The sequence below is a fragment of the Netta rufina genome, assembly GCF_964035555.1.
Source record: "Netta rufina genome assembly, chromosome: 6".
NCBI lineage: Eukaryota > Metazoa > Chordata > Aves > Anseriformes > Anatidae > Netta > Netta rufina.
Genome location: NC_140129.1, coordinates 1,005,085 through 1,253,705, shown reverse-complemented (window position 1 = coordinate 1,253,705; position 248,621 = coordinate 1,005,085). Strand labels below are relative to the sequence as shown.

The 248,621-nt window shown below is 38.8% G+C and overlaps 13 protein-coding genes across 38 annotated transcripts; 8 read left to right on the top strand and 5 right to left on the bottom strand.

Moving 5' to 3' along the window:
• The first annotated feature begins 14,596 nt into the window (after positions 1-14,596).
• BZW1 (basic leucine zipper and W2 domains 1) lies at positions 14,597-23,984 on the top strand. Its single transcript, XM_084289377.1, has 12 exons — positions 14,597-14,853; positions 15,238-15,308; positions 17,003-17,179; positions 18,858-18,952; positions 19,204-19,269; positions 19,512-19,647; positions 20,219-20,328; positions 20,443-20,613; positions 20,902-21,048; positions 21,402-21,540; positions 22,358-22,480; positions 22,712-23,984. The coding sequence occupies exons 2-12, from the start codon at positions 15,248-15,250 to the stop codon at positions 22,741-22,743; spliced, it is 1,257 nt and encodes a 418-aa protein (XP_084145503.1). The 5' UTR covers positions 14,597-14,853; positions 15,238-15,247; the 3' UTR covers positions 22,744-23,984.
• A 196-nt stretch (positions 23,985-24,180) lies between these two features.
• Positions 24,181-33,321, bottom strand: CLK1 (CDC like kinase 1). 2 transcript variants are annotated; one of them, XM_084289375.1, is made up of 13 exons: positions 33,162-33,321; positions 31,774-31,931; positions 31,339-31,579; positions 30,178-30,268; positions 29,677-29,743; positions 28,021-28,137; positions 27,014-27,180; positions 26,844-26,938; positions 26,629-26,758; positions 26,237-26,319; positions 25,629-25,708; positions 24,661-24,751; positions 24,181-24,565 (listed from the first exon to the last, which is right to left on the bottom strand). In XM_084289375.1, exons 2-13 carry the CDS (start codon positions 31,929-31,931, stop codon positions 24,350-24,352), a joined length of 1,536 nt encoding a protein of 511 aa, XP_084145501.1. In that variant the 5' UTR covers positions 33,162-33,321; the 3' UTR covers positions 24,181-24,349. The 2 variants fall into 2 exon arrangements, with proteins under 2 accessions (XP_084145501.1, XP_084145502.1); XM_084289376.1 differs by having other exon boundaries at positions 31,342-31,579.
• A 493-nt stretch (positions 33,322-33,814) lies between these two features.
• On the bottom strand, positions 33,815-43,386 carry PPIL3 (peptidylprolyl isomerase like 3). 5 transcript variants are annotated; one of them, XM_084289557.1, is made up of 8 exons: positions 43,351-43,374; positions 42,855-42,921; positions 42,463-42,510; positions 41,181-41,255; positions 39,571-39,664; positions 39,073-39,140; positions 38,499-38,617; positions 33,819-36,833 (listed from the first exon to the last, which is right to left on the bottom strand). In XM_084289557.1, the coding sequence occupies exons 3-8, from the start codon at positions 42,463-42,465 to the stop codon at positions 36,707-36,709; spliced, it is 486 nt and encodes a 161-aa protein (XP_084145683.1). In that variant the 5' UTR covers positions 42,466-42,510; positions 42,855-42,921; positions 43,351-43,374; the 3' UTR covers positions 33,819-36,706. The 5 variants fall into 5 exon arrangements, with proteins under 5 accessions (XP_084145686.1, XP_084145685.1, XP_084145684.1 ...); XM_084289558.1 differs by lacking the exon at positions 42,855-42,921 and having other exon boundaries at positions 33,818-36,833; positions 43,351-43,386; XM_084289556.1 differs by lacking the exon at positions 43,351-43,374 and having other exon boundaries at positions 42,855-43,308.
• A 16-nt stretch (positions 43,387-43,402) lies between these two features.
• Positions 43,403-50,607, top strand: NIF3L1 (NGG1 interacting factor 3 like 1). Of its 2 annotated transcripts, none has more exons than XM_084289554.1 (7): positions 43,403-43,449; positions 43,586-44,017; positions 44,751-44,916; positions 45,349-45,475; positions 45,862-46,000; positions 47,575-47,658; positions 48,515-50,607. In XM_084289554.1, exons 2-7 carry the CDS (start codon positions 43,594-43,596, stop codon positions 48,697-48,699), a joined length of 1,125 nt encoding a protein of 374 aa, XP_084145680.1. In that variant the 5' UTR covers positions 43,403-43,449; positions 43,586-43,593; the 3' UTR covers positions 48,700-50,607. The 2 variants fall into 2 exon arrangements, with proteins under 2 accessions (XP_084145680.1, XP_084145681.1); XM_084289555.1 differs by having other exon boundaries at positions 43,433-43,543; positions 43,725-44,017.
• Positions 47,569-67,967, bottom strand: ORC2 (origin recognition complex subunit 2). Of its 3 annotated transcripts, XM_084289552.1 has the most exons (17): positions 67,708-67,967; positions 66,701-66,844; positions 66,331-66,417; positions 65,748-65,837; positions 64,968-64,999; positions 63,684-63,741; positions 62,622-62,803; positions 61,903-62,001; positions 60,185-60,294; positions 57,384-57,516; positions 56,866-56,962; positions 55,038-55,184; positions 54,271-54,442; positions 53,895-53,956; positions 52,994-53,112; positions 51,364-51,482; positions 47,569-47,700 (listed from the first exon to the last, which is right to left on the bottom strand). In XM_084289552.1, the coding sequence occupies exons 1-17, from the start codon at positions 67,796-67,798 to the stop codon at positions 47,667-47,669; spliced, it is 1,776 nt and encodes a 591-aa protein (XP_084145678.1). In that variant the 5' UTR covers positions 67,799-67,967; the 3' UTR covers positions 47,569-47,666. The 3 variants fall into 3 exon arrangements, with proteins under 3 accessions (XP_084145678.1, XP_084145677.1, XP_084145679.1); XM_084289551.1 differs by lacking the exon at positions 47,569-47,700 and having other exon boundaries at positions 50,790-51,482; XM_084289553.1 differs by lacking the exon at positions 47,569-47,700 and having other exon boundaries at positions 51,350-52,346.
• A 297-nt stretch (positions 67,968-68,264) lies between these two features.
• Positions 68,265-127,485, bottom strand: HYCC2 (hyccin PI4KA lipid kinase complex subunit 2). Of its 2 annotated transcripts, none has more exons than XM_084289378.1 (14): positions 127,456-127,485; positions 126,987-127,030; positions 105,527-105,625; positions 102,107-102,185; positions 101,006-101,107; positions 95,157-95,336; positions 93,129-93,209; positions 92,414-92,529; positions 91,463-91,558; positions 88,446-88,562; positions 87,675-87,762; positions 82,212-82,371; positions 80,858-81,025; positions 68,265-76,216 (listed from the first exon to the last, which is right to left on the bottom strand). In XM_084289378.1, exons 4-14 carry the CDS (start codon positions 102,155-102,157, stop codon positions 75,612-75,614), a joined length of 1,764 nt encoding a protein of 587 aa, XP_084145504.1. In that variant the 5' UTR covers positions 102,158-102,185; positions 105,527-105,625; positions 126,987-127,030; positions 127,456-127,485; the 3' UTR covers positions 68,265-75,611. The 2 variants fall into 2 exon arrangements, with proteins under 2 accessions (XP_084145504.1, XP_084145505.1); XM_084289379.1 differs by lacking the exon at positions 127,456-127,485 and adding an exon at positions 127,180-127,318.
• A 93-nt stretch (positions 127,486-127,578) lies between these two features.
• On the top strand, positions 127,579-133,090 carry NDUFB3 (NADH:ubiquinone oxidoreductase subunit B3). 2 transcript variants are annotated; one of them, XM_084288629.1, is made up of 3 exons: positions 127,579-127,706; positions 130,833-130,974; positions 132,829-133,090. In XM_084288629.1, exons 2-3 carry the CDS (start codon positions 130,835-130,837, stop codon positions 132,983-132,985), a joined length of 297 nt encoding a protein of 98 aa, XP_084144755.1. In that variant the 5' UTR covers positions 127,579-127,706; positions 130,833-130,834; the 3' UTR covers positions 132,986-133,090. The 2 variants fall into 2 exon arrangements, with proteins under 2 accessions (XP_084144755.1, XP_084144756.1); XM_084288630.1 differs by lacking the exon at positions 127,579-127,706 and adding an exon at positions 127,813-127,833.
• Positions 133,091-135,050: 1,960 nt separating this feature from the next.
• On the top strand, positions 135,051-154,644 carry CFLAR (CASP8 and FADD like apoptosis regulator). 11 transcript variants are annotated; one of them, XM_084288712.1, is made up of 12 exons: positions 135,051-138,472; positions 139,987-140,063; positions 140,152-140,232; positions 140,452-140,883; positions 141,247-141,352; positions 142,577-142,712; positions 142,877-142,974; positions 144,072-144,123; positions 144,794-144,843; positions 145,738-145,816; positions 150,202-150,715; positions 151,647-154,644. In XM_084288712.1, the coding sequence occupies exons 4-12, from the start codon at positions 140,588-140,590 to the stop codon at positions 151,783-151,785; spliced, it is 1,470 nt and encodes a 489-aa protein (XP_084144838.1). In that variant the 5' UTR covers positions 135,051-138,472; positions 139,987-140,063; positions 140,152-140,232; positions 140,452-140,587; the 3' UTR covers positions 151,786-154,644. The 11 variants fall into 11 exon arrangements, 10 of the variants coding, with proteins under 10 accessions (XP_084144838.1, XP_084144842.1, XP_084144844.1 ...); XM_084288716.1 differs by lacking the exons at positions 139,987-140,063; positions 140,152-140,232 and having other exon boundaries at positions 135,051-135,561; positions 135,764-138,472; XM_084288718.1 differs by lacking the exons at positions 139,987-140,063; positions 140,152-140,232 and having other exon boundaries at positions 135,051-135,837; positions 138,329-138,472.
• Positions 154,645-157,536: 2,892 nt separating this feature from the next.
• On the top strand, positions 157,537-171,688 carry LOC311210654 (caspase-10-like). Its single transcript, XM_084288708.1, has 11 exons — positions 157,537-157,645; positions 160,452-160,885; positions 161,023-161,122; positions 161,431-161,566; positions 162,343-162,431; positions 163,537-163,573; positions 164,012-164,083; positions 165,206-165,294; positions 167,045-167,156; positions 167,899-168,403; positions 168,931-171,688. The coding sequence occupies exons 2-11, from the start codon at positions 160,572-160,574 to the stop codon at positions 169,091-169,093; spliced, it is 1,617 nt and encodes a 538-aa protein (XP_084144834.1). The 5' UTR covers positions 157,537-157,645; positions 160,452-160,571; the 3' UTR covers positions 169,094-171,688.
• On the top strand, positions 169,084-181,423 carry LOC311210658 (caspase-8-like). Of its 2 annotated transcripts, none has more exons than XM_084288722.1 (8): positions 169,084-169,200; positions 174,201-174,530; positions 174,763-174,868; positions 175,871-176,009; positions 177,463-177,551; positions 178,201-178,312; positions 179,470-179,959; positions 180,539-181,423. In XM_084288722.1, the coding sequence occupies exons 2-8, from the start codon at positions 174,220-174,222 to the stop codon at positions 180,687-180,689; spliced, it is 1,398 nt and encodes a 465-aa protein (XP_084144848.1). In that variant the 5' UTR covers positions 169,084-169,200; positions 174,201-174,219; the 3' UTR covers positions 180,690-181,423. The 2 variants fall into 2 exon arrangements, with proteins under 2 accessions (XP_084144848.1, XP_084144849.1); XM_084288723.1 differs by lacking the exon at positions 169,084-169,200 and adding an exon at positions 171,898-172,349.
• A 5,334-nt stretch (positions 181,424-186,757) lies between these two features.
• Positions 186,758-195,130, top strand: LOC311210657 (caspase-8-like). Of its 2 annotated transcripts, XM_084288721.1 has the most exons (9): positions 186,758-187,121; positions 187,719-187,824; positions 188,850-188,988; positions 189,090-189,146; positions 189,486-189,553; positions 190,061-190,196; positions 191,030-191,217; positions 191,302-191,531; positions 191,831-195,130. In XM_084288721.1, exons 1-9 carry the CDS (start codon positions 186,817-186,819, stop codon positions 191,964-191,966), a joined length of 1,365 nt encoding a protein of 454 aa, XP_084144847.1. In that variant the 5' UTR covers positions 186,758-186,816; the 3' UTR covers positions 191,967-195,130. The 2 variants fall into 2 exon arrangements, with proteins under 2 accessions (XP_084144847.1, XP_084144846.1); XM_084288720.1 differs by having other exon boundaries at positions 191,030-191,531.
• Positions 195,131-195,273: 143 nt separating this feature from the next.
• Positions 195,274-228,654, bottom strand: TRAK2 (trafficking kinesin protein 2). 3 transcript variants are annotated; one of them, XM_084288705.1, is made up of 17 exons: positions 228,570-228,654; positions 215,831-216,161; positions 214,685-214,876; positions 210,632-210,685; positions 210,017-210,087; positions 209,278-209,394; positions 208,850-209,059; positions 206,961-207,039; positions 206,322-206,452; positions 206,047-206,121; positions 204,692-204,829; positions 203,655-203,734; positions 202,814-203,014; positions 202,383-202,681; positions 201,759-202,037; positions 200,954-201,053; positions 195,274-199,333 (listed from the first exon to the last, which is right to left on the bottom strand). In XM_084288705.1, exons 2-17 carry the CDS (start codon positions 215,865-215,867, stop codon positions 198,655-198,657), a joined length of 2,742 nt encoding a protein of 913 aa, XP_084144831.1. In that variant the 5' UTR covers positions 215,868-216,161; positions 228,570-228,654; the 3' UTR covers positions 195,274-198,654. The 3 variants fall into 3 exon arrangements, with proteins under 3 accessions (XP_084144831.1, XP_084144833.1, XP_084144832.1); XM_084288707.1 differs by lacking the exon at positions 210,632-210,685; XM_084288706.1 differs by lacking the exon at positions 228,570-228,654 and having other exon boundaries at positions 215,831-216,187.
• A 1-nt stretch (position 228,655) lies between these two features.
• STRADB (STE20 related adaptor beta) lies at positions 228,656-238,881 on the top strand. 2 transcript variants are annotated; one of them, XM_084288725.1, is made up of 13 exons: positions 228,656-228,858; positions 229,690-229,783; positions 230,870-230,926; positions 231,221-231,301; positions 231,681-231,780; positions 232,269-232,390; positions 232,874-232,952; positions 233,473-233,596; positions 234,204-234,375; positions 234,793-234,897; positions 235,112-235,341; positions 235,933-235,975; positions 236,376-238,881. In XM_084288725.1, exons 3-13 carry the CDS (start codon positions 230,915-230,917, stop codon positions 236,526-236,528), a joined length of 1,221 nt encoding a protein of 406 aa, XP_084144851.1. In that variant the 5' UTR covers positions 228,656-228,858; positions 229,690-229,783; positions 230,870-230,914; the 3' UTR covers positions 236,529-238,881. The 2 variants fall into 2 exon arrangements, with proteins under 2 accessions (XP_084144851.1, XP_084144850.1); XM_084288724.1 differs by having other exon boundaries at positions 228,657-228,858; positions 232,844-232,952.
• Positions 238,882-248,621: the final 9,740 nt, after the last annotated feature.

Sequence of the window (248,621 nt, the reverse complement as noted above, 5' to 3'; positions counted from 1 at the left end):
ATATAAAACTATCTCATGGCTTTTAGATGTTTGAAATACTGCATGGAAGCAAGAAATACCAGCAAATAAGCATCCTGGTTTATTGGTTATGGTTATGGCACTATGTACTATGGCACTATGGTTATGGGGGATATTATGCAAGAAATCTTGGAATATACAAGTGTTAAGGAGTTGTGGTTTGGTTGTTTTTTGTTGTTGTGTTTTGAGTGTTGTTGTGTTGTGTTGTTGTGTTTTGGGCGACGAAGCTGGTGAGGGGCCTGGAGAACAAGTCCTACGAGGAGCGGCTGAGGGAGCTGGGCTTGTTCAGCCTGGAGAAGAGGAGGCTCAGGGGCGACCTTATCACTCTCTATAGGTACCTCAAGGGAGGCTGTAGCGAGGTGGGGGTTGGTCTGTTCTCCCACGTGCCTGGTGACAGGACGAGGGGGAATGGGCTTAAGTTGAGCCAGGGGAGTTTTAGGTTAGATGTTAGGAAGAACTTCTTTACTGAAAGGGTTGTGAGGCATTGGAACAGGCTGGCCAGGGAAGTGGTGGAGTCACCATCCCTGGAAGTCTTCAAAAGACGTTTAGATGTAGAGCTTAGGGATATGGTTTAGTGGGGACTGCTAGCGTTAGGTCAGAGGTTGGACTCGATGATCTTGAGGTCTCTTCCAACCTAGGAATTCTGTGATTCTGTGATTCTGTGAGTATTGAAAATGTGCAGACTCAAGGAGCTATATAATCAGAAGGGTTAAGTCTTCAAATGTACTGGTACATTGGATGGCTATTGCCTCGATAATGTACACTGCACAGAAACAGTGAATCTGGAAGTGGTGTGGAGGAACCCTTTCTTGTTTTCATGGTGAGGAAAAAAAAAAGTATTTCTATAAGTTCCCATTTGCAGCATTCCCTGTGTCTGGAGAAGCTTAAACACCTAATGTAAATACTAAGTTCTGTTTTGGAGGACTGGTGCTCTGAAAATTATATATTGGACTGCTGAAGTCCAATATTGGGCCTGGTTCTCTCTCTTCATAGGCCTTTAAACCTGCTTATTGTACCTACAACACATGCAAAATACTACAGCAGTGCTGCAGTTGGCAAAACTCATGGTTTTTGCCTGCAGGACCTAGTGACTGATTTTGCTTCAGTGTTTGCATTGTTGTAAGTCTCAAACACACTTTAGAGGCTAAAACAGAAGCAGCATAGCTCTACTGAGAATAATTTTATTTTTGTCTAATGGGAAATGATAAAAGATGGGGAACTGATTACTTTGTCTTGCAAGTCTAAACTGTTTCTATATGAAAGAAACATTTGGTATAAAATACAAAAATGGTAAATGGAGCAAGTGTTATACATTAAAAGAAAAAAGAAGACAAATCATGCACGTAAATTCTTTTAAAAAAATAAAGGCCAGATGTAATAAAGCATTTTGAGATGAATGACCTTGTTTAATAGCCATGAATCCAGAGTAATGGATATGATTTTAGAATCTTGGGAGTTCTCTAAAAACAGCACATATAGGGTATGTTCATATACTTAGGGGTAATGTGGGTCCCTTGCTGAATGAGGGGGGTGTCCTGGTAATGGGAGACACTGAGAAGGCGGAGATACTGAATGCTTTCTTTGCTTCAGTCTTTGCTTCAAGGATTCCACCCCCCCCCCCCCCGCCCCCGGGACTCCTCAACCCTGGAGGGAGGAGAAAGGGTCTGGGAAATGGAGGTCTCCCCCCAGTTGACAAGAGGGTGGTTCGGGAATGTCTGAGTGGGCTCAATGCACACAAATCCATGGGTCCCGATGGGATGCATCCACGTGTGCTAAGGGAGTTGGCAGAGGTGATTGACGAACTGCTCTCTATCATCTTTGAATGGTCCTGGAGAACAGGAGAGGTGCCTGAAGATTGGAGAATAGCCAATGTCACTCCAGTCTTCAAGAAGGGCAAGAAGGAGGATCCAGGAAACTACAGGCCAGTCAGTCTCACCTCTGTCCCTGGAAAAGTGTTGTAACAGCTTGTTCTGGACGCCATCTCCAAGCAATTGGAAGAGAAGAAGGTTATGAGGAGTCGTCAGCATGGATTCACCAAGGGGAAGTCGTGCTCGACCAACCTTGTTGCCTTCTATGATGGCATCACCAGCTGGGTAGATGGGGGGAGAGCAGTGAATGTCATCTACCTTGACTCTAGCAAGGCTTTTGATGCTGTCTCCCATGACATCCTGCTAGCAAAGCTGAGAAAGTGTGGGATAGAGGCGTGGACAGTAAGGTGGGTTGAGAACTGGCTGACTGGCCAAGCTCAGAGGGTGGTGATCGGCGGTGCAGAGTCCGGCTGAAGACCTGTGACTAGCAGTGTTCCCCAGGGGTTGGTGCTGGGTCCGGTCTTGTTCAACATCTTCATTGATGACCTTGATGAGGGAATAGTGTCTGCCTTCAGCAAGTACGCTGATGACACAAAGCTGGGAGGAGTGGCTGACACGCCAGAAGGCTGTGCTGCCATTCAGTGAGACCTGGACAGGCTGGAGAGATGGGCAGGAAGAAACCAAGTGAGGTTTAATAAGAGCAAGTGTAGAGTCCTGCCCCTGGGAAGGAACAACCACACGTATCTTTATAGGCTGGGGGATGATCTGCTGGAGAGGAGCTCTGAGGAGAAGGACCTGGGGGTCCTGGTGGACGACAGATTGGCCGTGAGCCAGCAGTGTGCCCTGGTGGCCAAGAGGGACAATGGGATCCTGGCATGCGTTAAAAGGAGCGTGGCCAGCAGGTCAAGGGAGGTGATTCTCCCCCTCTACTCTGCCCTGGTCAGGCCTCACCTGGAGTCCTGTGTCCAGTTCTGGGCTCCCTGGTGTGAGAAACACTCCGTAGCCAATAACTTAGACTCAGGCGAGGATCACAGTGAAGTAGTAATTTATTCGCGATTGCAATGGCGGGCACCCCACAAGCAGGACAGAGCACATCTACTAGTTCCAAAACACAGTTTATATACCTTTTGATGGCAGGACCCTCCCCTGTTTCCCCACTGACTGGGTAATCCAGATTCACAATCTATCTGATGCTTCACAAACAATGCATGGCTTTCAGTCGCCGGCCTGTTAAATTTCAAATTTCTTTTGACATTTTTACTGTTTGAAGTGGTAATGTTTCTTCACTTATCTGACTTGACTTGACACCATGATTTTCACCTAATTGTCCTAAGGAGTCTGATTGTCTGCATTTTACAAGGTCGCCTGCTAAACTTTCTTATCACTGTAAGCATATCTCAGTACCACATTCCCTCCTTCTAAACAATGTAACTCTGCAAAAACAACATTTCTATTCCCACAATTCCCCCCTTTTCTTTTTTTTTATAAACTGTTGATTTTTGCAAAAACTCTTTTTATTTTTATTTATTTATTTTAAGTGTAATTTGGTAAATATCTTCCTCTTCTTCACTTTCTTTGCTCTCCATTTCCTCTAATATCATTTTATCTGAGTAGGGTGGTGGATCTATGGTCATTTGTTTCAATAATGTGGTTTCAATTAACTGCTGGACAAGTCCCCTTACACAGGGGATAATGCAACAGCTAATAGCTGTAAAAACTCCTGCTACTATAATTGAGGATGTAAATATGGACATTACCATCCCTTTCCATTTACCAAACCAAGATTTCAACCATCCTGTGATGGAAGTGTCTGCTCCCGAATTTTCTGCTAATTCATTGGCAAGGGTGGTAAGCCCTTGCAATGCTCTTGTTACTGTGCCATCCGGGGCAGTATTGTTACGGATAAAAGTACAATGGTTGCCCAGCATCACGCATACACCACCCTTCTCCACAAGCATCATATCTAATGCTATCCTGTTTTCCCAAGCCATTTTGCTGATGGCATCTAGTTGTTCAGCGATTCCTCTCATCGCATCCTTGGTATAATTGATGAATCTCTGCTGATTATAATAGAAATAATTAATCCAATCCACATTTTTATTGATTGTTACCCACCAGAACAGTAACTCAAACCCTGCAGCAATTTAATTTCTGGCTTTATATTCATCCCGAACTCCTCTAGGTACCCCAACAGAATCTATGTATACTCTATCATCAAATGGTATTCCTAAGCCTCTTTTACTTCTTCTGGGTATTTGTGATGTTTCTCTTTCAAATGCCAGGGTGAAGGGTATAGCTGATTGAACAAGTGCACAAGTGCCTTCCCAATTAGATGGTAGGGTGGACCGTAAGATCTTCCCTCCACCGTACCACCAGAGATCTGCCCTGGGGATCTCTAGTCTTGAGCAGTTTCCCATCAAGTCCTTGGTAGCACAAGGCAAATTCTCCCAGATGCCAGGTAGCACTCACACCCTGCCGTGAGAGGCAAGCTGTATGGTTACCTATAGCTGTAGAGAATGCAGGGGGAACCGCGACATTGTTATCATGCAAGAAACAGCAAAGAGAGACTTACAGGCCTCATTTCCCCAGGCAGTCTTTTCTTGGTACAATGCAATCATACATCGCATCCCTTGGGAGTCTTTGGTCCACCCCCATGGGAAGGGCACTATCTGGGCAATCGGTCATCCCGAGGCACAAGCATAGCAGTAGCTACGGTTGAGACTCTGGACCGTATATTTGACCCATTCTATCCAGGCATTCACGTCCCCATACCCTGTTTGAATCTCAAATGTTTGAACTGCCACATTTCAGAGGGCCTCCTGTTTACTCTCCTGTTTTCTCCTTGAGTTTTTCCCTTTCTCTGATGGCAATAGAGGATTGTTTCCATACAGCTATTCTCAATCTGGCTGTTGTGTCTCTGCCAGTTATTTGTTCTTTCTGCTCAATTGTCATTGGGCAGTTAAATCTCCACAAGCTAACACCTCACAAGCATCAAACGTGACAGCTTGTGGTACATAACCCTCTGTCACAGTCACCCATATTTTGATGGGGTATCCCGTTTTTGCTATTATCTGGTCATGCCTTTTCCAAGTTACCAATTGATCGAGGCCTTCTCTGAGGCCTAGAATCACTAAAAACAAAATTAGTAATCAATTTTTCCCTGTCATTATTTTTAAACCTTAGGTTTCCAAATAATTATCGATACAAAAATAAGATGTACACTACTACTATAACAACCCCCCCTTTGGGAGCACTGCAGTTCGCTATAGGTCTGTCCTTTCTCTCAATCACAAGTCACACTCGTTAGTTACCTGTGAAAATAAAAGGTTAGTTTACAATTGTAAGCTCTTATCCTGCTCAGAGTCCACTACGAGATTTTTCTCTTCAATTTCAACTTCCAACAAGTCTTTTGTAGGAACAGCTTCCCAGGTACTAGCGTCGACAGATGCCTTCACTCGAGTATAGTGAGTCCAACCTTTTTCCACAGTTCTTACGGCTGTTTCAGTGGTCAGTAATTGTCCTTCCCATTCAGGCCAGAGTTGACTCTTTCCAGGTCCAAATCAGGACCCAGTTTCCTGGGTGATGGTGGTGAATGGGGAATTCCAAAGGTGGGGTTTGAGCCAACAACGCACAGGTCCTGAGAGATGACAAAAAAGAGGACAACCCCAGAATACAGTTCTTAAGGAAACTCTCTTATTTTGAATTGTGGTATCTCATCCCTTCTGCCCAGATAGGGCAATCTGAACAGCATCTCATATGGTGAAATTCCTATATCCTTTCTTGGTGCTGTTTAAACCTGTAGGAGTAAGCATTTTACCCAAGGAAGTTGGGTTTCTAACACTAGTTTAGTTAATTGCATCTTTAATGTCTGATTCATTCGCTCCACCTTCCCAGAAGAGGAGGGGTGCCAGGGGCTGTGAAAATCCCACTCAATCTCTAAGGCCTGCTTTAACCCTTGCAGTAAAGCTTACACCCATCTAGTCACGTGGTCAATTAGGACAAACAAGTAACTCAGTAAAGTTTACCTGTATACTTTGGAAAGGTCAAACCCCCGGCTCCCGTCCCCCTCTAGATGGGTTACAGAAGACCTTTTTATTTACCTTTTGACATATGGTACATTCTCTACATATGTGCTTCCCTAAAGTGTATATTCCTACACAGACATACTTTCTTAGCACAACATCACACATTGCTTGCACCTCCTAATGACTCTTCTGATGTAAAACAGTTAATATTTGCCTCATTATCGCTTTATTCAGCATTTCTCTCCCATCAGGGAGTATCGATTTTCCTTCAGACTTCATGGCTCCTGATTCCTTAAAAAAATCTTTATTTTAAAACTTTTTAGTTCTTTCTTAATTTTCAACAATTCCCTGAATCCTCTCTGCATTTATTCTGTTTTCCTTCAGACATTAGATGCCTTAAATACCTGACTTCTCTTTCTCCATATTGTAATTTATTTATTTATTTATTTATTAATACTCCCAAGCCCTGCTTTCCCAGAAAGTTGAATAGCTTGTTAGTAGCTTCCTTCACAACTCTTTTCTCCTGTCCTGACAATAGAAAACGATCCACATATTTGTTAACATTAATACCTCCTTGGGAGGTTGTAATTGCTCCAAAATCTCTTTTTTTTTTTTTTTTTTAGATCTTACCCAAATAGATAGGTGTCCCTGTAAACCCCTGAGGTAAAATTGTCCACCTATATTGTTGCTTCCGCCCCCATTTCAGGGTCTTTCCAGTCAGAAGTGAATATACATGTATGTTTGCTCTCAGGGCCAGAGAGCACTCCATTAATAACACTGTTATTCCAGTCTAACAATTTACTATTTGAATGCCCAATTTAATCATCAAATCCCTTCCCAACAAATTAGTCCTTGCCTTGGGTACATACAATAATTACCCAGTGATCATTTTATCCCCTAGTCTCAGCTTGGTATCCCCCCCAAAGTGGCACTGTTATCCCAGCCCCATCACTTTTTAGGGTTTCATTAGTTAATTTAATCCCTGATACTTTACAGGTCAGTAATGACCTAGCTGTTCCCCAGTGTATTGGGTTTGATGGCAAGGTCCGGGGGCTGTGAGTAGGGGGGTGGGAAACTGCAGTGGCAGCCCCCGTGAGAAAAAAAAAAACGGAAGCCTCCCCATGGCAGATAAGGGACAATTTCATCTGGCCCTAAGGGGCCCACTGCTGCCCAGAGCCAAGCCATGAGCAACACAGTCCGTGCCTCTGTGAGAACACATCCACGAAAACAAACAAACAAAGAAACAAACAAAAACCTGCTGCTCAACAGCAGTTGGGAGAGCGAGAAACCCCCCCGCAGACACCAAAGTCAGTGCAGAAGGAGGGGGAGGAGGCGCTCCAGGCGCTGGAGCCGAAGCCCCCCTGCGGCCGCTGGAGAGGCCCCTGGTGGAGCAGGCTGTTCCCCCCTCCCCGATGCTTGGGAAACTGACCAAACACCACAGCAAATATGCAAATATACCATAACTTCTAGACTGTTACTTAGATAATGCCTACATCCTCTTTCCCTGCTCATTCAACTTCAAACAGCTCTGTTAAATATTACATGCCACACCTTTAACACCTTCAGCAACCCTTTTAACACTTCCTTCATCTTTCTCCAGACTGTACTTTTCTAATACCAGCACCAAAGGCTCAGTCAGGGTCCAACTTAATTCCATACCTTTTCCCTCCAAGATACTGAAACAACATATCAATATAGCATATTTCATCCCATTTTCCTTCTTTCCTCCTTCTTCCACTCCAGATATTCGTATTCGAAGTGGCCAGCCTGGCCACACTTAAAACATCTTATCAAAGCCTGTCTCTGCTAGGACTCGGGCCACAACACAGGCAGCCTTCTTTGTCTGCCATTCCTTCATCTCTCTTCCTCTCCTTTCCATCCTGGCCCTGACTCCCCCTGAAGATTTTCTTCATCTTTCTCCAACCCTCTGCCTCACTACCCGCTGCACTGTCAATACCATTAGTTTCGATCTCTTTTTTTTTTTTTTTTTTTTTTTTTTTTTCCTTCTTATCTCCCCTCCGGACACACACCTCCAGGGCCTCCCGCAGGAGGGTCCCCCAGTGACTGTTCACTACATTCCCCCCACCTTCTGAAGCATTTTCTGCGTATTTTGCCAGGCTTTAATCACACAATGAACTTTCAAGAGCCCTTGGGATACTGGGTCCTCAGGTCTCATCCCCAAGTACTTTCTCATTCTGACACTAAGTCTCTCATATAATTTCTGTGTTGCACACTATTATTATTCCAGCCAGGATTGGCAAGTGACTATTTCTGCCCTGCCGGTATTACCCCTGGTCCTGGAGGATGAGCTCTTTCCCATTCTTGTATAGCAGCTCTCCTGATCATTCCCATTTCTTTCCCTGTAAACAACATACTTATAGACATAATTCCCTCCCCCAAGAGTATAAATCAGGTCGTAGGAACTGCTCTAATTGTTCAACTAGGCTGTTGGGGTCCTTGAATAAAGACTTCCTCTCCTTCTTAAAAGTCCTAACCTCTCTGCTGGTAAGGAGGAGGGGGTAGTTCACCTAAGAGGATACACAGTTAGTGTTAGTACTGTTAGTATCAGGGAAGGCAAAATTCTCAATATATCTTCTACCTTGTTCTAATTCTTGCCAGAGCCTAGAGTATGATACTTCTTTAGGGACAGTGTTAATTACAGTCCCTATTTCCCTTCCTGGAGTGACTGCTGCTGCCACCAGTTCAATATTAAGATTATAGGGAGCATAACTTGGCTCCTTCTCTGAAAAAGGAATCTTATTGTTTACACATAAATTTAAAGCCTGAATTTTCATCAGACCCGTATTTTGGCCAAAATACTGCTGTTTCCTTAATTGATTCTTTTGTCCAGACTGATACACAATGTTTAACCTTTTTTTTTTTTTTTTTAATTACTTTTCTTTTACAATCCCTCTAATTTTGGGATTATGTTTCCAATTTCTTATCATTTTTCAGGAAGAACTATTAGTAGGCACTCCCCCAGGGATATCTCCCTGTCCCCTGGAACTCATATTTTCCCATTTTTCCTAACCCTCGCCAGTATGTGCTACAGAAATTTCCCTTCTGCAGCGTACCACACACCAACGTACTGAAAAATGGGGGTGTACCGCCAAGCACTTCCCCGTGCAAGCGTTACCGCACACCTATGAGTTTACCAGATTCCCTGGAACTCGTACTTCCCATCTTTCCTAACCCTCGCCGGTATGTGCTACAGAATTTTCCCTTCTGCAGTGTACCACACACCAACGTACTGAAAGATGGGGGTGTACCGCCAAGCACTTCCCCGTGCCAGCGTTACTGCACACCTGAGTTTACCAGATTCCCTGGTGTACTTCCAAGCACTTCCCCGTGCAAGGATTACCGTACACCAGATTCCCCTGGTGTAGTGCCAGCACTTCCCCGTGCAAGGGCTTACCATACACCAGATCACCCGACCCCCAAGGCAATACTTAATATTTCTTACCTTGGTCTGTGCACAGAGTTACCGGATCGATTCTTAAAAACCCGGAGTGCCTACCTTCTTCCTTTCCCCACTACTTCACGGATCCTGCCTCTTTAACCAGTCTCGGGCACTCTGTCAGCTTTCCGCAGAACCGCCACCGTCGATGCACAGGACCGCTGGAATCAGCGGGGCATGCCTTCCTGCTGCTGCGGCGGTGGGGCTCCCCAGTAGGTGACTGGATCCCGGACGAGCCCCCAAATTGTGAGAAACACTCCGTAGCCAATAACTTAGGCTCAGGCGAGGATCTCAGTGAAGTAGTAATTTATTCGCGATTGCAATGGCGGGCACCCCACAAGCAGGACAGAGCGCATCTACTAGTTCCAAAACCCAGTTTATATACCTTTTGATGGCAGGACCCTCCCCTGTTTCCCCACTGACTGGGTAATCCAGATTCACAATCTATCTGACGCTTCACAAACAATGCATGGCCTTCAGTCGCCGGCCTGTTAACTTTCAAATTTCTTTTGACATTTTTACTGCTTGAAGTGGTAATGTTTCTTCACTTATCTGACTTGACACCATGATTTTCACCTAATTGTCCTAAGGAGTCTGATTGTCTGCATTTTACAAGGTCGCCTGCTAAACTTTCTTATCACTGTAAGCATATCTCAGTAACACATTCCCTCCTTCTAAACAATGTAACTCTGCAAAAACAACATTTCTATTCCCACAGTTGCACATTATGGGGAATCATACGTCCTTAGGAACAAAGACTGTCCTGGTAACCTTACAGCTTATTCTCCTTATTAACAATTGGACAGTTTATGAGCCTGAAATATGGGACCAAACTGAGGTCAAGCTGTGGGACTCTGCAACTAAAAATGACAAGGTTGCAGTGGGATTGCTCGGCACCTGGCGAGCAATCTCTGAGGCCTTAAAGAGCCCTGTGGGGCCACAATCACAAATTTGTGGCTTGCCAGATAGTGAGGGAGCTGCGGGCTCCTTTACAGGGTAACAGGAGCCCCTCAGAACCCAAGAACCAGATCAAAACAACCTTATGGCCCAGATTGTGACCAAGGCCTCAGAGAGCACACACAAAGAGATGAGGTGGAAAGTTCAACCCTGATGAAGACATCTTACTTCATCCCCACGACCCTCAGCACCCACCAGCACAGGGCACTGTGCAAGCACAGACGAGGAATTTATGGAAATGACTTCTTGTAGCTAATTTTAATACTAAGCAGGGACAGGTTATGCATATGTATATGCATATTGGTAAACTTCATGCATATGTAACTCTTTACTGCGTATAACCAAAGCAAGCTGCCGCGTTAGGTGTGCATGACTTTGGTGGGACTACCCTCCCTCCTCCCCCCGCCCCATGCCACCTACTCCCTGGGCCACCACTCCCTGCCTGACCCTCTCACCCTAATCACCCCAGAAATTATGAACAGTTATACCAAAATCTGGTTAAACTTGCAATTGAGAATTTGTTCCAACGAGGTCCAAAAGAAACCCCTATGGAATTTTTGGACCAACTTTGAAATGCAATGAAGAGAGAAAAAAAAAAAAATTTGGACCTGGCTTCAGAAAACAAACAGGCAATTGGCTCTTTCTAGGGCAATCAGCCCTTGATATCAGAAAGAAATTGTCTTAGATTGCAGGATAAACTTAAAACAGTCAGGAATGATGGGACATCTAGATGTCCCTGGGACATCTAGACCAGCAGGTCCACTGGTTGAAATAAAGCTAGGGAATGAAGAAGTGAGGCTTGAATTTTTTTGTTGGTTACAGGAGCTTCTTTCTCTGTAATAGTCTGTAAGTTAGTAATTAGTCTGTAAATGTAATAGGAGCAACTGGCCAACAGGAAAAAGGCATTTTTTGCAATGCTTTAAATTTAAATTGGGAAAAATGATTGGAATTATAAAATGAGATAAACAGTAAAGTTTGGTTCATGGTACTAGATTTAAAGGGTGTCTTTTTCTGCCTGCCTGGGGCAACTGAAAACCAGAAACTCTTTGCCTTTGAATGGGAAAATAATAATAGAGGATGGAAAACTCAGCTTACTTGGACAGTGTTGTTGCAGGAAAAATGGCTGAAGTCATGACATACACCAATATGGTCAGATCATGCTCTCTTTATTACCCAAATAGCCTGATTCTTATAGCAATCTAGAAGGGGTGGATAGTGTCTAACACAAGATTATCGGTAGAAAGCACTCAGACAAACAACTGCAAGAAAACAACCTTGTTATTAGCAGTCATGTAGATCTTGTCCTTGAAGCCAGCTGCTGGCAACAATATTTTTAATTCCTCAATCAGGTGATAAGGGAACATCATCATGGGAACTCCTCGTAGTCGTCCTGGTAGTTTGGTTTGCTCAGCTGAAGCAAGTCATGACCTCCTTGCTGTTTCAAAAATCCCTCAACACAGTGTTACCACAGGGGTTCAAGAATAGCCCCACCATATTCGGGAACTGTGATCTTGAAGTTTGAAAGACCCCTTTGGGAAAAGGGGACACTGTTGCAATACACAAATTATAGCTACTGAAGAAGAAAAGGAATGTATATAATGAACTATTAGTTCACTACATTTTTTCAGCACTAATACTGTGAACCCAGCCTCTTTCCTCGGTAACAGAGTTTCCAGATCACCCATTCATGATTGCATCAAGACCACGGACACGGTATACTCCAGTTGACCAGACTTAAAGGAAACACCCCTAGAAGATGCAGAATATTGATATATAGATGGCAGCAGGTTCATCCACCAGGGATTTCGCCTCACAGGGTATGTGGTAACAAACATCAGCCCAAAAGATGGAAATCATCGCCTTGGTAAGAGCTCTTGAGCTGGCAAACATTTGGACAGATTTGAAATATGCCTTTGGTGTGGTGCATGCACACAGGGCAATTTGGGAAGGAGAGAGGACTTCTATCTTCCTCAATTAAACATGCAGAAGAGGCTGATAATAGTTATTAGAGAAGAACAGAAAAGGAGGCCCAGACAGGAGACCCCGGCTAGACAAGGAGCAATGTGTCCTACGTAAGAAATTTGGGCATTGGAAAAACAAATGCCCAGAATGGAAAAGAAATGGAAAAGGGAACCGGGGAAGGGAAGTGGTGGTTACACGTGCAAATGACTAAAGAGGACTGGGGGAATCTACCCCAGCAGGTCTGCTGGTTTTAAAAATGAAGCTGGGGAAGGAGGGAAAAGAGGTGGAACTTACAGAACGGGGGCAACATATTCAGTTTTAAATAAAGCTTTAGTATCAGTGGGGAATGATTACATTGTAGTGAAGGGGGCAACTGGCCAATCTGAAATAGCGTATTTCTGCAAACCATTGAAATATAAATATGGGAAACAGTGGGGCATTCACAAGTTCCTATACATGCCCAACTCCCCGAGTCACTCCTAGGGAGAGATTTATTGGAAAGATTACAAGCAACCATTTCATTTAAAAATGGGGAGATTATTCTGGAGGTAAATGATCAAAGATATGTGGAAGTGTTGAGTTTGATATTGACAGCTATTAAGACCAAAGAGGAAATGAGCGAGGAAATCCTAAGTCAAGTGTTTTCCAGAGTATGATCTTCTAATGTACCAGCGAAGGCAAAAAATGCATTTAAACAGTACCCCTTGAAAAAGGAAGATAGAGAAGGAATTAGCCCGATAATTGATTAACACGCTTAACACCAGAGCTAACTTGGTTTACAGTTTTAGACCTGAAGGATGCCTTCTTTTGCCTCCCTCTCCATGAAGCCAGTCGGAAAATCTTTGCATTTGATTGGAAAAGCCCTAACAGTGCAAAACACAGCTGAAAGGGACAAGGCTGCCTCAGGGCTTTAAGAACACCCACATTGTTCAGAGAACAACTTGCAAAGGACTTGGAGACCTGGGAAGCCCCATCAAGAGAAGGATGGCTGTTGCAGTATGTAGATGACCTGCACTGAATAAACATACCTACTTTACAATCTTACTGATTGTGGAGTCCATTTTCCATGAATCAGTAATAGTAAAATTAAGAACTAATAGTGCAGCAGGTATTGAATTCACATAGGTGTAAGTGTGCCTTTTGGAATAGTCTGCTCTTTTTATACATAAAAAGATATACTATATAAAAAATATACTTACACACTGTATATAGATTTGTACAGCACCTATTGCTAATGTTAATCAAGATCCTGATAAAGAATTGAAGTTCTGGGCATGAATTTAACACAGTAATCATTAATGTTTCTGATTTTCTGATCACTCTAATATACACATTGAGTAAATTGTACTAAACAGATTGTCAAATCTGAAACTGAAATATTTAGTGCATTTGAAATTGAGAATAGGGTCTAGGCTAGCAGATTTTCTGCCCGTTACTCTCTATTGGGATGATCAAGAATAATGGCTTGATGTAAGCTTTGTATAAAGCTGTTTTATCAGTCTGATTTTTCTAAGCTTAATCAATTATATCAGCCCCTCCACAGTCAGTTTACCTTGGCAAGGGGCTTTACAGCTTTTAACGAATAATCAGGTGAGTGGGAAAGAAGATGCTATGACTGACATTTTTCCTTTCAAAAGCCACATTTCTGCTCAACAAGTAATTCTGCCTGAAATCTTACAAATATTGAAATATACTACAACCCTCCCTATGCTATTAATAGGGCCCTATTTTCACCCTCGATGTCTTAACTAATGTGCTGATATCTCATTAGTTATGCTAATTACTGCTGTTTGCCTGATCATGCAGGCTTCCCGTTTTCACACATCTGATCAATTTGCTGCTGAACACGTAAAGCCTGCCTCAGCGAAGACCAAAACAAACTACATAACTTTTCTAGCAGCTTGGAAAAGAAACCGTGCGTTAGTGCTGCTGGATTTATGAAACGCACCCGTCACGCGTCTGGTGAACAGCGCTCCTTGCACGTTCTGGGGGCAAACAAACGCCTCTTAGCCTGGCCATCAACTTTTACGGGAGCAATCGAACGCTCGGGCAGCGGCTGCCCCGGTGCCGCCGGCCCACAGCCATTGCAGGGCGGCTTCGCGGGGAGCCCCTTCCAGCGCCGCGGCTGCCCGGGGGTGCCCAGGGGGTGTCCGGCTCCAGCCGGGCCTCGCCCGCCCGCCAGGGAGCGCTGCTGGCCTGGTCCCCGCCCGCCGGGCCGTTCTACTCGCCGCGGTGCCGCGGGGGGGGGCCGCGACAGGCGCCTGCCCGCGTGTGCCGGGAATCACGAGGGCGGGGGGAGCGGGCGCGCTCACTGCCGGCCGGGGGAGTGGGGGCGCGGGCAGCCCCGCTCGGCGGGCCAGGGCCGCCGCAGGCCGGGCGGCGTTAGGCGGCGGCGGCTCCGCAGCGCGGGGCCGGCCGCTGGGGGCAGGCGGCCACGGCCTTCGTTCCTGCCGCCCGCCCGTGCCGCCGCCCTCTGCGGCGCTGTGCCATGGTCCGGCCTGGGCGGGGCGCGCCCCTCTCCCGCCTCTCGCGTCGGTTCCGCCCTCAGGGTTCCAGCCGTCGCCACCGCTCCTCGCCGCCGCTCCGCTCCGGGCCCCTCGGGCGTTTTCTCTCTGCCTTAAAGTCGGTGAGGAGCCGGCCGCGGGCGGGCGAGCGGCGCTGCCGCACCGGGCCTGGCCCGGCGAAGCCGTAACGGGGGCGCCGATGGTGGGGGGCAGGAGGGCGGACGCAGCCTGCGCGGCGCCCCCAGCGCGGCGGTAGCGAGGCCGCCGTCTGCGCGGCGAGGGGCGCTCGTGGGGCCCGCCCGGAAGGGGGGCGCGGAGCGCGCCGGGCGAGGCCGGGCAGACCAGGCCGCGGCCCTGCGGCGGGGAGAAAATGGAGGCCGGGCGGCAGCGCGGCGGCGCGGGGCGGGCCGGGAGAGGGCGGCGGGGCCGGGGCGGCGCGGGGTGCTGGCGAGGCGCTATAGACGCGCTGTAGACGCTGAGCCCGGCCTTTCTCTGCTTCCGCACAGGGCGTCTTTTATGAATCAAAAGCAGCAGAAGCCGACGCTATCGGGGCAGCGTTTCAAAACGAGAAAAAGAGGTAAGCCGGGCGCTGTGCCGTGCCTGCCACCTGCTTATAAGGGAGACCACACCGAACACAGTCTCAATGCGGACTTCAGCTCTTCAGCTGCTGGAATGTTCTGTGCACAACTCCAGCTTCTGGAATGTTCTATGCACAACCTTTTTTTTTTTTTTTTTAAGCCCCTTAGAAAGTAGCTGCATTGTCATAACCTTGGCTTAGGAAGCAGTTATTCTTAACCTATAGCGAGTGTATTTTGCATGAAAACGTAAGTGCCCAGTACTCCAAAATCACAGGGGAACTCCAACACAGGCTTGTTGTAGGTATGGCGTTCATCCAGGAAACACCTAACCTAGGAGGAATTTCAGTGTTAGCTGCTGGAAAATGGCTGCATTGCCCTTTTAATTCTGTAAGAGTACCTGATTTAAAAACAAATAAACAAAAATGAACTGAGATACACAAGTGCATGCGTCTATGTCTTGCAAGGTTACCCAAGCAAGCAAATTTGGCATTTTTTAGTTACTTGTTTTACATTAACAAAGAAGTGAGGACAGTTCTTACAATTTCTGTTTAATCATGTTTTATTAGTATTCAGATAGTATTCCAGTTCAAGCTGACAATGGTAAGAATGCTTCAAGCACTGAAATAGTAACAAAGAGGTACAGAAGTACATGTTAGCTTAGAGAACCTACTTTAATGTTGAAGTAAAAGTATCTGAAAAACTGTTGAATTGAGAGAATTGGATTTGGTCGGTCTGACAGATGACATGCTAGCATTCTGGATTTTTGTCTCTTGAAAGCTTTGAATCACAGGCAACTCTGAGTAATGAATTTCATAAATCCATCCTGGAAAATAACTGATCAGTATTTTCAAACTTTCACCCAACTGTTAAAGGCATGTTGAAACTTGCATTGAATGTAAGGAGACTAACGTGCTTCTTCCAAAATAGTTCATACAGATGCTAACAAAACTAACTAATATGTTACAATGTGCTCGTAAAGATTTGCAGCTGAGCTCTTACTTTCTTTGGAAGATTTTCTTCCCATGATTTGCATAGTCTAAGAACAAATTGAATCATAGAATATCCTGAGTTGGAAGGGACCCATAAGGATCATCAAGTCTAACTCCGGGCACCGCACAGGTCTAATGTTAGACCATGTGAGATTAGCAGAACTAAAGATGTCTTATTTTAAGGCTATTAGTGATGTGGGTATGTGTGTTGCATTTTAGCTGTTCCTGAAGTGAAAAGGCCACTGATCAAGTGATTTTCACATTTGAGAAACGTATTCTGCTTTAAAATAATAAAAGAAGATGCTGATTAGGCATGCAATTATAATGCATAATTTCGTGTTATTTTTCATAGTGAAAGTACTGAGAAATTCAGTAAAAGGTAAATAAGGAATGTTTTAGCTCTTGATAGCCTCGTGCCACCCCTTGAATGAACAGGGAAGTGAAAACACCAACATTTATTACTGTCGTGTTGTCCATTTAAAAGCATTTTAGGCTAGACTCCTAAGTCACTATTAGTGTTAGGAATGCCTGTTGTTTTCTGGAATAGTATTCCAGAAGACTGGAGTGATCTCATTTCTGTTTAACTTAAGGCTTGCCAGTGTCTGCGTTTGTTTTTATAAAAGAACAAACTCCTCCTGTTTGAATACCAAATAAATGTGTGTGCCAACTTTAGTTCAACAAACCCTTGGTCTTTGTCTTTGCAGATGAAAAAGAGAGGTTTGACCCTACCCAGTTCCAGGACTGTATTATTCAAGGTTTAACTGAAACTGGCACTGACTTGGAGGCAGTAGCAAAGTTTCTTGATGCTTCTGGTGCAAAACTTGACTATCGCCGCTATGCAGAAACACTTTTTGACATCCTGGTGGCTGGTGGAATGCTGGGTAAGTTCCCTTTGATGGGGCTGCTGTCAGCCTTTATTTACTTGACTTTTTATAAAAGCTTGCTGTTTTCTTTCACCATAAAAAAAACTCTTCCAAAGAGCTTGTTGAATATGTAGATCAGGGTTTGAGTTATCTGTGGGAAACCATGTGACTATGTGAGGGCCTAACTAAGCAGTCTGATTATTGTAGAAGCACTCTGTGTACTGTACCATGCTTTTGCTTGAGTTAGTTTGCATCCTTGAAAGCATAGACTGTAAAAACTTGGTTTAAAGGAAAGTATATTGGCTGAGAGTGGAACTTTGTGTAACGGAGTTCATTTTTGCTAATGAAAAATGGGTTAATGCTTTGTTCAAGTGCCTCTTCTGTGGTTGCAAAGCCAGTGGTGTTGCCCTGGAGGATTCTGACATGATCCCATGTTTTGTCCACCATGCACCGTTATTCTGGAAAGTATTGTTTACGGAATTATCTGATGAGCTTAGTTTTGGAACTGCTGTTCTAAATTGTGTTGTTGGCAATAGTGAGGGCCCCCCCTCACTTAAGCTCTAGTGAGAGAGACATGAGGTGGTAGATAAGTTGGCAGAAAACAGAACTGAGGAAGTGAAATGTGATGACTAACGGTGTTGTAAACTCATATCTCTATCTTGCTGTAAAGAGTAGAAGGGATGCTGACCCACCAAGTAAGAAGTAAATGAAGTGTAATGAGTTGAAAAGTGCTAAGAAAGATGCAATGCTTCTAGATTTAGACTATTAGACTATTTGTTTCTTACTTTCCTGCTCTTCAGTGAGAAGGGATTCAAATAGCAGAGAGCCATGTATTTTAATACAGGGTATGAAGATGTCTGCCTACCCTGAAAAAGTACATTTCAGATCGTAGCATTTGTTATGCCATAGTTCAGGGGGAGAAAGGACTTAAGAGAGAAATTTGGCAGTTGCAGAAGACTTTCTGTAATGTGACAGAAATAGAATTCAAATGACCTAAATGCAGAGGGGATGAAAAGGAAATAATTGATTCTGGGCTACAGCCAGACTGTATGGCAGTTCTGCAGTGGGAGTTTTTGGGAGAACATTTTTGCTGCATGTGCAGGTGGTCTTCCCACTAATACTGTAGAACTGTTAGGTGGCTAGCTCAAACAAACGCTGAAAAACAAAGCTTTCAAAACGGTTTAACTTCATGAAGTACACCGGCTTATCTGAATGTCATGTATTGGAACAGTGTTATGTAGACTAAAGTTACTGTGTGATGTTTGTTTTGGCAAGAGACTCTTTTGCTGATGGCTGCATGAGAAACTGTTGTGACTTACTTGGTTATCATATGGACGCTTGACGTAGAAAGCAGCATTATTGCAGAAGATGCTAAAAATTTCCTAGGAATAATCAGCTTTAGTGTTTTCCTTTAAGAGAAGAAGAGCCTATATGGTTATATTAACTTGTCTGGCTGTAAACAAGATGTGTTGGCATTCCATTTAGCAGTAGGAGGTTGGAATATTTATATGTTAAAATCTAAGCTACCGATTTGAAGTTGAGTGCACTTAACAGCAGTAGAGCAATTGGAAATGTGGAGGGTGTTTCTCCAGTGATCTGGTTCCATTCATCATGAAAGGACAATGCATTTTGCATATTACAGGTATTTGAATTCTTACCAGAGAGTTGTACCACTAATATGGAAACCTTTCTTTAGCCCCAGGTGGTACCCTGGCAGATGACATGACACGCACAGATGTCTGTGTATTTGCAGCACAAGAAGACCTAGAAACCATGCAAGCGTTTGCTCAGGTTAGTTCTGAAATCAGTACGTTTTAAGTTAAACTGTTCAGTGGTCAAAAAATGAACTGTTTGTGTACTTGAAAGTTCAGGTAAAATAAAAATGTATGGCTTTTAGAAGCCTTGTGTCTTTGTGCCTGGTAAAATGGCTATCTTTTAAGCTAAAGTGCTGTAAAAGAGTTCAAACCAATTGTACTGAGCTCGATTTTTAATTCTAACTAAATGATAATTCAGAGCAATTCAGACACACTATCTCTTTTCAGGTTTTTAACAAGCTAATCAGGCGTTACAAGTACCTGGAGAAAGGCTTTGAAGATGAAGTCAAAAAGGTATGGGGTAGTGGCAGAAAGAAAAGCCTTTAAATTCTGCTAGTTAATTGCTCTATGCAGAAGAATTATAACATACAATAGGTTATTAAAATAGGACAGAATCTTGTTGACTGAGTAACAACAAGCTTGTATGACTAGTGGAGAAAGCTGCCAGTGTACTAGCACTGATGCTAGTTGAGTAGCTTGACTGAAACAAAAGTAAGCGTCTATCGTGGAAGTAGCAGTTCCTCTTCCTCTTGCAGTTGCTGCTGTTCCTGAAAGGGTTCTCAGAGTCTGAGCGGAACAAACTGGCCATGTTGACAGGTATTCTGCTAGCCAACGGGACGCTTAATGCATCGATTCTCAACAGTCTGTATAATGAGAATTTGGTAAAAGAAGGTAAGTGTTGTCCACCTCTTCTGTTAGGGGAAGGATCATGGGAGACAGAACGTAAAGTATAATTAGGCGGAAATTATGATGACAATAATACTCCTGCAGCTCACTAACTTCATCTGGTGATAGATTTACTTCAGGATTAGCAAAGGTAAACATGCTAGCTTACTGTCTGGAAGGTCTTGCTGAGACTTTAGAAAAACAGTGTTTTGGGGAACTTCTGTATAGGACTTCTCTACATGACACTGAAGGGCTGCAGTCACTAGTGTCGTACTGCAAGGCACTACTGTATTTTGTAGAGGGACTTTGGAGGGTGCGGAAAGTGTGTTACGTCTTCAGGCTCCTTCCTAAACCACAGCAAGGAGAGTAGAGCTTTGTACAGGGAAGCCTTTACAATGCTCAATTGTGAGAGAAGTTCAGCAGGCTGGCAGCTGTGGCGTCCTTGCAGACTGGGCAAGGGCTACCTCTGAGTGCAACTGCTGCTGCTTTGGACTGGGGTGTGACAATATAGATGCCCTGTACTCGGTTCCTTTTAGTTTTAAATTTCAATACTACTACTACTGTTTGTGTTGCACAGGTGTTTCTGCAGCTTTTGCAGTCAAGCTGTTCAAGTCATGGATAAATGAGAAAGATATTAATGCAGTGGCAGTCAGTCTTCGTAAAGTAAATATGGATAACAGACTGATGGTGAGTATCCCTAAAACTACTGATGTGCTCTGAGACCAGTTTGGTGAATAGCATTTTATCAGTAAAGTACTTGACAAGTTTCTCTTTTGAAAGAGTTGTAAACTTTGCTTTCAGGAACTCTTCCCAGCCAACAAACAAAGTGTTGAACACTTCTCTAAGTACTTCACTGAAGCAGGACTGAAAGAACTTTCTGAGTATGTTCGGAATCAGCAAACCATAGGAGCTCGGAAGGAGCTGCAGAAAGAACTTCAGGAACAGATGTCACGGGGAGATCCATTCAAGGATGTAAGTATTTGTGGGCAAGGTGTACATGTGATTTTCTTCTGTAGGAATTTAGCTCAAATTATATGAAATGCAATGGCATTTAATGCCAATCTGAAAAGGATCTATGCCTAATTAAATACTGAGCTTAGACACCTAGTTCCCACTACCCATTACAATTAGTACCAGTCTGGTTTAGTTTTGTAGTTTTCCTTAATGTCCTGAATCTGGCTGCACTGAAGGCTTCTGAACTCAAGTTTTAATTTAGTTTAGTGTCATATGTGACCTACATGGTGACTATTTGTCTGGCAGATAATCTTGTACATAAAGGAGGAGATGAAGAAAAACAACATCTCAGAACAGACTGTGATAGCCATAATCTGGTCAAGTGTAATGAGCACTGTGGAGTGGAACAAAAAGGAGGAGCTGGTAGCAGAGCAAGCCATTAAACACTTGAAGGTATTGTAACCAAGCATGGGTTTTTGCATCTGTTGGGTAGGGTGTGGGCTTCCTTTTAAGCTTCACTTAAAGTGAGTTGAATCCTACAAATACCGTAATTCAGAGACAGCATCAGATGGGGAATTTTTTGTCTTGCAGCTGTAGAGTTGTAGTCCTAGTTGTTGAGGTAAGAACAGTATGCCTTCTGCAGGAATGCTCTTGGGAGGTGGGTGGGAATTGCTTCCCCGGTATGTGGGTTGTAAATTTCTAAGCAGTGACTGATAAAAAACTGAGTGAAACTAGTCTAGCCAGGCAATAAATGCTAAGGAATGTTATGTGCGTGTGTGCGTGCCAATTTGTTATTCCTGTTACAGCAATACAGTCCTCTACTTGCTGCCTTTACTACCCAAGGTCAGTCAGAGCTTACTCTTCTGTTGAAGATTCAGGAGTATTGTTATGACAACATTCACTTCATGAAGGCCTTCCAGAAAATAGTGGTGCTGTTCTATAAAGGTAACTCTGAGATTTTTGCCTTTTTTTTTTTTTTTTTTTTTTAAGCCTTGGTTGCAGAATGGTTCTGTCCTGGTAAGGCTTTTAGGGAAGATCAGTGCTATGACATTGCTTTTCATTAGTTAGTTTGCGAACATGAAGCTCTAAAATGCAAAGGTAGGTGCTTCAGTCTTTGGCACATGGGGAAGTGCCCTAGACAAGAAGGATGTGTACTAGACCAAAGCTGAACTTGGATTTTAAGACTCTTTGGCATTTAGAACTTATGGAAGGATTTTATCTGTGTGTTATTCCTAGTTCTCTGTCTGAACAGACCACAAATGGCCAGAGACTGAGACCACCAAGATGTTCTGGGGTGCTCAAGGGCTTCTGTTAAATGACTGTTAAGAAGGTATTACTCAGAAACGTGCTTGTGCACCTGTAGGAATACCACAGAACAGGAGGAAACTTGTTAAACTAAAGATTATATTGTATCTGTAAACTGTAAAACAATTAAAAACAGTTCCTGTGGTGTCCTTTGGACTTTAAAAAAAAAAAAAAAATAAATGTGTTCTTAGCTGTTGACTGAAGTTTTCCTTAGTATGTAATATCAAATAGCTAGATGCAATGCTGAGAAGACCAACAGCAACCTAGCTGAAATGCATGGTTCTCAGAATTTTAAAACAGGAGGTTCTCCTAGCACAAGCATGTCCAGCTGTGCCCAAGGAACAAATATGTGTTGGTGGAATTTCTAGGGAAGAAATCAAAGGCTGCCAGTCAGGGGTTCTCAATAACTGTTATTCGGCAATTTGCTGTGTTAACAGTACTTTTGTACATGTTACAGCTGAAGTTCTGAGTGAAGAACCAATCTTGAAGTGGTATAAAGATGCGCATCTTGCAAAAGGGAAGAGCGTGTTTCTGGAGCAAATGAAAAAGTTTGTTGAATGGCTCAAGAATGCTGAAGAAGGTAACCAAACCTCACAGACTCTTCCTTTTCCCTTTGGAATGCTAGGTGTAAAGAGTGCTTTGCTTTGTGGGGTGGGGATGCTAACTGATCCTCTGGGAGGAGTGTCTCCACTCTTGGCTAGAAAAGCTCCCTGGTGCAGTCACTGTGGTTTGGCAGCTGTTGTGCAGGACACAGGTGACTGCAGAGGAGCTGACCTAAGGGCAGCCTGTTGAGGTCCTCTCTCTGTTGCAGAGTCGGAGTCTGAAGCTGAAGAGGGCGACTGACCTGTGAAATTGTCCTCAGTAAAGCAAACAGGAGCTGTAGATAAGTGTCATGTCTCTTGTGTCCGTCTGATTCTTACATCCTACCTCCCTGTATCAAGCATGATATAAGGGCTCTCATGGCAGATTTATTTAAACTGTTTTCTATAGTCATTGAAATACTGGGTTTAGTTTTTAAAGCCATGTTTTAAGTAGCTTACAGGAGTTACAGATTTGACTCTAACCTGCATTTGTCCTTTCAGTTATATTCTACCTCCTGTATTTTCTACTGTAATAGTGTAATTTAAGGCCTTCCACAATGAAATCCATTTTACCCCTTGGGTTTTCTATGTATCTGCATTTGAGTAGACATGATTTGGTAAATGAGATCTATGGCAGTTCTGTTTGCAAATTAAAATGTAAGAAGCCTCTGATGTGAAGAGGCAGTGGCTTGTGTGGTAACTTGGTGTGATACTTTAATGCATACTACATGCTTCAAAAAAAAACTCAATTGTCCATCTCCTCAAGGACTTTGTCAGCTCTTTTGCTATACTTCCAGCATAACGTAATATTCTACTCAGCTACTGGGAAAGGCAGCTGCCCTGCTTCTGGGTGCTCAGTGTTCTACAGCAGAGAAACTCCTGGTGGCGAACTCCTGTAACTATGGTGGTGTATGAAGAGTGGCATCTCTGAGCCTGCTGTCATAGCTGGTGGACCAAGTTCCTGAGGGACAGCACAGCTTGTCAGGCTGTCTTATACCTGGGCATCAGTTCTAGGGCTCTTGTACTTGTCGGTCTCTTTGCAGCTTCTCTGTAAGTACAAGCAAACAGTGCTGTCCTGAATGCAGCAGCCGAAGAGTTTTCTAGAGCACAGGCTGAAGCTGTTAGAAGTACTGGGGTAAGGGCGTGCCTTGTTACATGTACAACTGCTGCAAGGTAAAATGAACAAAATCCTATCCCTGCACCCCACCCCCAGAATGAGATTATTTTATGCTGGCAGTTGACATGTTAAGATTATTTGCGTACCAAAACTTGGTGTGACTTCTTAAGGGCAATTCTCAGGACAGCTCATAATTCAGGAAAGATCTGGTAAAGACTAAGTATACACTATTGTAAACTAAAAATCAGCATTAACTGGAATACTTATAACCAGAGTACACCTATGAAAGTGAAAAAAGAAATTGGTAATCACAGTGCAATCTGATCTTCCTTAATTTGTAACTTTTTTTTTTTTTAATAATAAATAAAGGCCATCCTTAAACTTAATGCAGAGGGTTGTGTCTGTTCTTAGCCCTCCCACCCCCCAAAAACATCAGTTACACAAAACAGTGAAATGATTTTAACTGTCCCACCTCCCTACATGTTTTATGATTCCAGGGACAGTTCAATAAAGACCAGTAATATTGTTTTTCCTTTGTAGGAGAAGTCTATTTCATAAGATGGATGGTGCTCTTTCCATGTATTGATGTAAAAATGTATTGAGATTTTATTTGTTAAGGAAACACAATCAGGTTCATCAGCAGCTTTTTCTTAAATAACTTTTATCTCAGCAGCTAAGTTAAACTTAAGTATCCAAAGAGAGGCATTAATACAAATAGGGCATTTATGAAATAACTGTACACAGTAAATATTTAAAATCTTTTATGTTTCTTTGGTGGACTGATACCATCTGTATCAGCATGCTCAGCTACAGGAGACAGCGCTATTTTTTCTTGTTTCAAGGGGAAGAAAAAAGGATGCTTTAGTGCTTCTTCAAGAGTAATGCGTTTGGCTGGGTCATACTCCAACATTTTTTGTATGAGGTCAAAGAGGTTCTCATGGTCAGAATCCTGGCATGTCATGAATTCCTTCATGAATAGAACACAAAAAACGTATTTAAAAAAAAATAATCTCATATTTACAGCTCCCCTCTCCTAAAGTATTTTTCCTTCTGTCATTTTACCTTCAGTGGCTTACAACGTCTAGAGACGTATCTACCAGCAGAACTGTGTTCGTCCCAATCCAGCTGGTCACGATGGAAATATTTGCGTTTCCTTGAACAAACAAACCATGATTTGTTACTCAAAAATTCTGTTTTGCCCCCTCCCAGATATGTTTATCAGCACGTTACTCACAATGGAAAACATCTACATGAGAATGCTCCACATTTTAAACACAAGTTCATCGGTTTGCCCTTCTCTTGTCTTTTTATTTTCCTTTTTTCCCTTGTCTTTTCCCCTTTTTCTTTTCTCTCATTCCTTCCTATTCCTTTTTCTTACCCTTTACCTTTTATGTCTTGTTCCTTGTCTTGTCATGTCTTTTCCCTCATCTTTTTCTTTTCCCTCATCTGACTTGTCTTTTTTTTTGTCTTTCCCCTTTTCTCTTGTCTCCCTTGTCTTCTCCCTTTTCTTTTCCCTGGTCTTATTATTTCTTTCTTTTCACTTTCTCATCTCTTTTTTCGTTCTTGTCCCTTTACTTGTCTGTGTTTTGTCATTTCCCTCATCCTTTCTTTTTCACACTTGTTTTTCCCTTTTGCTTTTCTTCTCTTTTCCCTCATCTTCTTCCTTTTTCCTTGGATGACTTCTATTTTCCTTTTCTACTGTCCTGTCTGGTCCCCTCTCTTACCCAGTCTGCCTGTCTGTCCATCTGTCTTGTCCCCTGTCCTGTCTGTCTCTCTTGTCCCTTGCCTTTCCCTTTTTCCTTTTCTTTTCCTTTTTTGTATTTTTCACCTTATCTGTCTTTTCTTTTCCCTTTTATTTCCTTTTACCTTTTTTCTTTTCCATTGTCTGTCTTTTCCTTTTTCTCCCCCCTTTTCCTTTTTTGTATCTTTTACCTTTTGTCCTGTCTCTTGTCTTTTCCCTTACGATTTGCTGTTAAACCAAACTTCTATTTTAATTTAAAAATGAAGTTGTAAAGGTAAAATGTACTTACCTGGTTTTCTGTATCATGTGACTAGGCAAAGGCCCCAGTATTCTCTCCATCATTGCCAGGTGCTCTTTGCTGTCATGGGTCTGGAAGAAAACGAACAACAACATGTTCACCTTCATTGTTAGAGGAAGTTACCATGAAGCACAAACCAACGGTCCTTCAACTTTGGACTATATACCATGCAAGCAATAATCAATTGCAGATTAAGTAATAAAGAGAGCCTGTAGTTATCTGCTACCTGAATTGACTTACAATGTACTTTTTTGTTGTTGTTTTCATCTTTTACCCTGCTTTTCCTTTTTTTTGGTTCATAAATTTCACCTTCCAGCACTGCTGTCAGAACAAGTGCTTTGCATGCTTGAGTAATACCGGATGCCTCTGAGAAGAAACCTTGTTAGTTGCAGTAGAGTGGGATCTCCTTTCATCAAGCTGTCTACACCGCTTACTGTATGTAACCTGTAGCCTCTTCCAAGAAAGCTCCTCTTCTCAACTTGGCAGCGCAGACCAGTACAGCACAGTATCTTGCACCCCTCCTCCCCCCCCAATTCCACTCAATCATCTAAAGGTATTTACCAAGTTGTGCTGCATCTCTTTGAGGTTCAACTACCTACCGGAAATACAGTGAATCCCAGGTAGTATTCTATGAGGATACATCCAATGCTCCAAACATCACATGGCTGTGCCCATCCCAGTGCTGTGAAAAAAATCAGAAGCTCATTTTTATACTGTACTACAAACAGCTCAACAGCTTGAGCAAGCTGTATTTCTGGAGCACAATTCCACTTACTAAAATCCTGCAGATGAAATCTTATCAACATGACAGACTGCACAAAACTCATTTCCACTATGAAAATAGGCAGTACTCTGCCTGCCTAACCAGGCATATTTATAAACAAGACATTTTTTTTAAATCCGTTTTCCTGTATGTGGTTAGTGCTTAAAATTATCAGCACTGGATTAAAAAGCAGACAGTTCCTCTTGCACTAAAAAGACTTCTACTGACCTAGAATAACTTCAGGAGCTCTGTAATGTCTTGTAGACACCAAAGTACTGTGATGCTCATCATCATATGTTGCACTGCCAAAGTCCACAACTTTGATGTCTGGATTTTTCAGTGTACGCTCATCACGTTTCTGAAATCAAACAGACAATGGGATTCAAGTGACAAAATAAGCCCAAAAGGCTGAGGGTGGGATAGGGAAGATGACAGCAACTTACCAGTTTGGGGTTATACTCTTCTGTATAATCAGACTTCACAAATAAAATATTTTCTGGTTTGAGATCTGTGTGTGTCAGTTTGTTCAAATGCAAAACTGCAAGATAAATATCATTGTTAGCAAATTCTGTGAAGAAAGTTTAATGAGTAATAAAAAAAGAAATACACTTACAGTTCACAGATTTGCATATCTGATATGCCATCTGTCTAATGTGGTCCAGTCTAAATGGCAAAAACCCATTTTCCTTAATGAAGTCATAGGTACTGAGTCCCAGTAGCTCAAAAACAATGCAGACATGTCCATGGTGCTCAAACCATTCCAACATCTGGACACAGCGACTGCAGAAAGCAGGAAACCATATGAATTTCAACACTTAAGTTACATAATGCTGACATGTATACATCATATGACATCGTCGACTATAGCCTTTTAGAGGCTCAACATTCCCTTGCGTGTACGCTAACCTACTTCAAGATGCAAAGCTTCAAAACAATCAAAAGCCCTAACAAATGTTGGTTCCAGGTGAGATGCTCCAGTCAACTCAGACTACAAAAAATCAGAATACAAAACCTTTCCTGAACTGAGAAATTAGGAACAGGAGGACAATGCCAACAACAAAAAACTTGCTGGAAGCACTGAGACCCCTTCCGGTGACACTTAAAAAGCAGCCCTGGGAGAACTGATTAAGCTCTTCTAACCCACACAAGAAGAACATTATAAGGGAGGTAGTACTTCAACTTGTGATAAATCTGCTCACGCATTAGTACAACTGCTCTCACTACAGCAGACTCCTAAATCAGTCTCACAGGTCTGAAGAAGATCATGTGAAAATTTAATCCAATCCAGAACTAACAGCTAGTGCCTGTCAAGGCTTGGCAGCCCTGTGCTGCACGAAAGCTCGCACCCCCAGAGGGGCTGGTGTACAGCTGTACACACACATGCAAGAATTAGACCAGCCTTTAAAAGGAACAGCAAGGGCCCTCAAGCTCTCTGAGACACAAAGGAAGAAACCTGGTATGATTTAGGAAAAAAAATACTCAAAGCTATTATGTAGTAATTTTGAGTTTGCAGTACTGAAGTTACGGTTTTTGTCGTGTTTTGATTTTTTTTTCTAAAACACACATGCTATAGAGTATTTTTAAAGCCAAGGTAACATACAGTCTTTTTTGTACACTTACTATGTATTGCTGGGATCTGATGCATTTAAATGTTCCAGTACTTGTATTTCTGAACGTGCTGCTTCGGAGTACCGATCAACATTTTTCACTATTTTCACAGCTACATGTCTACCTCCCCTGAAATACACGTTTTAACAGTCATTAGAACAATGAGTAGTTTCAACTAAGAGTATTCAGTAATTATCATCAAATACATTGTTTAATAACAAAATTAATCGCTGAACCTTATCAAGATGATTTTAAGTACATACTGACTTTCAATTAAAAAAAATCATACACAAAAGCACAACTGAAACTTGGTCTCTCATCAACTATTCATTTTTTAAACTTACTTGATACTTTGTACATTGGTGGTATTCTTAAAGATTAAATTACTGATTTACAATATATCATGTGTTTACGTATGCTGGGCTGCTATTGCAGGAACTTCTACCTCTTGCAGCCCAACACAACTGTCAAAACTGACAGACTTTCTTCAGTTAAGAAACAAAAATTGAACTATCAAATGCCTTCTACACTAACTAGAAGACAACCAACCTAGTTTCATACTATTTTACAGAGAAAAACTGCCATCAAAAAAACCCGTATTATTGATTTATAATAGAACCCAAACAGCACTGCATCACTGCAGATGATATTTGAACGTATGCCACAAAGTATCACAGGCCTCCTCCCTACTCAACAGCAGCAGGGAGGTGCAGAGCCTGGGACTCACCTTCACACAACTAGGTCTAGGCCACCTGCCAGTCAGCCCCTTACCCTCTGCCAGGGACAAGTTCTCAGGCTGAACATGCACCCAATGGCACCTCCACCAGTCCTGCCTTACCATTAAGTCAAGGTGCTCTTTCTGCCACGATGTGCTAACATACATTTGGAACAGCAACAGGAATGCTACCTGGCCACTAAAAAGGAAACTGTAATTGCAACTTTTCTGCAGGAAATGATCCGGCAAAAAGGCCTAACTGCAGAATGGGTTAAACTGGCTGGAAGCAAAAATGCCAGGGACCAAGTGACTTAATGTAAGTGAGTGAGGTTTCCCTTGCTGATAAGAAACAGTCGCAACATTACATTGTAGCAACTGCGAAATGCCAATTACTCAAGGCTCCCCTTGGTGAGCAGAACTGGCACTGAGAGATGACCCAAATGCCAGGCTAAGACTCCCCATGCCTAAGCTCAAAGGACTGGGGCTGGTGCGAGTATATATGAAGACTCATGACACATCGTCACAGACAGGTATCTGTGGAACTGCTTACCGCAGTGGTCCTCTGTCCAATACACTGTTCACTTTTATCTTTTCATATTTAAGCACAAATGTGTGCTTACTTTGCCTCAAGGTACACAATAAATTTTTTCTAACACCGTACCATATACATTTCAAGGAACATGCAAGAAACCTTCCCCAATGGGAAAGCTGAGTTAACAACTAGAACAGTTTGATCTCTAATTCCAACCATGAAGTGTTCAGAATTCCCCTGTTGATGCCACTTAAAAATAAAAAAAAACACCTATTGTTATGTCAAAATGTAACAAAATACAGAGCAATACATGAGAAAGTAAAGGTAAACTCAACAGAATCAATTTGAAAGCACCTCATGATATTCATGCTGTGATAGTATCAGTAAGAAAAATTACAGGTATTTATTAAAAAAGACTTACGCTTTGTGATCAATACATTCCACTACTTTTCCAAAAGCACCTTCACCCAAAGTAGCAACAATCTCATCTAAAAAGAAAAGGACTGTCAATCACAGAAGCTGTGAAGTTACTCAGTCATTAAAAAAACAAGCAAACAAAAATAAAACAAACAAAACCAAAAATAAAAACTATCACTGAAGATTATTCTAGACTGTGCTTCTTTAAAAATGTAAACATCTAGTTTGAGAGATGTTACTGGACATCTCTCATCAAGGCACATTTACAGGTATCTCATTCTAGAACATTCATTAACTTCATTTACTATTTTGGGGGGAAAAAGGGGAAAAAGAAACAAGAAATGCATTTAAGTTCTACCGAAAAAGAGTAACAATCCCCCTCCACCCCCCCCCGAACAAAACAAAAAAAGACAGAAAGAAAAGACTTCCAAAGCCCCCTCACATCTTATGCTAAAAGAAATTACTCTATCTGAAAAGTTAATAAGTTTTGAAAAATATTCTATACATCTTGCACTTAGTACGTCTCCACTCTGACAGATCAGGTGACCCTCCTCATCATCCTCTACACTCCTGGATCTTTTCCTTCGATGACTCTTCTGGAACGGCACCAAGATCGTCCAGCCAATCAATAAACCCGAGTCAATTCAGGTCAGAATACGAAATTCATTCAGCAGGGAGATATTCAGGCATTCAGATACACGCCAGGCCACAAACGGTTGGCAGGAGCAATTTCAAATTCAGTCCCCAGAAATTCACAGGGCATATAGTTTATGTTACAGGAGAAAAACATGGCAAGGAACAGATTTTCAGATAAGATACTCAAAGTGGCAAGGCAACAAAAAATTACAACACAATTTTTTTTCTTTTAAAAGACTGGTTCACTGAAGTTTGCTTTAGGATTTCAGTGCCCTCACTTCTTATAGCAAAAAGATTTAATTGTTATCTTATATAAATTACCCCTGTGGGCTAACTAGAATACCCGTCTTAAATAAGTTGAAATCACTGGTCTAAATATTTAATAATAGTTTTGAGTTTGTTCTTTTTAATCACAAAAATAACATATATATTTACTTTCGTCTGCCTCAGCTGAAGATATTAACTACAAATCCTATCTTCAGCTTTTTTAACAGTTAAATATATGACGAAGTTCAGAAAAACTACCCTGCTACAGGACAGTTTTCGTAGTTATCTGATTCTACAGACTTTTACCAAGACCTAAAACATCTTAATCAATACCAAAAAAAGTGCAAAAATCTGACATCCTTGCTTGATTTCAGTGATACTTATTCAAAAGCAAGTTTGAAAGTTTGTATTTGGATTTTTGGGTAGGGATGAAATAAATAGTTGACATAATTTTAAGTTTTAAAGGCATGAAAGCAATGCCTGTATTTTAAGTACTCCAATTGATCGTTTTTACTCATTAATCGGCTCAAATATATCTAACAAACAAATAGCAAGACTATGTTCTGTGGTATCACAAGCATACCTACAAACTGTATGTTCTCACTAAAGAGAAAAAAAATAGCAAAAAAAACCTATTAATATAAACAAAAGAACTAATCTGTAAATATTACTGACAGACTTCCCCAAACCCCCTCAATTACTACTGCCCAGATGAGAGATTATTTTCCTAAAATACAAAATCCTAAATTAAAATTGGTCATACCACCTGTGAATGATGATGATGATGATGATGACAGGCACTGTGATGTGTCTTGTATTTCCTTTTGTAACTACTCCTCCCACTATATCCTGATGATTTGCTACTATGGTTGTGATAACCACTTTCATGGTCTCTGTGATGATGTCCATTATCATATCCTGGGTTGTACTCGTTTCTGTATTCTTCAACATAGCGTCGTTCATGATGGTCTCTCTCATTTATGGATCTGGATTCTGAACAGTTACTACAAACAAAAGATTAAGTAAACCTAATTAAGTAACTTCCAGTATCTCTGACAGCTCTTTGTTGTAGGGTGTAAGACACCTATCTTGAAAGATCTCCAACTCAAAAAATGAGTATGTTATCAGATGACCAGATCAGAATAGTAAAATCTTAAAGCACGTCCCTATTTGTATCAGAAATCATAACATTATTTACCTATCAGTAAGTTTAGAAAGATCATGCTTGAAGTGCTTGTTCTCCTGTGTACCACTAAATGATCTCCTCTTCCTCTTATGACTACTGTCACATCTTTTGCGATCCCAACTTTCTTTTTCATCCCAGTCAGGATAATTAGTTCGCCTGGAATGCCGCATCTGTAACAGAAAAAGTATTTTGCTCTTTGAAACAGCTTCCATAGACAAGCCATTAGTATCAAACTGAAAGTATAATGACAATTTTTCCTCAACTACCCAACTTTGATTTTTTCCCTCCTTTCTCCACACCGTTTTAAAATTCAATTCATTTCAAAATGACTGTTTTGGTAAGTGAATAAAACCCAATAAAATAAGCTACCTCTTAAAAGCAAAAGCACTGTGTAAAAAAGGTACTAAACACACACTGAGAATGTTACCTCTGCAAAGCTGCTCAAGCACCCTTGTTTATAATAAATGGTGGGAAAACATAAATCATATGTGTACTTAAAAACGCATAAAAAGCACTGGAACAGGCTGCCCAGAGAGGTTGGGGAGTCTCCTTTGGAGATACTCAGAACCTGCGTAGATGCCACCATGCACAACGTGCTCTAGGTGATCCTGCTTGGCAGGGGAGTTGGACTATAAGATCTTGTGAGGTCCCTTTCAGTCTGGGCCATTCTGTGTGAAATACTGCCCACTGTGCTTTATACAGATTTCAGAAAATCTGTCATGAACTTCTACCACGCTTTCCTGTAGATTCCCGGAGTATTTCCAGTGCTAACTCGAAGTGGCGGTAAAACTCATGGATCTATTAAGTATTTAATTACTGGCTTTCTAAAAAAAGCAAAGTCTCTTAGTACTTTTCCTTCATTATCCGATCGTAAATGGGTCACGTCTCGCCAGACGCAGCTCGGGCAAACGCGGCAGGGTACCGCAGCAGGACGCTGACCCCTGCCGGCGCCCCCGGCCAGCTCGGCGCCCCCAGGAGACAAGAGGTGCCTGCCGCAGGGCACTCGGCGGCTGCCATCGCCCCCGGGGTCCCTGTCCAAGGACGAGGCTGTGGGCTCCGCTCGGCCCCGCGAAGTGCCCCCTAAGAGCGACGGCCGCGGCCATTTTGTCGGGGCACGGCACTAGACGCAGGCAGACAACATGGCGGCCGCGGGGAGGCGGGGGCTCAGCGCCCACCCGAGTCAGCGGGGCCGAGCCGAACCGAGCGGCCAGGGGCTGCCCCTTATCCCGGCAGGAGGCCACCCCATCCCCGCACCGCGGCGGCGTCCACCGGGCCATCCCCAACCTCTAGGCAGCTGCGGTGGCGTCGCGCCCTGTCCCGTCTCATCCCGCAGCCCGCCCCTGTCCTTCAGCTCCCCCCTCCCCTGCACTGTAGTGCTGCGCCCTGCCTGCCCAACCCACCTCAGCAGTTCGGGGTGCAGCCGTGCTCGGGGTACCCGCTGTGCTGCTCGGGGTCCTCGCTGTGCTGCTCGGGGTACCCGCCGCCCTTCTCCAAGCCGCCACGAACCGCCACCAGGGGACCGCCGCCGCGCCGCAGCTCGCCACAAAATGGCGTTGCCAAGGAACCTTCTGGAGCGCGGCCCCGTCACACGGCGGGGCGGGCCCGGCCCGGCGGCAGCGCCCCCTCAGTAGCCCCGCGCCCCCTGGGCTGCTAAGGCCCCGCTGGCGGCGGCTTCACGGCAGCCTCCGGGACACCGGGTGGAAAATTCTGGCTCTGAAAGTAGCCCCAGTGTAAAAGCCTTCTCCTAGACTCCTGCCAAGGGCTCTTCAGCATCGCGTAACGCGACGATGAAAGAAATAAAGCTAACCCCCATTTAAGAGTGACCACCAGAACGCTGCTTTTTGTGACTCTTCATGGACACGTCATCATTTTTGCTCCTTGGCAATAAAAGCCTGATTTGCTGTTGTGTTGTTTTTTTTTTTTTTTTTTTATTATTTTTTTGCCCCTCTGCATGCCCAGACAAATTGTTAATGCACATACTCAGCTTTAAAGCAGCACAAGTTTAAAGTACCTCTGTTGACTAACAAATTAGAGTTGTCTCTAAATGATTGGCATTAAAAACATTTCAAAATAGTTGGCCACCACTTTTTTTTTCGATGTGTCATGGAATCGTTTACTAGCTTTTAGTCATGTTTTCAAGGCTGGGTGGAACATAAATACCCATTGTAAAACAAAATAAATACAACTCTTTAAATAAACATACAGATGTTTATTTTTGCCCACAGGACAAAAAAAAAAAAAAAAAAAAAAAAAAGACTCCCACAAAACGAATCCTTGCTTTCCTGCTCACTGCGGGCACAGGGAAGCAGTTGTACCAGACAGCCCACCTCTCCCTGGGTTCTGCTGACCTTGTTCTCATGGCACAAGCTCCGCCACCCACCAGCCACCAACTTAGCAAAGCTACCCAGCACCACACCTGAAATTCAGTTCTCCAAAAGCCCAGCTGTCCAACATCTTGTCTGCCATCTCATTTATGTGGGAAAAGAGCACCTAAGGATAAAGGAGTCCTGAAATGCTGCAACAGTCTATACATATCAGTTCTCTAAACCCAGATATTCCTTTATTCTGGAAAGCACTAAACATTCTGAAACACTTCAAAGCCTTTATAGATGGCCCTCCTCGCTTTTATTTTTTTAATTTTCGCCAACTAATCCTATAGCTGTATGCAAGAACTAAACTGCACATTTGCTGTACCCATCAACCAGCCCAAAAAAATTACACTTCCACTCTTGTGTCTCTCTTTCTCTCAGAAGTGGATGGGACCAACCCCACCGTTATTTTTTCTGTTGTATTCCAAGTTCCCATGGAAGAGGTTCAGAACCATGAACAGGAAAACAAGTGTAATATGACTCAAAATAGGATGCAAATCTGTCCCATGAGATCACTCCCCTTTCAATATGCAAGTTTAGATAAAAAAGGAAGTATCTAAATGTATGTATCATGCAGAAAGCAAATTGCTTGCTGTTCCTGTATTTCATACATTCTATAAATCAGTCTTTTTGTAGAGGTAAAAAGCAGACCTGAAATTCTACTGAGTTCAGTGCTAGATGTCAGCATTTTAAATTAGAGAAACTAATTCCTCTAATATAACTAATAGTTCCTCTGCACTGTAGGCAAATTCTCAGTATGCATTTCTTTCTGCATAATAGTAGTGGCAGTGTGTCAGCCCAACATGCAGTTGCCTGCTTCTGTCTACTTGCTGCTGTTATGTGCTGGTAACATGAAAAAGACAGGAAGAGCACAGAGCTAAAATAATGAAATCCTTTACCTGACTGACTGATGTAGTAGAGTAAAATGTAGGAAGTCCGGAGCAAGGGCTAGGAGCTTTAAGCAACACCACATACCAAAGAGACACATAATCTCTTAAGACTTCTGCTAACAACATTTTTGCACTTTAAAATGTTTTTCTTCTTTTTTTTTTTTTTCCTTAAACACACACCTGAACTCCAGAACAATACTAAGAGATGCAACGGAATGGATATATTCCTCATTCATTCATCCATACAGAAATTTTGTCCCAAAGAGAGGGTACTGATCTACTCTGGTGGACACTAAGCCTTTGATTGTTAACTCCTCAGAAGCCTGTACATGCATACCTTTGCCTTTCTCTTGCAAATAATTTCACCTCTTTATTTTAAAAGGCAAAGAGATGGATGCAGGCATTGTGGGTGTCTCATACACAGTTGGAATTGGAAATGTATACTCTCACCTCTCTGTATGATAGCCAGAAAATGGACCTCTGTGGAAACAAAATGATTTTTCCTGCTTCTATAAAACAAACTGATGCCAAAATGCATTTTTTAAATCTACAACAAGGAGGTTTTCAGGGAAGAATAGAACACTGCTTTGCCTAGTATGCCCAAGGTGGAGAACTGCTTTTCTGCATTCAAATTGCACTTTTACCTGCTTAAGTCAGTTTATTTTATGCTTACTATACTAAGTGAACTGAGCATTGGATCAGTAATATACATATTTGTACATATGTATTTTATTTTTCCTTCTGTGCACTCAATATTCAGACATTTCTGTACCTTCTTGCAGACTTTCTTATTTGAGTCCAGCAACATTTGGTCTCAAACAGGACCAAAGAACATCTCTCTCTTATTTGTTCTTCAGTATCATCTTAGCCATAATATCGTTTATTATTTTGGGTATATCAGTATATTCTTGGTTAGAAGTCTGACCATAACCTTTCAGTCAATACTCTTTGTGTTTATCCTCTACTGTTTGTGCAATGAAGTGATGAAAAACAAGCTATAGTAAATCCAAGGTTACCTAGTTTCAAACAACAGCTATATAAAGACACAAACACTCACTCTTTCATTCCAAGAGTATTGTGCCAGAGGCTAAAGCATTTGTTTATGATCTACCTTCCACAGAGACTGAAGAGGTTACCATTCCAACATGACAGTGCAAGAGCAAGAACTCCTCTAAACATTGTCTTTAATCCACTAGCAAAGAAAAGTTTCCTCTATTTGTAACACTGCTTTCACCTAGAGGAAAAAATTACATATCTTAGTGAATTTTCTAAAAAACTGTAAAGTAAGGAACATTAGAATTTACATGGGAAAGTTTCAGAAAACTGACACTATGAAATTGTAGCAAAGCCTGTTGTTTCAACACAGTTATCACAGTGAAAGTCAAGGCAGAAAACAAAGGTTTGCAAAAATATATGTATTTTTGAAAGTCTTTTCTTGTTTTACAAGTACAAGAAGCAAAGTTTAGAAGTCAAAATCAAGGAATATACTCTGGAAAAACTGTCTTCTGAAGCACGAGACTCCTCTATGACAACTCCCAGACAATGTCACAGCACCTGAAAACCCTGCATTCAATGACCAAAGGTATGATCAAGGTTAAGTCCCCTTTTTAATGACACTCTAACCACCATAATCACCCAGCAGTTGACCTGACCAATCTCTAAAGAATGTGTCAAGACTGTTTGTGGCTACACAGCAAAAGGGTTGGCATGAATTGTAATATCTTTAATGCGAACATCATTAAGAGGTCGGTAGGTTTTCTCATTCACAGGCAGCTTTTCCAGCTCATCCAGGGACTCCAAGCCATCAATAACTCTGGAAGAAAAGCAGAACTGCTAGGAATCTCCTTCTAATAACGACGGAACTTTCACAATGGAGGTATCTCAAAACACTTCACAGTTAGCCAAGTATCATAGTACAAGGACTCTGCAAGCAAATTATACAAATAAGGCAGCCAAAACTTTATATATGGCATATAACCTATTTTGAAAGGAAATGTTAATCATCCATAACAGGTTCTGGTAAAAGAATGAATCATTTCCACTGACCTGACAACAACATATTTTCTACCAACCACACCTCTGTAAAGACCCTGGCTGCACTTCCTTGCAGGCAGGACTGACCAGTCAACTGACTGACAAGATACTAGCCAGACCAAACCTCACTGTGAATTACTGAAATCCCATGGCTGGAAAGTCAACTTCCAAATGTACAATTACAATTACTAAGCTTCCAGCACAAAGACAAGATTGGAAAGAACCAATAACTGTGCAAGTCTAATGGCACAACTGCATTTAAGCTTTCAGATGCCCAGTCGGGCTGAAGACGTGGTGAGAGGGATTATTCTAATAAACCTCTTACCTTTTGGTTAAGTCTTGGAAATTTATTTCCCAGTAACAGACTTTGCAGAAAACAAACACCATTTACAGTTCAGTTCACTGTCACATTCATCAGCTCTTTGAATCTTGGATGCTGAATTGTGGGCTGGAGTATGGACTACATATTCTGTTCTCCTGATTCTGCAGCTGGGTCAGGAGTATCTTAAACTGCCACAGAAAATCTGGCAAAGTTAACCTGTCAGAGCCTCTACTCTCTTCTAAGGAAGATGTCCAAAAAAACCTTTCAATCACTACTAAACAAACTCAGAAACAAAAGGAACACCTATGCTTATACCTGCCTATACCTTCCACCTGCCTATAAACAAAGCAGGTGGAAGGCAATAATATTTTTCAATTTTCACCAGTTTCTTTTGAATATTTAAGTCTTTGAAAAAGCAGCTTTTTCTCAACAAGATTCACTTGCATGCTACAGACTTCTTAACAACAAACAAAAGAAAAGATATTACCATGATTTTGAGAAAGAAAAAGCAGCATTTGAAAGACTCAACAATTAAACATTTGCTTTAGGGATGGTATGTTATCAGCAGCTTCTATTAACATAATGTTTTAAAATAATAATAAATCTTAAATAACCTAATCTAATTTTACGAACTGCCGATTCCACAAGTTTTATCTGCTCAACAGAAGTTCCGTCTAAATAAAAGTATGACAGTGTCAGTACTGCACCCATCCACATACCGAATTCCAGATCAGACTCTTGCTTGTCAATAAACCCTACAACTGTGTATCCAGTTATTGAGTTCACTAAAAATTAGGATGCACCCATTTGGGCACAGTATGAAATGGCAAGCAGGAACAACTAGCTTAAAAGTCAATAAATAACAAAAAAACTCAACCCAGCTCCATTCTTGAGATAATTTTTAATATGCCTATTTTAATTGCATTCCTTACTACTAAAAATGGAGCAGCATTTTAGGGTAACTAATTCTGATGACAGTGCAAGAGCATACATTTACATATACACATCGAATATTTTAAAGAGCTTTAGAACCCAAAGTTTCTAAATTTGTACTGTACGTGCCCTGAAATATTCAGATCCATCACACTCTATGGCTAGGAGGCAAATGGTTGGATCACTCACTTCCCAAAGACAGTGTACTTCATATCTAAGTGTGGTTGCTTGCCGTAAGTGATGAAGAACTGCGATCCATTGGTATTTGGGCCGTTGTTTGCCATTGAAACCACCCCACGGACACTGTGCTGAAAGAAAAAAAAAATCAACATGAATGAACACCCGTGAAAGCAGGACATCAACCTGTACCAAGTGCTCAGTGACTTATTGCTCTCCTCAATGTCATTATTAAAATCCATTCTTGTTAATACCACATTCTATCACAACCCACATTATAACAACTAGCTCCTCAAATTTGCTTTTACGTTGAGAAATGATTCCTTTGCCTTCAGTGCATGAAAAATATTTTGTTAAAAATTGCTGCTTCATTGCTTGCAGCAATGATAACCCTCAAATCTAACTTGCTAAGTATTACAATGCCTGCTTCTATTTTAATAATAAGCGTTCTATCCCTTCCCTCTGGGATTATACTTTATTTCACAATCACAAAACAGGTAATTTAATCTAGCACAACACTGATCACCCTCCAACCTGTAAAGAATTTATCTGAAAACATAACTGCGTATTGAGAGCACAGAAATACCTTTAGGTATTCACTGAATTCATCTTCAAACTTCTTTCCCCAGATGCTGTTACCTCCTTTCCCAGTGCCTGACAAAGAAGAACCACAATATATTAATGATTTTCAGACTGGGAAATGCAGGAATAATGTACCGTTATAAAATTTTACAACAAAGACCCCAGACAGACTCTATTTTGTTTGAGCCAGGGATCATGATCTCATGGCTTGATACTGAGAAGCGCCAGAACTCTATGTAAAAATAATGACATATCCTCAATTAAATTCAGTATGACTGCAAACAGACACACAGTTGAATCAGACAGTCTCCCAAACAGTTAACAGCATCTGGGACATTTTCCCAAATGCTTTAGAGGAAGTGTAGCCTTCCAGCCAAAAAAAAAAACAGAGAATATACCTACTCCAGTAAAGTAGGTATACCAGTATACCTACTTTACAACCCTATGGTTGTGGAGTCTTTTCCGCGCGTCACTATAGAGAGACATTGGCAGAAGAATTTACCTAATGGATCCCCTGTCTGAACCATGAAGCCCTTTATATTCCGATGAAATACGCAGCCATTGTAGTAATTACTAGCACACAGAGCCAGGAAATTCTAAGGAAATGAAACAAATCATATTAAAATATTCAGAAATAATGTTCTCTGTTACTAAAGTATTACTAAAATGCATTGGCAAGACTAAAAACTTTTGCCTCTGCTTTGCACTGTGACCATGTAATGTCATTTGTCCACTGTCCCAGACTACTGTTGACTGTTAAAAAAATATAAATAACACTCAGGCATCTTCCTTCCCTCTGAAGAGCTTGCCATCGTTATAAACAGTACCAACTGCAATAAAAATTATCTGCAGGCTATATGGAAGTAAAAAAGGCAACGGTGAAACTGTTCACAGATAGCATGATCCAGGAGACAGATCTGATGAGGGATTCATAAATATTTTCTTTCATTTGGTGAAGGAACATGCATTTCTTTGAAAGGATCTCTACACCTTATGTAGTTTATGAAACACAATTTGGATACCTTTATCCTTACTGATAAGTACTGGCAATTAGTTTGCATGGAAAATGCCTTTAGAGAAAGACAATTTCACTTCAGTTCAAAGATGGACTGTTGGGAATGAAAGAAGCAAGTTTTTCACCTGAGATCAGGAAGACTCTGAGGTATCAAATTTCAAAGCCTCAAACTAATATAGTACTTAACTTGGCTTAAAGAAACATTAGAACTACAGAATTACAACATGAAGGAAAAAAATGAATTTACAAGTTACTCTGACATACTGACTGCTAAAACTACATGTATCTAAGGATTAAAAAGTCCTGTGTGGCATCTATTGCCAAAAGAGAAACAGCTGTAAAAACACAAGAAAAGTATTTTACAATATCTATTTTCAATAAACTGCAGTTTGTGTTTAGAGCTCCTATTTCCTTTGTCTCCTATAGAAGAAGGTTATGATGGGTTGAATAATCATTAGGTGAATCCCACAGAGTATTGCCACAGAACAGTCATCCTCAAATTATGCTGAAGTTGCTCCTTTGACACTGTCACAGACACAAAGGATTTTAAATAAAGCTTTACAGCACAAGGCCATCTGCCTTGAGGAACAAGCATGAGGACTGAAACATGTTCATAAATATCATTTTCATTCAACATTTTTATTTTGCAAATGTGTTGTAATTTTGTAATCAATAGCTTCAATCCTCTTCTTCCCCCCCCCCGAGAAAAATAACTGATTTCAATTTAAGCCAGTGATTCTTACTTTTAAGAAAAGTCAAATCTGACTGAGTGCAGGCAAACCAATGCAAATATGGGAATCCCAGGCCATAACCCATGTTTCACCTAAAGGGCAAAGGACATTTTGGGATACATCAAAACTTGGAGACAAGCAACCCTTAGCCAAACCTATCTGGTGAGAAAGAGGCAGCAAAGCTTTAGGCACTATTACACAACACCCAAGTATACGCTGCACAAGTTCCACACCAGCTTAAAAATGCTAATATTCCATTATGTTAAAAGATAAATTAGGACAGTCATTTCACCTCCTCTGTGGTCTTCACCATTTCTAATGCTTTGCTTCAACACTAGACAGTCTCATTCCTGTTATTTGACTTACTTCACAAGTCTTCGGTGTTCGCTCACAAAACAATTCAATTTTAATATCTCCTACATCAGTATGCAGCGTGACAGCCTAAGCAAGAGTCACAAAAATAATTAAATCAGAAATGAAATGCTAACAGCTAATAGACTCGGTTTCATTTTCCAGTCCTATCGAGAGCATAAGCAAATTCCCACTGCATATAACCATTGTTCCAATATTTGGCCATAGGCAAGGCTACTGTCACAAACCTTTTGCCATCACCAGAGAATGCCGGTTTCATTTAATTTCAGGACAAATCAAGCTTGCCATGGAAATGCAGAACCTCGGATTCATGCTGTTGCAATCCAGAAACACGTTATTCATCTCTGAACTGGACCTACACAGTCACTTCACTGCCAATTTGAAGAATCGAGGTAACATCTACTTGGGAGGCCACACTGTGGTACACATACCTCACTAGTTTACAAGCAGAGGAACAAGTGATGGGCACTACCTGATTACAGCCTTTTGAGCGATAGTTCTAAATGGCACCATACATAGTCTACCCTCACAAACAAATAACTGTACAAAATCACACACTTTTCTTAATAATTTATATGTAGGCTTCATAAAATTTAAAGTGACAGTTACCCAGCTGCCAAGGCAAATGTATCTCTCTATAGGCCCAATATATATCATAGTGCTTCCACAAAAAGTGCTAAGCTACGTGAAAACAATTACTGTTATTTTTTTTATGCTAGGAATAACTGTACAGAAAAACTAATAAAAATCAGCATCATGATGATACTGGCCTACTGTTCCAGAAGTATAAAAGCAAAGTAGAGAAAATAGTTGTCTGCAGTATCTTTGGAGACATTACAAAGGTGTATATATATAGTTTAAGACAAATAGTCCTATCTCTAGTTTCTGATTTGTTAAGCTTTCAAAAGCTTGCAAGTATAGAATGTTACATGTACTCAAGCAGGACTATGAGCTTGCAACTTCACAATGCCTCTGTGGTAAAAGAAACAAACTGGATTATGAAGCATTAGCCAAACTAGGATTAATATTTACTAACTTAGAGAAGAAGTCTAATTATATTTTAGACTGATAAATTTGTAAATTAACCCATTTCCCTTTTCACTGTATCTTGTAGAAGTCTTAGATGGAAAACTAAGATCTCTAATTTCATTAGAGATTCTCCACAGCATCAGAGTACAAATACATAATCCTTTGAGGTGCAGAGCTGCTATTCACTTTCCAAGAAGCAAACATTTCAGAAAACATGAATACACATACAATGTGCTATTGTTCTTACCATGTCTGCTCATCAAAAAGCTGAGGTAATTTTGTATATGGCAATTGCCTGCAAAGAAAACATGAAATTTGTTCTGTTCATTTTTCCCCCAGCATTTCCCAGTTCTTTCCGATTATGAAACATTTGTGTGGTTATGAGCTTTTTCACCATAGTTTTGAAGTAATATTCAAGTGACTCTGTGAATAAATGTCTTACTTGCATTATGCAACTGCCCAGCACATAAAGAACCAGAAACTACAAAATAGCTTAGAGAAACTGTGTGTGGGGGAAGCCAAAAAAAAAAAAAAAAAAAAAAAAGCATTTCTTCAGAAGAGTTTATACTAAATACTTACACCTTTTTTAAAGGTTACAGTTTTATAAATAACAGCAATTCACAGAGAAAAAACACATACCAGTGTCTACATAGAAGTATGATCTCAAAGCCACCACCAGACGTCAGTGCCTCCAGAAGACAGGCACCTGCATCCAAGTGCAGGATACAAGTTTTTTTTAACTTAATAACGACTTCCACATAAACCATTCAGAATTACAAGAATAAAGGATTAACTGTGTGAAAATCAGACTTTTACATACCAACCTCTACCTTCATACCTCCCCCCCACACGCAAATAAGAGGCCAGTTCCCTGCCTTGGCAGGCCGTCTCAGGTAACCATGGCGCCCGCAGCGAGCCCGGGCCAGCCGCCATGGCCGCTGGGGACGGCCAGCGGCTGCGGAGCAGTGGGACCGAGACCCCCACAGGGCCCGATGAAGCACCTCAGGGCCCTACCCTGGGCTCCCGCCTGACCCACACCCCACACGGCCGCGCTCCGATCCCGCGGACTTAGGGTGCTTCCACAGATCCCCCACCGTCCCTCGCCTCAGCCTCCCGGGCCCCTCCCGCCCCGCACCTCACACCGTCGCTGCGCAGAGGCTGATCCCTGCCCCGGCTGCGCGGCGGAAGGGGCAGGGCCCAGCGTAGACTCGGCCCCAAGCTGCTGTGGCGTGAGGTGAGTGGCGGAGCTGCGCGGGACGAGGCTGCCTGCGCCTCCGTGAGGCAGCGGGACGGCGCCCCGAGCCCGACGGCTCTGCCCCCGCGGCCCGGTAAGTGCCCGCGCTTACCCCCGCTATCTCCCCCCTCTGCAGGTACCCGCATGTTGCAGCTGGTGAGCCGACCTCTGTCTTGCATCCGTGTTGCGGGCCGCTTGCCTTCGCGCTCCCTTATGAATCTCGGGGAACTCGTTTCTGCTCTGAACAACTTTGCTTCTCTCTCCCTGGCTGAAAGCTGGGACAATGTGGGGTTGCTCGTGGAACCAAGCCCGCCGCACACTGTGAAGACCCTGTTCCTCACTAACGACCTCACCGAGGAAGTAATGGAGGAGGCAGTGCAGAAGAAAGCAGACCTTATTCTTTCTTACCACCCCCCTATCTTCACACCGCTCAAGCGAGTAACGTGGAAGACCTGGAAGGAACGGCTGGTGGTCCGAGCTCTGGAGCACAGAATTGGGATTTACTCCCCACACACAGCATATGATGCCATACCTCATGGCGTCAATAACTGGCTAACAAAGGGACTTGGTGAGATTCTGTTAAGAACAAAATATTGGTTCAAATTACTCATCAGTATTCATCATGTTCATCAAATTATTCCATGTAGGGATCTTCTCATTCTCCTTTCCTCTGGTTCTTGCAAATATGATTTGAGTACTTTTAAAAATTGTTATTATAGTACTTCAAAGTACCCATACCATCTCTTAGGGAGATTCATCTTGGTGAGGAATACGAGATACAAACACTGGATGAAATTTCCAGATGCGTGATTTTGCTATTGGATATAGCCAGAACTGGTGCAGCATATTTATTGTCTATCTTGGTTGAAGAGTGTAGACAGCTGACTTTCAATCATTGCCTTTAATTTCTAAAGTACAAGATATCATTGTTTCTACAGGCCTTAGAAGTATCAGAAATTTTTAGATTTTTATTTTATGTTGTGGCTAATTCATGAAAATAACTGTGTCTTATCCAGCCTGCTTTACAAACCAGAAACTATTTTTTTTGTTTTGTAAAATTCTTAGGATAGAATTTGAACAGCATTAAGAATGAAAAATAATATATATCCATCAACTTCTTTGCACTTAAAATAGACTGTGCTTAATGGAGACAACAGGAAAAGAGTCCTAATTTCTGGTCAGGGAAAATGGATTCAAGTGCAAAATTTTCTAAAAGTTGCATCTCTTTTGGATATATGCTAACTCAGTATCTGCTACATCATCCAACTCTCTAAAGCTGCAGTCCGGCGCTGTTTTCTCAGGTGCCTGTAATTCCGTCCCACTGCACCCATCAACCTCTCCAAGCTATCCAACTGAAGGCACTCACCGAATAGAATTCTGTGCAGACACCGCTGAACATCTAGAGACAGTGCTCTCCAAAACCAAAGACATCCAGGAGATCTTCTGTCTCACTACTTTCCCTGTCAGGTATCTGCTTCACTCTCTAATGTTGCGTTTTTTCTGTTGCTTGAACTGTATTTTACTGTTGTAACCACTTCATTCCTCTGTGCATTGCTGCTATTTTTTCAGCAACAGATTGAGAAACTTACAGGATAATCATCCCCTTCTGATCAATCCATGTTATACTACGTGATAACTAATTGCATGTAGCATCACATGAATTAGAAGTGGTAAAGAAGAGTGTTTACAAGAAGTTTAATGAGGACAGCTGAGTTAAATTCCTGTATCTGTTTACTCCAAGAAAGTAGAGTACACTAGACTATTACCATGTCTGGTGTCTATTTTTTCCCTTTCTCTCTGATAGAATATCCTCTGTGATAGAACAGCTTTATTTTCTACTAATATGATGCTGAAATTTTATCTAGTCTCTTAGTAAACACCAAGCACATCTTTCTTCAGGGTTGAAGGTAAGGAGCAAACACGAGTCAGTCTGAACTGCTCTCAGAAAGCGCTGCTAGAGGTGGTGGCATTATTGTCCCAGAAGAGCCTTCTTGATCACAAGACTGAGATTCTCATACTACAAAAGGTATGAAAATCACATATTACTTCCAGTGAATGTACTATTTGTGTGAGCTGACCGTCCTAAAAACTTAAGTCCAGCATTCACTGGCATTACAGGTTTCCTGTGCTACCTGTCAGTGCTCTGAAATACTAGCCTCTAGGGATTTGAAGCCATGGACACTTTCACAAACAATGAAAATAGCTGCGTGGTCTGAACTAGTTCTAAAATCAGTTCCGAGAGCTAGTCTAGTTATTATGTTACATTTAAGAACATCACATACATGTTTGTTCATAAAGTACAGAGGTATTCATCCTTAACACCCAATATACTCATTTTTGTACGTTAGAGAAAACAGTGTAAACTTCTGGAGTCAGCTTTCTCGCAGTAATTTGAATTTCTTTTCCCCTCAGCCTCTTCTTCCACATACTGGAATGGGACGTCTATGCACACTGAGTAAACCAGCCTCCTTGTCAGACATTATCGAGCGTATCAAAAGTCACCTAAAATTACCCCACGTCCGCCTAGCCCTGGGAACAGGCAAGACACTAGGTAAACAAACCTGCCAGTAAGACTGCCCCTTTGAACTAGTATTCCAGGAATACAAGTACTGTGAGTGTATGTGAGGGAGTGTAAAATATTTCTGCCTTGGATAGGTTTATTTTCAAGTAGTATGAAGCACTGTTAAAGGCAAGAGTCAGTGTTTTAGATTTTCTGTGATACAATCATGGAACAAGAGCATCATATTTATTTCTGACTGGCGATTCTGTATTATGCTGCTTGTCAGTGTGAAGGAGGGATACCACAAGTTGAGTACGAGACATACTTTTTCATAATTTCTATAATGACTAATATTTCTCTCTCCAAGATATCAGATGCAAGTGTGTAGTACCTCACTGTATGATCCCTTTTGTGACTGAAAGTTAAATTTAAAAGCACCTTAAAATAGTAAGTGCTTTCTGGTATCCTTCTGAACATATAACCATCCATGCTTCGATGAAGAAGAAGTGGTGACAGAGAAGGCAAACTATCCTAGCTCAAAGGGTGGTCACTACTAAATGGAACATGTATCCTCTTATCCCAGTTACCTATCCAAGAAGCATAGCTAATAGAATTTGTGAGAGCAAATTTGTTGAAAACTCTTTGCATTGTATGAGACAAAAGTCTTGTTACAAGCTTCCTATACTATCAATTGCACTAAAACCAAAACAATCCTATTTTGAAACCCGTCATTGTGGTGTGGGATTGTAGTGTTTGATTCCAGTCACATCAACAGTAATTGCATGGCAACATACTGTAAAACCTTAATAGAATTTGAAAATTCTTTGCCCACCCCACCTCTTGTACTGAACATACTAGATATGCACAATTAAATTCCTTGTCACTACCACATATCTGTGATTCCATTTTAGATGTGAATAGGAGTTTATACATCTGAGAACTTTTTTTTTTTTTTTTTTTAACCTGATTACATCACTTGACTAATCTTAGTGATATTGTTTAGTGGAGGACTTGTTAGTGTTAGGTCAGACTAGGTGATCTTGAAGGTCTCTTCTAACCTAGATGATTCTGTGATTCTGCGATATGTAATAGCTTGGAATCAGCAGTCATAGCAAACAGGCAAATTTTTGATGATGTGGAGGAGCTCTCAGTTTGCAATGAGATTGGCCTTCTGAAAGCTAAGAATTAGGAACCAGTTATAACTCAGAGAGAAGATGCTGCCTTAGTGGCATCATTAGTTTGGAAAACAAACACAGTGGAACTGTAGAGTCCTGGAAAAAGTAGCAGAGAATTAGAGAGTTCAGAAACCCAACCAACAACACTTAACTAGAAAGAGCTAAGCTGCAGTAGCCAGCAACAAGTCTTTATGCTGGAGTTTTCCGCTCTCACAATCCCTTGTAGAAAAATTTCTATGCATCTTCTTGGTACATAGAGGATTTTGCTTACTATCAGAGATGCTATGGGCCTATGACTCTTTCAAACTGACAAACACATCTCTTCCTCCGACAAATTTACATTGGCCCTAAAATCAAGGTAGTAGTTATTGTGAAACAGTTAATAGCAATACTGATGCAAAGGCTGAACAGAGAGAAAGAAGTTTAATTGTGGCACCTTGTATCCTGCAGATTCGCCAGTGAAGAAAGCTGCTCTCTGTGCTGGTTCTGGGAGCAGTGTCCTGAAGGGAACGGAAGCTGACCTCTACCTCACAGGTAAGAGATTATGTTGTTTCATTATCTTTATAAAAATAGGCACTACAAAAAAAGAAGAAAGAGTTGACTGTTGAAAGGTTTGGCCAGAAAAAAATTGCCTGTTACAACTGAGAAATGATCAGTTACCGGAATGACAGAGTAACACTGAAGTAGAGGTAACATAGATCAGATGGCTGTATGGCACACTGATGGTCATTTCAAGTAACCATTAACCACGCATGATTTCAAAATCAGTGTTTGATAGAAAAGTGTATCATAACCTTCAGTGTTTTTTTCCTTTGGCAAGATACAACATATTTCCTCAGTTCCCTACAGAATTCTCTGAAGGAAGATAGAATGTAACAGACTACAGAATCTTCCACTTAATGACCATAATAGCATATCTGACCAAAGGGATACTTAGTCCATTATCTTTTTTCTGATAGCGTGACAGGTAGTTCCTACAGCTTGCTCCACAATGCAAGGGCTGCCTTGACAAGCCTTCCTCAGTTGCTATCCTCCATCAATAGCAACACTGTTGAGTGGATGTATGACATCTAGACAGTCCACTTCCAAACCACTCTGCACACTTATTTCCTGCCCTAAGTGGCAAAATCTTCTACTATTATTCAAAATTAGCATGGAATTTCTGTGGTTTTGCTCAATTGTACACTGGGGACACCAGCTGAAAGTTCTTCAGGGGATGCTAGAGTGTGTCATGTTTTTACACTGAGCAGATGGCATTGCATCTCTCCTTACGGGCTACTTCCCCTGTTGCATCTTCCCAGTTTCTAATTAAGATTCTGCATACATTGCAAAGAAACGGCTTCCTAAACAGTGTGTAATCTACCATGGCATTTTTTTCTCAAAATGGCAGGAGAGATGTCCCACCATGATATTCTGGATGCAGTTGCCAACGGAATAAGTGTTATTCTGTGTGAGCACAGTAACACTGAGAGAGGCTTTTTGTCAGAGCTGGGTGACATGCTAACTATTCACCTACAGAACAAAATCAACATCATTGTGTCTGAGAAGGACAGAGATCCCCTCCAGGTGGCATAAAAGGAAAAGAACAAAAAAAGGGGTGAGAGAACACAATCAAGAATTTCATACTATCTTGCACAGACCTATCCAAATGTAAGCTTAATGAAGATGCTCTGAATTGATTCAGTATAGGATTGTATTTTATGTTCCCCCAAAGTCTGAGATATATATTGTTACGTCAGATACCTAATGAATGCTTGTTTCTAGCTACTCAAATATGATTTACTCAGTTAGTGGGTTGCACTTGAATAAAGTCACTGTTACTACATACTCTTATTAAATATATTTGATAACCACACCATTCAAGGGTTGGTTTGGGTAGAATATGAAAACTTGACTTTTCAAGCTTACAGAGCAGTTTCATCCTACTGTGGTTATGTCAGTACAAGTCACTGGCATTTTAGCTAGTAAAACTCTTGATAATAGTTAATGAAAGGGTATGGATCACTGGTTTGCATTAACAGTTTTAAGACAGCTCATATGCAGACACAGAGCAGAATTCAGGTATTTGGTACTAGCATTCAATTGCAAAATCTACCATTAATGCAGCTTTAAAGCTCTTTAACAGAGGAACCCTCAATTAAAAAAAAAACTTTAGAAGTTTTTTAATAAGCTATTAACTCCCTTATTAATGTTGTAATTAATTTAATGTACCTGTTACTTTTTTATAGAAACAGCTTCTATACATATGGCTCTTAATTACAGGATTACTAAAAGTGAACAAGTAGTATTTCCACCATCAGTAACCTCTGGGGAATTTGTATTTTTTAAAAAGAAAAATTTACCATTTGAGTATCTTACCAACTCTGGATTATGTGCATAATAGCAGAATATTTAAACTGAAAATACTGCCATCCCAAGTTTGTAAAGATCTCTTTACAAACTATATCTTTTTAAGTTGAAAAAATAAAATTGGCTTATTTGGCAACGTCTTTACTGTGCTGTACACAGCAACTCTATGCATTGGAGTCCTGTACAACCATAGGGCTTTGAAGACCACATGAAGACTAAAATCATGGAAGAAATCTGGGAAATATTTCCCCGTAACTTAGACATCTCCCTCTTTCAGCTAAGAAGGTAACTGAGGACTATGTTCTTCCTTAGTAGAGCACTACTAGAAGTGCCCAAGAGAAATGTCAAGAAGCTGCTCTGTTATTCAGACTTTCCCAGTGGTCCTAGACAGTGGCGTCAGAACACTGATGTGATGTTGTGATCAGAGGCTTTCTGCCACATTATGTATTTTAATACAACGTAACAGCACCATTAAAGCATTTTAAGCCCCCTCTGTTAGATCTTATTTTGTGTTCTTGCTCAATGAAACAACTTCAAAACATGAAATAGCCAGCCTACTTCACCTAAAGAATATGTTACTTGTTCAGTCTTCTAAGGTATATAAAAAAAAGCAGTCATTTTTATCAATACCATGAAGACCTTTGAGTAAGCTGAGAGTCGAAGTGGAAAGAAATTCCTTCTTCCCCAAATAAAGCAGGGAACTGTACAACTGATCCCTCCAAATACAATAGTCCAGAATTGCTGCAGAAGACAAAAATGCCACCAGATCTATACCGAAGAGCCAGTATCCTTAGTATATGCACTGAATGCAAGAGGGAGAAAATCAATGCATAGGTGGAATAGTCATCCAGACAATCTGAAATCAGGCTGAAATACTTTAACAAGAAAAACACGGGAATTAATTCACAGTAATTTTCTTTAGCTTTCATGCTTACATCACAGTATCAGCCAAGAATTGATTCAAAGGTAACCTCTTATAAGATATGTGGTGGTATTTCCTGCATTTGTTTTTGACTTGTATGGGCATCACTTGCATGATACTCCACCAAAACCGTTAACTAATAAATCAGAGCACTTGTTCATGAACTCTGAAGCTAACTTACAGAGCTTGGGTAAGACACAATGCCTTGATCGCAGTTTTAGTGGTTCTGATGGTAGCCTAAGCAGCGGCAGGCAGGATCTGATGTGTTTTGCTAAGTTTGGAATTGCAGCCTATAAAACACAGGTGCACATAATACCAAAAGAGGATGTTAGTTGGAAAATGTTCTGTTGAAGGAATATGGAGAGTACTGCTAGCATGTACCAGTTTTCCCCCATCAGACTCTCCAGCAAAGTTAAATAGTTCCTACACTGAAGAATCTACTTGACAGTAGGATAGTAGATATCCTGTGTTTTCCTATACAAACCAAACTCAGAATGTAAACCTCTGTCCTGTGGCTTCTGTCAGTGAGGGGTATACCAGGTAACACCTGGAACACAGGTAACAGTATTATTCCATGTGATGCTTTGGTTCTTTTCTAATGCTATATACTGGCAGTAAAAAGCAGGCAAACTGTTGTAATTTTGATACCTTAAAAGACCATAAAATACTTTTGCTAATTAGTTTGAGGTCTTCTGCATGCTGCATGAGGATCTGCACAGATATTTGACATGATAATGAAAACCAGGCTTTCGCATAACTGCCAGAAAAATCTCTATCTTCCTATAACATAAAAACATTTGTGGAAGACGAGACAAGCTAATGAAAATTAATAAAGTACTTTATTTGGTTGATATGTACTATTACAACATTGAGCTGTAACACAGCTACCAAGTATTAGACATAATGAGTCCCTGAAGTCTGGCTGGCAGACTACAGTTGAAGAAACTATAGGGCTTACTCCCACATACCTGAGAAATACAATGAAGAAAAGCTGCAAAACTTCAGCATTCTCCCAACCTCTAAGGGCTACTAAAATGGAGAGCTTGTAAGTGGCATTTAAGGCTTCCTCCAGGATCAATGGACACTCCTGATGTAAAAAATACATATATACAATCAAGCTTTTTAAAAATAAACCAGCTTCACAGCCTCTTCACATTCCTGGATTACAAGTTGGAAAGCAGATGAAAGAAGCTGGATTTTCTCAACCTCACCAAGAGGCAACGGCTTGAGTCCATCGCAGTTTTGATCACCTAAATCCACTTATAAAAGAATTCTAGCTTGGGAAAGTCCTTCAGTTCTATTGCCAGAATTTAATAAGTTACCCACAGTAACCCTGTCCTGCTTATATTCTCTTCCTTGTGCAGTCAAGGCAGGTCTCTTAGCATTATAAATCTTTTCTTCTTTATACACTGGAAGCCAGTCTTGTCTAATTGGTAAAGGAGTACCAGAAAGCACTCAGTTGAGAAAAATTGCATCACAAATACAAACTGAAGCTCTGACCATCTGGTGGTTTGCACTTCCCATGTGAACTCCTCCAACCAAACCCTCATGTCTAGTGAGGTAATGAGCAGAAGGCACAGAGTTAGTTTTCCTAACTGTATGGTTGCCTGCACAGACACAAAGGTATCATCTGAGCTAAGAGACAAAGCAGACAAATCTAACTTCAGAGCAAGAAATACCTTGCTTACAGAAGTCATCATTCCAAACTACCTGAAGTAGCTGAACAAGAAGCACTGTTCATTACAATTATTACATTTCAGTAAGTAGTCCAGCAGTTTTGGGGTTGGAAAGAGATCTGAGTATAGGCCCCTCTCCAGCAGCCCTTGAGAGCAATTGCCGTAGATGTTTTGGGAACAGACAGACGTTATACATCTTCATCCTCTTTCTCTAAGAAGTCGGTCAAGGTACTGTCATCTACAGGAATTAATAAGTACTCCACACCATCAGCTCCCTGAGAACAGACATGCAACACACATTCTGTTAGCACCAGTGCACAGTGCAATGTAAGACACTAGATAGCACTGCTATGCTGACATGTACTTGCAGCTGGGGTGAGAGCTGTCCAGCATTCACAACTACATTTCTAAAACCAGGAATATTTCCCTAGAGCAACACTGGAAATGTACAAACATCGAGAAAACTCAAAGCTTCTGGTGGGCTGTGCTGTTCTGTCACTACATAGCTCCTCAACATTTGCTCCCACATCTAGCACTGCTATACTGCCTCATTATTAGGGCTAGCCTCTACTCTTCAAACATGCAAATATAGGTAACTGTGAAGCAAACTGGCAGCCTCCAGAATCCATCACTTCTCAAAGTCTTCAGGAAGTTGAGTTCCACAAAGACCTGTAGGTTGCAGAGTAACCAAAGCACAACACATTTTTACAGCCCCCTATCTACATGAAGGGTGTTCACAGAATGGAGACATGGAAAGAGCTGCAATTACACAATTTTAGCCTTTGCTAGTCCCCAGGTACTTCAAACAATACAGCCTCACTGTGACCTGCAGACTTGTGTCTTAGGAATACTTCCAAGGAAGCAAGCAGTGTTTTGTTTAAGATAGCTGAATTCCCAGAATTATGTTCTTCCCCCAGCTCACCCGTTTGGTCCGGATGAGCTTGTGGTCCCTGAATTCTGTCAACTGGGCCCTGAGTGTCAGGTCACTGTTTACAAGGAAAGCCTCCCGACACTGCTGGTAGAAGTCTTGGAAAGAGAGGCCTGGAGACAGAAAAGGGCAAGAATGAGAAACTGAAGTGGTAAGTTTGTCCCATGTTTCCAGGTCTAACGATACATGTTATCTCCACCTACAAACATTGCTTTGGCTTACACCACAATGGCTACAGCACCATCATCACTTTAAGTACACAACAAAGCTAATATTTCAGTAATCAACAGAAAAATTTGATTTAACATTCCAGTCACCCTGTCTGCCTAACAATTTTAACAGTACCTTAAATGCACTTTTCAGCATAGTGCACCTTTCAGTTTCCAACCCTACTATCTTACTTCTGTCTTTCTGAACAATTAACATACTGCTCATATCCTCTGCAGCATCTGTTAGAGACAGTGACAGCATATTCCACATATATCCTAGAAAGCAGGTACACATTAGAGGCCATCCAAGAGCAGCACAGGAACCGAATATCCTCTTTTCCCCTAGTTTAATCGGTGTTAGTATTGTGCAAATTCATTTTTTTCCTTGATTTTTTTTTTTTTTTAACTCCAGTCTTCCCTGAATTGTCTCAAATAATGTCTAAACTTGAAAGTAGACAACAGTAAAAGGAGATCCTTAGGATCCAGCCACTCTATTGATTTTCTCTTAGAGTAAGATTCAGCACCACTAGAAAGATAGTCTATGCCACTAAGACTCACAGAACCAACAGTTACAGCTCTTCTGTTGCTGATAATGTAACCTGCATATCCAAAGCCAGTGCCACTGTGACTGAGCTTGCAACACCACCACTCCACTCCAAACAAATGAGGAAATGGTCCATATGTACCTGGGTAAGATGGGTTGTCCTTGTTCTCCAGCTGGTACTGGGCAAGCAGTCTGAATATCCCCCTAAGTGAAAGGAGATGGGGAAGAAAACAGGAAAAAAAAAAAAAAAAAGCAAATATTTTATTTCCCTCATGACCAGGACTTGGTGCATGCATCTAGTCACTGGATAAAGCTTGCTATCCAAACTGTTCATTTAAAGTAAACGATCACATGGAAACCAGGTCCCATCATTTTAATCTTGAAATGCACTGTCAGAAAACCGGGTTGCCTCCTGCTAGGTGTATAGATGTATGTAACAGTTAACACAGAAAACCAGAGTAACCTACTACAGACTGGATCCTCAGTAGGTGCTGTTGTGAAGTGTAACAGTGCCTTACCTGGCATTCAGTGTGAGACTGCGCAGGACATGCATTAGGGAACTCAAAGCCAAAGATCCCGATTGCTGTACTAACAGTGAATTTTCATAAGACGTTTCTTCCATGTAAGGACTAAACGTGGTTGTCTCATACCAAAGCCAATTGTAAAGGCTTTGCTTTGCTTGATCCCACACTAGACAGAGAGGAAAGAAAAAGCAGACAGAATTAGTAGGTTTAGCATTTCTCAGGCATTAAATAAGCAATATTAAAATGTACTGAGATCTACTACAATATTTGAGAAAATAATGCATGCTTATGAAATTTGTAGTACATGCACCCAGATAGTCACAGTTCAGGCAAGACAATTCTCTGCAACAGAACATTTGCATACATTCCCTTTTTATACCAGCTTCATAGATATGCTGTAAATCATTCCAGAATCAGCATTGTGCAAAGAATTTCTGGCTGATAAAATTGTTTAGATGCAGTGACAGCCATAATAGTCAATCTCCATTTCAGTAAGTCCCTAAGTCAAAGGGTGCCAGAAGCCTGGAGTCTTTTTCTTATACACATACATATATAGACTGGTAGTTTTTTTTTTTTATACAGCTTTGCTTCAACAAGGCCACAGTCCCAATCAGGGCTTCTAGCTGCTACAATCATACATACATCACCAGGTCAATTTTGCACATCAAGAGTAATACATGAGCATATGAAACACACTCAGCAGCCCCTAAGTAGAATGCAGATTCTTCTCTTTTTGCTACATCAGGCCCAAGGGGACTCACTGAGAGGAGCATTGATGTGATCAATAGAGGCAATGAGGTAAACACTAGGCAGAGAGGACAGCTGTGCAAGGATCTGCTGGCTTCTTTCTCCTCTCAACATCTGGCTGTCCAGGTTATGAATAAGGACATAGAGCTCCAAAGATGAATCTGTAAGGTCACAAAAAAAAAAAAAAAAAAAAAAGCAGAGAACCAATCAAAGAAACTGCACACAAAGTGGTTTCCCATTCCCAGTGCAGCCTAGGACAAATATGTTCCACCACACTTCACATTCACCACTCCATTATCAAATACCTTCCCTTGTACAGCTTACATTGATCGCTGTCCCACACTTGGTGTTTCTGAGCAGCTGAGAGGCTTTCTCTCAATTCACTGTATTGCAGTTCTCATCACAGCTACTATTCTTCCTGAATCTAAAGTTTTTAATCTTAAAAAACTTTCTACTTGCTCAATGCCCTTCCAGGAGTCACCTATGGTTTTCAGTGATTCTTTTTTTTTTTTTTTTTCAGTTTTCAGTGATTCAGGGTTGTTCAAACACGCGTTAGGAGGGAAGTCTAAGCACAGTTTGTTCAGCTGCTTTTAAGTTGTATGACTAGGATCCTTAAGCCCTTCCTCAAACAATGAAAACACATCTTCTATTCAGGATTGGATACAAAGCCTACTGAATTCATTAGAATTCTTTCCCACTGAGCCCTCAAAGAAAGTTACAAAGACTGAGCTTGGATAATACAAACAGTAGATTCCCAACTTAGCTTGTTGCTGCTGTAGTCATCCCTAAGGAACAACTGTTTCCTGAGTCCAGAAATAATTATGGAAGAGTAGCTAGTTTTTGTGCAAATGAATACATACTTGGCTGTCACTGGAAACCAGAAGTTCCTCAGACTCCCTGTCAGATCAGCTATAGTGTACTACATGAAACCGATTTATGTAGCGTCAAAAGGGTACTGCCATTAATCAGTCTTTTTCACTCAGTCCCACCAAAAACACTAAGATAGGGATGGAGAAAACATTTAAACACCAACAAATCCCTGTACAATTAAGATTACATGGCAATTTTCCATGTAGACATAAGCAATACAACCTAAAAACAAAGAATTATCAAGCACTCAGTGTGGCAGTACCCATTTAACTTGGCTTTTTGAAACAATTTTAACCTGCTTGTTTGACGCTGCTGTCCTTTATTTCATCTTAACATCCATACATGCATATATTAAGCTTACATGACGAATGCACTAAACCATGTACATTTAAGCGTTAATCCAGCCTAGAATGAAATTTATGGAAAGACACACCCCCCAGGGGATTATTTTTCCAAAGGGCTCATGGGACTTGGTATCCATCAGCAGCTGTCATTCCAACTCTTTGTTCTGTTCATCTCAGCAAGGTTTGTATCAGGTCCTCAAGCAGCCACTCAGAACCATGTTCCCGCATATAACTGGAATTTACCCATCCTGTCTTCCACCAGGGAACGCGTGGCTACAGAAACACCATATGAGTAAAGCGCAAAGGCATCATACTAAATGCAAGAAACACAAGCATTTCAGCTTGTTGAAGGGCTGAGTAGCCTCTGACTTGCCAGAATGCTCACGTCCTCCTCCTTCTTTTTCCACAGAACTTAGTGTGTTAAACACTGAGAAAGATAAGAGATTGGGATCATGTGCACATGATTCTGGTGCACGTTTTCAGAAGTAGCATAAACTTCAAGACTAGAAAACACTAGCTACAGTAGACTAGAACTGTAATAGCATATATGAAAACTGTGAGCATGGAAAGGCACCCCTAACAGTAAGCAAACTCTACTGTTTTTAAGTACAAAAATCAGTCATTTTACCTTCTTTAAATGTTTTAATGATGAATTCAAGTTGGTCAAGGGGGCTGCGAAAGGTCCCTATATGGTCCAGTACCTCCTCTGTGATGGAATTGAGAATCTGAAACAGAAAATAGCAGAGTCACCACTGCCCCTTCTGAAGGGCTTTGGCACTGAAGAACCTGGTGCAGAATATCTGAAAATTAGCCCTTTACTGTCATGATAGAGATACTCTGATTTTTACCGTAAAATTCTCCAGTCAATGTAAGCCAAAAATTGCTACTCTTTTTTCAAAACAGTGACATAAAATAACATTTTAGACAGATTAATATATTACTGATGAGAATCACAGCAATTCCTTCAAAAATGCATGGGCTCATTTCTTTAAAATCTTAAAAGAGGAACTGCTCTTCATTCAAGAGTCTATTGCTATAAAGAGTCTATTGCAAGCAGCTCTCCTTGACGTTTTACATTGAAAGATTTTAGAGGTGTCTGTAATGCAGGATGATTAGTTAAACATACGAGCTTTTTCTCACACTTACAGATCTCACAGTGATGCTAGGGAAGTATCCGTTAACTACAAGGTGAACGGTGTCCTGGAGCATAGAGATGCGAAACTTCTCTAACAAATCATGCTTTGAGCCCAGTCCATAAAGCACAATGTTGAAACCCAAGCTGCAGGGAAGTGAGTAAATAGACTGAATCAAAAAAAAAAAAAAAAGTAAAAGTCCATTTTTAGGTTTATACATTCACATTGTCATTAAGCAAAACGAATGATTGCAATCTTGCCTCTGTAATTCTCACATTTTTAAGGAATTCGTCAACTCCAGGCTTACCTTCAGCTCACAGTTGACACATAAGGTTATCTGCAAGATATCCAAAATGCAGCATGTTCATCCTAGTTAAAGGAGTGTTTTAGCAGACTAGAGGACCACAGATTTCGCAAAACATCTATGGAAGAAAATGGTACTGTCCAAGAGTATGAGACTAGAACTGCATCTTCAAACTAACGACAACTAACAAACATTCACATTTACTCCCTCACCATATGATTATATTAAATGTTTACTAGGGGTCAGTCACTACAAGGAAAAAAAAAAAAAGCTTGCAAGGTGATTTTCTACTATTATCCACAGGCACAATTTTACTGCAAAATCTGTTTATTCTCATATCCCTTCCTTATCCTGATTGTTACATAGAAAAAGCATAAAAAGAACATGGTAGGAATTCACAAATCTTTACTTGGTTTTGAGGAGCAGGAAAAACATCATATTCACTAGAACTAAGTGTCAGGTTGCTCAAAAAGCACTGGACAAAGGTAAGGTCCTCACCTTACTTAAGGTAACTCACTGATTTCAATATTGTGTATGGATTTGTTCCTTTTACCCTGCCACATACAACTCTAAGCATTTTTCCAGGTCACTGAGTCACAGAGAACTCCTCCTCCAGCAAGTCTTCAACTTTCAAGGCTTTTCATATGCTCTGTCACTCCCCGTGGAACACGAATTCTCTTATAATCCACTCCCTTGCAAAGGGCTTTCTCCTCATGAGCATCTGCTCCCGCCTCAGTGCTTCATTTCAGAGTTGGTGGCTTGTCTTCTCTAAAGCACTTCAGAGTCTCACAGTTCTCTGTACTTCCTCATTTAATTTCTTGCTTACTCTTTTCTCCTTTCCTCCAAGATGCATGCAAATCCAGATAAAATTAATGCTAACCTTTTCAACAGCATTAAGGTTTCTTCTTACCTAGACCATTAGGTACTATAGAAACTCAGTTTACTGCTACACCACTGAGGATAGCCACATACTGAAGAAACTGACAGTGGGCTACTCAGTACCAACTATACTGTTGAAAGCATAATCAGCTGTTCAGAAATGCCACATTTCTCATCTTTCATGTTCCTTATTTGTAAATGCCCTCTATCTTGGTTTAGAGGAACAAACTAGCGAGGTAGAATGTAACTTCATTTCATCAAAATGATGAAATCTGCATCAGAAGAAGCATGGCCAGCAGGTTGAGGGAGGTGATTCTCCTCCTCTACTATCATAAGACTGAACCTGGAGGGCTGTGTTCAGCTCTAGGGCCTCCAGAAAAGAAAGACATGGACCTGTTGCAGTGACTCCACAGGAGGGTCATGAAGATGATCAAAGGGCTGGAGCACCTCTCCCGTCTATGAAGACGGAGAGAGCATAGAGAAAAGAATGCACTGGGGACACCTTATAGTGGCCTTCCAGTACGTAAAGGGGACCTACAAGAAAGATGGAGAAGAGACTCTTGTCCTGATTTCAGTTAGGACAGAGTTAATTTTCTTCCTAGTAGCTGGTAGAATGCTATGTTTTGGCTTAGGATGAGAAGAGTGCTGATAACACCCCGATGTTTTAATTGTTGTAGAACAGTGCTTACACCAAGCCAAGGACGTCTCAGCTTCTTGCTCTGTCCTACCAACGAGCAAGCTGGGGGTGCAGCAGGAGCTGGGAGGGGACAGACCCAGGACAGCTGACCCAAACTAGCCGAGGGGAATTCCATACCATCTGACATCATGCTAAACAATATATAGGGGTGGCTAGCCTGGGGAGGAGGGCCGGACTGCTCGGGGTTAGGCTGGGCATCAGTCAGCGGGTGGTGAGCAATTGCATTGTGCATCACTTGTTTGTATACATTATTATTAGTAGTACTATAATCATCATTATTGTTGTTGTTATTATTATTATTATTGTTGTTATTATTTTCCTGTCTTAATAAACTGTCTTTATCTCAACTCACAGGCTTCACTTTCCCGTTTCTCTCCCCTATCCCAGAGAGGGAGGGAGGAGGGTGAGCGAATGGCTGTGTGGTGTTTAGCTGCTGGCCGGGTTAAACCATGACAACTCTTCATCAGGGAGAACAGCAATAGTACAAGGGGTAATGGTTTTAAACTAAAAGAGGGTACATTTAAATTAGACATTAGGAAGAAATACTTTACTATGAGGGTGGGGAGGCACTGAAACAGAGAAGCTGTGGATCTCCCATCCCTGAAAGCATGGGAGACCAGGCTGGATGGGGCTTGAACAAGCGGGTCTAGCGGGAGGTGTCCCTGTACATGGCAGGGGGGTTAGAACCAGAAGATCTTTAAAGTCCCTTCCAACTCAAACCATTCTGTGATTCACTTCAGTTCAAGAAGTTAGTCAGATATTATTTGGTCTTCAGAAAATTTTGTGCAAAATAGTGTCACCTGATTTTAAATTAGAGCAATCAAAGCAAAAAAAAAAATCCTTATCTCATCCCCAGGATGTTGTTGATATGAGGGTAAGTTTATGGCAATGCCTATTTGCTAGGTCTCTTCAGCAGTTCTCACTGGATACTTACTGTAATTGCAACATCCACTTGGAAAACAGGGACTCATATTGCTGGTTTAGCTCTTCAATTTCAGCAGCATAGGCAAGGGGAGACTTTTCCAGAAGGTCATGCAGTGTTTGCTGCATTGAGAAAGAGGTAAGATGACAGTAACACAAAGCTGAGGAAAATAGGACATATGCCTGGAGTCCTTACAAATGCCCCTCTAGTACATGTATGTTTTCTAGCTAGAGGTTAGAAGGGTTTTCACCAATGGTGCAGTCAACTCATGTTTCTCCATGTACACCCCCTTTGAGGACTCTAAAAATAGCTTTGCTACTGGAGAAACAAAGCAGAGAGTAAATGACCTTAGTATGGGAAGTGGCAGCCAGACAAGAACTAGCCAGACTAGAACTGACATCTGTGCCACTACTGCACCATTTTTATCTCCTCCTGCTGAGTATGAGAACGCCACTATGGAAATAACGGACATGCTTAGAACTTAAAACAGCATCAAGCATGGTACTAGGAAGATACCAACACCATAACTAAGTTCACAGGAGCAAGGACCCCAATCAACATGTTAGCAATGATTCATGTTTGTGTTTGTAACAGAATGCTCATAAACATAATCATAGAAAAGCAAAATACAAAACAAATACAGCAGAGGAAGAAAACCATAACTGTAGAGAAAGTGTTATTTCAAAATATCAAGAATCTAAGGATTATTTCAGCTTTAAAGATGCGCTGGGATGTTGGTGTTTAAACAGCACAGTAGCATGACATGTGACATCAGATCTACAATGGCCTCCCTTTCTATTCAATTTTAATAGCTTTGCTTTTCACTCCCCTGCAATAGAAGACAACCTACCCTGGAAAGAGCACAAAAGGCAGCTGCAGTATACCAGACAAACATAAAGCACTGAGAGACAGAATTGCTAAACCTTCACCTTCTTTGGTGCCAGCAGAGATTTAATACTGAAAGCCTTGATTTTGGTCTAAAGCTGTTATGAAAGAACTTGTTAAAAATCCAGATGTTTCTCTGGGTAGCAATTCTAGACAACACTAGGCATCAGGCAATTTGCATATATGCCATCTTTTAAAACCCAGATGGGTGCACGGACACAAGAGCAATTTGCCTGTTTTACATGCTTCCCTGGTTCCTGTCTGTGCATACAAGTCTCTCTAAGATACAATTGCTTACTTCAAACTGGCCGTAGAAGTGGCATATGGAAAAAAATGTAGGTGACAACATTTAAAGCTGTCCCAATCCTGTACAGGGTTCAACCCAGTAATGCACAGATGAAAAGGGCTCTCTCCATCTCTTCTACACATAATCAAGACCACTTATAAACCCCCATAGCATTTCATTGACAAAACATTTGTTTGATGATAATTTTTAGTGTAGGTCCCTACAACTCTGCTTTTCCCTCTTCTCCTCCCCCCAAATCAAATATTAACCTGTTCTCATAACTGCAGCATTCAACTTTCTCCCTGCATTTTCCCTGCTGTCTCAGGTCCCAACAACTGGGCAATAGCCCACTGTCACTGTCCCTGCTCAGAGCAGGAAGGCATAAGGGAGACACAATGCTTGAAACGCTACCTAACCCCTGCATAAATCAGTATTACCACCAAGAACATCACCAGCAGAGATAAAGTGAAAATAGCAACATCAGGCAATTTTGATGGGAGAGATCTTTACCCAATAAATCAAAAGCTCTGTGAGTTGTGCGATTCACTCTGAAGTGTACCTGATTCAATCTTCTCTTCCGTAACTTCTGCAGTGTTCGATCCGAAGTGAGCACTTTGGAAGTACTGTGAGCTTCAAAGTATTCCTCCACCAGGTTGCTCTAAAAATGTACAGCAAGAATCAGCCACACCTCTGCTAACAAGTTACCCCTCTCCCTTTGTACCCCCAAACACGTCTGAAGATGGTCAGTGTGAGACACAGAGCAAGGATGAACAGAAATCCAGAAGACATTTGTAAACATGGTTTCTACAGCAGCATTCTGCCAAAGCTAAGCATTCAAATGGTTCTTTACCAGAGATAAAAAGAGAGAAGATATTCAGAGGGAGCAGAACACAGCAATAATATGGGGGGGGATCCCTGGTGCTGGAGGGAAATAAGATGACAAAACTGAACACTAAGCCAGAAAGTAAAGTGTGATACTTTTGGTGCTACAGGAGTCAATTTCTTCATCATTTCTTAAGTCTCCTGTTTCACAGACATCTTAGAACATCTCATTCTGTAGCTGCTGAGAATACAGACTGGATTAGCCCATAGGCTCACATGATGCCCATCTAACAGGGATGGAAATCATTCGCTCAGAAATGCAGCAAAAGCCAACCCAGCTGGTTTAATTTGAAATAAATCTAGCAGTTCTTCCCTAGGTGCAGTCACTGACAGCCTATTGTTAATAAACATCCCTTCACTCTTGCTGGCTCAGGGGTACATTTTCTGCACACTCACCATCTTGTCCTTTTTTTTGGTTACTTTTTTTCTGGAAGGAGGTGTAGATGCAACCTTAGCTTTTGCTGGTGTCTTTAGACTTGATAAAACAGTGCTGACTTCCTTCTGGGTTTCTTCATCATCCTCCTCCTCTGAGCAGGAAGCAGAATATTCACTTTCACTTTCTAAGTAAGCATCTGGAGCTGAAGGATAAATGTAAGGTTAGAAGTTACCAATTAATTCTTACACAGAACACATTTTGCACCATTTATCTCTCACATACATTCTCTTGGTGTTTTTCAAGCATATGATTCCTAAATGTTTTTCATAGAAAAGTAACATCAATGCTTACAAGGACTACAAACACACAGACATTTCATTCCGTTTTCAATGCAGATATTGTTTAGTAAAGCTCTGCAAAGAAATACAATTCTACCCTAAAAACTGAATAAAAGTAGATAATGTATTTCCCCATTTTTCTTAGGGCCTCTGTATCAGTTTTCCCAAATGCCAACCATGCAAGCTGGGTATCTTCTGGTTCACACCCTATAAGAAAGGTGTTGATTCAACAAGGTGTTCGATTCAACAATGTTGATCGAAGAAAACAGCATCTGTCTGTCATGGTCTTTCAACACAAGAAGAAAATGAACATGAAATGTCACACACTGAGCTCTCCTCTGCACTCATTCTGAGCGCATATAGCCAGCCAGTTATTAAAAATAATTTGCCACAAATGTCCCAGCCATCAACAAAAAGTTTTATGACTTGGTTCAAGCAATTATACCAAACTGAAGTGTCAGCACAGGTAAGATTACTCAAAACTTTTCCTCTTCTGATCATGTCTCTGAAGCTCAGCAACTAGGTGCTTTTAAATCCTCCACCCAATTCCTACGAAGCAAACTTCTGTATGGAAAAGGTCTGCATGGGCTTCCCTGGGGATGTTTCTATACACTGTACAGGATGAATCAGGCTGTTTCAATCAGTCCACTGCTACAGGCAGAAGACCATAAGCAGGTGAAGCACTCTCCTCTGAACACAGTGCTTTGCTGACCATAGCTGCTGACTGCAGAAGTTTATCTTTACCTGCTAGCCTTTTGCGGAGTCTGTAAGGTGTGGTAGACATAAAATCATTCTTTTTACTCTGTAACAACAACAAAAAAGGGCATTAGAAGAAGTCGCATATACCTCCCCAAAAGAGCCCTTTGCTAAGCAAAGCATAGAATCAGGCTTCATTTCCAAGCTATTACAGCCCACAAGAAACTGGGAGAGCAGAGGCAGTAAGTCCATAGAGTTCTTACCTTGCCATTCACAGTTAGAGAGAGGTAGGATCAGGATGCAAAAAGGGCTTAATTCTTTCAACTAACGTCCTGAGGTGGAACATAGAAAACTGAAATCTCCAGCCAAGATGCTAACTTTGGCCCCTTCAGAAGAGTCAGACTGAAGAAAGGATGAATTGGAAATGCTTCTGCTCCCCTGAGCAGTCATCTTCCACATCACAATGTCTATGCAGGGTCATTTTGAAGCCCACCATAAAAACTCCCACTCAGAATATTAAACCAAAAAGGAGTACAGGAAATGGAATCTGAGCTGGCCAAGGTCACCAAGTTGTGGTGGCATGTCTAAGGAAGACATGTACAAAGCACACGCCTCACAAAGACACCAGATCAAGTTTGCAATAATCCAGTCAAAGTGGATGTGGTATCATCAAGGAGTGAATACGGCATCCCAAAACAACATCTCTTATGGGCATCTCCCATCTGGGAACCTTACAAAAGAAAAGCTCTGCACACATTTCTAGAACAATGCTATGATGTGTTAGAAAAACAGCTGTTTCACAGCACTCTCTCTATAACCACAGCTGACAGGTGTAGACTGTATGCATATGTAGCATCACAAAAGCAGACATAAATTGTCAAGATATCTCCCCGATATCACAATGTGTGTGTTTGTTTTTTTTTTTAAATAAACCAATGATAATTTAAGAAACTGAAGAGCGTTACAGTTCTTGAATTCTTGTTCTAACAGCACTGCTATCCTTATGATTAGGGTTGTTCCTTCCTTTAATGAGAAATGGAAAGCTACGAGTTTAACTGCATATTAAGATATTGTTTAATATCCTCATTTGTGTAATGCACAGAAATAATCTCCACCCATACTAATTAAGTTGTTAAACCCAGTGATCTGCACACTGACTCTAAATCCCATAGTCTTGATTAATGGTAGTTCTGGTTCTCACTTGCATTAGCAGAGACAGAGACAAACCTATAATAATGTGGGTGAGGTTTTTCAAGATCCTTACTTTCCAGAACTATAGTAACTGGCTAGTTCAAGTACTAAAGTGAATTAAAAAAATAAATCATCACTTACCTTCTGCTGAACTTTGTTTGAACTTGAATGCTCTGCAGGACAAGAAACAGCATAACAGAATACTGCATATTTTCAACAGCAGCACAAGATGCTTCATTAGAAAAATAGGCATCCACTATTCAAAGGTACACTGCACCAGAGTATCAGCTCCCTGAGTGGTATGGCGGAAGCTCTTAGTTCCCCACAGGTAAATTATGAGATATCAAAGTCAGTCAATATTATTTTCACAGAAGGCAGCTTTTAATTCTGGTCAGTTCTGGGAGGCCCTCAGCAGGATCAGGTTGATAAAAATGTTCCCACCCAAGCACATCAGACTCCATTTCTGAGTACAAAGTAACGTGTTCTTGCCAATCTCGGTCCACACTGACTTCTTGCACCTTTACTTCTCCCTACAGCATTAAGTGCTTGAAAACTAAATCATAAATTGTGAAGTTACATGTGAACACACATGCAATCCCACCCACAACCCATTTGGCACTCAGCATACCAGTTCAGCTCAAAACTCAAGTGCAAGCATCTGTGTTGAACACAGAGGAAATTGTTAAGTGTGACAGCAACAGATGAGAGAGAAGTTACTGTTTCATCTGTACCAGCAGGACAGAACATAAGGCACAACAGCCAGGTGAACAAGATGCCATGCAAATTCAGCCTACAAATTTAAACTGCCCAGAATTCTCAAGCATGACAGAATCTGGGGCTCGAGCATCTGCTTTACCACACAAACATGAACATAACACCTATTCATTCAGCTTCAGTTTCCCAAAGCATCACAGAACTTACTGCTGCTTTGAGGGGTTTTGGTTGTCTTCTCAGGGCACTCAGAGTGATCAGATGCAACACTCTGTCCTGGCATCTGGGCTAATTCAGAGGCTGTAGGGCATGGAGAGGAAAGAAGTTTCACACATCAGGTACAAAACTTCTTCTTAGCCCACAGTTAGCCTAGCAAACACAGACACTTACGTAGGAGAAATCCCCTTCCACACCAAAACTAATACTACTTTTTTTTTTTTTTTTTTATTAAACTCTTTGCTATGCATCAAGTTATTCTCATACATCCTTCTAAGATACACACATAAAATGCCTGCCATCCTTTGGCATGTACATACAAATACTTCTCCCAGCATTAAGAAACTTCTACTTTCTCTTATGTATTTATTCATTATATGTATCTCTTATCCCCACCATGCCTTTGCTTTGCCCTAGTGCAAAGCTTTTGTTTCTGAGGAAGACTGATTCAGAGTCAGATAAAAGCCACAGTAATAGTACAAATATATCTTTTTAGTGAACAGAAGAGTCGGATCATGTTCACAGGGGTACTCAAAAAGACCACCAGCCAGGACAACAAGGAAAGAGGAAAACATACCCAGCTCTGCCATTTTGTTGGAGCGTTTGGGAGTTTGGAATGAGTAAACTTCACTACCACCTACACTTGAGCCATTTTCCATCAAATCTGAAAACAGAAATATTACTTGTAACCACTTTAAAAGCACTGATACATTTCCAACCCTAGAGAGGTGGAATACAATACCAATACAATACCACGGGCAATACCACTGCAGGTATTATAAGCACCGTTAAAAAAAATCCTAGAAATCATTATCTTCTCCTCTACTCGTTACCACAAGCATATCTAGAACTAAGAGCCTTCAAGAACAATTTCATAAGCATTGTACAGGCTAACACTAAAAGTACCTCCTGAAGTAATAGCTGTGTTAAGTTTTCCCAGCCAATACCTTGAGCACATATGCCTAGAGCAGCAACATAGTCCTTCTCTTCCAGGAACTCTTGAGCTTCATCATCTGAGAGAGCATCAAGCTTCTTCACAAATCTCTTCACGTTGACTGTCAGTGGAGTTTTGTCTTTTCGTACTTTAATACCTAGAATTGTTATAAAAGCTTTTACTTTCTGTGATTTCAATTGCAGTAGTAGGCAGCTACCGCCTTAACAGACCAAGACACTGTTGTGCAAAGCACATATAAAAACAAAGAAGAAGAGATTTCCTGTTAAAAGAAGAGATGGTCTGTGCCATGGGGGTCAGCTGACCCTAAAGCAATTAGGGTCAGCTTTAGGGTCACCTTTACCACAAAAGCTAGACACTGAAGTCAGTTGTGAGGACGTGATCCCCATTTCAACATACGCCTGCTTCCACAGATTGGGAGAAATGGCAGGGACACGCACAGTAGCAGTTCCAAATGCCACGTGAAGAAGGTGACATTTAGCATCCCCTCTCTTCCATAGAAAAATGGAGCAAGTCTAAAAGACCAAGCCTGCACACCACCAGTATGCTCACAGAGGAATTTCAGCTGAGATACCTCTGGACACTGTCTGCCTGACCTTGCTCAAAACACGAGCAACGGCAGCGTTGGCTCGGGGTGCTCCACGCCACGTGCAAGCAAGTTTTGACCATTTTGCAGACTGAGACTCCGGCCTTTACAAGCGGTCAGAACTGCAGCCGCAGCCCCCCGTGGCGGCCGCCTCCCGTCCCGTTGAGGTGGTTCTCAGGGCGCGCTGAAGCTCGGCGGGGAGGGAAGCGAGCTACACCGCGCTGTGGAGGCACCAGGGCTCCCCTCCAGCCGCAGGTAACGGCACCCTCCACGTGCCGGGACAGGCGCAAACGGCGGAAGAGGCAGAGGGATGAGAAAGCGGAGGCGGTGGCGGGCCCCGTGCTGCCAAGCAGCCGGCCCAGGCTGCTCGCCCTCCCCGCACCCCCGCCCGCGGCGCGGCGCCGGGCCGGCCGTACCTGCGTCGTCGGCGATGTGCCTCAGGACAGCCTCGTCGGGCACGAACTTGACTTCCAGGGCGGCGCCGCCCTTGCGCTCCGCCTGGCTCATGGCGGGCGCCCCGAGGCCACCCCCGGCCGCGGCCGCCCGGGCCTCACCGCCGCCCCCACGAGGGCCGGGGCCCTGCGACCCACGGGCTACCCACCGCCCCTGAGGCGGCGGAGGGGAGGCGGAAGCACGTTCACGCGCCGCGCGGACCCGAACCTGCCGCCCTCCCCGAGGGCCGCCCCACCGCTGAGGGCCGCCGCGCGGTGCTGACTGACGTGCGTCTCCGCCAACCCGCGGCCCCCTTCTCCCCACGCCCGCCTGCCACCGGCGGGAGAGAGGAGCGGGCGGGACTTCCGCTGCCAGCCACGCGCGCGGGCGCCCAGGGTTGCCGTGGCGACGCGAAGCCGCCACCGGCCCCACGGCCTTCGCGGCTCCCCGCCCTCCCCCGCCTCAGCTGACATGCCCAACGCAGACCCAAGTTACAAATAAATATGTAAATAAAAGTCAACTGGCACCCTACACAGCTCTGTTCAGAAACAGCACGATATTTATTTAACATCGTTATATATTTATATATATATATAATTTTTTTTTCTGCATTGCAGATTGCGTCGAGTTTTATACATCTCTATTTACAATGATTTAAAATAATTATATTTCATCTCTGGCAGGTATTTACAGAGTCAATAGTAACTACATTTCACATTTCAACAACAGTCAACAGCATTAACCAGTTCAGTAAGACAGGTAAGATAATGGCTTACATGCACCAATAACATGATCTTTGATACGTGCCATCTTCAGGTCTAAGATGGGAGATTTTCCCTGGTCCCAGGTTAAAGAACATCTTACCATACAGCAGAGGTCGTGGTTACTAAAAACCTGTTCGGTTTAGTTCCTCACCAGTACTGCATCCTGAACACCTGGGATTCACACCAACACACAGGGCTACCCTGGTGAAGAGGGGCTCACGCTACTAATCCATGCCCTTTTGTCTAGCCTATTCGTCCACAATAAGTGGGCTACTTGCTGCTTATGCTCCTTCTATGACAGAGATAAGATCACAAAGTAGTAAAAATCCTCAGAAACCTTAGTTCAGAGAAACAAACCTGGCATGACAGAATAAGTAAGAAAATTATCTTTTAACCCTTGCAGAATGTTTCTTTTTGCTAGTAAAATTGACAGCATATCCTGTATTCTTACAAGGACAATACAGAGCAAAAAGATTATTTGTAGAATAGAATTACAAATTTAAAAAATGCAGCATGGGGTACCTAGATTTAGTTTTATAGCAAATAAAAGCCACTGTAGTAAATCTAAAATGTATTAAGAGTATCTGATTTAATTATTAAAAATCTTTATTAGCTTTTTCCTGGAATCATTGATATGGAAAAAAAAAGTTAGATGACTCAATTCTTTTTAATCATGTGGTATTTCTTCATAAATAGCCAGCTAGTAACATCCATCCCAAAAGTATGCACCTTCCGCAAGTAAACAGTAAAAAAAAGTCGTTTCAAAGTAATCATTGAACACTGGCACACAAAAAACACAGGGACGCACCCCAGTACTAGCAATCTATTAATACTTTGAGAAGTAGTTTATCTTGAGTGATTGCTAACACATCTACTGTAAGTTTACTCAAAGTTTCTAATACTTGAATTTTTCATAAACTAACAGCATGAAAGTTCTAGCACAATAGGAACCACTTAAACAGAAAGAACAGTGTCAACAGCCAGTATTTCTGTCATTCCTAAGTCCTACTTATTTTTAGAACAATTTTTCTTTGAAAAGGTTGCTTCAACCATACTAATCCGTCTGTTTTGCGATCAGTTCTGGGAAGGATGAGGACTCAAACACACAGGACAGGATCCACTACCAACCTAAAAGAAAGGTTCATTCCATAACAAAGCACTACATGGTCACTTTACTAGAAAGTAATCACAAACAAGTCAGAAATCTTCCCTGATCGCTTTTCTAAAATAAATAAATAATAATAATATAAAACCTCTGTGAAATCTATACCACAATTTAACAGGTAATTAATCATCTTTTCAAGAGTCAAAATATGAAGTAAATTAATTATCAAAATGCAAAGACACTCTGCTCTAAATTGCTTACATGTTACTGACTATAAAACACTGGGCGCTCACAAACAAGTAGTTGTTTAATACAACTTGATTTAATCACTTTGCCCATCATGCACAAGCTAAAATGTAGGCTAAGGTTTTACTGTACAAAGTTTTTACTGTACATGTGTTGTCACTAGCAGCTCCTCACAGGAATAGCTTAGTAATCCTTTATGATAGAACAGATAATTTATGGACCTGTTTTTGAATTCATTTGGTCCCTCAAATGTTAGGTTTTGTAAAATCTGATGACCACAGTAAAAAAATCATGTTTTTTTGTACCCTAAAGAAAATAAATGAAATAACAAAAGCAGAAATTATTGTATTTTTCTACATTAAATCTCTAATAAAGTCATATAACATGGGACAGATTTTTACTAAACCCATTCCTGGCAGCTGTGTAGTACCTTAGACTTCTATAGCTTGCTTCCGAACTTCTAACGTATTAGATGACAGCAGGCCTTGACACTTCCCAAACTTAAGAGAAAAGTTTACCTGAAATGGCTACCTGCAATGTTTTGAAAGCTTGTTCCAAGACTTATTTTAAAATAAAATTTTATAACAACTAAGTGGAAATCATCATACATATCAGTCTTGCAAAACCCATTTACTGCTTTCTTTCATAAACTATTAATGAACCAAGTTGCTCACAGCTCTCCACTGTTTTCCATCACTGTATAAGGGACAGGTGAGTATTTTAGCTCTTCAGCTGCAAATTTGACAGATTGATGTATGCATTCACTAACACAACACTCATGCTGGTATCTGTTCCTCTAAATCATCTACAAAAAAGCTTTCCATAGTTAAATTTACTCAGCTGACAGTGGGACAACAAATTAATATTAGTTCAAAAAAAAGTTAGAGAAATTTCTCTTAATTTAATAAAAAAAAAAAAAAGAGAAATTAAGGCGCACATACTAGAAATAAACAGCATTTAAAATACTGGAAAAAATATAAAATGTTGAACATTTTGATATCAAACAAGAACAAAACACAAGTTCATTCAGATCAGCCCTCTGCTTAGGATGCTTGGAAAGGAATAAAGTTTTGTAACTTTGTCATCCTAAACAAGACATTAAAAAAAAAGCCATGTTTACCATTCCAACACAAACTATTCCAATGATGTTACAATGAGATGTAGCTAATGGTTTTAAGTGCTACATTAAGCATGCCAAGGTAGCAATATTTTTGGCAATGACAGAATTGCAGAATTTAAGGATGAGACTATCAGATTTACAAACATCAGAAACATCTTTTGGTTCACTATGCAGCACACCCGTTCTATTCAAGCACGTTCAATTATGGTTTGCCACACCTCCTCCACGATTATGAGTTTATAGATTATCAAGTTTGTAGTGCTTGATTTTTAGAATTCTATTCAAGAAGTTATACTTGGTTCCTACTTGCTCTTCAAGTTAATTTAAATTTGTAAACCAAGCCAAACAAAAATTTCTGCTTTGTGAGCACAAATAAAACACCCGAACACTTAAAGAGATGGTTATTAGTTCATGATAAAATAGCAAAAGTTTAAACTCTTCGGTTAAAATACAGTCATGGCATAAAATAGTCTACTCCAAAACTAATTTCTGAATATGTTATACATTAAATGTTGAGGAAAAGCTCCCTGGAGCTATAGTTTTCCAGGAACACTAATAATGTTCATTAAAGAAGTAAAACAAACCACATACTATCTGGAGACAGAAAGGGGCAAGAGTTGGGGCCACCTTACTACTGAGCAGCTTTACCACCATTAAGGTGCAGGTTTCCCCCTTAATCTTGAAAAATATGTTCATATTTACATACAATATAGACACAGTTGAGGCAATTGATTGTCAATACGTGACAAATGTATGTACCTACCCACACACAAGTAAACCTCACATGGTGAGAAAAAAAACAGTCCCTGTAAACTCCAGTATTCATAAGTAGTGCAAGTAAATACATTGTCAGAAAACATTTTTTTTTCCCCTCACTCTTTTGCTGTCAAAACATGAATTTAATTGTGTTAAAGCTAGCAGGAGTACGTTGGAAATTTTAGATTTAAGTAATTGAGACCAACACACTTGCAAGCTACAAGTACTACATCTAATGCTTACTGGCTGCAACAACGTTCAGCATTACAGAATGAAGCAGGCTGTTAAAATTTTTCTCAAATTCACATCAGAAAGGGTGTTCAAAGAAATTTGCACTTAAAACAGACAGTGACATAAAAAGTCTCCAAATCAAAAGAATAAGAAAGCCATTTAAAACTTCATCTTGCAACATTCATTGTTATAGGCCTTTTTCCCTCACCGTTTTGCTGCCTGCAGGATGAAAACAAAAAAGAGGCTCAACATTCAACCAAAAGCAGCTCAAAATAAACTCCTGAAAAGGCTAATCAATGGGGTTGAGTGCGCAATCCCAACATTTTATATTTTCTTATTACGCCCAAGAAAAATGAGTGGCAAAATGGCAGCATAATATGGTAAAAACTTTATCAAGGGATAATTAGTTACTAACACATGTATATACATCTACATATAACCCTCAGACTTCCTCACTTAAGAATCAGAAGTATGTGCACATGCACAGAGGAAAAAAGTAGTGTTCTGCTTTTTGACCTTTTTGTATAATGCTGCAGCTGCGATGAAATGGTGCAGAAATGTAAATCTAGTGTCTCACATTGAGTACCAAATATTCTAAAACAAGACACAGCTGAGTGAATTCAGGATAAAGATGTTTAAGTCTAGATATTTGTCACAGGTATCAGAACATTTGAATATGTTTTGTACTTTGTTTAATATTTAACACATTATCATAAAGAACACATTATTCTCTCAGCCTAGACATTTCTATTACTTCCAGAATACTTTCAAGTGCACTGGGCATCACTGTATAAAAGTTTCATTACAATCTTGACACACTTGGTATGGTTTGAGCCGTGTAGAAACGATAAAGATAAATGTGATAAACAGCACTGGAAAAGCCTGTTATTTCACCTGTTTTGTAGATGTAAGTGATGACTCATTTTGTAAGACAGATGTTGACCAGCACATGTCTGAAGAACGACAAAAGCTCCCACAAATGAAACACTGCACTCAAATGGTAATTTTGATTAGCTATGGATGTTGCACATAGCAAAAACTATATATAGTTTTTAATAGGAATAAATTTGAACTCTTTTTAAAGCTTTGTGCAGGTAGGAATACATATACACAGGAACAAAATACAATGCATTTAACTGTAACAAAAGGCACATCATCAAAACAAGAACTGCAAAAATATTTTAAATTATAATTTGACTAAAGATTTAACTACAAACGTATGTACATTTGACTTCCCCATCTGGAGTCAGTGGGGTGTCTCTCTTTCCTGAAATAGTTTAATTTTGTTGGACCCCACCCATAAGGGTATAAAAAATTGTTTTGTGAAATTTGACTCGATTTAAGTGTCCTAAAATGTCTTTGGGAATGTTTATAACAGTAAAATGAGAAACTAGAGAACCTTGCTAATGAGCAATCCCATTTTTTAAAGGCAGAGGCATAATAAAGCGTAGTAATTCTTCAGAAAACAGCTGATAATCCTAACCTTTTATTTCCCAAAGATTTACGCTAATCATTTGGTCCTTATAAACTTAGCGTGATGGTCTCTACAAAACAAATTTACACTTTCAGGAAACAAACTAGCAAGTGAATTTCTGCACTACCATGACCTGCCAATTGTCTCCACCAGCAAAACTTGACAAAATAAATTAAGCAGAGTCAAATCATGCATAGCTTTTGACATTCTTACAGAAAATTCCTCATAATTTAATCTCACCTTTACCTTAGTTCTATCTCTTGTGGCCTTTAAAGATTAAGTTCAATTTTGAAATAGTAAGGCTTTCTTTCTGATGATTCTATTTATTCTAACTAAATTTCTGCATTAGTCCAGCTGCCATTTAATTTATTTCTTTATGAATGTGGAGTTCTTAAGACTAGACTGCCAAAGTGACTTGTCAAAGCACAAAAACATGTCAAATATTTAAATTAATTTTAATGTAAAATTGAAAAAAAAAAAAAAAAAAAGTTCCATCTGAAAGAGGCTCAAAGGCAAAAAAGAAAAAAATACCAGCAACGTTACACCATGTTATTGTCCTGAATTTCTGTCTATCTGTCATTCAAAGATAACCTGCTATTTTTAACAGCTTATGTTTATTCTTCACAGTGACAGTGAAACCAAAGTGCCCATGTGAAGATCATAACTCTTTCCTGTACGTTTAAATTTGTAAACTTCCAGGATACCATACATTACTTAAGAATACAGGATGAACTTTCCCCTTTGCTCTCTAGCAATCTAGAGAGGGAGAGGATGACAAACATTTTCCTATGTAATCAGAAATGTGCTTCCAAACAGTGTTCCGTAGCGTAAGTACCAGCCAGTGCCCACTGTACACCAGTCATATACATTCAAGGCTTGGCTCAATGGCATGAGTTTTGCATTTTCTAGAGAAGGGGCCTATCCACTAAAATAACAATTAAAAAACCTAACAGATTAGATATATCAAGGCAATGAAGTGTGATCCTTCTGGAAAAAAGGACTATCAGTACCCCTTTGTGCAAACGGTGTTTTTAGAAAAGCATTTCACATTAAAGCTTCAGTATTTCTAGCAAACTATTGTCTCTATCCCTGAGACAGCCCCTTAAGAAGATGGTCTGTCTGGACTGCAAGATTCTTAAAGTGACTCCATGATTGAATTTGGGGACACTGAGAAAGTAGCTGAGTGAGTTGGGGATGTCTAACATCCATGACACCATAGAAAGCAGCCTGAGAAATACTCTTTACCCGAATACACCTTTCATCTCAGTGATCACCACCTCACAAGAAAAACAACAATAACAAGAACACCAATAACAAAAATGGAGCAAAGCCAGCCATTAGCTCCTGGGAAAGTAGTGTCTCCCTCCCATTTACAAACCAAATTGCTTTAACAGCATGGTCTTGTCTAGATTTTAGTCTACATACAGAATGACCCTGTGTCCTGGAAGGGAAGACATAACATTACATATGGCTACAACGCCATTAGAAGTGCATTGTAACCTACATTATCTACTTACAATCCTCTCTCTGAGGGAAAACAACTTGTTAATACGCATGTCTCAGTTGCTGAACATCAAAAGCTTCTGGGATGAGAGACTGGGGGCAGGCAAGAAAAATCTACCCTCATTTTAATGAAAAAGTGCTGTAGGCAGCCAGGAGCAGCAATGATGATCCCCTCCCCAGAATTGATTGCACAAACTCAGAGAGGTCCAAAGTCACATCAGAATCTCTGAGGCACTCCTGGTTCTGAGAAAGAAAAGTCATGATCCAGTAGTCTTTGCAGTACTGTAGACCAAGAAAACAAACCCGTTTCTATTTCTTAACAGAGCCAAAGCATCATCTCATAGGGATCACATTCACCATTTCCGCCGGCGTCTCCAGTCTCACAGTGTTGAAATGGGACTGATCAGCCTACGATGGATTGCACGTCACCCAAGGAGAAAGGAAGGCATGGAAATAGGCATACAGTACATTATATACTGCTTCACAACCATCTTTACAAGGGGGGGAAAATAAAGGTGAGGGAAGAATTATTGCTGTTTCAGTAATACAGTATGATAGCTAGACCAAATCAAACAAGATCACAACAGTCAGTATTTTCACACTGCAGGATGATGGTTCTTGTTTTGCCTAAGGATGAACTTGCCTGGGGATTTAGGGGAAAGAGGGAGTCCTAATGAAGGGAGATAAAGTTACACCTGGGATATCAGCTGCATATTGAAACTTGGAGATCGAGACTGCTTGGTTAAGGGAGCTCCTGGCGGGAGAAGATCTTTACCTTCCCCAGCTTGGCCTAGCCGGTCCTCCTGTAGGCTGATAGTTGAAAACCGATTGGTGTTGCCAGCGGCTAGATTGGTAACACCTTCTGTACCAACTCCAACACTGGAGCCTATTTGACTGCCATTGACGTAGTCAAATGATTTACTGGAGGAAGCACTGGCGGTCCTGATCAGGCTCAAACTGTTGGCTTTTGGCACCACCTGCCCAGCAGGCAGGCTGAGGTGTTTCTTAGTAGGTGTCATCTCAATTATATCTGCACCAAGGTCAGTGGATTGGTGTATGTACTGCTTCCGAGCTACTGAATCTCGAGGGCTCTCATTAGATTTTGCTGCAGAACAGGTTTCTTTATCCTTAGCAGAACGTCCACTTGCTGTTTTCCTTAAGCTGCCCTTCTGGGATACAGATGATTGAGGTTTGGTCCCAACCGGCTGGCTGCTGAGGGAAGCTCCCGATGAAAATCCTTCATCAGCATCGTTAAGGTTCACAGATTCCTCTCTTCCATTTACACCTTCAGCATCTATTAATAAAAAGGGAACAACCAAAAAACCCCAAACCAATCAGAACACATAGTAAGCATTCAGGTTACATGAATGCAGAGATGCACACAATGTCAAAACAAACGTCATTTGCTGATCCACCTGGTTTCCACTTCCTTAAAAAATCCTGATTCTCAGTATGTAATCTTTCTGTCATATAGCAGAATAAGAGAATCTGATGATAAAATAAGTACTTCTGGAGCTTCATTTGCCTTTCCTCTACATCATTTTCATCAGTCAAGAATATCTCCAAAAGTATATCTATAAACACAGAAGAAGAATTAGGCCCCATTTGGCTAATTTTAGTTCTGTCTGCAGGTACTAGTGCCAACACATTTGTTTGTTTGTTTTAAAAAAAGAAAGTTATATGTATATATACATATACATATATAAAGCCTTTCAGACTATTTTTATCTTAGTTTTAGGCAAGATCCAAGCATGTCCAGGAAATCTTCTGGTTTGTGCTGAGTAGGCTTCAGAATTAGGTTAATTCCTAGGCCTGCAACAAAGCTCCAACAGAGACAGAAGGCTTCTGTTGTGTATAGTTGGCACTTGAAACAATGTAACCATACTTTCTATTGGAGAGTAACCTAATTCCTAGTTCTCTCTCTCCCAGAGCTCAATAATCTCTGCACTTCCAGCAATCCTATCCAGGTCCTTCTATCACATTTGCTTTAATCTCAGATCAAGATTCTTAAGAGGAAAAAAAATCTTGTATTAATAGAAATTTAACCTTTGAAACACTTCAAGTTGTAAGAGGCTTTATGCTTTAGAATGGGATTTTAAAGAAAAAAGACTGACAAGCTTCTGTCTTAAACCCTTGTTTTCAGTCTGATAATTTGATTAATTATTAATTTGGGCTGTAAATGAAGACTTTGTTGTTGTTTGTTTGTTTGTTTTTTAAATCTTAATTCCGGTCCTTTTTCTAAGCTCCAAATACTCAAAACAGGAGGTATTGTTTCAGTAGAAAACTGAGCAGCATTTAAGTTTCAAAACTGAAAATGGAGCTTGGGTTTGATACTTTGTTTCTTGTTTTATGGGGTTAAAGTAGTGGCAAGGATCTCACAGATTCTAACATTTGAGTAGAACCTGGTCCATTCACACAGATCGCTAGCAGAGCGCTACAGAGCATTTTACATTATTGCAAACAGAACAGACACAAAGCCTTCAGTGTTTCTTCCTCTGTGCAGAAGGAATATGGGCTGATCCAACCTCACATTTCTCAAGTGTAAAGCAAAAATAAACCACAACAAACAAGAAACAAAGGTTTTATTATTCTTTTGGTTTTAAAACTACTTTTCTTTTTAGGAAGCTTTGCCTTGGAATTACCATTATTGTGTATCAGTTTACAATGTTTAGCCTTTTCCAAATCAGATCATGCTCAGGCCTCTCTCACACCAATGCAATGTGAGATTATTCTGCAGTATTATACAGTTCTACTTGACTCAGCCTTTAAGAAGGTTCGTGTTACTACTGTCTTCCTTCCTCAGCAAAGCCTTTCACCTTAGAAAAAAACAAAAAACAAAACATATTCTTAGGCTTTAACAGCCATTATTAAAGTGAAGAACACTTTACTTGCTTTAACCTTCTGCATCCATATTTAAAATGCATATACTTTTACTCTGCTCTGTTTGGTCAAGCTAGATCATCATCTTCTCCTTGAGACATACATGTATTTTCTTACATTAGACAGCAAGATATTTTAGTCAGAACCCATCACATCTCCATTCCCCCCAACCTTCCCACGCATAATCAAAGATGCTAATAAAAGTACAAGGTAACTGTAACACACTAAAAGCAAGAGCACTTTTTCAATAAACCAACATTTGTGTTTCTTCATAATCATGCAAAGCTGGATGAAAGCATGTTTGGTTACAAGCAGCAATAGCAGCAGCTGAAGTCCCCTCTCAATCCATTCTATTCCAGCAAAAGATGTGTAACTTGCAAGGTAATCTCTTCAACAATACTGCTAAGCTTTTCGTTATTGCAAGAACACTGCTTCTTCAATGCTTCCTCACAGTTCATGTCAAAACATTTTTGAGTAACAAAATGCTAAAATATTACTGGTCAGGGACACTGAAGCAAAGGAGTCACACAGAAGAAGTGGCATTTCATCCACAGATTTTAAAAAATAAGACTGAGAGGGGTTGTTGCAAGCTTTTGGATGCTGCAACTATATGAATGCCCAAGCAGCTCAGCAGTGCTCAAAAATGAAGAAGATAGAGAAGACAACATGCAAGAGAATTTCTGTCTAGTCAAATCCATGTAGCTACAGAAGTTCTCAGTACGACTGAAATAATTCAGCAAACACTCTTTTTGCAGTACATGTTCTTTTTCTTCTAAAAAGCTACCCTCAGAAACAAAAATATTTCAATCTTTGCATACTCTGTTTGGGGGTAAAACAGGATGAAGTCATAGAAGTTTATTGGTTTGTTTCCAGTAGACCAATAAGATGATTTAACAAAAAGAACCTAAAAGCCTAGTCCTCCCAAGTACTCTCTACTGTAAGTCCAGAAGAGAAAGAGACAGTGCAACCTAACAGGAATCCCATTGATTGCACTACAGCGTGTCTTCTGGATTCTCACTCTTCTTTCAGAATAAATCTCTCTCCAAAGAATACATAATTAATGCCAGTACATAATTAACCCTGTAGACATATATACAGCATTCTTCACTGTCTCAAAATAGTGCACACTGGTTAGCTGCCACCACCCAAAAGCAGAATACCTTGGTAAGGTATTACTCAGTCATTCTTGAAATCTTCTGCCTTCTTGTATTTATTGGGTCAAAACACTGATCTGAAAAGGATTTTATTACAGTTTTTAAAGTAACCTTTATTCTATTTATCCTTTCCATATCTGAAGTTTGAAGAGTCAATGAAAATGATCAGCATTCTCATTATATCGTTTTATATCAAAATTATATTTATGAGAGGAAATTTTCTAACCAAAACTTGGTGAAGTCAGCATCAATAAAACAACAGACCACTCTATTTACACATGATACTGATAACCAATCCAAACTCCATTCCTGGGCCTTTTCCCACATGCTGTCAACTGGCAGAATTCAATTTGCCCAAGCACATAGTTATACATGTATACTGCCAACATTTAAAGAAGTAAAGTATATTCAACCAATTTCAACAGAAATAAAGCATGTGGAGTTATGACTTCTCCAGTAACATCTCAATTGATATAGGTGTTGAAACAAATTAAGACTAGAAGGCCACATCAACTTCTTTCCTACTTTGCATTTTCCAGAAGGTTCTCTGCAGCTGAGGAGTTCTCCATATCCTTCAGGTCATGCACATGCAAAGTTTAGTAAAATGAACTAAGACCAACTGAACCAGTGAAGTTAGAAGACTACTTATTTACTGAGCATGCTCAAACTCACTATGCACCACGGAACAGATTATAAATCTATGCTGAACATTTTTATGCAACTATCTTCTACTAAAGTATGATGTCTTAATTATTGTTTGATAACGCCTCTGATTAAGGGGAAGGATTCTCCGATAACATTACATTAAATCTCCAAGTTCTCCAGAAGAACAAATTTGAAGCCTATGTAGCTCGCTCCTATCCAAATCCACAAATAAAATCTTGTTTATGATCAACTGATGGACTATAATTGTTGGAAATACCAAAACTGTTTGATAGACTGTTCAGATGGAAAAGGAGACAAAATAGGAAAACACTTGAAATTCCATTAAGTTAGATTTATAAGAAATTAATTCTCATCTCTGAAGAGAAATCATGATCCAAATTTCAGCGCTCAAATGCTTGTTCTCATGGAATAAAGATGAGAACATAATAGATGAACTTAAGCAAAGTGAGTATCTGCCAGCTACTCTATCTGCTATTGCTGGTTGCAGAGCAGGCATACAAAGCTCTACAGCATTTATGTGGACAGCAAAACAGAGCAAAAAAGCAAATACTGTTTCCCAAGCATTCAGAAACATGACAACCTGATTTATTCTTGAAAACACAAGATTTTTCTCATTTGATAATTGATTTTAGAGCAGCCAGGTCATTCATGTAAACTAGTAAGCATATGAATCTTCAGTTAAAGAATGACTGGCAAATAAAAATATCTCCAGTTGTGAATGTCTTAGATAGGTTTGTCTTTGTTCTTGGAAATTTAAAAAAAACCATGGACTAACAAGACACTATTGGAACTAAGTTGTAGCCAACCAAATACAGCTGCAAACACAATACAACCAATATTCTACACTGTCTACTTTTCAGGACTAGATTCATGTTTATCTGGTGCATTTTTTCCTTCTGAATATTAAACATGCTCAGTAATAGAAAGTTTCCAAGCAATCCCAAAGCTCTTGGCTATTGCCCCTGTCATTTTTATTTTTATTTTTTTTTTGCCATGCCAAGCAGTCTTTCACCACACAGATGCAAGCCCCAGGCCAGCCCACGTGATAACAAAAGGTAGTACCTGACCTGATGTTAGGTATATAGGGGATGCGTGTATTGCAAAGAGAAGCTAATACACCCTGGGATAGCGGAAACACACACTAGAATGGAAAGAAGTTCTGCTTGGGGATAGGGAGCCAGGATCCTCCTCCAGCAACTGCCTCACTGACTTCTGCCTCCTCATCTCTGTCCTACCCTCTGTTGTGGCTGCTGCCAAGGTGGGCTCCAGGAAGCCATGCTCAGGGGTCCTGCGCATCAGCACCTCCCCCTCTTGCTCATGTTTGATCCCTAGGTCTGTGGAGCCGTGTTGGATCGGTGAGCCAGGTATGCTTGAGTCAGCCTCGTTTGAGAAGTCAAAGCCATCTGGGATTCAACATATAACATTTTAGTGCTTTTCTATTCCTTTCTTGGCATTTCAACCCAGGCAGGGAAAATAGAAGATTTATGCGGACATGGAACAAACAACGAAACACTACCCACGCTTAGTTAAGTTTGTGAGAACATCCACAGAAAAGGACAAGTGGGCTATGCTGTAGACTGGAGACTCGAAAAATGAATATAATGGCAACTACAGTAAAGACAAACACGACCCAGAGTCCTGAAAACAGAAGACAGCTGCTTCTTGTCCTGAACATCCATTCAGTTGAAGACCAGAAGTCATTAAATCCTTTGGCACACGATATAGGAAAAAAAAAAGTATCAAAGGAAAGATGTAATACTTGTTTTTTAGACTCTTGTACCCTCAATTTATTTTTAGGTTATATTACTTTTTTTACCTTCTGCCATTTATGCATCTTTTTAAAATCTGTTCAATACATGCAGAGACAAAGTTCTGTAGGTTTGACAAAATGAATTCAAAGCAAGCTTTTTGCTACAGCTACAATGAAGATTTCACCATATGAAAGTAAGCATTACTACATATTTACTGTTCTTCATACAGTCAAGCACACTTCTATATGATCTAAATATTCACTGAAGAAAAATAAGGTTAATTCTAAACTATCCAAAGCTACTTTATGACATATCCCCTCTGTAAGGTGGGCCATATGATGCTAGGATTACAGTGTTCAGCTCTTCCATCTCCCATTGCCTTTAGGGGTTGTAGGTAACTGGAACCCTGTCAAGGTCTGACTAATACCATTCATTCCCTCATCTATTTATGATGGCATGCAGTTAAGTTTGAGTGGATCAAAGAAAGAAGTCAAATTATAAACCAAACTCTGCCACTACAATTTTATGCTGTGTTACACAGAGAAAAAAAGTCTTAACTATTTCCAGCCTCTCCATTTATTTATTTAGTACCTACCTCATGGGTTATCACCAGATCAAAAACAAAACAAACATCCCAAACCTTCATGTTCATGCAGTGCTCTGAAAATGTAAAATACTATAATACTAAAATACACTGTTATGGAGTATCACTTTTCAAAACAAAACAAAAACAACAACCACAACCAACTGTTCTGCAAACATTCAAACTCAGAAGCCAGGTAACAGTGACGATGAATACAGTATGCTACAATATTTGCTGTCAGCAGAGAAAGCTCACCTTCTCTCCTCCAGCGGTGACGACGGATAGAAGCTGTTGTAATGGCAGTCCGAGAAATCCTCGGCACTGTTGGAGTAACTTCTACCTTCAGTACCTTCTGGCCTTCTTGTGACGCATCAGGAGCATCAAAGGGCAGTGAGTTCTTCATGGCATTTGCAACCTAAGATGAAAATAAAATGCTATACTACCACCATCCTTGACTGCATAAATGGCAGCTTTAGATATCTTTGCTGGATCCAGAACAGGAAAACAACCAAGAACTGTCAATTATGCCAGATCCCATCCAGACAGATAGCCCCATCCCCAAGATTCACAGTTGGTAACTAAGTTGGGAAGCTCATCACAAGCCTATTCCCAAAAATACAGTTGAATTTTCTTTCTTTTTTTTTTTTTTTTTTTTTTTTTGATGTAATCTACTTTGTTCCAGGTTTGCCCCTGTACTCAGAGAGGTAACAACCTACACCAGAAGTTCTCCACCCAAACAAGATTGCAAAATGACAAGAAAAATAAAAATACCACTTGTGTCATGACGAGAATGGTCACAAGCCAAGCCAATACAACTGGCACATGGCCTCATATATTGGAGACACAGGACCAGTTTCCTTTCATGTCCCATTTTCCCCCTCATTCCCTACCATCTCAAAAAAGAATTAGACTCTTGCAAGATTTTAAAAGAATTGCAACCTAAGCAATGGGCATCAAATCATTAGAATACAGTGATCTTTATAGATCTAATTTTTATTGTAATTGTAAGAGTAATACATTGTATTGTAATAGAGTAATATATTATTAGTGTACTTTATATATTGAAATATAGATCTAATTATTGTACATATAATATTGTAATATATATGTAATTTTTATTATAAAACCAGATGCTTTGCATCTTTGAGATACAAAACTCTTTTGGCTTTGATGTTTTAACTGTACCTTTAAATTTACTGTAAAATGCTTTGTTGGATTAGAGATTTACTATTATTAAAGCATCTTTCAATTAATGTTCCCTAGTTTACAAGTAAATTGTTCTATAAGTAAACTCGTGTAGCAGCTCATGAAAAGCAATTTAGGTCTCTGTGGCACGTGCTGTATTCAGCAAAAATAAAGCTGCTACACACAAAATGTTTTAAAACTTCAGAAAAAATGTCTAAGTGAACTCGCCTTGATTTTCCAATCTTACTGACTTCATACAACCAACCAGTATTAAAAACTTTAGAACATTTTAAATTAGACTCGTCAACTTCCTTCATAGATCTCTTATATTTCACAAATATTTCACTCGCTACATGCTCCTTAGTCCCCCTCTAAGGGGGAACACAATAGGTAAAATAAGGTCAGAGACAACTAGACTTAAAATAAAACAAGCATGGAAAATGCATCTGATTAATCTCTATAAAATCCTACCTGCCAATAGCTGCCACAATAATTTGTGTAGTCTATTCTCCCAATTACAGTTTACAAGAAGCAACATCATATCATATTCTTCTCTTGCATCAGAAAACAAAGTTTAAAAAAATATTGTATTCCTGTTCTGTAACACAAATATGATCAAGCTTTTTTTTTTTTTTTTTGTATAAAAACATGTATCTAGCTGCTGGAGTTGATACAACTGTTTAGCACATGACTACAATCAAGCATTTCCTAGTCTTACGCTGTAAGCAACATTTTCCAATGCTCCTCTCAACCTAGTGAAAAAATTAAGATATGTTTAAACTCCAATGTTGTCTTGATATTCTGAGATTCCCTGAGGCCTCAGAAATGCGAGGGACATCCCACAAATTCCTTCATTTCCCAAAGACTACATTAGGGAAGCAGATTTAGTGTATGAAGTCATCTTTAATTAACATTTGCAAAAACACAAGTTAGGAGAGATCTACTAAACCAATGGAACAGATTCTATTCGCAGAACCTTCTTTGTATGATTTGTCTTGTAAAGACCTCAAATAATGCTTGATTAAAAAAATAAATAAATAAATTGATGCATACCATATGCCTTAAAAGCTCTGATTTACAAGTGTTTATCAGTACCACAGTAAAGTAAAAGTGACTTTCCCCTACGTTCTAATAGGCAAACCATCCAGCAACCATATGAAGAAATAAAACTCATTCAAACATTAAAGCAGAGATGACAGGATGTTAACTAATCAAAGACTTCTCACTTCCTGGGAAGCTGGAATAGCTGTCATATCCTGATCTTCTCCAGCTTCTGCTGTGATCCTGTAAATCCTCATTAAACACTTTCTCCATTGACTTCTTGCCTGACTTCTAACCAGCCTAAATATTCTTGGCACCGGTGTAGAAATGCTCTTTGTCATTCTACCTTCTACATGCCCACCTCTGTTTTGTCCTTTGCTAGTCAATTCTCTCAACCTCACCACAATTGCTCTCCTATTCACACACAGACCTTTTTCCATGTTGTCCTCCTGCAGTGGTACAAACCTCACTGCTTTCAACCCATCCTTGACCTCATAAAAGACTTCAGAAACTAATTTCTGCTGTACTGACCCAACGCAGATTAAGTTCAACCATATACAGTGGTTTATCTTCCAATCATCTCTTTTACTAATATTTCACCCTCTTTTGAGCAAGTACCTTTCTCAGCATTAAAATCTGAAAATCAGTAGAATTCTGCATTAGAACCAGGTAAGTGACACAACACTTTTACTTGAGGAGCTTTTTAAGAGCTTGCCCTTTTTAACAGCACAAATCGTACTTCTGGGGACTGAGGAGAATCACATTGAAATAAAGTTCATGCAACAGTAAAGCAATCCAAACAGACAGTTTGGATGAAACACAGCCATTCTCCATCAGGAAAAAAATGAAAAATAAAGTCTGCAATACTTCAGGATGGGAAAAAAAATTGCTTTCATTATGTTTTAGGCTCCCTAACAACAACAGGCACTAGTTCTGTACTAAAAGGTGGGAAAGCAAACCACAGCAGAATTCAGATTTAGCAAGCCAAATCTGCAACTGGCAATGACAAAAGAGAACTGGCTTCATGCCAGATAGTCACCCTTGCCCACCAGAAATAAGCTCTGACAAAAAGAATGTGCAGTAAAAGCAGTAAGTACATAATAAAAAAACACTGGATAAAGGTGCTGTTACAACAGGGACTTATTGATCCATACCTCTATGGACCAGGCTAAGAATACCTGTGCATCTCTGCGCCAAAGCAAAGGATTTCCTTTTGAAACAAGTGCAGAAGCTTTGTGTTCAGAGGAAGATGTTATTTGACTGGAACTGCACTACTCACTCCTAAAGTGCAGCCTACCTTAGCAATAATATTGAATCACTTAGATTAGTTTCCAACTGTAGAAACTCCCAGTGTTCGTGACTATGAAACCAATATCCAGTATTTGTTAACTGATTCCTTTCTTCTACCAAAAAAAGCTTTTCCCTCACATTCATTCCTGCCTTTTCCAGTGCAGTTTCTGGGTAATGGTGAAAAAATGGCTTGGGAACTGCTTCAATAATCACAGACACTTCAGATTCCTGATGCTGCTATTTCAGGATTTATTTTTATTCCACAGGCAATATAAACCTATTTAAATAAGAACATGGGTTTACTATATTGTCAAAAATATTTCTCCAACAGACATACTCAAACAGAGGGAGTGTGATGTTTCTCATTGTAATGACTGACAGTATTCTCACAATTACATGAATAGCCTGAGTACAGATGTCTAAAAATAATCCTACCATGGAGGATTGCCTAAATATTAAATGGATTTCAAACAATTTGCTGCTGTTAGGCAATCCTAGGCAGAGACTGATCTTTAAACATACCTGGGATGATGCACAGATGATATTTTATTTGGTACCAGTAACCGCAATAGTTTAAAATACAAAATTTTATGTAGCTAAATCATATACATCTCCTGGAGACTACTACTAAGTGAAAGGACTCAATACTTGAAAATGTCGAATGGTTTGGTATTATAGCATAAGGCCATAGACATGCAGGTCACTTTTTAATATAAAATGGTAATTTCTTAACACTGATTTTCAAAAACCACAGTAAAACAAGATGGGAAACAAAGGCAGTGATCAGGGCAAGGCAAAAACACACAGATATGCCTGCACATGTATGCATGAAAACCTGACAAGTGGGCAAGTGGAAAAAATTGGTGATACCATGACATTGCCAAACAACTGCTTGGAGTGGCAAAAGTATCTTTGTAAGAACAGACATTCCAGAAGACTTTTACAATTAAAAGTCATCTCAAAAGACAAACCGATTTTAAAAAGTCCTGAACAATCAGGATTGAAAATTGTCCTATCATCAATTGAATTAGGTTCCAGATCCTCCTACACACTTTTAAAATGTTGTATTTTGATAGGCTGGCTTCATTCAGTAGTTTCAATATTTTATTTAAAACTTTCCATCTGATGGAGCAATGAGTCATTTCCAAAACGAACCAGCAATTATAATAATTCAATGGATACCAGCCATTAAAAAGCAGAACTCTCAGAAAGCCTGTAGATAGCTTTTACAGCCAATATTAATTAATCAAGAGCATAATTTTACTTAATTTATTGGAGAGAGGCATGTCAGATTGTCACAAAAAAAAAAAACAGACAGACTTTTCCCAATCCACTCCTTTCTCAGCTATACAAAAAAAAAAAAAGCCTTGAAATTCTACTGTTGGTAGTTTATAGGAGGACCAAAGGCTTCTGGCCACAATTTGGACAAACTGAGATAATATTCTGTTCTACTTCTTTCCTTTACTATTCTTCCTTATTTTAAGTCTCATTCCTACATCTGACAAAAAATAAAAACCTTCCATTCCTGCTTCCTTTATCACCCTCCTCATCCTCTCCAACCACATGAACTTACATCCAGCTTAGTTTCACCTTTTTCCCTGCTTCATTTTTCTTCTATGACTGGGACAACAATTCTAGTGAAAACTGGGGGTAAAAACCACAATTGATCATAAGAAAACCATTTTAACGATGCTCCTCTAAAGGAGGTAAAGATTAAGATTTGTGTGATTTTAATCAATCAAAATCCAACACTGAATCTGGAGATAAAGCTCCTCTGCACTTTCAGCTCTATTCTGTTGCTGTTTGTTCTGTTGTGTTATCAGTTAAACCACAAAACATTCTAAACCCTTCTGAAGGTCTAGAAGCAAAGAATATACCTTTTTGCAACCAACATCCTATGACATACAACCATTCATTTAAGCTTCTTTGAATCACTCATTAGTAGCTGGTGCCAAAACAACAAACATTTTGATCCAATTGTACAACATTAGAAAATCCTATCTTTCTGCATTAATTAAAGACCCCAACACCCTAGCAGATAAAGCATGGTATAAATAGCTATGTTAAAAACACCAGCTGTTAACAAACACTTGTGTTTGGGAATGCAGTAAACAGCAACAAATGCTTTCATTATGAGTCCACTTCAGAAATGCATCCATATTCTTAATCAAGTCCATAAATTTCATTAGATTTTTTTCTTACCAACAGAGGCTGTGAGTAGAGTTCAAGCTGTGCTCTGTAAATTATGTCCTCCAATACCTCCTGGCCAAGATCCCATTGACCATTATATCTAAAAAGTAAAAAAGAAATTTATCTTTTGTGTCTTTGGAACTCGCTTGTCTTTTTTTGCTGCCCAAATACAGCTTTTCACTTCTTATGTGGAAAACTGCATGCACACCCAGCCCCTCCACTTCTTTCAGAAGTGTGGACAGAGTTTTGTATTACTCTTGTTGCTATAACAAAAAGGGATACCCCCTGACACCTCCAAGTGAAAAAATGTTGATACCACAATCAGGACAAACTTAAAGAATAAAAAAAACGGGTCAATATATAAAGGTTTACAATACCTAGCAGGACTCAGTTTTAATCAGTAACAGATCTTTGCTACCTCAGAAGCTACCGGTATTTGAGCGGACTGCACTTCAAGTTACCCTGGCAGCCAAGCTCATTATGCTTTTGAACAGAAGGTTATCTGAAGGTAGTGGAAGCTTAGGAGAAGATGATGCTAGGAGCCTCATTCTCTTCAGCACATACTGCTGGTGTTTCACCACCTACTCCAATGTTTACAGAGATACTCGCAAATTATCAGTTGACTGACTGAGCAAGTAATGGGAAATATAATAATTAGAGTTAAGATTCCTGTGTCCTAAAAGTTTAATTAATTTCTTTCAATTACAAAGAAACAAATGCTGCTATTTTACTCCATGTAAAACTAGCCATTTATTCTTTTACAAAAAAAATAAGTCTACTTACATGGCATAATAGACACCTGTGAGCAGCTGCACCATGAAGTCAGGGTCCAACACCACTCTACCATAGTGTTCTTTCCAGCGTTTCTCATGCTGCCGTGGAAATCCACTTACACACAGCCTGAAGAAACATATCATTGTAACAAAATGTTAACCCCAGAAATACTACAAACATCTTTACATCAAAGCGATTTCCTTTAATTTTTAAAATCTGCTTGTCAACATGTAAGTACACAATGTAGAACACTTATGAACACTTATGTTGCTCTTCCAACCAGTAAAACAGTTTTAAAAGTGTCTTAAGAAATGACTTGCTGATAATCCAAAGTATTATTCCCATATAGCCATCATCTCTTTTCTTCAAATCATAACCAAAATGAGGCATGACATTCTCTATTGCCAGCCACTAAATACGAGGCTTTCCCAGAAACTCAATAACCAAAACTAATTTTCTTAAAAGGAAACAGTGGTATAGAAGAGAGACAGGTCATCCCCCATCTAATGTATACCGACAGCATGCAATCACCTTTTACCTTTAGTTAACACAGATATTGTATAATTGAGAGTTATTTTCAGCTGCCTTCTAAAAAAAAAAAAAAAAGGAAAACAAAAAACAAACAAAAGTCTTCTGGCCTGTGACAAAGTGTATGCTTTTTATACTACATAGCACTGACTCTACAGTTTAAAAAAAAGATGAATTTATTCAAAACTTTAATATCTGAAACTTATATGTGGAACATGGAAACAATACATGGCTACTAATACATTTAATGTACATTTACTGTTTCTCTAACCTACATGTATTTAGGATTTTGCTCATAAAAGAAAATAACATGCATGAAACCTCAAAATTAACAGACATGCTAAAACACAGCATTCGATTGCCTGTTTTCCATCAGACATCTGAACATGTAACTTCTACACAGTGCAAGGATCCAGTAATGCCTAGATTAGTGTTCCCTTTTAAAACTAACAAAAGGGATTGCATGAACTTTGTGAATACAAACTGACACTGATAAAAACAGTGAATGAAAATGCCCATTAGCCACCAAAAAATCCCAAAGGTTTCAGGGGAGAGGATCCCACCACTCACAAAGAAAGTATTCATGTGTTAATTCTCTTTCCAGAAAATGACACCTTATACTTGTTTTTTAATTCTTCAAACAAAGATGAGCAAATGCATCTGGTAAAGAATAAAAGCTAATACCTAAAGGATTTCCCAGTTATCATCTTTAACCTAAAACCCATGCAATTTATTATTTAAAGCATGTTTCGCAGCCTCAGTGACAAAAACTGTGGCCCAAGTTCCTTTCTAGGTGACAAGCAGACAGTGCCACAATGAAAAGCAACTACCAGCTTGATATGGTTGGTCTACTTTTTCCACCGAGGCAAGCTGCATAAATCAAAGTATCCCAATGGTTCTGCAGGTTGCACTGCAGACCTGCCCAAAAGCTTTCAGAAGCTTCACAGCTACACAAGGAAGATCCCAGAAGTTTCCATTTCCAGGTCACTCTGCTGTTTGTGGAACAAAGTGACTCCTGCTTTAGGCATCCAATTACTACATTATAAACTATTATAGAACTTCTACGTGTGATAACCAGAATACAAGTTAAAAATGAAGTTTACAGTAAAGTTTCAATAATGCATGCTTAGAAGAGCAACAATGTGCATAAGTTCAGCTAAATGAATACAGTTCTGGAAGTTGTATTTAGAAAATTAAGGAAAATAACTGCAACTCAATAACTCAAGTTGAAAATGGATTCCTTTAACATGCATGTTACACAACTGTGACCACATAACACAGAAGACAAAAACGTGCAACTTTTACTCAATTCATCATAAAATAATCTCATTGTTGGAAATGGTTTGTTGCATCCAAACTCTTGTTGCTGCCGCACTGTTCCAAACAATAAAAAAATCCTTAGCCTATAAAATGTTCCCTCTACTCTCTACTCAAAGAATAGATCTAATTTTGAAATGCAGGGAAATTGAACACACTTGCCAAATTCAGCACAGTCTTAACTTGAAGATGATGGAAGCACACCAAGAATTAAATCATTGCCATCAGAAATTAGAGGAAGGAAAACAGACTGTCATCTTAATTAACTTTGTGTGCATTACTGGAGAAAACACACCGTCAGAAACTAGCCTGATCCTTTTTTGCCATGCAACTGAATTGCAAGTAATGTTTTTCTTTTATGACAATAGTGTGCTGAAGCAAACAAGCTAAAAATCAAACACGTTTAAAGAGATCGCTCTGGAGATAGCAGGGAAGAGAATTTATCTCATTTTAGACAAAATTGCTTATAAAAACAGGCAGATAGGAGTATCAGAAATACTTGAGATTTTTCAGAGCATAAAGCAGTGATCTTTGCCAACCAGATGCTTCTAAGACTATCCAAGCAGGAGATTAAGTAAAGGACATGTATAAGAGTTTGAGAATTCACAGTACTGAATTCTCCACAAAACTGAATGTCATTCCCACTGTGGAAAGAAAGGAAAAAAAAAAACAACAAACAACAACAACAACAACAACAAAAACTAAAGCCCAGGATATTGTTTAACCACTTCATATGAACCATTCTCAGAAACAAGAGAGGTTTATATTTGGAAGCAGAGGAAGCTAGATGCATTCCTCACACGATTTTAAAGCTAATCATACTGAGAAGCATCAGATTTACCTATCATTCAGACAAAGACAAATCAGTCTGAGCAAAATTAAACAAAGAACAAAAAAAAAACCACAACACGTTTTCTTCCTCAAAGAACAGCAACAGAAGTTACATAACTGGAATGAAACCCAATGCAGCAGTAAGATAATCTACATGTTTTATTTATATCCAAGCATAGCATCAAATCTGCAATTAAGTTGCAGCAGGACTGACTAAGAATTACAGGTTTTAGGTTATTAAATACAAGTAAATTCACTCTTTTTTTTTTTTTTTTTTTTTTTTTTTGCTGGAATAGCATTTAGAAATCTAGATATACCCTGCAAAACTACATCAAAGGCAAATGCCTCACCTGGAACCCATCCTACAAAGTGATTGGTAAGAAGAGGCAGGCATATAGACAATAGCAGAATTGTAGCACAGCATGAGAAAGCTCAGCACCTCGAACCTGAAAAGAAACAAAACTCAGTCTCAAAATTGCCTCACAGGAAAATGTGTCAGGAGTAAACACACAAATCCTGAAAACCTCTCCCATTACAATTCACTAACTTGAAATGGGATATTAAAGGTTCACTTTAAATTGTTATTATTGAAAACCATTAGCCTATGTAGGAATTATGAAGGAAAGAGAACATGGCAAAAAATTTGGACAAAGAGCTACAGAGCTGGACAAATCTGTAACACTTTAAAAATTATTTTATCATTTTTTCCAGAGCTACCTTTAAACAGGTAAAGCTGAGAGTCACTAGAACAGCAGGGCATTGAAACAGCTAGTCATACAGCTCAGTCTGCTCTTCAACATGCAAGGGATCTGGCTAAAAATGCTGGCTCCAGTGACTAATGATGAGTAAGTAGATTCCCAATCTTCCATGTCCTCAAGCAGCAGAAACAAGAAATCCAGCTTCTGTTATCACTTATCCCTAGTTCTATTTGTGCACTCAACTTCATTCCCATTTTCCTGTGGAAAAAGCAGTCCCAGTCTCAAGCAAGAGCTGAAATTTTTTTATTTTTTTTTTAAACACTTCCAGGAACATTTGAATTGACAGGAATAAACCCAAAGATATTCCTGACAGACACAGCAATGACATACAAGTTACTCACATCTAAATTAAAAGTAAGAACACATGAAGTTGGAAGCAAAAACAAAAATATACCTCAAGACTACTAACTTGTTCTCTAGCTTTATTTCCAAGCACTACATGTTGAGAAAGGACCAAAATATAACCTATTTAGTCTTAATGTTTAAGGACTTGTTGACTGCTTAGCGGAGCACCTCCAATGTTACAATGCATCTGATACCTACCGGTTCTGTGCTGTGAAGGTTTCTCTTTGAGGATGAAGATCACTGTAAACTACCCTGATGAGATCATGCTGACACAGAGCTCCTTCAGTTAAAGCCATGGATCCAATTGTAGAGGGCTAGAAGTAGGTGACGGAGGGGGGGGGAAATAAGTAAACCATAAGTAAAATTTCTCCAAAAGCATTACAATTTCTAACCACCCAAGCCAAAATACACACTTGTCTTGTTATCTATAAAAAAGAAAATTATTTCAGAATACAGTAAATCTAAAAACATTATCTGATTTCGTTATCATAAACTGCAGTAGAGCAGGTGAGAGTAGTTTTCAATTTTGATTGTTGCATAGCCATCTAAAGTTTGTCCTAATTGCACAGACCTCTTGTACAGTAACAGTGGAGAAAGAAAAACATGATTCCAAATTCAAATTGTATTAATGAGGAAATAGACTTCTCTTATCATAACACTTAAGAAGCAACCCATCTGCAACTACAACACAATTAACCTCTGTTCAGAATGGGCACTGTCAGCAAAATTTTTTTCAACATTTACATTACTTCACTATTGCTATTATTGAAATGGATTACATAATTGCTGCAAGACAGTGACATCAAAAACACAGTGCAACAGGGTGCACTTAAAATGGTCTGTTGCATTAAATGGATGCAGTTTTCATTGCTCTAATAGATCCAGGTCTAATTTACCATAGCAGTTCTCTTACCTCATGATATATGGAGGGTTTAGATAACGAAGGGATGGTGAAAGATAAAACTTTGTTGTTTCCATCTTTGTCAGCAATTTCCTGCATTTAAAAACAAACACAAATAAGCAACAGGAAAAAAAAATTAAGTCAGGACTTGGAAACTTATAGAACTCTTGAAAGGTATTTAAAAAGTAGGAAGTTAGTTGCTCTGATCTAATAAGAATGTTAACACTTTAACATCTCTGTTTTGCAGAGTATCAGCAAATCTATACACATTTTAAAAACGGGAAAAACCTCTATCACAGACGTCAGTTAAAAACATCATTGGCTCCTACATCATTGTGAGTTCATCAAGAAGCAAGAACTAAAAGCTTCTCTAGCCCACCTTAACATTATAACATTTATTTATAATAGAATTGTGTAGTGGAGCAAAGATAAACTTTAAGCCTGAACGATATAGACGCATAAGAGCTGATGAGTCACTTTCTGAAAACGGACAGCACTTCATAATAAATGCATTGCAGAGAAAAGGTGAAATCAAGAGGACTGGCAAAGCCTCTTTGGGCATTCTATCAGTAAGAAATATACATTTTTTTCTCAAAGGGCTATCAAAGTGATCAGATTTTATAGTTGCTAGGCTACTATATAAGCAAACCCAGCAATTTGTAAAGCCAGTACTCTAAGAGCAATTACATAAGGTTGCACCAAAAAGGAGTCTAAAACCCTGCCTTTTCATTTTGAACTGTAAACTACAAACAATGAGCTAGTCATTCAAGATTACACAAGAACCTAGTCCAAGGTAGCACAGCACTCAGAGTAGGCTTTAAGAGTCACAGTAGGAAGAGAACTGACGGCATTTAGCAGAATGAAAAAGATTTATCATTGTCTTTCACTTTCCATAGACTGACAAAGTAACTTCACTCCTTCAGTATCAGTAATGTGCAAAGCAATAACAACTGAACCAAAGAAAAAAAACTTAAAGGTAGCTACTGTTCATTTTGAGGCCTCCTTCTTTTTGAGTTTGGAGAGAAGGAAGAAATTACTGTCCTTAAATAACATTAACCACCAACATGAGTTTCAAAGGAACTACAAAGGGACCTTTATGAGAAAACTGAAGCCAAAGACAAATATCCAATCCAGCAAACAGTACCAACACTTAATAAGCCATTTCCTTTTTTTTTTCCTATCAGAATAAATCTAAAATAATTGGATTTTCCATTCCAGTTGTTTGAGCTGATCTAAACACATAGCAAGAACTTATTTATTTTTTAAAGAATTTCAGTCTCATCATGGGTACAGTTAAAAGGAGTGGTTCACTATAATAGTAGAGAGAAGGGCAATGTTTCAGTATAATATGCTTTCAAGTTAGATAAAAAAGAAATTCCCATCAGAGAATGCCTATCTTAGCAGTATTTCCAAATCTGTCAATCTCATAATACAGGTAAACATTTCCAGGATAAGGTAAGTATATAAAAAACAACTGTTATAACCAACAGCCAAACCTAATCTTCTACAGTTACTTTTACGAATTCTTAAAATCATATTTCCACTCAAGACAACTATCTGCTTTAACTGTAGACATGCATGTATTTAAGTGCAAACATGCACAGTAGGTTCAGCTTCAAACTGTACTTAAGACCAATTCAGAGTAAGCTCGGGTGGTGGTGGGGGGAAGCTACACAGGAAGGTTGACCGAACATATGCTTGACAGTCAGGTCTGTAGAAAGCTGTATGTTTCACCATTAAAGAGGAATACTTCATTTTGTTACATGTTCTTACAAGTATGTAACACTGCGAAAGCCCATGAGATAATCCTTCTTAGTCAAAATGTTTGCCCCAAAGGGATTTATAAACAATAAATAATATCTTCGCAAACACGTTTTTACTAAACTTTCAGTAAACTACGCTTTTTTTTACATAGATTAAGTATGTTTTCATGCAAACATATTATAATTTTAATTATGTTCTTTTAATATTTTGCTTTATTCCTACTGGTCAGTGATGGAAAACTTTAGATCAAACCTTTCCGCATCCATCCTCACTTACCAAGTTGTAAATGCCAAGCAGCAATGCTTCAATGCAACCATTACTTTGCCTATCCCTGCTGGCAGTAAGACGCAGATACACCCAGATCAACTCTGGCAAAAATTGTAATGTGAACCTCTTTAGCCGAACTTCAGAACTGCGATATAGTTCAAAGAGCTGGTGGCAAACAGGCTCCAGGAGCTGTGAAAAGGCAAAAAGGGTAATAAACTAACATTAGGCTTCTCTAAGAAGGGATAATACAATAGCAAACATAGGGGATATGCAATGCAACCATCACAGCCAGTGAAGATGTTCCTTGATGTCAAGTAAATGAATGAACCAAAACGAATTTGTATTCCTTTTAAGGAGATCTACAAGTAGTAAGTATTGTTCCCAAGGGGAACAAGTAAGCAGTACTGGGAAATGAGAACACTATTCTCTAGGGCTGTCAGTATGAGAATTATTTTGTACACAGGTACTAATTAAAGGCATGTGACAGACTTGTGGCTTGAGCTATGCACACCATAGAACTTTTAATAGCACATTTGTAAGGTTTAGAAAGGTATTAAGGTTGAAGATTAGTAGCAACTTCTAATGACCAGTCTATTGACAGATATATGAATTAATTTCTTAGCAACTACTTTTTAATCTCAAACCCAACCATTATGCATTTATTCAACACAATGCCAAACCATTCTTCTGCCTGAGCTGCCTTCTGGGTTTCAAAAAAAGGCCTTTATCAAGTCAGTAAGCACAAGAAAAAACAGTCATTTTAAGAGTCTACAATGCTAAGTTGATAACTAGAATGCATCCATAAAACTGCTAGAGAACATACAAAATAACAACAACAAAAACATGTCAAACTGTCTCTCCCCTTCCCATAACTAATCAAGTTTTTAAGACCATAGTCAAGAACTACTAAAACACAACATGTATTCAGAGAGGAATTTTGTAGATACTGTTCTGAGACTGTCTCAAACAATGTTTTTTCCAAGTTGTTAAGAGATGGGATGATCTGACCTAAGGAAAATGTTCATGGGGTTTGATGTCGAACAAACTGAGGTATCCACGTAACCTAAAGAGCTGCTATTTGTACAGAATAGTTACATAGTCAGAAGAAAAGAGGCCAGAATATCATATTTGTGATATTTTCTAAACAGACATGCTTTATACCTCTCATATACACACACGAAAACATTAGACATCAATTTACACATATCACTTTTTAGAATAACAAAACTCCTTCATTTAACCAATATGATAGCAGTCATACTGGTGAGACAAAAAGGCATAAATATGAAATACCCAGTGCAGAGCAAAAGATCAGGGACTGTATGTATGAATCCTCTTTCAGTACACAGTCTCACTCCCCGGGGTTATGCAGGTTAAGCCTTTCAGAGAACAAGCGACACGCTTCCTAGATTTTGATGCACTCTTCAATTAATTTGTCTAGTCATCAAAATCTTAGTACCCAGAATTTCCTGTGGAATTATTGTCACTGCTTTGCTCTGCTGTATGAGAAAGGACTTCTGTGGTTTGTTGTTTTTATGAGGATGGTGCACAAGTCCCATGCTACCAGAAGAGAGGAAGAGCCATTTCTAGAAGTGCTTAACTTGGAAATCCAAGAAACATGCAAGGCTATAAATCTGTATGACTGTAAAACTTAACATATACTTATTTAGACTTAGGTATTTTACTCTAGTACTTCACAGACACCCAGCATAAATTTGACAGTATCTCTATCAAGATAGCTACCTTAAGAGAGCATCAACTTTACAGTGCCCAAGAAAATGTGAACACAGTTCCAGTTCTAATACACAGTATCCGGGTCAAAGAAGCATGCTATTTTAAACCACTGGTTACATAAGCCATAACATCACATCTATGTAAAATGAAACTTTGCTAGCAGACAAATCTCGTCTTATGCAAGGCTTGGTGTAAGCACCTTGTGTAACAAGGCCTCTGATTGACAGTCTAATTATTCTAAGCTAAAAGCCTGTTTTTACAACAGAAGCAAAGGCAGACTCCACATGAGAGGGAGGGAAGAAAGCTGACACTAAGAATGCTGACACAGAATGAGCAAAGTCCAGTAATTTGGAGCACAGAGATTCTTACAAGCCATGTATGTAATATACCTTAATATGTCATTTTTTATTTGGGATTTAAGTGAAATTAAAAGCCAGTAAATCTTCTACTGCGAATGTTTTGACAGCATTGCCTTATTAGGTTCAGCAAACATTTTTTTATTTAGCATATTTATTCTAATATATTACACTTGTATAGCACCGTATGTTCTAAAGGTGCAAATGTATACTGTCTTAGTATTTACTTAGTGCAAACTCCTATCTAAAAGTAACACTATTAAAAGCTTCTGTTACAGTAGACAGTCAGATCCTCAGAGAGAGAAATGTATTCTCACTTTATGAAACACCTAGCACATTTCAGATGATCAAACAAAAAGTGGTTAATAAATAATTCAGAGATCACTGAATATATGTGTATGTTTGTTTTTTTTTAATAAAGTATAAACAGAAAGATAGTGTAAAAAAAAGAAATATGGAAATAAATACAACCACATCTGCAAGAAGATAACAGGTGTAAGATGAGCTAAACAAATATTATCAGAAAGTAGATAGATACAGTGGCATTGCTATAAATAGCGCTTCTGTTAGATTAGAGATGACAGTCACCCAAAGCTGTTTCCTTTTTGAAGTTAGTCAGTCTAATACAAATCCCATTAAACAGTGGAAAAGAGTAATTTATTTTAGCTGAAGTCAGATCAGATTCTACCAGAGTTAATTCTACTTTCTTTCAAATGAAAATTTTACAAAATTAGTCTTTTAAGTGAGACCACGCTGCCTAGAAACATACAGCGATATCCAGTCACTGGTACTGCAAGCATGTAGATACTGCTCATTTCTAGTAACTTTCATATTAGTTGTGCTACAACAGCAGAAATGCTACAATAAAAATATTTTCAAAGCCACAAGGCCGCAAATTTTTCCTATCAAAATACAGTATGATCTTACTCCACCTGGAAACACAAAAATTGATACTAAAAGAAAGAATAAAATGCTTTTATTCCAACCTAATTACTTGGTTTTTCAAAAAAAAAAAAAAAAAAGTCTTTTCCAATGAATTCTCTGACTACAGATGTTAGAAGACACTGGATAAACAGAGCATTTGTCACCTGTAGTGGATACATACATGAACAGGCACGCTTTTTTTTTTTATCTCAAAGATCTTTCAGTCCAATGTTAAAGTAGACTGAGTAGTACAGCATTCAGCCGAAAAAATACAAGCCAAAAAGACCATTACAATCATCTCTCTTTTCTAACAAACTAAAACCTGGCAAAAAGAGCTCTCCTGTTAGCTTAAAGCGCAATTAGCATAACAATTAAAATAATATTTTTACTGACTTAGATACAGTAAGTGGCAATGACATAATTTGCAAACTTCATTTTTACACCTCACAGAGATACACACTAGTCATGTTTTAAGGAAGTTGACTAATTAATAGATTCAAAGTTTGGCTTATTTTACAAGGTTGCCAAATCTTTAATAAATAATATGGTATGATTCTTAAGTTAAATATAACTTGTTATAAGACATATAACAAAGATTGGAAATGCTTGTCTTTTTGATGAATTCAATCAGAGTAGAAAATAATGTGCTCATTTTATGCTTAAGTATATCACGAATTATGAAATTAGGTGTTATTTCAGGAGTACTAAGTCTGGAAATTGCTTGGCATTGCAAAGGCAGTCTCATTTTTGTTTCAAGCTGAGCTTTCCAGGTTAAATCTAAAATAGCCACACACGAATAGTCAATATTTTAATTTCAGTAGTGCATTAGCTTAAAGCTTATAGACCATTTATGTCTATAACTGTAAACCAACTCAAAAAATTATGAAACTATCTAAAACACAGTACTTCCAAAGCACTTTACTTTAGAAAGCAAACATTATGCAAAAGAAAAAAAGATTACTCAGTTAAACAAGCTACTTGTGAGCAAGATCACTCTCTCCTCTTTATATAACTTGTGTTCCAGTCACTATCTTTATTATATTAAGAAAAACAAGGAATTCCATAAAAACTAGAAAGTAACAATGGTATTTAACTTGACAGTTTGCTTGCCTTCATTTCTTAGCTCTGAAATTGGTAGACAGCTGTCAAAAAAGAAACAATTACTTGTTTTGGTTCTTAAACATGGTAGATCCACATTAAATGAACAATACCATTCTTACTAAGATAGTACTGTGATTCTAGCAAAATTCAAGTCTGCCTAAACAGCAGCCTCTTTCAAGAAGTGACCTAAAGTCACTAAAGAAGTGCTGTGACCTAAACATAGGTCAACTTAACTTTATGATTAAGTTGTACTAAAAAAATTACTTGTCCATCATGTTGAAGAATACAGCAAGTAGGCTATGGTAATGGTTTGCCACGTAAGTTTTATCTTCATAAGCAATCAGTTATCTTTCTAAAAAAAATAAAGCCCTATATAAAGTACTTGAAAAAAATCTGTCTTAAAGCCAAGTATTACCACAGAATTACACAAAGTAACAAATTTATTATATACCTTTGTAAATGGTTTTTGTGTGAGGTTATACTCCTCACACACATGCAAGTTTCAAAGAAACGCGACAAGGAAATACAAAAAGCCTTAACAAGCAGAACTTTAAGATAGACTTCGAGTTTGGGGTTGCATATCTTATACTTGAGTTTAGAATCAGTCCCAAACAGCAACAGCAGCTTTGAGAAGCATTTGTGTGCTGTAATTTAAAAATCACCTTCAGATCCTTAAGATGCTTATTTTGCAAATCTGGTTCTTTGCATATTAAAAAAAAAAAACAAAAACAAACAAACAAAAAACTAACAAATGCTTATTCTCAGAACAAAGGACAGCATTACATATACTTCTGACTATGTAACACACACACAATAAAGGACAACAGCAGCAAAGGTGGCTTCAAGTTGGGGAGAATAACAGCAGTTTCAATACAAAGAAAAAGGTCACTATGCAAATTATTTGTAACATTGCAGTGACATTGACACTTACGAAGCATTACTTATTACATGAGAATTATGTAATCTTTTAAGCTAAATCATGCATTCAGCTTCCAAAAGCAGCTGAGCTTTTATTGTATTTAGAAAAATTAAAAGCTTCCTTGGCATTATATTTACAAATATACAAGAAATCTCGGATGATAAATCAAATATTTTGAAGCACTTTATCTAAAGCAGTTTACACAGTAGAGAGTGGTATGCTTACACAATTTATTTAGAAGTTAAAATTTAACACACCTTCCCAGAATCACACATAGTAGAAGACAATGGAATGGAAAGCATAGTTTTGCATCATGTGCAAAAGGAATTATGAATGGGGATAACAATTTTTATTGTACATGCATATTTACATCTTGGGGCCCTGGTTCCACTCTTGTTTACAGTGGTAGAAACCAAATTATTCAAACATAATACTAGTAATACGCAAAAGAAAATCTGGCTATTTTAATTGCATATAGGATTTAATAAACTGATTCTATCTTCCATTGTAATAAGCCACCAAGTAAGATGCACATAGATCTTACTGAGTTTCACTGTAAGGTCTACTTTATCTCTGATATAGCAAGTAAAATTTAGAAGACAGCATAAACTGTATTTTTGGAAGCAGAGGAGGTTGTGTCTTAACAGAAAAGCATTAAAGTGAATGTCAAAATAGAAGAGAGTAAAAAGAGGGATAGTACCCAATGTTAGACCACATCAGAAAGATAACTCTTCCTTTCCATCTCCACTTTTTAATTACACTACTTGTAGTTGTAGAAGTAGAAGCTCTATGAGTGTTAACCTTTATTTATTTAAGTGTCCTACCTCATTATTTGGGTCTTGAATCACTTTATAAAGAGCTGGTACCAATGTTTTTTTTCGGTGCAATGTAGCTGCATAGCTGGAAATTTGTGTTTCAGGTAATGCCTAAAGTGGGGGGGAAAAAAGGGGTGGGTTAATCTGCTAAACTGATGCTTCAAGTCTCCACAAAAGCATTCAGTCTCACCCCAATATCAAGAACAATTCCTGAAGTTGACTAAGTTTTCCAGACTTGTAACCTAGTTCATTCAGTACCAATTCTTCAGACAAACTGCATTTGGGGGCAACACAGCAACATTCAGGGCTGACTTCAAAAGCAGTTTCAAATAACTTTTATAAAATCATTTGATCCAGTTTGAAATGAGGATTCTCTCTCTTCTTGATATTCCTTATTTAACAGGCACTTTTCAAAGGCTTAAATAAAATTCAAGTTGATTAACCAAGAGGCATGGATAATGCAAAATGAGCACAGACAGCACCACCAAGGAATTGCATCTGTAGAATTGGCTCCTCAACAAGTTTCGAACAACACCATGTAATGAATTCTTACATATATATGTTGCAAGGAATTAATAAATCTTAATTTAAATAACAGATTAATTTTATAACAGGTATGAAATACAGTCTCTTTCCATTTATGCATTATCCTGTATTTCACTCAGCCTAAATATAAACAAGCAAAATAGCTGAAAATACTTCCAATTCTTCATGATAAAACAACTCATTTTAAGCAAATTATATGTAAAAACAGTCCAATATTTTATTTGATATTTTTAAAACCCCAAATATTTCTACTAAGTTTTTAAAGGCAAAATAGAGAAGTTGCTCAATCAGAAACTTAAGCAATATTATTCAGCTGTCAGTTAAATTCTGTCAACTTGATCTACAAAGATATGTTTTAAAAATCACATTGTTATAGAAGACAAATGTTTGGTGCTACAAGAACAACTAATATAAATCAACTGCTATTAGAACTATGCATCATATATTAGGTACCAGTTGATGTATTTACATAGAGCTTTGCAAGCTTCATTCATTATAAAAACTTGAAATATAATATTTAAAATGTTACTAATGGTACAGCTATCATTCATCTTCTGAGCTCACCTTGAATTCTGACAGCCATTCTTCCACCACACCTCGTTCTGATCCTAACATTTTCTTACTTCTATAGCTTCTCTCTTACCTTTAGAAGAGAGAAAAGAAAGTAAAGAAGACTTCTGGCAGAAAAACTTAGTTTTGTAAAATCCTACCTCAATGAGAAGCTATCAACAATTTCACAGTACATTTATATAATATCCAACAACAAGAAAAGTTGCATTTCTGACAGCTTGTCCCAGTTCTAACAATGACCAAACCATTCTCTCTTCATACTCTTTTTCAAAACTACTGCATATGAATGAGGGAGGCAGAAAGCGAAGGACGCGGTACTTCAGGTCAAAACGTACATTATTTAAGGCAAATGCATCATATATTCTTGCTCCCTTACCAAATACAGCACAAAGAAAAGACAAGTGGAGCAAAATAAATAACATTATGGAACAAACCACAAAAAACATTGTAATGACAGTTCTACATACACCTCAAAGCAAAGCGGTTTCATAATACCAGTTATTAGAAATCCTAATAGCAGAACTTTACTCCTTAAAGCTTGTTCTTAAAAGAATTGTGCAGCTTAAAAGAAACGCTTCAAAATTTAGCCCTTCTAAAAATACACTGGAATGCTCAGAAATATGCAAACAAAAAGAAACTTCAAAGGACAATTGTTAGTGTTATTTTCCGTTTTATAATACAATGATAATATTGTAACATCTTTTGAATTCTCACAAATTGCCTGCAAGCTTTCAAATCATTTCAGTCTCATCCTTATCTTCTCAGGCTTCACTTCCTTTGCATAGCTTCTCTCGTTAAAAGAACACATTCAAATATAAGATACCAAAACCTGCACTCAAAGTAATACCACCACCTGTTGAGAGACCTGTCATAAATGGCAAGCATGTCCTAATGATACATAAGATCTCAAAAAATTAAACAGTGGGTCCAAACCACATTTAAGTATAATTTGTTTGAAAGTTAAAAATCAATTTCTTCAGTTTGCAGCAACAGCATTATGCTATTTCACTCAGGAAAAAGTGAAAAATCTAGCAAAATCTGTTCTAACTACAGGAGAGGCAGAAGACATTGAAAAACAGAAGCATGCCTTTGCCTCTTCTACAACCTTCACAGTGTCTTGTACAGGAGGGTGTGCATGTGTGTGTGTTGGCAGGAATACTAGGAAGAGCTGTTGTAATACTTATATCAGCTTACAGCAGCATCATGAAGACCTTCAGACCTAACAAGCAGCAAACTGAAAAGATGAAGAAAAATGACCTGTAACAACATCATCATACACTCAGTACACAAAAATCCCTTCCAACATTCTTTGCGGGGTGATTTATTTGACTATCCCAGTTAAATAATAAAAGAGTTCTCCCAACTCCTTTAGATTACTTTCACTACTGCATTTCTGACAAGGTATACATACACCTTAAAAATTCTGATAGCTTACAAAAGATTTACATGAAGAAATAAGAAGAGCCTTCTTCAAGATACAAAAGAAAAGAGCAAAAAGATGAAGGTTAGCAAAAAAAAAAAAAAAAAAAAAGATACAATGTACAACCTCTGTATTTTGGAAGAAAACTATCTTGTGTGTATATATGACCTAGCATGGTCTTTTGTTTGTTTTGTTTTTTAAACACTGCGTTACATTCCTAATCATATAGTTAACTTCACTACAGATTTATATACAGCCAATCATACAAGTAACTTAACAGGGTTTTGAGCATTGTGTGCAATAAAGAGCCTCCTTTCAACAGTTGCTTATGGGTCACACCGAAGAGATTGAACTAAAGCTCTTACCCTGAGTATAAAGTGACTGAAAAAATCTTAACAGGATTGAAGTTGTTAGGTATTCAGATGGACTTAGCTTAGATCTCCAAACTACTGGACTTCTTGCTGCTAAGAACTATGGAAAAAAAATAGCATTACTGAAATCGTTTTCCTTGCTCAAAACTATTTATTGTCTTAACTCTCAGACAGGAGCTTTGATCTACTAGCCAAAGGGTAAAGGAGAGCTGGAGAAATTGTTACTCAGAACTTTCTGAGGCCTTTTAAATTCATCTGGCCACAGATCTCAACATGTAATTCTTGGGCAACCTTCCCAAAAAAGGAAAGCAATCAAGAAGTGACCTGAAAAGATGTAAATGGAGGAGACAGCAAAATACAAGGGATTTTTAAAGACATATTAGACACAAGAAGGCGGTGATTCTCTTACAGTTTCATCACAAGTTTGGTTTTGACAGGACCTGCAATTAAACATCGACCTAGACAGAAACAAGACAAAAAGGGACACCCTATTCTAAGAGATACTTTGATCGCATTTTTTTGCCCCCCCCTTTTTTTTATTATTAAAAAAAAAAAAAAAAAAGTTATATGTAACAAAACTAACACACATTGTCAGGTATCTTTATCACTTTTTTCCTAAAAACTACAAATGTTTAACAACTTCAAAGCATCCTTTTAAAAATAAAATAATAATTAAAACTTTTATCCCCTTTAATACAGTCACCTTTCCTTTTAGCCTGGGATGCAGAAAAAACAGAAACACTTCCAAAAACAAATGATAACAAGATAAAAGGTATTACTACTATCTGTAATTCCATAAACTCACTCATTAACTACATACAAGTAACATGAAGAGTATCTGAAGTGCTACTGTTTGCAAAATTTGTTGCAAATTTTACAGGAAAAAGGCAAGTAAACATGAAATGAAATCTACTTTTTACAATTTTCTCTCAGGTGTGCTTTGAAAATTATTTAGGCTCAAACAAAAGTTATGGGCTTGGTATACAAGTTACACCATGGAAGTCCTGCGATGAATTTCAAATAGCCAGCCTACATGATTGAAATTCCCTGTCTGGTCTAAGAACATTTTTCTTTTGATTTCTAAAGGAAAATTTGTACTTAAGACCAGGTCAGCACCTGATAAATGGAAAAAGAATTGAAATGCAATATTAAAATTGTGTTGGGAAGCTATAGTTCATGTCATACAACTTTGTACAAATGAGACTACACATACTATTTAGTATGGCCCTTGGCAGCTAGCAAGTCATTGAGATTGGGTATAAGAATCTGCCTCAGATTTCTAAAGCATGTTTAAATATCCTAAGAGATATCAGATTCAGAAGTAACAACATTAGATTAATTTAAATTCAAGTAGCACATGGATGGCTTACTGTAGCCGAAATATTGGTAAATAATACTTTAATATAACAAAAAACAATTAAACAGCTCTCTGCAAACAAAGGTTTCTGAAGACATAGCTTTCAACAGAGGAGGAAAAGATATTAGTTATTAGAATAAGAGACGTATATACAAGTTAATTTAAAACATTACCAAACAAGCTAATGAAGAAGTTCATATTCAGTTCACTTTGCCCAGAAAAAAAACAACAAACAAACCTACAGGAAGTGCAACATGCAACTTTACCTCTCTTTAAAGAAGTCAGTTTTCTAAAGGAGGAAGAGGAGAAATGCAGTTTTTCAGCCTGGGATACATTTGTCAAGTCTTCAAATACTGCCCTGTTTTCTGAAAGACAAAAAGAAACACATGATCACAAATAAGGAGAAATATAGTAAAGCAAATGTAACGTATGGATATCTCTTAACCTGTAAAATATATCAAATCCACTAAAAATATATTTAGATCCTTCCGTAACAAAGCAATTTACTGTTAAAAATACAAAAACAACAACAAACCCTCAGTATTTTAAGAGGGAAAAAAAAAGGAGGGATTGCCTGTATCAAGTCCAGAAGGAAGTCTTTCCTACATGGAAAGCCCTTACGTATTATTGACACATACTACTCCACGACTACTACAAAGGAAAACTGAAGCATTATTTCTTATGAAAAACAGTGCAAGAAAGATGCAAGATAAACAAAAATTTTCTAAAAAATTAGCCGAATCAATGTGCTGACTTCAGAGAAGATGTCTGTTAAAAAAAAAAAAAAAAGGTCCAAATCATAGTTGGAATATATTAAAGAGTCTTCCTTACTATTATTGTTAATACGTATTTGTTACAGAACCAAAAATTCCAATGGCTTTGCAAAAACTCATACGTTACACTACTGTCTACATTCAGGAGCAAGATCCCTTCATGCTGAGCATAAGGCAAATGGCACACAGGTGAGCCTAACCTAAGTAAACTAAAGTATTTCAGTATCTGGAGACCTCTATCAAGAAAGTGAAGTAAATGAACAACATTCAGTCATACCTAACCTGCTATCTCCAGTGTCAAAACCAAAGGTATAGATCCTGTGAAGTAACCAGGTGGAACCTTTTCAAAGCTGCAGTAAAAAGTTAGAAATCACTTTTTCTGCATATGAACCTAAGTCTTCTTGGCCCCAGGGCAAGAACCAGCTATATAGCAGCAAATCAGACAAAGGAACTTTTATTTCTGTACAGTGTTCCACTGTAAACAAAAGGACTCAGCACAGATATACACAGACCTGACCGGAGCATCAGACTAAAAATTCTCTTACTTGAAATTAAATATTTTATTCACCAATTTGCAGGGTTTGGGGAATTAAATTTAAGTAAAAGATATATATATTTAAAATTGCATAGCCTCACAATGGAATGTGGGGGGTTCAAACTGCTTTACATATACAACACAATAAATAACTGTTCTTAAATCAGAGACGATCATCAGCTGTAACTCATGGCCACCCTCACCCTCCAAACAATTACTTCCATTTGGAAGACCCTGTTAAAATCTGGAGTCATGTTGCTACTCTCCTCCAGCACTGCATAAATTTCAAAAAATTATATCAGATCTCTGTGAAGTTAACTGTTTCCTTAGAGAAGCCTTGCAAGAGGGAATTAAGATTATGCTTTAAAAACAAACAAACAAACCAAGCCAAAACCATACACACACGCTTCTTTACACTCCAGTGAACACCAACAGGTATGAAACTACAACCCAGCTCCAAAAGGAGAGCAAAATGCACACAAAGCTACACTAAGGACTAAGTAGCATTGTATGTTTTAAGTAAGAAGTATTCTTAATCCTGTAACACTACCATTCAGAGCAAGACCACAAGGAGAATACTGAGCAGGCTCACTGTTGCAGAAGCGAAGTGCTCAAGGCTATCAAGGAAAAGAAAAGTATCTGGCCAGTAAAGATCTAGATGCTTGGAATAACAGAAGAACACTACAAATAAGTGAAATGAATGAATTTGAAGTATCGGTGTACTGGGTCTGGCTGGGATGGAGTTCAACTTTCCCTGCAGTGCTGTTGAGAAAGGGAGTTAAGAGAATCTTGCCAAGTAGAGATAGAGCGCTGATGGCATTAAACTAAGATGCTACTTAGTGTCTTTGCTAACTATGGTCTATTGTGCATGGTGTATTTAGTTAATTTAACTAAAGCAAGAAGCTTTGGGCCCCTTTAACAAGGTCAGTCTGCTAATAAGAGTGTGAGCCTATCTTAAGAAACTGGTGGCAACTGGTCCTGTGGATGGACAAGAGCCAAGGAGCAACTGAGTCTGCACAGAGACAAGAGGTCAACTAGCGTTGACGAGTCTCATCAATCTTCATCCCCATGACCTCCGACGACCACCACCAGGATACACTGCACAAGCACAGATGGGAGGAGTTTATGTAAATGACTCCTTAGAACTAATTTTAATACAAAGCAGGGACTGGTTATGAATATGTACAGGCATATTGTGAAACTTCATCATATGTAACTCTTTACTGCATATAAACAAGGCAAGTTGCCGCATCAGGTGCGCACAACTTGGGTGGGGCTACCCCCTGTGCTGCCCAGCACTGAATAAACATAGCTACTTTACAATCTTACTGGCTGTGGAGTCCGTTTTCCACAAGTCACTGTGCTCTGCACTTGTAGCTAGAACAGCACTGGTATCACACCAGTGTTGTCTATTGCTGAGCAGTGCTGGCGCAGCACCAAGACTCCTTCCAAAGCCCCACAAAGCCAGCAGGCTGGGGGTGGGCAAGAGGTGGGGAGGGGACATCACCAGGGTAGCTGACCCAAACCGCCCAAAGGGATGCATCTCTACCACGTGGTGTCACACCCAGCAATAAGAGGGAGGAAAGAGGAATGAGGTTCTCGTTATGAAGACACCTGTCCTTCCAAACAACCTCTCCATGTATTGAGGCCCTGCTTCCCAGGACGTGGCCAAATACCACTCACTGATGGGAAGTAGAGAAAAATAGTTGTTTTTCTTCCCCCTGTGTTTCCATGCAGCCTTTGTTTGTTTTCCCCCACAAACACACACTCCTTCTTTTCCCTTTAATTAAATTATCCTTATCTCAACCCGTGAGCCTTTCGCCCCCCCCCCCGCCTCTTTCAAGCGCACTTTCTCCCCCTGCCCTTCTTTTGGGGGGAGGGGGTATGGGGTGGTGTGAGACAGCAGCTGTGCTGGATTTTAGCTTCCCAGCAGGGTAAAATCACCATGGTCTGTAATTCTCTTGAGTTAGAATTTTGTCTGGCATATCTGAAGAAACTATGAAAATTCCAAGAGGTGAGAAAACAATTCAGAAAAGCCTTACTGTAAATGTTCTCAGCGTCCTGATGTTACTATCACAGTAAGTAAAAAACAGTATTCTAATGGCATAGCACCTAAGAAATTAACTTACAGAAAACCCACGTATAGCTTGTGGTCAAACAAGTCAACTCACAGTTGACTTGTTAAAAATTGAATTTGCATTGGTGTCAAACTTCAGGTGCAACTTCATATTACAGTTAAGGTCACCTAGTGGCTATCTACCATGAACAGGAAAAGTCCACCTTCCCCACCAGTATCCCACATATTTCTGTCCCAATGTTTGGGCCATGCATCTGACCTTCAAGCAAACTCCATTTTGGGACCTCTTCTAGTGTAAGCCAGCTTCAGCATCAAGGCTGTAACTGCAGCATAGGAAAGCAGATGTCTAAAAAGCCATTGCTGAAGGGCAGAGCTTGTGCTACATCCTGGAAGAATACTGACAGAAACAAAACCCAGTGCAATGTCTTATTGTATATGATGGAGTAAGATTTTACTTATCCCTGAAGAACATTGTGTAGTGCTTTTTGTCTATTTGCTTACCTTAGGAGAATGAGGGAAAACAGCTTTACACAACAGATCTTTCTGTGCCAACTCTACTGTATGATCCATCCACTTTCATTCAATGAAGATTTCCTATGAGTGGCTGCCTATATAAATACAGCTAGCTGTTCTGATACTTTCAGAATATTTCAGTCAGCACGTACATTAAAGACCAAGAGCATAAACTATATCCCAGGATGAAAAGCACCTTAAGTGCCACTCTTGCACCACATTTACAGAAAAATGTAAACACAAACTATTTGTTTCTCGAAGGGTACATTTGCAGTCCTCCTGAAAGCCTTTTTCAGAAGTTAAGGCCTGCTTTGCTCATGTGGCTTAAAAAGGATGTAGGCAAGCAGCTCTGCTGTATCATTTCAGAAGTAGTCCACACCTATTTCAGCCAAAATTGCTTTCCTAGTTCAGCTTTAGGACAAGTCAACTCTTCCCTTCAAATTATCCACCTGGATGTTACAAACATTTTTAAGGACTTGCACAAACACTCAAGTTAGTCAGGACATGGATTACAGCACTGACTCCCTATGTAAGCACTTCCCAAAAGCTCAGTGCCCAGTGGCTGTGCCCACCCTGGAGCCAAAGCTCCCTGGTGGAGTGGCAGACACTTCACCAGGCTGCACCCGACATACTTGGACGCTGTCTAGAGAGAAACATAAGCAGAACAACTGTGTGACTATCTCTGCTGACATGCAGACTTGCACTGGGATTTTCACATGAGCATCTGTAAAGCACACCTCTTGCTTACATTCAGTGCCTGGTTTGCTGTGCCCCAATTAACCTTCGGAGAAAAATAAATTCATCAGGTACCACAGGGGTGTCTCTCTAAAACAAACTGGTTCAACAGCATTAAATCCTGTGCATATTTATTCAAAGCTGAAACAGCCTCAACTAAGAGTACCGAATTTCATTTACAGAGTGTTCATGTCTGTCCCAAAGCAAACAGGGCATATAACAGATTTCTCATGTTTATTTTAAAGACTATTTTTTCCCCTACTATCACTCAAAAGAGTTCTTATGCAGGAACCATAATAACTAAACAAATTTAGTTATTAGTAGCAGCAATAACTAAATATACTCAAATATTTTGACATAAGGACTGATTGTTCAGATTCCTTAAATACCATACAAGCAAGCAAATTTAAAATCATATTAAAGCACTGAACAATAGAGTTCTAGATGGGAGCACAGTCTCTCAATGTTAAAACCAAGTACAAAAAAAATAATTACTGAAAAAATTCCCATAAGAGCACTTAAAATCACCTTCATCATCTTATACTGAACTGGTTCATTTGGTAAAAAAAATAGCAGAATATGAGACATATAGCTGATGAATCATTAGACCTGAAATCTTTACATTTAACATTAAAGCTACAAAATGCTGCTCTCAAAGAAAGTCACAGCCTTGCATTGTACTTCTGCCAATTAAAGTTGAGATCTAAACAGAATTTTACCAAGCAAAAGGATTCTCCAAACTAGCTCATGGTATGCACAAATAACTTAAAAATATGAAACCACAGGTTCTCCATTTTGAAGACTCCACTCATTTATCATTCTCTATTATTTTATTTGAAAATATCAACATCTGTAATAAAATGTATTACAGTAATACATTACTGAAACAATAAAATGTTAAACTCGGGTAACTATCCAAGAATTTTTGAACTCTACAGCAATATATATATGAGAAAGGATTTATTCAACTTCTCACCTGAGAGCATGTGCTTCACTTACATTTAAAATGTATTTAAGCCAGTACTCTTTTATTATTACTTAGCAGGCTACATTTAAATTACTAACCAAGACCAATTTGCAACAGAAAAACAATTAGCCAAATAATCAGAGCCAATACTGGCAAAAGAGAAATAACAAGCTATTACAGTGGGGATTTAAAAAAAAAAAAAAAGGTGCTACCAGTTAGATATTAGTAATTGTTGACAACTAAGAAGATGTGACTATTCAAGTATGCAGTGTTTGGGGGCTTTGTTGTTGTTTAATTTATTTATTTTAAAGGATCTAGGATTTTAGGCTTCCAAACAAAGGGTGCAGTGGGATGCAGTTACATAAACAGGACACACATTTCAAGAACAAGTCTACTTTTTTGCCATTATATACTTACTAGATGTCACAATTCACTTAATGTAACTGAGTCACAGCTGCACAATGAATAACAAAGTTGTAAATTCTGACTTCAAAGTCGATGACAAGAGTATTACGCATTTAAAATCTGGACAAGGGAGAAATCTCAACAATAAGAACAAAGGTTTAAGTGTCATGATGTCTCTCCACTATCACTCCTGCAAGAGAACCTCACTGTCTGACAGTAGGTCTGAAAGAACAGAAACACAAGTATCAATACAGCTCGTTCTTCCAAGTTATGTATACACCCTTCTCATATCTACAATTCATTACTGAACATGGAAAGAAGTGTATTTAAAGAAAGACTTTTCCCTGCTTCATCTGTAAAAAAAAAAAAAAAAAAAAAGCATGGAAAGCAGCAAGAAAGGATCTTTCACCTAAATCAACATTCTATTCCTTTGATCCAGAATGTTCTTAAGTTCATAATAAGAACTCTTGGTTTAATATAATTAACACTCTGGGAAGAAAAAGAAAGAAAAAGTCATGACAAAGTGGTTGGAACTACATGGGAAACATCCTCCCCTCTCCCGCCACCCCATTACAAGACTGTAAACAAACTCTAGAGAAATGGAACTGGGCAACATGTTGACAAGTGCAGAAAACAGAAAGCAATTTGAACTTCTCACATTGAGTTATTCCTGAATGCAGAGTTTTAAAAGATTGAATGGAAAAAGACTGGATAATACATTCAACCACTTAATGAAAACATCTGCTAAGGAATTTATAAGCTGCCAGAAAAGGAATAGAGGTTTTCAACAGCACAGAAGCAGCGCAAAGTAGTTCTGAAAATATGTAAGCAGAGCATACAAAATTGATAGCATGCTCTTATTTGAAATACTGGCCCACATTTGATTCAAGTATCCTGAAAGAAAATATGTATCAGGCAGAAAAGCATTTAAGAGGCAAGTAATGAGGATAATGATAGTGAAAAATATCTTCTAACCTTAGATTAAACATATAGGAGTCATTATCACAATTCAAAGGAAAAAAAAGAACTGCATGCCTTAAAAGAGCTTAATTGCAAGTGGTAGGGAAGGTAGAATGGAATTCCGTAACAGAATAATACAAAATAAAACATTAAAATATAACACAGTAGAAATGTTAGACTCCTGTATACTGTTCCTTATAGTAAGAGCAGGACTCACCACTTCATGAGGGCAATACGAAGAGATTTATATACATATTTAGAATACCTGTTCCACATTATTATTATTTTTTTCGAACAAGAAGAATAAAGCAGAAAACTTAATGGCGTAAGCTAGTACTTAACTGATATGCTTCACAAAACACTCTCCTAGGAGCATTTCCTTCCTTATTTGCTCCGAATATAAGCATAAGTATTTTCATCCAGCTGCAATCGGATTGCATGCTAGACTATATTAAATAGCTATGTTATGCTCTGATTTCCACACTGGAAAAGGGATTGACTCTTAGGCTGGTTTGATCCCCATAGGAAACAAGACTAGTTTTTATAATGAAGGTATGAAATGCAAACGTGAGAATGTTCAATTTTGGTAACCACAGGCTTATATGAAAAAAGTTCATAGATTACTTCTGGTATTGATTTAAAAGTATATGCATAATTATAATAAACACATCACTGATAGCATTACAATCCCATTCTATCCATCTACATAAATACATTCTATAGCAATCATCTTTAATATACACACATATGCTGCCATTTTGATAAAGGCATCAAAAATAAATTCAAAAATTGTTGTCATCAACAAATCAAAACCACGACCACAACCTGGTATTAGAAACAGGTACACTCAATCTGTCAGAACTGTCCTGGCCATAACAACTGGCAGAGGGAAACACAAACTTCTGCAAGGTATAAAACTGACAATGACAGAAAGAAAGAAAATATTCTCTTGACAGTTATTAATTTAAACCAACAGTTCAAATCTTCTTTTTAATAAAAAATGGAGTTGGAAGAGGGACTCTTTCTAGGCAATTTAATTGCCAGCTTAAGCAGACATACATCCCAACATTAAAATACAAATACTGACATATTTATTCTACACGTGGGATTTAGATCGCAAGCCTTAGTCATGCAAAACACTCAGCTAAGACGTTAGTTCCATGCCCAGTTTGACTCGCTAGTGGTAACCAGGCTAAAAAGAATTGCTTTTCAGATACAAGCAACAAAGAAAGTTACATGGAAATGATGTAAGGCAGCCCTTCCACAGTAAAGCCAAAGATTGACAATACTCTTTCAAACTTTTATGATACCATACATCCACAGGGTGAGATGTTTCTTGTGACAAGGGCCAAATAAATTTCAGCTTCTGTCAAAAAAGGTATAAAGAAAAGACACATCCCATCTGTCCCCAAAAGCCTCCAAGTCATTCTAAGACCTAGACCATCTACTCTGTGCCTTTTAAAGCACCAGAAATCTGTGCTGCCAAGCCCTCTATCAATAATTATAACACTGAAATTGTGCTTTGCAGGTGCAAAATTTTGGTAGCATGCTGAAAGCCAAACAATTAGGGCAGTGTGAATGAAAATATGAAACTGAAAAGACAGGTTTTTTTATATCACAGTTTTTTTTAAAAAATAAAGGATTATAAAGCTAACATTTTCACTGCATTGCACAGAGCAATTGTGTAAAGCTGAAGTCAGGTGAATTTTTTCCAGAGGAAAAAATTAAGTCCTACTTGTCTCACAGAGTCTAAGGACCTGGAAAAAGTCACAGCCATACCTTGTACATTTGTAGCTAAATCTCTTAGGAGTTCATGCAATGAATGTAGCAGAAAAAGAGAAGAGTTAAGACAACTTATACATGTCTCTTTCCACGTCCTAAGTACTCCCTCTGCTTTACCTATGGGATTTTGGTGACAACAATATATTAAAAGGAGTTATCCTGCAGCCTTAAATACAGCAGCGCATGCATTAATTATTTTATCATGAAGACTGTACACACACACACACGTATGTTATAACACCCACATGGAGACTAGCCATAGAAATGTTACCTTATACATTCTCTCAGCACCAGTTTCCTTAGAAGCAACTTCATACAGTCATCCTACCCTAAACTGAAAGCATTCTCTTGTCAGGATCCTGTGCAATAACCCATCCTACACTAAACAATACAGGCTTTCCTCCCTTTCCATTACTTCATATGTAATAACTCTTCCTATGCTAGTTTGTCTGCAACTCATTAGTTTCTTCACTTACGAAAACATTTCCATGCAAACTACTTTTTGTGTAACCCTACCTCTCCTAAGCAACTTCTTGGTACAGAGTTTTGGTTCATGAAGTAAATTAAATCAAGGAAGACTTTGCTACAAGATAGGAAACACACAGTAAAAAATGTAGTCTGAGAAAGCTATATGTATAACAGCAGGCTTACACCTGCAAAACCACAGTTACGGGACACTCAGTACTAAGTACTAAAAATGAGCAATTATCAGTTAAATCAGAAGATTAAGACAGAATTTCTTTAGGAACAAAAAACAAAACAAAAAGAAAAAACCTCAACACACACTTTAGAACCATACTGCAAACGTTATGCTGAAACAGATAGCAATCTTGCCCACAAAGAAAAGAAACATGCAGAAACAGTTCTAGAAATATGAACTTGTTTCTATGCAGCTTCCCATTTTTGAGCCATGACATCCTCCCTTGACAGAAACTAATGTTATATTATGAGAATAGCCATCAAAAATGAAGTGCTCTATCAATTTCAAACCATTAAGATACCAGCATACATTTCTTGCTGCAATGTCTGCCTCCAACTGCAATTCACCTGAATTAGAATTTAGCTTATACATTCATGAATTAATTTACCTATTCTTCTTTCCTCTACCCTAAAAATTCCCAAAGAGAGCTGACACAAAGAATCCTGTCATTACCTGTGCTGAAAGATTCTATTATTTCCAACTGCAGATGGTAAAGTTTTCAGCTCTATGAAGCAGAACGTAAGTAAATGAAGCTGAGGTGTCAGATTCTCCCCCCATCATTACACTTACCTACACATATCCAGAAACTCTTAGACAAGTGAATACAAATTTATTTCAATTATAACTAAGATAATGTATAATTTAAATAATAGTATTATGGCATTAAGAATACAAAATTCCAACATACAGTTTCAAAATGCCAGTTAATCATTCCTAAGCATTGGGATATGTTCCTTTATTGCATGATCACGTTAAGTTTCTTATGTGTGACTCAGATACATCATTCGCACTTAGGATGTAAGGTTTTAAGGGATAAAATTCATTCTGATTGATGTTCTCGTCTTGCTTTTCCATTAGAAATTCCTAGACTTCAAAAAAGCAAACTGAACAAGCAACATACAGTTACATGAAATGTTACTGATCTCAACACTGCTCATCAAGGTAACAACTTCATTACAGCACTGACATCTTCCACTTGACCCAATGGATTACATGAAACAATCAAAACCTGCATGTAGACTATGAAGAGGACTTAAGACACGCACACAGGCTGCTTGCTCTTCTCAGGTGGAGCAGCGTATCATCAACAATCCAGAAACGCAAGATATGCTTCAGCTTTCAGACTCAAAACTGCTCAGAGTATAGCCGCCTTGTATTTGTTTTCTGAATGTTAGAGAGGGGATCTAAGAACTGCAAAGAACAATCCCCCAGGATGAGAAGAAAAATACTGTTCTTTTGTATTTGAATCAGACCAATCTCATTTTATGAAACAAAATCCACAAGCGATAAGTAAGATATGTTCCTGATCATCTTAATTCTGGACAACACAGATCCATCAAGAGCTACCTCAACATGAACTATCCACTCAATTGACCCAATTCATTAAGGTAACTGTCCTGTATAAATTGATGCTAGTGACCAAACCTATTAACTTCAACAAGATTCCTCCAGAGCTGAAGGCTATATGGTCTTTGATGGTCTCTCTCTTTCATGGAAACCAGGCAAAGAAATAGTGCCTCTAAAAAAAAGCACAGACCGTTGTAATCACCTGAAAGAAATTCTCATTAAACTCTAAAATTCAGCTTACTATGGTCTGGCATTCTGTGGCCTATCCAATGGAATTATAAACTCTGTGAAGCAACTGTATGAGAATTAAAACACTAGTAAATGTAAACCAGTACAAGTTTCCTCTTTTGCTTTAGTCTGAGTTTAATAATTAATCTTCACTGTTCAATAGTTAAACACAATACACAGAGTTTACACCATCGTTATTCTTTTACTCTTAAACTAATGTTAGAAAAGGATAGAGATTGATTGGTTCTAGGAAAGAACTGGTTAATATTTCTAGTGTGATGTGGCTTAGTTTTCATATATATTTTTAAATAGTGAGGAGCACTAAGTTCCTAGCATACTTTTTTTGTTTGTTTTATTTGTTTATTTAACCAGAAATGTAAGTCTTTTTTTTCTGGGGCAATTTTTTATATACAGTCTCTTCAGCAATATAATCTAGACCTAGCACAAATAATTTACATCAACCAGCCCTCTGTTAGGCAACACTTTCTTCAATGCTTTTCTTTTACCTTAGCTGTAGATCAATATGGGGTGGGAGTTAGGATTGCCACAACTTTTTCTGATGAAACACTAAGCAGTTCAAGCAGTTAAGAGTGTGATTTCAACTGAAACAACCCCATTGCCCACATCAGCCACTGGTGAATTCCGTAAAGGAGCAGATGGGGAAAAAGAGGAGTAGGAGAGAGGGATTAAGTGCATCCTGCAATTTTCATGAACATTTTCTACACATAGCCTAAATAAAATTAAAAGGCTTTGTCAAATAGTGTCCTAGTATACATTCAGAAGGCAGTAGTCTTCCGAGATTGCCACAAATTAGATTTAACAGCACTGAAAATTCATGCAGCTAGCTTCTGAGTAACCTTCCTTCTGTTTATGGTTGGTGTGGAAGGAGGAATGGAATTTCTTTACAAGTTGTCAATTTTACAGCATTCTAGGTTTTCAAATATATTTTCATGCACCCATAAAACACAAAAGCAGGAATGATCACTGAGGTCTCAAAGTTCTAAAATTCAGCCATTTTTACATAACCTCACCCATACACAGGGAAGCCCTGGAGTTTTGTTTGTAATACTAAATAGTTCTGCTAAAAACTGTCTTCAAAAGCAATGGTAGAATTATGTTTTTTCTTCCCTCAAGTCTTCCTGAGTAAATCCACCTTTGGAAAAAGACCAGAGATGGCCTTAAATGCAGACACGTCAAAGAGTTATACTACTACTTTTTGAAACATTAAGCAAAAGGGTCTTTAACAAATTCTATATAGCACGTCCACTTAAAATATATACTTATCCACATGAAATATACTCAACATAAACAGTTTCCTTATTCTTCTACTGGTAAGTCATGCTGCCCATCTAGATAACATTTCTGACCTTACACTTTTTTTTTTTTTTTTTTTTAATTATATTGGCAGTACAGCAAATTTGGTTTATCCCCTTCAAATACATCAGAAAAAAAAATAATCAAAGCCTATTTTTAATTAAACAGCCTTTTAAATATATCACTGTTCCATTTCTATATGGAATTGTGCTGATAGGAATAGTGAGTGCATACTGAAGTGCAAGCACCAGGCACATGAGATTTTTATGTTATACGTTTCTGCTGCAAGGAATATACTCCTCTAATACCCTTCATACATCATGATTCACAAAATAGGCACGGACTGTCTTTCAAAGGCAACTCAGAAGTTTTAGGAACACTGAAGTTACTGGCATGCAGACAATGTACCTGCACAGCATTGAGCAACCTCTTGAAAAGGTTGATAAGATGCACACACCAACAAAAAGTCCAACTCACATAGTCCAAGTGTGAGTACGTCAGTGTGTGAGAACACTGTTCTGAACAAAATACAAATCTATACCCAGTACCCTGGTACTTATAATTATGTACACACTTGTACTTAATATGATTACGCAATAATCATTTCTTATCAGTGAGCAGTAGGAGTTTCATACTTGGGGCAGAAAAAAATCCTTATGCTTTTTGTCTTATCTTCCAGCTATTCAACTGGAATAATAAGAAGACTTTTGTAGCTATATTTTAATGATTTTGTTTTCTAATCAGTCTTGTGTCACTTGAGTAACTAAAACCAATAAATAAAGATCCTAACTTCAAACATTTTCAAGCAATAAAGAAGAAAATGCTAAAACTTTTTTAATTTTTCATAGATTCAAGGCAAATGCCCACAGAGACAATTTTCTAATAGCAATATTCCATATTTCAGAAAGTTATACAGTCTGCATTCACATAGACAAATTATAATCATCACAATCTTACAAATCAATTCAAAGCCAACACATTATACAGCATTCCAGTAATAGTTATTTTATTGCTATTTCTGTGAACTATTGGGAAATTCTGCTTTAGTAAAGACAAAAGATGCAGGAAAAAATACTTTTGCCTATCAAACCCTACCTGTTGGAACATGAATTTGAAATACCTCAAAACTTGCTAAAGCTGAAAACTCTTTAAGGTGTGATTAAGGTTTCCTAACCAGCATAATAATGTTGATTTATCTGTCCTTCCTCCCTCCCACATCTCACAAAAAATCAAAAAACTTGTATTAAAATAAGCTATCAAATACAATGTCTAGTATGTTATCATCATGGAAGCATTATTAGAAGAGATAAGCAGTTGACTGTCATACCCACACATATCTCCACTAGCCAAATGTGGTAACATACCTACAAAACATTTTGGTAAAAGGACAAGCAGCAGTACTAGAGAAGTTCTTTTCCAGCAGCTGGCAAAAAAAAGGGAAGCTGTATTCTCAATGATCTATAGATCATTTTAAAGCTTTCTGCAGCACACTTTAAATCTTAATTTATTACATGAAATAAACATCTAGAGGCATCCTAATCTTTACACAAGTTTCTTTGAACTTTCTTCTACTTTTCTCACATGAAGTCATGTTGTCTTTAGCATTGATCAGTATCCTCAAGTCTGAGAAAAAGGGCACAGAGGAAACAAGCCAAACACAACCTTTGCACATTTGATTAATATACATTGCTAAATAAAGACGGGGACAAGGGCGAGGAGGTGAAGGGACGACAACACCCTGTGACAATCAGCACAATACTTGATTACACAATTTCAGCAGCATCAGTGCCAATTAGTACTGCCCATTGACCCCTAACTCAGTCTGGAATACATCCACAAACCTTAACCTGATTAGGAATTTGTGCACAACTGTGAAATTCCATAGTTGCACATTTTTTTCTCTGCTCTAGTATCATGAGTTTTACTCAAGATAAACACTGAAGTGGCTAGGAAAAAAAAATACAGTTAATTTATAGAAATTATTATGCAATTTACAGGAGTATTTCCAACAGTTTTGGGTTTGGTTGGTTGGTTTTTGTTTTTAAATTCCAGAAATTTTATTTGAGCTAACTTGGCAAGTTGAAAATCAGGCATAAAATGCCAATACTTTAACTTCAATTAAGAAGGAAATTGGTGCAGTAGTTTTAGATTTTTCCATATTAACTCTGAAAAATAACTGCTAAAAAAACATAGTAGACCTGTTGCTAGCAAGGATTTAACATACACAGAACTTTTAAAAAAAAAAAAAAAAAAAAAAAAAAGCACTCTCTCACAGTAAAGAGTTCAGTGCAGTAACACCTGCATGTCCCAAAAGCATCTGCTCTCTTCTATGGCTGAAGCAACTAACAAACGAACAAAGTTTCATTTCTGCATGTACAAAGAATGACTGCGTATTTTTACCACTGACACAGAAAAACAGACTTTCTGATATTAGCAGTTATTTTCACTAGGACTACTATGAATATTCCTAGTCCACTCGATACCCTCGCAAGAAAGTCAAATGACTTTCTTAGTCATTTCTCAAACCTGTCCTTTGGACGTTAAACTGTGCCTAAACCATTCACATTGCAGTAATCAGCTGAAGAGGCTGGGCTAACAGTCAGGGCAAGTTATTTTGAAGTCTGTATTTGCTCTCTCAAGTTCTAACACTCTTTATGGTGAGAAGATAAAGAAAATCTTGTTTTAAAGGAAGAATTGCTGTCACAGAACAACTATGAAATTAAACAGCTTAGAAATACAGTTTAATAAACACTTAGCTTAAATTACTTTGTTATTTCAGGTATTTCTTCTTTCATTCAACTTAGCTTCCACTCCAAGATGCTCAGCTCTACTTGTTTTTCTATAGGTAATACTTAATTGTTTAAGAGACTTTATTGCTTAAGAGACTTGCATGAAGTTCTTGCTACTCTGACAAGGCAGAGATTAGTGCTGCGGTCTATTGCAGTTCATTAAGCTATGAGAATGGCTTGCATGAAACCTTACAAAGACAGCACCTCATTCTGTTATCTTCCAAAAAAATTACCAGAAATGTAGTTTAATAAATTCTAGAAACTTAGGATGTCACTATTTGAAACTAATGCACAGATATAACATTGACAAGATCAAGTTATCACCACATATCATGGTTTCTCTATTGCTAATTATGTGTCCATTCTATTTCATAATTGTAATCTAAAAGAAGCTTTTGAAGCCCGGCAATTTTGACTAAGATCTGCGCCAAGAACAAGACGCAAACAGCTTTTTTTTCTTAAAAAAAAAAAATAATTCCACACACATAAGGAACTAGTCATTTTTCCATTCCAGATCTAAACTCCCCTTGGTCTCCTATGTCCATATTTAGCTCATGCTGTTGCAGCTCAACTGAATGTCTTTAAAAAAGCAATGGCAAGTTCTCCACTGTTACCCATACAGAGGAATAGAAACTTCTTCTAGAATAAATCCTTCATCAGCATGCTTTACATTTTATGTAAAAGGGCACATTAATATTACTTAAAAGATTCCTCACTCACTTCTTGTGTAATTTTATTGAAGGAAATGGATTTTTACCAACCATCTGTTTATCTCATTGCTGTTATTAGAATATTAAGAGTTTGAAAAAATATTAACTTACCTTCCCCTTACCCTTATACTATTACTGTTATACTATATACTTTCTAAATCAGGTTTTCTACCTTGTGGCCCTATTCCAAATCAGAACAGAGGCAAACATGCAGAGGGGCTGGTCTCCAGCTTCTTCTAAAGCTCAGGGTATTCTCAAAACTGAAGGAGACAGAAAGAAGAAACAGATACCAGAACTCTCAGAAACAGTACGCACATGCCAACCCATCTGAACAAAAAGGAAATGAATTTCTTTCACTCCTTACAGATATAGACTGGTTCCCCTCACCTCTAATATATGCCAAGGCAGGGCAGAAGGGAAGACAACCCCAAACACAACTACTAAATAGAGAGAATGGGAAGAGAAAAAAAAAAAAAAAAAACAAAAAAAACGAAGTACCAGCACTGCCCTGTACAAATCAGCAAACTAGTCATACAGCCTGTATAAATGTCCATATCATACATCTCACTTAAAGATACTTCAGTGGAACAGTAACATAACTATTTAAAGAACTCACAAACCACACAGAATGTAGACACCAATAAAGACCTAACCATTTCAGTTTACTGAAGAATCACAGTAAAATAAAAAATATAATAAAGTTAACTAAATTACTCCGATTACACACAAGAATATAGACTTAGCATTTCTGGACTGCAAAAATCAGTTATTTTCTAACTCTAATCAGTTATTATCTAACTCTATATTGTGTAAGTACTCTGTCCTGCAGAGAGAACCCCCAAACCATGCAGAAAGAACAAATTCTTGGAAGAGAGTTTTAACAGGTTTTAACTGCTCCATCAACCTCCATCAGGTCTTGTGCTGAACAGGATTACGTAGCCAGGGAATTTGACAATTCCCAGTATTCCATACTGGGAGAAAAATAAAGTTCAACACTTTGCAATAGACATTTTAGTCCACTACCCAGTCCAATCTTCCAAATATCTCTGGTTCTCCATATTCCAGTCAAAAGTAAACTAATACTTTTGAACCATAGTATACATACTGCTCTACAGAATAAGAGGTCAAGACCAAGAGGTCAAGGCAGCAGAACTGACATAAGCAGTAGCCAACAGGAGCAAGCCACACTGCCTGCAGAGCAGAAATCAAAGAAAAAACAAAAAGGTGACTTGACACTAACCATTGTTTTACAGATCACCTGAATTGTGACTCCTGGTTAAATTTCTATTTAAGTAGATAGCTAAGTCAGTTTTATTCCCCGAAGCATTTTCAATTTGAATCTAGATGAGAAACACACAACTTTAGAGGAAAAGGACATCTCACAGCAGCAGAGTAACAAACACTGTAACAGAGTTCAGCCTAATATACCAGAAGGGTGCATTATACCTAGATATACTACAATAGCACAAAATTAAAATATGCAAATTAGTTCAAAAGTAGCTCCATGGTTTATTAAACAAATATGTTCAATAACCACATAATTTATTACTCCTAAGACACAATATACGAACATAAATGCCATACAATAAACATCTGTAACATACCTTTTCTAAGTTTTTTGGCTCCAAGGAAAACTGAATACATAAAGAATTTGGGTGTAGTGTTTTTTATTTGGCAAAAGATTTAATGCTAACAGAAGAATGACTAATGGTCACACTGTAATTCTCCTTACAATACAAAACTTCTATTAATTATTGATAACTTGCAGCATGTGTTGGAACAGTTTGCAGACTGTGTATTATTTTGGCCAGCACCCGATCCTGATCTATGTTTATATATTTTCTTCTCTGTGGTGCTGCTGGCAATAGCGAATTTGGTTTTTACTATATAACAACATTTCTATTTCATCAGAAGTACCTCTCAAACTCATGACCTCATGCTTTACGTTTAAGGACTAAGGTCAGAATTCTATAGGGGTGGGGAAAAGAATCACTCACGTATGTATGTTCTGTGATAAAAGTTAAAAAAAAATAAATTTCAAATTATTTGTCTTGTTAATGAATTATCCAAGAAAAGACACGGAGAGAAAAGTTCAACCAACTAACTACGTTATCTTCATTTAGTGATACAAGCACAAACTAAGAACACTTTCACACTCAAAATATTTCCATCTATCTGCACACATACTGAAATATAAGAAAATACATTTAAACATAAGAAAATAAACTTTAAAGTGAGGTGGTTTAAACACCAGAAGAGATTACCTAAAGAGCCTGTGAAGTCTCTGCCTTTGGAGATACTCAAAATCTGAGGGGACAATGTCCTGAGGAACCTACCCTATAGTAGGCCCTGCTTTGAACAAAGGGGCTGAACTACATAACCTCCAGAGGTCCCTTCCAACCTCAGCCCTCCAGTGATCCCATTATTTAAGAATCTCAGTTTTTGCCAAAAAGACAGCAAAAGAAAGGTTTAGGAGAAATAAGATTAGTCAGATAATGCATAACACCTACAAATATTTCCTAAAGTCATCATCACTATTTTACAGTTACCTTTAGAGCCTACATGAAATCTCTGAGCAAATTATGCAACTCAGAAGTTAATGTTTGCTTGAACAAAATTCTGCATGAAATTTTATCTACTACAAGGTAACAGCTGCAAAGGAAGCACAGCTAAAAACAGCATTAAATAAAAATTATTTCTTGTAACTGTGCCATTTGTAAATGAAAATACCTGACTGAAGCAGCAAACCAAAACCCACAATTGATGACTGTCTCTGTCTGCTTAGATCACTTTCTCCCCAGGAGTCACAGGACTTCTTCCTAAATGGTAATTCCTATGGCACAGATGGCCTTCACTGGGAATCAGCTGAGGAAGCCTTCAGCTTCACTGCCAGAAATAAACTAATATCTTAACACAAAGGAACAAACAAAAAATGAAAAAACGAAAGCTAAAATTCTTTTCCTGCCCATGAAAGTGTTTGACTAGGCATATTAACTTGATTTTAAAGATTCTAAACTCGTATCAAACTGTCTGGGAAATAGCCAAATAATTCCATCCCTCCTCCTACAGGAAACAAGGGTGTCTTATGAAGTTCTCAGATAACAGGTTCAAAACAGAACAGAGGAATGAGTTATTCACACAACACAAGATATATACTGATGCTTGTTGATTCAAAAACCATACATGGACTCAAGAGTTTTAAAAAATTAAGTACATTAATGGAAGTAAAAGCTACACAAAGCATCTCCTTTCAGAGACTGGGAGAGCTGACCTAAGGAGTAACCTGATACACTTGCCTAGAAAAGAGAATAAGAATAGAGCATCTGCTGTCAACTACTGTTTAGCCCTGGGGAACAAGCAGGATTGAAACAATGGTCTTGTCACATACCAGGATTCAAGAGCTTTAGACTTCAAGATAGGATAGCAGATTAATCCAGTACAGTTGTTCCTGTGAAGAATGATCTCTGGATTGCCAAAATACAGAAGGAAACTAACAGTATTGCATGAGCATATCATTCCTCCTAAAGAGGAGTGAACATTATAATACAATCCATGAAATAGCTCTACTGCAGCCTGAAAAGATAACTTACTTTCCCGCCTTTCATAGCCTTTTTTTTTTTTTTTTTAAATATCTAAAGAAACCAAGGTGGACTAAGGAAAAACTTTTTTCATCATTACAGCAATTAGAGCAGGAATAACAATTTTATTTGAATAACAACAGGCTTCCAATGAAGTATAAATAACCAACAAAAAGCCTGAGAAAGTAACATGCGATTTCAGGAGAAAAATACGTAGTATTTAGTTTTACGCAATTCAAGTACATACTTGAATTAAGACATTAAGTGGAAAAAAAAACAAAAACACAAAAAACACAAAACACACCTCTTGTCATGTCAAAGTTGAAAAAAAAATTCAAGTCACTGTCTGTCATGCAGCTCTCTACTCCAGTAAGTAATCTGAAAGAGCATACAGATCACTGATAAGGAGAAAGTGTGCACAGGCAGAGAAGAATAGTACCAACAATGAATCTGTTAATCTAGAACATATATCAACAAAAATTTATGTAAACATGGGTTTCTGAAAGCTATCAAGAACACCTTGACACCTTCCCTTAACCTACTAGCATAAGCAAGAACACCAGCTAATCACAACTAGAGTAGCTGGATAGACACTAATGTAACTGTGTCCTAGAACACTTAATTTTCAGAAATTATCACCACCAAGAATAGTAGCAAAGAGGAAAAAAAAAGCAACTGAGTAAACCATAAAAAGTACTGATTATTTGTACACAGAATCCCAATGACCATCTCTTCCTAAAGAATATCCCGTATGTTCTACACAAGATAAAAATTTCTCCTCTTCATGTTAGCTCCTTGTCTACACTGTAGTTCCAGCCTTAACAAGTGAGTAACTATACTGAAGTTTACTCAACAGGCTGTAATAAGACATTGAGGTCCCTTAAAATTATCCAAACTCACTTATTTCATGAAGACACAGCTTCAGAAAGCTTCCTATATCCCTAAAGCATCACATCCCTCATATCTGCAGTCTTCTATTTTGGAAAGAAAGAGTACAACAAATACTGAAAGAAAAGGAAATTTAGGAAGCAAGACATTAAGCAATCTCATTTTAGAGCAAATCAATAAACTGCACAAAGTTAGTCCTATCAAGAGGTTTTATGTACTTGGGTGGGAGGAAATAGATACCAAAACCTTGTTCACACCTGAAATTTACAGTGTTTTTGAAGGTGAATCTTGCAGAGTGTACTCCTCCACTATAATTCTGTTTGACTACAGTGGGTCACACAAAGTCAATCCGCTGTGATCAGTACTGAACATAGAAGCTGATAGACTCAGCTATACCAATAAAGTATGGCTTCATGGATAAATCATCAAGCCATACTTAGATACACTATGAAAAACAAAACAAGCAAACAAAATAAAATACAAGACCACGACCTTACGTTTTTCCATCAAAAAGAAAATTATTTTGTTTGGTATCTAACATGCTTAGAGATCACTAAAAAATATTTCTAAGGAAAATATCAACATTCCACAGCAACACTAGATGCTGAGCACATAGCCGGTAGCTTTCTGCCACTACAAGAATGGAAAAATACTTCACGGGTATCAGAGAGATCATTGTCCGTGTGATAGAGATTTAACTCCCTGGTACCCAACAAATACAGAATCCTTCCCCAGTTCCATTTTCCAACACGTTAGAGAAAAACAAACACATCTCCTCTCACTCTGACATATCTTGCAGACTTTACCTCCCAGGGAAAAACATTCAGTGCTGAAACCAGACACAGGCAGTCCAGATTAAACAGATGGCACACTATTTAGAATAGTTTCACTGTTAATAACATGATAACGGCATTTTTTCTGGAACCCTTCTCATGCTCTCCCAATATCCCTTTTAAAAAACTGAAACCCAGAAATATCTTTTCATCAGATACTAAAAACAAAAATCAAAAATGCAGTCTGTCCTAAAATTCTGTCAATACCACGTTATAAAATAGCGTTTATTCTCACTCTTATAAGCATGTCAATAATCAGTATCCTTAAGTTTCTGTTATGCTATAAAGAAATAATATTAGAGTAGTATCTAGAATAGAGAAATGGTGTAAGCTTTTGTAAGTCAGTGACTGAGTGGTTACCTTTATCAGTTTCTTTCCAGATAAAGGGCACAACGTACTCAACCTCTAAGCATACATTAAAAATATATATATATAAAAAAATACTATTCATATAGTCACGCAATCAACACTTCATAATTATATAGCCACAGCACGCCAAACTCCGAGCTCTCCAGGAACAGATACTGAATGTAACAAAGCAGTAACCTCAGTAGAAACGCAGGTCTGAAGAAAACCCTTAACTTCCAGTTACCTTTCAGCACAGTTCCAGAATTTCAGGCAGCCTCCACGCTTCTCCTAGGGAAACAAATAGCGATGCCCTTTTAGGACGCATCCAGCGGCAGGCACCGGCCGGGCTCGCGAGCATCCCCAGCTCCTGCCCGCGTCGAGTAGAGACCCGACAGCGTGCAGCGGCCAGGCGGGGGGCGCGCGGGCCCAGTGCTTACATAAGCGCGATGCCCCGAGGGAGGCCGCAGGGGCGGCCCCACTCCCCTCAGAAGGCGGCGGCGGCAGGGACGGTTCGCGCCCCAGCACTCACAGCCCCTGCGCGCTTCAGTCCCTGCCAGGGCGCAGGCACCAGCCGACAGTCAACGCAGAACGGAAAGGGAAAAGGAAGAGGAAAAGGAAGGGAGCGCTCGGTACCGGCCCAACCAAGGCCCCGCCCGCCACCACCCAACTACTCCGGTCCCGAGCCGAGCGGAGCGGCCCCACCGCCCCCTCACCTCTCCTCCAGCCGCTACCGACCCCGCAACTCAACAACGCACCCGCCCATTGGGCTGCTTCCGCGCCCAACAAGCCCCGCGCTGATTGGCCGCGTGCTTCCCCCTCCTCTCGCCCGGCAGGAACAAAGCGGTGCGGAACGAGACGCACGCGGAGTTCTTGCAGCCGGCCCCGGCTTCTGCAGTGCCAGGAGCAGCCGCTGCCTTCCGCTTCCGGGTGGCTGTGTCCTGGTGGCGGGGCACGGAGCGGGCAGGTATAGGGCGGCCGGCAGCGGGGACTGCGGGGGCACCGGCCCGCGGCGCTGCCCGCCCCCGGGCGTGCTGGTGGGGCTGGGCGTGCGTGTGCCCAGAAAGCGCCCTCTGGGAAAAGGGCAAATATTTGTAGGAGGGCTTTTGTTTGTGTTGTGTTGTTTTGTTTCAGGGATAGGGGGTAGGTAGCAATAGGCTGTGGTACAGCTCTCGTTAAGATTTTCTACTCCCTCGTTCTTGCCCCCACAGCCAGGGTTCTTCAGGAGTCACAGGCTTTGAAGCTGTGTTTTTAATTTTCCTGAAAATGGGGAGTACTGCATTAGCTCTTCACTACTAGATATGCGTTAAGATGGGAAATTCACGTTATTTTCTTTTAGCCATTTGTGGTTTCACTGAAAATGTTCACGTTCCCATCTGCCTTTATCAGTCTTCTAATGAGAACTAGTATTTTCTTGTTTTTTCCTGATACTACATAATATAAGAAAACATACAGCTGCTTGATGAATGTAATGGTGATAACAACTTACAAGGCAGCGTCGCTCTAGCCTTCAATATGGCTGCTTAGATAATCAAATGAATTGCTTACACCTTGGAAATCTCTTAATCTATTACTTAAATCAGGGCTTCAAAGCACTTTCAGTATAAGAGTGTTAATGTAATTTGATACAAACAAGCCGTTGCTTTTCCTAGTTTAACAGATTTGCACATTTGTTTCTTTAAAACTCACAGGAGAAAATGTGAAGTCTATCATGCACTTGGAGCTGTGCATCTAAAATTTCTAGATTAGATGGCAAATATTCCATAAAGATGAATAAAACTGTACTCTTTCTAGATTCTGAAGAATAAGTAGTGGCTATATTATTGTACAAAGACAAAATGTAAGCTTGTCCGAGCTAATATCTATTACCAACCCTAAAACCTCATAATCTTTGAACACACTAAATTCTAAACGTAGTTGTATCTGCATCTGTAGCACAGTTTTAAAGACTATGCTTTTTGTATCCTGACATTTTAGGACTTAAAATTCTGAAATATTCATAGTGACTGCAAGAAATGAAAGCTGTTCAAGCAAATGTCAAAACTAGTCAATTCTTGCCTACTTTTAAAGAAGATGGAACTTCAAAATACGAATTAAAAAAAAAAAAGCCATGTTTAAACAAAATCAGTATTTGTACAGTATAAATGTTGACAATGCTTTAATAAGTGTGACTTTTAACAGCTTCCAGTCCGTATGCTTTGTACTAGGAAACAAGATAGTTTCATCACAGGGTGCTTTAATTGATTATCCATCTTTTTTTTCTGCTAGATCTGGGTGTTCAAATTTTGAGTCAACAACATTAAATTCTTATTCTAAAGTTTCAGCTGATGCCACCAGTTAATTCTTAGTTTAGTATTAGCACCTGAGAAATGCTAGTTTCACTGTCAGTAATGAAAATTGAAGGATTGCCCTGAGCTACAAAATACATACTGCTGCAGTAACAATGCTGCCCAGCCTTATATAGAGTTCTTAATTCTTTGTTTGGATAGCCAGCTCAGCCGTCTAAGATTTATGTCATTGTTTTATTGTTTTTCAGCAGTGGATAATAAGGATGTGAATGGAAAGTTAACAGTTCCTGTGTAGCTTAACTACATACCTCACATTAGTCTTCCCTACTGCTTTTATGCTAAGATCGAAATAAGTTTAAACAGTTCTATGCTTTATAAAATGGAAAACTTGCCGTTTTTAACTTGCCATTTTCAACTAATGTGCATAATATCTGCACCACTTTATTAAAACAAATATTGCCTTTAATTGGAAAAGTCTACTTTTATATTTTCTTTTCAAGTAGGTTTGACCAAACTTATTACTAAACAGATGGTGGAGTGCGGAGGATTAAAAATCTGATTTCTGTTGTAATGTGAACATCTTCTACATGTTTAATATGCTACTATGGCTGGATTTAAAGCTAGTAGTTCTGCATGGTTTAAATATTTGATATATATGCATAAGTGCTTGTAACAAGCTACCATTGGATAAGGATTCTGTGATTTTAATGTCTACTGTAATGCCCTATTCTTTTATATTTACATCTGAATCATCTTCTACTGCATTTTTTTAAATTTGAAGTTAAACTGACAAGTTAGTGCACGTACATTCAATTATGTTGTTTGAGTAATTCAAATTTTGTGATGTCTTTGGATTCCAGTTATTTAAAGGAGCTGGGATAAGCCATAGTATAACAGTATTCTGTAAGTGTGCACATAGGTCACTAATTTAAAATTACTTGGTTTTATATTCTATCTAGGATTTTCTAGTTATGGAGTTAGTTTGATACTGCTCAATCCACATCACACTTCTAAATTCTAAATATACAAATAAGGATATTTTATTGGCTAGTCTTAACTAAGCCATTCATTACAATCATTATAAGTCTCAACTTGAGAGACTGTACTGGCTTGAGACTATGTGTCAACTCAGCCAGTAAAATAGTCTCAACTAAGCTAGTCATTACAAGTCTCAACTTGTAATGCAGTTTCTTAAATGGCATATTTAAAAAAGTCCAATGTGGAGTATTTAAACTACAAACTATGACTCTGAAATATTTATATGTGATGTGTATATAGGCACTCTGATATCAAACTTGGATGAACTATTATCTTAGCCTCCTAGGTTGTTTGATTTTCTTCATGTTCCTAGGCAATGTTTATGTTATACTATGCTATGTATTTTAAGGTCTATTGATGGTCTTTTTATTAGGAGAAAACAAAACACTTAAATTACATAATGTTGCTGTTAATTCTTTGGAAATGGTTTTATATGAGGACTCTTGCCTGTAGACATGTGGCTATTGCTGATAATAAATAAACCAACCATGCAGGTTTTCAGACAGAATACTGTTACTATATGGGAAATAATACAATCTAGCACAGTTTGCTGTTCTTTATCACCAACTTCTGAAATGCTATGCAGTTTCTTAACTCTTTGAACAAAGGTGCGCTGTTCACAACGCAGAAACTGGTGTTTTGTAGGATTTCTTGTAACCTCCCCACTCTTCCTGTACAGGATATTGGTCCTTGTGTGTGGAAAATAAGCTGGACTCCCTGAGAACTAAAAACTCATAATCTTTTTTTTTTTTTTTTTTTTTTTTTAGGTATGGCACATGGAAGTGAACATGGCCATGGCCACGGCCAAACAGAACTCCCCGACTACAGGCAGTGGAAGGTGGAGGGTACTCCACTAGAGGATGTCCAGAAAAGGCTGGCTAAACGTGGTCTTAGGGATCCATGGGCGCGGTAAGTGCAAGAGCCTCAAAAATTATCTTGATATGTTTTCTTGTAGCATCAACTGGATTTCATCATTGCAGACAACACTTTCTTTAGTAAAAATTGTGAAAATTCATCTACACTAAGTAAATTAGAATTTTAGTGACGTCTTTCCCTCTTTTGCACAGAGGTCACACACTGTGTTACCTTGATCAGCCTCTGCATTTTTGCCAGGTACCCTTGTACTTTCTGAGGTTTCCTGATGATATAGATTAAGCACTGTGACCAGGGCCTCATCCACCAAAGCACTTAAGCTATGTTAGGTTTTGCACATGTGAGTAAGGCTATCTTTTTTTCAGCACAGGGTTTGTGTGCTCGTATGTTGCTGAAGTCAGTGGAACTTAAATTCTAGAAATAGGATTGCTCATAAACAACAGGAGGCCTTTATTTGAAAAGAAGAAATATACTAGTACACAATGTGGAATTTGATTCAACTGTGCATTTCATTTTGCTAAGAAACAAATGTAACATGGAAGGTAAGGTAAACTTACATCATGGAAGATGAGATTTTTACCTCTCAGTTGGCATTCATTGTAGAATGGGACACCTCTTTTTCTGCTAGAGCAATTCTGGATCATTTAGGCAGCTATAAAATAATGCTTAAAGTGCGTTCCCCCATCATAAACTATGTAAAATTTTGGTTGAGTATTCTTCAATCCTGGTGAATAAAATGGTAAATGTTTTGTGCTGTGTAGTCCAGTTCTTATGTAAGAAGAAAAACTACATGAGCAACTTCTTCAGGAGCATTCATAGAAGAGGCTTTACCTGTTAGCACTTTCTTGTAGTGATAATAGTAATCTCTTTAAAACTTCTGGCATGCTATAACCTCTGGAGGAGCTTGGGGTTGATGGCACTTTTTCCATCTCTGTAGCAAATGTACATATTAATATGGAATAAGCTGTGTGAAAGATGTCATATTTGGAAACCTACATCTTTTCAATAGGTATCCTGTAACAGCAACTAGAAAACACTCCACCATGTCAATATTCTTTCATCCTGAGTCACAGAAACCATTTGCACAAGAGAATATGATCTATGAACATAAATACCTGACCCCCTTGTTAAAATCTCTTATCTCCCACCAAAATGATGGTTCTGATTTTTTGTGTCTATGTAAACGTGGATTTTTCCTTTTTCTTAATGACTTGGTGTCCTTAGAGACCGTTTTCTATAGATTTCTGTAGATTATGCTGGTTGAACTACACAGCATAATCTAGTAGTTGGTTGTAGTCAGTCACAGCAGTGACTAACATTACAATAACAATGCATTAAGAACAGTGATACAAGAGCATCAGCTTTGTAAATATTATAACTTTTTAGCAAAACATCATATCTTCATCTTTCTAAAATCAGTTTTAGTAGACTTTTCTGACTTACCTAACATAGTTAAGCATTCTGTTGTATAACAAAGTGTCTCCACACTGGGATGTTTTCTATGTCTGGAAAAACTTACCCTTCAAGATTAAATTATTCTAGATGTATAGCACAGTGACAAGTCTTTGTGGTTACTCTATCCCTTACAAGGGTCGGTGGGTTGATTTTGATTCAGAGTGAAAACATGCAACCAGTTTGGGGAGACGAGTCTCATACTAGAATTGTGTTGTTTGTCGATGTTATTTGTACCTCATGTAGATTAATAGGTGTAACAGCTTAGAGTTGATGTCATTAACTTCAGTTACTTCAGTACTTAAATGATAGAAATGTTACAGTTTCAATGCATATCTAAGTTGAATCAACATTTTTTTCCAAACAAATATATTGTTATATTTATCACAGTGGCTCCACTGATCCTGTTGTATTCTTTTGGTTTTATTTCTCTTTTAGTAATGAAGTCTGGAGGTATATGGGTGGCTATGCAAAACCTGTCACCTTAATGGAAGTCTTCACTAGAGGACTCAAGTGGGGATTTGGAGCTTTTGTGATTGCTCTTGGCATCGAGTATACACTTTTTCCCCCAAAGAAGAACGGAGGCCATCACTAAAGGTCAAACATGACAACTTGCTGCTTTTTCATTACTAAAATGTACAGAACGGGCAATGGTCTTCTGTACTTACAATATGCGTATTAAAGTATGTCACATGTAAAAGCGTGTTTCTTTGGTCTTATTATGCTTTTATGAAAGGATCAAAAAATGTAGCCAGAGCAATTTCCTCAACTTCTGTCTGCTGAAAGAAAACAAGATACACACGTGCACTTGCTGTACCGTCTTTTAAAGTACAGGGGAAACTGTCAGCCCAGTCCTTTAAAGCCCTGCTAGCATTCTATTGAATCAAGAATGTGTGTTGCTTTTAAGAGATATTGTATCGTATTACTTAAAGATTTAATAGCTATTATTTGCTGGTGGTCTTGCATGACTTGTCATTTCTTAAAAGTATACTTTATTATTCACTTTTGACTCTAAATAAAAATATTACTGTAAAGCTTTAAAAAGTACCCAACTGCTTAAAAGTACATGAAAATACCAAAATACCTTAATCATATTGAAGAATTAACTAATTTGCAGACACTACGCACCAAAATAACTTGCTCTGTGTAATACATAGAAATTAAAACTTACTGTTCTGCCGTATTTACTAAGCAAATGGGTACGTTTCACTCAGCACTAACTACCTTATCCTAATATGACTTCCAATATACTTCAGCATAATTTAAATATGTGAAGAGAACTCATTTTTCTGGTATACAATTTCAGTTGTAAATTTGCATTAGTACAGAGTCTTTTATACCTATTCTTTTATATTTTTTGTTTTAAGTATAATTTTTTTCCTTGCATTGTACAACAGCTTCTAGTGTTTTTAGAATGCCTGGAGTGAAAAATACAGTAGAAAACAGCTTTTTGGCAGAATGTCCTCTGCAGTGTTTGGAATTAACATTGGCTAGATACCCTGTTTCAAGTATTTCTTATGCCCTTAGGCATAAGCAAAGGAGGGTATACTATCTGTTTTCAATACAGACAACAATATCTGTGTCACTAAACAGAAAAGCAAAAGTGATGAATTTTTAGTACCACTAGACACTTATATAATTTTACTTCCACTGTGGAGAAACTGGAAAGTTACTTTAATATCACAAATTGCAGGTTTATTTACAAGAAAAAAAGGCTTAAATACAAATTTTTTAAAGTATTTTTACACAACTTTTCTTGGTGAAATTGTAAGTTTTATTTTAGAACCACAAACATCTGGTTTTCTGGCAGCTGTACTGTTCAGTGTTTTTACATCTCTGCATGACATTGTTCAAGGGCCTTTTCATTGGTGTATTTTTTACTTTATTTGGACCAAAAGATGTAAAATACACTGACACAAATCTAGTTTGGCTGACAAACTAATGCGTTCCTCCACAACTTTTTTTAAATATAATTTTGTTTATTAAGAGTTTATTGTATATTACTGTGAGAAACACTTTAGCCAATAACAGGATCAGGCGAGGATCTCAGTGAAGTAGCAATTTTATTCACGATTGCAATGGTGGGTGTCCCACAAGCAGAAGTGCACCTACTAGTCACACAGTACAGTTTATATACTTTATTTCTCGATGACTGGGACCCTCCCCTGTTCCCCACTGACTGGATAATCCAGGTAATCCAGGTTCACAAACTATCTGATGCTTCACAGACAACACATGGCCTTCAGTTGCCGGCCTGTTAATTTTCAAATTTCTTTTGACTTTTTTTTTCTGTTTGAAATGGTAATGTTTCTTCACTTACCTGACTTCACACTGTGATTTTCACCTAATTGCTCTAAGGAGTCTGGTTGTCTGCATTTCACAAGGTCACCTGCTAAGTTTTCTTACAACTGCAAGCATATCTGGATACCAAGTTCCTTACCTTTAAACAATGTAACTGCAAAAACATTTTTATTCCCACGTTAGCAACATTTTACATAGATATATATTGGGCATGTTCACAGTGTTGCCCCCCCCACCTCAAGGGCTGGAAGTCATTTTGTGCATAAGGGCGGGGGCTGCGCGCAGGTGACGTCTCCTGTCGCTTCAGCTCGGCCGCCATTTGAGGGTGGGCAGAGTTTTGCGCAGCTCTATTTGCTGCCCTGAGAAATACTGCAAAACAAAAGCGTAATCTTTCATTCGCTCGCCCCAAAATGGCTGGAGTCGCGATAAATCGTAAGGGTTGACGAACACGATTCGGCAGATGAATAATGAGGGTATAACGACTGAAACCAGTGCCATTGTCCCTCAGCAAGGGGAGATCTCAGCCTTGAGCAGCGACTGCTGCTATCTACGCGGAGGGGTGGCTGTAGTCGCTAATAACCTTAAGCATGAGCGAAAAGCACTTGAAAAAGTCGTGCTCTGAAACTCGAATGTGAAAGAGAAAGAGGAGATACTACGCAGTCAGGATTTCCTCTGCCGCCCTACTCGAAACTACGCCTGGTGTAGGAGAGCTTGTTGCTAAGCCGGCACCGCCCTTCCCCCCTTCTCCTCCTCCTCCCAATGCTGAACCTGGCCCCGCTGGTGTAGATGAGGCATCCCCGGCGCGCTTGGGTGCGTTATACCTTCACCTCTTCCTTTTCCTCCGTAGTTTTTCCTGCCTGCGCCTTCAAGGTAGGCGCCCCAACCCACTGTCCTCCGGCATCGGGCCCTCCCCCCGTGCCCAAGCCCGGGCTCTCTGGGGAGCGGGCAGGGCTGGCCTTCGGGCGGGCGGCCGGGCTGAGCCGGATGTGGAGAGCTCGCAGCAAGTGGGGCATGAGCCCGTCCTTGCTCGTGAGGAGAAAGGAAATCCCGACACTGCCTTTTTGCTTTGCAGAGCGGAGACTCCTCTTTATTTTTCAAGTGTGATTTAAATTGACGTAGTAAGAAAATCTGCATGAACTCCCTAGGGTAAAGCCAATTTTATTTTTGTTGGTAGTTTGATTTTTGTGTGTGCGCGTTTTTTTGTTTCTTTCTTTCTTTTTTCCTTTTTATTAGGAGGACTGGGGTGCTAAACTGCTCCATTATTAAATGGAAATTTGCATGGTCACTACTAGTTTATACCGATGACTACTTAAGCCTAATACAGTAATAAGAAATGTGAAAGTTACTGTGGGATTTCCCCGTATTCCCTGGATATCGCCTACCATCTCGTACTCATTCTTTTACAGGAAAACTTTAAAGTTATGGAGCATGCTCTGAAGCATGTAACATGGAAAAATGCTAGATTAGACGGATTCAAAATGCAGCTAACACTATGGTTTCACCATCTCTACCTCATCAAACTAAACAGAGTGGAGAAAGCACTTAATATAGCTATAGTACCTGCTGTAGTAAAGTAACCGCCTACTCTCCATCTCTTCTGTAGTGGCTTCCACACGAGCTCATCTTGTGGAAGAAACAAAGAGCATTTCCCAAATAACCACACCCACTGATGTTATATATCCTGTTTTTGTTGCTGTAGAGGTTATTGTGAAATGTTGATCAAATGCTGTCTGAAGTGATAGGTTCACTGTAGACGAAGTGTAAAGTATGAAATGGTTCCCAAATTCTTTTGAAAAACCTTTCCTCTTAATCTGAGGCATGATAGATGACCTTATAATTAATACAGGTCACTATGCTTTGCCTTGCTAATCACACCGGTATTTGTATGCTGTGCAATATTTGTGTTGCGATCATGGGAGCAAAGGTTTAAGCGTGGTGTTACACATCAAAGAGTAAAATTGCTTGAGCAATGTATACACCTCCAGTTAATGCCAGCAGGGAGCTAGTATATCCTTGCATGTCTTTGTGTATGATTTTTTAGTATGTTGTAACTTGCTGCATCTTGGGGGAAATAAAAGAAATCTGGACCTGATTTAGGTTCAGTTCTGTATGAATTGTGGCCAGTGTGAAAAAGTTCAAAAATAGGAGTGTAATTAAATTCATTAGCTTTGTAGAAGCAGATTAATATATCTTGTTTGTCTAGTGTGGAATGGAAATGCTTTGTGCTTTAAGGAGTAAATATGTTTGTTTATAGTCTCAGGTTTATCTTTAAAAAAATATTTTAAACCTTGCTTACCAAGAGTCAAAAGTCAGTGCAAACTTTGACAAATAGACCCATCACAGAGGTGTTTTCCTGTGCAGTACATGAGAAATTCATCCACAGGTGTCAATTCAACTTTAAAATTGTCAGTTCTGTTCAAGAAAGCCTCAAAGTTAATGAAAAACAAAATCTGGTATTTAAGTGCACTTTGTACTAACCTCCTTGAGTTTTTCTCTTAGTCGTTTTTGGGGGACAGGAGGACTGATGAGTCACCCTAGAATCAGCGGTTTTCTCTAGAGACTGCAAATATTTCCCAGAAGAGCTCTTTCTTGGAAATTTGGGGTGAGAGTGAGCTAAAATAGCCAGACTTAGAGAACACTGCCCTTTCATCAGTTATTTTCCCTCACTGTGCCTGTGTGTTTCTTTCAAGTACAGGAAAGAAAAAGATTGTTGTTGTTGTTCCTTGTGTAGGCCTTTATTCAGCCGCTAATGTTACTGTCAGTATTGGTGGTGGTGTTTGACTTCAGCTATTTGGAATTATGCTGGATCTCTTTTAAAATGAGAATGTGTAATACTCATGGTAGTTTTTTTTAACCATCTTCCCACTTCATAAGCTTTGCATTGAAACACCAAAGACAAAAATATTAAGTATTTTCTTGCAGTGATACTGACAAATCACGTGCACAAGAACACACAATTTACTGGGGTGGCTTTATTTCTCATGAATATGAACTTTTGTCTTTCCTTTTGAGAAGCTAAGCTGTTTTTTTTTTCCCCCCTCTCCTTCTTGTAAAGAACTTATATTCTTTGACATTCAGCAACTCTTCTTGCACACCACCCATGAGATCTAAATTGAAAGCCAGACTTCTGGGTTTTACGTTGTCGTAGCATACCTGTTTTTCTTTATTTGTCTCTGTTGCAGCTGTTATAACTGTAACAGTGATGTTTGCAAAAGTATTCATATCAGATGGAAAGGTGCTGCATGAGGCCCTTCATCCCTCATGGTGAAGTTCATCTGGCTCAGCTGTATGCAGATGGAATGTATCAGGCTTATCTGCATAGTGTGGTATTACTGCTATCAAAATGCATTGTTTTTGAATGCAAAGTCACAAATTCTGTTTCAGATGCTGAAGCACATCATTTTGCTCTGTTGTTGCCCATTTAGAACCCTATAGGGGGAGTGAGTGCTATTAACCAATGATTATGTGTGCACAGTTGTTATTCCTTGTATTTGGTGCATCGTTACCGGTTCACTGGATCAATGGATTCATACAGAAGAAAGAGGGATCCTAGCTCATTTTTTCTTTTTCTTTTTTTTTTTTTTTTCCTTCACTTTACAAAACTTAAGTATTTGTGATGTTGATATCTGACCAATAGCAAATGAGCTGATACAATCAACTGTTTAGAGACCATCACTGGCAAATACTGGTTGCAAACTATTGTGTGCTGGATCTGGATCAGTGATAGAACAACAATCAAATGACAGTTCTTCAACGTTCTTATGGATAAGATTGTGAACAGGTAAGAGAGATTCAGCACTGGAAGCATTGATCAGTGTTGTGGTTTTTTTTTCATAATGAGCATGTGATTTATATAGTGGAAGCTCACAAAAATAAATTGTATTTTTTAAAGGCAGATTATTTTTAGATAATACAGCTATTAATTTTTCATGTTTCGCCCCTCCACACACATCACAGACATGCACAACTCTTTTTTTTTTTTTTTTTTAATATTTTAAAAGATTAGAAAGATAATCAATTAGAGTTGTTTAAAAATAGTTTATCTGAGATTTCTGGAATGGCCAAAAGAAGTGGCATTTCCATCTCCCATTAGAGTGAGTCACACATATGACTTACTCAAACTCTTTTGAAAATCCTGGCTGTATGTACCTGGAAATGCTTTCATATGGGAGGGAGGGTATCTACAGCCTTGTTAGTGTCAGCTGTTTTTGAAAGCTGTGTGCATCTGAAAATGAGTCCAAGTGGCCTCCGTTACATTTTGAGGACTATTGCAAATACATTCTGTCTCATTTACACTGTGGTATGTAAGTGTATGCAAAATCCACTGCAGTCCACTGAACTCCATAGAAAATACAACTCACTAAGGTAGGTGTAGATAAAGAGAGATTTTGCCCTAGGAACTTGAATTTGGTTTGCTCTTTCAGTGGGTAGTGGAACCCATTCTATGGGTTTAGTTGAACTCAGCTCTTACACATTTTCTGGGGAAAGTCAAGTAAGGGTGTAGATTTCTCTTTTTTTCATTTCAATAGCATTGGGAAAAAAATGCTTGTAAGCGAACTCATATACGTAATGCATGGACACAATATGTGACGTTGTTAATTTTGACTTCCAAAATGTGTAACTAAGGGCAGAAACTGCTTTAAAAATGTTAACCAGGTCTTAGCATCTTACAGTGTATTAGTATTTGAAGCCATATTAGCTTTTGTTTTGCAGAATGGTTTACACAAAACTGTGCAGTGTAGTAACTGGACTTCTTTTAAGGATTAAGATTTATCTTCAGATTGCTCATTTAATCTTTCTCTGTTTAGGTAATGGGGATCAGAGAAGGATAGAATTTGCATAGTTGGTGGCAGTGGAAATTGAGCATAGCACCCTAGTTATTTTGTTAATCACAAGGGTGGTTTTTCTTTCTTGTTTTGAATTTTCATTTAATTTTTTAGTATGATAAAATACAAATGTCACATGAAGAAAAAGGTGGCCTGTGGCTTAACTATATGAGTTAACCACTTTGCATACAGAAGGTTGGATTTTTTTCTCTGTGTGGTTGTGTCTTTGACATTTGTGAGCATGGAGAGTGCTGGGGGAACCCTTAAAACTCCATTAATTATTCAGAGTGGAATCACGTTAAATGATACTAATAACTAAGACAATCAATCCATTCCTGGATTTGAAGATAACTAATGTGTAAATATATTGTAAATATTTACTTTATTTTGTCTTCATTTAAGGCAAAGTGCCTACTTGATAACATTGTTTTTATATGTGGTTTGCTTGTTGGTGTTTTTATCATCTTAGCTACAATGTGTGGTTACACTACCTCTTAGCTGTCAAAACACTTCCTGAAAATGTCTTAAGACTTCAGTGCAGAAAAGGTAATGGTGGGCAGAAGGGTGGTGGGTTGTTGGAAAGGGGTCAGAGCTTTAGACTTGTATTGCAGTGGAACTTAACTCTTATTTCCAGAAGCAGTTGAAATACTTACACTCATCAGCAAGCTGATGACTTTTGTTTCACTTCCTATGGAATTTACAGGCTTGAATTAAGGTAATTTTACTTTAAAAAGAACTTCCATTTTTTCTTACCAGCATGACCTACCAACTACTTTTTGTTCTGTAATGAACAGCTGGGAGAACCCCTTGAGAACCAAAGGTCTGTATAGACTAAGTTGGCCTTTTAGTTGTAAGTAAAGGCTGTCAGATAGGAGAGTTAGTAGTGATCTTGTGTAGATTACTGATTTTAGAGACTTCTAATTCTGTTCCACAGAACTACTTATGTAAAAATGCATCCAGTTGTGACTGAACACCAGATAAGTGCTGTGGTGGACATGGACTTGGTGTCATGTTGGCTTTCTGTTTAAAAGACAGAAGGCTGGCACTTCTAAAGGGACAGTGGCAAAGTGATGACCAAGTGCCAAGTGCCAGCTGTCCTTATTCACCAAATTGAAGAAGAATTGGATAAAGAAGAAGGTGAGATAATGGTTTTCCTTTGCCGAGACCTTGTTCCTGACTTGGCTACTGCTGACCTGAGAGAGCTTTTGATGGCTTTGAATGAGAGGGAGAAACTCTCTCTTCCTGGATTGTCTGAGCTGCTGTACAGAGTTAAGAGGTTTGATTTGCTGAGAAGGATCTTGAAGACTGAAAAAATAACAGTGGAATTTAACCTTGCCAGGAGTCCCAGACTTGTCCCTGATTACAGGTATCTATTTCAGATTATAAAGCTACTGTTATTTTCAAAATTCATGCGTTTGTGTGTTTGTGCACTTCTTGGTTTGCTTGTTTTACTATGTCTTGAAGGTAAAAGAAAAGCAGACATGCACATCATACAAGAGTTAAAATGAAAAGAATGTCTAGTTTAATCCCTAAAGTAAGCCTTAGTAATTTGTTAAAAGTAATGGCATTATAAGCATCTATCTTTATGCAATTTGTATATGTCAATCAGCTAAAATCATAATGTTTGTATAGTTCTAGATTAGTAGAATGTGGGAAAAGTTGGGCAGTTAGACAAAGGTAGAATTTTGCTGAAAGCTAAACCTTTATTAATGCCTCGACTTTATTTCAGGGTACTAATGGTAGAGATTAATGAGAATCTGGAAAAAGAAGAAGTAGATTCTCTTGTTTTTCTACTCAGAGATTATGCACCTCGTATGAAATTGGCAAAAGATAAGGTAACATCTTTCTTCTACTCTTCTTTTCTTAAGCAATAAGAAATTGAAGTAAAAAGCAAGGTATCTAGGAGAGGAGACTGTACTACAAGGGGTAGTGAGGCAGGAGTAGACAGAGGTCAAGTGTGGAAGGAGTAGTTGCTTTTATTTCTTTTTTTTCTTTTTTTCTTTTTTTTTTAATGCAAGAAAAGAAGCTAAAGGAATGGAGAGAACAGTAAAGAGTCTCTGTAGTGAATGGTGTTAGTGTGAACCTCACAGGCAGAAGGCAAAAATAAAAACCTTTCTTCAGTGTTACTGATCTGAAAGTTCAAATATGTAGAATTTCAAACCAATAATAGTATTAAATATATCTTAATTTATGACAGCACTTACTATGTTTGTGCTCTCCTGTTCTGTTTCATTTACAAAAGAATAATTTTAATTTAATAATAATGTCATTCTTTATATGCTTGTACTTACAATATTTGTTCTGAGTGCCCTGAGAAAACACAGATTCAGTAGAGAAGCTTCAGAAAGCTTGACCACTGTGCACAGAACACAGAAGACTTCTGTCATCTTTTTTTGAGGGTGGTTTATTTTGTTTGGTTTGTCAGTTGGTTAGTTTTTACCAAAGAAGGAGAGAATACCTGCAAATTCCCCAAAGCTTTTCTTACCTATTACTTTGTGGCATATGAGGTGATGTTCCGTGTGTGTGGCTACATAGTAACAAGGAAATGCGAAACTGTTCACCCAAAAACTTAGAATTGCTTTTAATAATGTCACTTTTAAATTTTTATCACTCCTGTGATAATACTAAGAATTATTGATATTTTTTCCAGATAACCCCTTCTTAGTATTGAAGCAGTAATGTGCCTAGCTCCTGAATATTACAACCTTTACCACCTGCCCACATTATTTTCTGGATTTCTTTTTGGTAATAGAAAACAAATTACTGAGATACATTAGGGCTTGGGAGAATGGCATGAAGCTGCATCAGAGCAGGTTCAGGTTAGATATTCGCAAAAGGTTCTTCACCGCCTAGTCAGGTGATGGAACAGGCTCCCCAGGGAAGTGATCACAGTACTAAGCCTGTTGGCATTCAAGAAGTGTTTGGACAACTTTCTCAGAAGTAGTTTGATTTCTGGTTGGTCCTCTGTGGAGTCAGGAGTTGGACTTAATACTCTTTGTGGGTCCCTTCCAATTCAGGATATTCTATGACAACAGTTTGTTTTTCTGTTGCTGTTACAGAGTTTTTTAGCTCTAGTGATCGACTTAGAGAAACTAAATTTGGTGGCTCCTAATCAGCTGGATCTGATAGAAGAGTGTTTCCAAAGTATTCATAGGATAGACCTGATTAAGAAGATAAAGAAGTACAAACAAGAAGGTAAAATGGTATTTTTGAACTGGTTAGTCTTGGTAATAAGGATCAGATGTGCTCTTACTAAAGATGAAATTACAAGTCAGAGTATTTGCATGCAAGGGTTTAGGCTTTTCAAACAGTTTATATATCACAGCATATTTCTTTGTGTGTTTCTGTTAAATTTTCAGCTTTTATGTCCTCCGTTCATTCTCAGCCAGTATATGTAAATGCACTTCAGGCATCTCTCCCTAATCTCAGTCTGATTGATCCTCCTTACAATTCAGAGGTAAGTATACAACAAATCATGCAGATCCTTGATTTCTAAGTATTGCAAGACATTGAAAGGGGATTCATCTTTGCAGAGCCTAAGGAATGACAGATTGCTAGTGACAAGAACATTATTTCGTTTATGTCTCTGGTTCCTGTTGTTTGCTGGGTCTAAGGCCTGATTTAGATTTTCTGACACTGGGAAAGGTCTCTTTTAGGAAGCCTTTGTGAAATTTTTCCTATTAGTTTGGAATATGAAATATGTATCTTAAAAGTTTTTTCTACTACTTTGGGGTTTTGCTTTGACTGTTCTTTGCAGAACACAGTATTCTTCTTCGTAACTGTGGATTTGGCAAAATCCAGGGAAAGTAGCTTTTAAACTTTGTTAGCAGAAGGTTATAGCTTACTTTTTAATGAGAGCTTTTCAGATGTTGTGTTTGTTTGTTTTAATCTAATTTTAACCAAAGTCCGTCAACATACCAAAAGTCATCCACCCAATTACTTTGAATCAAATCCTATCGTGTGCAGTACCTTTTATGTTTGGGTTAGATCTGATGTTGTAATAACGTGACCTTTCTTGCAGTCTTTAGCCTTGCATAGAAATGTTTTCTGAAATACATCTAATAAATATATATATGTATAAAGCTTAAATACAAAACGATATTGATGCTGTTTATTTTTACTAACAAAGAACAGCATTGTTTTCCAAACTAATGGGAAAAAGTATACATTGACTTTCCATATTGTGCTAATACTATTTTAATTTCCTCTTGATTTTGGTGAAAGTTCCTCCTTGCTGCTATATAGGAAACAAAATTCATATCTTCAGACATTTGTTGTTATTATTTATTATACTACTGTAGGGAATAAACGTCCTTTGCTGTTCCTAGAAAACTGGTAACTTTTTAAAGACAAAGGGTTTTTGATTTGTTTTCTTTCCTTTTTTTTTTTTTTTTTTTTAATTGTTGTTTTGTAATTCTAAATAGCAGATAGATTTGAACACAAAATATGTAATTCTTTTACTGAGGAAGATAAATATTACTATGTTATGCTTTTGGAAGATATAATTATTTGTTCTTGAAAGACAATGAAAATATACCACTTTCTTCATTTTAGATCCAGAACATGAACAAAGAAAAATCACAAAATGGACAAAGCTTTTTTCAAGGTAAGAGCATTTTACCTAATCTTTGCTAATCTAAAAGAGAGAGTTAATTTCATTTATTGAAAGAATGGTGTTTTTTTGATAGCTGTGACTAAACCAGTTGATGTTACCAGGAGCAGAAGATATTTTGTACCTCTACAAACTGGGACTTGTCTTATTATTTGTTCTTGTATTTGTTTTGCTTGTGCTGCCAGATTTTAAAACTTCCTCAGAATTGTTGATGCTGTCCACCTCCACAACTTTTTAACTGAATAAATAGTTTATTAATAAAGTTATGGAAGAGGTTGTCTGGCCAACTCTGGAAGCCAGTGTAGTGCATCTGTGCTCATTAAGTTTTGACAAAGCCAGGAAGTTGTCCAGCAAATACCATGTGTGTGTTGACTTTTAAAAGAATAGCTGACTGACTTCTCAGCATAGGAGAGAGATTGTGTGTTTGTTTGCTTGGTTTGTTTTTTTCCTCCTACTCACAAGTAATGTAGAACGCAATCCAAGTAACATGTAAGAAGTGAAAATTTTTGTTACTTTATCAACATCAGTACCATACACAGAAACTGAGGTCTAGATGAAAGAGAACTTGACCAAACTAGATAGGCTTCTTTTTAACTGATCTGCTGTCAAAGAAATATTACCATTAACTATACATTGAGATTGCTTCTGTGTGTCTTAACCGCAGAAGAACCAATCCACATGTCCATTCAAGAATCAGGACCAGCATCTCATAAGGTAAGTGCTTATGCATATGTATATATGAAAATGTAATAAAAACCTCTGTAGATATTTACCTCAGTTCTCTTTAGGTTTCATTTCCTATATGTAACTGCATGTAACAAGAACAGTGTGTACATCCATATCTTCCTTGGTGATAAAGTGGTTCTCTGAATAGCTTTTGCAGAAGATAGTTTCAATACAAAATACTTGCCGACACAAGATAATACTGCAAGCAACAGTGTGAAAAAAGCATGTGCACAAATAATGCATATTCATGAGCAGAGACTAAGTCAAAACCTGTTTGAAATCAGACCTCTTGCATTAGAAATAACAGGGCTTCTTTCTGCATGGTCAGTATTGTTCTTTAATTCTCTTTTACGCCCTTGCTCTCCAGATAGGAGAAAGATATGCTTTGTGTATTAGTAGTAAGGATAGTAAAAATAGTAGTGTTTTTTGCTAGCTTTGCTGTATGTCAGGAGCAGGGAGTTACCTACAGCAAATTGTCCATCTCTTTGAGGAGAGATGGATTGTGTAGAGTCATTGCAGGTTTTTGAGGAATGAGGAGGCTTCATGCTGTTACACTAATAAAATAAGGAAATTGTTTCTCTGATGAGTAATGGCTGTTGTACACCTGAAGAACACAGAACTTCTCTACATTTGTCACTTTGAAGAATACAGAAGTTAAGCCTGTACATGAAATACAGAAAAAACATGAATCTGTGTCTCCTGAATTTTTGTTGCATAGGTAAAACATTAAATTCCAGTAGGTAAGCTTCTACTAGGTACTCTGTGGAAAATTAACAAAATGTGATTGAATAGGTTGGAAGTGGTTAAATTTGACAAAAGAATCAAGTCTGTAACTTGAGGGAGTGACATAATAACTTGGTATTTGTCTTTCACTTTCCTCAGGTGTTCAATGATCAGTACAGAATGCAAAGTCAACCTTTAGGAATATGCCTGATCATAGATTGTATTGGTAATGACACAGGTAAGTCTCTGGAAATTGAAGTTCCTTATCCTATTATTCTCAAATAATTGTAACAATTTAGTACAAAGAATATGATGTCTGTTTTCCAGCCAGACAAGAGCGATGTTGTCTAAGATAGCTAATCTATCAATTACAGTAAGTCTTCTAAAGCAGAGAGTTGGAAGGCCCAACCTGAGAATATCTAAAAGAAAGAACTTATAAGGAGATAGAAAGGGGGGAAAAAATGATGTCCAGAGAGACCAATAGAATACTTAAGCTACAGTCATACAGCAGGTTAGTGGCAGAGATTATAAAGATGATGTTCCCTACCATTCAGCGAAACAAAACTGTTACTGACTTGAAGAGTAATCATATTAAACACCATAGATTTTGAATAGCTGAAGGCACGTGCTCCTTTATTAATAATGCACCTACTCCTTTGTTACATCTTGCACTGTTTACCTGAAACTGTTATCATAGTTTTAGAGGGGAGGGAAATCTGTGTGTTTTTTTTTCTTTCCTCCCAGATTAGTTTAGGGAGAAAAAAAGGGGGAAAAAAATGCATCTAGAATTCAAGGTAGTCAGTGCTGTGGTTAAAAATTAATTTTTCTGATCTCCTTTGAAGAATCCAAAAATAAGATCCTCGCATAAGCAAAAAACAACTATACCCTTCCCACATCCTCACCCTCCTGAAAAAAACTCCCTCTCTAGGTCACTGGAACACAGTGAAGCCAGAAATAAAAATTTTGAGAATGTTTGCAGATTTTTTTTAATAGGTTAGGCTAGGAGATGTAGGGGAGGAGAGTTTGTGGGCATATCTTTTCACTTTCTTAACTAATGTTCCAAGCAGACAGACCAATTGCTATTATTGATGCAGTTATTGAAGAGAAGGGGGTGCAGAACACAAAGTAAAATTTTACTGTCTGCTTGATAATAGTATTTTAGGTAAATTATTTAAAATAATAGACTTAGTTTGCCCATAGAACATCAGGAGCTAAACAGGTTCACAATCCTGCCACGCATGGAGACAAGGGAAGGCACTGAATCCACTTACATGCAACTGGGAAACATCCTTTGAGATCTGTTTTTCTGTCTAAGTTTATAAATTACCTCTTTTGCAAAAGGGGGGAGGGGAGAACAAAATGTGTAGAAACTAAATTGTTCAATCTAATAGACTTCTTCACTTCTACTCTCAAAAAAGAAAACAACGAATTATGCTGACTTTGCCCCAAGTGGAAGAGAAAAGAAAAAAAAAAAAAGCATTTAATTTCTTGCCAAGGAATGAAATATTGGGTTGGGATTCTTGAGATCAAAAATTTTGCTCTGTCCTATTGCCTGCTTCTGTTCTTCTCCCCTCTTCTCACTTTCATGGTAGCTTTAGTGAATAGAATTTTTGATTCAAAAAACTTATGCAGCCTTAATCTGGAAGGCAGCATGGTATAGTCTGGTCCAGTACAAAAATAATTACTTAGAGTTGTTTTTCTTAAAAGTAAATGCAAAAAAAAAAAAAAAAAAAGTACTGCTTGAGAAGTGTTACTGTAGGGAGCTTAAGAAGACATAGGAAATTTAAAAATTGCTTTGTTTGGAAAATCACCTCTTTAAATTTCTCTAATGGGATGTGAGCATGTGCTGAGCTGAGTTACTTAATATTTCATTATGCCAGTCTTGAGTTTTTAAATGAAGCAACATAGAAGTAGACAGGGCACATACACTTCAGAAAACAGGAAGTAAAGAAAGAACTATGTCAGTTCACAGTCAGACATAAACGAATTTAGGTCTCCTCTTCCTCTGAAGACACAGACTTTTTTCAAGTGCAGTGTACTGTGTAGACTCCTTTGCAATAATTCCTATAAAATAGAAAAATGCTCACGAATTAGAAATAAAATGTGCTGTTCTTGTGCTTGTATAGGCACTTCAGTACTTGCTCAAGTAAAGGAAGTATAAATGTGAAGGAGGAAGATTCTGCTGACTGGAAATGATAAAAATAGGCCACACGTTCAGCATCTGGCATGCCAAGTTTACCTTTAAATCATGGCTTTGCTGCTGTTGTCCCAAAACTACCCAAACCAAGTCTTGACATGCCTCAGTCTCCATACATGTCTGCATTGCATGCAGAAGGAATTAAGCCTCTGCATGTTCATGTCTCAGATTTTAAATGTTGCCAATCCATCATCAGCATTTTAACATGGTAGAAAGCAAGACTTCACTGAAATACATTACTGTTCTAGTAAGATTCAGGTGAGGTGCAAGGTGTGACATTGTTTAAAGGAATTTCTAGAAATGTATTAACTACTTGAGATTTCTGGAGTCACTTCTGAAGTCTGAAAATACCAAAGAGAGAGAAGAGGGCAAGGAGGAAGTTTGGAATTGTATCTGTGGTGTGCATTGGAGTCTGTAGCTATCGCAGGATTTAATATGAGGAAGCTAAACTAATGATAAATGATGTAGGAACAAGGATCACAAACTTGAAAATGCTCAGTACAAACAATGTGAATTCATCAGATATTGATAAAAGTTGAAACCAAAATACTCCTTTGCTGTTTTTCAAATGGTCATTGGCTGCTCTTTTCATTTTCATTTAGAAAACAGTTTTTGTCCTTATGTTATAAACAAAAGGAGAGAAGGTTATTTTTTTTACATAGATTGGGGAAAATCCTCAAAGGTTGCTGGTGGTTTGTTGGGGAATGATTGTTGATCTAGGGGTGCTGCTACATGTAATCCCTTGTTTTCTCTCGTCTCAAGGTAAAACTGCTGTATCTCAAATTTTTACCATGTATAACTGCTGATTCATTGTTAAACAAAGATAGCAGCTCTAACAGTTTCTTGGGTGTATTATTTTTAATTATGACACAGTGTATGTGTGATCTAAAGTTATATACTAAGGCTTGTATCTTTCTCAGTTTACATGAGCACTAGTGAGGTAACTGAATCCGAGGAAGAGCACTCTTATTTTGCCTGTGTACTAATGCCCTCTAATGGATTTAAGTGTTTCATCAGGTATATAACTCCTAAACAGTACTGAGTTACTTCAGGGTAGATACCTTTGCAATTGATCTGTCTTCCACCTGAATTTTCAGAGAGCATTTTTTTTTTTGTTTTGTTTAAAGTGTATTTTCCTTTCAACTTCAAAAATATCCCAGACGTTTATTTGGATTTGGAAGTATTTTACAAACATTTTGTCAAACTAACAGAACTGGAACAAAACCCAGTGGTTCCTGTTCTTTACCTTGCTATAATGCAGAGTTTGTACCTAGCCTGTATTTTACCGAGGTAAGTTAGGACATGTGTTCTATGTTTTCACTGTGTGTTTCCTGAGAAGAACAGTGTGGTAGTGTAATTCCTGCTTTACTGCCAGTTACTTCTGAAATAGCCTTTGCTAATTAGGGATCATTAAACGTTTGAAGTCAAGGAACAGTCTAGTTTCTCATGCCTGCAAGGCATTTTGCATAAAAGTGGTACTTCTTATTTCCTGTCATTATTATCAGAAACACTGTATAGGCAATGTATACATGGTTTATATTAAAGATATGATGCTACAGTTATAAGTCAGGGTAGTAACTTGTGGTTCTCTGACTACATAGCTAGATACATGTGGTTTTAACCAACTTGCATCTGGTTTCACTCCCATATTAATAAATATCCAAAGTAGTTATTCAAAGCATATTATACTTTCCTGCAGCAAAAGTTTAACACAGTTTTAACATAGATTTAATCTTGTTCTTTTTTGGCTGCCTACAGTTTTAATTTCTAGCATATTTTAAAGAGTTCATAGTTGAGCATTTTATTCCTGAAAATGCTATTCTATCACTGTAACAGACTTGTTACAGTTTTCCATCTGGAACTCATGACTTTTAATTTGATTTTATATAACAGTAAGCATAAGTGACTGCAGAAGATTACTTTTTGACTGATGAAGGGGAGCCTCTGTTCTTTTTAATCTAGTTCTGTATATTTGTAATAACCATTCAGAGTAATTTTGGAGAGTTAAAAAGGTGAAACAAACTTCCCACGCTCTCCCCAGTGCACTCCTTATGATTTCAAGAATGTTCTGTGTGAAGCATGTTCTAATGTCTTCTCTTGCTTGATATTTTAAATTCTAGGAACCTGGGATATTGGCTCTTAATGAAAACACACAAAACTCTGTGGAATTAGGAACAAATTACACACTACATAATAGTGTGTTTGCTGTCAGGATGTGCATAACTCATGTTAAAGACAACATGCATATAGCACTGTGTATGTAATGTACTGTGCAATCAGCATCAAGTACTCCTGATTTTTGAATTATTGTGATGAAATAAACATCCTATTTCCAATACTGAAATACTGTAAATACTGTAATTCTTCTGGATAGTTGCAACTGAGCCTTGATATGCTGTGATTTAATCACATCTTGCTTTTTTCAGATGTGCTGGAAGAGACCTTCAGAGGCTTAGGCTATGACGTTCATTGCCACAGACATTTAGATATGGATGCCATGAATGAAAGGTTGCTTGAAGCTGCAGGGTTACAGAAGCACAGGAATTGTGACAGCTTCATTTGCATATTGGTCAGCCGTGGAAGTCCTCAGAGCATCTTCTGTACAGACCAGACTTCTACTGGATTCCCTTTGGAACAAATAAAGAAATACTTTATGGCAGATTCATGTCCTGAACTCCGAGGAAAACCAAAGCTCTTCTTTATTCAGAGCTATATTGTTCCTGAAAATGAGCAAGAATGTACTAGTCTGTTGGAAATAGATGGAAATGATGATAAAATGATTGCTAATGCAAAAATCCCTTTGAAAGGCACGATTCCCCAAGTAGCAGACGTCTTTTGGAGTCAGTGCAAGGTGGATGTGTCTACCATAGAAAAATCTCCAACTTCGTCCTCATATTATCTGCGTTGTCTGGCTGAGCTACTCCGTAATCCTCATAAAAGGTAAATAAAACATAGTAAAAAAAATCTTTTTCTAGGGCATCCTACTGTCCTAGAGAAAGAGATATGTTAAATTTCATCCTTCCTGGTCTTGCAAAATGCCTTTGTGATGTGTCATGTGTTAAAGGACAAGTGTACCTCGTCCTGGAACAATGTCACAGGAATGTAGTCTAGAGTGGGAGTGAAGTTTCTGATTCTGGAGAGTAAAATAAGTGTGTTATGGCATGAAGGCTTGTAGAGTGAGAAGGGAAGAACCTGTCCTGGTATATCATTACTCTAGTGTTTAGTGCTTTAGGCAGGATTTGAAATCTTCCTTTTCCAAAATATGAGGTGCACACCATGCTTCTGTCAAATTGAGAATTGCTTCTTAAATCATTAAGAATGATTTGCTTGCAAATTAAGAAGTCAGTGTTTGTTCAGGAAAAAGGCAGTTGAGAGGGGAGGATTTTGTCCTTTGTTTCGATACAATTCACCCATGCTTTAGGAAACCACAAGATTGCCAATTTATAATCTTGAATTAAAACTATCAGAAGACATTAGTCTATCTAAAGAGATTATCAAAAGAGATCTGAGCAAAAATCAGATATGCTTAGATAAATAACTTTAGCAACAGTGATTTTCTTTGTATAACTGACTTAACAGGGAGCTAGCAACTGCTTTTCAATGTAGTTGCAGGTTAAGATTTAGATCTTCTCACAAACCCTTGTAGAGAAATCACAGATGATCATGATGTCAGCATAACCATTGTCACAATGGTGATTTGGTATATAACAGATTTCCAAAGTGCATATTCAGCTTCGTATTTTAAAGGTGTAACATCTGCAATAAAGAAACTTTCTCCTTGCCGAGTCTATAGTTATCTTCTACCTTGTGGATTCTTAAAAAGTATCTTGCTTCCTTGTCTAATAAAAAGCTTTTACTTTTGTTGCTGCAGGAAACAGTCTATATTAGATATCCATACGGAACTGAACAGAAAAGTCTATGAATGGAATAAGACCATGGACCCAAGCCAACAATACTCACTTCTGCTCCAGCACACACTGAGGAAAAAACTTTTTCTTTCTCCCACTTAACCGCTGTTGGAAAGAATATGTTTGAAGTAGCTGAGAAATGCTTACCGTGATCCACATTCACCCATACATTAATTGCATATGTATCTGAAGTGCCTGTTGCTTCTAAACCCGGTGATTTAGAAGCATTTTTGGTTGTTAAGGCACTAGATTTTATATTTTAATACAAAGGCCTCTGAAAGATTGGATAATAATGGCAGCTATTGCATAGACCAGCAACAGACCGTATAACCAAGTGCAACAGGTAAACAGTGTATAAAGAGCTCTAAACTGTATAGTTGGGTTTTCTAGGGTTTTTATTGTTTATATTTTAGCATACCTCGTATCAGTGCAATGATCTAGGCTCATATTTTGTTGCTTAAAACAACCAAGCCCATGCAAAACATTGAAATTCAGCATGCAAACTGTTAAAAATTGACCAGGTACTTATTCCCAGCACTTAATAATGAAAAATGTGACAGGAGAGGATGCCTACCCAGCAACACCAGTTCTTTGGTAACAAATTCTGACTTGTGTGCCTCTACAGACTTTAGCAAAACATACGGAAGAGAGAGGTGGTCTTTTAATTTGGATTCTATCTGTCTGGTGTATTAGAAGCTGTGATTCACCCATTCACCCATAACCCTGTGTCATCACTACTGTCCACAGCATACAAGAGTTGTATGTTAATAAAAAAGACGGTCTGACAGGATTTGTGCCATTTTCCACTGACGCAAAATGAGTCTACATTTGGCAGTGTTTTATGGTTGTCTGTGCAGTTTAAAAAAAAAAAAAAAAAAAAAAGTGGGATTGTGGCAGATGCTCTGTAGAAGCTGAACCATATTTCACATATGTGGCACCAGGCATAGTTGTAAAAGTACACTGTTTTTTTACATTTGAACTAAAACGTAGTAACCACTGCCTGTTAAGACCAAATTAAATTAGGTTTACCACTCCTCACACACATCACTTTTGCTTAGGGAAAAGGATATGCCGTCTTCAACTGATTCCTTTTTTCAAGTTGCCCTCATCCCTCTAGAAAAGGTAGGAGTGAAAATTGTAAAAAAAAAAATTTTCTTCAGTGGAATAGATGCTTTACATTAAAAGTTCAGTTGACCTGAACTTTTTTTTTTATATAGACAACTGAACTTCAGTTGTCTATATAACAGTAAAACCTGGATGTGTTGTATTGAAATCCATTGTGGATAAATGTATGGCATTTTCTTCCCTACTTAAATAGGCTAATTGCAAAGTTTTAATACTATATTATAGTCTCCTATGCAGAAAAAATAAAATTCAAGGCTTTGGTATGCCTTCCTTGATTTCTAGTGTAATTACACCATATGTATGCTAGTGCCTTGAGCAAAAATACGGCAAAAAGGTTTATTTGCTAGTGCACCTGCATATTATTTGAGCAAAAAGTAGGTGTGCTTTTTATATATCACTTTACCAGCAATGTTTTTCATCATAGACCAGGTCTAAAAGATAGCTAGCAGTAGTGCATTGTTACTAATTACAGTAGCCGTGGCCACCAAACTTACTCTGGTAGCAGTGACTTTTTTATCCCTCAATATTATGCTGTACTTCTGCATGTTGGCTTGATGCTGTTTTTAATATTTTATTTTTTAAAAAAACAGTCTTCTTATATTTAATTCAGGAAAAAAAATCAAAATAGTTTTCAGGTAGCTTCTATAATTGAAAATAAAAATCACTTTTATTTGGCAGAAGAGATATCTAAGTCTTGTAAGCACACAGGAGCCTTTTTCCTTGTTGTGTGATGTAGGCTCAGTTTCCTTCTGAGACTTGGTTTCCTAAACTGCTGGTTGATGAAGATTTTTAGAATGTACCAGGAAGAGAAACACACTGAATAGGCTTTACCTTACAATCTTTATTTAGCCATCTATACAAAACATTAAGATCACTATATGTATTTATTTATATTAATATATAATTTTGTATAATGTATATGAAGTATGTTTTATATCATAACAATTAAATCCTAAGGTGGCGTCTTTTTTAATTTTGTGTTTTGTTTTATTTACATGTTAATTATAGAAAGGGAATTCACAGTTGTGATGATTTTTTGCACAAATCAGAAAAATACTCTGGCCGTATTACAAGCCTATGTGCACCATACTTTTCTCTTTCCCCTTCATAAGCTATAGTGTCCTTGTTAATTAAAGTATATGGAAACTTTTTAAAAGCTTTGAATTGGGAATAGTAACCCAAAACTGTATCTGAAATTATGGGTATGTGTATTATTTGTTACTATAACTTTATGTAATTATAAGGCATAGGAGGAAAAATGATAGTAAATCAACTTTTTCAAAATCCAGAGATTCTCTAGAAGCTTGTTCTCTATAAGCATTAATGTAAAAAGTATTAAATCAAATTTCATGATGTTATAGATCTGGAAATAAACACATCATAGCAGTGATGGGAAAGGTCAATTCTTCCTTTCAGTTTCTAATTTGTAAGAAAGTGCGTGTTAAACTAGTTCTTTCCATACACTAATTCCATATTGCTTCTCTCTTTAATGATAGTTTGTGTCTTAAAACTATGTTCTTCTGTTACACACACACAAACAAGTAAAGAACTTACAGCTTGTATGTGATAAATAATAAAAATACATTTTTAACCGAATACTTCATAACTGACTAGCATACAATACTGAATAGCACAAGTATAATTTTGAAACTCTACCTTTGCTGATGTTTGTGAGGGTAAGAAAAGGATTATCAAATGACAGATCTGCTATCTTAAGAATTCCTGTAAATGAAGCAAATGGTATGAAACAAATACAGACTCTTCTGTGGCTGTAGAAATAAGGTGTGATTCTTAGTTGTCATCTATATGTATGTGATGTTAATAAACGAGATTCCTCTCAGAAATTAATTATTTTCTCATTTTCCTTACTAGCCTTTACATGGTATGAGCACTTCTGCTGCCTTATAGACACCAGATGCGGGGAGAACGGAACCAAGAGGAGGCAGAGAGATAAGGGAAAGAAATACTGTAAGTTCAAGTAGAAACAAGAAGGGGAATGGTAGGGAGAACCAAGAGAAGGAAAAGTAGGGAAAAGAAGATTTGGAGGAGAAATACAGCATGAATATTGGAAGGAGAATGAAGATAACAGGAGAAAAGGGAGAAAGGAAGTACATGTAAGAATAATAGTGAATATCCTTGCAGGATTTGACTACTTTTTTCTTTATTTATAAGCGTTTGAGTGATGCTAAGCCTAACTACTAAATACTACAGAATTTACTACTTACTAAAATAGTAGCAATAGGATATATTCTGTTTCTGAGAGTTTTGTGACAATGTAGGTCTATGCTGGGGATAGAGGTGTACATGCTCTTCATTTTCATGTATAACAAAGTAAAGTCCATATCTGCTTTCTTAGGAAATAGAGGAAGAAGTACTGTTTTGAAAACTATAGAGACCCTTGTAAATAATCTTTGCAGTAAAAAATAAAAGGAGTCACTTTGCATTTGGCCACTCAGATCAGAAGCAGTCACAACTATTTAATGACCAAAAAGTCATGGGGATTTGTGTATCATGCAACATTCATGGATGTCAGATACTGAATTTTTACTCTGGTGTCTTGACCTAAAGTAGCTTCTTAATCCATAGCAGTACTCATTCTGTAATCATTCATCTAAGTAGTATTTTATTGCCTTGACATCTCATTCAAGAGTGAAGACTGGGTAGTGAAAAGTAACATCGAAGTAATTACTTACTGACATGCAGGAATTTTGTGATGTCATTTGTTGTCTGTCAGTTCTCCCATAGATTTTTGTGCTCCCCTATATATGTGGTAGGGACTTTTTGTTCTTTCTGCAATGTGCATCTAATATTCAAGTCTGGAAAATGAGTGGATGCAGGGCCTGGGTGGCATCAAGCTGTACATGCATTGCAGATGGGTAGGTTGAATGAAATGTCAATTCATTAGCTAAAGAAAAAGGGGATAAAATAATTCTGTTTTTAAGCTGTTAGCGCAGGACCATAAAAAGTGATAGACATGCTAGTGGAATTTCATGGTCACGGGCTACCAAAACATCTAGTTTTCTGAACCTGCTGTTGAACAAGGGAAAGCAAACCGTGCCACCTCTGCTTCTGCATTGTTTCTGTGTGGAACAAGGCTGTCAGACTCACTGCTCCATGGCAGTTGCAGTTCCAATTTCTTGATAGCTGAGAAGGAAATTCCTTGTACTTCTGTGTGTGCTGTATATATGGAACATGGAAAAGAGAATTGGTGAATATAGATGATGCTTTTCCATTGTTTCAAAAGATGTAATGATGAAGTAGGAGATTTTTTGATGTTTTACTCCGGACTTAAGTAGTAGCATGATTTTTCTCAGCTACCTACACTGATATGACTGAGCCATAAATGTAGTTTACTTTGTATTGTTACATGAATTACAGTGTATGCCAACTCAGGTTTCAGAAAAAAAAAAAAAAAAAGTTACATTTAAGAGGAAGTTAACACTGTTCACAGTTGAGGATGCAGCATACTGCATGTCTTATATTCCCTTTCAACTCTGTATGCAAAGTAACAGTGACCCCCCATTACAGATATCAAAGTCAGAGAAGCTTTTTATGACACTTCCTGAGATTTTTTTCTGGTATCCATGGCTTTAAATTTCTGACATGCAGTATGGTGTTGCTGAGAAACTGCTGTGTGGATGATGATGTGTATTCTGTCTGCTGTCTATCTCATGTTCCATTTAAACTGTATCTCCCGTCCTGAATTATTTGACAGTTTTTGTCTCTGGTTAATACAGTATTATTTTTTTAAGCTTCTATGTTAATAAGACATTGGAAGTCTTTTAGGAATTTTTCATGGATTGTGTCTGTTTCTATGTATGCTGTATTTTTTAATTTGTATTACTCAGAGTGCATTTTCAGTTCTTAATGTGTAGAAAGAACTTAAAAAAGCTGGTCTGAACCAAGGCCGTTACTAAAATAGGATCACGATTTAGCAAAATTGACTGTTACTACTAAATTAAAAATGTTAGGTTTAGGTCTGATTTTCAGAAGAAAATTCCTGCATCTTATGGAGCATCTCTGTCTCTCCAGACCAGAGTAACTCTTGAAATTTGTGGCTGCCTCATATGTAGACCTTCGTGGCTTGCTAAATTTGGTTGTCCAATTGCTACAGTTCTGTAAAAAGGAGCTGGCTGCATCAAGGGTGGAGAATCTTAGCTTCAAGAAATAATGCAGTGCTTGTCTGTGCACTCACAGCAGCCACATGCATGAGCAGCTCACACAGGGGCCTCATCCCACCCGGATGCGTTGACCTCGGGGTGTAGGGTGACGCTGGTGTCACAGGAGCTGCGGAAAGTCCTTAGAAGGCTGCACTGGGCAAGGCCCCTTCCCCTCCTCCCCTTAGTGCAGTGAGGCAGCGGCGGGGTCGGCGCAGCACACAGCCTACCTTGAGGAAGCCTTTCCCCAAGCAAGAGTCTCAAGCTGCTGCTCAGTGAAGAAAAAAAAAAAAAAAAGCTGCTGGCAGGGCCCTGGGCTGCGGCGCTTCGCCTGCGGCCTCCCGCCGCAAGGGGAGAGGAGGGGCGGGGAGAGCCGGGCCGCCCGGCCGCTGCCTGCGGGGCGCATGCGAGCAGGGCCCGGTGTTGCGCGGGGGGCGTGCTCCCAAGGGGTGTGTCCCCTTGCTGGACTTTGTCCCGCTTTCCAGCGCTGGTGCTGCCTCCTGGCGGCCGCGAGGCGTAAGGCCCGGTGCCCTGCCCCGCCGAGGCCCGGCGCGGTGACTCAGCGCCTGGGCGCGGGCCGGGGCCGCGGCCGGCCGGGAAGTGGGGCAGGCAGCGCTGAGCACCGCGCACGGGGAGGGCAGCAGCCGGCAGAGGGGACGGGCGCGGGGGTTGTTTAAGAGGTAAGACAGGAGTGACCGAAATGGAACAAAAGAAAGCGCCTACTTCACGGTATTGTGCAGCTACCTCTGCGAGATGAATACTCCCATTCTTTATGGGGCTGTGGGCTGACCCTGCGGTCCGTGTTTTTGTACTCTTGTTAACTCCCGCAGTGCCCCAATCAGTAAAACGTTAGAGGAAAAAATAGTAACTTAATAATCTTCGTAGTTTATTTTATGTTATTTTCCTTCCCTCTAGATATATCTCAAAGCATAAACTAGAGATGCAGATTTACCACCTTTCTGTGTCATTTCTTCCGTGTTTCTAGCTCTAGCCGAAAACAGTAGGGTGAGCCATAGCAAACCTTAGGGGTGGGGAGGTTCTGGCCCTGGCATGCCTTAGTGCTGGGTGTTTGACATCAGGGGGATTTTGTGTTTTGTTTTTAGTGAAATAGGGATTGCTTTCGTTTTCCTTCTTTGCTTTATAAGTTGCAACGTTTTATATCTAATGTTTATTTGGGCCCCTTGCTACAAGAAGTACATGGAGGTGTTCAAAAGAGTCCAGAGAAGGGCAACGAAGCTGGTGAGAGGTCTGGAGAACAAGTCCTGCGAGGAGTGGCTGAGGGAGCTGGGCTTGTTCAGCCTGGAGAAAAGGAGGCTCAGGGGCGACCTTATTGCTCTTTATAGGTACCTCAAGGGAGGCTGTAGTGAGGTGGGGGTTGGTCTGTTCTCCCACGTGCCTGGTGACAGGACAAGGGGGAATGGGCTAAAGTTGCGCCAGGGGAGTTTTAGGTTAGGTGTTAGGAAGAACTTCTTTACTGAGAGGGTTGTGAGGCATTGGAACAGGCTGGCCAGGGAAGTGGTGGAGTCACCATCCCTGGAGGTCTTTAAAAGACGTTTAGATGTTGAACTTAGTGATATGGTTTAGTGGAGGACTTGTTAGTGTTAGGTCAGAGGCTGGACTCGATGATCTTGAGGTCTCTTCCAACATAGACAATTCTGTGTGATAAATGACTTATAAAATATATAAAGTGGTAGAGAGCTCTAAAAACACAGTGGCTCTAGACTGAACAATGGTTCAGGCAGTAAACTGATAGTATCTCATCTCATAGTGGTGCTAGAAGGGAGGGAGACCCAGCCCAATCTGCCTTCAGTACAGAGGGGGGAAAAAATAGGTTATAGACAGCTGCTAAATGCAGCTCACATTAAGTGGTCTTGAGGGTATTCAGAACTTAAAGCAGAAAAGGTTTGGAGTGCAGAGTCACTTCAAGAGTGACAGCAACACATACTTAAATAGTATTTTAAAGGTAGATTAACAAATTTGTTCTGGATCTTGCTTCAGTTCTGTTTGCTGATTGTGCATACGTCCTATACACCACTCAACTCTGTTCAACTAAAGCTATGATTTGTTAATTTAGTTGAAATCATTGGTTCCAAATTCTGAATAGTTTGAACCTGGTGTATATATATATATATATATAAAAAAATATATGTTTGTTGGCTTAGGCAGGAATCAATTTAGCCTAAATTACGCTGCTAAATTTAGTTGATTAAAGCATCTGGACAGGGTTTAGAAGTAGCTTTGCTAAATTGATTGAAGTCTGATTTACTGTGAAGTGTTACAGTTTCTGTGTATAGATAAATAAGATCCAAAACGTTTGGTGGCAGCTTGTTTCTTAAGTGAATAGGGTTTCACAACATAATGGGCTTAATATGAGGAAAGAAGGAAGGTGAAGAACACTTACTGAACCATGGGAGAGTAAGGCTGAATATAGGAAAAAGCAGTCTGAGCTTTTTTTTTTTTTACATGGGCTGTGACTTCTGGCAAGGGACAGGACAGCATGCAGGATTCCAGCCTTCTGTCAAACTTCTTGTCTGATATGTGATACGGTGCTTGTATTCTAGCTGGGTGCCAGGATTAGGGGATTATATTGTCTACCTGTCCCTGAACACAAAACTGAAACAATCTCTTGTCTGTGCCCCCAACATGGTACGATAGTGTTTGTGGTTTGCTGAGCTGTCCTCCCAGATGCTTCCAAGGCTTTGAATTTGGATGTTCTTTCCCCACTTCACTTCCCTGATTTTTTTTCTTGTGTTCCCTCATTAGCTTTGCTAATTCCAGCTGCTCTGAACAAAGGTTAAGCACTTGCCTGTTAGGGGAGAAGGCACTGAAGCACTTAAACAAGTTTCCCTATGTAACCTGTACAGACAGAAAAGAACCGCCTAAGTTACATGGAAGTTGGTGTGGTGGAAGGGTGATGAGTGTCTATGAAACCTCAGTAGGATTGAGTTGCTTCTACAGAGCCTATTTAGATTGAGTTCTACTACATTTTATTTGACATTTACATAAGAAAGGCTTTAGGTCTTTCTATGCCAAATGCAAAACAGAGTTTGATGGCAGGATATGATTAGGAGTGGATGGATATTCCACGGCTTCAGTTTAGTGTCATATTTGAAACAGAGGAACACCTTACTGCCACAGCCATAGAAGCGTGAGCCTTCAAACTGCAGATCAAGGAATATCAGAGATTTTACCATTGCACTCTCTCCACTGAGAGTTTTAATATGTTACTTGCAGGGACTCTGCTTCTCTTCACTACTGGTGGGTCAGAAAAGCTCTAAATATTAAAGATGACTGAAAGAAATTTAAAAAACTTAGGTTGGAAGGGACCTCTTGAGATCATCTAGCCCAGGTTTCTGCTCAGCACAGGGCTAATGCCAAAGTTAGACTGGATTGTTCAGAGCATCTCCCAAATCTGTTCTCTGTAGTTTTGTGCTTGTAGAAGGAAGTAAGTTTCAAGTTGATTTAAAAGGAAACTATCTTTTGCAGAGAATTAAGGTCTTTAAAACAGTTGTTGGATGAAGTCTTGCTACAAGGATTGTTGAAGATCCAAGTGTTACCAACAGTTGATTTTGACTTTCAAGCAGAGAGACTGTCAGCTCCAGCAACATGGGGGATGGTGTCAACTTGCAGTTCCGTCAGCAGCTTCTGCTCATTGATGGAAATCTGGGAGCTGAAGATGTAGCAGCTTTAAAATTTCTCTGTACTGACTTGATCCCCTTCAAAAAACTGGAAAATGTACAGTCTGCAGTGGATATCTTTCAGCTTCTTATGGCTGAAGATTACCTTAATGAAGAAGATACTTTCCTGCTAGCTGAACTCTTATACAGAATTAAATGTAATTTCTTGCTCAATAAACTTGGCTATACCAAGGAGAAAGTGCAAGAATGTCTGCATGAGAAGGGAAGAGTGTCTCCATACAGGTAACTTTGCAGTGGGATTTTGTTCTCTTTATTACTGCCATCTGTACCGTGCTATTTCTCTTTCCTTTAAATTCTCTATTTGCTTTTAGTTTCTATACCATCTTTTCTGCTTTTGTCTCACTGGGTCTCTGTTGCAGGCAGATGCTGTATGAATTGTCAGAGAACATTACCAATGAGATGTTGCAGGAAATTGTATTCCTCCTGAGAAACCGTCTCCCAAAGCGACGTAGAACTACTGTATGTGAGAAGAAACTAAATGTGTATATGGCAGGGAGGGAATGAATGTTGGGATGGAGGTAGAGTGGGAGGAAAAACATAAAGAGAAAAGTCTTTGACAGAACAGGGCATGATCTGCAATTAGTCAGGTCAATATTTATAGGGTTAACAAGAAGGAAGGTCCTTCTTTCTATCATGTAAAATTGACTGCTAAGACCCAGTTTGCTAGGAGACAAAGCAGATGATAATATGATTTTTTTCAGTCAGACAGGGCTGAGGCAAAAAGTTTTAAGTTCTAAAGAACAAATATATTTCATTCTCTTTATCAGTCTGCTCTAGAATTGCTGATTTTATTGGAAAAACAGGGCCTTTTAACTGAAAACAATGTACAGATGCTGGAGGAAGTCTGTATGAATGTTTCACCTGATCTGCTGGAAACAGTTAACAGCTACAGAAGGGCAAAAGGTGAGATACTCAAAGTTAGGGAATAGGTTTGCTAAAATGCAGAAAGCTCTACAAGGGTCTTAACTGAACCTCAAGGTTCTACGTGTGCATTGCTGGAGCAGGAACTAGAGTGGGATTACCTAAGTATCTTCACACACAAGTTTGGCATAACGGTCCCTAACTTGCATTACTAGGGATGCGCTTGAATATCTGAGGCCACACAGAGCAGTCTAGCATATACAGAACAGGCTGGGAAACTAAAAATCCATTTATATCACACTCCTCAGTTTCCACATGAATAGCATTAAGATGATGATGACTGTCCTGTACAAGGCACTTTGTGATATATAAATGTATACTACAACAAAGCAGTTGTGTGCTAGTAAGCTGGAAAGGCAAGTCGTGTGCATATTTGTCTGATTCCTGGTGAACTTTATTATTAAATGTGTAATTCACGTTCTCATGGGTTACACTGTGGTTTCTAATATTCCTTCATTTAATGTCCTGTGGAGTGACTATAAACATATTGGGGAAAAGGTTCTATTTCATTTTATTTTAGCACTGGGAAAAAAAATTCTGGGAAGCATGAAGCTGTCTCCCCAGTAGGTGCAAGGGCACTCAGCACTTCATGAATTCCAGTCCCCCCTATTTCCTGAGCGTGTTTCGAAGTTGCTTTATATTTTAATGCACCTTTCACTAAGTATAGATCTGCATTTGCCTTAATGTGCAAATTCATAGTCATTTAACTAAAAGGCACTTGATTTCTCTCATTTATTGTCTCTTTTTGCTCTTTTTAGTGTCTCTGCCTCAGCAGGAGAATACTCTGCCAGTCAAAGAATCTTCAGTGTCTCACACTGTAGGCATCAGAGCATTGAATTTCCCACAGGTACACGCTATCTACCAGAGTTTTAGTGGTGGTGGTGTTTCATTTTTTTTTTTCTGTCTTTATTTTGAAACCATACTGCCTGTGAGATCTTTCACTAAATCTTCCCACTTGATTTAGGAAGGGAAAAGGCATGTTTGTAAGAAACATAGCTGCATATATCATCAAACAGTGGAATTTGAAATACTACTGTTGTTCTTGTACAACTGGGGAAAAAGCAGTATTGGGAAGAGAGATGAGTGAGGGAGAATGTGAAGGTGCCTTCTGTAAAACAGGACAGTCAGTGAGGATTTCTAAAGTTCTGGCTGATTGTCACTAAACTATCTCTATTAGATAACACCATATTTTGATTATCAGTTCATACTGCTGCTTCTAAAGGAAGTCATCCCATTTTCTCAATGTACAAGTCCTTAGTTAGGTCCTTCTTGCAGCTGGATGATGAATCAGGTTAGGAAACCTAATTAATCTGGGATATAACCAATCTCTCTTTTGGAGGGAAAAGGAGAGGAATGGAAGAAGTTCTGTCCCAATTCTAAATGAGAAAAGCCAGTGAACGTTTTGGTGATACTTCCCAGAAGTAGATATTCTTAATGGCCTATTTAGTGTCATGAAGGGCTTGCATTATTGTAGCTTTGAGTTACAGTTGCTCTACTTGTGAAGAGGATTTGGATAGCTTTCATGCATGGCACTTAGCATGGTAAGAAAATTAATGTAGCTTTTCTTAATAGAAAACATAGATTCAAAACAATTTGAACAATTTACTATCGACGAAAATTAATATGGGACCATGTTGGACCGTTATTTTGTTTGTAGTGAATGTCCACTCCTATATTTAGAAATCATTTGGAAGTAAAAGAAAATTATTTGCTGTTTCCCTTTATCCTTAAGAGAAAGTATTGTTGTTTGTAGCTCCATGAGATTTGCACTAAGTGGAGAAGTCTTCTGTAATTTCATTATTAAATGTTTTGCCTCTTGTAGGAAATCAGTATTTTTCCTATCCACTACTTAGAAAACTTCGGTGTTTACTAAACCTATTTTGCTAAAATCACTATGAAAATGTATATATATGATGATTTTTAACATGTTTTTTCCCCCATTCAAAAAACAGGAGACTTCAATCAGATCTGTCAGTTCTAATGTCAATGGTAAGACTTGCTGAAAACATCTGTTTCTTTATACCTTTATGTTTAAAGCTACATGCTTTTATTTACTCTAGTAATTTTTTTAGCATTTGGCTTAATGCAACACACTTATCTTGCTGTCTGCTTTTGAAGGGTCTTTTTGCTTTCTGCACTAATAGATTGGAAGGATTTCTGTTCTTATATAAATGGGAGAAATGAAAATTGGCAAATCCTGTATACCTGGTTAGTCATTTACTGGAAACTATGAAACGTATTTTTTCGTAAATGAAATAAGGGCTGGTCTGATTAGTAGAAAAAGATTGTTTCCCAAGAATTAAAAACAAGTTTTCTATTTAAATATGTCTGGAAGGACAAGAGAAGGGAACACTATGACTATAAAACTGAAATGTTATTTTTTTGTGTACAGGACTTTACCTCGGATTTCTTTTGCTTTATGTACAGATCATTATGCTGAAGAACCTCGGAGCCTTTGGGAGCATGTTGGAAATGTGCACTCCATACCCAGCAGGCAAGGTTTGTCTTCTCTTAGAGTTTCAGTATTAAACGATTTTTATGCCGCCCTGTCTGGAATCTAGTATATTGTTTAAAAGGACAATGCCATTTATTGTAGTTCTTTCTGCCATACCTCTTGGATCCTTATAGAGGAAATGAGAAAGTGCCCTGGACTTCTTGTCTCTCTGTTCCAGTTCCCTCACTAAAGGAAGATATCAGGAAGATCTGTGCCCACTCTTCCCAGGCATTTGCAGAATGACTGTTAACTAAGCAGAAAATAAAGATCTGAGGACAGAAACAGGCAAACAAAAAAATGGCACCTTTTTTAAGGTTAAAAATGGTTCCTGGCACCTTTATTCACTAGAGAGACCATGACATGTATGGTTTGCGCATCTTTCAATAGCTTGCTGGAGTAAGTGAAGTTACTAAGATTCAAGTTGTTAGGTGTTGCACAGTGGAGAGGGATGTTTTGAATGCATTAAGTAGCATATGATTTGTACAAGAGGAGGGGAGAGTTTTAGGGCATTCAGAAGGAAAAGTAAATAAAGTTACCATAAGTAAAGTTATATTTTGGATTAGATCTCTGAAAAGATTCCTTACAAAGAACAGGAGATAGTTTACATCCATGTTTGTTACTCCACAACAGATGTTGTAAAGTATCGCAGCACAACATTTGCTCTTTTCAACTTTCAGTGTCTGTCGAGGTACCTTTGAGAGTCTGAGAGGTATTATGTGTGACTCAGGAACAGAAAAAAAAATCTGTAATGGGAGCTTCAGTAGTAACATCATAGATCCAACTTACAGTGAAGTTTATATCTAGTTATTTACAAATGAAAAATTCATTTGACTGTCTCAGGTAGAATCTGTCCTTGTAGCCTAGATATCTTTGTTCCATAAAACAAGTACAAATGGAAACCTTGCCTTTGTCACGAAAGTATATGTAATAAAAATAACTGGAGACATGTCCAGAATAGATCCTTTGTACATGACAACGTTATCTTATACAGAAGAATTACTCCTTTCAATGTAAAAGTATTTGAAATAATAAAATTATTGTATTGTAGTTATACTCCTTTTTGGTACATACACTAATAGTAGATTTCTCCTCATCAAATAATAAATATTATACTGTTTTTTCCCTAGATAACAAAGCGGCTACTCTAACACAAAGCTTGTCTGAAATGAACCTGGAGCTGCCTAGAGAATTCAGCAATGTAGAAAATGAATCCAAGGTATGAGATAATCTCTTAAACCCATCTTTGTGAATATGTAGGGGCATGAGGTCTTCATCCCTCTAATGGCGTTTATCATGCAAGAACATGTGAGATTTCTGTGTGTCTCATGAAGTTTGTTGCAAAGAATTTGTAAGAAGGTTAAAAGAAGGCAAGTGTGTTCAGTAAGCTATTACAGGCATGTAGCAATCTTCCTCAATAAACCAGAGGTCATGGTTTAGAAGGAAAGATCCCTTTTGTGAGATACCTTCTTAGAAGACTTGTATGTACTCTTGTACAGCAGCGTAATGAACTCTCCCTCCAGCTTTTTCCTTAAGCAGAGATATTGAGGGAGCAAGTTGTTGCATTTTTTTATATCCATTTATATCCATGAGTCCAGAGAAGGGCAACGAAGCTGGTGAGCAGTCTGGAGAACAAATTTTATGAGGAGTGGCTGAGGAAGCTGGGATTGTTCAGTCTGGAGAAAAGAAGGCTCAGGGGCGACCTTATTGCTCTCTATAGGTACCTCAAGGGAGGCTGTAGTGAGGTGGGGGTTGGTCTGTTCTCCCACGTGCCTGGTGACAGGATGAGGGGGAATGGGCTTAAGTTGAGCCAGGGGAGTTTTAGGTTAGGTGTTAGGAAGAACTTCTTTACTGAAAGGGTTGTGAGGCATTGGAACAGGCTGGCCAGGGAAGTGGTGGAGTCACCATCCCTGGAAGTCTTCAAAAGACGTTTAGATGTAGAGCTTAGGGATATGGTTTAGTGGGGACTGCTAGCGTTAGGTCAGAGGTTGGATTCGATGATCTTGAGGTCTCTTCCAACCTAGAAATTCTGTGATTCTGTGATTCTCCCATGTGCCCGGTGACAGGACAAGGGGGAATGGGCTGAAGTTGCACCAGGGGTGTTTTAGGTTGGATAGTAGGAAGAACTTCTTTACTGAGAGGGTTGTGAGGCATTGTAATGGGCTGCCCAGGGAAGTGGTGGAGTCACCATCCCTGGAGGTCTTTAAAAGACGTTTAGATTTAGAGCTTAATGATATAGTTTAGTGGAGGACTTGTTAGTGTTAGGTCAGAAGTTGGACTAGATGATCTTGGAGGTCTCTTGATTGATGATTCTGTGATTCTTATGATTCTGTGATTTAATTTCTTGCAGTTCTGTGCCATAATGTATCTTTTCATCAACTGATGTTCAGGCTGTTGTAGCTGAAGTATTGTTTGCTGCTGTTGAAGTAGCTGATGGAGTACTGCCTTCATTTTTTTTCTACTAAACTGCACATACCCACATATTTTTAGTTGTTCTTTCTAGTGAACAGGGAGGAACTGAAGTGGGGGAACTTTATGATTTTAACCTGAGGTTGGAATTGAAGGGGTGGTACTTGTAATTTCGGTGACTTCTTAGTTTTTAAAACATTCTTTTTTAAATGGGGGAGGTAACTTTTAAGTCTTAGCAAAACTGCTAGTGTGGCAGGTGTATGCACATCCATGATCTCTGTTCTGTTTGCATCCCTTTCCACTGGATCAATATGAACCACCTGCTCTAGGTATTCATTACTACTAATAAACTCAACTCATGTGTCTAACATCATGCACACAGAGGCACCATTGAGTTCCAGATTTCCAAAAATAACCCAGACTCCTAGGTGTCTATAATTTTTTGGATGCCAATTTTGAGACATGTTAAGGAAATAAAGTTGCTAGAGCTTACACATCCATCACTGAAGTGTTGAAAAAGTTTGGTGAGGCTGTGAGCTTTTTTATTCTTCTTTCTACAGAAGATGTCAAGTTACAAAATGGATGGCCCAAAGAGAGGATTTTGTATTGTTATTAATAATGTTACATTTGATGGGGTTCTTCAAGAGAGGAAGGGTTCTTCTAAAGATGCTGGTAAGTTCCTGAAGTGAGATTTTTGGAGGGTTAGTTTCTCTGTTTCCCCATGCAAGTTGATTGTCTGGTACTGCTCTAAATGTTACTGTATATGTTTTAATAAGTATTTCTAAACAGTAAGATTTTTGATTTTGTTAAATTACGTCACTTGTGTCTCCCGGGGAGAAGGGCTAAAGGCTGAGTAACCACTGAATTTCTCATACAGTTGGATCATTCTTAAATCATTTTTAGAATCCCTTTTTATTTGGTCTTTATCTGTAACTGTAAAAAAGAATTAAAACTAAACCAACGTTTTTGTATAATATAATGCAAAACTCTTTAATCAAACCTATGCATACTCTTTTATTCTATTCATTCTATTTATCTTTTGTTTATGAAGCTGAAGCTCTATAATAGTCAAAACTGCAGTTGGAAATAATCATCTGAGGAAGGTATTGAAAGAGTTTCTAATCTGAAACTCTGGGGGGATTCCTAATATTTTCAGGTGCCATTTGTGAGCTCACTTAGTGTGTCATTTTATAATGTCATAGTATGTTCTAAAGCTTGTCTGGAAAGATTCAGTGACAGTGTTTGAACTGATGCCATCTTATTCTGTTAACCTTTATTTGATACTAGTATAAGGATGAATCTGCAGAAGTATCAGGGTGTGAGGTCCTTTCACAGTTAAGATTAGCTTGCATGGTGACCATAAAATAGTTTTCTCCTGCTTCATTTTTTTCTTTTTTTCTTTTATTAATTACAGAGGAGCTAAAGAGAGTATTCACATGGCTTGGCCTGGATGTAAAGACTTACACAGATCAGACATCTGAGCAGATTAAAGAACTCATGGAAATGTGGCAGCAACTGAAAGATCATAAGGACAGGGACTGTTTCATTTGTTGTATTCTATCTCATGGAGAGTCAGGAGCAATCTATGGGAAAGACGGAGAGCTTGTATCAATCCGCGTGATCATGTCCTACTTCACTGCCAAACGATGTCCACAACTAGCTGAAAAACCCAAATTATTCTTTATCCAAGCTTGCCAGGGTAAAGAGATACAGCGTCCTGTCTACGTTGAAGCTGATGCACGAATTCCTGACTTCTCTTCTATGCAACAGAGCCTTTCTCCTTCTGAGAGTATTCCCGAAGAGGCTGACTTCCTCCTAGGCATGGCCACAATTGATGGATATGCCTCTTTCCGGCATGTTCAACAGGGTACTTGGTATATTCAGGCCCTGTGCAGCAAGCTGCAGTTGTTGGTACCAAGGTAAATACTTAATTACTTAGCTCTTTGAAAATACAGGAGGAACTTCCCCCCTTCTTTTTTTTTCTCTGAAGTCATATTCAAATAGGAGCAGCCCATGGACAAAATCAGTTAAACTGATGATTTGTTCACTCATCTTTGATAAATTTACATTAACACCTCTGGTACCCTAGAGACTATTGGGATGACGTGGAACTTACTGCAAAAAATAAAAATAAAAATGAAAAAAAAATCCACCTCTGAATCTCCAATCTATATTCTGTTAGCCATCTGTTTCTTGAGTGGATTTAGATAAAAATATCATTACATCCTTTACATTACTAGTTGAATCAAGCAAGGCTTGCACTCAAATGAGATCAAAAGAAGGGAAATTTGTAGAAAAGGATGTTTTTTATTATAAAAGAAAAATTATTATAAAAGTTTGTACTATAGCTTCTAGATGATCAGTGAGGTGTTACATGGAGAAACAATACCATCTGCTTATAATTAAATCTTTTTCTTATTATTTTTTGCTTTCATTTTGGCTGCAGGGGTGAAGATATTTTATCCATTCTTACAGAAGTTAATGAAGATGTGAGCAGGCGTGTTGACCGCTGGGGGACAAAGAAGCAGATGCCTCAGCCAGCTTATACCTTAAGAAGAAAATTTATATTCCCTATACCTAGAGACCCTCCTCCTTCACAGCAATATTGAGGCTTTTTAAATACATACTTTTGTCATCACATCTCATTTAAATGCAATTCACTGCACTGCCTGTATAAGGCAGTTACTCAGACTCCTCAGGAGCTGTTAGTGTCAAGGCAAGGCTTCCTTTTTTTTTCCCCCCCCCCCCAAAGAAACTGTGAGGATACACAGTTAATACAATCCATGTGCCAAGTATTTAAATAATATATATATACACAGAGTTTTCAAGGTTGGGACAAGCATATTTCTATCATGTTAAACATTTTTGTGCCTGCAGACACAAAAGCGTACGTCCGTCACCGTAAGGGTTACATGTAGCTTTCTATATATTCTTTATATATATCTAAACCAGGATGTTAGGTTTAGGCTCATCATGTTTTATTTTGCATGCTAACAATTTTTAAACCTATCTCTAAAACCACTAGTTTTGTTCACAGAGAAAGACAAAGGTGGGAGTAAGAGGAGAAAGCTTAAGTAGTAGACAGAGAAGGATTTTTTCATCTCTAATTTAAATTGCTTTTAACATTATGGAGAAGCAGGTAACTCTTGAAATCAGCAACTTGTTCAGCAGTGCTCACTGATGCCATGTAATAGCTAACATGAACCTCACGTACAATGTTATGTTTCCAAAACTGAGTATAGCCAAAATGCTATAGAACTCCCTCTGTGAAAACTTGTGACCTGTCATTTCCCCATCACTTCTTGGAATAAAAGTTAGGGTAGACCAGTTAAGCACTGTGAAATAATGTCACTCAGCTGTATATCTGCATATGTTTATCAGATTGATTAACTTAAAGCATTACATTTTCTGATTTCTCATTTTAATGTCTAAAATGAAGCTGTATAAGGACACAAGCCTTCTTCTTGATTAACCTTCTAACTGCATGTTTTAGCATTAACTGAAATAATATAATATTATTTTGTTATGATATTTTGTGTATCTGTGTCCTCCTTTTTGTTACTGAATTAAATCTATATATTTTTTAAGAGCTTGTGTAGACAAAACATTTGCTAATGCTTATCCTTGTTTCTGCCTGCCTGCTGCACTTCAGAATACAATAGAATAGAATAGTTTGGTTGGAAGAGACCTTCAAATAACATCTTGTTTACCTGCCTGACCACTTTGGGACTAAGCAAAAGTTAAAGCTGTATAGATGAGGGCATTGTCCAAATGTCTGTTGAACACTGACAGGCATGGGGCATCAACTGCCTGTCTAGGAAGTCTGTTCTAGTGTTTGACCATGATAAAGAATTTTTTTCTAATACCTAGTCTGAGCCTTCCTGGCGCAGCTTTGTTCCATTCCCTTGTGTTCTAACTTTGTTGGACTGCATGAATGAATGGGATTTTAACTGCTTCAGGGTTTAAGCTGAAGTGAACCTTTGTTTCAGCAAAACACTGATTTTTTTTTTTTTCTATATTTACTAGCCATAAAATAGCTTGAAACTTAGGGTTAAAATTTGAGATAGCACTGTTGAGTGCTATTGGAAACAATTTTTAAAACAGGTGTGTGACCCATAGCATCCTATATGTTCTGAATTATTATGGCTGCTACATTTGAAGTGACACTTGTGCCACAGATAGAAAATGTTTTTTCTGTTAGTAGAACGTATAATAAACTTAACAGATTGAAGTGTCTGGCTCAAAATTGCTATTCAGACTCAGTGCACTCTTCTTTTGTATGTTTAGGTAACAATTGAATTTTATCAATACAGAGTAAACAGAACAATCTTGACCTTGTTTGGGGGGATCTTGGTTTCCTTCTTAAGTTTGCTAGACAGAGAACATCATCATGTTCTCTTGCTCTCTCTGTAGGAACCTCCGCATGAATAGTCTCCAGTTAAACTGTAGGTGGATAAACACAGCCAAGAAAAGTTTAAGCTGACTTTTGCCATGAGTTCCCTCGGAAGAGGGATCCACACTGTGAAGTATGAAAGACTGGTGAAGTTTCCCTTGTAATAAGGCTTGTTCACACACAGGTTACGGTGTTATGATTTATAGTATCCAGTGTGAAAATTGTGCTTGTTTGTGTTTATATTGCTGCACACTGTAATACTTGGGTGCACACAGTGGCACTTTGTCAGGACAAGCCTGCAGGCAGGAAAGGCTTAGGACTGTAACCACAGCTGCCATTCAGCAAGGTTTTTAAAGTTTTCATGTGATCTGTTGTGGTGTGTTGTAAGACGGCAGTCTGAAAGTCTTGGGTAAAAAACACCCTCTCTTCCTGCAGCTTAGATGTTAATCACTGCTTGCTGTCCATGTTGTACTCTTTCAGTGTCCCTAGGAATATAGAGTTTGTGCTAGAAAGAAATCAGCCTAATCCAACAAAAAGTGTTTTGTTTCTTTAAGGACTTGATGATGCATACAGAAGCATATGCACATGTATGTATGCATGCTTGTCACCTACAGAATTAAAGAAGGGTTGTCACTTGCGCAATTCTTGTTTAGACATATTGAAGTGGAAATAGTGTAAAATGAGTCTTCCTGTGGGGAAGATATGTCTTTGGAAAGTCATGATCTTAAAGTAGAATTTGTAACATTCACCAAGTCCTATCCATACTGATTCTCTCTCTCTCTTTTTTTTTTTTTTTTTTTTTGTGTAAGAGCTGTTTATCCTGGCTTTTGCCAGTAGCAGCCAGTCACTACAGTTGCTGAGTAGTCAGTGGCCTCAGCATTTTTGCTTCCTCAAGGCAACCTTTCTAGGGGAGCTGGATTTTTGTTAGGCTGCTGTACAAAGAATTGGCTGAGTCATTGAGACAGTTCTGTGGGAAACCAGAGGAATAAAATGGGGGCAGGGGAGCTGTGGGAAGTTGAAGGGACTAAAGACTAACAAAGGAACAGGAATAGTTCGGGGAAGGACAATAGAGTAAGAAATAGGAAGTGAAATATTAAACAGGAAGAAGAATGCCAGGAGGGCTGGTCCCTGAAACAGCTGCATGACAGGAGAAGTCTCTGTCTGGAAAGAGCTATCTCAGGCCTGGTCTTGCCTGCAGATCTTTTTCACACAGTGATCACTGCATGTTTCCTCTTTAAACCTGCAACTGGAGTCAGTTAAGACACAGAACAACTAGTAAAGGAAGAGAGTGAGGCATGGGATGACTTGGAGACAGAACCATTCGGGACCTGAAGATCAGATAGCACTTGTGATGCTGTTCCCAACCTTTGGATTAAAGGAAGACTCATGCCAGTGAATCTCAGACACGTTTTCTGAACTGTTACTAGCATGTGCCTTTTGGAAGGAGTTTGAATACCTCATTCCATTGAAGGGTATGTTCTGATTTTGAGTTTATAAACGTAGATAGGTTGAAATCGATGAAGGTAGTTTTAATTGCAAAATTTGAATATATTTCTGCTGTCCTAACTCTCTCTCTTCATAATGCTTGAGTTTGGTCTTCAGATGTGAACAGAGAGGTCTGGTAGCTGACTATTCATATGTTTGCTGCTGCAAGGAAAATACTGGTGACCAGCAAATCATACTGTGAACTTTACCATTGAAGGCAGAGTTCTATGCATAAAGAGAGTGAAAATGCCAAAAGTTAAATATTACTTAAATTATTTTGTGAACAGGAAAGTATGTTTCAAAGGGGTGTTTATCCTTTCGGTTTTCTTTATTTGTCAGTACTGCTACTGAATTTGGTACTGATATTTGACTAGTTAAAAGTAGGCTGGCTGAGTTGGAGCTGTACTTTGAAGAATGGAGCTAGGATGTGGAAGATCTAGTGACACAGCAGGATAGTGGGACTGAGATGTTTTTAAATGGGAATATGTAATTGATTCATGCCTCCCCATCATCTTTTAATTGGGATTTATAAATAATCATAATGTACTGAGCTGTGCCATATACCAGGAGTTCCTGGCTGTGCTGCTTAGTGTCCCCTTAAAACAAAAGCAAATCTGGTTGTTTCTGTGGTTTACGTTTTTTTCCTACAACCACTGTAATAATTTCCTGAAACCGGAACAGTGGCAAGTGGAGAAAGAAACTGCTGCATAATGATCACAGCTTATTGCTTTGATATAACTGACTTACTGTAAGTCATGTGACTTACAGGCCATACAGGCCATAGTACAAAAGCAAGTACTTTTCCTGGAACTTCAGAGACTATGGTTGTCTTTCACTTTTTTCAGTTGTTTCAGCAGTCCTCCAGCCTGTCCTCCAATGTAAGTGTAGTAAAATTATTATTACTTATGGTGTAAAAGAAACTGTTTGCTTGTTTTATCAGTTGTGTCTTTATTTTAGTGAAATGGAAGAAGACACCACAGCTAAACATTGTTTTAGTGTACTCCTGTATTTACAGACAGGCTTAAACACTGTGTAGATGGCACATCTATACTAATTGCAAAAATTTTGCGGGTGTGAAACTTACTTTTTGATTTTCTATTGTGCTCAAAAGTTGGATACATAAGCCAAGTTTAATATTTTTAAAGCTGATAGAGTGGTGAGTGGTGGAGAAGGAGGATGATATTTGGTGTTCAGTAAAACAGAACTGCTGATGAGAACTCTAGTCTTTTTGAAAACGTTGATGTGATCTGTATTTGATTTGAACATTACCAATTGAGATTAGATTTTACTTCATTAAGATAAACAAAAGCAGGGAGAGGTGCTTTGGTTTCATTGACCAAAGTCAGAAGCAGTATATAAGAAAAGTAGAAGGCAGCTATCTTAGAGAAGTTTTGCTCATGTGGCCTGTAAAACCTTTATATATGTTATGGTGCAAAACCTTGCAGCCTTATTTACTGCATAGTCTATATTTCAGACTGTAAGTGGCTGTTGCTTCCAAATGGAGTCAAACCTCCAAAAGAAATGGCAGCAGCCTGCCAGGATTGTTTATCTGATAGATCAGTATATCCAGGTGTGGAGATGCACCATAGGAAGCAAGAAGGATCTGTGACTTTCTCTGTCAATTTCACTTATGCACAGTTTTCAATGCTCTCCATTTAGTCCAGAGAATCACGAGAAAAAAATGTCAAAGTTATGGTGGCAGGACAGCATCTGTCTACTGAAGTATTTTTGATTACATATATTTGTTTTGGACTATTCTACATGACATGACACCTTTTATATTCGTGGTGTTGCACTACTGTTACTGACAAACCAAATTAAATTTTCTCTGTGTTTAGATCCAAATCCTGACGTGAAATGAGTACAGTCTTCCACAAACTTCTTTTTGATATTTCTGAGGCTTTGGCCACAGATGAACTGGCAGCTCTGAAGTTTCTCAGCTTGGAGCATGTCCCTGTGAGGAAACAAGAAGCTATTGAGGAGCCCAAGGCTTTCTTTGAAGTGCTTCAGGAGAAAGACATGATCAAAGTGGGGGATGTGTCCTTCTTGAAGGAGTTGCTCTACCGGATCAATCGGATAGACCTCCTGGCTGGCCAGCTGGGCTCCAGCCGAGAGGAGATGGAGAGGGAGCTTCAGATCCCAGGCAGGGCAAAGGTGTCAACGTACAGGTAAGCACAGTATTAGTAAACCTTGGCATGCAAAACGTACGACAGTTCTGTTGTGTACTGTCTTGTTCTCTGTAGTGTTACCTTACAAATATCCCAGAATAATTGAATTTATTACAGCATGACTTCCTGCCCTCGTGAGTTTTGAGACCACATTTCTCAGTTCAAATGTGTAGTTGTCATGTTTATTTCTCCTATCTTTCTTAGTCAGTCTTTTTCTATCCTTTATTGCCAGACAGCTGCTATATGGAATTGCAGAGGACTTGACTCCAGAAGATGTCAAGAGTGTGAAATTCCTGCTGCAAGAACAGATACCGAAGAACAAGCTCCAGGATAACGCTGTAGGCAAAGTAACCTTGATAAGTTTCTTGCAAGGCTAGCTCAGAGTCTGCCACTTGTAAGACGGGAGCAAGGAGAGACCAGTGTGCTGTCACTAAAATTCTGTTGTTTATAGGTTTGTGATGTTAGCTGACAGGTGCTCTGTGACAGAAAGGACCCTTTTTTCTCAGTTTATGTTTTCGCTGACCTTTTTGCTCTCCTTTTCTCATTTTGCCTCCACCACCTGTCTCCCTATCTTTTCTTCTTGCAAAATCCATCATGCTCTTACTTTCTTCTTTGCTTGGCATTTATAAGACATTTGTGCACATGCTGTATCTAATAAAAGTGATGTTTGCGGGAAGAAAAACAATGTTTTGGAGATCGAAAATTGAGTTCTAACATGAGTTCCAGCACTAATTTTTGTGTGTCAATAGGTACATTTTTTTCTACATTGTAATTTGATGTAATAGTATTTTGTTAACTTCCCCACAGAAAGATTAAGAGGGTTGGTGAGCTAGTTTAATATCTGTTTTGTAAACAACAAACAATGCTATGAAGGTGCTTGGTATTACTAAGAGGCTTCCTTAAAATTCTATTTGTATTGTGGCACCTACTGCAAAAGTAGCAGATTTACCTGCAACTTGGTGAACTAAACAGCTTTAAAAAACAAAGTCATCCTTGAAGACATTTCCTGCATTAGAACATGTAGAGTGGTGCAGTTAAGTGGCTTACAGCAATTCATCTGAATATAGAGGCAAAACAGGATGTCGTGTTATTAACTGCATAAGTGCTTCGCACTTTGAAACATAGCAGAATAACTTAGCCATGGGCAATTTCTACCAATCCAGTCTTTACTCTAGTGATGTGTTTCTTCAGTTAATGAAGTTTGGAGCAAAAATAAATTGGTCTTTACTTTAGGTCTCTGGGAATGAAGATGTTGTCTTCTGTTCTTTCGAGAAGTGCCAGATATTGCGGTTATTGAAGGTCACTGTATGAGTTTGGATTCTGTGTTTGTGTTTTACCAGTCAATGTTGAAGGTCTTAATGGAAATGGAAAGAAATGCAATAATTAAAGAAGATGACCTGAGAATTCTGAAGGATATATTAAAGGAATTTAGAGCTGACTTAAAGAAAAGAATCGATATCTATGAAGAAAAAACAAAAGGTAAACTATTTAATCGGCTGTTTAAGAGTAGAACTGTTTTGTGATTTTTTTTTTTTTTTTGTGGCTCGATCCTTGGGATCTTAGGAGTTTAGAGATAAGAGACATCTTACATTATCTTGGGATAGGCAGAACAGATCTTGGTACCTGTGGTTTCCAATGTTCTCTGCTACTTCACTATCACATCATGTCTTCTTGTACCTCTCTGCGAAATACATCCTGCCCTTTGTAAGTGGTCTGCCTCTCCTTTATCTTTGCTTTAAGTGCAAAGGAAGCAGTGCAGTGCTGGTTTTGGACTATAGCTTTTCAGCTGCTGAAAAAAAAAGACAGTTGGCTTGAGGAAACTTGTTTTGGTTCTGAGCATAGTTTTCTATTAGCAGGCTTTTTTTCTCTTATTTGAAGGACAAGTCACTGGAGACCAGGTGCGTGGCTAAAATTGGACTATTAGCATTCTATATCAGATGTTGAAATGCCCAGAACTTTCGTGTCTGGGCTGTTGCAGCTGAGGTGGTGGCTTGTGACACTATATACAGGCCTTACTCTTTGGGAAACAGGGTGTGTCAACCATCAAAATGAGAGTCTACTAAATGTTTCTACTAAATGTTTCTACTAAGTCTACTAAATGTTGTGTTGCTACAAAAGCAGAAGAAAATTGTCAAGGAAGGCTAGCATAAACAAGCCCTGTGTCAGGGGAGTGGCTTTTTAGTAGTATTGATGTGTTTTGTCCCCCTTGATAAGTGGAAAAAGAGCACATCTATGTAACTTGTAAAAGGGGTATTGTGATTTATTTCCCTGTGCAGACCCATGTGTTTGATGATTTCTTCTCTTATTTCTGGCAGTTGTATTCAAAGCAGTGTTTTAGTGTTTTGAGGAGATCTTCATTATGCTGGTGTTCTGTCTCCTTGGTGTGTCCACCAAAACAAAGTCATCTGGAGAAGGGGCCTCAGAAGTAAATGAACTGGCTGTACTACAAAAATGGGTCTCCTCTTTGACTTGCATATCCCATAGTAGAGATGCTAAGGGATGGCTTGCTTGGGGTGATCATCACATTCAGACTTCTGTTATGTGGCTCTTGCTACCAGTAAAAGAACAGACAAGAAATGGAACAAGGTACAGCCACTGCAAGAATGCAGCATATGCCATCTCCAGGCTCAAGCTTCAGTGTGCGCTCAGGCCCAGAGGTCCACTTTTACGTAATAACTCTAATTTTGGGAATGTCTGGTTAGGGCTGCACAGTCTTAACACAAATGTATCATTTGTTCCAAGGGACACTCTTCACAGCTTCACTGATGGGCAGTTTGCAATACTGGAACCCATTCATGGCCCAGCCTCGCCAGTGATAGTGAAAACAACCCTCCACCTCACTCCTTGAGCTTTTCTGGTTTTGGTGTTGAAATATGCAAAGTGGAAGATTTATCCTTTTACTCCTAAAATGTTCTTTTTATTTCCCTCTTAGAAAATAATTCTAAGGAAACACTCAGCAATCTAATCTGTGTGTCTCGGCATCCAGCAGGACAAGGAGCAGAGGGTGGGACACCACACCTGGTGAGGAATACTTCAAGATTGCCTTTAAAGTATTTGTCCAACAAGTGGGAGCAGGGAGCATAATTTTTTAAGACTAAGCAGGTGAAAGAGCTAAAAGGGAGGGATTCTGGCTTTAGAGGTTGGCCTTGAAAGAATTCCTGTTTTCAAAACAGGATCAAGCCTTGTCCTTTGGTGAGGACATGGCCGTCAGCAACCTTTTAGACAAGAAAGGAAAGAGTAGCTGTCATGGGAAGAAAAACAGTTTTAATTTTTTTTAAAAAAACAGGACAGTCTAGTAGTATCCTGGATAGATGGGATCTGCTACCCATAGATAGATAGATAGATCTGCTACTCATAGATAGATAGCATCTGCTACCTCACTAGAAAGTCAGGACTCTGAGTGAATGATATGGTTCAGGAACTTATCCTCCACGTGTGCAAATTTGTGTTTCTGGACACTCACTTTCTCCCATTCTAAAATCATAACCTAACCACAAAGAGAGAGGAGGGTTTCAGGAAGAGCCAGCAACTTCCTTCCCCTTGGGCTGACTTATACTTTTGAGCTTTTTTATTTTCTTGTATCTTTGCCCTCATGATTTAGGGTGTTTGGCACTGTTTTTTTTTTTTTTTTTTTTTTTTTTTTTTAATTCTAGTTTCTTTGTTTCTACAGCTTGTGGAATCATATAAGATGGAAAATAACCCCCATGGCTACTGTGTGATTCTTAATAACCACAATTTTAAAAATCCATGTGAAAACAGAGAAGGAACAATAGAAGATGGAAGTAAGTATTTTTTTAAATCCAATTCCTAGTTTGTTCTTTTTTATTAACTTCTGAAGGAATTGTCTAATCTTTCCCATAGAATGATCACTTTCACTTCCCTTTGCTTCCAGAGTAACTGGAGTGACAACTAATGTAGAACTGTAGAAATTCAAAATAAACCACTTCCAACAATTTAGCTGATGGCTTTAAGAAGGAAGATCTTACTGTTGTAGGTGAAAAAGCATCATCTTAATTGGTCAGATGTACTGAAAAGCGAAGGAGGGATTGATGATGCACTTTTTCACTTCTTGTTTGTTTTTAATTTTTACCTATCACAGAGTAGTGCTTTTAAGTCCTTAAATTCTTTCAATGTTTTGCTTGCATAACTTACTGATTGGAGGGTATAGCTTGGACATGCTATACCCTCCAGTTATAAGCATTCCAGTTTAGTCAGTATGGGCAGTTGTTTGCAACAATGCTCAAATAAATGCAGTTATTTTACTGCTTTATAAATTTCCTTCAAGCCTGTCTTCCTGCAAGTGTCACTTGTTTATCTTAATAAACTAAAAATCTGCTTCATGAAAGCACACATCACTGTTTTTAACTCTATCCAGCCTGTCTACATGTTTCTTGCTTTCCAGATACTTTCCACCTACATAACACTTACATCAATATTTGCTGGGAAGTCTGTGTAGCACTCTGTCCTTGCTAGCATGTTAGCAGGTTATCCAGCCTTCATTCTTGCTGCGTCAATCAGTCTCACAGAGTGAGGGATTTACTTCATTTAAGAATGGCAGAAATTGTCATTCTAAAGAGTTACATCTTCCTAACTTTCTAAGGTTTGTTCTTTTCCATCTGAGATTTCTATGCAATGTTCAGTTAAAACCTACTTAAAAAAAGTAAGCTTCACTAAACTATACTGATTAATTGGATAATCCGAAACCTGCATTTGTTTTTACATAGTGTGTTGTTGAACCCAGTTGTATTTAAAAGATAAATAAGTTAGGCGTTTGTGATTTTCTAATTAAACTTGACAGGCTAAGAGGCAGTCAAGTGAATTTATTGGTGGGATCTGAACACTTTTGGTGATACCTGTTCTACCACACAGAGCCCAATGTTTCAGCATCTTCCTTGTCACTGTTTATGGTCACCAAGTGCCTTCTGACTTTCTTTCCCAGAGGCTCTGAAGAGGGTCTTCGAGTGGCTTCAGTTTGAGACAGTTGAGCACATGGATCTAGAAGCAAAAAAAATATATGAGACAGTTAAAGAATACAGTAAAAAAAACCATAGCAACATGGACTGTTTTGTTTGCTTCATTCTTTCACATGGTGAAAAAGACAAAATAAAAGGCACTGATCATGAGTTTGTAAATATTAAAGATTTACTCACCTGCTTCAGTGGATCTAATTGTCCTTCACTTGCTGGCAAACCCAAGCTGTTTTTCATCCAGGCTTGCCAAGGCTCTGTAGGTCATCCAGCTGTCACAGTAAAAGAAGACTGTTCTGGCCATCTCGAGACGGATGCTATCCCCCTGCCTTCCATTCCTGACCAGGCTGATGTTCTGGTTGGCATGGCTACTGTGGAAGACTTTGAGTGCTACCGCTGTATAAAGACTGGCAGCGTTTACATTCAATGCCTCTGTGACAAGATGAAGTTACTTTGCCCACTGTAAGTACTATTCTTAATCCAGGTGTAGATTCAGGGTTGTGATGCTGGAACATTACAAATAAACAAATGTGTTCATGTATGCGCATGTTTTTTAACTTTTTTTTGAGTAATAAGGTATTTTTCTTCTAGTGACACCTGATAAGAGGCCAGTTTGTGGGTTGAATACACAGGCAGAACATCAGTATTCTTTAGTCATAATTTTCATTGTTGCCTCTCTCATAAAGTTAATTTAGAAGATAGAATTTTTCTCCAGATATCACTTTCTCATGATGTTCAAAGGGCTTGGTGAATGCATAAATTTGGTTCTGTTTCATTTTAGTGTGCTATTCTGATTGCAGCCAAAGTAGAGGATTGTGTGTGTTTGTATAGTGATCCTATGTGGAGGTTGCTTTTATTCTCCCAAATGTACTGAATTCTGTGGTTTCACAGTGGCGTATGCAATTTCAGTGACAGGCAGCTGAAAGGAAGATACTAGTCTTCCCTGAGATCTCACTTCACTGAAGCAAACATAGATCAACTTCTTGGCCTAGCAGCAAGTACTGTGTATTTTAGTGTAACTTTTATTTGTTTTTGTTCAAGCCGCAAGGATATTGTAACCATCCTGACAGAAGTGAACAAGGAAGTGGGAAGAAAAGTATTAAATGGATGGAAGCAGATGCCAAAGATAACATCAACCCTGCGGAAGCAGTTTATCTTCCAGATTCCACAATGCCAGTCAACAATAAAATAAGAATACACTTGATTAGGAATAACTTCTGGAATGGGCTTCCACAGGGAATTCAAGAGAAGTTGCAACAGAAATTGTCTAGATCTGTGTAGTTACTCCCAGTCCTGCAAGGGGCTGTGTGACCCAAATTTTTCAAATCCCATGTTTAGTGAATCTTCTGCAACTTAGATCACTAGCAGTCTGCTCAGGCAGTGGAGTTTGGATCTCTTCAGCCCTGCTTTCAAGTAAGAAAGCATTTCCAAGTAGTATGATTTTTAAGTGTTATGAGAATTGCCAATAGAACTATCATAGAATAATAGGTTCAGAGAATCATTAAGGTTGGAAAAGACCTTCAAGATCATCTGGTCCAACCATCACCCTGCTACCAATGTCACCCATTAAAGCATGTCCCTAAGCACCAGGTCCAACCCTTTCCTTGAACACCCCCAGGGACGGTGGTACCACCACTTCATGGGGCAACCTGTTCCAATGCCTACCCTTTCTCCCTTTCTGAGAAGAAATGTCTCCTAATTTCTAACCTAAAATTCTAACCTATTGTTTCTGTCTCTGCTGCTAAAAGAGAATAAGACCTTGAAATCCAGATATATTCAGAGCACCAGATACCTTCTCAGAGACCTTGTGTAAAGTTGTAACTGTACCATGCAAGGAAGTACCCAGAAGTGAGTAATTGCGTAACTCTGGAAACTGTATAGTTCTTCACAGAAAATAATGTCCCTGCCCAGAAGGACCAAATAAATAAATAAATAAATATGATGATACAAGTCTGATTGTTTTCCTCCAAATACTTTGTTTTGCTTTATGTTACTAATTTACTTGGCTGAACAGCACTGCTGGTTAGGATTTTTAATAGTAAGGATTCTAATTGTGTTGCTTCACAGAGCACTTAGGGAGCAGTCTGTTTTGAAGGGCTGATGACCACTGGAAGGAAGGTGCCACTCCATTAGATGCACAGTTCTGAGATTCTGTCCCCTCCTGGCTACTGTCTGTAGATCCTGTAGGCTCTTAATCTCTGTTGGAATAAATACTGATGGTTGTCACATCACCCTTGGTTGTGGTGTGTTTCTCTCTTAGGGGAGCTGACTGAGGGACAGTCAGCACAACAAACTTCTTCAGTTGAAGAAGTTATTTTTGCTCTCGTTGAAGTATGCAATGGCAGCCACCCTTAGAGTGTAGCATATTGATATCCTTTCATTATCCTTTCATTAGAGATGGTAGAAAAGAGTAAATTAAATTCAGGACATTCATGATAATGGCAGCTGATGCCGTGTTCTTACCTTGCATCTTCAGCAGTGTGTACATGGTGTGTGAGAGCTGCCCAGGCGTCTAACAGCCACATCCCTTCTAAGCTTTATAACAAGGTAAAGGATGGATATGAGACAATATGTAACTTCTGCTTTTTTTAGTTTGTGTTTTTTGGAGATCTGTGTTTGACTGTAGTGCAAGGGTTCTTTATTTGTTACTGCTTTTCTTCCAGAAGTGAGACTTTCTTATTTCTAATTCCACAAAATATGTGGAGCATTTTGCTTCAGTTACTGGTTTTCACCTTCTAAGTGAAAGGGAGAATGTCAGTTCTTAGAGTCAAAGCTCTGTTCGCACAGGCTTCATAAATAGGCGTTATTAGCACAATGTAAATGAGAGTGCTGTTTGTGGCAAATTATAATAGAAGATATTATGATACAGCTCTATGGATGACATTTGGTTAACCATCTAGGAAAAATGCAGCAACAATGTATTTACATTTTTATAGCATTTTCATAAATGAAACCTTAATATGAAGTTAGTAGTTGATTTGTAAATGCTGTTTTACGATATGGAAATGTTGTTTAAATGAAATCACTGCTTCCTCTGGGAGAAACGTGATGAAGGTGGCAGCTGTTCCAGTACAATTAAGGGAAAATATCACTGGTATTAGTTAAGTTGTGAATCCATGGTATTTCCATTTCTTCATTGTTTTCTGTGTCAGAGTTTAGTACTTTTAGAAAAAGTTCTTTTAGATACTCCACATGAGGAGGGTTTAATGTCTAATATCAAATTTACTTATTTGTTATATTTGGTGTTACATGAGTTTTTGAATGATACAACAATATACTGAAATCACAACATGAAAATAACACAGCAGTTACAATATACAGTTGAAGTTGAACACAATACAAATGTGAGATTCTCATCACCAGTTTCCACATGCTCACTGCCACAACACTGGCCGTCTCTAGTTGATAGGAAGGAACATGTGGCTTGAAGCCAACACAACCCCATTGTTCCCTTCAGTTTGTTTAATCATTTGTGCAGTTTTTATACTTTGTGTTGGGCTGAGCCACATACAATCCCCTCCCTATGCTGGCCTGGCTAGCTTGGGAAGACATTCTTTAATTGTCTCAGGCAACCTGATTTACTGGTGCAGCTGTCTTGTCTAAAACTGAGGATACCCTCCAGTCTCCACAGTGTTGCGGTAAGTTCAGCTTTCTTCACCATATAAATACTAGCTTGTACAAAAGACTTCAGTGTAACTATCACTATTTTTTTTTTTAACATTGGCTTGTGGTACGGACTGTGTTGCAATGTTTTTTCTAAACAGAGAAGGGGCAAGGGCAGTGAGGTGGGGATGAAGGGGGGGAGGGGAATGTGTTGGAAACTAATGTATTGATAGTGGGAAAAGAAGTGACTGTGGAGAAACAGATAACAAGTAGTGGCAGAGAATAATGGTCGTTGTCTGTTCTTGGACACGCTGCTATAACCAGCAATTGTATCCAGGCACAGCAAGAAGAATTAGGAGCCTTGATTCATACCATCCTTGGATTGTGGATCAGATATAATCTAGTTAATTCCTTTGCCATGTTTGTGGTGAGGTTGTCTGTCAATTATTGTTACAAGTAATTTCAGGAAGCAGCTATGCTGTGAATTTTTATGTGACTCATGCAGTGATCAACAAAAACACTTTCTTTTTTGGGTTGAGGAAAATATGCTCACACAGGCCTGCAGCCGGGTGGACGATATGTTCTTTTGTATATTTGTTGACCTCCCACAGAACTGAAAGGTAAGAAGAAAATTTGAAGGCTCTGCAGCTTTCTGACTGTTTTTCCTCTGTAGCACAACTTGGAGAATGGTGAGGGGCAATTACCTCTCCTTTCTGAAGGCACTCAGCTATAATTATTCAGTCTGTCCTCCCTTTTCGTCACCTCCTGTTTGGGAGGCAGAATTTTGTACTGAAACAATGCTGGCACACAAGTCTGTACTTTGCTTTCAGCCAGTAGAAGCGTTACCACCAGGAAGTGGGCTCAGAAGGTTGGCAGGAAAGCAAGGCTGGTGAGTTAAAACCCTGTAGGCTTACGCTGAAAGCAGGCAAGATCAGAGTGATGCTGTTTGAAAGGAGAGTAAGGGAAGACAGAAGCTTAGAAGAGTAGGGGAAGACAGAAGGTGGAAACAATGTTATTCAGAGGCACAGATCTCTGCCCTCTTATTTGCATCTCCTTACTTACTCGTTCAGTTTAACATCAGTTTCCCAGAGAGTGGTGTACGCCCCCCTTCCCTAGGAAGTTTATCATTCTCTCTCCTGTAAAGATTTTAGGGTCACCTGCCACTATTGGGATGGGTCAGTGGTACGTGTGAGGAGCCTGCCTGTGTTTAGATCACAGCCTGCTTTCTACCACTGCATGGGCTGCTCTGCTCTAATTACGTGTTTTCCCACTACCTCTATAAAAGTTTGCTCTTAAGTTTTCTGTGCTGTAAAGTTAGTTAACCTACTGGGGAGTTTTGATCATTTTGTTTTAGATTTAACTGCTGTCTGTATCTGATGTCGGTAAGATTTGAAGTCCTGTCTGTAAGACTTGAAGTCCAAGGAGAAGTGGAATTAAAATCCACAACGTTTAAAAGAGCCAGCTGTGCAGCAGAGAGTCCAGAGCTAGATTTTTCTCAGGAAATGTTCAGTGTTCAGCCTGTGCTTGCTGCCTTTTATTCTGACCTACTAACTAACTTGGGAACGTGTTCTCTGGAATTACTCAGATCTGCCTTTTTTTTTCAGCTAGAGATGTGTCAAATTATGAACAGATAACAACCTGTTTAGTCTGCAGTGGCTTTTATGCAATGTGCTAAAAAATATGGTTAAGATCTTTGGGAATTCCCAGATACGCATTTCTGTATTTCCTTTCTGTAGTCGTGCCTTTGCTTATTGCTCTGTCTGTTCTATTATTGACAGCTACAGGAATTCCCCAGCCCCCTGATGTGACTGTTTTTTGTGGTTCCAAACTGTCATATGTTTCTAGCTAGCTGGAAAGTTATCCTGGACATTGCGTCTGAGCTTGACTTAGGTCTTTTACATAGATTTTATATTCCTCTAGCCACTTTGTGTTTAGGCCTGCTTTGTCCTGGCATATCAGTGCAAAGAGAAGGATCCATAACTCCTGCAGTCTATTTACTAAGAAGAGCTTGTTTTAACATGACTTGAGGGCATGTTAGCTCATAGGCTGTTAAAAAACATCTTGCTGCATTCAGCTTAAAACAAAAAAACATCTTGCTGCATCCACCTGTGACCCAACTTGTACGCATATTGTGATCAAGTATCTTGCGTAGTGCTTTGTACATTGATAAATGACTTCTATGATATAATAACGTAAATATTTCTGCTTAATGTATTGCCAAACATGTTTTTCCTTTTTTTAGGGGGAGTGGGATGGGGTGGTGTCTGTGTCTGTTTTTTAAAAAAAAACAGACCTCGTTTTAAACATACGTCGTTTGACACCTTGTTTATTTCTTTGGGGACTATGGTCTTGAGGGTGGCTCTCCTGATAAGGTGTTAATGTTCAATTTCAGAAGGATGAAAATCCAACTAATAAAATCTCCTTCCTTCCGTTGTTGTGAAATACCATCTATGCAACAGAAGGTGTAACAGAGGTTACGTAGCATTTTAAGGTCTCACCCCCATCATTCTGTGCTCCTATAATCCTGTTGCTAAAAGTCCTCAGGGCTGGGAGGGAAGCTGGTTCAACGGCCAGCGCCTGTTAGGGTGTAGAGTCGACCACCTCAACTGGGTGTATGTGTTTCCTGTCAGTGTCCTCGAACAGCTTGTGAAGAGGAAGTTCATTTGTGGCATTCTGAGCTTCTTTCTGTTCATGTTAAAATGGCAATGAATTGTTAGTGCCCTTAAATTAGAGAGGTGTGATTGCAGCAAAAGCCCAGGCAGAGGGAGCTTCTGACCTGCACAAGTTCATTTTTTTTCATGTCAGAAATATCTTGAGATGTGTGAAGATAATGGCGTGGCTTGGGAAAATATTTTATTGGCAAACTCATCTTACTTCGTATTTTTAACCACTGAAGTGTCACTCCAGTTTACAAGTGGGCTCAACGTGTGTTTTTTTTTTTTTTTGAAGTACTTAAAAATGCATGCAGAGCTCTCATTTGCTTCCCCCACCAGTTTCCACTTACTGATTTCACTGAGAGGATGTATGAATTTTATGAAGCAAAAAGAGAAGAATTCAAACAAGCAGGGGGCAGCTTTAATATAAAACAGTGTGCAGCACGTTGTGTTATGCATGTAGTATGAATTCAGTCATGGTATGTAAAAGTCACTTTTCCTGTCAGTAGTACACATTTGAAGTTGTATGAAAACATTCTTTTTCTGCTGGAAAGATAAGACCTATTTGGTATTGTTTTTGTTATTGTTTGTTTGTTTTCTAACAGTAAAGAGGGATGTATTAGTATTTCCTGGCAACAGAAGAAAAAGAAATCTGAGGTATGGTGGCTCCCAGGCTGAAGGGAAGAGCTTGCCCAGCAGTGACACCCAAGAAGACAAGCTCATTGGAGGTCAGCTCTGGTGGATGGTAACCAGGCCCTGTGCTCTCCACCTAGTTGTGTATGGTAGGGATTTTCTGCTTCCTCAGAATGTTTCTATCTTTTTAAATAGTGCTCCATAACCGCAAACAGAGTGGGCCTTGGGTGTGTCTGAGAGAGCTCCTCTCTGGCAGGCACACAGCTTTTAAGTAAAACTCGGGGATTTCTAGTTAGGAATCTAGAAAGAACTACATCTCCCAGTGGCCCACAGGCCGCCTCCCTCCCATGCCTGGTGGCAGATGGGAGCACGGCAGCAGTGAGAAGGCCTGCGGCGAGGAAGTGGTTGTGGTCTGGGCCTGGCAGGACCATGGAGTTCTCCAGGCAGCTCTATGCAATCAGCGAGGCGCTGGACAGGGCTGAGCTGGCGGCTCTGAAGTTTCTCAGCTTGGAGCACGTCCCTGTGAGGAAGCAAGAAGCCATCGAGGAGCCCAAGGCCTTCTTCCAGGCACTGCTGGAGAAAGGCATGATTGAGGCAGGGGACTTGGCCTTCTTGCGGGAGCTGCTCTACCGGATCAATCGGATGGACCTCCTGGCTGCCCAGCTGGGCTCCAGCCGAGAGGCGATGGAGAGGGAGCTTCAGATCCCAGGCAGGGCACGGGTGTCGCAGTTCAGGTGAGTTGCTAGTGGATTCACTAGGTGGCTGGGGGTGGTGTTGGACTGAGCCTGGCCCTGGAGCTTGTTCTCTGGGACCCAGTGACCTCAGGTGGGTCTGTGTAAGTTTTTTACTGATGAGTTGAACACCCGACTAAGGTTTGGAAACACACAAGCTCCTGCATCTTTCCAGGGGAAAACAGGTATAAGCAGTAGAGAAAATAGAAATGTCTGTCCACTAAAAGGGAGAAAACTAAGCTGCACCTTTCTGAAGCAGTTCACATCCTACCATGGCCTTCCCCCCCCCTCCCCCCCCAAGTGCTGTGGGCTGTAGTAAGTGACTGGCTGTGACTCTGTCTCTGCACTCAGTACTAGAAAGTCTCAGTGCAGTTTTGATTTTAGGAAAACACAGACTTTTTTTTTTTTTTAATTACAGCTGGAAATGGTTTGATTTTTAGCTATTCTGTTACTGATATTCCCTCAGGCTAAAAAGGAAAAAAGGGTCCCATGTACTTGAGAAGGCAGCACAAAGGAGACTAAGGGGACAGTTCAACAGTACCGTGCCAAGTTGTGTGCTAGGGAACATGGTGAAACAATGTCCTCCACTGCTCTTTCTAGGTACCTACTCTTTCAGCTGTCAGAAAACATCACGAAAGAGGAGATGAAGTGTTTCAAATTTCTTTTGGGGAAAGAATTACCAAAATGCAAGCTAAGCCCTGAAACTGTAAGAATTGCTTTAATATTTTATTTTATTTTATTTTATTTATTTAATTATTAGTATAATGCATTGTAGCATTTGGGTTGTTCTGTGGGGAATGAGTGTCACTAAAACTGAAAAGACCATAAGGAAAAGGGTGACCCTTTTTCTTCTGTGCTAGTATTAATGTGTAGCTCTAGCAGTAGTCCTACAGCCCAGAATGGACGGGCCAGCCCTGGGACAGGCATGACACTCAGTGGCTTTGATCAGTGGCTGTTGAGCTCATTCACTAATCTTTTCTGACTGATTTTGTTTTGGCTGCCTTCTAAGCCATTATCAAACATAGCGAATCACCCACTGTGGCTATTACTTTATGTTTTGGTTCTGTTTATTTCCAAACTCAGAATACAGATCTAGGCAGCAGATCCTTAGCTGCGCTAATACCCAAGAGCTTGGAGTTAACTTACAGCCTTGGAGTTAACTTAGAGAGATCCAGCTGCTCTTACACTATATCAGCCTGCAATTCTGACTGCCTAATGATAACTCTTTCTTTTAAAATCTTCCCTCTTAGAGTAAAAACTGCAACCAATGAGTGGTACCTGTTCTAGTAAATCCATGGGGTGACCACTGTGCTCTACCATTCACTGTTTGGCAAGAGGTCCTGTCCCTTAGGTTCCCTCTTGCTTCAGAGAACTCTTTATACTGTACTTGCATGGTTATACCCATTGTTACCACTGCCTGAAGTTGGTCACTAGTGTGATGCTTGTGTTTCTGCTGAGTGCAAAAAATTGCCACTGTAAGTCAGCTCAATGAAAGAAGTAATAAAAGTGATCTTTTTTTTTTTTCTTTTTTTTTTTTTTTTCCCTCCTGTGTGATCACCATTAGCTCTCCTGGATTAGAACTCAGCATTTCTGAGCAGTGTGAAGGAAATATGCATGTTGAAAAGATACTTTTATTCAGGCTGGCTTGGGTGCACATGCACATGCTGCAGCTTCCTTCCCAGTAGCAGCATGGATGTGTCCTAAGAGCAAACTACCTTTCTGATTGCCCAGACAATGCTCGACGTTTTCATTGAGATGGAGAAGAAGGGGATTTTGGGAGAAGACAACCTTACTGTCCTGAAGACTCTTTGTGAAAAAATTGACAAGAGCCTGTTGAAGAAAATTGAAGAATATGAATTAAACCTATTTGGTAAACTAAACCAAACCAAAACAAGGCCTCTTTCCCACAAGTCTTGAAGTGACACTTAGCTGTCTTACAGGACTAATAATGAATTAATGAATGCTTTTCAGGTGAAGAAGAGATGCTTGTAACAGAAGGACAGAGGAGCAGCACAGAAGTCACTGAAGGTAAGTGAAACTCCATCAAAAATGAATCTTTTGCTTTTCTCCAGCTTTTGGACCTTCTACATCACTTGCATCTCACTTTTTTACACATGTGCCTCTCTGAAAAGTGATCAGGTATGCAGCTGTTTACTCACTCATCACAGTACTTTTAACTCCCTTTTAGGTGATTTTTCTTGGTGTGGTTTATAGCTAACAAGAACAGTCATTCAACCACAGTTCAGTATTTTCAGAGAACAGTTTAACTCTTGGAACTACTTGTGAATAGAGAATACGAACAGAGATTCAATTCTTTCTCTAATGTTACGTTCTTTACTTACACATACTTTCTTTATGTGTATTCAGCCTGTCCCAGATTGCTGTCATCATCTGTGGCACGTGATTCTCCTGGCAGTTGTGATCAGTCTTCCCAGGTAAGTCAGTACGTGTCTTAAAAATGTCATAATTTTGTCTCAGAGGAGACAATTCCTTTGGGAGGCAAACCATTCTTATATGCACAGCTTGTTAAAGGTGCAGTCTAGAAAAATAAAAATGCACTCTGTAATGTCCCTTATTTTGATACTAAGTCATGGGCAGAACCTGCTGCAGGGTTAAAACATAAAAAAAACAAAACAAACATTTGTGAAGTAGCAAGGCAAGCCAAGTTTGTTATACCAGGAAGTACACAGTAGGTAGATGACTAGGCCTGGAAAAAGTAGGCATATGCAGCACCCTTTGTGGGCCAAGCATGATGGTGAAGGCTTGGAGGGGCTTTTATTCAGCACCAAAGACTCCCAGAGGCGGTGGTGCAGCACGTTGCCACATCCTGGGAGCAAAGCCTGTGCAGGGAGAGCTGCACAGCGAGGCCAGTTGCCTCCTTACCCCTCTGTGCCACAAGCAAGGGCTGAGAAGCAGTCACAAGCAGTCTGTCTTTCCAACAGCTTGAAGCTTACAAAATGACAAGCCGACCCCGTGGAGTATGCCTGATCCTGAATAATCACAATTTTGCAAAAGCCAGGAAAGCAGTGCCAGAACTCAGAAAGATGAATGATCGGAATGGGACAGACGTGGATGCAGGTACAGTGAACATTAAAGATGACTTTGCATATCTTCAGGGAGAGTAGACTGACTTAAAAATAGGAAACATTTTGTATTCTGCACTAGGTATTTGAATTTCAAGCTTCCATTTCTAGTCTACTTTTCTGGTAGTGACTGAGTTGCATATTACTAAAATCTGCAGAAGCAGATTTGCTGCAGAACCAGAATTTGGATTTTAGTTAACTTCCAGCTTAAAGGGGAAAAAAAAAAGTTTTGTGGGTGGCATGGAGTTTAGGGACTCTATTATGTTGCTATTCAGTGGCCCTGATTTTAGCAGGCTGTCCTGCAAGAGCAGTGTAGCTCATGGCAGGTCCTAAGATCCTCGAAATTGGCATATTTGCACTATCTAGACCAAGAGATAAAATCCATCGGCAGGACTTCACTGATTGAATTGAACCTTAACTTAATTCAAGAGTCAGAGTGCAAGTAATCTTCTTGTGACACAGGTATTACCCAAAAATGTAATGCCTCCGCTCTCAGGGAAAGCAATAGCAATGTTTGACACCTGTTGCAAGAGGCAAAGACTAACTGTAAAAGTTGGCTGGGGAGGTAACAGCTAGTTCTGCACTTTGCCATACAAAGGCAATACTAAACAGCAAAATCACAAGGTAGGCTTGTAATGAGGGCTACGGGAATTTGATACAAATATGATTAGTGATCAGATATCTAGATTATTTTCAGAGCAGGAGTGTAACTACCTGGACAGTAGTATAGCAGGATGAAAAATAAATGGCTTCCTCTAGAAACATAACTTGCAAAAGGAGTCCAGATTTTATAAAACTGCTTTAGTCACCCTTCTGTTTGGTTTTCAGCTGCTCTGAGCAAAGTCTTTGGCACCCTTCATTTTATAATAGAAGAATATAAAGACCTCACTGCAGAAGAAATCCGTAAGATTGTGAACATCTACCGGTGCAAAGATCACAATGACAAAGACTGTTTTGTTTGCTGTGTTCTCTCTCATGGAAAAAAAGGAGTTATATATGGTGTTGATGGACAGGAAGTACGTATCCAGGAACTGACCACTTCTTTCACTGGGCAGAATTGCCACTCACTTGCTGGAAAACCAAAAGTCTTCTTTGTTCAGGCATGCCAAGGTGATGCTCGTCAGAAAGGTGTAACCATTGAAACAGATTCTGGGGAGCAAGATTCTTCTCTAGAAGCAGATGCAAGATTTCAGCTCGAGTGTATTCCCTCAGAGGCAGACTTCCTCTTGGGCATGGCTACCTTGCAAGACTATGTTTCCTATAGAAGCTCAAGCCAGGGAAGCTGGTACATACAGTCACTATGCCAGCACTTGGAGAACAGCTGTCCTCGGTAACTCTATTTCCATAAACTACTTTGTGGCAACACTTTTTTTTAAAATTCTGAATTACAAGAGTTTGATTTGAATGCAGTGGTAGATGATATGCAGTGGCAGGGCTTGCTCAGAGTGAAAACAGCAATTTAGAACAGAGTAACACCATTTAGATTGTTTGAAGCAGTTACCTAACTGCTTTGAAGACTCTTTAAAACCGGAGCTGTTAGCACTTGCATAGGTTATGATATATGAGAATGCAGTATGTTTTCTGATGTTAAATGCTGCTATAATACAAAATGTACTTGTATTTTTGCAGAGGAGAAGATATTCTCACCATCCTGACAGCTGTGAATCAAGAAGTGAGCAGAAAGATTGACAAACAGAATGCAGCAAAGCAGATGCCCCAGCCCAGTTTCACACTGAGGAAAAAGCTCATCTTTCCTGTCAACTAAATGAGAGAGAACTGCAGAGCAAGAGGAGCTGCAGCAGCCTTAAACAGCTGGTATCAGCTAAGAATTTGGTAAAACGTAACAGACTTTCAGTGTTTACTGGTAGCACAAATGCAAATGTTTTTATTGATAATAGACAAGGAGCAAAAGTCTTAAGAACTTAGGTATAAAGTGTCACACAAATTAATACTGAGAGCATCTCCCCTGGTCTCGAATTTGTAGTTTGCTAGCATAAAATACACTCAGGGTCCTTTCAGCTGTACCACAATTGCTGATTCTTTATTAAGATATATTGCAAATGCAAGTTTAAGAAGACAACAGTTATAAAGCCTTGTGTATTTTATACTTACTTTTCTAAAATAAAGGGGGGGGGCTGCCAATTGTACAGGATACATGCATTAGTGTGTTTTGTTACTTTCTCTCTCCCCCCCCCCCCCGAAATAATTTACCCTGCTTGTCAGACTGTAGATCAGCCCGCTGGGGATCAGGTACAGTCAAATTGATGAACTCATGCTGTTCCCTTTCCCTTAGAGGTGAGGCTGGATCTTCTTTAGTCCTATGGATGATACATATGGACAAAATTTAAGTGAGCCAAGAGATTCTGAATTCAGGAGTCTGACTGACAGCATGCTCATATAGGAAACTTTTCCTTGGGAATCAAAAGGAATGCTGTTAAAAACACTGAAAGAGAAGTGAGGAGAATTCAGTATTAGATCTGTTGTTATTTATTTAGTGCACCTTCCTCCATTTTCTTAGAGAGCCTCATGTTGTCACAGCAGGTATGTTATCGAAGGTCAAAAGTCAGTTACTGCATACAGATCTGTAAATCTTGTTTGAGCAGCAACTGCTATGTGTCCAGTAAAATGTCTTCAAAATTTGTTCATAGAGGAATGGATCTAATAAGATGTTTTGGGCTTGTGCACAAGTACTAGAGACTAGTCTTTTCTGTAAACAACTTGCAGTATACCCAGTTTGGTCACATAGGTAATGGTAGGTATGAATGTATTGAGTGTTTTACATGTTCTGCAGGCAGATGCCTACTTTCGTCAGTCCTAAGAATTAGCTACTTTTATCAATACAGATAATGGATTGAGAGTACAGATTGACTTTATATATACACCAAATAAAAGTGAAAATGATCACACATCTTTTAATACCCTCCTTTGAACATGAGCTTCAACTGATAAAAAACCAAAACAAACCAACAACAAAAAAAACCTGAAATGGCAATTGAACTTAATAAAAGCAGTAAAACCTACTCAATTCTCCCCAGCTCTCACCCCACAAGAGCTACTAAACATTCATTAAGAGGTTAGCAAGATCTACAGGTGCTGAGTAAGCGGAAGAAAAGTCTGTCCTTCCAACTATTAATATAATACCAGAAAGAGTGAGGGTAACTCCCAGCATGAGTCCTACAGGGTCTTCACTAAATCCTGCCCTGCCGAATCAAAGAACTTTTGTAACTGAACTCTAATGGCTTTAGTTTAACTCACTTCCCAGAAGCTCAACAGCATCAGACCTTTCCCCTTATTACATCTGAAGTGCTAGAGAGTATGTAAAAAAAAAAAAAAAAAAAAAAAAAAAAGTAGTCCACAGACTCTCAAACCTGAGATCGTATCTGCTTAGAACAAAGCAGCTGGCTGTACCTGTTGGGCTCAGGTGTTTCAGGACAGATGAAGTGAACAGAAAAGAGTGGCTGCTTTTCTGGGCCTTCTTCCCCCAAACTCACCTTTCTCTCCAGTGGCAGTGGAATCCCTCATCATCCTGAAAACTGGAGAACTTTAAAGAGTACATGCAATGTTTTACTGGGCTTTCTGAAGGATACACAGATGCGTTATGTCAGCAGCTGAGAAGCTAGAAAGCCCAAACCTTAAGGAGAGAATGACTAAAATACATAAACATCATCAAATCAACATTTATGTATATATGCTTTGTTAAAATCACCATGTTATGTATGATAATAATAGGAACTTTTATCTGTCTGGCAAATGGTGTAACAAAACAGAGAAAATGTCCCAAGTTTGTTGTAGTGGCCTATTATAAGGATGTGCAGCTATCAGAGACTGCGTCATGACCATTTCAACCCTCAAAACGTCCAACTCAGGCTTCAGCATATGAAATGTTGAGCTGAAAAGTCAGTTTGACAAGGGTGCAAGTCTCATGTCAGAAAAGAAAGAAAGCTAAATAAATATAGGATATATACCATAGGATAGTGGTGGTTCCCAGTTTCTTGAAATGTTTGACACAGACTACTAGAGGAACCACTGCCAGTAATTAAGTTAGGTGAACTGGAGTAAGAACCCGTTAGTTGCAAATCAGTGCTGCTTCCATTCTGTACCATGGAAGGAACCAAGTATTTTGGGGAAAATGATACGAGCCTTTCAGCCAGAAAAACAACTGCAGAAGTGTGCACTGGAAGTATGCACAACTGCAGGCTGACATGACAGACAATCAATGTGCAAAGGGAACTTCAGTGATACCTGCACAAAGGCAGTACTCAAGGGTAAGTAGCTTGGTTTCAATCTCTGCTCCCATTTTATGACAAATATAGAGGAGGGCTGACATAACATCAGCTACTAAGACGGAAAAACAACAGCATTGATCATACACATCTCTGTAAAAAAAACAACAATCCTCCCTTGAAGGCCTGAAGAAAACAAGGGAAGAATATATACTTCCAAACAGGAGACCATAAATGCAGAACCCCTCCCTGACCTAATGGATACTTAAGTCTAGCAAAGAAGTCCAATCTCTTTTCTATTTTTTGCTAGTTGACACCATTATGCTAAAACACATTATGTGCTGTAAAATGACAGGAGAGAAAAACAACTACAAGAGTAACAGAAAACATGAGGATATTCATTTAAATTGAGGCTCACATTCTGTCTAGAAATTGATGAGCTGTTTATGAATTTCTGTGAAGTCTTTCATTAAGTAAAATGCTTTTCAAAATGCAGCAGAAGGTACTCTTATTTAATTGTGTGTTTGTTTTGTTTTTCTAGATTTAACTATCACACTTTTACATTGCAATCAAAGTCTAACTGCAGCTTGTATTGCACATCTATACTACCTTTAATTGCTTAGGTATAAACACAACAGCAAACAGCCTAGCACAGCCTGATAAAGTTTTTGAATCCATTTGTCAGATAGCTTTTACGGACAGTGCTTGTGAAGATACCAGCTCACCAAGCTTGTGCACCAGTCACTAAATTCCAGACGATTTTTAAAAAGGTCTAATTTTAGTTTTATTAAAGAATGTTGCAGTATAGAAGGCAATACCTGGAATAAACCACACAAGGTGACCAATATATTGAAAAATGACATGTTACTCATGTTTATTATGAAATTCACATTCCACTATGAAACAACAGTAAGTGCAAAAAGCTGATGAAAATAAAACAAAAACAAAACAACAACAACAAAAGTTCCCAGACCATTCAAAAACATTGTGTGTAATCCTCTTTGTGTAACAGTCAAAGGAGGCCCAAACCTAACATTCTTCTTCTCTCTCTGCTGCTCTTTAACTAAAAGTAGACTTTGGGCATCATCAACCACATGTATTTCAAGTGTGCAGTTATCTCCAAGTTTATCAAACACAGTGAAACTTGAGCTGTATATCTTTAAAACTAGAAAGCTATACATTTGTACTTAGTTTAAGCCAATCTGAGTAAAGGTAAAAACTAAAAGAATTTCTCTCCCAGTGTCTTGAAACTTTCACAAACATGGGTAATTCCTTTCTTTGCAACACCTATTTTTGTCTCAAACCTGCAAGGTAACAGAATCTTTGCCAAGTGCCATTTCTCCATCAATTCTTCATTAACTCACTCAACCAAATCACATTTGCACAGGACAAAATGATCTTATGCAGGAGCTCAGCCATCTTAGTCACACGAGTTTGTTTCATCTCTTTTAAGAAGCAACAAGCCAAATCAGTTCCTAGAACAATGGCAACTTTAATATTTTATCAGAAACATGTATGTTATTCAAAAAAAGTTTGTCTTCTAGAATTTTAGCACAAAGCAGTAAACTTGGAAGAAGTGGCAAATCTTTCCCTGTTGCTGCAAGCCAGACACATGCATACAAAATGCACAACAGAATTTCAATAGCACTGTGCCACAGCATCAAAAACTGGATAAACGCAACAGTATACAAATTCTTTAATCATCTTCCTGCCTTGTGTAAAGTATCTGAGAATACATTATCCTACAGAAAACAGACAGACAATCTTGCAACATATCCGTAATACAGTTTGAACTGAACCAGTTTATATTGCCAGGCTATGCAATATGGAAATGTCCCAAAGAGAAACATGCATTTAATTAATGTGCTGTTATAAAATTTTAATGGAAACCTGGTCTGCCAAAGGAATTCTGATTTAATTGATTTGCTGTTTATGTTGGTAACACACAGTGATTGAATGGCTGGGGTTAACTAATGAAGCTAGTTAGAAACACAGTGAAATACCTTTAAAAAATTTTCTGTCACTTACTTACATGTATTCCTATAATAAACGTACAAAAAATGGACATACTTTTGACACCTTATATACTTCTCTGTTTATACCAAACTGTCTAACCTTCTGTCAACTCATTTCTTAGTTCACTGGAGAGCAACATTACCTCTTCCTAGACCTTTCATTCTTACCTTATTTAGCTAGGTAAGACTCTGTGCACAGTTAAGGAAGTACAAACAAATACACAAAAGAAGTATATATTTTTCATTAAAAAAAAATATTAACCCGTATATAGTATTTTAAATAAAATTCACCTTTTATAAGTTTAAGTTTTTGCTTAGATAGCAAGAGGCAACTCCAGGAATTCCCGAATATTTCTGTGCGCTGCTGACAGACAAGTTTCTGTTGAGAATCCCTGTGCAAGTTTGAGGTGGTTACTCATTTTAATTAAAAAAAAAAAAAAAAAAAGACTGCTATATCAGAGAGTAATCATAAGATCTATAGGGATGTAAAAGCAGAAAGGCCACATATAAATCAGTTTAAGACACTTTGTTCTCCTACCCTATTCCACTCAACCCTGAAGCGAAAACGGTGCTGATTATTTTGATGTGCCATATGCCAAATGCAAATCAGTGTAATTATACCAATGCTTCACACCATGCACCCAGAAAGATACCAGCCATTATATTCCACATACACTGCAACAGCCAAGCTAAACATTAACTGTTTTATCTAATTGTATGGAAACAAACTTTAAAATCATTTAAATATGTTGATAAGTACAGTGAAAAAATCACATACAGATTAAGAACCCTTTTCCACTCTGGTCACTAGCCTATTCCTCCAAAGAACTTGCAGCAAATACTTTTTCTTCTTTAAGTTACCTTACAAATCTATTGTAGATTATTCAGTTATAACTAAAAGCTTGCACAGAAAGGAAACCAAAAAGCAGCATGGACAATAATACTTTGCTGAATACCACTCAGAAATCAGATTTCTCCAAATGATTTTCTTTTGGGACAGAAAGCCTGCCTTAGTTCTGTTCAAAAGCAGATTCAGAACCACTCTCCATCATTGGAACATGGGATTCCAACAGATAAAATTGATCTGTGTTCATAAAATGCTACAAAGAACACTATCTTTCATCTCTTGTTTCTGAATATAGAATGGTAAATTTTGCTCCAAAGGAAATCTTTTAAACAAAATCCTGCCTAAAATCAGAAATATCTGAATGAAAGGCATAATGTTTACTGCAAAACACTAAAATGTATAGAATATCTACCTATCAAGAGAAGAGTCAGATTTCTGAATTTTTAAGCATTTAAGTAAATACTCTTTGCTTATTTCAAATAAAATTGAAATAATTGAATTGAGCATGTAGTTTCAGTGTTGCAAAAGAAAATAAAAATGTGCCTGAGATTTTTTTGTATGTGCAAAAATGCCCTCATTTACAAAGATGCATGGGACACTTTGGAAAGATTTCTTAGCTTGAAATTTTCACCTAATATATACTTTTCTGCTTCGTAATTCTTATTCATTGCACCTTCCACTGTATGCTTCAGTAGCTCTGGAAAGAAATTAACTTCTGTTATTATCTCACTAGCACAACTGCACTCTCAAAAAACAAATGCTGACCATCTGTTTTGGTATTCATAAATGTACGTACTATTTTCTTACATAGAATTAAAGGTTCTCTCACCTGCTTCTCAATGTGGGGAGTACAAAAGAATATGGTTTCTGAACTAGAAAATACAAGAATCAAAAATGTCCCAAGTTTTTGCATTTGTTTGCTACAGAGAAGAACTTGGACCAATGAAGCTGGTCAGACTGATCATTATTTTAACATTGCATTTAAATGATATGGTCTGACTGCTAACAAATAGTAAAATCCTATGGTCATATGGCAGAAAAAATAGAACAGCACCTTCAAGATGGTTTTACAAATACAGTTTAAAAGGTTAAAATGCTGAGAATGTCTACAATGGTCTTTTATTTAAGCTAAAACATGCTGAAGGGATCACAAAACTAAGCTTTGGCTTCTTTCTTTTCTTGTCTTCGACAAAAGCCTTCTTCCTCAAACCTAAGCATTGTTCTTTTCTCCTTGATCCCAACACTTCTCTCTCCCCCATCTTTTAGCATGCACATGCCTTCTTCAACTCTTCTGTAACACACCTAACCATACCCGTACTGGATGTTTATCCCTCAAGTATTATTTACCATGCTACAAGTCCATACCAGTCAGTCCTCCTTTAGGATATCCATCTTTGACGACTGTGTGCAGACTGGAGCTCCCAGTGCTCCAATCATGGCTGGAAGACTCTGGTTTCTTCTCAGTCCTGCCATTAAGTTGCTACCCGCATTTAAAAACACAGCTGAGTCCTGCCTCCGTAAGCTAACCTCTGGCCCCTGATTCTTCCTGTGGTCCTCTGTCTCAGGGGGCTTAACCACCCTGGCAATACCCAGCCTCTTCAGCCTGTCCACTAGGTTCATCTTCAACTGGCCTATGTCTGGAGCGTTGCGGGAGGGCTTTAGGCCATACATTTCCTGCAAGAATGTTTCTGCTGGTCGGGAAGCCAGGAAATTTTCTGAGTGATGCACTCGAGGCTCAAATGGTGAAGGGGAAGGACAAGGTGAATGTGAGGGAGAATTGGGCGGAGTAGAAGGAAAAGGGACTGTTTGAGGAGGCTGTAGCAAAGGCAGTTTTTCTAATATGGGGCTATCATAAACCTTGGCAGAGATGCCTCGTTCTTGCAAAAGCTGTGCCAGACTGCTGGTGCTGCTGAGGGTAGTTGTTGAATCTCCTCTGTTGGTGAGAAATTCTCCAATATTAAACCTGTAAGACATGGCTGGAGTGCTCACTACTGGATTTCCAGTGCTGCTGCCACTATTTCCAAGTGAAAACGGGGTACACATGGGGCTGAAATGAAAATGGAACAGAGAAAATACACACATTAGACATTTCATACCTGCTTGACTCTGTATATACATTTTAGTATATAAAAGAAACAAGAAAAATAAAACTATTGTTACTTATTCTGGTAACTTCAGCTTTAGTAGTTTCAGTATTTGTGTTCTGCAAAATATCTAGAAAATATTGATTGACAGAGAGGTTTTGGTGTAAGTACCAAAGAATTTATTTTTCATATATAATTTTTAATGTCTGGCCATGGAGAGGAAAAACTCCTGATAGGACAGGAAATAATGTTTTTAAACTAAAAAGGGGTAGATTTAGATTAGGTATTAGGAAGAAATTCTTTACTATGAGGGTGGTGAGGCACTGGCAGAGGTTGCCCAGAGAAGCTGTGGATGCCCCATCCCTGGAGGTGTTCAAGGCCAGGTTGGATAGGGCTTTGGGCAGCCTGGGCTGGTGGGAGGTATCCCTTCCCATGGCAGGGGCTGGAACTAGGTGATCTTTAAGGTCCCTTTCAACCATAGCCATTCTATGGTTCTATGAAAGAAAAATGAATTGTTATGACAAGATTATGCCAAGAAGTGTTCTATAATCAAGTTCATTGTTGTGTTTTACCTTCTGTTTAGAACCAAACTTAATTTTTGAAGTTAACTTAGATATGATAGCATAAAACTTTTCAAGATAAGCTGTCAGTTCAGAGCTTTTAGGAGAACGTCTCATAAAACAATTACAAAGGAATGTAAGATGACAAAACATGAAGAAACTTTGCTGAAGAAACACATTAGTTGAATTGCTAAATTTCCAGAAAATGAAACCTGAACACCCAAAGCTACCTATGATAAAATGCTAACAAGTAGCACATTTGGATGAAAGACCCTGTTGAATGATACTATAGCTGTAGTATATCACACAAACACTAATCTTTATTTTCTATGTACAAACACCGCAATCTCTTCTGCTCTACATTAACTCAAATGATGCTTCCTGAAACACTGAGTATAATTATGTTTTCTGATGGATACTGGATGTTGGACAAACTTAGAGGACCCTTAATAGACTAGATTAATAACTAGAAAAAATGCAAACAAGTTAAATCAGGATTTGCAATTTGAATTGGACACTGGATCCACTTAAACTGGTGTTCTGCTTTAAAGAGCACAACCAGCCAAGCCACAATGTATTCAGCTAATTGTCATGAAAACCTTAATGCTACAGTCACTTTTTTTTTTAAATATTACACAACCTGAAATAAATGTATAAACTGTGCTCAACTATAGTGTATTACATAGAACATCGACATCCAGCAACAACTTAGTTTTTAAAAAGGACAGAATAAAACATATTATGACTTTTTTTGTTATTGTTTTTGTTTTAATACAATAGGTATATGATACAAGGAATTTGCTATTTTAAGAGTATAAATTTGCTTCCTTTAAGTTACCTTAACCTATTTGAACTCTCATTGTGGAGAATTTCTAGTTTTCCCTTTGTAATTACAACCATTTTTATGTGTAACATTTCACGTGCTGCCTAACTGTCTTGGTATTTTTTAAAACTTGTTCATATATCAGAATACAGAATACAACTGCTTAATCCCACACAGCAATTCTTAGGATGTTATCATACCTGGGAGTAACTTGGGTGATATCAGATGGGTGAAGGATTCTACATGTAGTAAAGGTAAATGTGGAATTTGTTGAAGATAGACACTTTCCAGGATTTGAGGCTGCAATGTGGAGAATTTACATCCCATGAAGGTAAAAATACAGACTGATTAGTACTAATGAAAGCAAAGTTTAAGATGATGCTATTAGCATTGCTAATCTTTTTGTTGTTGTTTGTTTTGTTTTGAAGTAGAGAACAGACAATAACAAAGACATCATTGCCCCAAGGCCAAATATTTTCCAGTGAGAAAAAGATACTACAATCAGTTTATTTTAAAATCAATTTAGTTACTTGCTTTATGCTTTTTTTCCCAATTTAAGATGAGCTGAAACTACACTCTACAAACATCAGTAACATTAATAACAACAGAAGCCAACTAGCACTACAAGAAACACTAACATCCAAACTGAATCTAAAAGCAAGGATCATTCTGCACAGACACAGGCTTCTAACCTTGCAAAATGCTCTGAAGAGAACTGGAAGCAACTGTACCACCTGTATTAACCTGTATTTGAGCTAGCACTTTGAATTACTGTAGTATGGAGCTGCATAAAATTAAGTTCTTGGAGGCAAATTGCTAAACTAAAATAAATGTTAATGAAAAATAAGAGTCCTGAAAAGAAATTTCAGTCTGAAATCCCACACTGTAATCAGACAACTGAGCACATAAACAGTGATGAAGTCCTTGCAAAAAAAAAAAAAAAAAAAAAAAAAAAGCAGAAATTGGCATGCAAACAGAAGAAAAACCACTAACTATGCTTCTTACCAGTGAGTGGTACTGCTACTGAAGTAATAGGTGGCAGGAAAATCCCTGACCCTTGCTTTGACACTGCACACTTCTTTTTCTCCAGAAAGGATGGTTGCACTTGAAATGTTATACCTCCTTCACCTTCTTCCTCATCATCCTCCTCCAAGTCAGAGATGTGGTGCACACTATCATCAGTCAGAGGGGTAAAACCTTTTGTAACAACACCTGGTCTTGGGTCCAGAATGGTGCCTAGGTTGGGTCGAGCAAGCTGCTGCCAGTGAAACAGGGTCTGAGATCCTGGTGTGACAAAAGAAGGGTTCCTGAGAGCCATTACTTACAATTACACTGAGTTACAAGAATGCTTGTTATAACAATTTCAGCCAACTGGTGCTGACATTGATAAACATAGTGTGATTGGATGGCAATGCCAAGCACAAGAAAAAGCCTAACACTTAGCACCTTTATAAGAAAGCCAAGTACAAAGCAACACTCTGGTGAGCTAGCTGGTACATAGCCAGCAAATGCTACTCCTTCCTCTTATTACATATTGCATCTACCTCTACACACACCAACAATAATTTAGTTGGCAAATTAATGTGAAATCTTTTTCTGCTGTTAGGAGAAGGAAGATCATCCTCTTACCTTCAATGGGCTTGACAATTTGCAATTTTTCTGGTAGGAGGACACGGAGGTTACTAGAGCTGGCAGAGAAATCAGTGAATTCTGAGTTTGTACCCAAGGAAAAACAGCTTTCTGTTGGTGTATTACTACCACTTGCTCCTTCTTTCTGCTCAGCCAGCAAACGCATTTTTCGCTCCCATTCCTCCTCAAAGAACTGCTTCTCGCTCAGGTAGTTCTGATGACGGAGGGAGAGCCTGTGCAGAGCTGTGACTAAGTCATTGTCCCCAGGAGTTCCTGGCTGGCCACACTTATGCGTGCCCCTGTGAGAAACATGAAATAATAATAGATATTAAGACTAGCAAATTAAATATTTCTCTCTTTTACATGGCAGGGGTCCAGTGTGGATTTAGTTTTAAGTCACTTAGTTTAGAAAGACAGACTGTGTTTCTTACTTCAAATTCTTCTCAGAGCTGCTCCTCTGGGTCATCTGTGTGTGTCCCTCCGAATGTAAGCCAGACTGAAAAGGCTTTGCTGTCATAACAACACTTAACCTATTAGAACCAGGAATTGGTAATGGGACAGGAAAGGAAGACGAGCGTCCACGAGTGACATTAGCAACCTTGACAGTGTCGAATACTCGTTTATGTTGACCCCTGCAAGAAAATTAAGGAAACAAACATGAGTTTCAGAAACATTTTTCAAGGGATAACAAAGTTTTGAGCAACAGATTTGCAAAAGATAGCAGAGACTGGACTAAAAAGATTTAAGCCCAGAAGAACAGGATTGCCTAACACACCCATGTTTTAGGGAGTACTGCTCTAATAAATATCTGAATTACCACTTTGATCTGAAAGAACAAAACAGTCTATTGATAACCACCTGATAAATTTCAGGAGCTTATATTTAACTCTTGCTCAAAAGTAAAGTCTTCAGGAATAAGTCTTCAGCTTTATAAACTGTTATCAGTCTTTCAGCTATAATTTCATTTGCCAGAGATTTTTATATAAGCAGTAAAAGTGATAAAACTAGTGCTGTGTATCAAAGCATCTGCATCAAAAATCTGAGAAACTGAAGAATGAAATAACATTTTAGCAAATTCCCAGCTTCCTCATAGAATCAAATAATAGCAGGCTTTGAAGTTGAAAAGTTACAAATACTACAAAAAAAAAAAATAAATAGAAAATTTATCAGAGTGAACATTCATATTTATAGATTTCCGGAAATCAGTTTCACCTTACTTAATACAAGCACATGAACAAGTATTGAAATGACACACAGAATCTAAAAACATACTTCTGCTTGGATAGAAGAGATTCATCACCCTGACTCAATTCCTTACGCATTGTCCCTTCAATTTCTGCTGCAAGGGAATCCTAGAGAAAAATGGGAACCAGAAGAGTTTACACATTAATAGAAATCTTCTTCCTAACAATTTTAACAGAAAATTTTAAAATACTCTAAAATTTCTTTTTTTTTTTCTCCTCATTATGTTTCACACTGTGTGTAATACACAAACCTTTCAGTCTTTGAAGGGGATGGCAAGCAGGAGAATTTTTACACCATAATTACACCTAAATATAACTGGTTTGGGTTCAGTTGTTCAGTTTTCATTTTAAAAATCTGTTCTTTTTTGGTACTTTTTATGTTAATTTCTTAAATTAAGCTACAACTGTAAGAGCACTTCTTAAGAGGTCAAAAACATACATGAAGGATTCTGTATATGCAGAATGATCAACCAAAGCCTGACAAGTCCCAGCACAACTCAGAAATTTGTGAGTACACTACTCAGAATATACCTGACAGAAGAAGAGGAAAATAAATGCTTTTTTTTCCCATTGGTTTAGTTATCTTCAGCCTAAGGTTATATATTTCTGATTATGCTTAAAATTTAATCTCACAAGATAAGGAGATGAAGAGATAAAATTACATCATAAACTACATAAAGAAAGAAAAATGCAGTTTGAACTCTCAAAAAAAAATATGGTTTGTTTCTTAAAGAAATGTTGTCAAGTTATAAAATTTAATACACATATACAGGCACAATGGAGCACTAGCTATTGAACATACCAATTCCTGTACTTAACAGAAAAGTCATATAAAAAGGAAAAAACATTTTAATATCTCAAAATGGTAAGTGAATTATTAGTTTACTAAACATTAAATTGTCAGAAATGTACACATTAAAGAAATGAAAAACTGTTAGCTCAGTTCCTTTGCCTATTACGAAATCGTTTCCACTGCAGCTCCTGTAACAGCTGTTTTACAGTTCTATGCTATTACAGGCCCTATATGTGCCAGTAGGTATACACCATGCTAGCAGTATTTGTTACCACAGGAAATGCTCCACATGACTGGGGATGGCAGAGACAAGCAACAGAGCGGACTCTGCTGCGCAGCAACTTCACTTCTTCTTGTGATTCATGCAACATCCCTAGACACTCTGTGTTCCGATCTTGCAACTCATGTAGCTGAAAGAAAAAAAGAGTATGTGATACCACTGAACTTCAACAGAAGCAAATAAAATACACAGTGAAGCTGAGTAACTCCTACAGAAAACAATATAGATGGGACTATAATATTTCTCCCACCGCACATCACACACCAACATCTGGAATTGGAAGCAGTAACAGACAATGCTCAGCATATCACCCATACCAATTTTAATTGTGACACATATATACTCAAGAGTATAAAATTCAAAGTAAAACACATTGAAAAACTCTGCAAATTTTGATGCAAAAGTAGCAAAAGAGAATAATCCTTAAAGATCTAGTGAGCTACAGTATTGATATAAGCAGTAATATTCACATGAAAGCACTCCGTTTCTCATAACTACTACTAACAACAAAATTTACCTAGTTTGAACACCTTGTTTGCCTTTCAGACTCCTGTGAACTACAAAAATATTTGTGTAGACTTAACTAAACATAGTTATTCTTTTTCCCCTATCATTTGACTCCAACCACAATGAAAAATTAGAAGTTTTAAATAAATAAAAGTTCTTGCTGCTTTTATGTTGGTTTCAGCTGGGATAAAGTTAATATTCTTCCTAGTAGCTGGCGTGATGCTGTGTTTTCTATTTAGGATGAGAATAACACTGATAACACGCTGATGTTACAGTTGTTGCAGAGCAGTGCTTACACTAAGTCAAAGACTTTTCAGCTTCTTGTGCTACCCAGCCGACAAGGAGGCTGGCTGTGCATGAGGAGCTGGGAGGGGACAGAACAGACAGTTGACCCAGAATAGTCAGTGGGGTATTCTGTAACAAATGGCATTGTGCTGAACAATAAATATGAGGGAGTGTTGGCTGGCAGAGGGGTGTGCTGCTGCTTGGGGTCTGGCTGGACATTGGTCAGCTGGTGGTGAGCAATTGCACTGTCCACCACTTGCTTTGTATATTCTTTTATCATTATCATTATTATTATTTTCCCCTCCTTTTCTATCTTACTCAAGTTTTACCTCAATCTACAAGGTTTTTTCCCCCCTCCTATTTTTTTTTTTCCAATTCTCTTCCCCATCCCACTGGGGGAGTGTGGTGATGGGAGTGTTTGAACAAAATGCAGTGCTTAGCTGCCTGACAGGTTAAACCACAATAGTCATTTAGTTTTTTTTCTCTTGTACTCTCTTTACCCGCCCAACCATCCATCCATCCATTTATCCACCCACCCACAAAAGCCTTAAGTACCTCTACTGTCAGTTGTCTCTGAGCATCTTTGGAAGCTTGTAAGTGAAGTTTCAGCTCTTCCTTTTCAATCACATGCTGAAAGCACAAAAAAGCGCTAATTATTTTTTTAGCCAATTCCCCTAAGGAAGGTGATCCTTGCCATTCTTTCATGAAACAGCCACTTTCTTGTGATATAACCCTTGATCTGCAAGTAATTTTTTACCCACTATAAGCATGCACATATGTACATGAATGGCGCAAACACACACACACACACTCCATCAGCAGTCCCTTACTTCTTTGAGTTTATGCTGAAGATCAACAATCTGAGACAGAAGGGATGAGATCTCTTCCTGGTAGCGAACCAGCTCCTCACTCTTCTCTGACAACTCCTCTGTTATTCTGGAAATTTGAGCATTTGTTTGCCCTACAAAACATAAAAGCGACTTAAAGGAATGGAAAAGGAAACAGAAAGGGAAATGGAAACAACTCACTCCCCCCAACTAACTGTAACAAAAAATATCCTGCCCAAAACAATATAGTTGGAGTTTCTTGTATACTTGACCTGAAAGGATAGCAAAGTCATAGTAAAGCCTGATTGGTTTTGCATAGAGGTGGGACTACATATTTAGAAACATAACCTTTAAGCAACTAAGTATCTATCTTATTTATTTCTAAACAACAGAAAATCTTCCATCAGTGCTAACCAATTGAGTTAGAAAAATTATTCTCTAACAGTGCTAAATATTTATTTTTTAAAATACTGTAAATTAGCAAAAATATACCCTTTCATTGATAGCAGTTATTGTACCATATAGATTTACTACAGGACTGAAATTACTAAAGCTCATTTTCCAGGGATAACTAAGAGAAGGTTTAGGCACTAGATGTTCAAATACTGTTTTGTTGTTGTGAGAAACAGCTTGGATACTCACGGAGCTCTTTAACACAGTCACTGACTAGCTGCTGTTCCTTCTCTTCATATGTAATGGTTTCTGTCTTCAGCTGGCAAGCCTTCAAAAAAAAAGTTAGTGGTTTTCCAATTTCAGTTTATCCATACATATATTAATGTTACAAGTTTTTATTTTGGATATTGTTACAACTGAAGAATTTCCCTTCTCTTTCTAATTTCTATGCATCTCTCTGTCCTTACTAACCATTTTTTTCCACCATAGTCTGTTTCCCTGAATTGTATACGACTTTTGAATAACAGACATCCAACCACAGACATATGAGCAAAACCTTCTCTCTCTCATGCCCCTACTTAAAAAAATACTGCAAAAATAAGTAATTTGGTATGGAAATGTAAACCAACACAGTAATCAGAAGTAAGCAACTGAATTTGCTTTTGAGCTTCTTAAGGCAAAGAAGCTTTGAAAACTAAATTTTTAGCCAACTCCATGACAGTACTGAAAAGCTCTCAATAGAACAGCTTTTCCCCTTACTCCTCAACTGTTTTACTTAGACTGGAAATTTTCTGGGCCAGAGACTGTATCACAACAGGTCTAAACACCATCAATCATAGTAAATTCCCATCCCCATTTGGACTGTCAGGATAATTCCTGATATTAAACTTTGCACACATACATGTGCAAGTTCACAGGACTGCATTTGACTCACCCTAGTACTTAGTAATGGTGTTAGAAGATTGTCCAAACAAGCAGAAGTACAGCTACACAAGTGTAGATAAACACTTCTTTATAAAACACTGTTACACAAAAATAAAAACGTGCAAATACAGGCTCAACATGATTGAGGCTACTTCAAGTCAGTGAAGGTTATGTTATATCACAGAATGATAGCAGTCTCTTTTTAATTTCATTCTTTCCCCCACTCTGTAAAATAGATTGAATTCATCCCGGTCCACAAAATTCTGTAATCATATATGGGGTTAGGAGCATAATAAAATAAATCTGACCTTTCCCTCTTTCTTTTCTGTTCAGCACTACTGAACTATCCATTTGTTCCTAAGAGTTTTAGGGAGTATGTGCATCTCATTCTGAATACTTTGGAGATAAATCAAGGAGAAGAATGTATCTTTTCATATTAGAGAATTCTACTTCTCACTGTATTGTTGTAACAAGCTCAAAAAACATCAATCACCCAGCTTCCTTACAAAGAACACCCAAACTTTCTTAAAAGGAAAAAACAAACAAACACTCTTAACTGATTTCCCCTTTTACAAATTCCACTTTGCACCTCCAAAGACGACACACTGTGCATCTGCAGATTCTAAATCTTGTAACCATTGGTTTCATGAGTTCTATAGCCATTTGTTTTGTCTAGCCATTTAGTCCCTATGCTTGTAAAAGAACACTTACCTATATTAATGTTTTATACATGAAAGAGACCAATTAAAATATGGAAACTAATACCATAGTCAGAACTTACTGAGTCTTTAAGAGGATTTGAATGGAAGCTTAATACTTAAGACTGAATATACATTGACAAAGGTGTACCATCAACTCAAAGTTCAAATTCACAAAAGACTGCTACTAATTGCAGTCAGGTTTACACCAGAACTGGTCACACAAACTTGAGGACCTGATGAGTCCAACTACTTTTGCTGGGTGCTCACATAGGTTCCCCTATTTCATCATATACCATAAAGATATTGAGAAAGGAGTACTAGAGGACTCTGAAAATAATGAATAGCAGTAAAGGAAACAGAAAGATGTGGAGGAAAAGTGTTTGGATATGATTTGCATACAGTGAAACAAAATAGTTATATATTCTGAGAGAAGCCTAGATGCTGGATTCTTTTTAACAATCCCAATTTATCTCATATCCGGCATATAAGGTACACACTGTAAGGCAGCTATACCTTCGAACGGAGAGCAAGGTTCTCCTCTTCCAACTCCCTGAGTTTATCTTGCAAGATATCCAGCTGCAAAAGACCTTGTGATACACTGAAAGACTCATTGAAACGAAGTGGTGTAGAACAGCTGGAATCTGTTTCACTTTCCTCAGAAGCAATTGAAACAATACGAAGTAGGTCATCCTTCTTCGATAGTTCATGCTGCAGCTGGTTAACCTAGCACAAAAGAAGATCACCAGCTTGTCAATTCTTGGACCAAGAAAGCTGACTGAACTATGGTAATTAGGAGAATGATTTCTAAGTGTACTTATGTAGTTTGAAAGCAGCAATCAACTGTTTTCACAATGAAATAATATGTTTTTATTAATCCTCTTCTCATCATCATAAAAAGATGGGAAAAATTTTAAAAAAATAAATAAAAAAAAATCACTCACTTGATCTAGAGTTTGTCCTAACTGCTCTTCTAGTGCTTCATTCTGTTCTGTCAACAGGTGGTTTCGCTTAAGCAGGGCTTGTCCAATTCGGGCTGCCAGTTCCAGGTCCCGGTCCTTCTGCTCATAAAAAGTGTACAAGTGTCTACTTTTAATCAGATAAAGTTTAAATACAGAGTAATTTTAGATTTTCATAGCTACTGATTAACGCAGCACTCTGAGATCGCTACTCACTCTCAAACGGATTGCTTCTGCAACACTGATAAAACAATGATTAATGTTTCATCCTTTGGATCCAAAACACATCCATAACTATGCTTCTCTTCCAGTCATTCTCAGTAACAGGGGGAGGGCACCTAACCTGGGTACAGTACTGGTGAAGTTATATGGGCTCTATTGTGTCATTCCAAGAAGTCACATACACTTATGCCTATTGTCTTTCAAGTAACAGCTTCTCCAGAAACAGACTGCTTAATTGGAATAGTGATGAGAAGGTAAAAGTCAAGTGGCACTTAGAAAGCAGAAGAAATCTCCTTCTTTCTCATTGCATGCTAGCTCCTATGAGGTATCCATAGCATTGCTAAATTTTGTTTCTGAGGTGGTGCAAATGACTGGACAGCTTCTCATGACCCTTATGCAGCTCCTGAAGATAACTGAAGCAAAAATTCCAGGAGATGAATAATTTCCTCAAATATGTGTCCTCAAATGTATTAACACAATTATATTACAGAGATGAGCATACCTCAGCTAGCAGATGTTTGACCACGTCAGTGTCACTGTAGGTTTTCTGTTCCACATTATCTGTGCCTAAAACTGAGAAATAAAAAGCGTACTTACTGAAGTTGCTTAAGTACAAGAAGACTGCTTGGAAGGGAGAGAATTAAAACACAGAGGACATTGTTTATACAAGCTCAAATACAACAACTAGCTGTGGAAACTAGCAGAGGCTATCAAAATGCATCTTAATTTCAGAAGTATGAAACAATGCTCATTTAAGAGATTGATCCAAAGTACTGAGTATTTACAGCTTTCAGCAATATTAGCTAGAAGTTGAGGTGCTTGCACATCCTTCACGTTTAGAAAAAGGAGAAGAATCTCTTTAGATCAACTTTTTGAATACAGATAAGCTATTACCATCCAGCCTTCTGGGGAGAGAGAGAAGTAATGTATATCCATATATAGCTGAAAACACCTGCAGATTTTGTTGAGAACAAGTAGTACTTCGAAAACAAGACCAAGTCAAGAAGAAACAAAGAGCAAAAAGAATTTGTGACAACTCTGAACAGAACTTGGACCTAAAGTATAAAACGCTGTCTTGAGAAGCAGGATATGCTAGTAAATAAGAAATCTGAATTACCTTGTGCAAATTTGTGAGATCCAGCAAAGGAGGAGGGAGGAAGTTCAAAAAGAGCTACAGTTACAGGAAAGGAAAGACAGGGAAGAAAGAATAAAAAGGAGAAAGAATTAAAATTCAAGGAAATAGTCTACTGGGTTTGGCTGGGATGGAATTAACTGTCCCCACAGCAGCCCATATAGTGTGGTGCTCTGCACTTGTAGCTAGAATAGCATGGACAGCAAGACTGTCTTCACACCCTGCCCAGTGACCTAAACAAACTAAAGAGTTTTTCCATACCATATGACAGCATGCTCAGCAATAAAAGCTGAGCAGAGGGGAGGAGGGGTGGAGGGGACAACTCTTGTTATGAAAGCATCTGTCTTCCTGAGCAACTACTACGTGTATTGAGGCCTTGCTTCTCAAGACATGGCAAAATATTGCTTGCTGACAGCAAGTAGAAAATAATTGTTTTCTCCCTTTCCTTCTGTGTGGCCTTAAATTTGCTATTTTTGCTTTATGGACTCAGGACCATGAAAGCAAAGAAAGCAGCAAGATAAGTTGAATAAATATGGAAGTATCTACTTCAATTGGAGACATAAGTTAACTTGCTTTGAAACTAATTCTATCATCTCTGCATTGTAAAATTATTATGAGATTATTATGGGATTTGGTCTAAATCTATTTCTGAGATTTTTCTGCCTTGTTGAAACCTGATTCATGCTCTGAGTATATAGTAGTATTGGTTCTGTTAGTTGCTGTTTTTTTTGTCTTTGTTTTTACTGAGGGCTGCTGATGTGGTTATGAGATAGAGAAGTGCTAAGCTGAAGTGCTCACTAACTTTATATATGCACATTTGTAAGCTATGTACATGTATATCTGTTATGTAGGTAATGCACACAGATAACCTTGCATAGCATAACACTAAGGCTACATGCTAGGAACAAAAATAAGTTGCATTTTAGTATAGAAGAAACCTTACACAGCCTTGAAAGACAGGAGAAAAGAAAGAACAATACAGAAGAATGAGGTTTACTGAACTGTTTTTCTAATAGCTTAACAGGGAAGAAAAATGAAACTAACAAATCAAACACTTTTTATCAAGTAGATTAGTAGGCATAAAAATAAAACACATGCTATTAAGGAGTGTTGAACTTAAAGCACTGCCATTTGCTAACTCTATTGCCAAGTGGTGCAAAAATAGAAAAACATCCTTACAAAATTTAAAGTACCTGTCTTTGCATTTTGGAGGTCAGTTTTACTGTGCCACTTTGACATTGTTTGCTGCGAGGGCACTCATCTTACTAATATTTTGAAAATTCACTGCCCAATAACTTTCAGCCTTTAGCAGGCACAATATTATAGCCAGCTCTCCTGTGGTAAGTATTCCCACCAGATGATTTCAAGTGGAAGTTTCTATCCAGTGCTAAATTGGTTTAATAAAGATCTGTTAGTTACATACACAGTTACTCTGAAAGGGAGGTTCCTAAAAACACAAACAAGTATATCTGCTCTGGTAAATGAAATCTCAGAACTAACAATTTTGAAACTTAGCTCCATACAACTTTTGTAACTTTCTTACACTACAGAAAAAAAATTATACATAGTTGTTATAACTCTTTACTGTGAACATACATGTGCAATTTCTGCTTACTCACCTCGCCATGGGAAGGCTGCAAACAACTCTTCATTTTGGTTAATATTCTTGTTATGTTGTGCCATGTTCCTTTATTCACATATACAAAGTAGTTCTAAGGACAGATGTTTTGTAATTTGAGGTTTCTTATTCTACCAAAGTTGAAGGAGAAAATATTCTTCTACCTCACAGAAGACTAGGTGAGTGCCAGTAGGAGCTCACACTAAGTGGATTGCTAATTAGATCCACCTTCTAATAGGCAGCAGTAGCTATAAAAAGAGGAGGAGCAAGTGCAGCAAGTATTGTATTGCTATTTTTCCCCTAGATGTCAAATACAACTTGACTCAAATCATAAGTTCACCATTCCTTACAGCAAAAGTTGCACAAAAATTTCCATTTGTATATAGAGGGAGAGATACATAAAATCCCCAAGTTATGCTTCACAACTATGATTATCACATTTATTCCCAATTCCAGTCACTACTAAGACAGACACAAACTTCAGCTAACAAGCTATTTAGCAGTGACTATAACTAAATACTAATTTGTATTTCTATCTGTCTGGGACCTTCCTGTAAATTCTCCTGTAAATTACTAGGCTCAGATGATAACAGTTACATTCCTTCTCTTTGTCTAGACAATTTCTAGGGGAAACAAAAAAAACATATTTCTCTTGAATTTATATGAATCAACAATTACAACAGCTTTGACAGAGTTATACCTAACAGTGATCTTTTTAATTAACGTGATGAATTTCACATCCAAGTTGGGTAGCCAAATTTTAATCTCACATATGTTATGTGAGATTATGCATCTATGCATATGCATCTATGTTATCCCAAAATTCTAAGACAGACTTATTCTAAAGATTCACTTTTGGACAGAAATTTAAAATGATAGTTGCAGTGCATTTTTGAGAATATATAAAAAAAAAAAAAAAGGAAACTTCACAAACAAAAAAACAACTCTCACAAGCAGATCACTTTTTTATTTTCACAGTAGAAAATCCTGTAATTGCAAAGAACTTCTTTCTGGGTGAAAGAGGAAAACACCTGTTTTTGTAGTATTTTGACAGCCTTATGACTTAATCATGACTTAAAACCCCTGCCACCTCTCACTGCTTGGAAATGCAAGCTCACACTGACTTAAGTGTCTTCTCTTGGAGCAATGTGCTTCATTACACTGGAACTGCAGGCACTGACCAGAGACACATTTGATATAAAGTTGCTATCAGCACTGACAGACTTTGATCCCAACTCTTTCTAATTAAAGCTTAGAGATAAGTACACACCCCACTGACTACACACAATCATTTCAATTGAACTATAAAAGTGGTTGCTCAATATAAAATTATTTGTTTACAATATTATTGTCAGAAACAGACCAAGCAATAATCATTAAGTGGCTTTCAAAATGCTTTCCACAGTTAAAAAAAAAAAAATTAAGCATCCAAGTTTAATCAATAACAAGCTTGCTTTAAATCAGGGATTGCTGCATGTGTAAAAGGTAATATGTTACTTTTACTTAATCATTTGCTATACACCCTGGGTGGAGGCTGAAAATACAAACAACAAAAAATCCCTGTGCAGAGGTGACACATACGTCAAAGAGGCATTCATTACAGAGAAATAGTAAGTTGAACTTAAATACCAAGTTAACTCTCCCAAGTGGTTCCTTCCAATATAGGGACTAAACAGGACGTAGCCATTTCTCTAAACTGTTTACAACATTCCCCTCTTTTCACATGAAAACACTTGAAATTACAGGCAAATTACTGTTTAGTTCTTTCTGGCAACCTTTATATATGTTTAAAATCAAATGGTATAGAAGGTTTCTTCACATGATATGATGCTGTTCAATTTCATCTTAATGATCTGCTATCTTTAAGGACTGCTGTAATCACAACTGACTGGCAGCAAAAAGTTACTTAGTATTTTCAGAACCTGAAGGCAGTGATCAACATCCACATAGTACCCACCTGCCCAACATTCACAGATTTGTATCTCCAGAAGAAACAATTAATAGCATTTCCAAAGCAACATTGACACACAACATCAGAACAAATACCATCAAAAGAACCATAGCATTGTTAACGTTCCTGAAAACAGAACTGCTGCATACTCCATACCTCTCGTATCACATCTAATCTAACACAATTCTAGGTTCCTTCCTCTTTTTCACTACCAGATGTTTCTACTCTTATTTCTAAGTGAAATCTAATGATTAGGCAGGCAGCCATGGGACATGCTAGCTCAGCTCTTAGAATGACAGAACTGAACAACAAGCACTTCCTCTGTACTCAGCTTTTCATTCCACCTCTGCAAAAATGTACAGATTTGAACATTACACTTAAACATTAACCAGTTTATATTTACATTTTGCTCTTCAATAAATCTCAATGTCAAAAAAAAAAAATAATTCTTAGGCCCAGGTATACTCACTCATGTAACGGAAGGTCTCCTCATCATGAACTGGAGAAGAGATTTTGGGAAGACAGCCATGGCAGTTGGACTGAATCCAGTCTTGATTTTCATACAGATACAGAGAGTCCACTCGTAACTTGTAATCTGGCAACTGTTCTTCTAGCATGCTCACCAATTCTACCTCAGGGAGGTCCTCAGTGGAGCAGACATCTAAAAGTAAGTAAATGCCACTAACACTACATTACAGGACATTGAATATGCCACATATTTATTATATGGTACAGTCGTATAGATTCTACATACTATAGAATACTTTCATAAACCTTCAGTAGGTTTGAAAAAATTCTTCTGTACTGGACAAATTACCAGAAAACTGATTGATATTGTGGCATTTGCAAATTCCTCATCCCCAAGTGATTCCATAACTTTCTGCAAAGCTGTTCTATCCATGGCTCCGTCTGACTTCTTAAATACAGTGCATTTAATGAGCTTCAATTTGTATCTTTCCCTGCTTATTGAACTAAAACACAAACCTACATTTTAGCAGCAGATGATTTTGTAAGGTTTCATTGGCTTTAGCATAGTTACAGTTCTGTTTCCTGAAGGAAATTCATATACTTCTTTTTCTTCTGTTTATCATTTTGTTTGGTAATTGACATAGGCTTGAATAAAGTAAATAGAAATATCAATGGAATACTGCCTTAAAATCAGACAACTTAAATACAAAACTCTATTATCATCCATATGGAATCATGCTTTATGTGAACACGGTACCCAAACTTCTAAACAGTAAAATTAAGCTGTTCCTGTTTTTCCCCCTTATTCTCTTTGAGATTGTTGCAAAAAAGGAACAACAAAAAAGTTGCTGAAGTACTGCACATCAAAGGTATACAATGATTATCTTTTGAACATGTCCACCAAAGATGAAGACTGTCTTCAGTATCTTTCAGTGGAAGATATGTCAACGTTGATAATTAACACTGAATCAAAAACATCTTACAATGGAAACTGATTTAACAAGCTAGTTAAAGGACTCACCATTTTTGTTGATTTGCAATATCAGATAAGTAATACAAGGAAAATCAAATTCAAGGCAGTTTTCAGGTTGGTGTTATTTAAAATATTAGATACATTCAGGACTTGTAACAGATTTCTCCAACTTACCAGAGATGCTCTCCAAGACCCTGTGATCAAAATTCATGAGTCTTTTCTTCACAGTTCACTTCTTTAGAAATAACATTCTGTAGTCAGATTGTGCACTGTCCCCTTATTGCTTTGCTGGGAAGATGGCTTTGATTTCCAGTATAAGGGCCAGCCATCAAGCTACCAAGATGCTAACAAGTCTGGCATCAACTCACTTCTGTACATGGATTTGTACTCCAGATCTATTGCTGTCTTAGGACATGCTCATTCCTTTCATCTGACTTACTACTCAGCAGAAATATCTATAGGATATCTCATATAAGCTTCACAAACTTCTCAGCTCAGCCATCACCTAGAAATAAAACAAGAAGAACACCAGAGCTTAACAGATTTCACGCTTTCAAATGAGATCAGTTGATTAACATAACCTCTTTTCTTTCAGACTGAGTTTCCTCCCTGTACAACCACTTAACCTCCCAAAATAAAAATAAATTAAAAGACTAAAAAAAATAAAAAATCCTTAGTCTAAACATTACATTATATATTAAAAGTGTCATTAAAAATATGCCTTTTCCCTGCAAACGTGACATCTCACCTTCACCACTGACTTTGTCAATTACTGTTTGTTTATACCATTCCTCCTCTTCCACATAACATTTAGTATACGACAAGCTCATTCACTGTAATGAGGCACTTTCCTTCAACACTGAAGGACAGCAGCTTCAACTAAAGACAAATTTTTGTTCAGGCTACTAAGTGCATTTAAAGCAATGGGTTTTAAAGGCAGGATTTCAAAAACATCATTCTGAACATTAAATTGGCATAAAGAAATTTTATTGGACTGCTGTCTTCAATCTCTTCCACTTTAGAAGTCCACTAACTAAGATTTGGATCTATCAGAAATCTACAATTTTATTACAGACTGATGATCTTCCATGTAAAATCTAAGAGTAATCCTAGACAAAAAAAAAATAAAAACGCAAGAGAACAAGGTGTCATTTTTCCTCTTCTACATTCACTAAACATGTGATTCTCTTTAAAGCTTACATTAATTTCAAATTTGCTCTCAAGAGTTTCCCCAAGCACAAACACAAATTTGTCTTGTTGTCTGCAGGAATCTTTCATTTGACACGCTCAGAACAGACAGAGCTTTTTAAAGAAAGCCAAGAGCCTGCCAGCTTATCTGCTTGTACAGTTTAGCAGATCAAGAAAGAATTTTCTTCCATTAAAGTCAGCTTATACTTATGAACAATACCTTCTTCCTTTGTATTTTATTTACCTGTTTTAATTATTATCTATATTAGGTACTTACTAAGAACTGTAGGACTGAGATTTCAGAAACATTTGTTATTTGAAAGTTAATTTGTTATGGGACTTTGATTCTTAGTGATGTAAGACCATTTATTCAATTTTTATATTGAGACTCCTCTTGCATTATATTATGTATTTCTGTCAATGATCCCCAGGTCCTTTTCTGCAAAGCTGCTATCCAGACTGTTAGCCCCCCGCATGTACTGGTACACAAGTTTATTCATCCGCAGGTGCATGCAGGACTTTGCATGCAGGACTTTGGCATAAAATGCCAAAATCTGAAACGCAAGACATCCTGACTGAACTGAATAAGCACTTTTTTTTGTTTGTTTGTTTTGTTTTGTTTTTTAAACCATGACAGTGACTGAGCACTGGAAAAGGTTGCCCAGATAGGTTGTGGAATCTCCACCTTTGGAGACATTCAAAAGCCACCTGGAGATGGTCCTGGGCAGGCAGTTCTATGTAGCTCCACTTAAACAAGATTTATTTCTCAGTTAAACAAGTACTTAAAAGGAAAAAGCCTCACAGCAGTTCTTACTGTGTTTGTGATGTAAACCACATTTGACATAAGGAAAAACCACCTCACAAGGCAAGGTGGTTTGGGTCTATTTTTTTCCATTAGACATGCCAAGATTACATTCCTTACTTTGCAAGTGTGGTATTGAGGGACTTCAATACCACAGTATTAAATGTTGATCAGAAGGAAGAACAAAAATTTAAGAGACACAACTGTTTAACAAGCAGTTAGATAGGCCTTACTAAATAAACTGCATAAAAATGCAAAATTACTGTTTCTTTTGGTTATTCAAACTTTAATCTCAAGACTGTTATGCTGTTGTATGAACTACGGTTATGACCTCTACCCTAAACCATATTCAAAAGCTGTCAATTAAACAAATCCAAACCACATTAAAGGAAGAAAGATAGCACAGTTACAAGACAATGCAGCATTATACGAGTTGTGACTAGTCAGAGCCTGAGGCTGGTGATAAACATTTGCAATGACAATCCTGCCCCACAGATGAGATATGTCAACATCCATAGATATGGTTTCCACCTACATTACATTTGTAGTGTTACTAATGTATAAAGTGCAATTACAAAAGGAATTAATTAAAAGCAGTACAAAGAGATGGAAGGCATCCCACAAAATAATCACCACAGGACACACAAAATCAGTTCTATTTCTAGGCAGAAGTCTTCATGCAGCACAGAAGCTACAATTCTACAGTAAATACCTTAATCCTATACTCATTTTGCACAGAAATCTCATGGAAGCATTGTAACACCAGAGTTGTCTGTGTCTGATACGCCCCAAGCATGGGGCTGTGCCACCTACCAGTAGTAACTACGCCATTTAAGCATCAAAGCAGCAAACTTTTGATAAAAATTATTAGAGTCCAGAGCTTATTTTATTGTTCATTATTAGTGACTGTAATCTCCAAACTTAAGGAAGTCCTGTCTGGACTAAAAGATCTAATTACTTATTTAATAAATAACTGTAAGTATTCTATACAAGTCAACCCTGATTAATATTCCAGACACCTGAAAGTGAGGAAATTTGTAACTAATGCCTGATTTTTCTTGCTTTTTTCTACCTCACAAAGTTTCTTCTCTTGTCCAATTTTAAAAACATTTAAAAGGCAGAATCCTTCTTTTAATCTGTCACTTCTGCAGCTTTCCAGGAAGCCAGGGGAAAATCAGAGGAATGGATCAACATGAGCACAATATTTCTTATCTATTGACACTCAAGCTTTTATCGATTTTGTCTACTTTAAATAGTCATATGACTTGAAACAGATTTACCTGAGAATTTGAAGACTGTCATTAGCAAAGACATTATCTCTGCATTTAAGTGACATCAGAAATGATGGAGACTACTGAGACACAAGTGGCTGAAATACTTGGAAGTTTCCAACTGCACGTTTATAAGGCCAAAATTCCAAGCAGCAAAAAAAAACCAGGCTTATCTACTGTCTGTGCTTAGACTAACTTTTCAAAATGATGAATCAATGGCAAAATTTATAAAGCTGAAAATTCCTGTTCTACTTGATGAAAGCTACTATTCTTGCATATTTGCAATAAATGCAAGTATTTCTCTAAAATAATATAAAAATATTATTTTCAGTAATAGTAAGGACATAAGGAATGGCTGCTTTTGCATTAAGATTTCATTAAGTTTTACTTTAATCTATGCAAGTAGTGTAAACTCAAACAAAAAAAAAAAAGGTCATAACCAATTTGTGCTATATATAGTGAAGTTACTATCTATGTGTAAGACACAGTTCATATACCGGTGCAAGTGTTTTGTAAAATAAAACAGAATTAGTCATCCATATTCTACAGGTATAGTCATAGGTACAAGCTGTGGGAATATAAATGTTGTTTTTGCAGAGTTACATTGTTTAGAAGGAGGGAATGTGGTACTGAGATATGCTTACAGTGATAAGAAAGTTTAGCAGGCAACCTTGTAAAATGCAGACAACCAGACTCCTTAGGACAATTAGGTGAAAATCATGGTATCAATTCAAGTCAGATAAGTGAAGAAACATTACCACTTCAAGCAGTAAAAATGTCAAAAGAAATTTGAAAGTTAACAGGCCGGCAACTGAAGGCCATGCATTGTTTGTGAAGCATCAGATAGATTGTGAACCTGGATTACCCACTCAGTGGGGAAACAGAGGGTCCTGTCATCAAAAAGTATATAAACTGTGTTTTGGAACCAGTTAGTGCGCTCTTCTGCTTGTGGGGTGCCCGCCATTGCAATCGCGAATAAATTACTACTTCACTGAGATCCTCGCCTGAGCCTAAGTTATTGGCTGCGGAGTGTTTCTCACAAAGCTGATGAAAATTTTCACATGCGGACTTACAACTTCTCCTAAATAAGCAAACTAGAAATAATATGAAAGTATGCAGTCTTACTCTGATATTTTATCAGCTACTATTTTCAACATTTCCTATAGTCTTACTGTCACATTTACTTATATGTGTATTTATAACTGGTCTGCCTTGAGTTTCAAAGTTTTCTTAAGTGTCACAGAAGAAATTTAATCTAGTACAGCAATACATTTCACAAACTGTATTCTAAAAATTTATTTCCATTTTATAACCACATGACAGTGGATGATATTAATTCAAGTAAATGTTTTATTTATATTTGGTTAACCACATTACAAAATACTTCCTCTGCATTTTTTTAAACCAAAACCTTGATAGTCTATAAAGAAAACAAACAAAAAAATGCTATACCATGTGTACTATGGTTATTTTTTTTGTAACTGTTTAAGTTTGTTATTTTGCACGACGTGCACTTAGTTTTTATAGATCCATACAGCCAGGATGATTTTATAATAAAAAGAATCACTGTGGAGTAATATGATATTTAATATGACACAGTTTCTTTACAACTATGATTTAATCTTCAAGTTTTAATAATTTTAAAATTGACATCACTTCCTCCCAAGACTGGAACTAATCTCTCTTTTAAATAATCCAAAGCAGAAACAGCATTTATTGCTGGTTAATATCTGTTAAGCCAATGGGGGGGAAATAAATAATCTGGGTGAAAGTTACTAGAGCACCAGGCAAATATCAAGTTATTAGCTTGAAAGGACAACTTCATTTGTAAAATTCTTGAGCAGTCTGCCAGATAAGCAAGCACCATAAAAGTTAATGCTGTCTCTTTCAAAGCTTCTCATGGTTATTCCAGTGTGCCATGGGGCAACTTCTCCAGATATTCGACAAGCTTACGCCCTGTGCAGTACCTCCCTGAAGGGGACTCCATGACCCTTTTACTCTGCAGCACTGCAGTTATAGAACAATTCCCTGAGCAAAGCTTCCATCTGCAAGTTATAACTATACCTAAATACATATGGACAACATCCACAAAATTTACAACATGGCTTTAAAATACATAAGCCAACTATAAAATGATGGTTTAGAAATTCAAGGTAGTAAAATCATTCAAAAAGGTATGCCCAAAACAGAAGGCAGAGACTTTCTCAGCAATTGTCTGCCTCTTAATAACTACATATATATAGGTATTTAAAGAAAGAAAAATCACATGCACTTTGGAAAAAGCAGACAGTGAATACAGAAAAATGTAACATAATTTAGGTCCGATATTTATACTAGCAAAAGAAAAAGATTAAAAGATTAAACTTTAAATGTGTTTGCTTACGTTGGAACACCACATTTAAACTATGCCTGACATTCAGAAGCTGAATCAGGAACTAAATGTCAGGTGTGGCATCTACTAAAAGCAGAACACAAATGAAAATAACTTGAAAACTGTCTTTGAGTACAGAAACTAAATGAAAGGCGAAAAACTAAACAAGATAGCTTATTTAAACTGAAAAATATATGAAAGGGTAAGAAAGAAAGTTGTTAATTAGGGAAATTACAGCTAAAGGATTGAAAAGTTATTTATAACTTGACCATTACTTTTTATGTTGTCATGATATTTGATATTTTGCAAGAGAACAGAGTGCAAAACACAAACAACACTGAGCTTTTGAAAAAAACAGAAGCTTACATTATCCTGCTTTAAGTGATCTATGCAGTTCTTCCTGCTTTGTTCAATTTGTCCACCAGAGGCTCAAAAGAGTTACTGGTATCAGACGCACTGAAGAACACGCTTCTTGTTCAGCATACATTGTTGTCTGAATTAAACAGACTTTTTTTGTTGTTGTTAAAATTTGAAAATTAATTATCTCAAAAGCAGAAGTTTGTGCAGCATGCAAAAACAGCTCCACTGTCATCTTTTGCATTCTGTATAGCAATTGCAGAACAAAACTTTAACCACTATAATAATTTTCTGATATCACCTGCCCTTCCAGGCAATTTATCATTAAAAGAACTTCTTTGATAGATTTGGTATAGCCTCTGGCTCCAGTAATGCATGTTTTCTTGCTGAAGCTTTCTTTGATTAAATATTTTTAGTTTTGAGTAAGCGCTTCTCTGCATATTTTATGATCTTTATTATATAACCACACAAAACTCGTAATACAGAGGATTAATTTAGTTGGCACACACAAGTCTTTATTAGAATGTCAGAATTACAGTCAACTGTAAATGCCAGGCTATTTTCCCTTTATAAAAAAGGAATAAAGCTTTCAGTCTCCTACATTAACAGGAAAGATATTCAGAGACATTACTGATGAAGTAAAAGACAGCACCTCCATGTTCTTCCTTACTTTGCTGTACAAGAAAGCCCTAAAATTTCTTCCCTCCTCACTGTTCCCTCTTTCACAACCACATGTTCTCTTATTAAACAATGAACTGAAAAGAAATGCCAAGGACTGGTATCATACTGTTGTCAAGAGCAGAGCATATGAGTGCAACCACAGTGCACAAAAATGTTTTCTCCTGACAGGAGATTTGATTAATTTTTCCTTCAATACGTCAAAATATCTCAACCAAGATCAACTTGCAAAAGCAAGACTGTGGGATGTCTTAGAAAAGTTTAAATAATGTTGTAAAATGTTACAAATGATTAAGTCTTCTCTTTGTAACTGCCATTTTAAACAATTCAAGATGGATGCAAAAATGCCAGTTGTGCCACCTTATTTCAGAAAATAAATCAGAAGACTTCCTGAAAATAGAAAGAACTGAAAGCTGAGATGAGTTGCTTTTACGATTGGAAACACTAGACAAACAAATGTATGTGTTCATTTCTTCATGCATAAAAACTTAAAAACATATTCAAAATATGTCATCTATTTTGATATCATCCAAACTGAAATATAATCTCCATCCTTTACTGGATGCGGGGGGAAACTTAGTTACAAGAGATGAGGAAAAGGCGGAGGTGCTCAATGCCTTCTTTGCCTCAGTCTTTAGCGGCAATACCGGTTGTTCTCTGGATACTCAGTACCCTGATCTGGTGGAAGGGGATGGGGAGCAGGATGTGGCCCTCACTATCCATGAAGAACTGTTTGGTGACCTGCTACGGCACTTGGATGTGCACAAGTCAATGGGGCCGGATGGGATCCACCCAAGGGTACTGAGAGAACTGGCAGAGGAGCTGGCCAAGCCACTGTCCATCATTTATCAGCAGTCCTGGAGATCGGGGGAGGTCCCAGTTGACTGGCGGCTAGCAAATGTGACGCCCATCTACAAGAAGGGCCGGAGGGCAGACCCGGGAAACTACAGGCCTGTCAGTTTGACCTCAGTGCCAGGGAAGCTCATGGAGCAGATCCTCCTGAGAGTCATCATGCAGCACTTGCAGGGCAAGCAGGCGATCAGGCCCAGTCAGCATGGGTTTATGAAAGGCAGATCCTGCTTGACGAACCTGATCTCCTTCTATGACAAAGTGACGCGCTGGGTGGATGAGGGAAAGGCCGTGGATGTGGTCTACCTTGACTTCAGCAAGGCTTTTGACACCGTCTCCCACAGCATTCTCCTCAAGAAACTGGCTGCTCTTGGCTTGGACTGGTGCACGCTTCGTTGGGTTAGAAACTGGCTGGATAGCCGGGCCCAAAGAGTCGTGGTGAATGGAGTCAAGTCCAGTTGGAGGCCAGTCACTAGTGGCGTCCCCCAGGGCTCGGTGCTGGGGCCGGTCCTCTTTAATATCTTCATTGATGATCTAGACGAGGGCATTGAGTGCACCCTCAGTAAGTTTGCAGACGACACCAAGTTAGGTGCATGTGTCGATCTGCTTGAGGGTAGGAAGGCTCTGCAGGAGGATCTGGATAGGCTGCACCGATGGGCTGAGGTCAACTGCATGAAGTTCAACAAGGCCAAGTGCCGGGTCCTGCACCTGGGGCACAATAACCCCAAGCAGAGCTACAGGCTGGGAGAGGAATGGTTGGAGAGCTGCCAGGCAGAGAAGGACCTGGGAGTGATGGTGGATAGTCGGCTGAATATGAGCCAGCAGTGTGCTCAGGTGGCCAAGAAGGCCAACGGCATCCTGGCTTGTATCAGAAACAGTGTGACCAGCAGGGCTAGGGAGGTGATCGTCGCCCTGTACTCAGCTCTGGTGAGGCCGCACCTCGAGTACTGTGTTCAGTTTTGGGCCCCTCGCTACAAGAAGGACATCGAGGTGCTTGAGCGGGTGCAGAGAAGGGCGATGAAGCTGGTGAGGGGCCTGGAGAACAAGTCCTACGAGGAGCAGCTGAGGGAGCTGGGCTTGTTCAGCCTGGAGAAGAGGAGGCTCAGGGGCGACCTTATCGCTCTCTATAGGTACCTTAAAGGAGGCTGTAGTGAGGTGGGGGTTGGTCTGTTCTCCCACGTGCCTGGTGACAGGATGAGGAGGAATGGGCTAAAGTTGCACCAGGGGAGTTTTAGGTTGGATGTTAGGAAGAACTTCTTTACTGAAAGGGTTGTGAGGCATTGGAACAGGCTGCCCAGGGAAGTGGTGGAGTCACCATCCCTGGAAGTCTTTAAAAGACGTTTAGATGTAGAGCTTAGGGATATGGTTTAGTGGGGACTGTTTGTGTTAGGTCAGAGGTTGGACTCGATGATCTTGAGGTCTCTTCCAACATAGACAATTCTGTGATAAATATACTGTTATTTGCTCTGTTTTCCGTTTGAGAGCAATTGACTCTTCACCAGCACTTGGAAAGACTAAACTAGATTTGTTCTTCTGTGCAATTGTAGGATACGAGACAGCAGGCCACACCTAACACAAATAAAATTTCAACAATTCTAAGATTCTAAATTAATTTTCCAAAAGGAAGCCAAATGAATGAGACAATTATTCTAGAATTCTGAATTTTACTGCTAGTTTAATATATAATATAAAAACAATTTTATCAAGTCATTAAACACACTACTTTTTATTATTACAATTGAAATGTTGTCAAGTCAGCTAGTAACAAGAAAAATATTTTGCATTTCAAGGTTAATGAAACAGTTCTATTCTTATAGCAAACATGTCCATGCTGAATTGCTGCCAAAACATTCCTGGGACTACTGCTCAGAGGCAGAGAACAAATCCTCTAACAGTACATAGCAGGAGATGGAAATCAAAGTAACTTATGCTGAAAAACAAGTCTGTATGAACTTCTTCTATCACAATTAACACTTGCTGCATTCCTAACACCAATGTTGCTTTCAGCCATTACCGTCCCTACAGAAACCTAGTAAGTGTTTGATTTTCCTCTCATGTAAGGAAAAAAAAATCCTTTTAAAGACTAAGCAAAGACAATCCTAACAACATACTACTAAATAACCATAAGCAAACCTTAACTATACACAGTTATAACATCAAGAAACTGATATATGAAAAGAACTGTAAGAAAACAGAACAAAAATAGAACCCCGTGCACGTCCTGGATTTCTTTGAATTTGTGGTGTGGGTAAGGGTTCAGAAGGAAAGCTGGAGAACACATCTTGGAAAATGGCGAATATCAAGAGGGTCACAAAGCTGGCCACAACAGTTCTCTCAGGCTTTTCATCCAGACTTAAGCCAAGACAGATTCACTTTAACTGTATGAAGTTCAACAAGGCCAAGTGCCAGGTCCTGCACCTGGGGTACAACAACCCCAAACAGTGCTACAGGCTGGGTGATGAGTGGTTGGAAAGCTGCCTGGCAGAGAAGGACCTGGGAGTATTGGTTGATAGGCGGCTGAATATGAGCCAGCCTATAGGCCATAGGTCACAGGTTAGACTCAGTGATCTTGGAGGTCTCTTCCAATCTAAATGATTCTGTGACTTTTTCTCCTTGTCAGTCATTTGCAATAATATGTGTATTACCATTAGGTGAGAAAAACAAACAAACAAACAAAAAATAAGTACAGGTATATAAGCTTTATGTATACGTGTACATGTACGCTGCTGCATATGATAGTTTGATAGCAAGGTCTTTGGCAAGTCCTCCATGCTTGGAGGTTGTCTATATCACCCTTACCACACAATGTAAAAATAACATATCCTTAATAGAATTCTGTCTTCAACTGAAATGATGAATGCTACCCACATGAAATACCCATGTCAAGTTTTAATTACTACTTCTTTTCCATAAATGCACAATCAAAACATTACTACGCATATACGTTTATCTCTTGCAGGTAGATTTTATTTCTTCTTTTAGTTACTTTTTTTTTTTTTAAAAGAAAAAAAGAACTGTCATGAATCCAGTATTTGTTGATTAGGGAGTATAAAAATGTGATATACACTCATGAGGCAAAGTGCTGTGCTAGTATTTCATTAAAAATTTGTTAGAGGTTCTTCAAAAATTTAATCTTTTTGTCTATAAAGTATACTTACATACTTCAAATGAGCGTAACGTTTTCCACTAAAATCACTAACGTTTTCAGGCTGATGCACAGCTGAATTCAGTCAAAAAAGTGATTTAAAGTTCTTAATATATACCCCAGCTAGTGCTCAGCATTTTAACAGTTACAATACTGTATTTATTAAAATAAACCAGACTGATCTATAAGACCCAGTCACCAGAGTACTGCTAGTAATCCAACCAGATAAAAGGATCTGTCATCTCTTTTGTAAACATCTTCATGAAAATGTTATTTTTTTATCTTCTTGGAAAACTATTAACAAATCACATTTATCCCTCCTAAAATATTGCCTTTCAACTGCACAATATTCACCACAGCAAGGCCCCTATTATATTAGGTGTAAAATATCAACAGAAATGCCTGTGATTTTCCAGCACTCTACTCCTTAAGTTATATTTTCAAACACTCATTATAGAAATTTGATAAACTGATACAGTTTATCAAATTTCTATAATGAGTAAGTATTTGAAAATATATGTGATTCTGTGTGTGAGTTCTAACAGAGGACACCATCACTAAAGAGCTGTCAAATTTCAGGTATTAGTAATTCATTGTTTTCATATTGCCTGCTATATTAGAAGCACAATTAAAAGCAAGCAAGCAAACAAAAAAAAGAAGTATGCACACTTTCAGTACAAGAATGAGGTAAACAACCTACTTAACTTCCCTGAAATGTATACATACCAACAGCAAGAAAGCAGAGATTCAAAGCAAAGGCAACGTAGTCAAGAAACACAGTAGTAGAAATAAATATTGAGCACACTTATCTGATTGAAAAGCATTATTTACTAGTTGTCTACAGTTAATTTCCTTTATGTTTCCTGAAGTCTTTAGAACCAGTGTACCTCCAAACAGACAAGATGATGTCTGGCTGTACCAATATGAACAGAGTGCCAAATACCTTCACATCTAAGGTATCACATCATCCCCTGTCTGTGCATCCAGTCAGGTAGTCTTAGTTGTGGACAAGAACTGGAAAGATGGAAAAAAAGACTAACAGGCTCTCCTTTAGACAATGGAATTAATGAGATCCAGCTTTCCATATATCTGTTCTACTTTTTTCCTTCCTTCTTCTGGCAAAATAAATTAAATTCTAGTTATACTATGACTAGTGGTGAAAATATATGAACAGAAAATAACAGACGAACTTCAGTATTTCCTACATAACATTCTTAGCAGCCAAACATAAGTAATTAAATAAAATCAGCTAGTTGCAGGCTTTAGTGAATGGTTGCACCAAGGACCAAAATCTTAAGAAGTCAACAGATTTTTACTTGGAAATACACCTTTATATAAAAAAAACAAGTATATGAAAGCTAACCTGCTATGCTACCTTATAACACGTTGCGTCAAAAGTTATTTCCTAGTAGAGGAGGTATTTGCATTGCATTCTCACAATCCGTCAACAGTATCTCTGACAGAACAAATATGTTTTCAACAGCCTGTAGATAGATTCCTTTAAAAATAAATAAATAAATACAAGGTTGCAACTCCATATAGCACTTTGTCACTAGGGTGGCTGACAGGAAAAAAGCTACTATTACAGTTTACTCAGAAGATCAGAATGCAACACCACAATTAAAAAGTTTATGGAAGCCAAAATTTCCTTGCCCTCAAAACCATACGTATGATGAACCACAATTAAAATTTCGTCAAGCTTTACATGAACTTCCAAGCAGAGCCCACATGATCTGGAGTCCATATTTTCATAACACAGAAAACTAGAAAGCATGCTGAAGGTCATACCATCTGCCATACCAGCAGTCACAGCCATCACTAACAAGGGTCTAGCACCTGACTGTAGTCTAAGTATATATATTGAACGGATAAAGCTTTAACTTAATGCATATCTACATTACCACCCAAAAACAAACAAAACAAAACATTTCTGCCAATTGCAACACAGGAAAGGATGAGGAATTCTTTGTTTGCCTTCCCTCCCCGGGAGGATACGCCACACGCGACAGCAGGGCTCGCCCGGAACCACAAGGCCAGGCAAGCGGGGACCCAGTCCCGTGCTCTCAGCGCACGCCCAGCCGCGACGCGCCCTCCCGCAGCGCCCCGTGCCTGCGGCGGTACCGCCGCTCAGCGGGGGACGGCCCCAAGGGACAAGGGAGAGAGAACGCGGCCCCAAAGAGGTTAACACGCAGGGCAGAGAGAGGGGAGCAGGACAACAGTGCCACCCGAGCTCAGCGCCGAGGACACCTTACCCGCCCCGAGCCTGCTGCAGCGCTCCACCTCCCTACCCTCGACACCCGAGGTCGACGGGGATCCACGCGTCAGCCTGGACGTAATCAGCCGCCGGCTGAGGCAGGGCGGTGCTGGCTTCCGCCCTCCTGCGGCCGCGGAACTACAAATCCCAGCAGGCTGCGCGGCAGAACCGAGCTACCCGCCGGCGCGGGCGTGCAGCCCGGCGGTACGCCACACCGCCCAACTTCCACCACCCTCTGCGGCTCCCCCGGGGCTAGGAGCGTAGGCGGGGCCCTGCGCTGGCGGCGGGTAGGAACGGGCGCTTCCTTCCCGCAGGGCTTCCTAGCCGTGTCGGGGGCGAGGGGGCCCCAGGCCGGGAGCGCCGCACCCGCTGCGGGGGAAGCCGGGCGGGCCGGGGAAGGGGGAGCGGGGGCTGCCGCCGCGCTGGCAGGGGCATAGGCAAGGGTAGCCCGGTCCTGGCCGCTGCGGGGGGCCGGAGGGAGGCGGGGGCGCCGCGGGGAAGGCGCGGGGCACGATGAGCGGAGCGAGTGGGGAGTAGCGCTGCGGGAGGCTCCCGGGGTCACCCTGCCTCGGGGTATGTAACAAGGGGCTGCTGCGGCCCCGCGGGAACAGAACTGCGACCTGCGGTCGAGGTACCTGGGCTTTGGGCTGCAGGGTCTCCGCAGTTCGCGGTGTTTTTCTGTGAACAGATCAAACTGCTTTCTCCCCGCGCTGTTCACCGCATCTGAAGCTTTGGCCATGCTAGGAATGTGTCAGTTCAGCTGCGTGCTGCTGCTGTCACGATCTACAGTACAGAGAAAGACTGTGTTATGGAAAGAAAAATGTAGAAAAAAAAGGTTTTGGTAGGGACATGACCCAAAATCGTAATGAAAATGGAAGTAATATTAAGCTACAGAAGGAAAAAAATACACCTTATTAATGTTATTTGAAAAAACGTGGATCACAGACATTTGATGACTGGTCATACCCCTTCATACTTTTGAACAAATCCTTCAATTTTACTTTAGCATGTTCTGGTTATCGAGACTTTATTTTTCAGCCTAGCTTTTGCAGATTCATGTTTCAAGCCCCAGAGTAACTTATCTTGTATAATGGCATGAAATTTCTTTCTTCCAATAGGAGAAGGATACTATAGCTGTTACAGTACTGGCCAATGTCTTGGGGTGTTTGCATTTTTTTCCTACCCTGCCACAGACTTCCTCAGTGAAGCCAGGTAAGTCAAGTCATGATCCTCTGAAGAAGCCCAATACCTATTAAGGATCTCCTTTTGTCTCAATTTTTCATCTTTAAAAAAGAATTATTTTAAGAAGTTTTTTTTAGGATAAAGATATTAAGGATTAGATATTTGGCAGTGGATGGGTGGTGAGTGCTTGTTGTCTTTTCAGACAGTTGCCTTGATTAAACAACATACATAATTTAAATGATGGATATGATCAAGCCTATCTCCTTGATACACAGAATGATCAGTCTCTGATGTAGTAGTTCACCTTTTTAAAGATAACTTTCAAGCAATAATCACGTGTTAAGATGGAATTACCTCCCTTGGTGGACTTTATGTCAGCTGCCAAGTAGGATTCTTCATGGTAGAAGACTCACCTGTAGATCATCAGGTAGCTGAAGTAAATTAGTCTCACTTTATACTTCAGAAACCTGATATGCTTATTAGAAAGTCATCTCTCTCTCCTCCCTGTGTAAGATTTCACATTAGGCAGAAAGCATATCTGCTAGGGGACTTGCAAAGTGGCTACTCTGATTTGTGATGTTAGAATGCTCATTCTGTAACCTAAGTAATGTGAAAAAATTCTTTGTTTTCCCTCCGTTTCTTACTCAAGATCCCTACAGTAGTATTTGCACTTTATGTTTCACAATTGAAAGAGTAATAGCATTTGGCTTGCTTTTTGTGAGCTAGTTCATCTGCACACAGCTGAGCTGAAATACGTCTAGTACAGCCGTGCTCCTTTAAAACAGATATTTTGTTTCTTATGAACTGCTAGTGATTCATGAATCCATTTATTTTTTTATTCTCTGCATGTATGCAGTTGACTTGTAATTACATTGCTTGTTCAGAAATGGTAATAGGATCTCTCAACCCATGAATTAAAAATGAAAACTTTCGTTGAAACATACATTGCACACTGCTTAAAGGCTTGACACAAGCAGGCCTTCCCAAACCTTCCCAAACATGCAGAAGTTTGTGTGTGTGAGATAACAGAGGAATGCCTCACAGCTCTGATTTAAAGAGTCTGTTTGTCACATGTTCATGTACAATCTTATGTTCTTGCTACTTTAATTTTTCTAGGATAAATGGGTGTATATGACTTTTCCCCTCATCTAAAGAGGTTCCATGTCTTGTTTGGTAAGTTTGTATTTAAGAATCTTTGACCGTTGTACCTTGTTACCCAGTCATACCTGAAAGTGAGAAAGTTCTGGTGAAATATCATACCTGAGGGGATTTCCACAGTCGTGTTACATCAACTTTTGGGAAAGGAGACTGTTTAGTTCGGGGTCTGCCATATGCTCTGTGTTGTTTCTTAACTGCTTGTAGTAGAAAACTTTCTGAACTTATAGGGATTACTTCTGATGTTTTCCCCTTGCCATGTTTAATAAATTGCAGCAAGTCCACTAACACTCACTTGTTTCTGTTCTCGAGGACTGTTCCTGTATTCTACGTACACCAGTTGAGTCACTCAGACCAGAAAAGCAATCTCAGAGCAGCATTCATGAATGCCTGGTAAGAAGAAAAAAGTTAACTGGCAAAGTTAAAATATGAAGCTGTACATGTGAAAAATTACCTCATTTGGGGCACATTTAAAAAAAAAAAAAAAAAAAAAAAAAAACAGGAAAAATAACCACAGTACTTCAGGTCTTCCACTTCAGAAGAAGGTGACTAAGTATTACTCTTAATCTTGTAGTAGTTTAAAAACAAACAACAACAACAAAACACCGCAGCAGCTTATTTATCTAAGACTCAGTGTAGTGGTAAAAGCACTGTCTTGAATATGCTGATTTGAGTATTTGATCTTAGCATTCTGATTAATGCTATTTCTGCATTTATTTTAAACAAATAAACATACATGGTAATTCTGAGAACTGTTTTTCCCCACTGTTAGGCTGATTCTGAACAAGCCTGGATTCCCCCATCTACAGGAGGGAATGAAATGATATTTTGTTCTTCTAATGTCTCTCACTATGAACTCCAGGTGGAAATAGGTAATATAAGCATAACTTAAAATATTTCTTGTTCTTGCAGATGCATTTTCTCACTAGGTTATTGCTAAATGCAGTAAATATTTATTAAGTTTAGAAAATGTATTATCAGCTGACTAGAATTAATCTTGTGTCTACTTAGTTGAGAGAAGCACAGAACAGCTCTCATGTTTCAGTTCTCACTTTTTTTAAATATAAGAAATCAACGGTTATCTGAAATTTTCTTTTGATATTTGTGCGTTTGGACATCTCTTTTAAATTTATGGTATGGGAACAATAAATACAGCATTAACATCATCTCTTACCATTTGGCTACTTGAGTTGATTGTCCTAAGGATGTCTGCACTGAATCCTACTGTGCATGTGTGTTTATTCTAATGTGCATGCTAAAAGTGATGTAAAGTGTAACTGCAAAATGATCTCTAAATATGAAGAAAAATGTGGTAGATTATTACATTTTCCATTGTTAAGGTATCCACTTCTGGTTTCAGGAAGGAGATTCAACAACTTAACTTCAGTCTACCTTGCACGGCATACACCTACAGGCATGCAAGTTGCTATAAGGATCACAGACCTAGAAAGTTGCTCTGAAGAGCATTTGAAAGCCTTACAGGTAAAGCAACAGTACTTTGGTGCTAGTTTGAAGATACTGATGAACACATAGGAGTTCACTAAACAGAGGTAGCCTTTGTGTTTTTACTGGGTCATTTAGGACACGGTTTCACTTCAGAGGCACAGCATGACGCGTGTATAAATTGGCGATTTACTTTCTGAAGACTATTTGACTATTGTCAAATGTTTTAGAAATATTCACAATTGTACAACTTTTCTTCTGAAAGGCATTTTGTGCTCTGCATATAACAGCAAAACTTCATAAAGTAGACTTGACTTCAGACAAATGCAGTCATACACAAACTATTTGGATTTCTATTGCAGGCTACGCACATCACCTGCAACTCAGTATAAATGTCCAAAGGGAACAGTTATTTCTACCGCTTACTGACATAATTAAGGCTCTTAGTAAGACAGATTTCTTGTGGTTAACATATCCATTTTCATTCCATAGAATGAGGTGGTTTTATCCCACTTTTTCCAGCATCCCAATGTAATGACGTTTTGGACTGTGTTTACAGCTGGTAGTTGGCTTTGGATCATTTCACCATTCATGGCCTATGGTAAGGACTGTTAACTGCAGTTTAGGAATAGTAACAAAAAAAAAGGACTTATACAGTTTATGCCACACAGTTCATGAGGTTGTTTTTTTTAAGCATCTCCTGTCTTGTACCGAAGAAGGGAGTGGAGCACAACTTCCTAAACCACTTGTTTAGAGAAGCCTTCTGTATATCATCTTTCTCCCCAGCGAAGACTGGCATTTGAACTTAAATTATACTTAATCCTAACAGCCACAATGTGTGGAATGATAACTGGGAGATGCATTTGTCTTTACAGAACTTTTAATTTTGCCAACACAAAACTTGTTTGGTTTCAGTGCAGACTTTCAGTTACCCAGCATGACTTGACTGTGATCTTTGATGGATGCATCAGCTGCATCCATGTAAGTTTTCTTGATGTACCATAGGCATTATAAAAACAAGAATACCACAATACCACTCTTGTGAATGCATACAAGGAAGCAAGCATAGGCAAGTAGTTTAACAAGGCTTGTTAGACTTCGTGCTTTTTTCCCTCTTCTAGGTTCTGCTAGACACCTGCTGAAGACTTACTTTCCTGAAGGAATGAGTGAAGCTTTGATAGGGAACATTCTGTTTGGTGCAATCAGAGGATTAAATTACATGCACCAGAACGGCTACATTCACAGGTAGGAGAATGTCAGTGCCATAGGTAAGAATCAGATTACAGTATCTAGTTTATTAAGAACTTAGTTTCACCTCAAAACCCATTTTCATCTCACATGTTGTCTCCCTTCCTTTTTCTGTATTCCTTCTTATGTCACACATAGTGCAGGAGCATTTTTTTTTTTTTTAATAATATAGCAGAACCAAGTTTGCAGGAGCTTAACAAGAACAGATATCCACAAATTGTTTAAAGACAGCTGGTACAGGGATTGTATTTCTGTAACATCAGTCCTCTTATTTAAATCATTGTGTACGTCTGTCTGGCTTTGTTTTTGAAGCTGAAGAGAATGAGAGCTCATAGAACTAACTTCCTTACTTTACACCCTTTGCCAGAAAGGAAGGCCCTTCTCCAGTTTCTGGCAATCAGTTTTTCTTGCCAGCCTCTCTTCCTCTCTTTTGGGCTGTATTTAAAAAGACATCTCATACTGAGTGAAGACCTGTCATGAAATTAATCTGATAAATAGAACCAAAGGTAAACATCTCAATCTAAGCTAATGAAATAGGAAAGCCTTTCTACTTTAGTGATGCTTTGAGTAATGTGTAACTAAAATTTACAACTTTGTGTTACAGGAATATTAAAGCTAGCCACATTCTGATTTCAGGGGATGGACTGGTTTCTCTCTCTGGTTTAAACAATCTTTACAGTTTAGTTAACAATGGACAAAAGTCAAAGGTGGTTTATGATTTCCCCCAGTTTAGTACGTCTGTACTTCCTTGGCTGAGTCCTGAACTACTGAGACAGGTCAGTATAAATTACACTTCATTCTTCCTATTTCAAAGTTACTGGAAGTACTCAACTTCTAGCTTACGTCTGCTTGAAGTGCAATAGAAGCTGTTGAACTGCAACTTCAAAACAGAACAAAACAGATGTGCTGAATTTTTAGTTTTCCAAAAGAGAATAGGTTTTAAAGCCATTAGTAAGGAGGTGCTGTACAACTGAATGTCTTCAGCTGACTTTTTTCCTGAAAACTAGTGCAGAGCCTAAAAGTTCTCTTCAGTAAAACATCAGATTTTTGAAAAATGCCTGAGGTTTCACAATTTGTTGATTGCCTCAATCCTATGTAGGCTACAGAATATTAAAATATTTTAACAGGTAGATGTATTTTTGTCTGTAATAATCAATAACTTTAGTGATGCAGTAGTTTTATTCCTCTTACAGGATTTGTCTGGGTATAACATGAAGTCTGATATTTACAGTGTGGGAATCACAGCATGTGAATTAGCCAATGGACATGTTCCATTTCAAGATATGCCTCGCACTCAGGTATGATGCTGAACTAATCTCTACTTCAAAAAACTCAGATTTTTATTTTATTGAGACAAATCAGTACTATTACTGATGAAATGTCTGCTTTCAGTTATTTCGAACATGCATGCTTCTTGCTAGATCAAATAATCCATTTCTGAAGCCTGATAGCATAGCATGTGTAGGTCTAGATAGGTGCTGGAATCTTCTAAATGATGTTCCTTTCTACTAGATGCTGCTGCAAAAACTGAAAGGCCCTGCATATTGTCCTTGGGATATAAATACCTTCCCCCATGGGGAATCCAGGATGAGGAATTCCCGATCAGGTGTTGATTCTGGAATTGGTGACAGCATGACACGCACAATGACCAGTGAAAGACTAAAAATTCCCTTTTCCAAAACATTTTCCCCTGCTTTCCACAACTTGGTAGAACTTTGTTTGCAACAGGACCCTGAGAAGAGGTAATGTTCTGGTGAAAATTAATTTTCTGTCACTTTAGTCTTAGACTAAGTATAGCTCACAGTTTAGGATACAATAATTAGTTGAATGCTGTTAAAATTGGAATTTCAGACCAGAATTACTTTACAAAATGCTACACTTAACATTGGTCTTGTACTTTAAGAACTACTATGCCTGGTAACGGAACTGTGCTTTTACAGGCTTGTTTGACATCCCCCAGGCCTGAATCTCTTACAATGGGTTGTACTTTGTATGGTGGTTCAGCAAGTTTAATTTTCAAACCTGCACTCTGTCCAAGAAAAAACAACAAACTGAAGTACATGTTTTCAGTACGATGTCTCTTCTGAATGAGATGTTAAATTCTTTGTTCAGCAGAAAAATGAAAATTAAAACTAAACTGATCTGTTTAGTGGTGTCCTTGCTATAAATTGAGGCACAGAGTTTAAGAGTTCTGTGCTGCCTTTCTCATGCTTCACATTTGTTCTGTGGAGAAGTAAACACGCAGCTGAAACTGACTTGTCAACCTAGCCCCTTTTCCAAAAGTAGTATTTAACATCTCAAAATGTAATTGTATCATTCATTTTGTGTTCCAGGCCATCAGCGAGCAGTTTGCTTTCACATACGTTCTTCAAGCAGGTGAGTTTACTAAACTTTCATTAAATGACACAGCTATAATCTAAATAAGTCACAGTTTTAAAGTTGAATTACAGAATAATTAGATCAGCTGAAAGCAAAAAGCAGCAGGTAACAGCCTATTTACTTCAGAGAGTTTTTATTTTATTATAAGTCAGCCTAACTAATAAGAAAAATGGTTAATATTATGATTTAAAGCAGAAGAATTGCATAGCTAATGTGATCAGTTGTGAAAGACTAATTCAGTTTTCTCTAGAATAAGGAAAGGTAAACCTGTTTTCCTGTTGCTTTCAGTATTGTAACATGCAAGAACATGACTAAGATATCATGTGTTTTTAATGGTCAGATACAAGGTTATTCAGATTTATGGGCAGTCCTTTTTTGTTTCTTTTCTTCTTTCTAGATAAAAGAACAAACACAGAGCTCACTACTATCCCTATTACCGCCTCCTATTCAGAATAGTAGATCAGGGCTCTTGGCACTGCCCTCAGCAGCAGCTGGGACTGAACTTGGATACATTACTACAAATCAACATGAAACAGACTGGGAATTCTAAGTAGACACCAAACAATCATACCTCTCCTGTGCTTCAAAGAAGGAAAAATGTGATTTCTACTTGCTGCTTTACTTTGTATGGTTAAAATACAATTAGACAAGGTATACTTGAAAATGCAGTTGAAGTGGCCAAGTTTCATTAACTTAATCCAATCTTGGCTTCATGAAGTGTGGTACACCTTCTCTGACCGCAAGGAAAACTCTATATAGAGAATGACCTCTTATCTCCTTCTTTCCAAGTATTTCTTAACAAATAAGAGGGCTCCTGCTGTATTTTTAGTCTATAATGCATTTTTTTTAGCTTACATTACTGCATATGAATTGCCTTTCTGACTCCAGGCTTTGTTTTTTGTCTACAGTCTTCCTTCAACAATCTGCTTGTCTTTTCATTATCACCCAAATGATATGATAGTAAGGAGGAATCCTCTGCTGCAGAAATTAGCTGATCATACAAAATATTTTTCTCTCACACCTCTCAGAAGACATCTTTCTCATTTGATATGCTGTCAATACTTGCAATGGCTTAGCAGTCCATCAAGTCTTTCCTGCAATTTTAATATTGCATGTTGCCCAAAGAAGCTACTTGAAAATGACTCTACTCTTGTATTTGTCTACAGCCTTAGTACAAATTTCTGCTTTTGCATTTGCATTTATTGATGTCTTAAAGTTCCATTCTCACTACATTTTAGTAAAAAGTTATGTCCCAAAGTACCTATTATTGACTAATTCTGACAAAAGTGAAAGCGTATAGATACAGAATGGATACATTTTGAATTTTTAACTTACACAACATTCCATCTTGCATGGCTGGGCTTGTCTGCAACCAGCCTTGAAAATACTTCTGCTTTGCCAGCAGCTTTCCTGCAAAGCCTTGAAGGCATAATGACCAGAAGTCAAGCAAGAAGTCAGATGCATGAATTTCTAAATGACCACACTGAAGTATTAATTTAAAAAAAAAAAAACAAAAACAAAACAAAACTCAATTCTACTCATTATGCTGTGAAGAGAGCTCTTACAATTCAAAACATAATAGGTAAAAATAAAATTAAAAACCTTTCAATAAACTTACCCTATCTGCCTCCATTTGTCTGTAATTCTAGTACTTCTATTTTCACCAAAGTCCAATTATACTAACAGCTTATTGTTACTGCAAGAAATAAGTTTCATATTTATGTCAGTCACTAGTTAAGAAAATAGTTGTTTAAATATCTAAGTTATTCTAGATAATCATAAAAAATATTAACTTGAGTGCTCTTTAGAGAAGACATTAGTCTTACATGAACCCCTTAAGGTTCTTAATTCTTAATCACTAAGAATTTTAACTTTTAAAATAAAATACAGAATCTACAAGTAACTTAAGTAACAGTATACATAAACAAGTCAAACAAGTGAAAATATGCATGAAGTTGTACATATTTCAATTACAGATGTCCAAATGAATATTATTACACTCTTCTAAAAAATGCAGAGAATTTCATGCAGCTGAAGTGCTGGTGTTTGCAAGCTTCACTTGAAAGAACAGTACCCTGCAATCCCTTTGAACTTGAATACTAATGACATTTATTCAAGAATTCAATGACATTCATTCACGAATGACCTTGAATAGTAAAAACAAACTTAAGACTGATTTAAACAACCAAATATTCCAACTGAGTTACTTTGCTACTTTCTTTCTGTGGAAAAACTAGAATTACTTTTTTCTAAATACTGTTCCGGTTCATGTACTAATGTAACTTTTAAGAAGAAAGTGAGATGCACTATTATAAGTTAAAAAGCTCAAAATTCTTACTGTTAGAACTGCTGCATTTTCAAAGAAGATATTTCAAACAAAAGCAATTACGAGGCACTGTAACTAATTCTTAAAGTAACCATAAATACTTGAAACTAGTCCCTGAATAAGTTTACTAAAAGGTTTGTTGTAGTTTTGCTCATAAACTGTGATACTTTCCTCTAAAGAATAATGCAAAATACAAAGCATCAGTTAACACCAAAAAAAGTGTAATCATCGTATTGAGGAGGTTTCACCTACCTGGCACCTGAAAACAAATAATTGGAAATAAAACTGTGTTCAGCTGGAAATCTGAGATACAGTGCTATGAAAAAGTTTTTGCATCTAATTAGTGTTTTCAAAATCTGAGATACGTGAACTGTATTGTTAAGATGCAGGCTGCTGGGACTTTCCATTCCAAACTGACACACTTCTAAGCACAATAAACCTGTTATTTCTCAGAGCACCCGTTTATTTACTTTTACTCATACTAAATGCATGTTACTAGCACATGAACTAGAGCTTAGACTTGAAATTTTCAAGGAATATTGTATGTAAGCTCCATGAGATTTTTTTTTTTCTTATACATTTACAAAACGTTTTCATGGTCAGTGAAACAGAAATTGATAGCTTGGTTACTTTTGGAGTTTTGATACTTGTAGAAACACAAGGTTTCTTTGCTGCCACCTTTCTTTTTGCTAGTATTTAACACTACATGAAATAATGAAATACCTGTCACAATAGAAAGTTTACATTAAGTAATATTATCCTGAAGGTACACTTGATGCTTCAGTGCTGTTGAGTTTTTTACTGTCTTGGTCCAATACCACAGGAATTTGTGAATGCCTGAATGGATGAGCATAGGGAAAAGTGTGATTACTCAGAATAAACTTGATGTACTACATAAAGTTCTTAAAAAATTCTCAGTGCAATAAATACCCATTGAAAAGATTATAATTTCTTCCAATTGATACTATTAAGGAACAAAAGATTACAAAAATTAATACCTAGTTTTACCTTACCTCTCTCTTTTCTCTATCCCCTCCTTCTCAAGCACTGTGTAAGCAGAGTAAGCCTAGAAGACAGGATGAAATCATGGAAAATCATTTGAAAACCATTGTTCTGAATGTCTCTGACAAGAGGAAAGAACTAAATATAGGTGATTTACATGCCCTGTTTTTCATGCTAGTAAGTAGCTTTACTGAAATATATTAGGTTGCCTAATAAACCTCTAAAACAACTAAGCTAGCTGCAATGACCAGTCCTGATGATGGTCTTCCCTATCCTGTATGATTGAGGAAAAAATACTAGAATTCAGTGATACTGAGACATGGGATTAGAAATTAGAGGACAACTGATTAAGAATGAATATGTAGACAATGCTCATTGCTTAGTACATGCATGTGCTACGTTTGCGATGCACTGTGGTTGTGCTGCTCTTAGGCCTCGAGATAACAGGAGTGCCTGGGACCCTGAGAACCGATCAAACCAACGTTATGGTTCAGACTGTGACCAAGGACTCCGAGAGCATGCACAAGGAAAGGAGGTGAAACGAGGTGAGAAGTTCAACTCTTTACTTCTGACTTGTGGAAAACAAACTCCACAATCAGTAAGATTGTAAAGTAGGTATGTTTATTCAGCGCTGGGCAGCACAGGGGGTAGTCCCGCCAAAGTCATGCGCACCTGACATGGCAATGTGCCACGGTTATATGCAGTGACGAGTTACATATGCATGAAGTTTCATATTATGCCTATACATAACCTGTATATGCCTATATTCATAACCTGTCCCTGCTTCATATTAAAATTAGTTCCAAGGAGTCATTTCCATAAACTCCTCCCATCTGCACTTGCACAGTGTATTCTGGTGGTGGTCTTTGGGGGTCATGGGGATGAAGATTGATGAGACTTCCTCGTCAACGCTAGTTGACCTCTTGTCTCTGTGCAGACTCAGTTGCTCCTTGGCTCTTGTCCATCTGCAGGACCAGTTTTTTAAGATAGGCTCACACTAGGAGACTGACCTTGTTAAAGGGGCCCAATGCTTCTTGCTTTAATTAATTTGAGCATCCTAGTTTCATGCTGTCTATCACTCTATCTCTACTTGATAAGATTCCTCTAACTTCCTCTCTCAGTTCCCCCTTTTCTAAAAGTTAGTAAATTCTTTTACTATTTCTAGGTTCAATATAGTATTTTTCTATCTAACACTCCTTCAAAATATCTGTTAGACTCCAGTTTCCATCTGAGTTGGTTCTTTTCCCACTCGGTGTAGGAGTTTCCTGTACTCTTAAAACACCATAAGGTACATCGGATCACTACACAAAGAACCATGAACAAAACCACAACCACGATTACTGTGATAAACGACTGTTTCAGCCAGGTTAGGTTTGGCAACCAGGAAGTTAATTTTTCTACCAAGTGTGTAAATCCCCAGGATGTATCATCTTGAGCTACTGCATGCAAAATTTTATTATTTTCCCAAATCTTCTCCAGGTCAGTCTCAATCTGTTTTTGTTTGTTGACATATACACAGCAAGTTTGGTTTATGACTGTACATAAGCCTCCCTCCTTGGCTAAAAGTATATCTAATCCCATCCTATTCTGAAGCACTACTTTGTGTAGGGAGGAAATTTCTTCCTGTAATGCTGAAAGAGCATCAGCTGTGGTATTTTCAGTAATTTCTAACGTGGCTGAGATATTTATGACAGCTTTTCCTAATTCACTTATTCCCAGGGATGGAATCAACTACCTTACAAAACTATGGAATCCTGTGGGTCGCATCACAAGGGGGTTATTCAAAACAGTATGTGTTTGTCTCCATAAGGTCCGGACTATTCCCAGACATGGTTCAGTGAATATACCCCCTCGAGGGCTAAAATAGCCCCTGACACAATGGCCCTTCCAATTTAAGGGTAAGCTTTTTCTAGCATGCCCATCTCCACATAGCCAATAGAATCCTTTTTGTAGCTTGCAAATTTGTGTGAGAGAATTGAGGCTGTGAAATCCTGCCTTTTTATCAGCACATATTGTGACATCTACACCATAATCTCAAATTTTAGTAAGATTAAAAGTTATATGTTAAGATTTTTGTGTGGGAGTAGTTCAAATCTCTCCCCTAGATGTTCACAATCATCCTTGCCAAATGGACATGTTCCGTTTCTTGGGTACGCAAAGGTCAATATCCAATTCATAATTCTAGGTTGCCTCTAGGCAGCACTGTGCACACCCAACAGTCAGAAAGGACGAAACTATCACTCACTGCCTTTGTGAGTTTCACATAGGTATTGTGCACCCACTGTTCAGCTTCCTTGACCAATGATACCATTAAGACCATAAGAAATGTAACCTTCCAGGTCACACCTGAGTAACCTTCCATGGGGCCTTGGGTGCCTTTTTCATTCTAGTGTGATGGATCCAGGCATTCTGCTCCTTGATTCTGATCGCTGTTAAAGAGGTAAGGAGTATCTGGAACAGTCCTTCCCATTGCGGTTTCAAGGTTTTCTCTGCAAGAGACTTTACATGCATATAATCTCCAGGTTGTATATTGTGCACCAGTCCATCTAATCCTCTACCCAGAGTCCCACTCGCATGCTTTCCAATTTCATTGAGCTGTTTACCTAAGACCACCATATAGGAGGTCATTATTTCATCCCCTACTTGCATGGATATTCCTCTTTGTATTCCATAGGGTTGTCCATATAAGATTTCAAAGGAACTTAGCCCTTCCTTTGCCTGTATATGCAAAATGGCTAAAGGAAGAGACTGAGGCCAAACCAAACTTGCTTTCTGTCCCAATTTCACAATTTGCTGTTTGATTAAGTGGTTCATTGTTCTACTTGGCCACTCAACTGAGGGCGATATGTGGTATGAAGTTGCCAGTCTATACCCAGATGGCAGCTAATTTGTTGTACCACTTCTGTCCTGTCAGAGGATATAGTTGCTGAAATTCCAAAATGAGGTATTATTTCTTGTATCTTAATTACCTCCTGAGCCTTAGCTGTTCTGGTTGGAAATGCTTCTGGCCATCCTGAAAAGGTGTCAGTTAATACCAGTAAATACCGATACCCCCCTTTTCTTGAGAGTTTGGTGAAAAAAACCTGCTGTTGTTGTCCAGGCCCATTACCTTTTCCAATTTGGCCCATTTTTGGCTTGGGAGTGTTCTTGGGATTACTCTGGAGAACAAGATCACATTGCTGAGTTACCTGTCTTACTGTGGCATCCAAATTAGACCCTATCCATTTTCTATTTAAATACTCTTACGCTACTTCAGCTCCCCAGCATGCTTCATTACATTCTGCAGTTACCATTCAATTTAATATGGTACCACAATTCTCCCATCATTTATTTACGTTAAACCTGTAGGTAAGTTTTTCTGTTTACATCTTAGAATATTTTACTTCATTTTCTAAAGCTTTTGTTAATGGGTTTTGTTTGCTGTTCCTGGTACTAGTGCCAAAATTTGACTTTCAGATGCCCGTTCTGCCACCCCTTTGGCTTCTGCATCAGCCAATCTATTTCCCCTTTCAATATCAGTATCCCTTGCTTGATGTCCTTTAGTGTCAACTTTAGTAGGCAGGTATAGCGCTCAGAGTAATTTCAGTATCTCTTCTGCATGTTTTTTTGAGGAAGATAAAAGTCCTCTCTCCTTCCAAATTGCCTCGTGTGCATACACCACACCAAAGGCATATTTCAAATCTGTCCAAATGTTTGCCAGCTCAAAAGTTCTTATCAAGGTGATGATTTCCACCTTTTGGGCTGATGTTTGTTACTGCATATCCTGTGAGGCAAAGTCACAGAATCACAGAATCACAGAATTTCTAGGTTGGAAGAGACAGATGGGGACGCCACTAGTGACAGTGAAGTCCCTGGCAGATGAAGCTGCTGCCATCTATATACCAATCCTCTGCATCTTCTAGGGGTGTATCCTTTAAGTCTGGTCAACGGGAGTATACCGTGTCCATGGTCTTGATGCAGTCATGAATGGGTAATCTGTAAACTCTGTTACTAAGGAAAAAGGCTGTGTTCAGGGTATTAGTGAAAAAAAAAATAGTAAACTAATAGTCCAATATACACATTCCTTTTCTTCTTCAGTAGCTATCACTTGTGTGTTGCAACAATGTCCCCTTTTCTGGAAGGGGTCTTTCAAGCTTCAAGATCACAGTTCCTGAATATGGTGGGGCTATTCTTGAACCCCTGTGGTAACACTGTCCAAGCAAGCTGAGTTTTCCATCCTCTATTAGGATTTTCCCATTCAAAGGCAAAGAGTTTCTGGCTTTCAGTTACCATGGGCAGGCAGAAAAAGGCATCCTGTAAATCTAGTACCATGAACCAAACTTGACTTTTTCTCAGTTTGTAATTCCAATCATTTTTCCCAAATTAAATTTCAAGCATTGCAAACAAACAAATAAACAAACAAATAAACAAAAAACCACCTTTTCCTGTTGGCCAGTCGTTCCTCTTACATTTACAGACTAATTAACACAGAGAAAGAAGATCCTGTAACCAACAAAAAATTCAAGCCTCTCTCTTCATTTCCTAGTTTTTCTTCAACTAGTGGACCTGCTAGAGTAGATGCCCCGGGACCTGTCATTCCATTTTTTTATTTATCCTGTGTTATAAATTAGACCACACAATTTACTGGTCTATTGAAATTATTTTATTAATCAAGTAAGCAGACACAAGCAAAACAGCGCTGGGCGGCTGGGGAGTCTCTGCTCCGCAACAGCACGCAACTTCTCTTTCCAGTGTTGCTGTTTTATAGCAGTTGAATTCCGGCTTATCAGGACTTGTTGAACTGGCTGAAGCTGCGCAGTCTATTGTTGAGAGGGGGGGTCGTTATTCCTCTGCTTCGTGTTCAGGTGGGGGTAGTGAAGCGGCAAAAAGGATGTCTTGTGGTAAGGAATTTCACAGAGTCTGGTTTAACTCAAGGATGTTCACCCAACACCCCCTCCTGCTTCCTCCCTTATCAAGGCCATTAAATTTTACAACCTTTTCTCCCCAGCAGATTCTCCAAATTCCTCAAAGACAATGAACAAACCCCCACTAATTTATCACATCCTGCAGCCTAAGACAATTTCTTTCTGATACCAGTGGCCAATTGCCCTAGAAAGAGGCTAGCCAATTGCCTCTATTTGTATTCTGAAGCCAGGTCCAAGGTTTTTTTTTTTTTTTTTTTTTTTTTTTTTTTTTTTTTTTTTCCATTGCATTTCAAAGTTGGTCCAAAAATTCCATAGGGGTTTCTTTTGGAACTTGTTGAAACAGGTTCTCAATTGCCAGTTTAACTAGATTTTGGTATTTACATAACAGTTCATTATTTCTGGGGTGATTAAGGTCTCAGTGGGGGGTCGGTCAGGGGAATGCAATCATCGACAGTTCCCTGAGCAGTCCCACTGGCAATCTGAGTTCACACATGAACTCAGGTTGTTTTAAGAGTTAACTGCTTTTCTGTTTCCATTACAACTCTCTCAGACCCATCATGGTCCCTCTGCCCCAGAGGGGTCACACCCATGATTTTGAGATCTCAGCCTCCGGTTGAGGCAGAACTATTAACACTCCTACATAAATCGGGGGTCGTGGGGATGAAGATTGATGACTCTTCCTCGTCAACACTAGTTGACCTCTTGTCTTTGCACAGACTCAGTTGCTCCTTGGCTCTTGTCCATCCGCAGGACCAGTTTCTAAAGGTAGGCTCACACTCTTGTTAGGAGACTGACCTTGTTAAAGGGGCCCAAGGCTTCTTGCTTTAGTTAATTTGCTCAATGCACCATAGTTAGCAAAGACACTAAGTAGCATCCCAATTTAATGCTGTCAGCGCTCTATCACTACTTGATTCTCCCAACTCCCACTCTCACCCTCACCCCTCCCAAACCCAGGCCCCAAAAGTATACAAGCAGCTTCCCAACCTTCCCCCAGAGGCAGGTCCCAAAGGTGTACAAGCAGTTCCCAACAGCCCCCAGATGCAGGCCCCGACCCCACCCCCACAGGCCCCAAAGATGGGCAAGTAACTCCCTACCTTCCCCAGAGGCAGACCCTGAAGATGTACAAAAAGCCCCAGTCTTCCCCAAGACCCAGGATCCAAAGGTGTACAAGCAGCTCCTACAACTCCCTCCCCCCCCAGAACCAGGCCCCTACAGTGTACAACCAACACCCAACCCCCCCTACATGCAAGCCCCAAAGGTGTAGAAGCAGCTCCAAACCACCCCCCAACACAGGCCCTTGCAGTGTACAAGCAGCTCCCAACCCTCCCCCAGACACTGGCCCCAACCCCCCCACCCCCAAACGCAGACTCCAAAAGTCTGAACTCTACAGGCAGGCTCCAAAACCCATCACAAAGCCCCAGTGGTTTGAGACAGGGCCCAAATCCCAGACACAGGCCCCAAACCCTAAACATATGACAAAAAAAAATATTAGTGCTGGTGCCAAATGTTAGACAGGCTTAAAAGGCCAGGCAAAAGCCCAAGATGCTCAAGGCTGAGACGTAACTTTACTTTCTGAATTACTGGAAAGCAGCTTTCATTCTCAGATAGGTGTGCACAGGGTAGATAGGATGGGGCTTCAGGCACCTCTTCACCTGCAGAAACACACTGCCATCAGGCACCGCCGTGCCAGACAAGCTTTTTCCTCTAAAACACCCTTCTGAGATGCCCTGTGGCATTCAAGTAACCTGCTTTGTTCTGATTCTAAAGAGTAATGTCACAGCCCACATTGCCTGTGGCACCTGATAAGCAGAAGAGAAAGCAACCATACCGTTTGGAAGCCATCACTGCACTTGCCACTCCTTGCTGCTCTGTAACCTCTTCTCAAATCCTCAGCCAGTTCTGTGAAGAGCCTGCCATGGCACCTGCAAAGCAAGATGGATCGCAGTCACCTTGTGCTACTTGGCCGTTCTGCTCCAATCCAGCTTGCAAACAGCCCTCCCTTCTCGTGCTGCTCTTCAGGTTGCAGCTTGGCCCCTCTGAGCCTGTGTGAGACAGCTGCAAAAGAAAAAGAAAAGCATAGGCAGAGGCAGCATCCAAAGCCAAAGCACAGCTAGGACAGTTACTCTCATCTGCTCCCTTACCTCTGTCCCCCCACCTGCCCTCAAGGCAGATGCTTCCATCTGCTCTCTTAGGCCAGCTACAACACCTCTGAAATATAAACAGGATTTTTACTGTATTTTCTGTAGGTAGGTAACTGTAGTGACAACCGCACCCCTAAAGTAAGTGCTACATCTGTTCACTGCTTACCTTGCCAAAAGCAGCTATGGTCGTCAAATCCCGTTTGTACACTGTGTTTCAGCTTTAACAAATGAAAACAGTCACAAGATAATCATTCAGCTGCCAGCATTAGCACCCATCCCTCAACAACACAAGGGACCCCATTTACAATATTATCATTTCAAAACAGCAGCCCCCTTGACTCAGCACCTGGAAAGTGGATCAAGCCAGTCACAGAGTTGTCTAACAAGTGCTGGACAGTTCCAGAAGGAGCTCTTTCCTGTGACTGGTTGCTCCTAAGGTTTATACTCTACTGGGGATGGGAAATAAAAATAAAAAATTCAAAAACCCATATCTGTAAGGGTTAGGGTAAGATTACTGGTATGGGTAAGGATAAGGCTAAGTGTAAGGGTAAGGATAAGTGTAATGGTAAGGGTAAGGATAAGAGTAATTGTAAGGGTATTGGTTAGGGTAAGGGTATGGTTAAGGGTAAAGTTTAGGGTTGGGTAAGGGTAAGGGTAATGGTAAGAAGAGTTAGGGTAAGGGTTAGGGTAAGCGTTAAGGTAAGGGTAATGGTTAGGGTAAGGGTTACGTTTACAGTAAGTGTAAGGGTAAGGGTTAGGTTAAGGGTAAGGGTTAGGGTAATGGTAAGGGTAAGTGTAAGGGTAAGGTTTAGGGTTAGGGGAAGGGGAAGGGTAAGGATTAGGATAAGTGTTAGGGAAGGGTAAGGGTAAGGTTTAGGATAAGGGTTAGTGTAAGGGTAAGGGTCAGGGTAAGGGTTAAGTGTAAGGGTTAGGGTAAGGGTTAAGGGTAAGGGTTAGAGTTTGGGGTAAGGGTTAGGGTTTGGGTTAAGGGTAAGGGAAAGGGTAGGGTTAAGGGTTTGGGTAAAGGTTAGGTTAAGGGTTAGGGTAAGGGTAATTGTAAAGGTAAGGCTAAAGTTTAGGGTAAGGGTTATGTTAAGTGTAATGATAAGTGTAAGGGTTAAGGGAAGGGTTAGGGTTAGGGTAAGGGTAAGGATAAGTGTAAAGTTAAGGGTAAGGATAACATAAAGGGTTAGGTTAAGTGTTAGGGTTAGGGTAAGGGTAAGGATAATGGAAAAGGTTAGGGACAGGGTTAGACTAAGGGTAAGGGTAAGGGAAAGTGTTAGGGTTAGGCTTAGAGTAAGGGTAAGTTTAAGAGAATGTTATGGTTAGAGTGAATATAAGGGTAAGGGTAAATTTAGGGGTATCGTAAGGTAAAAATTAAGGGTTAGTGTAAGAATAATGGCTAGGGCAAGGGTAAGTGTTAGGGTAAGGGTAAGAGTAAGGGAAAGGGTAAGGATAAGGGTTAGGTTAAAGGTAAGGGTTAATATAAGGGTAAGGATAAGGTTTAAGGTTTAGGGTAAGAGTAAAGGTATGGGTAAGGTTAAGAGTAAAGTTTAGAGTAGGAGTTACGATATGGGTAAGGGTAAGGGTAAGAGCAAGTCTAAGAGTTAGAGTAAGATTAAGGGTAAGGTTTAGGGTAAGGGTAAGTGTTAGGGAAAGAGTAAGGGAAAGGGTAAGGGTAAGGGTAAGGGTAAGCCTAAGGGTTAGGGTAAGGGCAAGGTTTAGGGTTAGGGTAAGGGTTAGGGTAAGGGTAAGGGTAAGGGTAAGGGTAAGGGTAAGGGTAAGGGTAAGGGTAAGGGTAAGGGTAAGGGTAAGGGTAAGGGTAAGGGTAAGGGTAAGGGTAAGGGTAAGGGTAAGGGTAAGGGTAAGGGTAAGGGTAAGGGTAAGGGTTAGGGTAAGGGTAAGGGTTAGGGTTAGGGTTAGAATAAGTGTAAGGGGAAGTGTAAGGATTAGGGTTAGTGTTAGTGCAAGGGTAAGGAGAAGTGTAAGGTTTAGGGTAAGGTTTAGGGTAAGGATAAGGATAAGGGTAAGGGTAAGGGTTAGGTTTCGGTTAAGGATAAGAGTAAGGGAAAGTGTAAGATGTAGAGTAAGGGTAAGTGTAAGGGTAAAGATTAGGGTAAAGTTAGGGTAAGGATAAGGGTAAGTGTTAGGGCAAGGGTAAGGGTAAAGGTAAGGGTGAGGGTAAGGGTTAGGTTTAGGGTAAGGGTAAGGGTAAGCATAAGGTTTAGGGTCAGGGTAAGGGAAGTGTAAGGGTTAGGGTAAGGCTTAGG

What these genes read in the sequence shown, in the direction of transcription:
- BZW1 (XM_084289377.1), top strand. Translation starts at nt 15,248, where the DNA reads ATGAATCAAAAGCAGCAGAAGCCGACGCTATCGGGGCAGCGTTTCAAA. An exon ending in TTTCAAAACGAGAAAAAGAG is followed by an intron (nt 15,309 to 17,002) that starts GTAAGCCGGGCG and finishes TTGTCTTTGCAG; the next exon opens with ATGAAAAAGAGAGGTTTGAC. An exon ending in GGTGGCTGGTGGAATGCTGG is followed by an intron (nt 17,180 to 18,857) that starts GTAAGTTCCCTT and finishes ACCTTTCTTTAG; the next exon opens with CCCCAGGTGGTACCCTGGCA.
- CLK1 (XM_084289375.1), bottom strand. Translation starts at nt 31,931, where the DNA reads ATGCGGCATTCCAGGCGAACTAATTATCCTGACTGGGATGAAAAAGAA. An exon ending in CTTTCTAAACTTACTGATAG is followed by an intron (nt 31,580 to 31,773) that starts GTAAATAATGTT and finishes TTTTGTTTGTAG; the next exon opens with TAACTGTTCAGAATCCAGAT. An exon ending in TCAGATCCCAGCAATACATA is followed by an intron (nt 27,181 to 28,020) that starts GTAAGTGTACAA and finishes TGCTTTCTGCAG; the next exon opens with TCGCTGTGTCCAGATGTTGG.
- PPIL3 (XM_084289558.1), bottom strand. An exon ending in TCAGACAGGGGATCCATTAG is followed by an intron (nt 39,141 to 39,570) that starts GTAAATTCTTCT and finishes CTTCTTTGTCAG; the next exon opens with GCACTGGGAAAGGAGGTAAC. An exon ending in AATTCAGTGAATACCTAAAG is followed by an intron (nt 38,618 to 39,072) that starts GTATTTCTGTGC and finishes TTTTTCTTTCAG; the next exon opens with CACAGTGTCCGTGGGGTGGT.
- NIF3L1 (XM_084289554.1), top strand. Translation starts at nt 43,594, where the DNA reads ATGTTGCAGCTGGTGAGCCGACCTCTGTCTTGCATCCGTGTTGCGGGC. An exon ending in CTGGCTAACAAAGGGACTTG is followed by an intron (nt 44,018 to 44,750) that starts GTGAGATTCTGT and finishes CTGTTTTCTCAG; the next exon opens with GTGCCTGTAATTCCGTCCCA. An exon ending in AGATTCTCATACTACAAAAG is followed by an intron (nt 45,476 to 45,861) that starts GTATGAAAATCA and finishes TTTTCCCCTCAG; the next exon opens with CCTCTTCTTCCACATACTGG.
- ORC2 (XM_084289551.1), bottom strand. Translation starts at nt 67,798, where the DNA reads ATGAGCCAGGCGGAGCGCAAGGGCGGCGCCGCCCTGGAAGTCAAGTTC. An exon ending in TCACATCAATGCTCCTCTCA is followed by an intron (nt 54,443 to 55,037) that starts GTGAGTCCCCTT and finishes CTCTCTGTCTAG; the next exon opens with TGTGGGATCAAGCAAAGCAA. An exon ending in GGACAACCCATCTTACCCAG is followed by an intron (nt 53,113 to 53,894) that starts GTACATATGGAC and finishes TTCTGTCTCCAG; the next exon opens with GCCTCTCTTTCCAAGACTTC.
- HYCC2 (XM_084289378.1), bottom strand. Translation starts at nt 102,157, where the DNA reads ATGTTAGGATCAGAACGAGGTGTGGTGGAAGAATGGCTGTCAGAATTC. An exon ending in AACCCTCCATATATCATGAG is followed by an intron (nt 92,530 to 93,128) that starts GTAAGAGAACTG and finishes ACCTACTTCTAG; the next exon opens with CCCTCTACAATTGGATCCAT. An exon ending in TCACCGCTGGAGGAGAGAAG is followed by an intron (nt 81,026 to 82,211) that starts GTGAGCTTTCTC and finishes GTTGAATCCCAG; the next exon opens with ATGGCTTTGACTTCTCAAAC.
- NDUFB3 (XM_084288629.1), top strand. Translation starts at nt 130,835, where the DNA reads ATGGCACATGGAAGTGAACATGGCCATGGCCACGGCCAAACAGAACTC. An exon ending in CTTAGGGATCCATGGGCGCG is followed by an intron (nt 130,975 to 132,828) that starts GTAAGTGCAAGA and finishes TTTCTCTTTTAG; the next exon opens with TAATGAAGTCTGGAGGTATA.
- CFLAR (XM_084288716.1), top strand. Translation starts at nt 140,588, where the DNA reads ATGACCAAGTGCCAAGTGCCAGCTGTCCTTATTCACCAAATTGAAGAA. An exon ending in AGACTTGTCCCTGATTACAG is followed by an intron (nt 140,884 to 141,246) that starts GTATCTATTTCA and finishes ACTTTATTTCAG; the next exon opens with GGTACTAATGGTAGAGATTA. An exon ending in ATCCTCCTTACAATTCAGAG is followed by an intron (nt 142,975 to 144,071) that starts GTAAGTATACAA and finishes TCTTCATTTTAG; the next exon opens with ATCCAGAACATGAACAAAGA.
- LOC311210654 (XM_084288708.1), top strand. Translation starts at nt 160,572, where the DNA reads ATGGGGGATGGTGTCAACTTGCAGTTCCGTCAGCAGCTTCTGCTCATT. An exon ending in CTCCATACCCAGCAGGCAAG is followed by an intron (nt 164,084 to 165,205) that starts GTTTGTCTTCTC and finishes TTTTTTCCCTAG; the next exon opens with ATAACAAAGCGGCTACTCTA. An exon ending in GGGTTCTTCTAAAGATGCTG is followed by an intron (nt 167,157 to 167,898) that starts GTAAGTTCCTGA and finishes TATTAATTACAG; the next exon opens with AGGAGCTAAAGAGAGTATTC.
- LOC311210658 (XM_084288722.1), top strand. Translation starts at nt 174,220, where the DNA reads ATGAGTACAGTCTTCCACAAACTTCTTTTTGATATTTCTGAGGCTTTG. An exon ending in CTATGAAGAAAAAACAAAAG is followed by an intron (nt 176,010 to 177,462) that starts GTAAACTATTTA and finishes TTTCCCTCTTAG; the next exon opens with AAAATAATTCTAAGGAAACA. An exon ending in AGGGTGGGACACCACACCTG is followed by an intron (nt 177,552 to 178,200) that starts GTGAGGAATACT and finishes TTGTTTCTACAG; the next exon opens with CTTGTGGAATCATATAAGAT.
- LOC311210657 (XM_084288720.1), top strand. Translation starts at nt 186,817, where the DNA reads ATGGAGTTCTCCAGGCAGCTCTATGCAATCAGCGAGGCGCTGGACAGG. An exon ending in GCACGGGTGTCGCAGTTCAG is followed by an intron (nt 187,122 to 187,718) that starts GTGAGTTGCTAG and finishes TGCTCTTTCTAG; the next exon opens with GTACCTACTCTTTCAGCTGT. An exon ending in ATATGAATTAAACCTATTTG is followed by an intron (nt 188,989 to 189,089) that starts GTAAACTAAACC and finishes AATGCTTTTCAG; the next exon opens with GTGAAGAAGAGATGCTTGTA.
- TRAK2 (XM_084288705.1), bottom strand. Translation starts at nt 215,867, where the DNA reads ATGAATTTTGATCACAGGGTCTTGGAGAGCATCTCTG. An exon ending in ATCTCACAAATTTGCACAAG is followed by an intron (nt 210,088 to 210,631) that starts GTAATTCAGATT and finishes TTTATTTCTCAG; the next exon opens with TTTTAGGCACAGATAATGTG. An exon ending in AGTAGCAGTACCACTCACTG is followed by an intron (nt 201,054 to 201,758) that starts GTAAGAAGCATA and finishes TCCACATTGCAG; the next exon opens with CCTCAAATCCTGGAAAGTGT.
- STRADB (XM_084288724.1), top strand. An exon ending in GTCCTGAACTACTGAGACAG is followed by an intron (nt 234,376 to 234,792) that starts GTCAGTATAAAT and finishes TTCCTCTTACAG; the next exon opens with GATTTGTCTGGGTATAACAT. An exon ending in CACATACGTTCTTCAAGCAG is followed by an intron (nt 235,976 to 236,375) that starts GTGAGTTTACTA and finishes TCTTCTTTCTAG; the next exon opens with ATAAAAGAACAAACACAGAG.